This window comes from Pipra filicauda, unplaced genomic scaffold (genome assembly GCF_003945595.2).
Source record: "Pipra filicauda isolate LSUMZ 115617 unplaced genomic scaffold, ASM394559v2 scaffold68_size4259465_pilon, whole genome shotgun sequence".
Taxonomy (NCBI): Eukaryota; Metazoa; Chordata; class Aves; order Passeriformes; family Pipridae; genus Pipra; species Pipra filicauda.
In genome coordinates, this window is record NW_024104853.1 from 1,072,700 (window position 1) to 1,361,057 (window position 288,358).

The 288,358-nt window shown below is 39.2% G+C and overlaps 4 protein-coding genes and 1 long non-coding RNA gene across 12 annotated transcripts; 2 read left to right on the top strand and 3 right to left on the bottom strand.

The window, feature by feature from the left end:
• Positions 1–3,910: 3,910 nt before the first annotated feature.
• SLC24A2 (solute carrier family 24 member 2) lies at positions 3,911–159,163 on the top strand. 4 transcript variants are annotated; one of them, XM_039388830.1, is made up of 11 exons: positions 3,911–4,002; positions 5,854–6,921; positions 65,621–65,659; positions 66,720–66,828; positions 82,194–82,244; positions 87,888–87,983; positions 89,647–89,735; positions 102,834–102,962; positions 110,718–110,807; positions 111,237–111,403; positions 159,115–159,163. In XM_039388830.1, exons 2-11 carry the CDS (start codon positions 5,989–5,991, stop codon positions 159,155–159,157), a joined length of 1,746 nt encoding a protein of 581 aa, XP_039244764.1. In that variant the 5' UTR covers positions 3,911–4,002; positions 5,854–5,988; the 3' UTR covers positions 159,158–159,163. The 4 variants fall into 4 exon arrangements, with proteins under 4 accessions (XP_039244764.1, XP_027578160.1, XP_027578162.1 ...); XM_027722359.2 differs by lacking the exon at positions 159,115–159,163 and adding an exon at positions 113,463–120,523; XM_027722360.2 differs by lacking the exons at positions 3,911–4,002; positions 159,115–159,163 and adding exons at positions 4,134–4,210; positions 113,463–120,523.
• LOC113988600 lies at positions 10,446–19,496 on the bottom strand. The gene is made up of 4 exons (XR_003540963.2): positions 19,424–19,496; positions 15,059–15,128; positions 14,414–14,532; positions 10,446–10,539 (listed from the first exon to the last, which is right to left on the bottom strand). It is a non-coding gene; the product is annotated as an uncharacterized LOC113988600 (long non-coding RNA).
• ACER2 (alkaline ceramidase 2) lies at positions 138,802–160,330 on the bottom strand. 3 transcript variants are annotated; one of them, XM_027722338.2, is made up of 6 exons: positions 160,032–160,330; positions 152,456–152,570; positions 151,430–151,571; positions 147,368–147,505; positions 142,767–142,904; positions 138,802–141,939 (listed from the first exon to the last, which is right to left on the bottom strand). In XM_027722338.2, exons 2-6 carry the CDS (start codon positions 152,529–152,531, stop codon positions 141,753–141,755), a joined length of 681 nt encoding a protein of 226 aa, XP_027578139.1. In that variant the 5' UTR covers positions 152,532–152,570; positions 160,032–160,330; the 3' UTR covers positions 138,802–141,752. The 3 variants fall into 3 exon arrangements, with proteins under 3 accessions (XP_027578139.1, XP_027578137.1, XP_027578138.1); XM_027722336.2 differs by lacking the exon at positions 160,032–160,330 and adding an exon at positions 159,330–159,617; XM_027722337.2 differs by lacking the exons at positions 147,368–147,505; positions 160,032–160,330 and adding an exon at positions 159,330–159,620.
• Positions 160,331–160,752: 422 nt separating this feature from the next.
• Positions 160,753–165,745, top strand: RPS6 (ribosomal protein S6). The gene is made up of 6 exons (XM_027722334.2): positions 160,753–160,846; positions 161,668–161,799; positions 162,717–162,927; positions 163,291–163,437; positions 164,567–164,724; positions 165,484–165,745. Exons 1-6 carry the CDS (start codon positions 160,841–160,843, stop codon positions 165,577–165,579), a joined length of 750 nt encoding a protein of 249 aa, XP_027578135.1. The 5' UTR covers positions 160,753–160,840; the 3' UTR covers positions 165,580–165,745.
• A 2,250-nt stretch (positions 165,746–167,995) lies between these two features.
• DENND4C (DENN domain containing 4C) lies at positions 167,996–238,071 on the bottom strand. Of its 3 annotated transcripts, none has more exons than XM_027722332.2 (33): positions 237,894–238,071; positions 220,610–220,934; positions 214,551–214,803; positions 213,549–213,618; positions 212,196–212,365; positions 209,890–210,131; positions 208,887–208,953; positions 208,178–208,236; positions 206,671–206,815; positions 206,151–206,326; positions 202,497–202,597; positions 199,639–199,857; positions 198,507–198,652; positions 197,346–197,381; positions 196,987–197,117; positions 196,027–196,159; positions 195,353–195,559; positions 194,546–194,674; positions 193,724–193,868; positions 193,250–193,396; positions 190,935–191,060; positions 190,004–190,144; positions 187,533–188,680; positions 185,771–185,951; positions 184,048–184,157; positions 181,351–181,526; positions 179,791–179,973; positions 178,110–178,299; positions 176,962–177,207; positions 175,501–175,618; positions 174,719–174,872; positions 173,577–173,641; positions 167,996–172,904 (listed from the first exon to the last, which is right to left on the bottom strand). In XM_027722332.2, the coding sequence occupies exons 2-33, from the start codon at positions 220,918–220,920 to the stop codon at positions 172,768–172,770; spliced, it is 5,862 nt and encodes a 1,953-aa protein (XP_027578133.2). In that variant the 5' UTR covers positions 220,921–220,934; positions 237,894–238,071; the 3' UTR covers positions 167,996–172,767. The 3 variants fall into 3 exon arrangements, with proteins under 3 accessions (XP_027578133.2, XP_027578134.2, XP_039244765.1); XM_027722333.2 differs by lacking the exon at positions 237,894–238,071 and adding an exon at positions 237,454–237,534; XM_039388831.1 differs by lacking the exons at positions 208,178–208,236; positions 209,890–210,131; positions 212,196–212,365; ... (2 more) ...; positions 220,610–220,934; positions 237,894–238,071 and having other exon boundaries at positions 208,887–208,945.
• Between the last annotated feature and the right edge of the window lie 50,287 nt (positions 238,072–288,358).

Here is a 288,358-nt window from a genome sequence, read left to right on the forward strand (position 1 = left end):
ATGGTCAATATCATAAGGAGCGAGCAAATCAGCATTAATTGCATGAATCACACGCATAACTTCAGAAGAATTTACACCATATTTTGCCACATACGTTTGCAAATCCTGAATAGCTTTCCAAGCAAATAGATAATGTTCATCTTGCTTTCCAGAGTTAGGAGCTGCCTTAAAAACAGGATAAGCTTCTACTTCTGGCTCTATTCCCGGAACAAATGCAGTGTCCTTCATAGCTTGTGAGGGGTGCCCAATTTTGTCTAACAACTCCCATTCCCCCCTTTTTGCAGCTTGTACATGCACCGTCTCCCAAAACTTTCTAGGATGACGTGGCATGACTGTGACAGTGGTGACTGCAGGCAAAGTCCATGGATCAGATAGTGTTTGTGTCTTTCGGCTCTGGGACCCCTTATGTACAGGTTGTAAGGCTTGACTACGGACGGAGGCATTTTCAGTTTCCTCCACATCTGCATCATCTACTGGGGAGGCTGATGCCAAATAATACAAGCCTTTATTAGGTATATCATCCTCACTGTTTTCATCAGTGTCCTTGTCCTTCTCCTCCTCCTCCTCTGGCAGAGGAACAGAGGACGCTCGCCTTTGCTTAGCTTTAAATTTCTCTACAAGTTCCATAGCTGTCTTATACTGGTAAGGGACTATCTCAGTAGGGGTCTTGTATTTACAAGGAGTTTTAACAAGCGTGTGGGGTGCAGGATAGTGAACTTCTGAACCTTTTGGGGTTTTTAGAGCTGGACCCTTGGTAGATTTTTTAGTATGTGAATCCAAATGCTACAGTTTCTTTTTTATCTGCTAAAGCAAGCAATTCGTTGTCAGAGGGGGAGGTAGCAGGCGGCGATGCCCCAGCAACTAAAGTTCCCTCCTCCCCTTCATGTCCTTCTGTATCTGACAGAGGCTCTGTTTCAGGCAACTGAATACCTTCCGAAACTTGTTCATTAAGCCAGTCTTTTAAAGTCTCAACCAATATATGCCAGGTAGCAGGCAAACCTTCTACTTCCTTAGCACTCTTAGCACCCTTATAAACCTCTTTCCACAGTTTATCCCCCACCTTCTCCCAAGTCTTTACTCTAAATGCAACTGATGTGTTAGCTTCAAAACCTTGCTTTCGACACCATAGCAGCAAATGTTGCAAATCATAATCTTCAACAGTCACACCTTTATGCTTTAGGAAGTGCTTCCAAGTGGACAGCACCAACTTTTCCTCTTTAGACATCTGATTCCCCATTATCACAGTCTTTGCTCTTGGTGGCTCAACTTTTCCAGGTGTCAGTAGTTCTCAGGTCCGGGCCCAGGCAGTTTCCTCACTGCACTCAGCTACGCCAAGCTCCGTCACCACCATCCATCACCCGATGGTCAGCAATGCAGTATCACGTCGAGGGTCACCATATGTCAGTGTAGAGTCGTGACGGCCGATAAAGATACAAGGAGTCAGTTATGTGCAGAAAAGATGTCTTCCTCTTCTTTATTTTCTCATCTGCCTTTTTATACCCCTTGCTAGCAGCAAGCAGTATCCTTATTTTTAGTAAGCAAGCAATAGCATTTCATTGGCTAGGTTCTATGGGTGATACATTTGGCAAAGCTCAAGGCCTTATTGCAGCTCCCACATCCTAGGCCTACCAACTTTACAGCCTGCCTTTGTTTTCTCCATTAGGGCTGCATACTGACTTCCTTATCATCAAGGATACACCCGAAAGTTTTCTCAGTCTACATCTCCATCCTGGGAGCTAATAGACCCGCTATTAACCCCATCAGCTCCTCTCTTGCAGCAGCCGGTGGCAAGTTCATCATAAAGCAAGATCTAAGGGAGGCAGTAGTCCTGCATCCTTCAGACGTGTCCTGCCCAATGCAACTGTGTTCTCAGCAACATGGCCTCAATACTCATGGTTGCTGCTTGTTCTAGAACAGACATATTAGTCACATAATCTGACCAGTGGATGTTTAGGATTGTACAGAGACAGCATTAATGAAAGCGTTCTAGGAGATGCAAGTGGTGGCGGTAGATGACCCATGATTCAGATCCATATAAGAGAGTGGACAGCACTATGGCTCTGTAAACACTGATCTTTGTACTTTTCTTCAAGTGTTTATTTCGCCAAACTCTTTTATGAAGCTTTCCGAAGGCACTATATGCCTTTGCCAGCCTGTTGTCTCTCTCTCCGTCAATCTTACCATTCGAGGAGATGAGGCTACCTAGGTAATTAAACTGATGGACTGATTTGAGCACTGATTGGCCAATGGTGATATGGGGATGATGGAAGACTTCCTGAGGTGCAGGTTGATAGAGAACTTCAGTCTTCTTTAAGCTGACTTCCAGCCCAAAGAGCTCAGCAGCATCTGCAAAGCAGGATGTTAAACGCTGCAGAGCTGCTTCTGTGTGGGCAACAAGGGCGGCATCATCAGCATAAAGCAGCTCCTGGACAAGATGGTTTAAGGTCTTAGTGTGGGCCTTCAGTCGCCTTAGGTTGAAAAGGCTTCCATCAGTACGATATCGAATGTAGATACCGTCCTGATCCTCGAGGTCTGCCGTGACCCTCTGGAGCATCATGCTGAAAAAGATTGTGAATAGGGCTGGTGCAAGAACGCAGCCTTGTTTCGCACCATTGGTTATTAGAAAGGGCTCAGAAAGTGCATCACCATATCTGACTTGGCCGTGCTGATCCTCATGGAGTGAGATGATCATTTTAAGGAACTTGGGAGGATATCCTAAACATTCAAAAATCTGCCACAGACCTTTCCTGCTCACAGTATCGAAAACCTTGGTGAGATCAACAAAGGTTACATAGAGACCTTTGTTCTGTTCCCTGCACTTCTCTTGCAGTTGTCTGAGAACAAATACCATGTCTGTGGTACTCCTGTTGGCTCTGAAACCACACTGGCTTTCAGGTAGAATTCCTTCTGCTATAGCGGGTATTAGTCTGTTCAAAAGTATTCTTGCCAGGATTTTGCCAGCAATGGAAAGCAGAGTAATACCACGGTAATTTGAACAGTGTGATTTAACTACTTTCTTCTTATACAACGTGATGATGACTGCATCACGAAGGTCTGATGGTAGTTCACCTAGTTCCCAACAGTGTAGTAAGAACTCGTGAAATTTAGCATGGAGTGCTTGGCCCCCACGTTTCCAGACTTCAGGTGCACCAGATTACTTTGTTTTATTCACGAATTACCATGTAGGTTTTTCTAACAACAGTATAGAGGATGAGTGCAAATATGATTTCAAAAAAGCATTACCTGTGTAACTCTTAACTGATCTCCAGCATGTGCCACCAGGAATTCCCTTTGATAGAGCTGCATTGTAACAGTTTTAATGCATGTGAATTTTGAAGCAATTACTAATCAAAACGCAGTTTCTTGGAGAAATAATAATGCTGAAAGATGAAGACCAAAATAGAGGGGGATAGTTCTGGCTAAGAACTTAGCCTGTTTTCTTGTATGTTCAGTGCATCTTTATTGTTCTCTGTGGTGACTTTGAATTGCAGTTTGAAGAAATCTCTGTTCAGCAGTAAGTGAATCATGATTAATAACTTTATCGTGGGCATGTCATCTTCCTTAAAATTAAAACCAAGACTAAATGTCTTTTTCTTTCATGTCCTGATTTCCCTTCAGAAAACATTTCGCATAAAGGATATTTTAATCAGAAGGCCTTAAAATTACCTTACTCCTCGAGGCTTGTGACCTTTGCTAGAAACGCTGAATTTTACCCAAGTTAAACCGCACCTGCTAACTCAAGATGAAGGTGAAAAGATAAAAAAAAAACAGATTCCTTGCCAGCCTTGCTTGGCCTCTGATCAAACTCTCGTGGGAAGCGCGGCGGGCGGGGGGCGGGGCGCCGCCTGCCCCGCCTGCATGGGGCGGACCGCTGCCGCCGCCCGCCGCAGTCAGTGCCGCGAGGGACCGTGGTCGAATCTCCGATCCCTGTGCACATCCCGGCTTGTTCCCGCGCCCCTGCCCAGCGCCCGCGGGCCGGCGCGCAGCGCAGCGCAGCTCCGGGTGAGCGCCGCCGGGGTGCGCGGGCGGGGGTTGGGCTGCGGCGATGCGGGGACTCCCAGCCGCAAATTCCCGCCTCCATGGGCGGGACCGGCTGCCGAGGGGTGACCGGTGCCCCGAGCCGCCCGGTCAGTGTCTCCGGGGCTCTCCGCGTTTGGAAGTGGACCCACTGCCCTTTCAGAGGGGGAAAAAGTTTGTGCGGCGCGGATCGGTGCGAAGTTGGGCTGACTTAGGCGAGCGTCTGCGGCATCTCTGCGGGGGGACGAGGGAGAAGGCGGGGCGGCCGGGATGCTGCGCTGCGCTCCACCGGGGTCTGGGGTCCGCTATGTCGGGAGCGGTCTGGCACGGCAGGCCGTGCAAATTCCAAGGCAGGAGAGAGCCCAAGCGCTCTTCCCGTACCCCGGGATGGTCAGGGAAGCGCGATCATCGGCCCGTCGCCGCCGGCTGCGCACGGCAGCGACGGTGCCATTCCGGTGACTTTCCAGCTTAATGTTTCTGTGGCAGTCCGTCGAGTAGTAACTCTGAGATGGAAAATAAAATATCTCCGCTGCGGTGCTGTATCCTGAGGATAGAGTATGTCTTCATGACATCTGCTTAATATGGAAACTGTTTGAAAAAAAAATCAGGAGAAACTGCAAGTTACTTAATAACTTTTATGGAAATAACTGCATGTAATAGCTGTAATCCTGCATTTGAGAATACAAAATCAATCTTCTACTGACTAATAGATTGTTCAGTATTCAGCTGTTGCTACAAATTACTTGAATAAGAGATGTAACAAAGTATTTTTTGGGCAGTAGTACTAATAATCAGTTCTATTAAGAGAGTATCTTATATCTTGTTTCATGTAAAATGCACACTACTGAACATGATGCATATGTAACTAATTTCTACATTACAAATATTCTTCCGAATATTTCGGAAGTTCAATAACCGAAGCACTTGTTATTGTCTAGAGGGGTTTTTTTCCTGTTTTAGAAGTGCCGTTGATCCAGTATGCTCCTCTCTGGCATACATGAATAGTCATTCTCACATAATTTCTCACCGTTTCATTTGTTTCATTATCAACTCTTTTGTAAATCTAAACTATTTTCTTAAGGATCTGTAAGAGGAGTACTTTTAAAAGGTACCACATAGGTATTCTTAGTAACATTCTACATTTATAGCTGAATGCTTGACATAAACCCAAACGAAACCAGGGGTGATTGAAAATTTTGTCTTGACTCATCCAAGCTAATGTCCTAGGTCTGATCAGAAGCAAGTTGAGTTCTCTATAAACCTGAGTCGATTTTACAGAGGAGCTGAAGACACTGCATTTCGATCCCGTTCCAACAGCATTGTGTTTTATGTACATATAAATGACTGTTGCTCTATGCATACATAATATTTCAATTAATGCTGCCTCAGCTGCCTAAAGGTCTGATGAGATGCTTGTTAGCATGTTGCTTTTTTTTCAGACATTATTGCCCCTGCATTTGGGATTTGGACATTACATGATCATAGTAGAAAGTAATTACATGAGGTAATAATCTTTGGTAAATAGTAATTTCTTCATTTTTATGCAAGATCTGTGGACAGTTTTTACCTTCTACTAGGATTTTTTTTTGTCAGCAACTGAGGAGGGCAGTGGCTCATAGGCATATGAGAGGCATAATATGATCAGAGTATTGATAGACTGTTATCCACAGTTACTGCTTAAACAAAAATGTCATTGCTGTGTCTGATGGGATGTGACAGGTCTTTATACTACAGTTGGTAGTATTCTGCTTTAAATTTTAAATTTCACTCAGTCTTTTAGAAGCTTATAATTACATGCCCTTTCACTAATATTAATAATATGTTTGTCCTTTTAAGACTAATGAAGAAAATACATCCTGCGAAGAGTAAAAGTACTTGATTCTGGGAAGACTCTTAAAGCACCTCTAACTTCAAAGCTGGAGAAAAGTATGAAGGAACAGTTCATCTGACTCCCTCGGCATCTCACACAAAATGGCTCTTCAGAAAAAAACTCTTGCTGGTGTCTTGGAGGAATGGTGTTTGGAAGAACCACTGTTTGGTTGCAGACGGCACCAGAATGTTTGGAAAAAACTGAGACTGATACGAATCGTAGGGCTTCTTGTTAGTGTAGTGGCCATTAGTACTTTCTCACTTTCAATGAGTGCCTTTTTCAAGATGGAACCACATAGCATGGCACTGGTCAGCAGCCTAGATAGCCAAAAGCTGGTGCGTGGGCACCAAAGAACTCTGTTGGATTTCACTGAACAGAATCAAAATGGCACTCTAGACCCACATGCTTCTATGAAATATGAAGCTGGGCATGACAATGAAACAGATGATCATTCAAAGGGAGAGTATCCCACAGACCTTTTCTCTCTTGAGGAGAGAAGACAGGGAGCAGTGATCCTGCATATAATTGGAATGATTTACATGTTTATAGCCTTAGCTATAGTCTGTGATGAGTTCTTTGTTCCTTCCTTGACTGTCATCACTGAAAAACTGGCCATTTCTGATGATGTGGCAGGGGCAACCTTCATGGCTGCTGGTGGGTCAGCCCCAGAACTCTTCACTTCTTTAATAGGAGTGTTTATATCCCACAGCAATGTTGGCATTGGTACAATAGTGGGATCTGCCGTGTTCAATATCCTATTTGTTATTGGAATGTGTGCTTTATTTTCTAAAGAGATCTTGAACCTTACATGGTGGCCACTCTTTCGAGATATGTCCTTTTACATCATTGACTTGATCTTGCTAATCATCTTTTTTCTGGATAACTTCATAATGTGGTGGGAAAGCGTTACACTCCTGACAGCATATTTTTTCTATGTGACTTTCATGAAGTTCAATGTTCAAGTAGAAGAATGGGTGAAGAAATTTTTAAACAGGAACAAGGTTGAGAAGGTAACTACAGATGCTGAAGGAAAGGTTGGTCAATTTTTATTGAATTATATGTAATAATGTCCTTGTAAGTGCTGAGCCCTTTGATATCATAAGGATCCTAATATAGTACAGTAACCAATATAGTACAGTAACCAATATGAAATAGTTCCATGTTTCGCTCAAATGTCTTTTTGTTTAGTCAAAACTGACTGAAAATAAAGAACAAGAGTAGCCTTCTAGTGAATCATTTTAGCTTCAGAATTATCCCGATCACACAGAAAGAAAGAAAAAAAAAGCCAGCAAAAAGACACAAACCTTTACTCAGCAGTTTGGCACATTGGTGAGGTCTGAAATATAACTACTATTTTTTTCCCTAAGCTTTTGGATAAAGCAGTAACAATATCTGGAGAGAATCTTGTGACAAAATTTGGGTTTTTAAAGACTTTTAATACACTTTCTTACTCAAAACCCCCCAAATTACTCAGAACAGTATACGAAGGTATTTTTAAATGCATTTTTCATCTACTGATGCTGATATTAAAATAATAACTTCCTGCTGTAATTAGTGGCAATTACATGAAAGAAATCTCTCGAAAAACAGTGACCACAATGGCAAAACTCATAGGTCCTCTGTTTAAGGAGGATGTTTCCCATTTATGGTATTCCAACTATGCAAACTAATTTTTGACCTCAAGTAGAGAATGAAAGTTATGCACAGAGGGCTTGGTGGGTCTTCAGCAAATATTATAATCTTTTAACCAGCTCTCTTTTTAGAGCAGGCAATATTTAAGGGACCTATGAAGCTGAAGTCATAAATACATATATATGTAGTAGTATTTTAATTGGATGCTTAATTCTGAAATTGAATTGCCTGGTTTTATATGACATTGGGGTTATTCATCAGATAAGATTGTATTATGCAGTAATTACTCAAAGTATCAGGCAGTTAGCTGTTCACTGTTTTGTTTCTTTTGTTTAACAGTCCTGTATGAAGGGTTTGGAAGAGACACAATCCACTGATATAAATGCACAAGCATATAAACAGACCACATATAACTATAGAGAAGACCACTCGTTTGTGACTCATGGAAGCCTACTTTTGAAGAGAGAGCTGGATATTTTAGCAGTTATGACAGGTGCATTCAGTTTTAGGGCAAGACACAAAACTAGTCCACCAAAATTAAAATCCAGAAATTCTCATTTATTTATTTTATTTTCTAATTGGGCTTAACAGCTGTACACTTACTTGTAACTTTATTTTTTTCACTTTTGTTCTGTTTTTTTTTTTTTTCCAAAAATTAGCATACTCATCTTTATCTTTCTCAAAATGCTCAATTGGGATTTTATAAGTAAATGAAAAGAAAGGTCAACAGCAACAAAGTACTTGCTCTAATTAATGAAGGACTTCTTTAATTATGTTAGTTGGTTTCTAAGTAATGTAAGATTTCACAGTGCATTGTAAGTATTTGACAGTTTGTGCTAAATGTGTGTAATACTAGGAAGACTATGGTATATGAAGCAACCATTTAATGCACAACTGCCCATAAACTGGACAGAAAATGTAAATCTATAACTGGTCTTAAACAATTAGCAATATGAAAAGCAACTGCCTCATGTTGTTCAGGCTATAGGGTGAGGTAAAGTAGCTATATACCAAAGTAAATGCTCAATTATGAACAGAAGAATAAATCATTTGCAAGCCATTTTCAACATTATTTATATTTGAAGTACTCTAGATGGATTTGATTTTTAAAGATACCTTTAGGACCACTCATTGTTTCATATTTTAATTACTTAGAGTTTGTTCATAATATAGGTACACAATTTCAGATAGGGATGAAAAAAATCAGAAAACTGGCTACTTTTCCTAAAAACACAGGCTTTGCGTTGTATGTTTCATGAAAATGTTTTTCCTGAATTATCTTGAAGCTAATTAAAATGATAAAATAATGTATTCACAAATCACTTAGGGGTAAAGGGAGATAAAAGATGCTCTAATTTTATTGCAATTTAGCTAATAAATGTTTTCTACTTCCTGGTGAAAACAGCTTCTGAAGGTGTCAGACCATGGTTTTCCTCTTTAAGTCATGCTGTAAAGACATATTTTTGAATATTCCATTGGCACTTTGAAATTATAAGTCATTATGAATTATTTTATTATTCGGTGGAACAGCATTTAGCAAGATGAATGAACTCATGATTTTCTCATAGCAAGAATTATGTTACAGATTATGTTCTTTGGAAAGAATCCCTGTGAAGTTCTGTGTTCATTTATTTACTATTATTAGACAATTGTTTTTCTTGCTTTTAAATTAAAAACAAACAAACAAAACAAAAGAAAAAAAAACAAAAACACAAGGAAAAAACCCTATCCTAGGCCTGATAGAGATGTCTAGGTTTTTTAGCTTAAAAGTTACTGCCTAAAGCAAAGGATAAAATCTTTTTATAGTCTGAGATCTGGTGCCTAGTACCAAATGCAATACACGTGTGTTTATTTCCTAAACACTGGGGGTTTTAAGTATCATGGAAGTGATACTCTTGGCTATTGGTGGCAAAGGATGCTTAATTTCTACAGTGTTAGCTGTTAGTTTAGATTGTTCCAAGTCATCAAGATTGTGATTTGTCAATGCAATATAAAATTGTATATAATCAAGTTGGTATACTAAACACATAATTTGCACTCTCAGGGGCTTTCTCATAGAAGCTTTTTCATTCTCTTTTCCCCAGTTAGGGCAGAGAATTGCTAGGCAGCTCTCTGAAACTGGTGGGTTAGTGTGTCTTGGAATAATTTTATTTCAGGAGAGTGTAGAAAATTCTCTTTCCTCTAACCAACGCTCCCTCTGCCTATCTGTTGTTGATTCTGCTGCTGCCAAACTGGCAAGTGTTCTGCTAAAAAAACTTGTGTGTCGTATTTATCTTTAAGACTGTTGTAATCTGAAAGCAGCTCAAGAAATTTGAGAAGTCTAAATAAGGCATCATAAAGCTGGATAGTTGAAGGGTTAGGTTGCTTATTAGCAAGCAAGTATCAAAGAGTAAAAATCTGATCAGATAAAAAACCTCTTGAGATACTAAAATGTGTTTTAATGTTGAGTATTTTTATTATCAGTTGTCTTGAAGGGTTGAAGAAAGTTTTACATTCTCAAGGACAGTATTTCCCGTGAGAAAAGGTCTTAGATATGAATGATTTTTCTACTTAGCTTTCACCTGCTCTAGATGTATTCATGAGGTTGCTCGAATGTACGTGTATCTCTATAGATGCCTTTCAGATTCCTTTCCCATTTTTAAGAATTAAAGCACTTTTTTTTTTTTACTAGAAAAGTGTTACTATTTGAACTTAGCTAGTTTTTCTGATCTTATTTTCTTTAGTATGTTGGTTACTTCTAGACAGAGTACTCTATATGAATTTCATTGTACTCACTATTTTCCTTCACAAGCTTTCAAACAAATACAGTCTGGACTATTAAAGGGTCCATGCTGAGAAAATCTGGTAACTTGAATTTTCTGAACAATTTTGTGGCACCGATGAGAACAGACTACAAGCTTTATGCATTTAGAATTCATAGGGTGTATTGGCAAGATCCTGTTTGAACTGTGGAGAGTTGAAGTGTGGAGAGCCCCATGTAACCGTCAAGGAAGCCTGATACTGAGGAATGCCAGAGATCACTGTGAAAAGGATGAAAAAAAAGGAGAATAGATGAAAAAGTGAGACAACATGAAAAGACAAAAAGCAGATTGTTTTTAAGTTGTACAATGTAGGATGGCATATGGCATATGCAGATCAAGATGGGTCCCTGACAAGAGACACTGAGCCCTATGAGCTGCTCTGAATGTGCCGTACAGTAGGTAGTATGATCCCACCATCAGATATACCCACAAGATCCTTCCAGCCTAACTTATTCTGTGGCATGATTTTTAGGTTTTATGTAGCTATCCTGCAAAGATGATTTTTTAGGACTGAGGTAGAAACTTTTAAATTAATTTTACATCTTCCTCAGCTGAATGAAGATGTTTAAAAACAGAAGCCTGAAATCGAGTATGACAGACTGGAAGAGGAAAATGGGAAAAGCTGATGTTCAAAGTTCTTAAAAATTAGACTTTTTTGACCCTCTGCTAAGGTTTCGGCCTTTTCTTGTTATCTGTCCTGGTGAAGATACATTGAATATATTATGTTGCAGTAAAACATCATGTGAAACTACATTTCAGTTGTTAAGTACTTTCTTTAATGTAGCATGGAGATCACTGCAGAAATGCTTGAATCTGATGATTCAGGAAATAACTCACAACAGTTCTGTTTGGCAGCTAGAAGAACAGAATGTGGGTGGCACAAGGATATTGTGCAATGACATCTGTTTCACTGACAGTAGCATTTTAGATAAATAGCTTATGGTATAGTTAAGACAGTTTTTCTACATTTATGGAGAACTACATTTGTAAAATGAGCTTTTTTTACCAACAAGGCATAGTTAATATTTTATTGCCAATTTTGTTGTCTTAAAAGACTTGAATAGCTTGTGTGTGATATTTTAAGATCCACATTGATCTCAAGTGTTGCCACTTTGCATTTGATGGCAGTGTTTGCATTCTAAAGGAACGGTTGTTAACAGTATTTTTAGGTACTTCTCTGCTTAGTGGCTGTATTAACTCTACATATGCACAGTCACTATTATAATGTATGATCTAATATGTGTCTGTTACAGGGAAAATATGAATTATCTGCATGCATATAGGAAAAACTGAAACTCCTGAACCGTTCTTTTTCAGGGCTTCTTAATGTTGAATCCACAGTAACTGTAACTCTATCTATACAATAAGTTTTCTTCCCTCACTACCAACAAAAGATTTTTTTTCATAGTTTTCATAGTTCATAGTGTTTCATGTTCTTAGGGAGATCAGAGTTTTATTCTACAGACATTTCACAGTTGGTCTACTTGTGCAAGTGTGTGTGTGAATATAGAGCTATGAAAGCTGGATCTTGCAAGATAGCTACATTGTTTAAAATACATGTTTGGAATGTGAGCATCATCACTGTCATTGTCCATCTTTTGCTTTGATAGAAGTCTGGTTTTGTGTCACATTTTATCTGTTTTTATTATATAAAAAATTTTTAAGCTACTTCTGTGTTAACTTAATGTTACTCTAGTAGCAGTAATTGTTAGTTTGCCTTGGGTTTTTATGATTGCTGTTTCAGTTTAGGGCTATAAACTGACATAACCAAAGGCTGGCACTTATATATGCAACTGTTAGTACAGTGAAATGGATACTATTCTCTGTTTATTTTAGCAACTCTCAGTAATTTGTTGACTACAAAACAATGATTATTCTGCTGAATCTCTTGTTTTGTACATTTGAACCCTGGTAATGAACAAAAGTGACAGCAGACAAACGTAGTGTAGATTAAATGCTCTTAAATCATGGGCATCCACTAAGATTCGTTAGTCAGCCCTTATTAATTATGCTGGGAAAAAGAAAGCTAAAACTGTGCCACCTTTAATTAATAGCAAAGGGAAAACATACTCATCAATATATTAGAAAAATAAAGAGCATATGTAATTAAAAAGAAGTCAGATGATATTTCTTAGAGACTGCACAAAACCAGCTGTGTTGGCAATTGTTCGCCATGCTGTATTTCAGAACTGCAGATGTGATTGAATTTGTTGTGCCAGAAGCTGTACAAGGAGAGGAATATGAAGTCCCAAAGTCTTGAGAGTTTATAAATGTTTTTCCGTACTTTAGTCCAGATTGTCAACAGAATGTGGGAGCTACAGAAGACTGTAGGTGGAATTTCAATCCCCAAATCAATATACCAGACCTCAAAATATCTACCTGATTTGGGGTGCTTAATCTCTGAAGGAGCTTTACTTTAAAACAGAGAAAAACAGAGAAGATGTTCAGATGCCATTGTTTTGCTTCCAGGCTTGTTCAGAAATGCCAGACCTAGGTACAGCAGCATAGTACATCTGCTTTTCCATCTGACCCATATTCCTCTACTTTTTCCCCCAGTAGTTCTCCAGATTTACCTCACAAATAAAAGTTTAACAAAATCCAGTGGCTTTTACAAGTTCTTCAGATTTTGGTGATGAGAGGGCTCCACTTCTGTGCCATTACATACAGATCTCCCACATTCATTGCTCATTTTCAGTGGAGCTGCACTCATTATATTTTGAGTGGTAAGGCACAGCTGACTCCCCTATTTTTCTTACCTTGTTTTGAATGGCCGTAGTGAGCCTTCCACAACATGTGTTTTAAAGTGTGTGTATGGGATGGGAGTGGTGGAAGCTGCCCTACAGCAGTGCTTGTTGCGGTGTTGAGGGTGCCACACTTAAGAGTGATGCTCTGGGCACTGCTGACTTTGGGGTGACCTTGGCCTTTCTGAGTGGTGACACTCCCCAGGCAGCCAAACAGCTCACTGCCAGGGCCACAGGACAAAAAAATTAGATTCGATGAAGTGCTTCTTCCCTGATGATGATCTGGGGTTTTTTTGGTTTTATTAGCAAGAGTCAGTTTTCCACTGCCAACTGCAGAGGTGAGAAAAGAGATTCTTTTTTGTCCTTTCTCCTCTGATTTTTTTCCCCCAAGAATTAATGGATTTTGCTTTTGCAACTGTAGAATAAGATTATAGCCAATTCAATTTTTTTACTGCATAATGGATATTATGTTCAGGCTGAAGAAAGTCCTACAACAAAAGAGATGTATAAGTGGAAGTCAGGAAAGTTCTGAAAAATAAGGTATGTGCCCCTACTTGTCTTAAAAAGACCTGTGTGAAATAAATGAGTATTAAGTGTTTTATACACAGGATATAGAACAGATGGGAAAATATATTAGAGATGAGTGTAGGTAAACATCTGTAACATCTGTAACAAGAAATATCTAACTAGCAACCTCTTTTGCTCTTTATAAAATAAATTTCAATATAAATAATACTTCCTAGTTTCTCCCTAGACATTTACCATGTTTTGCCTAACCTGCAAACTGTGACCAGAGTGGTGTTCCTAAGTCTGTAGAATAAAGAACGGAGTTTCCTTTGCCTTAACCTAGATTAGCCATATTCCATTGTATTTCAGCCAGCTTTTATTTAAACATTGTTTTTTATTATTTATTATTTAACTTAATGGCTGGTTCCATAAATCTGTGTGGCAGTAAGTGTGCTATTGGCACAAACTAGAGATTCAAATTCTGTCAGGGTGCTGACAATTATTTTAGAACCTACAATGACAAGATAGAGCAAATACTGGGTAATTGTAATGAATTTATTATGCACAGATATGCATCGCAAGAGGAGGCATAAGAGGTTTATAAAAAGAAAGGTGACTGGTTTTGTGATTAATTTTTTTTATTCAAAACCCCTTATTAAGTACTTATCTAAAAATCACTATCTTCCTTTATCAGTACAAACCAAATATCTTAGTAATACTTAGCTGTGCATTTAAAAATTCTGGAAATTTGGCCTGTGAAATAAAACTCCTTCTTATAGAATGCTCTTGACACCGTACTGTTCTAAGACAAGCATAAATGTTTTAACTATTATTAATTTTCTTACCAAAGTATTGAGATGATAATCTGGTCTCCATTAGACTAGGTCCTTAGACAATTGTATGAAATCACAGTTCCTCCTCTCAGTAACTCACGGTGTAAAAAGATAAATACTATTCAGAGTACCTGATGAGAAGAACATGATTTATCATGTATATAGTTTTATTTACATTGATATATGCTTACTCTTCTCTACAGTTAGCATACCATCAGTCTTTTCCTTCTCACCCAAGCTGTGACTGAGTTGTTGATTATTTATTAAACATAAATGTTCTAGAAATAATTTAAAGAAATAGTTTATTTCTCCATGTGATCTAGCAATAGATCTTTGCAAGTGTTAGTCAATGATACATCTGGTAGAAGGCAGCATCTTTTTGTATAACAGGACCTAAGTCAAAGTAGTACTATTGTTGCTCTGTTTTGCTTTTGGAGAAAACAGGCAGATCAGATGGTATGGGTTTAGTTTGGTTTTATTGTAAATTTGTGTGTGTGAAATTCTTGCAATTGTATTGTTAAGTGCAGGTCAGTGACACAGGCAAACTAAAAATCCCAAGTTACAGCAACCTTAGGGCATGCTCTTGGCAAACAAATTACATCTAACAGACAATATATTGTAGTATGTTACCACATTTCATTATTTTGCAGGCAATACCTGTATCTTAGAGGAAATACAGTTGGTATTTGCTGTCATTGGTCATTCACTGGTTTACATGTGTTTCTATCTGAAAAAAGGAAATGAAAAAATAATGCAGTATTGGAAAAACATCACTGCCTTGCTGGGTCTTGGGAGAGCAATGTGAATTTTATGTGCCGATCATGTATTTGTTTCTACAGCAGGTGGAGGGTTCAGAGCTCGTGTTGCCTCCAATGCAGCTCTATCTAGCAGTATAACTACTGCTCTGCCTTAACCAACAGTGGCTCACTTTGGGTGATTTTACTGTCCCTGCCAGATGCAATTTCATCAGGGCAGTTCAAAGAACAGCTACTGCTCAGTTACTGTGTTTTGCACTATTCCATTACTATTCCTATGTTCTCCGTATCGTGATTTACATGAATAGCTATAAATAGCTATCTTCTTGGATGACTTCATTTGTGCAATGATATTAAAATTGCTATGAAGCCCTACACTTAAGGGATTAATAAATTGGCACAAAATTTTTTCTTGTTTGAGGAAGAATAAAGATAGCAGGGAATTTGTACTACAAACTACACTGACAAATTAATCAAAAATTTTCCTCAGGAATTAATCCTGCTTTATCACTTCTTAACTGCTTAATGCTGAGAGTCTAGTCTGAAGTCAGCAGTAATACCAGTGACATTTATTGCATAACCAGCTAGTGTAAACTCTTCACCCTCTCACATTACTGTAAAACAGCTCTAGTGGATATAGAGCACTAAGGAAAAGGCACGTCTGCTGTCACAGCCTGTGTTGGGTGACCTTCAGGGCTTCATTCAAGACCTGTCCAGTTTTGTAGACTTTTGCCCAAGGGAGAAAGTTGAAGTTTGCAGGGTTTGTAACACTAAAGGATGAGCACCTCTTTTGGGATCAATCAGATGTTAATTTTGGTGTTTTGTTTTTTTTTTTTAATTTGTGCTGCAAGATTTCATCAAGTTACTAATTGAATTCCTTTTGCTGATGCCATGCACAATCACCAACTTAGCTAAAATTTATAACAATCAAGTGTTTGAGTGGAAAAAAATCAGATTTTGGAACTCCAAGAATTACTTTGTTCCGAAGTAGTTAGAAATAATTCATATTATTACTTACAGGTCATCTGAAGTAATTTGAAAGCATCAGGCTCTCTAGCAACTACTCTTTTCTGTATATTTTTATTTAAATATTCCAATTTTTCTGCTTTATTCTTAAATTCCTTGTCTTTATTTACTACACTTTTAATTTAGAATGTTGCTGGTAGAAACATATTCTGCTTGAAGTCTTGATCTGGGCTGGATTTGTAGTGCTGCAGTGATATACATAATTATTAAATACTCCGCAAAGCTTGGATTAAGAAGTTATTATATTCTCTCTATATTGGAAACCATGAAAAACTGTTAAATTCTCTAGTTCTGAATGAGTTTTTTGGAAGCAGACACAACAATCCTAGTTTCTCTCTGGAAGTCACAGACAGAATATCTGAGTCTCCTCTCAAAACCAGTGGCATAATTCCTTTAAAATTTAGTCAGAGACTGATCATGGGCTGCATTTTGAAGGAATATTGCCACTGGTTTTTGTGTTCAGTGTTTGAAGTAAAATCACTACTTGCTGCCACTCAGAATCTTCTCTACACATTATAATGAAGTAGTTTTGTAACCTCTTGGTTGTCTCATTCTCAGTCTGTACTGGAACCATTAACCATTTGTGTGTGTGTGTGTGTGTGTGTGTGCGTGTATAGGCCCACCTGTGCATACATGTGCATATATGCACACATAATTGTCAGTCTGAAAAGGTAAGTGAGAAACAGTGCAGATCCATAGGATGGTAATTTTGCATGCTTCCTACACCATTTTACCTGTCTTCTGCCTCGTGACCCATTTCCATAAGAGCTACTCAATTATTTAAAGTTTCTGAGCAGCACATTTCTCATAGGTTTTTTCCAAATTAGGTATTCAGAGAAAAATGTCTGTTTTTCTCCTTAAATTTGGACACCTAACAAACAAAAAATCATTCCTGCCTGAGGCCAAGGACAAGATGTACTAAGCTATTGACATATTTTATTGTACCTTAATGTATCATATTAGTAATTCCCTATCCTGTGTCTCTACAGAGAAAGAAACAGGAGGTCTTTTCACTGTAGTGGGTTGATTTCTTGCTTTCCAGTAAGGTAATGAGGACTTGATTCTATCATGGGAATGGCCCAGGGTGCTATTCTTTACAACATGACATTTCATGCAGAAAAAAGGGCCATTTCTTATACAGATGAAAGGGCAACAGCTGCAATTACAGTTACTAAAATTTGTTACATAAGCAAGAAACTGTGTAGTAAGTTGGGACATGAATTTAAGATATTACTTTCTTCACTTAAATTTACCCAGAAAGCATAAGTCTTTTTAAGCAAAGGATTAGAAAAGTTGCCAAAACCATTCCCTACTTAGTTTACAATATATTCATACATATATTTGTGAATATATTAGTAATTATTTGCAAATATCAATATTGAAAATAAGTATTTTAAAATATATTACTATTGGAATTACTTATTTTATTGTTTGGATAACTTCCTGATTCCCTTTTTTGCTTGAAAGCAATGCCATAAGAGTATTTAGAATGTAATATAGTGTATATGTATTTAGCATTTAAAAAAAAAAAGGGCATGCAGCCCCTTCTTTTTAGAGCTATGGGAAATAAATGTTGATTTATAATCTCATACATGGGACATGTCTGAAAAAATACAGACTTTCATTTTAAAATAACAGCAATAGGCTCAGTAACAGGCATGGACTGAACTGCAGACTCATGTCTTAGCTTTGGATTTAAGGGTCGAGATGTCGTTCTCTCTTTCATTTAATCGTCTTAAAAAACCTGTGGCTTTCAAGCCTTCTAGAAGATTGTACAGTGTGCTGTAGGAAAGTTTTATTTCTGCTTGCTTGATTGGATTACCTTGGGCAAGAAAAAAAAGGTCAGCGTATTGACAGCAAACCGGTCTTGAGGCAAGGTAAGAACATGTGACATCTGAGAGAAACGTGGTCGGGCTTGGTGGAAACAAACCAGATAGCATACATGAGGCTGTCATTTAGTGGTGTGTTGTTTTTGAAGCATCTTGGTAAGCATAATCTTTTTGCCAAAGTTTAAATGTTAGTAAATTTTCTTTTTAACATTCTTCCCATGATTAACATTTATTGCCCCTCCTTAAAATTTTAGGAGAAATAGTAAGGAAAAAAACTGAAATGAAACTTTAACAAACCTGTAGGTGTAGATTTTTATAATTACACTGAATAAAAGGTAGTTTTGAAGTGGATGACAAGTTTTGCTGTTGATTTTGTTGAAAGTGAAATTAAACCCAAAAGTTAGGGCATTGAGAGTTATGATTTTGCTGCTTCTCAGATTTCTATGTGCAACTATATAATTCCAAACCTCTGAGCTGCTCTTGTTCTCTATTAAATCACCCTTAGTAAACAAAGAAAACAATTTCTTTTGGACTTGTAGCAAGCAAAACGGGCATTATCAGTTTCCTGTGCCCTTGGACTCAAAGTGCAAAACGGCACTCAGTGTTTCACAGCCTGATCTGTCCTATCTGTGGTTAATTTTTGGATTATTGATAAATATCAAAGCAATTATTGTATGCTGGGGCTATAATAGTATTTTCACGGACACATCATCCCTAGAAACCACTGCTGCCTTAGTTGTTTTTAGGGAGTCTGTCTCTTAAGGGAAATACTGGATATGGGTAAAGTCAGTTAATTACTTTCTGAAAGGTAGGAAAAGCTAATGCTCTACAATTTGTTAATTAGTGCACATGTAGGCACATTTTTGTGAGTGATACAGTGGAGGAAAACTTTTCTCTGGTCTTCCTATGGAGAAATACTATGCAAAAATAAAAAGACTAATTTTCAGATTTGATTGATCTACATTCAGAATTGCCAATGAGAAGCTCAAGATGTAGACAACTGCAGAATCCAGTTCTTGGCCCCGTATTCGTTTGGCTTAGCTGTGCTACCTGACCTATGAACATAGCCTCCACAGGTTACTTTTGTGATCACTACAGAGAAATAGGCATTTTTATAAAATAGATTCATTGAGTTTGGAAAAGATACTTAAGATCATCGAGTCTAGCTGTTAGCCTAGCACCTCCAGCTCCACCACTAAACCATATCCTTATGTGCCACATCTATGCAGCTTTAAAGTACCTCCAGGGATAGTGACTCAAAGCACTTCCCTGGGCACGCTGTTCCAATGTTTGACCACCCTTTCAGTGAAGAAATTTTTCTTAATATCATAGCTAAACCTTCCCTGGTGCAACTTGAGGCCCTTTCCTCTTGTCCTATCCCTTGTTACCTGGGAAAAGAGACCAACACCGACCTGATAACAGCTTGCTTTCAGATAGTTTTAGAGAGCAATAAGGTGCCTCCTGAGCCTCCTTTTCTCCAGACTAAGCAACATGGGCTCCCTCAGCCTTTCCTCATAGCTCTTGGGCTCCACTCTTCACCAGCTCTATTGCCCTTCTCTGGACATGCTCCAGCACCGCAATATCTGTCCTGTACTCAGTGAGGGGCCTAGAACTGAAAATGGAATCTGAGGTGGGGCCTCACAATGGATGATCACTGTCCTTGTCCTGCTGCCCACATTATTGCTGAGAAAGGCCAGGATGCCACTGGCCTTCCTGGCAACCTGGGCCAACTGCTGGCTCATGTTTAACCGGCTGTCAACCAATACTCCACCAATATTTCTTTCTTGTAAGGATTAATCCTCTCCTGACCTGAAACGGGGCAAAATTAATCAGAGCTATCATCTGAAGCAATAGGCTGGTAAAATTTGAAAAACCATCTCCTGTGCTTTTATTGCTATACCCTGAATACTTACTGCAGTGTTGCCTTTTCTAACACCTGGAATTACGTCAGGTTGTGTGAGAGTGACAACCTGATGACATTTTGCATGGGGTCACCTTTCAGACAGAGGTAATTAAAAGTTACTCTTTTTCTATGCCACCAAGCAAAATGAAATGCGTATTCAACAGTTAATCTAGTCTGTGAATATTTCATTTGCTCCCTCTCTGCTCAGGTCAGTATGTAGGTATCACGTGTGGTTCCAAAGCGGTACATAAGGCAAATAAGCTATTAAGTGAGGCTTACTGTTATTTATAGAAAAGTTACCGGCACTGCAGCCAGAGACACTGTTAACATACGTGATTCATAGCAGATTTTTCTGGGTTATCTTTTCAATAAGACAAGGTATAATTTTAACTTTCAGAGAATTACAATATTGGTTAACTACTTAACCCAATTGTTCATTAATTAATTTTTTACTACCCTTCCGTGTGCACGTCTGAACATTTACAATAAGTGAATTACATTGTATAGAGCTCTTAAAATAACAAGGAAACCCTTGCTAGGATTCTGCAACTCCGGCTTCCAATGAAAAAAGAGTGATTAATTATGAAAATCCAGATTACGTTCTTCCTGCCCATCTGCTTTTAACTGTTTTTAGACGTTTGTTCTTCAGATTTAAATGGTAATTATTATTTTCAAAAATTTCACAACACAGTGAAGGAATAGAGCCTGCTGTAAGGACAGATGTGTACACACAGGCCTTAACAAAAGGAAATCACTTTGCAGTCATGGCTCATTCAGAATTATTGGTTGAGTTTGGGCAAGTAATTTATTTTACAGTGTCTCAGATCTCCTCAGACTTGCAAAATCCTATGCCTGTCTTATTAATTTGTGGAAAAAAACCCAACCCCCGAATGCCCTTGGAAGTCACTCCATTAAAATAACCGGTGCTACAACATCTGTGTGTAGCATTTCACTCATTAAATATAGAGCATCATCTGTTTCTTCCTCTTTAGTAGTTCTGACCATCACCCTTTTTTGACACTGTCAATGAATTGTCAAAGTAATGATTATCGCATCATCATATATCAACATAAGGGTAGAAGAATAAGGCCTATGAGAAATGTCTTTTTAAAAAGGCAAAATTCCTTCCATTGAGGATTTGATGCCACACCTCATTGTTATACCTATGTTACTTCATGTTAATCAGTGATTTTGTACCAAAGATACCACTATCCATTTGCCATGGAAAATGAAAAATTTACTGTCTTGCCTTCACTGAGCACACCTCTGAGACATGAGTACATTCTTTCTAAGTGTAGAGGATGGGGTGTGGAGGATTGGCCACTGCTAAGCCTTAGTCCATGCTCCCTGACCTCTTCTAGGGCCAACTCTGGTTGCAGTTTGTTCACCAAGCCTCTTATATCAAAGGAAGAATAAGCAAACCCAGCAGGTTTTGGTTAAGGAGCTGACTTACCTGATTTCCTAATATCTAGACATTTCTGTTCTGATGTGTCGGGTTTGTCAGATGCTGTCAGGGACTGAGATCATTGCATAACCGTTTCCTTAAGTTTGGGCCAAGAAATCCTTTCTGGCAGCCTGTGAAAGACCACATAGCAGAATACTTCCTGATATCAAGAGCAGAAGGATCTCTTCTTTCAGCTCCAAACGTCAGCTTGGGATTGCGCGTTGCAGAGAGCTGACCAGATGCATGGGGCTGGCTTTCTATTTACAGTAGATGGATATTGGCATTGTTGGTTTTAATGAGTTTTGGATAGATTCAAAGAGCTAAGGAACTTTATGTAATTGCAGCATACTCTCTGCAGAAAGTGCTGACCATTATGATGTTGCTTGTTATCAAACATGGTGAAAAAGGGAAGCAGGACTTTGTAACTCTTGATGACACCCTGTACCTTGCTGACTTTTTGTATTAGAGAGGGGCTATATTGCCTGATATTAACCCCTCTAACAAGAAAAACTTTGACAGAAATATCAAAGCCTTTCTAGTTTTTCTAGGCTTGAGAAAAATAGAGCCGTTACTATAGGATGCCGGTTGATAGAGAACTTCTGTCTTCTTTAAGCTGACTTCCACCCAAAGAGCTCAGCAGCATCTGCAAAGCAGGATGTTAAACGCTGCAGGGCTGCTTCTGTGTGGGCAACAAGGGCGGCGTCATCGGCATAAAGCAGCTCCCGGACAAGATGGTCTAAGGTCTTAGTGTGGGCCTTCAGTCACCTCAGGTTGAAAAGGCTTCCATCAGTACGATATCGAATGTAGATACCGTCCTGATCCTCGAGGTCTGCCGTGGCCCTTTGGAGCATCATGCTGAAAAAGATTGTGAATAGGGTTGTTGCGAGAACGCAGCCTTGTTTCGCACCATTGGTTATTAGAAAGGGCTCAGAAAGTGCATCACCATATCTGACTTGGCCGTGCTGATCCTCATGGAGTGAGATGATCATTTTAAGGAACTTGGGAGGATATCCTAAACATTCAAAAATCTGCCACAGACCTTTCCTGCTCACAGTATCGAAAACCTTGGTGAGATCAACAAAGGTTACATAGAGACCTTTGTTCTGTTCCCTGCACTTCTCTTGCAGTTGTCTGAGAACCAATACCATGTCTGTGGTACTCCTGTTGGCTCTGAAACCACACTGGCTTTCAGGTAGTAATTTGGAGGTAATGATTTTTTTTGTCACACAGGTATGGCCACCTCCTCGGCATTCTGTCCTGGCTCAGCTCTCAGGACATCTCTGGGTTTTTTTTGGCTCCTTTCTCTCTCTCTCTCTCTCTAGCTGCTGCTGCATTTCGGGACTCCCTAAGGGTTTGGAAGTCCACCCCTCCTCTTTCAGGGAGTCTCTGGGTTTTGGGAAAGTAATACAGTCTTACCCCAAACCAACTCTGTTGAGTTTTCCTCTGTTTTGTTGCCAGCTCTCCCTCCTGCAGGAACATCTCTGCGTCTTTCAGCCGGCTTCACGTTATCTCATTGCTACTGGCTATCTTTTGGCTTTTAGCCACCCCTGTCTCTGTTCAGGACTGCTCCGCTGCCGCTTTCAGTGTCTTCTGCTGCTGCTGCCAGTAAGGAAACTCTTCCAGCTCCTGATTACGGGACCCGGTCCAACTTTGACACTATACTGGGTCTCCCGTAGCCTCAGCTGGGGGCTGGGGGCCCTTGGCCCCCAGAGGGGCTCACTGGCCCCCTGCCTCCTAGTGGCTCAGATCATGGCTACCTCTCTTCTAAAAACTATCTTCACCACCTTCTCTTCTGTTTCTATGGGCATGTAATTTCCATAGGGCGCACGTGGACTATTGATTGGTCCAGTATTATCAGTGGGGCAAACCATTACTACCTCAAAAAAAAAAAGGTTTTTCAAACCACCACACCAGGATTTTGCCAGCAATGGAGAACAGAGTAATACCACAGTAATTTGAGCAGTCTGATTTGAGCCTTCCATCATCCCCATATCACCATTGGCCAATCAGAGCTCAAATCAGTCCAGCAGTTTAATTACCTAGGTAACCTCATCTCCTCAGATGGTAAGATTGATGGAGAGATAGACAACAGGTTGGCAAAGGCATATAGCGCCTTCGGAAAGCTTCATAAAAGAGTTTGGCGAAATAAACACTTGAAGAAAAGTGTTTACAGAAAAAAAGATCAGTGTTTACAGAGCCATAGTGCTGTCCACTCTCTTATATGGATCTGAATCATGGGTCATCTACCACCACCACCTGCGACTCCTAGAACGCTTCCATCAATGCTGTCTCTGTACAATCCTAAACATCCACTGGTCAGATTATGTGACCAATACATCTGTTCTAGAACAAGCAGCAGTCACAAGTATTGAGGCCATGTTGCTGAGAACACAGCTGCATTGGGCAGGACACGTCTCAAGGGTGAAGGACCACCGCCTCCCTAAGATCTTGCTTTATGGTGAACTTGCCACCGGCTGCCGCAAGAGAGGAGCCGTGAAGAGAAGATTCAAGGACTCCCTGAAACAACATCTCAGCCTTGGCCATATTGACCACCATAACTGGTCTACTCTGGCCTCCAATCAGGAGGTCTGGAGACACACTATGTATAACGCTGCTGATGCTTTTGAGAATGCACACAGGATCACTCTCGAGGAGAAAAGACAACGCAGAAAGAATTGTGCCTTGCAGAATATACCACCTAAGGAGTCTTTCTGCTGTGCCTTTTGCAACCGGACGTGTCTATCTCGTATTGGCCTTTTTAGCCACCAGTGCACTTGTAGCGAATGTGGGTAGAGCCCTTCCCAAATCTTTGTTCGCGAAGCCTAGCCATGACAGTGACTATAGGATACAGAACTATTACTATAGGTACTGTGCTCCTGATGTAAGAAGCTTACTTAAGTTTATGAAATTACTTGGGATTAATATAAAACTCAAAGTTAAGTGGAAGTGCTAATTTCTATGATCAGAAATATATATGGAATATATCTGTGTTTATGAATTCTACTTTTGGTAAAATACTGCACCATTTCCTGTGGAAAATGCTGGTGCCTTATTTATTCTACTTCCAAAACACAGTGCTGCTATAGACAAAGTTGTTTGTCAGCTGGGTGAATTTATTCCTTGTAAAATACATGAAACCTTGAAAAAGAAATACAGGATAAATGTTTTCCATGTGATTGAACTGTGTGTCGTGACTTCTGGCAGTGCTCCCCTGGGCCTGTGCTGGTGTTCTGTTGGTTTTGATGAGTTCCACTTGGGTATGGGATGTCCAGGCCAGCATGAACTCTTCAAATTGGAATTTAGGAGGAAAACTTTTGTTTGGATCATCAGTAAGATTAGATACAATACTGAAAAGGGTCCTTGTCAGCAGAGGTAGTCATGTTTCTGATGTTAGCCATCTTTAGCAAGTTTGCTAGCATTTCCAATGCAGCATATATGTCAAAAATTCACTTGTCATGAAGTAAACCTCTTTTATTAATTTTGGCATCACATGGATCCCATTTAAGATTACGGAGGAGCAACTGCATTTTGTCAGAGACAGATTTGGTCAACCATGTGTGGTTTAGGACTTTTTGTGACAATTGGGCATTTCAAAGTTTCCTCACCTGATTTTTTTCACTGTTTCAGCAGTTATGAGTTTATTGAATTATAAGATATAGTTAACAAAAAATGTGTATATTGGGATATGTGAAAGCAAAATAATAATTTACTGATTCTATTTCTTTGTCCTGTGAGTCAGGAAAAAACTCATAGGCAATTTGTATAAGCTTTCAACAAAGCTGTATCTGAACAAAGCTAAAAACCCCTACAACCTCGAAGCATTAGCAAGTCTAAATTACTACTCTGAATTACTTTTCTACCAAGCTATAGAATTAATCATGACACACATACCAGGGGGTCACAAATTAATAGCCACAGAAATGAACAATGGTTTACTATTGTAATATACACCTATCGAGTTGCTCAGGCCATTTGTAAGTGTTGTGTCAATTAGGAATCTTGAGGTTAATATTTATTCTCATGTTGTTAAAAGACAAGCTGAGGACAACTGAGATAGGTTCAAATGTCAGCTTTCATTGTATGTGGTGTTTTTCTGATAGGAGTGCAGAGGCATTTTAATTGGGTCCAAGATGCAGCTTGGATATGCTAGCTGTCTGTTAGTGTAATTGAGAAAAGTACATATTAAAAGTATGCCTAGGACTTTTAATCTCTGTATAATGATAGCAGAGGGTTTCTGCTTACCAAAGAGGAGAAATCAGCATAGGCAAATGTGTGTGCATTCCTGCTGTGATGTGTTCCCATTGCAGCTACATGCTAGTCCTTTAGCAGAGAAAGACATAAATAATGGAACAGTCCGTCCCTTCACTCTTTTTATGTCTGTATTTAAGTCTGCGAAAGAACATCTGGTTTTCAGAGGACAACTCCTCTGGAAGAATTTGTTAAGGCTGCAGAGATTAAAATAGAGATACTACTCATCACACTTGTCCCAAATAAACGTAATGCTGCAGTAATAATACCACCAGTTCTTCCACGATTAAAAATGTGTGTATTAAGAGCCTGAAATCAGGATGACAATGTGTAATAGTGCCATCTGGTGACCTTCTTGTTATGTGATTCAACATAAGACATCTCAGTTAGAAACACAAAAAACCTTGATGTTTAAGTGTTTTTAGATTCAAATTCCTTCAAAATTTACAGTTATCAGGAGAGGTTATTGTTTCAGCCTATTAGAGACAAATGAGGGCATGCTGTTTCAGTATGGGTATAAAACACTGGAGTGTTTGTTTGTCTAGCGATACTGACATTGAAAAAATTACAATTTTTACATATCCTGATAGGCATATATGGTTTCTCATTTCATCTGAGAACTGCAGTGCCCATTGTTTGATGAGGAAGTCAGGTCATTATCCCACTTGCTGGAGAAACACTGCTTCTCCAGTAAGTGGGATGACACCTTCTGTAGCAGGCCAGCATTGCTGATGCTGATCAGAGCTGTTCTGTCACGCCATTTGTCATAAGGCACTGTCTCCAGTGGGAGCAGCAGATTCTCCATGCTCCTGCAAGCTGTGGCTCTCAGTCTCTTGCTTGATCCTGAGCTAATGGGGCTGGAGATCCTGTTCAACTTCTCAGCTTCAAAAAGCAGAAATAAAATATAAATATAGCCTCCTAGCTTTGCAGATGGATTGCTTCGAGGTCTCTGTGCCGCTGCTGGGTCTACTCAGAGATAAGACAAGAAACCTGTTAATGTATTTTGCTCAAAAGCAACTGGATAATGAAACTATTTTTTAAACTATTTTTTCTAAATATGTCTTCCATTTTCTTCACCTTCTGGTGTTACAGCAGGGCAGGGATAAAGGAGGTACAGCTGAGACCTCAAGTAAAAGAAAACTAATGCATGTACACTGTTGTAATCAGAAACACCGTTCACCTGACTATACAGTTGTTATCCACACTTTAGGCCAGAAAGTAATAAATCTTGTCACAGATCAGTCATCATATCATGTACAGCAAATATGTTCATGTAAAGGCCCAGATGTGTGTGGCATGATTTTCAGTAAGTTACCAATGTTACAAGTTTAAACATAAAAGTACAAATAAATAAGTACTTTTAACAGGCAAGACTATACTCACAAATACTATGATTTTTGTTACTGGCAGTAGTAAAAAGAAGGCACACATGAGCAAAAGTTTTTTGTCCTCCAAGTCCTTAAATTCTGGAAGTTAGTTGCCTACATTGTATTTTGTGAGCTAGAAAGACTAATGTAAGTTTTCAGCTTTCTTTTGTTATTGAAGAAACTTGATTGTATATATTGCTCCTCCGAGCACAGAGAATGTAAGCAAGCTTATTGAAATAAACAGCTTTCATTAAAGTACCTCTAATGAGGTTCTGCATTTAGGATCACACTAGGGCTGAGGCTTACGCTACCTCTGGAGATTGTCCAGTCTCACCCCACCTCAGGCAGCTCAGCTCCACAGGTCATGTCAGGGCCATTCATAGTTGGATTTAAGTATCTCCAAGGAGGGAGACTCCACACTGCCCTGGGAGACCTGTACCTGTTTGACTACCCTCACGGTTCAAAAAGGTTTTCTTCCAAAGGTTAAGAAGAAATGTCTTCTATTTCAATTTGTGCTATTGCTCTGGGCACTACTGGGAAGGGTCTGGCCTCTTTACACCCTCCTGTCAGGTATTTATGCACATGTGGAAGCTATCCCTGAGCCTGCTCCAGACTGATCAGCCCCAGCTCAGCCTCTCCTCCTATGACACGATCTGGCCTGCATACTACCCTGAATGCTGAGAATGGAAACAGGCAATTATTTTTCTTTCCAATAGGCAAATTCAAGAGTTCACCGTATTTCCTGAGACTGAAAACTTTCAGTATTTTAGGTCGTTATTTTCATGTTGATTATTAATTTTCTGTGGGTTTTCTGAGATCACCAAGAATTTTATACAGAACACACTCACATCTATTTTGTATATGAAATGAAAAGGAAGGAAGAAATGAAATTAAGCTCAGTCACATGCACAGTCCCTGCATCAAAGTAGCTAATTGTGTATCAGGCAAAATTCTTGTTAATAGCCTCTGAGTCCAATTTTTAGCCAGGGCAATAAGTGTTTGTATGCAGTGTATTAAGCGTTATAGATACTTTTGTCCCAGATAAATGTTTTAGATTTTGCAGAATAAATTCTTTCTGATATGTTTCAGCTTAAATACTTGTTCAGAAGGGGTTACTTTGGCTCTACACAGAACTAGGTTTGATGGAATTATATGGAATTTGCTTTAATGTTGATCTCCTAGACTCCTTGCTGCCTATTTAAGATACCTTAGTGAAAGCAACAAAAAAAATGGATATATGGAGAGGAGATAAACTCATTAACTGATGTTCATGAAGAACATGATATAAACCAAAGGAGAACAACCTGTCCTTCTGGTGTAGATGGAATGTGAATGAGTAGGAAACAGGACACTTCTTATGGGGCTAAAACGTAAAAGATGCTGGAGATATGCCACTTCATAATAGCACGAACCTGTTCCTACAGGTCACTTTGCCTATCTTGCCCAGGACAGCCTCATGGCTTCCTTTTACTGGAGAAACCCTGAGTAGTGCAGAGCTGCCAGAAGAAATTAAGTTCAGGAAAACAAAAAGCAAGGTGCCCTAAAGCACCACTAAGACCAAGTTCTGGAAAACTGGTGTGCATTACAGAAATTCTGTCATCTCTCTGATTTCTGTTGGTGCATGAGCTGATATCCTTGCAATTATGAAGAAACAAGTTTAATTGAGACAAAACCTACTTTTATTTTATGCGTGATTATATTTTAAACCAGGCAGCCTAGTGGTAACGTTTCTGAAATTTTGCTTTCTTAATTGTAGACTCATGTTTTAAAGACTATTGAGCCAAAGGGAAAGTTTTTGAGAAGTTTTGGTAGCCTTGACTTATCAGGGCAGGTACATTGTCCGTCACAGTAGGAGCTTTGTGATCTGGCAACAGAAACAGGAAGCTATACATAGTCACCTGTTTTGTGGTAAGTCATAGACATATGTAGTTTTAGTATATTGTTTTTGTTGTTGTTCAATTCATATTAAGTCTCTTGTGCAAAGCATGTAGGATTTGTGTTTAAGTAAATGAGTTATTCCAATGAAACATAGGGAAAAGCAGTTTTAATGATAATAAAGTATGACACGTGAAAAATATTGATATGCAATGCAAACAGCTAAGATTTTGCCTGCAGAATCTTACTTAGCTGTCCAGTTATACAAGAAAACAGATGAAACAATGATGTGACTGTGAGATTACTTTAAGCAATTTTTTTACCAACTGTCAAGTCATATGGAGAAATGTGCCAATTTCTGATGAACTTTTGTTCGGGCACAACATGAAGAAGATCAAAATCAGTTGTTTGATTGCTTTAGACTGCCATGATGGGCTGTCAACACTAACTGGTCACAGCGGTAGCCAAAAGCCTTCAGTGTGAGCAATCTCTGATGTATTAACTAGTCCTAATGGAAAGACTCTGTTTACCATAGGAGTGACTTCTCATTGAGAACTTGGACTTCAAAGCAAGTCTAAAGAGCATTAAAATTCTCCCTATTTTTTTGTTGAAATTACTACTAACAGATCCTGTTCCTGAGCAGCTGTTATCTCTTCTCATGAATTAAAATTAAGGTTTTTATCACCTTTATTTTACCAACCGTTTTATCCTCAACACATATATCCTATGTGCCTCACAGATTAAAAAACCCCCCACCCTTGTATGTGCTTACAGATACAGTAGCATTTAGTTCTGGAGGGCAATAAAATGCATAGAAAGTCATATCTGCTTTCTTGCATGTACAACGAGGTGACATTATCTGGCATAAGACTCTTTCAGTAGGGCTGTTGTGATCTGACTCTCTTTACAAACAGGTGTAGATGCAGCTATAGCGGATATCTAAGACAAAAATTCCTCTGTTGCACATCCTTGTGGTGTGCAGGGCGAAACTGTAGAACCCAATCAGAGTTAGATTCCTATATTTAGAGTGATGCACCCCATCTCAGTCACCTTAACAAAATTTGTCTTTAATTATGTAGTCACTGCAAGGAATAAGGTTTCTGTTAATTTTAGGGCTAATTTCAACTCATTAAACAGCCCTTGCGTCAGCTGATTTTCTTCCAGGTATCGGATCATGTCTGAGAGTTCCTAAATGTGAAGATCTTTCTGAAAGAGAAAAGTAGCTGAGCAGGTATGTGAGACGTGAGGTGAGATGCAGTGGGCTGCACCCCACCATTTTAAGGTCCACCTTATTCACTACCCCAACAAGACTCTTCACATATAGCAACACAGACAGTCCTCAGAAGATTGACTGATGTTGCTAGTACAGGATTGATCTCTATCTGGGAACCTTTAGCTAGCAATCATGATGGGCAGGTAGGACATGGTTTTCTGCCTAATGTGTAGCAGGTACTAGGAGCGCTTTGCCACAAAGTACAAAATCAGACTGAATTTCAATTATGTCAAAAAAGTGGTGAATACCTTCAGTATTGAAATGAGAGAGTCACAAAGATTTCGAGGATTCACAGAGATTTACCACCCTCTTCGTTCTCCAGCAGTAAGCACATCACCCCATCAGAAGTAGAAAGGATTAAAACAATTGAATAATAATGAGTAACTGCCAAATGCGCTGTAAATGATCAAGAGGCGGAAGAGGAGTAGAAAAATCAGCTGGCAGATGTTGTAGCATTGCTATTTTCTATCTACCATGCACTGATGATAGAAAAATATCCTAAATCTTTATAAAAATAGAACTAATTTACTGAAGAGTTAAACAAGATGAATGGTAGCTGTGAGCAAAAGAGTTAATTGCAGTTTTTAGTGAGTTGCTTAGGAATAGGCAGGAACAGGGATTTGCAGCTGTGGGCTTTACTGAAATAGACATATGCAACTGTTTACTTATTTCAGGTTTCTCTACTCATAGTTTTATGCCCATGTGCTAAACATAGAAGTATTTATGAGAAATCCTCTTAAGATACAGCAGTGCTTAAACTTCCGTAGGTATCATTGCACACTCTGTCAGCACCAGGACATGGTGCAGAGGGCAGTGAAAGCTGTGGTTTGCTAATGTCTGCCACACCAATATTCACTGCCCTGTAGCGGTCTCAGCTGTCTGCAGGAGCTACTGTGGCATTGTGGTGTTCTTTGCATTCGGTAATCAAGGGGCAATTTTAAAGTAGTTGCATAGTTCAAATGTGATAAAATTTAAATTTTTCTTGCAAGGAGATTTACCTGTGTAGGGGTACTCACTGAATTGCAGTTAACTAGGCACTCTGCATAAATTACATTGGGACTAAGTAGGGCTCTGTGGGGTTGTTATTCAACAAGAGTGGCAGAAATGTATAGTAATATGGTTTGTGGAGCTAGAACACTTTGTGACTAGACAGACTTGCTGTTTGTATGACCAAGTCCTTCTACTCTGGTGGCAATAGATGAGGGTAATATTCGGCTAAGTCTATGTGATACCTGACTGGAAATGTCTGGGGAAAATTAAATCTTAGACAAGACCTAAATACTACTGGACCCTATGTTTATTTCTTCTTTCATGAAAATGTGCAAAATGTCTGGGAAGCAGGTTCTTACAAATAGGATGGCTATTTTATGGTTCTCTGGGCAGAAAATAATCTTTGTCTTCAGAGGCAGAGAGTCGTCTTTCATGCTGTATACGGAAAAGAGATATGAAAACAGATACATTCAAAGGAATACTACAAAGCCTTCCATTTGTGACCCTAATACAGTCCCTCCTAGACTTTAATCTTTTTAGATTCTTATAGGATGTTATTAAGACTTGTGTGTGATAGCTTGGGTATAGAATGAAGAGAAATATAACAGTGAAGACAGCTTCATTTTGAAAGTCCATAGGGAGTCCTCATCTCTTGGTACAGGAAAGAGACCTCAAACCCTACCTGCATCATCCTATTCTATGCAAAAATCTGTGGAACAATTGTGAATAATATGCAATTAATTTTAAGGAAGCTAACCAACAAGCATAATGGTCCCTCTGTCATATTAAAAGCTCAGAAAGCCTAGTAATTACTTCAAGTGAGTATTTACATGACAGCTAGAAATTCAGAGCTGATATGTTTTATTAACCAGCAGGTATCCACATATCTATCAGGTACCTGCTGGTTAACAACACAGGGAAGGGAGAGAAAATCACATTACACAGAATGTTCAGTTCTAAAAGGTCGGTGGATCCTAGTGATTCAAAGCAAAGCTGTCTTTTAACAAATGTGCCTGTATCTTTCTGTAGAAACACCATTTCTTCCAGCCATCCAACAGGAAGCAGAAATACTTGATTCAGTATAATTCTACTCTCTTCCTACTTCAGGCACTGTTCTTCACCTTACACAGACTTAGCATTCAACAGCACTGTTATGTAAACTGAATTATATACCATTTTTTTTGAGTGAAGCTCAGCAAAATAACTTGCAGCCCCAGTTCCTGGTACCTAAACAAAGACAGCATTCTGTAGGTTTAGCTTGGAATGGAGTTGTTGACACCATGAGGAGTGGTTATTTTTTTTAATTAAAGTCTATATGTAGCAGCACTGTTAATTGGCAAAGATGATTCTCTGATAAAGTCAGCCATTTGTTGGGTAATTATCGAGTCTCTCAATAGAAACAATAAAGTTGTTAATTATTAAATTGCTACATTACAGTATCATAGAATAGAATCATAGACTAGATTGGGTTGGAAAAGACCTCCAAGATCATCAAGTCCAACCCCTGATCCAACTCCAATTACTATATCATGGCACTAAGGGCCACGTCCAATCTCTTTTTAAAAACCCCCAGGGATGGTGAATCCACCACCTCTCTGGGTAGGCCGTTCCAATGCCTGATAACCCTCTCTGTAAAGAATTTCTTCCTAACATCTAACGTAAACCTCCCCTGGCAGAGCTTGAGCCCATGTCCCCTCGTCCTATTGTTGGTTGCCCGGGAGAAGAGACCAACCCCCGCCTGGCTATAACCTCCCTTCAGGTAGTTGAAGAGAGTGATGAGGTCGCCTCTAAGCCTTCTCTTCTCCAGACTAAACAACCCCAGCTCCCTCAGCCTCTCCTCATAGGACTTGTGCTCAAGTTCCTTCACCAGCCTCGTTGCTCTTCTCTGGACCTGCTCCAGCACCTCAATATCCTTCCTGAACTGAGGGGCCCAGAGCTGAACACAATACTCAAGGTGTGGCCTCACCAATGCAGAGTACAGGGGAAGGATCACTTCCCTGCTCCTGCTGGCCACACCGTTCCTGATGCAGGCCAGGATGCCATTGGCCTTCTTGGCCACCTGGGCACACTGCTGGCTCATGTTCAGCCTCTTGTCGATCAGCACTCCCAGGTCCCTTTCCGCCTGACTGCTCTCCAGCCACTCTGTGCCCAGCCTGTAGCGCTGCAGGAGGTTGTTGTGGCCAAAGTGCAGGACCTGGCACTTGGCCTTGTTGAACTTCATTCCATTGGAGTCAGCCCATCTCTCCAGTCTATCCAGATCCCTCTGCAGAGCCCTCCTGCCTTCCGTCAGGTCGACACTCCCTCCCAACTTGGTGTCATCTGCAAATTTGCTGATGATGGACTCGATCCTCTCATCTAAATCATCAATAAAGATGTTAAACAGGACTGGGCTCAGCACTGACCCCTGGGGAACACCACTAGTGACCGGCCGCCAAATGGATGCAGCTCCATTCACCAGCACTCTCTGGGCCTGACCCTCCAACCAGTTCCTGACCCAGCACAGAGTGCCCCTGTCCAAGCTGTGGGCTGCCAGCTTTTCCAGGAGTATGCTATGGGAGACAGTGTCAAAGGCTTTGCTAAAGTCCAGACAGACCACATCCACAACCTTTCCCTCATCCACCAGGTGGGTCACCTGATCGTAAAAGGAGATCAGGTTAGTCAAACAGGATCTGCCCCTCCTAAACCCATGTTGGCTGGGTCTGATCCCTTGTCCATCCTGTAGCTGCTGTGTGATTTCACATAGGATAATCTGCTCCATAACTCTGCCAGGCACCGAGGTCAGGCTGACAGGCCTGTAGTTACCAGGGTCAGCCTTGCAGCCTTTTTTATGGATTGGGGTGATATTTGCCAACTTCCAGTCATATGGGACCTCCCCAGTGAACCAGGATTGTTGGAAGATGGTATCCATCATCTCATTTAGGTACTGTGCTGATTCTAGCCCTCAGATAAGCCAAGAACAGCACTATGATTCCTTTACATTCATGAGTTGATTTTTCTGAAAACTTTAATATAATTTGGTCATTCTTAGATAAGTGATGTTAGCCAAGAGTGAATTTCTGAATTATAGTGTATATTGTTAAGAGAGTTATTTATGTAGAAGTGTCTGCACCCCATCGAATGGGGATTAACTTGCATAAAGTGTAGAATTTTGATGATCTGGAAAATGTTTGCTAATCTTGGAAGGACCTAACACCAGCATTCCTGAAGTGTGAATCTGCACACGTATGTAACACTTCTTTATTGGTAGCTTTTGATAGTTGAGTAGCTAGCTTGTACATGACATGATGTCTTACACATTTTTGTGAATAATATTGAAATGATTTTTGAATTCTTCATTGTCATGGACCTGGATTGTGCTGTTCGTGGGCAAGGGAGAGGCAGAGGAAGGGGAGAACCAGTGAGATGAACACAAGGTCAAGGGACTATACAGGCATTTTTCCTGGGGACCTCAGCAGCAGCAGCAGCAGCGGTGGTGGTTGCGTGATGCTTGTAAACTCTAAAGTGGCTTGCTGCACCACAGTGTGGGTGCTTCTGCGTGGAAATGTGGGCAGCAGTAACAGAACTGGCTTTTCAGCAGGCAGGAGCAATACCTGCCCAGCTTTCTCAGAGCAATTGCTGACATTCAGGAGCCAACCATAAGCTGGGGCACAGAAGCAAAAAGGTGCATCTTCTTGCCACCTGTGGTGAGGTACTAAAACTCTGTCTGTGTCACCATGCTCATCATGTCCTACTGTCTGTCTCAGTAGGTTCCCTGCTCGTGAACACGGGCTGAGCAGGATACCATTTTGAAGCATTTGTTCCATGCACTGAATGGGAAGCCAGTGGGCCTCCATTAGGAATTTGATTCCAGGTTCCTGGACCTAAGATCCTCCACTCTTGTGACACCTCACCTGTGGTTAGCTCTGTGGTCATCAGGGAGGACATGGACCTGTTGGAGTAAGTTCAGAAGAGGGCCACAGAGATGATCAGAGGGCTGGAGCACCTATCCTATGAGGAAAGGCTGACAGAGTTGGGATTCATCCTAGAGAAGAGAAGGCTATGAGAAGGCCTTATTGCAGTCTGCCAGTACCTGAAGGGGGCTTGTGAGAAAGATGGGGAGAGACATTTTAGCAGGGTCTGTTGTGACAGGACAAGGGTTAATGGTTTTAAACTAAAAGAAGGTAGATTCGGTTAGATATTAGGGAGAAGGTTTTTTTACAATGAGTATGGTGAAACACTGAAACAGGTTGCCCAGAGAGGTGGATGCCTTATCCCTGGAATCATCCAAGGTAAGGTTAGATAGGACTCTGAGCAACCTGATCTAGTTGAAAATGTCCCTGCTCATTGCAGGGGTGTTGGACTAGGAGATCTCTTAAAGGTCACTTCCAACTAAGACTATCCTATAATTCTGAGATGTGTTCAGAGGCCTGAAGACTTTTCTTGGAGCTGTCCAAAGGTCTGTGTAGTCTCAGCTGTGTTTTTGCTCAGTGTGTCTTGGAATATAGTTCCTCTGCTATGCCCTGTTAAGCAAGAAATATTGACAGGATGGTAAGGGAAGATGTAGAAACAGAGGTTACTGAGGGTTACATTACTTTCAGTGACTGATAAGCCTGCAGAGAAAGTGACAAACAGATTGTTTTTTATTCCTTATTCATTTCAAATAAGATGGTTTAATCAGGCCTCAAGGAGCTCACAATGGCATTTTCTGCTACAGGGCTACTGGCAGGATGGCTTAAATGAATACTCCTGTTCCAAGAAAATAACAAGATGACATGTTTAACTCCAGAAGTTCTTGGCTCTCTTGTAGACTATATTTTTAACTGAGGATTTTCCAAATTCTGGAAAGAATTATTGGTATGCATCTTTATGAGTAATTTCTGCACATCTGAAATATAAGCAGAATTCTTTGTAAGATGTGGGGGGGGAAAGAAGCTATGCTTATAATGTGTTTATTGTTATAATTTGTCTGATTTTATAATGTTTATTTTATTTCTTGTGTCTTTAAGTTTTCACTTATAATTCATGAACTCAAAATTGCAATTGAAAAGATTTCAGTTATCTAATGTTACTGCATACTCACTTTTTATATATAGAATATTGTAGATGTTAGGTAAAATGATTTATTTCAAAATCAGGTTCAAAATCATTGCTCAGAGCCCCATCCAACCTTGCCTTAAACACTTCCAGAGATGGGGCATTCACAACTTGTCTGGGCAATCTGTGCCTCACTGTCCTCTAAATAAACAATTTCTTCTTAACATGTAATCAAAATCTCTCCATTGTTAGTTTAAAACCACCACCTTTGTACTACCACTATTTGCCTGTGTAAAAATTCACTCTCCTTCTTTTTTATTAACTTCATAAAATTGTAAAATATTGATGCTATTCATATTACAACCACAGGAGGGGAAATTATTTCCTATGAAATGTGACTAAGCTGTGTCTGTGCAGTATCAGATAGTGCTTGGAAACGATCATGTTTCGTCTCAATCCATGCTTTCTTACATTCAGATGCATTGATATGCAAGAGTTTTCATTACCACATTTTATATTCCTTTTATAAAATAACACTAATGAGTTATTTGTTCCAGTGATGCAACATTCTATGGGTTTAACAATATTAAGAAGTTGCTACAGGTGATATTGTGTGTCTGCCTGATCCCATATGAGGTCCTAGAGGAAGGGCCCAGAGCAGCATCAGAAAGCTATTGGACAATGGCTAATTTGTGTCTGAAGCTTGCTGTTAAAGCTATGAAATATGAAATAAGGATCTGTCTCCACACATTGAAAAAGAAAATGTCTTTGTAAAGAAATATTCATAGGACATCATTTCTGCCCTGGAGATTTAGTTCCTTCTTTCTCCTTGCTCTAGAGAGATGACTATTCACTGCTACAAGCTATTCTAGCTTTTTTTCTTCCATCTCTGTAATAGCTCTGATACATGTTTCTTGGCATTTTGGAAGATTAAAATGAAGGTCACAGTTTTCTTGAAGTCCATGTCTCTGTCTTAGCCAAAAATTAACTTACCAATGTATCACATTATCATATTGCAATGCTATTGCTGGCGAAGGAATCTAAGGGCAGTAGTAGTGAAAGAAGTAAATTGGCTATGCTTTTTTCCCAAGACTCTCTATATACATTTTAAGGAGATATTTAGTGGTTATTCTTGCTTAAAGTAATTTTCAGTCAAAGATTAAAAAGAAATTATGCATTGAAATAACTCCATAGGAATGCCATGAGCAAGTGAGTAGATGCCATCATCAGAAAAGATTTTTTACTCGTCAGTAACTCCCTCTTCAAAAAAAACCCAACCAAACAAAAAAAATTGGAAAAAAGGGGTAGACGCTGCTACACAGAGAAGCAATGCAACAACTAATCTCTGAGCTGCAGGGACTGAACTTCTCCGTCCCTCTGGGGCGGGGTGGAAGAGGGAAATAAAAAGGAAAATTTTAGTCATGTCTTTCCTGATAAAACTTCATCCTTATCTTCTTTTGGTCTGAGAGATAAGACCTAAGAGAACAGTTCTTGAAGAAGTGGACTGGGACAGAAGAACATTTTGCCCGTTTTTCCCAAAGCTACATCTGCTTGAACTTTCATTGATCCCATTTCTAAAGGTTTAAACTTCTGCCTTATCAGCAGTTTTAGGGGAAATCGAATGAAATATTTGGGAGATAGGAGGTTTTCTGAGTCAGTTTCCTAGCCTGTCTACTTCTTAAATGGTGAGAACCATGGATGAGACTGCACAAATGGCTGTGGAGGAGTTTAAGATCTCTGTTATGCAAGGCAAAATGGCACAATGGGTTTAAGGTATCTATAGCCACAGAGGCTCCTTAAGGAACATGAGCTATGTTTGTAGTTTTAAATGTCATCGGCTTCCACAGGTTGATGTCTGCCAGACCCCAGTGGTATGACTCAAAACAGTGCATCAAATGCTTGCTTTAAAATAGGAAATTGAAGTTGGGGGGTGATGATGGGATTTTCAAATGGAAAAAAAATATGAAGAAATGCTGATATCTTCATCTTTTAGCATTGTTTTAAGGTACATTTTCTTAGCATCACTTGGACTTTAATCTGAGCACTTTATGTTCAGTTAAGCATGAAAAAGGTGCTTCCATATTATAGCATTAGTGGTTTTGAATGATGTTTCATAAAATCAGATAAAATTAACTGAAGTGGAGTCATGTGAGTTTGTTTTTTTGGCTTTGCTATTTCTTTTTAAAATTATAGACAGCAGTGTGCCACATGCCTGTGTATTACACCAGGAATAAGGGGTTGCTACATCAGACTTCCGGCTCTTAGAAGGGTTACCTAAATATTCTCATGTTCAAATATGGGTATTCAAGGCAGTGTTCTCTCCTGTTGTTTTAGTAAAATATTTTAATTTTTATTGCATTAGAAGGTCATTATTTTGTATCACAGCATATCGTATCACTATGTTAATTTTGTTGCGTTCTTCTTGAGTATTATAGGAACTAAATTTCTTTTTACAACCCAAATTAAATAATCTGGTTTTAGATTGAAGTGTTAGAGTAATATATTTGGACTTCCTGTCATATAATTTTTATTTCTTCCATGGGGGTTTATTTCACAAAATATGCTAAGTGGCTTTCTCATTTGAAAAAAATAATTCAGTACTATATTGTCAAAGTATAATTTTTAAAGTAAATCAGATTTATCTTATTTTTGTGTGTGATTTTGTAATATTTTATCGATATGGATAAGTATTTTAATGGATATATATTCTGATAAATTGAATAGTCTATTAGGTTTACATACTAGACTTAGTCAACCACATGATTTCCATGGAAATTAATGCCGTTGCAACATATATGTAAACATATGTACTGCCCTTAATTTTAAGTGCTAGTATAACACAGTACAGATGGCTTTTTACAATTGCTAGGATGGAAGGATTTAAAAGGCAGTGATATGAATATAGTCCCCTGCTGAGTCCTTGAAATTAGTTGCTATCTTCCATGGCTTAAGCACAAAATATCCCATCTTGGTAGCCATGAAATTACATATAATCTTGAATTAATTCTGATTATCACTTCACATCTTGTTCTAATTTGCTCATAGTAGTTCTGACTCTAGTAAAAACCTGCAGAGGTGTTTGTTTCAAAATTTTAATTTAATATGCACATAGAAAGCAATTAAATGAACCTTTTTGCTCTTCCTTGACAAAAATAAGCAGATTTCTCAAAGTGACACATGCATATCACTGAGATGCAAAGATTTGCCCACTTTCTGTCATTGAGATTTATTTTTGTAGAACACTACAAAGCTTTCTAAAATATCTTTTCTGTCCAGAGTTTCTTTCTGGGAAATAATTTACCCTAGTTTTTCAATCTTCCCCATTCCCACGTTTGAAGTGGGGAACACTACCCACCCATCTTACCATGATTCTGCAGAAGTCTATCAACTGTTGAAGTGATGAATCACCAGTGAATTGTGTTGACTAGAAGACAATTCAGAAAAAATATTTTCCTTATTAAAATAAAATAATGTAGTAGTAGAAGTAGTAGCAGTAATAATAATAATAGCAACAACTCTGACCACCACCACCACTACCATCATCAAAACAAAACCACAAGTTCTGCTTCACTCTAAAGTGTAGTACTTTTGGGGGTGGGGGGTATGTATTTGTGTGTGTTGAATTTGCTGCTATGAATATCAGCCATTTTCATTTTATAATGATGGAGAATTTATTACTTGCATATAATCACCAAATTCATGAAATACTGTTTTGATAGATCCCATTAAAATTAGAATCTCACTCTGGTTTTTCATCAGGTTATGCTGTGAGTACTCATTGCAGAACCTGACAAGATAGCACTGGAATGGACTTCTTTGTCCTGGTGCTTGCAATCAGAGGCAATTACATTATACCATCCTTTGTATACACTTGTCAAAGCCACAAGAAAAAAGCAGATATAGGTATGGATGCTCAGAATTTCACCATTCCCATATATTAAACACCTTCTTATTTCAAGAGTGATTGTTTCCGCAGCCAGTTAATAACCTTTTGTTCTGTCCTTGTTTCAGTGATAAATTTTTAAAATGCCTTTGTGTTCCCATTCTCCTATTTTTCCTATATAGAGAAATCAATCTCTGAGGTCTTCTCTTTTCTCCTAATCACTTGTGGGTCTTTCCCAGCACTTGTCCTAGTAAGAACCCATATTTCCTCTTCGCATTGGACTGGAGCTGTTGAGCCTTTGTCAGTGCCTTTTTGAAGGGCTGCCAGTCTCTACTGAAAATACTTTTATTGGCACATCCTAGCATTTAGCTTTGCCACAGTGGAAACATGTACATGGCTCATCATCATCCCATTACAGAATTTGACCTACCTCCTTTTTCATAATTTCTTACTGATAGTTCCTTGAAGACGGAAGAAACTATGGAACAGTTATGTTACCACTTAATGTACTGTGGGAAACATGAAAATTCCATCACCGTGGTAATGAATATCTTTATAAAGCACCTTTCTGTATATGGACATAATTGTAGAGACCTATGCAAAATACGCAAGCTATTGCTTACTTATCAGTGTAATGTCAGTGATTTTCACTGTTCAGTTATGGTAGGTGGCTTCTGAAATCAGATGGTAATCCTTATTTTAATAGAAAGCTTGTGAAGCCAATGAAGTTCGTCTATGGATCAAACTGTCATTAGAAATCATGCTAAAGGATTCCATTATAATTTTGTTAAATTTGAACAATGTTTTAAAACAAAAAAGAATACTGAGTTCACAGATTTGATTAGCATCATGTCTGGCTTCATCAGTACAAAAGGGAGTAAAAATGCCTAGGCAGTGAGATAGGGACAGTATACCTTGATTTGCAGCTTTCTACTCCAGTAAGTGTCTAAGAGCAGACAGTTTGCACAGAATCATAGAATCAACTGAGTTGGAAAAGACTTCCGAGATCATCAAGTCCAACCCTTGATCCAACACCACCGTGGTTACTAGACCATGGCACTAAGTGCCACATCCAGTCTCACCTTCCAGGGATGGGGAATCCACCACCTCCCTGGGCAGCTCATTCCAATGCCTGATTACTCTCTCAGTAAAGAATTTCTTCCTAATATCCAACCTAAACCTCCCCTGGCACAGCTTAAGATCGTGCCCTCTTGTCCTACTGCTGGTTGCCTGGGAGAAGAGACTGATGCCCACCTGGCTACAACCTCCTTTCAGGGAGTTGTAGAGAGTGATGAGGTCTCCCCTGAGCCTCCTCTTCTCCAGGCTGAACAGCCCCAGCTCCCTCAGCCTCTTCTCACAGGTCCTGTGCTCGAGTCCCTTCACCAGCCTTGTTGCTCTTCTCTGGACCCGCTCCAGCACCTCAATGTCCTTCCTGAACTGAGGGGCCCAGAACTGGACACAGTACTACAGGTGTGGCCTCACCAGCACTGAGTAGAGGGGAATGTTAGATTTTTTTTTCCATTGTCTTCTCATAGATATTGTTGCTGCTGTGTATTTTGTAACTAACATATACTTTTTGTAAGATTGTAAATTAGATCCTATGAAATTATTGAAAACTTCACAAATAATAAAAAAACCTGAAGTCGTCTCTTAATTCTTATGCTCCCTTTATCATTGTCACAAAACAATTCAAGTGAAAATACTAAAGTCTATCTCTTTCCAGGAAACATTCAGTCTCTTTCTTTGACCTTTTCATGACTGCTGGGGAACATCTGCACTGTTTTCATCAGACAAGAACAGACTGCAGTCAGTGTTGTCAGCCTGGCTGCCTTATCTGCACAGTAAGAACCATATTATAGCACATGCAGGGAAGGACATGGACTGATTTCCAGTGCATCATTCAGGAACTCATCAGTCAAATAACTCATATTACCAAATGCACTACTTAAGGCTCAACATTCTTCATGAAATCCAACAAACCACAAGATGATAAAAGATAGTTGAAAAAAACTTTGTCTGCCTTACAATATTTCTGAAGAATGCATAAAATATGTACTCAAAAAAACCAAACCAAAAGAAAAATAAAGAAACCGTTATTCCATTGCAACTAATGCAGTGGAAGATACTGCATCAATTAAAATTCTGACCACTGGGACTGGAATCAAGGACAAAAACAGTGGATGGGAAGGCTATATAAAAATGACAAGAAAATGACTGTTTTGAAGAAATCTTTCCCTGTAGGCTTCATAGGCAAAAAACCCCAACGTGTTGTACACATTAAGGTTTCATTTTCCTTTGAGCTGTATTTTGTATCTCCTTGTCTCAAAATTGGTCGATAAAGCCAAAGAGCCACTCGAACTATTGGAAGATGCACTATGCATGCACCTGTAAGTGTAGCCATTTTGTGCGAAGCAAGAAGCAGCTGTGACAATGCACATACATTTTAGTAAATGAAAAGTATATATAAAAACTGCTGATACAGCAACATCAGATCTGGAAGAAAGATTTAATTAAAGGTAAAGACAGAACAAATCTTGAATTGAGATTGACAGAACCTACTACTTTGACGGTCTGGCCTCGTGTACAACAAGTAAGAAAATTTAAGCTATTTGTGGCAAGGTTAATGCAATGTCAATATCCCTCCCTCATGCCTCATAATACTGGCAATGTCTGTGAAAATACAGGTCTGTACAAAAAAGTCTGTGTATTGGTAATGCTGTTGTTGTAATGACTAAAAGTACCTGAAAGCAGTGCATTTTTAGAACTCTGGTATATCACACAGTTTCAATGGTAACCACAGTGAAAACTGTGGTATCTGAGCTTAACCAGCATATTTACTGTGGACTCATTTCCTTGTTTATCATTAATTGCATAAACAACAAAGACCCAAGACTTTTAAAGGAATTGGTGTGTGACTTCTACTAAATCTGAGATGCATAACCGTCAAAAATAGTACATTGGCCCTGATAGGCTGTTGAATGCCAAAACTCCTTCATGTAGTTTGTCAGTAAGATTTAATTCTTGTTAATTCTTAATTTTGTTCCAAAACTTCAGAAACAGTACCAGCAAATGTTCACCCAAAGGACAGGATCCTGCTCTTCTGCAGAATTCCTGAATGGATACAGAGTGATATCAACTCTGGGGGGTCTGTCTCTACTCAAATCAGCGGATATTTTGCTGTTGATTCCAGAGACAACAAGTTCATGCCTTCAGTTTGACTGGAAGGTCTTGCTCATTTCATTATAGTTTTGCCAGTATCCGAATAAGAGTGCTCTGGCCAAGGACAGAATAGGAAGGAGTAGAAGCTAAGGGCTCTCACCATGGCCTGGGTGACTGACAGAGCCTCGCTGACACAAGGACCCATCTAGATCAGTGGAAAAAAGTACACCAGAGAAGAGTTTTTGGTGGACCTGATCCAGTTTGTCAGCAGACTTCCCTTTTGCCTCATGGAGTATTAACTGGAAAATTTATTGGCCATAGCAGCAGAAACCTAGAAACTATGAAAGTTTTACACATTCATTTCACCACTCTTCTGATGGTGATTTGGTCCAAATCTGATACTGATTTGGTCCTTTCTTATTACAGGTTAACGTGTTGGTACATGCTTACTTCTGGGCTGACTTACAGTACAGTGTTGAAAGGATGTTCTGTTTTGCAAATCTCAAAAGCATTCTGAGCATCACCCAGAAAGAGTAGCTCTTCAAATGTTTGTTTTCATCAATGACCAAAAAACATTGCCCAAGATGCATGGGGCTAAACTAGAAGGATATGGAAGTACAAATATCAATTGGCAAGGGAATAGTGAAGATCCTGGGTGATAAAACCAAATATTTAGCTCATTCTTTGAATTTTCCATGTGTGACTAGCAAAGCTCTTTGCAAAAAGTCCATATTATTATCTTAATTTTGCAGATGGGGAAACAAACAGCAATACAGTACATCAAAGGGAGTACCAAGAATACTTAATCTGACTGTTTGGTCTCAGTAAGTAGTGCTTATTTGTAGGAATTTAAAACTCTGGAGTTTGTTCTAAATGTACAGTAATGGTGCAACTCTCTCTAGAAGGAAAATCATCATGGAAAAGACAATTTTATCTCTTGGCAGGTTGCTCTTGTTCTTTTCTTATTTTCTTTGGATAATCAAAAAGCTGCATATTCACTGCAGACCTGCTTAACAAAAGTTCTGAAGTACACATTTTAGTGGGATCAAAGATACACTTAATAAGATTTTCAGTTTCAAAATAGGCCCCTCAGTTTTCAGCATCTGGAGGAAGAATTCTACATGAATGCAGAACCTGCACAGGGGGAAAGGAATGTACTGGTTATAGGCAGAAGGCATATGTGGTTTTAGCTTCAACTAACATTGTATAACTTCAACACTAATGTCTTACTGTCTTTTGCTAGGTATGTCAAAGAAGCACTTGTAAACATCTCTGTACTCTTTTCTCCTCCACCTCTACTAGGACTGTCCAGGTCATCCAAGTCTTACCTATCTTAATAAACAATAAAGTAATGCCAAGATTCTCCTACTTTAGGTCACCATTCACAGGACTAGAACAAGTGGCTAGAGAACATTTTTAAACCTGCCCTTTATTGGCAAATAAGAGTTTAGATCAGCTCCTGCCTTAAAGGAATACAACTATATTGCCTCACACAGTTATGATCATTGTTGGATCAATACTATTTTTCATATGTTGTATTTTAAATTATTAAATAAAGCAATATACAAATTCTACATTGGTGTCTGCTTAGCTATGTCCAAGCTATAACATGAGAACTTTCAATACCTCGTAGGACTGTTTCCTGCCCTTGGAATTGTGGAAATTCTGTCCCTGCTTTTAGTTACAAAAGGTTGAGAAGTGATAGGACGTATAGGATTCAGCAGCACTAACTGATGCTATGAGGGTCTGTTCCAGCATTTAAACCAAGAATTCAACCACAATATAAATAATTCAATTTTCTGTCTAGAAATAGGAAAACTAGACCTAAATCTAGTTAAAGAAGTTGACACCTTTGCTAGGACTCATGTTTCTTTCTAACTCTTCCTTTTTGTTCATAACTGAGACCATTTGCCTGTCCAAAATGAAGGAAATACTAAAAATCAAACCTACAAAGCGCTGCTATGAAGTGCTGTGGCTGCAGGGCTTTTTCTGAGCACTCCCCTAGGTGACAAATCTGTGATTCTGCCTTCACTTGGAAACAGCTCTGACCAAAGTGTATAGATTGGCAGGTAAGTAACCCCATTGTAAAGAAAATGTTAATAAGATACAGTGTACTGAGCCAAATTCTGTAACTATCATGTGGGAAATCTGGAGCTGCTTTACTGAGGTAAATGGAGTTCCTCAGGTGTGCAATTGTTGATATCTAAGTAAACTTGTGATTTAACATTGTTTAAATGAAAATGTAGATATACTGAGGGAAAGAGACCTTTCTTCTTATGGAGCTAGGATTACGCTCTTTTTTCTCCCATCAGAGCAGAAATCTAGATACGTAGGGCCGTAAGTAATGGATATTCTGACACAATGTGGGAATAATTTTTCTCTTTAAAAAGTATATGAATGAGTTCTGAGACTTTTAAGAGAAAAGTGCTCTAGTACCCAGAGAGCTATGTTAGTGCAAGCAGGAACTGTCCAGGGAAGAATGCATGCTTGTTCCCAATAGAAGAAATGGAAGGAAGGTCTTGTTCCCTCTCTTCTGCCAGGCAAAGTTATGCCCCTGTTCTGTTCCAACAGATCGCAGGGAGGAAAGAGATGTCACAAATTTGTCTGGTCAAATGCCAGATCCTGATTATCCTTTCCATTTGCATAAGGGACAGCACAGCTGATCTAAGCTGACTGTAAAGCACCTCTGGTAAGAGCGATTTGGATAGCCTAAGGATCCTATATTTAAATGCAACTTAAGTCCACTACTAATTTTATTCCATTTGAAGCAAAGATATTTCTGCAAAGTTACTTAGAATTTATCTAACTCATCAGGCATGGCAAATTCCATGTACAGATGGAAGTGAGATTTCATCATTGTTTCTGTAGATCCTTCAAAAGACTGTAAAGACAGTTTGCAGTCATCTGCACTAACCTGCTGTTCCTCTTTGGTGCTTATCATCTGTGTGGGATAAGCAGCATGCCAGTGTTTGCCCCAAATCCACAGAGGACTGCCCTTGTTCTCACTTCAGTGGTTTATAGTCAACTGCAGTAGAAGGCCTAAGAAAATTTCTGGTATGTTAATCTAATCTGCTGATTTACGTGGACATTCATTGTATTAAGATGTAGGACAGGAGAACAGGACACAACAAGGAGAAGTCTTCAGAAATTATGGGACTCCTGCTTTTGGTTGTGTGTAGCTGTACAAGGGATGCTATGAGAATTGGTACACAGCAAGGAAAGAAACCTCATTTATCACAGCATGGGTGTGGCCTTCCACTGAGATTTGGCTTAATCTTTCTGGGATTTATGTAAAAGTCTTTTAATAATAAAATATTGGAAGGAGCAACTACTGTTACCTGTTATCCAGAAAAAGATTTTGGATGAAGAATACTATAAAATAGATGGACTACTTCACAAACCACTTGACAGATTTGTGAAATGCAGGTGAAACAGAGCAGCCATGTGGCAACATACTACAGTAGGCTGTTGCAATGTAAATAAAAATATAGAAAAATATCACACTCTTCAATAAATATTTGATATAAACCAAATAGCCCCAGTTTTCCCAAAAGATTTCTTGGCCTCTCCCTATCTCAAATTAGTGTGTTGTTTTACAATGAACTGTCCCTGTCTTTCAGCCAGAGAGAAATAAAGGGATTTTCTTTGGTAGACTGAGAGAACTAAAGGCATTAAAATCAATAGAAGCTTAGTTTTAACACTTCAGGAGCAGACTTAGTCATTTTCAGTCCACTTTTTGAAAAACGCTTTGTAAAATAAATACGCAACCATTACAGTTATTTACATAAGGATTAAAATAAATGAAATTACTGAAATTTCAATGTAATAATCTTTCCTCCTGCAAGCCCTCTGACTGAAAAAAGCAAGGGCTTGGTGTTTGAATAAAGGTACTTAATTTTAGCTTGCACTGAAAAATATTTTCATTGATTTTGTGTCATTGAGACAAAACCCGGAGTATCTGATCTGAAAAATGTGGAAAATCATGTAATTGTATAATTAACAAGTACTTATAATATATTCTCTAGAAATTCAAGCTCACCGGGCTCTTTCATTTTGAATACTCCTCAAACAAGCAGACAGTGAGCACTGTTTGATGAGAACAAAAATTATAAGCATGGTGAAGATATTATTTCTGTGTCCTCTGAATTAATCCTCCAAATAACTTTCTGAACCACCAGTTTTTGCAATCTAAGACTTTCTGACGTGTATCTTCATTTGACGTGGTGTGTGGTAATTAAATAACAGCTAGCATGAACACGTAAAGGGGAAAAATAATAAAATCAGCATTACTTAAGATCAACCCTGGCCTGTTGTTGGACTCGGGCAAAAGATGTCTTCAGTGTAGGTTCTGTTTATTGGTGCAGTGCCCATCTCTAATATAGTAGTCACATTTTACCATGGAAACAGACTCATCTTTTTATTTCCTGTTATAATCACTGTTGTTTGGTTGGCTTATCTATCAAGCTTTTCTAATTGCTATTTTCAGATTATAATTGTACATAGTCTTGCAAGTTAAACTCTTCCAAAGCTGGAAAAGGAAATAAAGTTAAAATTAAAGAAAATGCAAAGAAATAGTTTGTCAAAATGGGGACTTGGCAATTAAGTGAGAAACAGTACATAATCTTATTGAATGGCTTAATTTTAACCACATTAACTAGAAGGGCAAAAGAATGGTATTTCTGTGACTCTGGAATAGTAAAGTTTTGGAGATGAAAAATAACAAACACAAATGTTGGAGAAATTGACGAGTGCCGTTACAGCATTATGAATACATGGCCATTTTTCCTGTCATTTGATTACGGTTATTTTGAGATATGTATGTGAAACCTCATGTCTGAGAATACAATGCCACATTTATAAAACCAGTACTGTAAACTGTTTTCATTCTGAAGAAGGAAAGCTTGTTTTTCAACATAGATTAAATAGCCTGCTGTTGAGGGCAACAAATGTGCACCTATTTGCTTATGGCAAAAAAGCTGAAATTCAATGACATTCAATAAAAAAAATTGAGAAATATATTCTAAGCTAGCTATATATACACCTGTGTGTTTGGCCCTACTTGATGTACCAAAAGAATATAAAGTCTAAGGATATTACAACTTCACTGAGCTAAAACCATATACCTAGGATGCAAAATGGCAACCTCTAAAGAACACTAGCTAAAAAGTTCTGTTTAATTTAATTTTGTTAGGTCATGAACTTGCCTGTTATGATGAGCAAAGAAATGTGTCCTTAAGCAGATTCTGAATGAAAGTGAAAAGAATAAAAAAGAAACAAACGCTTGTGGAGAACATCAAGCCAATTGCATGGCGCAGTAGTAACAAGTAGTAAGTGGAGCAGAGATGGCCATGGGAGTAGTGTGGCTGATGCATTTTGCAGCAGATGAAATACTGCAAACAAGTAAAAATATAAATAGGTTAGAGGGACCAGTGTATTTTAACCTATGTCTTAAAGAATGAAAAATCCTTTTACTAGAGAAGACATTTTCAGTATTTAAAGTATGGTACTGATATAACATGTTGTAAGAGTGGAAGAAGTTTCTGGGATTTATATTCTTTTCTAACAGAAGCTGAAGCATAGAAAATTGTCTTATAGAGAATGATTTCTTCAGCCATCTTTATATCACTAAGGAAGCTTCATGCTGAGCATTTAGACTGAAGACAGATCAAAATGCAGATGCTTTATTTGGTTACCTTAATAGCTTAATAGGCTTTACAGATTATTACTCTCACAAGCCTGTTTGAGCTTATAAAATCCTGATGTATTTGCTATTAGAAATTATGAGCTCAATCCCAAAAACTCTTACTTGCATGAGCCTCTTGGTGAATTGCCTGGCCTTTAAGGGTTTGCAAGACTGCCATCCTGTGCTTACAAAAAACGGGAAGTGCAAGAAATTCCCTAGGAGAGCCAGTTATTCCACTCCATTTAGTCCCTTCCTAAAGATTTTTGCTCCATTTGCGTTCATACCATAGCTAACCAAAAAGTGAATGGATTGTATGTGGTAGACGTTAATCAAAGCTGTATTTATTTAAAAACCGTGGGGTTGGATGACGCTGGAAACGAACAGAAGCCCTCACTTAGAGCAGGCACAGTGCAGGAGCTAGTTCTGTAGGAGTATCAGATTACAAAGTCTTTTCAGCTGCATTCAAATTCAGAAATCTAGCTCCTCATAAGCAGGCACAAATCTACTCAACAATACATCTCCTCTAGTTTGCCATAGTTTTCTCAGGGATTAAGTTACACTGCTGCTGTCCCCTAAACTGCTGGGTGACCATCCCCTTGGGTGTTCTAGCCTTGCTTTTTGTTTTGCTTTATGATGTTGATTTTTTCATATTAGACCAAGTCTCCTTGACCATTAAGCTGATATTAAGTCTCTTATGTTGTCATCCTTGGTCCAAAATTAATGCTGATGATAATTTTGCTATCTGACCACATTTCTGTCTGGAGCTGTTACAGCCATAGTCTTAAAACATCTGTGGTGTTACTTGAAAAGGTATAATGAGGAGTTTGTTACGAAAACTACACATAGCCTGATAATTTTTCAGCGTCCAGGGCTCTCTATTTGACAGGCTGCTTTTTTTAACAGTGAAACTCTTTGTTCTTTTAATATTTCTATAGCTTTTCCTCCAGATGTTGCTCTCATTCAGTGGTGTAGTTCAGGGAAGAGATAATAACCAACTATCATTGCAAGAATTTCTATCTTAAGTAGCATAAATGTGTACAATTGGAGTGTATCGACAGGAGTCATAATTGCATCTCTCCATGATACTTACTCAAAACTGAGAGTATTTCATCTGCAGTGGACGAATTCACTGCCAGCATCATGTTTTTTAGTAGTTATGTTGATCTCTTGTGAAGAAGTGAGATTTGCACTGCATGGCATTTTCCACTGAGGTATTTAAAAATTCCGTCAGATATTTCTGACCACAGCAAAGGTCATATGTAGCTTTTAGTCCTGAAATCAGTGACAGGCCTTTCAGAAAAACTGGCAGTTTTACAGAAAAATGCAAGATATGAATATTTTAGTGCTATAAATCTTTTCAAATTAAAAAAAAAAAGAAAAAGAAATCAAGACTGATTCAGAAAGTGTTGGGGGAAAAAAATTACATGATCAAATGGTCCTTCTGAGAGTATCAGTCTGAAGACCAGAACGGAACCAGAGTAAGAAACCATGATCAAACCTTTTCAACAGGACATTATGAAACCTTGTTCATTAAGTGAGATTATTTCTGTTTAACATCCTGACTATTATAAAGGCATAGGAAAAGGTTTATTTTTGTTCATATGCGTGAGTGAGTCACCTACCACTTAAAGCTGAAGTTTCACTTAGAAGAACCTAAGAAACTAAGAAAGAGCAACTATGAAGAAGTCAATACCTTCTACCTGTAACTTTTTTAAACAACTCTTAGTCTTTCTGCAGCCATTGCTGAAAATTTTTGCTGATGCCTTGGGGAAGATAAATAAAAAAATATGGGGTATAATGTATAAGAAGGAGGTTTGGTTCTCACTGTATGCTAGACCAGCTCTTTCATGTGACTACACTACCACTCGCAGCTCTTTAATGCAGAAATGAAACTTGCTTACTTTAACTTGTTTAATCCTAATAAGTGGCTTATGTCACTCTACGTTTCAAGGTTTTCTTTACAAGGATAAAGCAGCGAAAATAGCATTTTATAAATGAAACTGAGATTCATCTTCATGATTTAGTTTCCTTTTGGAATCAGAAGAATTTGTAGGTATTATACACTAGGCATTACTTTGCGTAAATAATAAATAAGGCATATTTAGAGGAGATAAATAACCCAGGAGATGAAATCCTTTTTGTCATCCGCAAAAAGCAGTTCATAGAATTTAGATCACAGAGCAGATTTCTCTTCAACTAATTAAAGAAGGGAGCAAATGAATTAAGAAAATCTAATGTATTTTTTCTAAAAAACTCAGACATGCAGACATCACAATAAACTGTAAGGTTCTAGATAACAAAACAAAGTGCAGAGATTATTCTAATTCTCCTTTCCGTACAGGGCTACACATTTTGAGAGACGAAATGCCTGAAATAATTAACCAAATTAGTACTCCAATTTACCTGTTGAAAGAATTACATGAAAATTGATGATGAATTTGCTGCAAAGGCTTTAAATCACTCTATTTCAATTAAGTACCAAGCAGGGTGTGATTATAGGGAATTCATAGTGCAGTAATGCCAGTGAAGAAACTTGTCTTTCTGAGTAAATTTTATGTAAGTAGAATCCACACTGTCACATCAGATTTTCATAATTCTGTGCAACCCAACTTCTGTTTGCAGAACTTGTGATGAAAGTGATTGAGTTTTGTTTGTTTGGAATATTGCTGCTTCTAGTTCTTTGGTGTTTTGAATTACTTAATTGTAAGATGCACTGTCTTTCTATCATTAGGTTTTCACAGTATCTTCATTAGAGACATATAAAAGTTGTTTTGTTGGTATTCTTTCATGGTCCTGGAAGGCATAGTTAATTTGTGCCACAAATGTTTCATGATCACTATGATTTTTATAGAAGAAGATGTAGTCTTAGATCTAAAGATTAGTTTTACATGTTTAGTAGTTTAGACATGTTTAGACTACATGTCATAGTGGGAAGGATTTAGCCGACAGGTCTACATTTCTCTGGAAGATTTCTGTCCTGTGTTTCCAAGAGGTAAATAGCATATATTCAGTGTATTCCCCCCAAAAATCAATGGTTAGAATTCAGTCTACCCCTGTGACTGCTTCTTGGGCAGAAAAGAAAGCCTTTATAGATAAAGTTTTCAGGCAATCATTTGATGTTTTATTTAATCAGAAGATAGAGAAGAGAAAATCACCACTGATTCTGTGAGTAGCACATTTTCTTCAGGCTCACAAAAATTTTTACTTTCTGTGTTTTGGCAGCATTTTTTCCTTTTTTAGTTTTACATTTCTTGACTTGTTTTCATCCAAGATATCATGTCATTGTCTGTGGTCTAAACCAAAGGATGGAACTTTTCTGTATTAATACAATTGTAAGTAAAGCTTTTATAGTTGTGTTAGCCAACTTACTTGCATCAGTGGAATTAATATATGTAGCTTTTCCACAGGACTGATAAGAATCTAGAGAGCAGTTTTTCCATAGGATATACGAAAATTTTGACTCTATGCTGGCTTTTCAGTCCAAGGTCTTGGATGAAATGGTCTTTGGTTTTTGCTAGGGATAGGCAATGCTGCGATAGATTCTATTAGTACACCAAAATCTGCTTTGACACTGGTCAACTCTGCAGTCCTTTTTTTCACAGATGGCACTATTAATCCAGCAGACAGGAGCAGCTCTTGTTTATACCCAACTCGAACAAGCTTTCTTCTAGAAATGAAGCACGAAAGGGTTTGAATCCTATTATAGTTCCTGCTTTGCCATCCTTTAATGAGCTCAGAGAGTAGTTTATAATGTTGTCCTTACTTGCCTGTGACTGACTGTGGTGGAGTGAAAACAGTGAGTGGTGTGGTGCATGGCTGAGCCACAGCGTGACTGCTCTCGTGGTGTGTAAAGCTGCTCTGGATACTGCTAAAACAAGAGTGGCCAGGCAGTCCTTTATCTGGCAGAAACAGTGGCACAACTTACCATGATTTACTATGGCATTAGGAAAGCGATTTTAAACATGTATTATTTTTTCAAACAGCTGTTGATGTGAGTGCTGACTAACATAGGTGGCATATGAAGTGATTTAAAGGCTTTTACAAAAATATTCAGACAATTGATCTTGTTGGAGCTGTTGAACTCCCTAGATCATCAATGCAGTCTGATACGGTGTCACGGTAAGTAGTTGGATCTCAAGCACCCATCTTCTCAGCTCTGAGTGTTGCATGTCAGAGATATGTGACTTGAAACTGCACCAAAGTCTTGAAATCTTTGCATCTGGCTGTTTCCTGGGAGAGACTCCAGGCTGAGCTGGCAAAATCCTGTCAATTGTCAGGCTGGAGGTAGAGCCTGACTGTATGACTGCAAAAGCCCCTGTCAGGAAAGGTCTAGGAGAAGGTGTAAAATAGAAGTACATCCTAAAGATAAATCATAACTCAATATGCAGGCAGTAACATCCAGAGAGAGACAATTTTTATTTAGTAGCTTATGATAGTTAGTACTTTAGTAACTCTTATAGCTGCAAATGCAGTAGGATCTGTTAGCCAGTAGAGTCTTGAGAGTGGCAAACATTTGTATTGCAAAACACATTTTATTTTTACTGTATTTTGCTTTGTATGTAACAAATTAAGAGGTGGACACCTTGTTTGAGTGTGCTGTGGAATAAATATCACATCTCTTCCTACATGTGCACTCAGATCCTGCTTTCAATTAATTTAATTTTATGCTAATCCTATGGAATGAATTCATAATGGTGTGAACCACACTTTGAGTCAGACTTTTTTGTTATTTTGATCTTTTAGAGGTTTTCCATGCCAGTATCCCCTGTACTGGTTATTTCTTTATTAAGATTATGATTTTACCTGACCTTCTTCATGTTTGTCATGTAACTGCTAAATCTATGTGAACAAAGAATGAAAAGATTTTGATAATTCAGATTTGACTAGAATATTGAAAAACATGAATAGTTTGAGAGGAGAGTATTGTGATTGTATGTAGGAAAGTTCAGTTTGCAAACAGAACACTTAACAGTGACAGTTCTAATGATACTTTCCCATTCAGTTTTGAATCAAAAGGAAAGAAAAGATTTTAACCTAATAAAAAGCACTCTTCAGATATTTCTACAGAGATCTACAGCAGAACTGCAGGAATACTATTTGTGAAGCATATTAAAAATGTATGTACACAGAGATAGCTACAGTAAAATTGCCGATAAAGCAAACAGGAGGCAGACAGACTAAGGGAGTTTTAATCTGTCTTTCTTCTCATTCTGGCCACGCACTGTTTTACAAATGGAAAGAAACATTACAAGATTCAAATATGTTTTTTCTTTTTACTCCCATGGTCAGCATTGCAAGCATAAAAGCTCATTATCATAAAAGACCATATATATACATATAAACCCCATATAATAAAAAGCGACTTAAATTCATAAAATCCTGATTGGAAACTCACAAACTCCCACATGAAAGAACCATGTTTACTGACAATTTAGCTTGACAGAGATGCAGTTACTTGAATTTCAAGGGAATATTGTGAAGAGAATCATGTGTACATAGTTTACTGAAGTTTTTACTTGCTTGCAGAATGATTACAGTGTCATGTTAAAATAGAAATGTGTAGATTCATAGCAATGGGAATTTTTTAGTTTATGGCTTACATTCAGACAGATTAAGGCTGCAAAGCATATAATGTTTTCTGGCTTACCTTGTCCTAAGGTTTTCTTTTTATGATTAATTTAGTTGTATATAAAGTTTATCTTAGGGAACTAGATTGTTCCCTCCTGGAGCAGCCAGATTTTTGTAGATCCAGCCATATGTGCATTACCTGAAAACAGGGATTTACTTTGAGATGTCATTAAAGCCATGAACATGGCAACCTAGAAGGTAGGCACAGGAACTATTAAAGAATCAGTAAATATTTATACTGAGGCACAGAAAGTATTCTTATTTGTTTTAATGGAATTAATACCCAGTATATTTCATTATGAGGGCCCAACTTTGCTGTGCAATTCAAATCTTAGTTTCAAATCCCCTCCATCTTGGTGACTTCACTTAATGCAACGGTGCAGTTTTTGTTAAAAACTTTCTCTGATCCTTCCATTTTCTGTACCTTTTACAACTGAAGAAAGCCTAGTTGGGCTGAACGGTATTGAAAGCAGTGGGGTGTGACAGTGGTAAATGCAGAGTTATGACCACACTTCTTATTGAAAGCAGACAGCTGAAACACTAGGTGCATCCCTCTCAGATACAAAGGTGTACCAGTTCCTGAAACAGAAGTGTCCTTGGTGGGCTGGGTTTCCATGGGCATTGTGTTATGTGCTTGCCAAACAGATAGGAGAAAAAAGGCCACGAGGAAGTCCAAGATGAAAGAACCACAGTCATGAGAGGAAAATACCTCATTGCAGACACAACTTCCTCGTGAGGGCAAGTGAAGGGGCAGGCACTGATCTCTTCTCTATGCTGACTAGTGACAGGACCTGAGGGAATGGTGTGAAGTTGTGTCAGGGCAGGTTTAGGTTGGATATTAGAAAAAGGTTTTTCACCCAGGGGGTGGTTGGGCACTGGAACAGGCTCCCCAGGGAAGTGGTCACAGCACCAAGCCTGCCAGAGTTCAGGAAGTGTTTGGATGATACGCTCAGGCACATGGTGTGACTCTTGGGGATGGTCCTGTGCAGGGCTGAGTTGCATTTGATGATCCTTGTAGGTCCTTCCAATTCAGGGTATTCTGTGATTCTATGATTCCATGACAGAGGCAGACTGCATTGGGGGAGTAACTATTTGCTAAAAGGACGCTTACAGCTGAGTAAGGGCATGGTAATTGTGCTTGTGACTCCTGCAGTCCTTAGAGAAACCAGATTATTTTTATTGTAGTGGAACAGAATTACATAAAAGATGGATGGAGTTACTATGAGTTTCTCTTCTCTCTCTAATTGAAAGACCTTGAAGACTGTGATTTTGACTGGTGTCCAAAGTAACATTATTCAGCAAAAGTTTCAGAGAAATTTCATTTTTGCAATTAAGCTCTCCTGGCAGCTTAGAGGTGAAGAAATGCATTTGTCATAGGCTGTAAATAGGAGAGAGAGGTGGAAGGCAGATACAAGCCTGAGGTACGGCCACTAGCTGCTTAGGCTGCTACTCTCACTACTTCACCATGAACTCTCATGCTTTCTTGTAGCTATATTCTTCTATTACACCCTTCCATGATTCTGTCCTCCCTAGCTCTAGCACATCTGCTTCCCCCAATGCCTTATTCTCTTTGATCACAAGGGGAATTATACTTGAAGCTGTACATTTAACTTAAATATTAATTAGGAAGCTGTTCTTGGAGGATTGAGCTTTGCGGAGGAGAGCAATAGAGCTGCTGCTTCTGCATTGGCGTTAGGTTGCCTGCAGGCATCTGGTTCATAGCTGCAAGGACAAAGCAGCAATATGAAAGGCAGTGTGAGACAGCAGACTGATGGAGGAAAGTGACTGCAAAGATTTTCTGTCTATCCTTTGCTATGCCATGTAGGACATAATTTCTCAAATGAGATGTCCAAACACTGAGAATCAGACTGAGGAAGGTCTGGTTTAAGGTCTTAGTGTTGTAAGTCTGCATTTAGAACAGTGTTATTCAGGTCTTTCTGCCTCAGTTCCACCTTTTGGCTCCAAAGGAGTTAAAAGTAACATGGTATGTGTATACTGCAGATTCTCCAGAACATATGCCTGGTGGTCTCCAGGATCCCAGCATGCAGGGATGCTCTTGATTTCAGAGCCACAAATCTTAGATCTCTTTCATCTCAATGCCAAGCAGAACATTATAGAAAAATAGTTAAAAGGCAGGAATAATCAGAATAAGATAGAAGCTGATGTAGTCCTCTTTTTCTTCACTTAGTTTGAAAAAAACTGTTTGGTCTAATTTATGGTTGCAGATGAAAGTTGGAAATTCTGACTTGCTTTTCTGTCCACAGCTCTATCAGGCACACTGGCAATACAGTGCTGGTTTCCTATCTGCAGGTTGTTCCGTAAAATTTCTTTTCTGTTTCTTCTTAACAGATTTTCTCTCTACCATTTCTCACACCCCCAGCGGGTATAAGACAAACTCTTAGATGTAATTTCCATGTTTCATATGATAAAAAGGACCTAGGAGGCACTTGTGAAAAAGCTGAAAATGGTTATCTGGAGGATGATTATGGAGGCAGATGGTATTCAATATCAGTTATAAGGACAGTCAGTCTGAAGTACCGTTGAGTCAAATAGGCAAAATTAAGGTATTTTCTTTTAGTAATACTTTGTTTTGCCTGGGACTTAATGTCTAATTTTACATTTTAAAACAGAGACCAAGTAATGTAATCCAGTTAGTGGGTGAATAAAAAAAATTAAGCCATCATATTTTTATTGGTTATTCTTTTACAATGTTGAACAATTAGTCTAATATCCTGGGATGTAAAAAGCACAGATGTTCTGTGTGCTTTGGTTACATGAATTCTCATATCATCTTGTAAATCCATAGTCTCAGATCTGTTAGAAATATAATAGTCCAAAAATTAATTTTAAAATCTTTGATGTTTCTTAGCTAATGAAACATTGTCAGAGGTACTTTTCAATCCTTTACCTTCAGCTAATGAAGATACTGCTCTCAAAGAAGTTCTGCTTTGTAGCTTACTGGAATGAACATCTATGTTGTTTTCAGTAGGAGATAAAAAGCCCAAAGAGCACAGTTAATTGCTGAGGAGAGGGCAACCGTACCCAGTAACCTGCCCCTAAAGCAGTCAGCCCTCTCCATAAGAACCAAGTTCTTTACAAACAGTGTCTCTATTCCTAGTTTACAAAGGGAAAATGAACGAACAGAAGCCAACTGCCAGATTTTGCCTGTGCTGTAAAATTGACACCCATAATTCTGTAACCTATAGCTACCAGTGTGCTCCCAGTGGACGAGGATTTTGTGTTTTGAAGCACAGTTATTTGAAACATTTGTACCTTAATCCTAACTGTATTTATGATGCCTTCCTTTATCCCTGCTTTCTTCTTTTTTTAAAAATATGTGAATTAGACCACCTTAAATGTTACTAGTGTTTCATGGAAAAGGCAGTCCCACAGGATAGATACAGCATGCCAACGCTTTCCCTTTGTCTCATTTAAGGTACAGTGTTCTACCTTCTATTCTCTGTTCCACTCTGACACTGTGGGAAACATCAACTCTTAGCAATGCTCAGCTAGCTTTCTGGGTATTATTTATTATTTTATATGTCACTCACACATTTGATTATATTCTTCTTCTAGTCACTATCCTGAGAGCTAGATCAGGTGTGACTTTCTGCCAGTTGACAATGAAGTCGGCAGAGATCCTGGTGACAAAAAAGGCACTTGGAGGGGAAAGGCAGCCACGAAATAAGATAAGTGAGCAGAGCTTGGTGAAACAGAGACATGACCAGGATGGCTGAAGATGTGCTGTTTTGGCATTTCCTCCCTATCGGCAGTGCAGGCTGGTTTCTTCTCTGCAATGGAGCTGCCTCTCTCCTTCCGGATCTCCAGGGTGTTGAAGGTGGGAAGGCAGTGAAAGTGCAGCCTTTTTGCCCTTGTGATGAGTCCTCTGCAGTATACAGCCAACTAACTGCAGTGAAATTTATTCAGGAGTTGCAAATCAGCATAGCAACAGCCACAGTTGAGATTTGTCAAACACCTTCCTCTCTGGGAATTGGTATGACTGCTTTTAAGGCAAACTCTAAAACCTGTCCATAATCTGTAGTATATTTAGGTAAGCAGAAGTCCTAGGAAATGCTTTTTTTGCTGGCTTCTTACTACACCATTGACATTTCATTGAGTTGTAAAAAATTAAGAGCAGGCATCTCCTGTCAGTAGTCTCTAGAGTGTAGCTGGAATTCAGCTGAAAACCTTCCCAGCCCCCTCCATAGAATTTGCACCTTGTTTCATGGATGATTTTAATGCCAAAATTTCTTAAATTTTGAGAATCTATTCTTGGAACACTCACTAATGCTTTCCCATGTAATGCTGTTGATGAAGAAGCAGCATATTAAAGACTTAAAATCCAGGTGTTTTAAAGTTAGCCACATAAATCCATAATGAAACCGTCACTTGTGAACAAATGTTTTGTGTGCATCTAATGACTACTAAGAACCTAGCTTTAGATTTTTTTAAATTTATTTTTTTAAGGATTCTTTTGTTCTCCTGAAAGTTACACAGGCATACAGACTGTGGTGAAAATTATATGACTCAAAAAATAGCAAAAGGTCACTTTGTTGGTAAGTCTTGAGGATAAGAGGACAACTTAAAACTGCATAATTACTTCTGACACTAAGGTGATTAAAAACTCATGAAGTCTTTAAGCTTGAGCTATTACATTGCCGCCCTAAGCCAAAGATACCTGACTTTAAGCAAGTTCAGAGAAGGTAAGAGACATGGGACAAACTCTTTCTTACATATGTTGAATAACTAAATACCATATGATTGGTCCTACAGACTGACTGGGAAAGCCTTATTTCATACAATGGGATGTACAAATATCTGGAATTAAATCAATTGACCTAACTTTAGCATGTGATTTAGCAACTGATGGCTTAAACCATCTATTTGTCACTGCTTGAATCAGTTAAGACGCATCTCTTCTGAACACTTATGAGGATTCACTATGTGTCTGCACATTAGGTAACAGCATGAACAGACTGACATAAAAGAGATAACTGATCTGAATTAACAAAGCTATTCTGCTTTATCTGGTGCTACAACTTTCGCACTCAGTGCCTGAAAACGAGCAGTTGTAAATGGAGCTGGATATTCCAATTTCATGGTCCAGGTTAATGTCTTTGGAAGTTCAAGTTCTAGTTTAATACATTCTTCATTTTTATGAGTAAAGCAAGCTTACAACCTCAATTTAATTTTGGATGTGGTTCTTGTGAATCATATTTATTTCTTCAAGAATACAAAAATCTGTTTCTTTAGGTAGAACACTCTGTTGTATTTTACTTTTAGGAAAGAGGTAAATGGAAGAAAGAGGGCAAAATGAAAGAGAATTTTAGTTTATTATTCTACAGTGTGCTTAATAAAGCTTTTTATTCCCCTGTTTTAAGATCCAAAATCCTGTGTTAGTTTGCAGTCTGGATTCAGGTAATGATCTACTAAACAGTGATATCTAAGCTGAAATCCATACCATCAAGTTTACTATAGGTTAAATATAGAAATATACCCCTACAGTTACTTGCAGCCTTTCTACAAAAAGATTCTAGAGAGTGGGGTAATGAGGTACATCACCTTCAGTTAGAAACCTGTACTGGCCCCATTGCAGCACCTGACAGAGCTTCTGTAGACTGTGATAGTGATGGTCAACTTTTATTTCCATGGATATCTAGAAGAATTTTAGTTTAAATATATTAAGACCACTAGGATTTGCTTTTTTCAGCCAACCATATAAAGCCTACACATCAAGTAGGCAAAGGTTACAACTTTGTATTGTTTTGGGATATTCAAAGAAGGGAGCTCTAAGGGATTCTAATTTGGAAAAATCTAAAGATGTATATATTAAGAGAACTAGATAAAATAATATCTTCATTTTTTGTTCCTTCTCTGAGCTTATTAGGCTTATTTCTGAAATCTGGCTGGATAAATTTATTGCTCGGATTTTAGTTATGCCTTAATCTGATTTACCATATAATTTCAAATAAATGCAGAACAGTTCTATTCCATGTACATTACTAGCACTCTTTAGGATACTGCTTTTTAGAAATTTAGGTTTTAGAAATTTAGGTTTTAGAAATTTAGGTTAACTAGATTGACTTCAGTGGCTGCCCCTTGAAATGTATCATTTTTCTGTAGTTCAGTCTAACAAAAAAACCCCAAACCTTAAGTGTAAGTGTCTTTCAAAGATTAGATAATCCTAGAAAAATGCTCCAAGAAAACTTATCTTCTGTAATTTACTTCAGGACTGACGAGCAGTGACTCACTGTTAGGTATGAAGTTTCAGTGTCCAGATTCCACTTTTGAAAACAGGCAGAAGAGAGAGCAGCAGAAGTACTTCACTATAAAGCATCTTGAGACAATTAGGCAAATCCCTATCTGGTCTCGTATTATATGATAATTGGAGACACGATACTACATTCAACATTACACTGCCAGCCACCAAACATCATGAAATGCCATTATTCCCATAGAAGCAGGTTGGGTTTTGTTTCGTTTTGTTTTGGTTTTTTAATATCTTTTAGTTATTATAGTTGGAAAATATTTATCAAGCAGAAAAGATATGTGAACCACACTGTAGAAAGGGTGTTGAAATCCCATTACACGTTTACCCACTGTTGTTTGACAACCTACTTTTCTCATGTTAGGAGAAGAGAATGGGCGATCCAGTTCACTGATTATTTATGGCTGTTGAATCTGTAACATGGAAGCTTCATCTAGAGCAACAAGTGCTAGACCTGCAGGCAGTCAGCTTTCCAGTTCTGGTTTTGGATACTCAGTCTAACAGATGATTCAAGTTGCTAGCTGTCTTTTACTAACAAGGATAATTCTCTATCAAATACCTAGAGTTGTTTATAGATTCTGCTCCTCCTTTGGCTGTCATGATGCCCTTTATTTCAAAGAAAAGCATGGGGAGACTCACCAGATAGTTGGTGAGGTCTCATCCCTTGCATGAATTACTTCATAAGCTTGTTTTTCAAGAACACATATTCCGAAACAAGGCAAGGAAGTTGTCAGGCTCAATCACTGATGGACTTAGGTCACTAAGGAAAAGAAATGTGTGAAAAGGATACCAGAGACCATTTCTCCACAGCAAGTAGACATTTTTTTATTATTATTCCTGAAATAAAATGTTTCAAGAGTTTTAGCTCAGGTGAAGCAAACTTGAATACATGATTATCAATAGAGGCAGGGGGATGGACAAATTCTTATGTGCTATCATGGCATACAGAAGAAACAAAAAATACTTTGTTGAATTCTCTAAAAAAATTAGTGATCTGTCTAATGATTAATCATTTTATTATTCTGATAAAAATGTAATAGTGGATTGTACCTTTGAATATGAAAGTATACTAGAATGCATTGTTTTCACTGTGCAGAATTATAATAAATGCCTGGTTTTAAAGAAATTATAACATGTAATTGCAAAAGATAATTTTTATTAATAAATCCTAGAAATATATGTACTGCATGAATTGTATGGAAGTTTTATCTCTTTTTGATCCTGAGGGAACTAATATACAACAGTTTCCATGATTTAAGAATAACCTTAACTTACAGGAAATGTGTATTTTCTTTAAAAAATCATTATTGAGTGTGTCCAAAAATATAGTATTCACTCCCAAAACAAAGAAACACCATTGTTGTAACCTTGGATCAGTTTTTAAGTGTTGTCTTAGATTAAAAAAACGAATAAAATGCCTGAATACTACATGTTTGTGTAAAGGAAAAATTATACTTCAGAATACTTTTCCATGCAGTATATGATACCAAAATTAAATAGCAAAGACGATGTAAATGCAAAACTCGCTGTAAACAGTAAGAAAATAATTTAATTTGCCATCCTAATGTGGAAAAAATGCCATCAAATACAAAGTGTAAGCAGCAACAGAACTGAATTTTTCACTGCCATAGTTTAAAACAGTATTTTAAGGTGTTATTATTGTTCTTCCAGAAAGTAATCCAGAAACTATAATTATTCAGCATCACAAAAATGTCAAACCATTGTTTACAATCCTTATTTTGAAATGGTGGAGGCATTTCTACCTTAAAATTCTATTTTTATTCCAGTCTTGAGCAGTTTTGCTATAATGTAACTTAACTGGCAGGTTAAACTCAGAAACAATTGCACTGCTAATATTATGTGGAAAAAAATATTTAAAAAATCCATTTCATGGTGTATACCCCATTCTGTACTGGCAAATAAATTATTTCACACTTTTATTTCCTTAATGTATATACAAAATGTATTTCATTATTCTTTATCTTTAGAATATAATTATCTTCTACTAAAGAAATGATATGTTAAACATTATTGTCTAGTTGTTTTTACACGTTCATGGTGTTTCCCCCCATTCCCTTTCAAGTAAATGTTTCAACATGTTTCTTTTTCTTGGCCATATGAAAAGTGATATTCTTCAGCCCTTTGTCAGGTAGAAACTATAAATTAAGCAGTTTTATCAATTATATATTCTCATATCTTTCAATATTAAAAATAAGAAATAGATTTCCTATCTTCAGAAGTTTGAAGTCCCAAATAGTAATTTTTTAAAAACTTTTATTAAGGTTCCCTTTTTGCACATTCATGCAAGTATCACAGACTTTAGTTCTGTAACTATAGCCACTGATGGTTAGGAGTCTGCTGTACTAAACTGCTTCTTTGGAGACAAGAAAAGCTTTTCCTGGCTTGTCCTGCAGCGCTACAGGCTGGGGACAGAGTGGCTGGAGAGCAGCCAGGCTGAAAGGGACTTGGGGGTGCTGATCGACAAGAGGCTGAACATGAGCCAGCAGTGTGCCCAGGTGGCCAAGAAGGCCAATGGCATCCTGGCCTGGATCAGGAACAGTGTGGCCAGCAGGAGCAGGGAAGTGATCCTTCCCCTGTACTCTGCATTGGTGAGGCCACACCTTGTGTTCAGCTCTGGGCCCCTCAGTTCAGGAAGGATATTGAGGTGCTGGAGCGGGTCCAGAGAAGAGCAAAGAGGCTGGTGAAGGGACTCGAGCACAAGTCCTATGAGGAGAGGCTGAGGGAGCTGGGGTTGTTTAGTCTGGAGAAGAGAAGGCTTAGAGGCGACCTCATCACTCTCTTCAACTACCTGAAGGGAGGTTATAGCCAGGCGGGGGTTGGTCTCTTCTCCCGGGCAACCAACAATAGGACGAGGGGACATGGGCTCAAGCTCTGCCAGGGGAGGCTTAGGTTAGATGTTAGGAAGAAATTCTTTACAGAGAGGGTTATCAGGCATTGGAACGGCCTACCCAGAGAGGTGGTGGATTCACCATCCCTGGGGGTTTTTAAAAAGAGATTGGACGTAGCCCTTAGTGCCATGATATAGTAATTGGAGTTGGATCAGGGGTTGGACTTGATGATCTTGGAGGTCTTTTCCAACCCAACCTATTCTATGATTCTATGATTCTATACTATATAACTACATATACATATTATGCAAACATTTTCTAAGATGCATCTACTGTTTTAATGACATTTTAGAACACAGATTTTGTATTTTCTGTTTCCCTTTTATTAATTTAAAATTTCTTTCTGTGATACCTGTCTTCAATAGAGGTATAAATTTTTTTTTTTCCTAGCATTTTCTCCCATGAGGGCAGATTTATTTTAGAGGTGACAGGTAGTTCCTTTATCAGAACAAGGATCTTTTTGACGTCTCATTATCTTTTCTTCAGGTTAATATTCACAACTATGGCAGTACATTTTTGAAAAAAAGTTCAGTTCTCATTATTCTTTTATTTATTATGGAACAGAGAGGATTCACTCTGTCATCAGTACTTGCTCATAACTGCTTGCCTTCCACTTAACCTTCAAGGTAAATTAACTCAAAAGGTATGTCCAAAAATTTAGCGTTGATGTGTGTCAAAAACTAGGTTTCACTGAATGGGGGAGATCATTCCATAGAACAGTTGTGTTGTAATTTGTTTTCTGTGTATTACACAGTCCTAAACAGGAGTCTTCAAGAGGGAGGAAATTATTTAAGATCCGTTCAAAGTCTCATTTTCCTTCATGGCACAGCAGTGTGTGCCATTGTGGTAGTTTAGTCTAGGCCTTCCTTGGTGACTAGTTTGTAACCAACGAAGTGCCCAGATTTACCCAGTATTCCCTATGATTTTTACGTAAGCCAGGGTATACGAAGAAAGGAGGAGAGGCCTTCTCCCTCTTTCCTTCCAATGGCTTTGAGGTGCGGGTTTCCCTGCTGTTGAGTCTGTCGTGTTGGGGAGTGAGGCCTGGTGAGACCTCGCCGACCTTGAGAGATGGAGGTTGCTGGCGGTTGTTCCAGTGCGACTTTCTGTTGCCCCAAGGAGAGTAGTAAGATTTTTTTTTTTTTGCTAATTCTTTTAGTTGCTAGATCTTGGGCTACTGATCGTGTATATTTTATTTTGTTTGTGTTCCTTTTTCCCTTCCCTTTCCCTTTTCCTTTTGAAATTATACATATATTTTCAATTGTATATAAATGCAATATAAGTGTAAATATAATTATATGTATTGCTTTAGCTGCCTCTCTCTTGTTTTGGTTCTCTTGTTGTTTTTTTTTTCCCTCTTCTCCCTTGGTTTGGGGGGTGGTTCTTGTGGTGAGGTTTTGCAGACTTGGCAGGGAGCCAGCTTCAAACCATATCAACTATGTTTCTTGCCCTTAACCAGAGCTGCCAGTCTGGGCTAAAGGTTGTTTGTAGGGAGTTGTTAAACTGAAAGACCTTTTTTCATTTCCTTGCTTAGTCTCTTCCTGCAAAATACCAAGGTTATGTTACTCCTTTTTAGGCTTCTCATGGAACTGTTAGTTGATCCTGAGTTTCCTATTGCCTTTTAGTCTTCTGTCCTCACTGTCTCAAACAGATTGACACACAGGGAGTTTACTTCCCTGCATAATTTGTATGAAGTGAACATTGTGATCTGCAGCCTAGCTGCTGTGTGCCAGGCCCTGAAATGACAACAGTTCCTGTTCAAGAAGCTGACAAGAATAAAAGACTTCTTCAACACTGCAGTGTGAATTTACTCTGATTTGCGTAATTACTAGGATGCTTTAATTTGAGTGGTTCAAAAACCTATCAAAACAGCATTCATAGGATCAGACATCTGTGATGTTCTACTGTCTTTCTATTCTATGTATGCTCCATCTGACATTTCTTTTTGTTCTTTTTCCCATTCATGCAGTCACCTAATGCTGGAGACAAGGATGACCAAACATTGACGGTAGGCAGCAGTTATTATGCAACTGAGCATTTGTTTCTCTGGAGGGTGGTGAGGCAAGCCTTACTTTGGTTTGGCACATAACATCAACATGTTTCTAAATTACTGGGGTTTCTTTCCCTTCCTGTGCTGCTATGGAATTTAAATAATTTATTTCCAAAGATAAAGCATTGAACTAATTTTTTTGTTCAGTTTCTATAATTTCTCATTTCGTATGTGTATGACACCACAGATGTGCCATGTATTATTGCAAAATATTGTTTTCTTCAGTGTTATTTTCTTCCCCTCTAATTGGATTTCAGGATCTTACTAGTCAGCAGTCTGTTGGCTCTCACTATCCTTTTTATTGGAACAAGCAGCCAGCCAGTCATGAAGCAGTCTTACTCTACGGCATATATCAACAGCATCGATTATTGTACTAGACAATTGCATGGGGAAAAGAACTTCAGAGTGTATTTTACATTTCTTTAGAAGGAGAGAAAAGATGCTTCTACATTAGATCCATTACTGTAGATGTCTATACTGCCTTACCACACTCACAATCTGTTTTCGCAGTGAGTGCTTAATGGATTGAACCAAAGAAAGGAGCATATTTCACTCTGACTGGGTACTATTAAAAAAAAGTACTCTCTGCCCTTTTTCTCCATAATTCTGATCATATCCATATTCGCAATGTACTGAGGCAATAAAAATTATACCTTACTTCAGGAATTCAAACACAGTGTTCTACAAAGAAACAAATTATGCATTCTTCCTTATGCAAGTGTGAGGTTTTTATTTTCTTAATACTTTATGAGTTTTTACAAAGAAGGATTCTTTTTTCCTGAGTCCTGGAAGCTAATAACTAATCTGGTGATCCATCACATCCAGAGAAATTGTCTATACCTATGGCAATGTTTGATACATTCTGTAGATTAATATAGATTAATATAATCTGCTACAAGTGATAGTTGAAAATGTTTCACTGTGCAGTGTCATGTGAGATTAATTCATACTGTTTCAGACCTCTTTCGACACAAACAACAGAAAATGCCTAAATTCTTTCCCCTACTTTTCCACCTAGACCAAGCCACGTCTCCAGCGGGGAGGAAGCTCTGCGTCTCTCCACAACAGTTTAATGAGGAACAGTATCTTCCAGCTCATGATTCACACACTTGACCCACTTGCTGAAGGTATGCTTAGTTTTCTGGGGTTTTTTGCTTTTCTGATGCAAAAGTAAATGTTTTCTTTTTCCTTTCTATCCATGGAACTGTTTTTTGCTTTTCTCTTGCTTTCATGAGTTCTTTCTGAATGTGTCTGAATTTCCTGAGAGAGTTCTGCACTCTTATGATGTGATATACATACTCCCACCAAGACTTTCAACTTAGGAAACTTGTTTATTGCAGGGATAACTGAAACTGATTGCTTGGTCGATGCATATTATAACTACTGTTTCTTTCAGCTTCTGGCTTCAGCAGCAATATAAAAGTTACAAAAACTCTATTTCCTTGTACTTTTGTAAAGTTTTTTTTTTTTGTTTTCTTTCCTAGTTTTGATTTTAGTAAGTCAGAAAAAAAATGTCAAAATGTTGGATAATTTGTCATGTGGACTACTGAAAAGAATGAAACTCTGCTGGATTGACTTCAGGTGGTTTAACACTGACAATAGAAAAAATGCAACAAACATCCCTGTGTGTTACATGTATGTTAACGGGCTGCTTGCTTTACCCAAGAGTGATGTAATTTATTTTTTTATTTGAGAAATTAGCAGGAAGACCACGATTGCTTTGATGTGAGAAGTTGGCAGGAAAACCATGATAGTTTTGCATTTGTGCGGTGATTTGACTCTCCACTTCTGGTAGAAGATCCAAAAAAAATTGAAGGCCAGGTGTTTATTTGATGTTTGTGTGTCTGTAGGACTTTTCTTGCTGCTGTAATAAATGTCTTGAGAAATAGCACTTGTGAGGGAATTGGGAAGGACTAAAGAGACTCAAAATACTATTGACAGACCTTTCAAACTTCAGTGACCAAAAACTATATATAGCACTTCACAGGAACATTCATGGCAGATTGAAGACCACAATAAGGCTAGAATTGTTGACTTGAGCTCAATTTGAATCTAACAGAGATGGAGAAATAAGATCATCTCTCAGGTATTTTTCTACTGCTCAAGCTATTTCACTTGTTTCCCAGATGTAACTCATTTAGCATTAAGACCTCTTCTACTTTTCCCTGTAGCAAGCTTGCACCATGTAGTGTGATCTAGAGGCTTCCCCCTTCACTACAGTGCAGGACAAAAAGGGTTTGAAATCAGAAATTCATCCTGGGGATCAGCACTTCTGAAAATTAAGTATTAATTGTAAGTAAGTTTATGAGCTAACTCGATCCTCCTCTTCATTTTGCCAGTAAAATGCTTGAGATCAATGTGGACTAAGAGAGATGTTTGCAATGCATACATTGTATTTAAATTACTCCAGTACCATTTTCTTCAAGGTTTCTTTGTTCATAATACTTCACCATTTGTTTATGGCTTTTTTCCTTTCCAAACTTTTATATGTGTCCTGGAATTAATGTTCTAAAAAAAATGGAATATAAATATCTTGTGGCCTTTGAATAAGTGCAAGGCCATAGACATCTGTTCATCTGTACACTTCATTAAAACTGGCATACTGAGTGAAAATTTACAAAGGGAAAAAAATCTACCTACATTTACAGAAAATATTTTTTAAAATGAAAAACTTTCATGAAGAAATGGCCAAGAAAGCACTGGAAAATAGCCTAGGTATGTTCAGACATTTAAGTTGGTGTTAATATCAAAGGTGCCAGTATTTCAAGCTTTTGCTGACTTCACAAAATTCAAATTATAGTTCATGGGAGTGTGAAAGTGCAATTCCATAAAGTTTCTTTGCACGTGGAACTCTGATTTTAGCTTTTTATAAATAGGCCCAGATGTGTAGGAAAAATGTAAAAAAAAAAATCCACCCATGTTTCTGTCACACATTGTGGTTATTAACCTTTTCTGAGACTCTTTTTACCTCATTTGTATACTTGGCTTTCAAGATGTTTTATGCTGCAGGCAGTTTGAAGGGCAGACATGAGGAATACTGGATATCTCCACTAAACACTCATAGTGTTTCCCGAGATTTTGAGCTTTTAAGTGTCCATAGTCACTATTCAGTATTCAGCTAGTTCTGAAAACCTCTATAAAAATAAAGGTATTTTAGTTTGATGTAACTACTGTGGCTGGCCAAGGTAGGTAATACTAACTAATGAATTTGGATGGCATTGTACTTGAATCTTGCATATGATTAAAAAAAATGTGTGATAATGGATATAGGTACCTGCTTTGTAAAATATTCATTATTTATTTGGCTCTATATTTACCTACCAAACTCTCACCATGTTTTTGTACTTTAATCTACCTGTGTATAATGACATTGAACAACTGAATTTGTGTATCATTTTTATTTTAAGAGAGTTTTATCATGCTAGCTAAGTAAGTTTTTTAAGCTAATAGCATTTGTTACAAATTAAGAGATAGTATTTATTAAAAGTGTCTGAGAGGTGTAGTCCTTTGCTCTATAAACCCGTCATTTGAGGGGAGGTAGAAATGTAAAGGATCCCCTGGTGCCTTCTCTGACCTGTGCAGCTTTCTACACTTCACATGCCCTTTCATACTCCAAAAGAAAACCCTCAACAGTCTTGAGTTTTGTGTAAGCAAATAAAATTAGCTCTCTTGCACTCATATAATGAATGACGATGGACCTGGTGCATGACCTGTGAGGTTAAAGGATTTCTTCCGAATCATTTGGTGTGAGTATGGATCAAACTTGGAATAGCAAAAAGAAGTTCTGAGCATTTTTCAGTCCTATTTTAGTCAGCTTAGATTTCCTTAGTATTTCTGCCAGATGATGTCTTAGATCAGTAGGTCAAAAAGATTGCATCATTTGCTGTATTTGTTGGATTTGCAGAAAAAGAACAGTTTATGAGAACATTACAAAGTGCCATTCTCAAAGGAAGAAAGTTTGAAAGATGTCACATACACAGCAACTCTGGCACCGCCTGCTCTTGGGCATACTCCTTCTGTCCTCCTCCCCCTCTCATTTCCTTTTTCCACATTTCACTAGCATATACTTCCTCATACTGCGTCTCAATCACCTGCACTCACTTTCTTTCAGCCTCTTTCCATAAGATGGCTTCTTCAGAGTTTGCTCTCTTTCTGGACTGTTGGGTCCATTAGTCCTATTACTTCCTGATAGATGCCAACAGTCCTACAGCTGTCATAGCCAAGTGAACTGGGTTTTCAATCTCTGGAAAAGCATTCATAAAGTCTGGGAGCTCTGTGCTTGACTCTTCGTAGCTTCCAGATCAAATGTTGCCTTTAGAAGTTAAATTTCCAGTTGTTGCACTTTGCTGAGATCCACTTTGAGATCCAGCTTTTCTTTCTATTTAAGTCAGTAATAAAGTTCACTGTTACATTCTCTTGAATAATTGTAAGGGAAATGGGGACATAAAAGACAGAGTGCTCTGTCATTTGGAGTTCTGTGGGCTTTGCAAGGCTGACAGAGAAGTCCCATCTGTGTTCTCTTGATAGCATAAGCAATACACAATGTATAAACAGGCTGTGAGACTATTAAAGGTCAGCTTGACCTACACACTGTTATTATTGCATTAGCATTCAATGTATTTATAGAAAACCAGCTCATCAAACTTACTTCTGAATAATTCATTTGTGAAGTCAGAACCAACCTCTACTGGAATTGAAAACATCTTAAAAATGCATTTGATTGTAGGTAAGATAATATGAAATGAGAAAGTAAGATTTACCTTCCACAAAATGTGGATAAACAGAGCAATCCCAATATACAATTATACATTCATGAACCTGTCCTTCCTTTTCCCTTCCCACACAAATGTTGTTTTGCATGGCTTGTGCCTGTCTTGTGAAAACCAGCTTGTAAATGCTTCAGAATCAGTGGGCTTGCAAGATGTTCAGCCCACCTCTGACAGATGAGTAATATCTGAGATCAGTTGGAGCTGCTGGATATTTGGCACTTTGTATTCAGGCAGGTGTGCAGTAATGCTGTGGATTTAACAGTCTAGACAAGGAAGGCTTCTCTCCTTCAAAATCTTGGTCTCAGCATAAAGCTTCTAAGAAGATAAGAGTTGAGCCACTCTAACAGGCAAATGTGTAGGGTATTTGTTAACGGGACATGAACTTTACATTACAATTGAAAGCTCATAGTTCATTAAGAATATAAATATCTGTATGACATTAGGTTTTTGTTTGCTTTTATCTTATTACAGAAATAATGACCCTGATACAGATCATTTCCTGAGGATTAAGATTAATGACTGCCTGTGCATCAGGCTATCATCAACTCCCAGCCAGTCACTAATCCCCAGGAAATCCTATGCTGTATTTGCCTCTGCTTAAGCACTGGTCTGGCAATCCAGCTGAGTAGTCAGCTGGTCTGTTCATAACAACATTGCCCATATGAATAAGTTTGGCATCATCCAACCTGCTGTGTTGGTCAGGCCCAAATCCAAAATCCAGGTAACTTGAACATAAATCATGGCAATCATTGATCATTTCTGGCTGTTTTCTTCTGAGTCCTGTTCCTCAGATACCTTTGTCCTGGTTTTGAAAGGGACATTCTTGGGTTATGAAAGTGTAGAATTTGCAAAGACCTCTTTACATTTTTTGATAGAAGAAGGCTGTTATGCAGTGAGAGCAGCGCAAGGAAAAGCATGGGAAGTATTTTGCATGAAAGTGTCTGCCGTGCACAGTAATCCTACTTTCTCCCTACAAGCTGTAGGTTATTTTGAAGGGTGATTCCTTCAGGATTATGGAGGGAGCATTTTCTCTCTGGAGACTTCTATAGGTACTCTGTTGAAAAGGGAAGATACCAGTGGTAAAGTGAGGACTCAGAGCACCAGTGCAAACAGAGGCTACCTTGCTTTTCTTGCTCGGCTTTATCAGGGTACAGGAAGAATGACATTTTTTCATTATGGCACCCCGTTTCTGCCTGCCGATAAGGTACCACAGGCCAACCAAACATCTCCCACAAGTGAGAATTTAGCTAGCTGCTGACTTTCTTACTCCTGTGTGACAAGGCTATAACTCATGCAAATGCCATTCTCTGTGTGAAAATGAGTGTGATATAAATCTCTGTCATGGCTCAGTCCCCAGTCAGAAGTAGGTATCTTTGGCAATTTTCTCCTATTCCCATTTTGGGTCCTATTTCCAAAGTGGAAAATAGAATGTACTTCTGCAGATAAGGTATTGTTTATCTTATATTCTGCACTTTTTTTTAAAATGTAAATATGGTGCATGTTATTCGTGAGAAAAGTAACTTTCTGTTACATAAAGCTGAGCTTACCATTCTGTCACTTTCTTCACTGAATGCAGAAAAATATAGTACTGTCACTGTTCTGACAAAAAAATGAAACCTGCATTCATGCTTCTCAGGAAAATAAAGACAAACATGATTCTTAAAGTTTTTGACATAGTAGTGAATTATTTAGAATTTAGAATTACTTGCTAGATCTTTTTGTGTTTCTAGATACCCATCTTAAGATGATATTAAGAATTTCCCAACTTTTTGATTCACCTAAACTGTTTTACTTCTTTTGCTGATTCTCCTAGGGTTCTTTTCTTATATGTCATGAAAAATGTCAGCTTGCCCCAAAGACAGCTGGCAGAGGCTGCATAACCTTTGCCTGTCTGGTCAGAGACCCAGCTTTGGTCTCATTTTGCAAAAACCTTGTTCTTCCAGTGGCCTTGATGAACTGCATCATCATGTCTGTGCTCACTGACATTGGAAACCTTGTTTGACTGATACTGTTTATTTTTTATATCCTCAGAGAAGTAAGGCCAGGCAGCTCAGTTTACACCAACTCAGGGGTAATGCTCGGCTCCTGCATTGCTGAAGTAACCTGAGCACTTCCACTTTCCTCAGCTAAAGAGTGTGGATCTTAAATGTATTTTCCAACCTTAACAATTCTTTGATTCTGTGATGCTGCAGGGCTTGAGTGCATTTCCTAGCACCATGACAGAGAAGAAAGAAAGAATTCTCTCTTCACAGCTTTTTAAGCACAACAGTATTTTATCTAACATGAGGAAATATACAAATCTAGGCCAAATTGATAAAAATAATTATGTTATTAACTATCTCTGCTCCAAATCCTTCATCATTCTTGAGCATCCTCTGGGCATAGCTGTGGGCTTGCAAAGAAGCTCAGCATTCTTTTTCTTGCAGTCTTGTTCTTGTAACAGTCCTTGGTTCCTCTTCAGGCCCACCAAGGAAAAACAGCCCTCTGAGCACAGTGCTTGGAGCATTTTGGTTTTCCTCTCTGCTGAAGACTGAAAAGTTATCAAGGGACTTCTGTCAGAGAAGATGGGGGCTCCCTGCTAGGCTCACATAACAAATGAGTAGCTGTTAGTTATAATGTCTTCCCATTAACTCCATCCCATTATTTCAATCTGATATGAAAATGGGAAACCAATAAAAAGGACAATTAGGCTTACCTTCAATGTGGAGTGTCATGCCTTAGGTAGATACTCGTACTCTATTTATGCAGCTAGCTTTCACAGAATTGGTGGGGTGGGTTTTTTTCATGTAGGTTGGAAGGGACTTCTTGAGTTACAGAATTCAGCTAGTCCAATCCCCTGCTCAAGCAGGATCATCAACTCAAGCAGGTTGCCCAGGCCGGTTTCCAGTCATGTTTTGAAAATCTCCACAAATGGAGACTCCACAGTCTTTCTGGGAGACCCATTTCAATGTTTGTCCATCATCCCAGTAAAAGCTGTTTTCTTGTGTCCAGATGGAATTCTCTGGCTTTTAGTTTGCATCTATTGACTCTTCTCCTGGCACTTCTGAGGAAAGTCTTGTTCCCTTTACTTCTTTCTCTTTCATCAGGTATCTGTACATGTGGGTAAGGTCTCCCTGAGCTTCTCTCCTCCAGGCTGAACCGTCCTAGCTCTCTCAGCCTCTCCTCTTGTGAGATATGCTCCAGTCCCTTAACGATCTTTGTTGCCCAGTGCTGGACTTGTTCTGGCATGTCTACAGCTGTCCTGTACTGCTGAGCCCAGGACTAGTCCCAGCACCCAGATACGTCTCATGACTGCTGGTGGAAGGAAAGTATCACCTCCCTTGACCTGTTGGCAGTGCTTTCCCTAGTGGACCCAAGGGTGCTGTTAGTTGCCTTTGCTTCAAGGGCACTTTTCTAGCTCAGCTTTCAGTAGTGTGAATCTATACACAGTCATTAGCAAGAAGAAAGCTTTTTCCTGTGGAAGATTTCAAACGGCTAAATGGGATAGGTGAAGCAATGAGGTGCAGCACTCTCCAGCAAGGTCTTCTTTCACCTTTCTGTATGCTTCAGCTACAGTAGAGACCACCAAAATTGTGTTCCTAATTTAGATGCCTGAGATTGTCTGATAAATGTAGATGAGATGAATATTTTTAAAAATATCTCCAATATCAAACTGAATTCAGAAACTTTAAGTAAAACACCCTGCACTGCCAGAGTAAGTAACAGCATAGATAGGGTAGAAACCTTTGGTTATGTGCATCTAAGGGCAGGTCTACTTAAATAGCCAGAGACAGTTTTTTAGATAGCCCAGTTAAAATCTGTCAGAATGGTAAGAGAGGGAGAGAGAAATTATGTATCTGTTTCCCTCAGTATACTTTTGTAGGAGTTGCTAACGAAGAAGAAAATACTAAAGCAATAATATTGTGGTCCTGAGCTATCCAGAGCTAAGATTAGTGCGTGTGTGAAAGGAATCACAAGGTCAAGCTGGAAAGCCACTTGAAGCATGGTTGTTCTCTGTGGCTGGAAGCAGTCACGTGAGTGTGTGTGGTATGTGTGAAGATTAGAAACACTTGGCCTGGCTAGAGAGCTCAGGCTCAAGAGTCAGTCGAGAGTCTGTATATAGTTGTGGAGCAATAGTTACAGCAGAGTTCTATCTGGACTAAAGTCTGTCCTGCTTGAGTTCATTCACTGCAAATGGTGCAGAGTGAAGATCCTTTTTCCGCAAATGGTGACCCATGTGCCACATATCTTAAGACTTCAAAGCCAAAAGTGGATAGCAGTCGTATTTAAAAACTTCCAGATAACACACAGAAGGTATAAGTGTCACTGTAACAGCTGTACAACCTGAGCTGTCTACCAAAACATATGATTTTGACATAGAGAAAATGATGTGTTAGCCTAATGAAAAGAATTTTATTATGAAGTTTTTGTTCAGCTGATTTTTCTGTACGTCAATCATCATCATCATCATCATGGCCAGTCTTCGCGAACGAAGATTTGGGAAAGGTCATTACCCTTCGAGCCTGCGCAGTGGATTTTTTAGGTGAGACACAGTGTGCGCTGAACTGAGCCCTCCCTTTAATCCTGAGGTTCATCTGCCGGGGCTGAGTGAGCTCAGACGGTGGCAGCGAGGTCCTCAGGACGTAGGTTTGTTTAGAGTGACCTTCTCTTAGATGGATGGCCTTACAGGGCTGACGAGCTCCATCTGCCCGGGGGAGTCCCCTGACCGGGAATCGAACCTGGGCCACGGCTGTGAGAGTTCTGCATCCTAACCATTAGACCACCAGGGGGCCCCATGTCAATCATAAGTGTATACTGACAGCCAAAGAAGTAGATTTTGAAGTCTATATTATTTTACTGAGTGATTTAGCATACATACAGGAACTATTTCATTCTTGTCATATTTGAGGGACGTTGATCTTGCTTGTTGTATTAGTTTTTGCAACAATTTACTTCTGCATGCCCTGTTTTGTTGTTTTAACTAGAACCTACGCAAGCTGCTCACTGCAGGCAAAACTCTTGTCTCTCTTCTCCATGATATTTTTCAGTGATGCCCTGTTCTTCAGACAGCATATTCTTCTTGAGTTTCCCTACCAAGTTCGGAAGGAAGATATGAATATTTAAACAAAAGCTTGATCCCAGAGCAGGGTACAGCTGTCCTGACTATGTATTTACAAGCTTAATGGCTTTAGCTTCGTTTTAAGTTTCTTCCTTACTCAGAATTTTCTTGTTAAAAATATGAACAATAAAGAACATGAATAATTTATAAACGTGTACAGATCAGGGAATAGTAGTGGCTGTGAGGGACTTTCCATTGAAGCTGGAAGTAGGAGATTTCCTTTTATACAGTTTACACATGACAGATAACTTCATTCTCCACAGATTGGTTGGATTTTATGACTGGATAGTGAGAGAAATGCATGCTGTTTCCTTTATTCTCCTCGGTCATGCTGAAAAACTGAACAACTGGAATTTACTTAGTTGGAGTTGTAGGTGTCTGGTACCCTACAGTTCCTAGCCCAACAGACACTCAGGAAAATCCTGATTCCATCAGAAGCAGTGGTAAAGCTCCCAGTATCATCAGTATGATGAGGTTTTCACTTCTACACCTTGGAATTCCTATTCTTTGAATATTTGAAAATTCTTTGAGGATAAATACCGTCTTCAAAGGCAGCAGGAATTGTGTTTGATCCAGGCTGGGTCAATTCTGTTATATATTGGTTGTCTTTAGGTGTTACTACATTCTAGAGAATCTATGGCACTTATCTTTAAGAGTTTGATGGCAGATGGCACAAAGATAACTTATGAGTGGAAACTCTCAGGAATAAGCACTTTCATGTTTTTCTAAAATTTAAGAAAAATAAAATCTCCTAAAAATACCAAAATCTGTATCTGACGCATACTAATAATGTAACTTAGTTTCTGCTCCATTGCATATGTTTGTAAATTACATGCCATTGATCGTCTCCTTAAAAATATTTGCTTTTCAACCCCTATCAACTAAAACCTTAACAAATTTCCTTTTGTTACCACAATTGAAAACAGTGGGTCATTTTAAAAGTTGCACTAAGAGCAAAATAACAGGCAGATCTAGCTTTCAGGTTTTGCTGCCCAGAACTCTACTGATATGATTGTATAAAATTTTAATTATATTTCTATTCACACTCCAATTTGATAAAATTGCAATAAACCAATTATGTAAAAGCAGAAAACTCTAATAAGATTATTATCAGGAAAAAACTATGTACAATAAAAAACAGGGTAAGAAAAGTGAGGAGACAGAACAGGAACAGCAGGCTTGCAATTAAAAGACAAGATGAAAGGTGGCCATGTGTGTTTTTAGAGCTCAGATGCACAAAATAGTAAATAATTTAGTTACTTCTAATGTATTGCCTACTAGCCAAGTAACTGAGGGACTTCATTTACTTTTTTTTTTTAAGGAGTGTTAGTAAAGCAGTACTGGTAGTAGTATAATCAAAAAAAGATGTAATTCTGAAATGCAATGCAATATTTTACGGTATTACTCAGATGCAAAAGAGGTCCTTTTGTATTTTTCACAGCAACAGTTCAGTGGCAAAGCTTCCATTTTTGAAGAACTGGCAGTTGGAAGGTCTACAAGTAAAAATATGGGCTACAATATTTGATTATCTGGAGGTAGTAGGAGAAAAAGTATTTTGCTTTTTAAAAGAACATTTGTTTTGCTCCTCTGCTTTCTGCAGTGATATTACATACAAACTCCCACAGCAGTTCCAGTCTATCCCAGATGGGATTTAAGTGCTCAGTAAGAAAGTTAAGCGGTTCATGAAGCCTATAAAAGGTGGGAGTCAGAATAAGATGAAACTCGCTCAAAGAAAATTATTTCAAATAATTCTTGCTTTTTAAAATTCACAATTCCTGATAGTTTTCAGTGGATGGTATTTTTGTGTGTTTTGCTTCAAATAGTGGATGGCATTATCTTTCATTAAAGATCTGCAAGGGGCTAGGACTCTTATTTTATACCAGTAATGTTCATCTTCACTAGGTTTTTCACAAGTTTATAGCACTGAGAGATCTTTGTTCCTAATCTAACATCATTGATGAAACTGAATCAAGCTTTGATTCAAATTTACTTTGGATAGTCACTACAACTTATTTAGAAAATCTTTTAAAGTATTCTCCTTTTTCTGTTTATGGGTGAGACTCTGATCATCTAACTGAATTTTCTCAAGACCATGACCTCTAATTCCTTTGGCCTATTTCCTTGGTCATCTTTTTTAAAAATACAAATGAAAAGAGGTCATCCTGATAAGCATGATGCCAACAGTAAGTGCAAATTAGAGGTCATATCAGAAAAATGCAAAGGAGAAGAGTGGGTTATCAAAGTAATGTCTTTGATTGTCAGGAACTTGTTGATTTGCAGAATTATGTGTGCAACTTCTCACACAAAAATTCTCTTCAGTCTCAAATATTCAGTTCAGCTTTATAAGTTTACAATCTTTTCGTAATTATTTACTTGCTTTTAAGTTGAAGTTCTTGGCTGCATGCATATTCTCAATTTCATTATGAATTGAGCCCTTACTTTCCCCATTCTCCATACAAAAAATGTCTTTTTTGTATCTTGTCTGAATCTACCCTCTTCCTACCACAACAAGTCCTACTAAAAAGTTTGTCGCCATCTTTTATATAGTTCCCCTCTAGGTATTGACAGGCCACTCCACAGTCTCTTCAGAGTCTTTTCTTCTACAGGTTGAACAAACCCAATGTTCTAAGCCTGTCTTCGTAGGAGAGGTGTTCCAGGCCTCTGACCATTTTTGTGGCCCTCCTCTGGACTTGTCCAATAGATCCATGCTCTTCTTGGGGGACACCAGAGCTGGTACAGTACTCCAGGCGGGATCTCACCACAGCAGGAGTAGAATCACCTGCTTTGACCTTCTGGCCACTCTGCTTTTAGTGCAGTCCAGAATACGAGTGACTTTCTGGACTGCAAGTGCACATTGCTGGGTTGTGTCCAGCTTCTCATTCACCAGCACCCTCAAGTCCTCCTCAGCAGGGCTGTTCTCAATCTGCTTATCCCTCAGCCTGTACTGATATTGGTGGCTGCCCCAACACAGGTGCAGCACCTTGCACTTTGTCCTATTAAACCTCATGAGATTCCGGTAGGCCCACTTCTTGAGCTTGTCCAGGTCCCTCTGGATGGCATCCTGTCCTTCAGGTGTGTCAACAACACCACTCAGCTTGGTGTCATTTACAAAACTTGCTCAGGGTGCACTTGACCCATTCATCTATGTAATTAATAAAGATATTAAATAATTAAATAACACTGGTCCCAAAACAGACCCCCACTTGTCATGATGTCCATCAGGACTCTGAGCAGTTGACCGCTACCCTCTGGATGTGACTATCCAACCAGTTCCTTATTTGCCCATCAAATTCATCTCTCTCCAATTTAGAGAGGAGCTTGAAGGGACCTTGCAGAAATCCACATAAATGACATCTGTAGCCCTTCCCTTGTCCACTGTTGTAGTCACTCCACTGTAGGAGGCCACTGGATTGATCAGGCAGGACTTTCTCTTGTTGAAGCCGTGCTGGCTGTCTTGAATGTAATTTGAAATCACAAATAATGTAGCCCCATTGACTAGCAACATTATTCTTTCTGTTTGCTTTGATGTGGTGTGACACCTACAAACACAGCAAAGAACAGTAGGTAACAAGTCAAATGTTGTTGTAATCCTTCAGGAATGTTTGACAGGATTACCAGGAACCTTCTGTTCTCTTATGGTGTAAAAATACGCAGAAGGGAACAAATTATTAAATGACTCTCTAACTATTGAGGATCAGCTGTTAAGCTGCCTCTCTGCATCCTCTTTGTTTCATGCAACCAGTAGGGATGCAGATACTGGCTGTCATCCAGTCTGTCTGCTATGACCTCACCATGGGAGTTGCATAGCACATTCACAAAAATGGAATTGTTGTTGAATTTGGGGATATTTTTTCAAGTACCCTTTATCACAATATTTTAGATTTTCAATTCCATTTAAATAAGTTTATTTTAAAAGCTGTTAAATTTTTACAAGACAGTATTTTTTAAAAAAATACTCCATTTTGAGTTTACTTAAATTCATATTGAACAGAATATGTCTTATTATAACAGCAAAACTCTAAACCAAACACCAAAGAGCAGATTTAGTCCAAATCTTACAGCAGAAACCAGTGCAATATACTGGAGGCAGACTATAGGGAGGCAGACCTGTCATGCTGCTGAGCAGCACTGGCCCAAGTAATCTTGAAACCCACAAAAGTAATTCACGTGAATATGTACAGCTGATATTTTCTGGGGTCATTGTTGTGCATTGCAGTCAGTGGGCTGATGCTTGTATAAAATGTTCCACTCCGAGTATAGGACCATAACCTTTGGATAATGTAATCTCACCAGCAGGATTAGAGTTTTCCAGGAAATAATTTTGCTAACTGCAGGAATTAACCTAGTTTAATCCTTGGTGTGTTGAATTGATGGAGTGCCCAGAACATGATTATCATCAGCAGCATGCACTGTCATTCGTCACCTTGTTTCTCTTCTTTTTTCGGTCTCTATAAGGTCAGATTCACCTTTTTTTCCTTCCTGTTTGTCTTTCATCTCACTTCAGATGTAAGCAAATAATCTAAACATGAGAGCCAATATGTGGTGGTTTGTTTTGTTCTGTTTTGTTTTGTTGGTTTTTTACATTTGGAATCCACCACTTTTGTTGGTTTTCGCTGAAACCTCTTTTGCTTCATCCATTAGGTCAGAAGCCTCATACCTGCTGTTCTGTTAATTTGGAATTTTGTTCCTATGCTGCAACCTTCTTCTCTGTTTATGGAGCTCCTCTCTTTCAGTGTTGTCTTCCCCATGTACCTCCATTTCCTTTTTTAGACTCTTTTTAGTATCTCTTTTCCACTCCTGTGCTCAATCTCCAGTGGAAGCCTCAGCCCAGGTTCTAGCAAAGTGAACCCCAGGCACATCAAGGCAGAGATAAGTGAGAACAAGTATAAGCAAAGGTACTGGCTAATTAAACAGGACAAGTGGTTCCAAATGCTGTATGCAGGGTAGTTAGTATTGAGGTTATCGGGGGCTCTTTCCGGGTAAGGAATTTAAATCTTTAGGACTAAGATCAAGATGGTAGAACAACAGCATCTTGTATGTACTAGCACCTACAAAGGTTATGTTGCAACACTAAGAACATTTTTACAAAACAGTATATGCAGTATATGCAATCTATATTACTATAAAACAATATATCAGATTCTGTCTTTAAATTACATCTTTCTTTGCTTTAAGAGAGACTTAATATCCCTATTCTATGGGACACACTTATGCACATACACTGCATCGTACAGCAAGAGTATGTGAATAATTGTAACTGCTTTTGACAAACTATGAAAAATCATTACAATCCAATCATAGTCATTAAAAAATCAGCAATTAGAATATCCTATATTTTTTAGTTACATGGTGTATGGTGTTCTCTGTCTCTGCAAATGATTTAAGAAATGTTAATTTGGCATGTTCCAGTTTTTTGTTTAAAAAAGGGATCTTTCAAAAGGTTTGCATATGATCACAGTATTTTTCAGCAAAAAACTAATAGCCAGGCCTCTACTGAAATCCACCTCTGTGAAAAATTGTTGAAAGATCATGAGGTGCATCAGCTAAAATCAGAATAATTGGATATCATCTTTATGTTTAATTGCTTAAGCTGTGTCATAAATATGAAGAGAGAATATTTCCAAAGGAAAGAGCACTACCAAACTGTTAGGCATACATTTTTAATGGTTATATTCTGTCAAAGGTTGGATGTTCAGATGCTCAGTTGTAAAATTTTAGGTAAAAATGATGAGTGAAATCATCCACAAATTCCTCAGCCAGATCATTTACAAATTCCTCCTTGGGCTTAATTTTTCATTGGCCTGTTTCGTAGACTTACATTATTTATTGTTGTTATACATATATTCACATATATGCTAAATTATAAGAAAAAAGCACTTAAAGAAAAGAAATGTAAAACAACATCTGCAGTAAAAAGGTGATTTCATGCAAGATTATATCACACACAAAAAAATAATAGTAGCCATAAAGATCTGGAGATCTCTGCATTCCATTCTTTTCTCTGCCCTGCTAAAATATAGTAATGCAATATATACAGATCAATTTAATGATATAATTATCATTATCTGATATCACCTGATGAAGTAAGTACTTTTTTTCTGATTACACAAGTGATAAGAGAGTGATTAAAGTAAGTAACCCCTCTAAAGCAAGCCAACATCAGCACTGGTAACAAAACAATGTTTGTGGGACAACATTATGAACAGTTTCTTAAGTTATGTGTTTTGAGACTGTTTTTTTAATTTTTATTATAAGTAGTTTAATGTCTGACTTGGGGAATGACAAAAGAGCTTAGTTTGCAAAATTACTGATGATTAGGTATTATCAAGGTTTATTATGTTTTCCCAAATGCAGAGGCACGAAATCAGCAATAACTGTGAAAAGACTGTGTTTTAGATGTAAGTGGTTCTCCTACATCTCACTAACAAGTTTAACATTTACCTAAAGTCAGTGACTTGTGAAATTTCTGGGAGGAAAGGCACTGCTATTTTTGTAACCTATGTTTTGTTGTCCTGCAGAATGTTTTGCATAATCACTCCGAGTTTATGAAGCACATGCAAAAACATGTACATTTCTTGAATGTCTGCTGTTCCTTATCTTTGTGTCTTTTACTGTGATATTGTAGAGCTTGGATCATATGGAAACCTAAAATATTATGACACAATGACTGAAGAAGGTAAGAAATATTTTAGAATTGTTTGTATCAGCTTTTTTTGAAGCCCCTTGAGCTTCTGTTATGTATTTAGTTTTTCCTTTGTTTTTCTTAGTCCTATTTTCAGTTTCTCCATTTTTGAATAACTCCTTTTTGCATGTCTTCATTGACGACACAATCCGTTATGACTCTTTTTAAGGTTTTTATTTTCAATTTTTCAGTTTTGCTATTTCAGATAAGGAAATACAATGGAATGCTTTTAGTAAAGAACATACATTCAGAACCATATTCTCAAATTCTGTGGTACTGAATAATATAGATTGTAGATGCTTATTTGATGCCATGGTTTACAATGCATTCAAGAAGATTAATTAATTTATGGGTGTTTAAATCACTTGGAGAACAATTGCTAAGTGACTTCAGTTTACTGTATTATTCAAAAGTAATGAACAAACTTTAAAAACTAAGCATGCTTATTCCTGGAGTATGCTTAATTGCAATGCAAAAAAAGATGTGATTTTAAATCCTGATTCTAGCAATACAAGAAGGAAGTAATTAGGGCCTGAATCAGGGCTCAATGAAGTCTTGGGAAATTTTTCTGCTGACTCAAAAGCATTGCAGTTTTGTTATACTAATTCAGGAAAGCAGTTAAATGTGCACTAAATTTCCGACACATGCTTTTAGTCCTAGTGCAGTCAGCATTACTATAGTTTGGAATTATCCCTGAACTGAGACCTGATTGTCTGTAGGATCAAGGCCTCTTGTCCAGCTCTCTGATTATAATGCCAGACACATGTTTTCATTATGCTAAGTTTATAGTAATTAGCAGCATGTTTGCAGATGGGGATAAGTTTTAGCCCTGTAGAGAAGTTTAGCCACCTATTCCTACTTAGTTTTAATACTGGGAATTTGAGGCGAATAGTTTAATTCTCTGTTTTTGAATACCCTGTTAATAGATTAATCTTGAAGATTTTAAGAGAACCTTCATTACATGACTTAGTCATTTCTTGGGTTGGAGTCAGAAGGGTGGGAGGTAATAACTTCTATTTCCCATCTGTATCTGTTGTTGATACACCAATATAACCATACTATTCTGGGGCTGTCTGTGGAAGACAATTCCTTTTACCTTTGTTCCTGTTGTTGGAAGATGCTGTTTTCTCCTGAGGCAGGCCTGAGCTCATAGAGCAGTCTTGCCTCACTGCCCTCCATTTTCCAGATTAAGTATCTAGTACATAGGGGTGGCACCAGTATAAGAAAAGATATCTGAGAGAAGATTTAACCAGGCAAACAGTGATGTCTATGTTGTTTAAATATACCTCTGGAGAACCTGAAATGAGCCATTATCCTGGGCCACTCAGATACGGCTACCAGAGCTAAAGTTTTTGCAGTATGTTTCATCTCAGTCTTCCTTACAATCAAGATGCAAAGGTAATTTCTCTTTGTAGCCTTAAACCTGGATATTTTAAGATTTCTAATTTTTATGGTGAAGTATTAAATCTACTATTTCAAAAGTAGTCTTCTGAAATTCATAAATATCTATTGACAATTACATGTATTTATTTGTGAGGAAACACCTACCAAATTATGATACATACATATATATCTATTATTACTGTACCTATGCAGAAGTAATGCTGTTAATATTCAATATCATCTCAGAAAGCACTTCTCATGAATAAATAATTCAGGACCATACTGTAGCAACAGCAAAAATCAGGAAGCAAAAACAAAAATGAAGCTCTTTGTCTTTAGAAATACTAACACAAGAGTCTGTGATAGTTTACCTTCTCAAGAGCAACTATTTTCATCATTTTCACTTGTCTTTCATAGAGCAAGTAGTGAATAGTGTATCCTAGAAGTTGTGTTTCGATCAAAGTGTGCTACATTTTGTACTTTGTGTTTTGATTTTCAGAAGTATAATCGCTATTACTCTGCATCACACTTATTTGCATTACCCCTTTTCTTCTTTCTCTTCCTTTTTGGACTGAGGTTTTTACATATTTTGTGCAGCAACTTAGTCACAGGAACACATAAATCCAGTTGCAAACCCACTGTTTGTTTTTTTTTCTAATAAAGTACATCCTGAAGTCCAGGTCCTCAAGCCCTGAGTGGAGATAAGAGAGTAATCTTTCTGTCCTCCAGTAGAGGAACACAGGCTCATTTATTCTTGCTGCTATATCACAACAATCAGGGACAAAAATTAATGATTAGGCTGCAACATGCAATTAGATAACAGCCTAATGGCCAAGAGTAAATTTCTGAAGACTATTTTCTCATCAAATCAAAGACTTTTCTGACCCAGGGAATTTGCAGTCTGCAATTTAGGCTGTAGTTAAAGGATATCCTTTATCAGAAGGAGAATCTCTGCCAACTGATGCCAGCTGGAGTTACTCATGCAAATCAAGGCATATCTACATTACACAATATTGATTTGTTTGTATATATTCAAATAAAATTAATTTAGTTTTAATTTACTTTCTTTGCTTATCACCTGGCCTTGATCTCCTCTCCCTTCCAATCCATTCTTTGCAAACCAAAATGAGCTGCAAAATCTGTTGGAGTTCAGCAAACCTAGATTAACTAAGAATTTTCTATAGCAATCTATTCTACTTTAGGTCCATGGGATCCAGCATTTTCATGCACCTAAACTCTCACAGTAACAGCTACTATGAGAATTAGGTAGTCAGACCCATAGTACATAGGATTATTAAAGAAGACTGAAAATAAATTATTCTAGAATTGTAAACTTCAAAGTTTCTGTGGATTATTTTAGTTACCCCAGCTAAAGATAAGGAAAAAGACATGAGAGAAGATCTGTGCCTAAGATTGACCTCAGTGGCTTTCTGAAAATTTGAATTACTTAGAAATATCCTCAACTGGTCATTTCTCCTGGTGGCTCTGTGCTTCCCCTTCAGTCAACAAGTTTTGATTTAGTTTAAAGGAGGAAAATGGCCAAAAAAGGGAGGGAGAAAGCATAGCTCTGCTGTCTTTTTATATCTCACTGTCTTCATGCAGGCTAGTACTATTGCTTTCCTCAGTTTAATGTTTTTGATGGTTGATAATGTCTTTAAATCATTTCCTCTCACTTTTGTAACCTACACTGAGTGAACCAAGTAGAAGGTAATGATATAAAGCAATGTAAACTGAATGATGCATGTACTAGGAAATAAAAATAAACCAAAATACATTTTCCATTTCAAATGTTGATGTTAATTTCCATGACAGTGACTTACAACTGTGCAACAGTGTCTTGAATGAAGTGGTGTACTTACAATTGCTAAAAGTCAATGTAAGAAATTCTTCCTAAAGATGGTGAGAGGTCTTTGTAAATGTGAAAAAAATGGAGGACATATTCAATTAAGCTAATCTAAATCAGTGTGAATCTCTGTGGAGGCATTTTCTTTTCAGTTCAATAATGGCTAACCTAAACAGTTTCAAACAATCTCAAACAAAATACTAGAATATCCTTATAGAATTCTGCATCATATTAATTAACTTTAAAATTCAACCTTTAATTGAAAGGTTCTACAGCATCTTGGAGTAGTTGGATAGCTCCACAGACATTGGATGACATACATGGCTCCACAGACATTTCTTAGAAAATATCTCAGTTGCATCATCTTGATTGTTTGCAAAAAATGCATTTGTGTATTTGGGGCATCACAAGCCGAATTCTCAAACATATGAAGCTGAGTTGGAGTCTGAAAGCACAATCCTTTAGCAAACTGACATTACAACAGGCACCTGTTAGTATTTACACACATTCTTATGGATAAGCACTTTTTAAATGCCCTCAGTATTTCAAAAGAAGTTAGGAGCAGCCATGACTCTTAGCATTTTGGCTTCAAATATTTGGAAATAATGATTTGCATTTTTTCTGGTTTTTCTTTCTCTTATCTGATATCCCAAACAATTCCCTTTCTTTCTTCCTTTTCTTTTTCTTTCTTCCTTCCTTTCTTTCTCTTTCTTTGCTTCTTTCCTTTCTTCCTTCCTTCCTTCTTTCCTTCCTTCCTTCCTTCCCTCCCTTTCTTCCCTCTCTCCCTTCCTTCCTTCTCTTTTTCTCTCTTTAACCCTTTGTTTCTTCTTCCCCTTCAAACTAAAACATCTGCCTCTGACCCTGTGTGCTGAAATAACGAAATGCCTTGCTATTTATGATTGTGTTCTGTGCTTAGATATTCTTCTGCAAGTGTTTTACTCTAGGTGCCAAAGAAGATTAATATTTGCAAAATATTGTGAATGGCTAATTATTTTTTTTTTTGGAGCACGATGTGTTTGTGAAAAGATAAGGACTGCAGAAAGGAAGTACTGCTTGTTAAATATTTGTGGTATTTTTATTACTTTCCAAGTGGTTTGCTGTTGAGAAATTAATTCCACTTCCCAGTGAATAATTCCTGGTTGCTAGTCCCTGGGTATATGCTTCTTCACATATGCAAGTACGGATATAGGGGTTTGAAACTTCCATTTGTGGGGAGGGATTTCTTTCATGACTAATGATTTATTCTTGTGTATCTTTCATTATCTTGGAAACTAGTGACTGTTATCCGCATAACTGAATTAATTCATGACTTCTTACTTCTCCTTTCCAGTGTTAGTCTATTATATGATTCTACTGAAATATCTTTTGGTCTTCAGTCTGTGCTGGTTTTGCTGCAGGGACACCAACAGTTTTCAGGGCATTTTTGTACATGGAGATGAAGAATTAAAAGAGCCACAGACCCTGTGTTGTAATAGTGTTCTTAATTAGAAGCATACTGTATGATAGCCACCAGTCAAACTTTTGAAAAATATTTTAAAATAATAAAAGTACAATAGCAATGGGGATAACAATAAATGAAGGCAGATACATCATCTTTGTACAAAATATAGGCTGTCATAAAGGTGTCCAAAGAGTCCTTACACAGAAAGATCAACCAATGCAGAGAAAGGATTCATTTCACTTAATATTTGACATCTTTGACATTGCTAAGTTTGAACATGTCATTTGGACTCAGTGGTCAATAGTTACAGAAGCTGGGACCTCTGTTATAATAGGATGTGTTGTCCTGGAGACAATGTAGAGGATAAGCTGCATGGTTAACCTCATGGAAGACAAAAAAAAACCCTGGCAGGTTTAGAAGAAAGTTTACTTTTGAGAATCTGATATGAAAATCATGTATTGTGAAGGTTTGTTCTTCCCCTTCTGAAGTACCTGTAGAAATCACATAGAGGAGTACAAAGTGACAAATTTGACCACAGTCACTATGATGCAATATATGGGTTAATCTGAAATTTTGTGTTAGTATCCTACTAATTGAGAAGTGAAACTTTGTGTTTGTTTATATCTTTATTCATCTGTATTCATCTTCTGTTTGGGCTGAATTCTTACACCAGCATGTTTATAGGTGGAACTTTACTCACTTCTTCCAAAGAAAAATCATAGCTTTTGTTTTCAATTTCTTGTTCTATTTGTTATTGAATTCTAAGAAAAAAAAGACTAAATTTTTATTTCCACTATAAATAAAAAAAAGCCTATAGATGGGAACATGAGATAGTGTTTACTAGCATATTTGCTGTTTGAGGAGGAACTGAAACGGATTGTCAGCACTGATCTTTGGAGTCTACGCTATGGCAAAAAAACTTTGCTTCTCCAAATGGCTGCATTTTAATAATAACAATGCTTTCTTTTAGGAAAGTTCAAGGAAAGGGCCTCAATTCTGCATAAGATTGCCAAAAAGAAGTGCCAGGTGGAAGACAGTGAAAGGCAGAATGGAGCTGCTAATCATGGTGAGTGCAGCAGTACAAATTTATCACCTGTTCCTGAGAGTTGCTTTCACTGCTTTATTTTGTTTGAAAATCCTTAGTCATTAATTTCTCCTTCTACATCATTTATGCTATTCTAGTAGAAATATTCTGATTCTCTGTCCCATTTATGGATGGGACAGGAGTTGAGTACAAGAAAAGAAAGTCAGTCAAGGCATATAGAAAGCCTCCTGGTAGGTTGAAAACAGAAAGCAATGCTGATTTTGGATATGTGTTGAAGTGACAGAAATAGACAGGCAAAACTTACTTGCAGTTTATATATGGAAGTTTAATCAATTTACTGAGCTGCTCTAGGAGAATATGTGTTTTATGTAGTACCAGCCTTCTGGTCACAAAAAGAATCAGCCTTCATATTTAAAATACTGCTTGCTGGGAGTCATTTAGGCCCATCTTTGCTAATGGTGCAGAATTGGCTTACTGTGGTTTTCCATTAAGGTAAGAATTTGTACTTTAGTTCAAAAGTTCCTTGGCTAAAAGAAAATCTGCACTATGTCGCATTTTCTCTACCTCAGCACATTCTCAGCCTTAGAAAACCACATACGTGTCCAATAGAATCTGAATTATTTTATTACTTGACACTTTTTCTGACTTTGTGTGTTATGTTTACATACTATTTGCTTCCAAAATCAGGCAGTTGGATGGGACAGTCTGTTATTAAACCATAATGCTGACTGTGAGGTTAAGAGACAACACACATATACTGAAATAATTACAGATAGTCTGGCACTTCGCTGTGGCTGTAATCTCAGATTTTTAATTTAGAAGAATCTCAGGATAGCAGTAATGTAACTAGACAGCTGTATTTACTTTTATGCACAAGAGCATACCATAAGGTATGTTGAACTTGAGTTAGAGATTTCATATTGCTATTCTGCTTTACTTTATATTGTCCAAGGGATTTTTGGCCATTGACATTTTTATGTAGTACCTAACTTAAAGAGGTAATTATTGCTTAGAGAATTCCAAGATAGTCAAAGTAAGAATAAATTTGAATAAATTTGGCATCAGAAACCAAAGGCCCAACTTTATCCCTTTAATTCCAGTAGAAGTTTAGCACAAGGACTACAGGATTCTGCTTTAAAGATCATCCATGTTATTGGATGTTATTATAGCATCTGTTTACTTTTTTTCCCACATTTTTGTATGAGAGACAGCATGATTACAGCTTGGAAGTAACTTTACTAATTGCAGGGGTTAGTGTGTTACAGAAGTTATATCATTGAACGTATCCCCTCACCTGTAAATTCAACGTGTTGCATTCTAGAATGTCTGTGGTGAATGCTATATGTCAGTTTTTACCTCAAGTATTAGGCTCAGTTAGTTTATGAATAAACAAAGAGCACTGAATATTGCAATGCATTTAAATATTTCTAGGGCATAAGTGAGTGCCAGTAAAATAGTTTCTTCAAATGCTAGCTCACCCCTCATAAGATTTTTATTCAAAATGTGTACTAATCAAATGAAAGACAAAATTTTTGTCTCTCTCTTTTAAAAGCAGATGTTGGCCCACCTTTAGTATTTGATGATTTACTCAGACTAGACATATCACAGCTGTTTCACCAGCAGATTTGTTATTTAATATTCTGATCTGTTGTTTTCCCACTCTTATTTATGGACGATGCCACAGAAAAAGGTGCAAAAGTGGAAGTTGCAGTAACACCACCGAGTGATTCAGGACCAGTGCAGAATGGAATCGCCCATAATGTTGAAGAAGAGGTTAATGACTTTTTTTATTCTTCTTTTTATTCTTGTATTGGTAAACATATTGCATGCTTGATTGTGCTTTTCACTGAAAGTAAACATCTTAATAGAAAGAGGCCGTTAGTATGAACTGTCTAAAATACATTTAATCTTCATTTACAACTGAACCCAATGTATGGTTTGCCATATATAAAAGTTCTTCTGCCCCTGCCCTTCAGTGTAAGGTAAGATGGTAATCTAGAATGCATTCTTTTAGGAAACGTATTTTTACTTATCAGATATGTCTGCAGTCCTAAATATAGCTAATAGAAATTGCACAAAACACACACATCGCAGAAAACATGTTCTTCTAAGAGAACCTATCATGATGTGCATCATGGCATAGTGAAAATTCATTGTAAAAGAGGAGCTGTAAACAAACTTCTCCATCGTGCCTTCTGTTATCTTGAGACAAATAAAAAATTAGGCCGAATGAAATAGCAGTATATTACTGTTTCTATGACTCGTATTGCATATAGTTAAAATGTGGAAAAGAAGTAATCAAACACTTAAATGTATTTATTTTAACATAGATCTTTTGTAGATAATGAGTAACTATGTCTTGACTTGCACAATGGCCACTGAAATAGCTATACAGTTATCTTCTTTCTTAAGTAAGAAATAAGTTGTAATTCTCAAGAGTACCTGGCTGCAAAATTTGGTCTTGTCAGGCTCTTTTAATGTCTTTTCACTTTAAAAAAAAGTTATTAATACCACCTCCCATAAGTGGAAAAAAAGGTAATGATTGATTTTTATAAACTTGACCACTGCTCTTTTAGACTCGGACATCAAAAGCTGCATAGAGAGAGAAAGTTTTGTAAAAAGAATCCTTGACACATAAACTTTTATAGCAGTTTAGTTTATAAACTTTACTTCTTAGCCGTCTTTTTAGGCTATAGTGACAAAAGACAGACACTGCAGGAAATGGCTGAGCAGTGATCTATGACATAAAATGAGCTTCCCCTTTGATACGGTTTGAAGCTGGCTCCGTGCCAAGTCTCCAAGCCTTACCACCCTTATCTGGTGTTTCCGCCCGGTTTGTAAGCTGCTGTAGTGTAGCTTATCAAGCGTCTGTGTCCTGGAATGTTCATTCCTCCACGTCAGATCTCGGCTGCCCCCAGTCAGCTTCGGCAGGCAACTCTCAAGCTCTTGGCTCGCCTCCAATTTCGCCTGGGATTCTTCTTCCACAGCCTGTCTCTTGGCTCAGCTTCAATGTTGAGTCTCTCCTCCACTTACAGTGGAGGGAAAGGAAAAGCCCCCCTCTACAGCTTCACTGCAGAAAAGGAGGGGGAAGAAGGCTTGGCTACAAAGCCTGCATCTCTCCTCTTACCTCAGGTGCTGTGAATCTCTTCCTTCACAGCATACACTCTAAATGCTGACTCTAACTCTAGCCAAAGGCTGAGTTGGGGGGTCGCAGGGCTCCCCTCTCCCTCCTGGAGGGGAAGAGAGGGAGCCCAGCCACCCCCTGGCCTTCTCCACCTACACACAGCAGACACCAACAGCAAAACAACAAGACAGAACTGCCAACCGTTTCAGGTGCTGTGATATGTGATTTTGAGCAGAAGCGAACATGAGCGGTGACTGGCTCTCCAGGGAACACTGCCCTGGCACCCAATCACCTCTGAGCCCCCCCAGCCTCTCAGGGGGGCCAATTTCAAACTATGACAACTTATTAAAAGTGGGATGAGCTGTGCAATGACCATGGTTTGTTTTGAATCATACCAGGGCTAGATTTTGATATTTTATTTAGTTTTGTTTATTTATGGTTTAACAATATTGTTAGTTCAAATCAGAGACCATATTACCTTCTTCATGATCTGAGCAAGTAACTGAAATTTTTTTCTTGAAAGGTTCTGCAAAGGAAAAATCAGGTGTGTATAAGTAACAGAGTGTGTTTATGTCTTTTGGCTTCTTCCTAAAGACAATTATTCCTCACCAGGAGCTTATTTTTTACTGAAACATGCTTAAAATAGGGAGAGGTTATCCATTTTTTTTATGCAATACTGGGAAAAAATCCCACAGCAATGTGTACTAGGGTGAATGTTTGGGAAAAGATTGTATTTGCTTTATACAGCTGGAGATGGAGAAATGACAAGATGATTTTGGCCAACTGGTGTGTTAGTGCACCAAGTATTAGCAGATGGCATTAATTCTTCACTTTTTGCAGTAATTTTGTCTCTAGAAATAGAAATTGAGAATCAGAATCAAGGATCTAAAAGAGATGGATAGGTTTTGATATCATGAATGATCAGTAATTATAATGAGTCACTCAAGGAAAGGAGGGCATAGTAGAACATTAAATTACCTTTTCTGTTAATCTAAATTTTCAGGCTATCATGACACTTAAAGATCCTTGTCAGCCCAACAAAACATTACTCTCATATAAATGAAGTGAGTAAAATCTATATAATAGAAACTCCCAGCACTACACTTCAACATAACATTTTACAGTAAGGAAAGATCAAATTTTGGATCCATTTGGATCCTCTTTTGAGAGTCCTACCTCATGGCTGGAGTGAAATAAGTCTTTAGACTATTTTTTAAATTCAGGGGGAAAAAAAAAAAGAAAAAAACCCCGAAGTCCGAAGCAGAGTGGCTTTTAGACATTTGTTCTCAAAGGTCAGTAAGGGATGGCATAGCCTGGTGTAACCTATTATGTAGATCAGTCTGTGAGATACATGAAAACTCTAACTGACTCTATTAATAGAGTTCAGTAGCTTAAGGAGGAAACCAGTCTTGCTCTGTAAGATTTTTTTCCGCTGAGATCATTCTGTGAAAACAATAAGAAAAGGCAATTTTAAGCAATTGCGTATCACAGCAGTGTCCACATGCTATCATTTTACATTGTAATGAAGAATTTCCTAGGCTTATTCAGAAACCCGCAAGGCCACAGAGCCTCATCATTTGAGGCAATGGTTTCAATTTCAAGCAACAGCAGGGGAAGAAGGGAAAATTATTGCAAGAGTACATTACTCAGCAATATCTTCCTTTCATCTCCCTTTAGATATTTTAAACTTGCAGTGAGGCAGGTTTTGGAACTTCTATGTTAATTTCAGCAAGTATTAGGACGTTCTGAACAACTATTCTTATGTCTTAGAGGTGGGATACATTATTTATCCTTATCCAAATGACACAATAGGAGCAAGCAGGGAGGTTTTTTAACTGGTGGAGGAATGAGTCTGCAGATTTAGGTCCATCAATCTGAATGAAAGGATTACATGTGTCTGCTGTCACAATAAAATATAACAATCCCCTAATACCATTTTGAAAAGTAATACTGGAGACACAGGATTGTATGGCAGCCAGTTCTCATCAGTAGTTTCTCCTTCTCTTTCAAAAACTCACTCATTAAAATTGGGCAACAAGAACGTGCTCATAACAGCTGAGTCTTGACCTACAAATGCTTTTCAATTTTGATCTTTTTGTAACCAAGTGTTCTCCACTGACAGCATGGTTTGGTTCTGTTCCTAAGTAGAATTCAATCAGATGGCTCAAAGTTTTGGTGATTTTAGCTTACTCCAATGCAAAGGAGTAATGCTGTGGTGTCAGAATTTGGAAGTACAGTATAAATTTCCTTCTCTCCAATTTTCCACTTGTATAATCTCACGATAAGGTTTTGTGATCCATAAGCGCTGAATAAATTCTTAAAAAAACTTACTGTTAGTGCCTTCATGTCACGGTAATGATAATTTACAACTGTGAAAATTGGAGACACTGTCAATCTGGATGAACAAAGCTTCAAATACACCTTTGGGGGAAAAAATTTTGTCCTAAAAACTGTGGTACGTGCAATGGGTATACTCACATAGCAGGTCATCCTAAAAGATGTCTGCAGTGAGGATACAGAAGATCTGCATAAGGATCTAATTCTTTCTCCTCCATTATCAAGTTCCACTATGGTCTACATGCTTTTCCCTCTTGCAAAACAATCATAGTCATATTTCTGGGTTTTTTCTTATCTTTCACTGATGCAGATTATAGTGCCTGGGTCTAAATTCTTAGACACAAGCATTTTAGAATATCGGTCTCTATATTGAAGTTAGAAATGTCGGAAAATAAGTACATTAAATGTTCTATGTTCTGCTAGTAAAAATAGAATATGCATATAAATGCTTATAAGCCCCTTATTATTTTAAAATTATGAAGCTGAGCTTGTAAAAAAGAAGGTCTCAGGCTAAGACTGCAAGAAAAGGAGAAAAAATAACTTTTATGTTGTATTTTTATTTTCCTATACTTGTAAAATAAACTTAATTTTAAAAGGTGTAGTACTCCAATTGCCACGATTTAGTTTTCCTTATACCTCTCCTGGCTTCTTTGTGGGCTTTTTTTGGTCATCTTTATATGTTTTTCCAGATTCTTTCCTCCTTTCCTTCTTTTCCACTTACACAAGGCTGAAACACCACACAAGACAGTTGAGAACACTGTCAGTTAATGTCTTCTGCAAGGTACCATGAACTAGATGTATTTCACGTAATTTGCAGGGTTTTTTTTGGTTTAATTTCTTTATTCGTCTCTTCCAAACTCCACTGTCTTCATTTTCTTTTTTTCCCAGGACCTTAACTCCATTCTTGTTATTCGACCCTCCTCCAGGGAAATTCAGCTGTCCTGAGCAACAAGAAAAAATCTGTCCTGATGCTGCTTGCAAAAATACAAAAAGGCTGCACAGAAAATGTGCCCAGCAGCCCAGTCATTTGTGCCAGACAGTAACACTCATATCACCCCACTCCAACCGTAAGCAGCAGCCAATATCCTACACTTTGATAAAATAGGGAACATCAGCTTAGAAGGACAGACGGCTGTGGCCTCTGTCCCATCCCCTAACCAGCACAGTAGGGAGTAATATCTCCTCCCACCATAAGGTCTTTAAGACATTACTACTTTACTTGCAGCCAGAAGTTCCCTTCTGCTGAATATTGCATCTTCCTTGGGGATTTTGTTCTACTTATGGTATTCTGTCTCTTAACCTTTAGCAGGTTGCCACAAAGAAGATTCTTACATAAAACTTCAGAGTGGTACCAAGAATGTGTAAGAAAAGGAAAGAAGACTAAAAGGATACTTAGTATCTCATTAAATATATCTCATTTTGTGGGATGTCCTTCAGAGAATGATCCTTCTGAGAAGTCCAGTTGTGTCCCTTATCCCTGCCCCATCCCCACCACATTCTTAACAAACATTTGATAGTAGTTTTAACCTGTGGCTTACCTAAAAATAGTTTCCAATCTGAAGATAACACCTTTTCCTCCCACCTACACACACACACACACATACACACATGCATATGTACACATGGGCACAGTTTTTCCTGTTTCCATGGAAACCCCACTGGAAAATGTTTACATGCCAACCATGTCAGAGATAACTTTTCCATGGAAATATAAGAAATTTTGTATGTCGTAGAAGGTTGCCACATAGGCTTCATTGTTTTCATTGGATTTAATCTGTGTACCGGAGCAACAGTCTGGTAGAGCATTTTTTGCCTTCCTCACCAAAGAGCAAGGACAGAGTGCTGGTGGGGACATAACTCCCCTGCCCTAGAGTACTAATTTTGTTTGCATCAAATTAGTATGGTGTGAGTGGGAATAACATTGCATTCTCCATCTCAGGGTATTATTCTGGGCTATCTTAAACATTTCAATTTCATAGAAATAGAGTGGAGAAGATTAGAGCAGCATTTGTTGTAAGGCCATGATGTATTCTGGTATCCCTAGTATTTGTTTGATTCATCATAAAAAAATTATTTTCCTAAACCCAAACATTTTTTCAGTTGCCACAGTCGGTCTAAAGTAAATGTCTGCATCTTGTTTGCTGGTATAGCTCTTTGTGACTTAAAGAGAATGGTGCTGCCATGAAAAGGAATTGATCTTTATATTTCCAAGGCTACTCAGCTGCCTATTCCACATTTTTTTTCTGCTGTTTAGCAGTTTGACTTACTTGAAAACTAAGATATTGAAAAATGGCATGAAGACAAAGGCTTATTCTTCAGAATTATCTCCATCGTACCAGAGCTGTTATATCTTCTGGTGGGCTGACTGCAGTTTTGACTATTACATCCTGAGTATTACTTTTCAAATTCCCCAGAGAGTGCTGGCAGTAACATGGGCATAAAAATTAGCATATAAGCTCTGGGAGCTGTGATTTTACCTATTTGTGCAAGATCCCAAGAGGACACAAGCAGCAATAGCAGAATCTGGACCAAATATCTACCTGAGCCTTTCTCCTTCCCATAAGGTTCACTCATAAGGTAGCTCCTTTCACTGAGTTCGCAGTACAGCAAGGATTAGCACAAATTAGCTGCCCTAAGAAGAATATCCAGATATACTGAATGCATTCTGAAAGCTCAGGGATTTAACTTTACTCCCTGCTTGAATTTTACTCAAGAGTTCGTGAGGAAGGATGTTGCTTTCTATCTTAGTTACCCTGTAGAAATTACATACTGCTGTACTAGCTTACTATTTCACCTTTTTTCACATAGTTTTTTCCAAATGAGAGGTAGGAGAAGATAAATGAGTGATTCAGCTTACAAAAAAGAAACATAAAGCAGAGATTTGAGGCTGTTCACAGTAGAGCTCCAATTGCCTATACTCTCTGCCTTTCTAGTGAAATAAATTAATGTGAGACTTGCCCTCCTAAATAAAACAATCAACCTCAATTCTGAAAATCACCAAATACCTCTGGGACAGGGAACATTTGAGATAGCATAACTTTTTCTTGATTCACTCATTGTAAGAAGTTGGGTTGTACAGAGCTCATTACCAAAAAAAAAAAAAAAAAAAAAAAAAAAAAAAAAAAAAAAACACCCATCACCACCAACCAAACCAAACCAACAAAACCAAACACAAACAAACAAGGAAAAAAAAAAACCTGCACAGTCTTTTGCAGCCCTATCAAGTAAAAAAAGAAATTGTCACTTTAGAGGTCGTGCAATATTGACATGAGCAAATTGAACTGCAAATAGTCCCTGTCTTCAGTTTCCTTTCTTCTGGAGTCCTAATGCTAATTCTTTTTTGATTAGTTGTATCAGCAGTCAGAATGCACAAGCATGAGAATTTACAGATTAGCTCTTCAGCTTAGTTGGACTAACAGAATAATTCTCAGAATATGGTATTTATAGTTTATATGCTATGGCTGTTATACAGTACAGACTAGCTGGTGAACAGTGGCAGATTTGCTATTTCTGGTAAGTTTGAGGTGGTTTTTTGTACTTGTTTTCCATTTTGTCCTACCATCAGGAAAAAAAAGTGTAAAATTCTGTTTAATGTTGTGCCAGAAAAGCAATTGTTTTTCCTAAAGTAATATGAGTGTAAACCTCCATGGAGACACTGATTTTCTGATGTTTGCTAGGAGTTACTACCTTGTGACTTTGGCAGATGGAATTTGCTATAAGCTGTTGTTTATAAACAAAATAGTTGTGGATGAAAATGTCACCATATATTTGCACTGTATATATAATATGAAACATGCCATCATTTCCTCTGTTTGGAAAAATTTACTGGGAAATTGGAAAATCGGATGGGTTTAGATTAGATATTTAGGAGGATATTGTTTACTGTGAGGTTGCTGAGGCACAGCTCTAATACAGCTGTGTCTAAACCTTTAATGATTGGTTAAGTGATGAGGAACACAAGTTATCCTGTATTTTTCCAGTTACAGGGAATGATGAGGGACAAAACAGGAAGACTCAGAAGATCAGTAACTGACTCCAAGAGTGGTCTCACAAGCAGAATTTAGGGGTTTTTATCATGCATTGGTTTAAACAACACTGGGCCTGCTGATGAGAGACAGGATATATCTGTTTCAAAGCGGCAAAAGGATCAGAGTTAGCAGGGCTCATTGAAAGAGCTTTAAACTGCATTTTAAGGAAGAAAGGGATAAAACCAGGCACGCTAGAGATAAGCATAAGGGTGGCACACCAGTCTTTCAGGGACAGTGTGCTAGTAAGGTCCTTCAGTCTGCTCCATGATGTGCTGAGTACACCAGAGCACATTTGAGATGTCCCTGTACTAATTCACACAGCATCTTAGCCATCTCAGTGGAGTTAGTGGATGAAGATCCACACATCATCAAAGACATAAGCATTGTCAATCCATAAAGAACAATGGAACAGTCACACAGTAATTAAGGCTTCTTCCTCCAAAAATGTGACAGGACTGATAGCCCAACTAAAGTGCATATAAAGCCATTTTGCAGATGGAAAACTGTGATATAATTACAGTAACATAAAGATGGTGGGCTTACTTACACAAATGGAGTGATGCAATAGATGGCTATAAACTCTTTGGAAGGGATAGGCAAGGAAGCAGAGCTGGTGGGGTAGCCCTGTATGTTAGGGAGTGTTTTGGCTTTCTAGAGTTTGATGATGATGATTAAAAGGTTAAGTATTTATGGATAAGGCCAACAAAACAGATATCCTGATGGGAGTCTTGTATAAACCATCCAACTAGGATGAAGAGGCAGACAAAAATATGTTATAAGCAGCTGGGAAAATCTTACGATTGCTGGACCTTGTTTTTGTGGGGGACTTCATCTTACCAGATGTCTGCTGGAAAGACAACACAGCGGAGAGGGAACAGTGCAGGAGGTTTCTGGACTGTGTGGAAGATAACTTTGTGACACACAAAGCCAGAGAAGGTGCCCTGCTGGACCTGCTGTTTGTGAACAGAGAAGAGTTAGTGGGAGATGTGGTGGTCAGAGGCCATCCTGGGCACAGAGACAAAAGAAATGAATAGTTTTGCTTTTCAGAGCACTAAGGGGGAGGGGACCAGCAGAACTGCCACCTGGACTTCCAGAGGCCAGACTTTGGCCTGTTTAGGAGACTGGTTGCCACAGTTCCTTGGAGGGCAGTCCTCGTGGGCAAAGGAGTCCAGGAAGGCTGGACATTCTTTAGGAAGGAAATCTCAAAGGTGCAGGAGCAATCTGCCCACATGTGCTGAAAGATGAGCTGGCTGGGAAGAAGACTGGCCTGGCTGAACAGAGCTTTGGTTGGAACTCAGGAGAAAAAGGAGAGTTTATGATCTTTGGACGAAGGGACAAGCTCAGGAGGACTACAAGGATTTTGTGAGGTTAGGCAGGTAGAAAATTAGAAGGACCAAAGCCCAACTAGAACTTGATTTGGCTTCTAAAGTTAAAGACAATGAAAAATGTTTCTACAAATACATCAGCAACAGAAGTAAGGCTAAGGACCATCTCCATCCTTTATTGGATGCATGGGGAAACAAAAGATGAGGAAAAGGCTGAGGTACTGACTGCCTTTTGTGCCTTTGATAATAAGACCAGTTGTCCTCAGAGTACCCAGCCCCCTGAGCTGGAAGACAGGGATGGGGAGCAGAATGAAGCCCTCGTAATCCAACTGGAAAAGGTTAGGGAAAGTGGACCTGCTGCACCACTTAAGACACACACAAGTCTATGGGGCCGGATGGGATCCAACCAAGGGTACTGAGGGAGCTGGCAGAAGAGCTCACTGAGCCACTTTTCATCATTTACCAGCAGTAGTGGCTAACTGTGGAGGTCCTAGTTGACTGGAAGTTGGCAAATGAGATGCTCATCTACAGGAAGGGCTGGAAGGAGGATCTGGAGAACTAAAGGCCTGGCAGTCTGACTTTGGTGCCAGGGAAGGTCATGGAGCAGATGATTTTGAGTGCGATAATATGGCATATGCAGGACAACTTGGGGATCAGGTCTAGCCAGCGTGGGTTTGTGAAAGGCAGGTACAATATGACCAACCTCTTCTCTTTCTATGATGAATTGACACACTTAGTAGATGAGGGAAAGGCTATAGGTGTTGTCTGCCTGGACCTCAGCAACTATTGAATTTTCATCATACAGACTAAAATAAATCAAAACTATAGTTGAAGTATTAGTTTCTACAAATTGTGATAATGCATATTCAGTATGTACATTGCAGATAGGCTGAGCCGCTGACAGTGCACATAATCTCTGCCATAAATCTGTGCTGAGTCATTTTCTACCACTGCTGCTTAGTCCACAGCATGACACTCACATTTGTGTGGTTTTAGACCTGCCAAAATTTTTCCCATTCATTTCTTAAACCTCAGTGGATAGTTCAATATTGCATTGAAATTCATGGAAGCTAGATCTACAAATACTTTGAACTTCCTTACTTCCACTGATTTTTGGAAGGTCAGCATTGAAAATTAGATGCCAAATCCAATTTACAAAATAGGAAATGAATATTGACTCTGTAGCATCTGTAATACATCATGGAGTTAAACTAGCAAGAAAAAGGCTTTTGTCTGCACTATGAGCTTGAGTTTGGCCTTATATTTTGGGGATAGTTGTCTTGGGGAGAAGGATGAGGTAGGACAACTGGAAGGTGAAAAGATCTCAAAAGATGGATCAAGGTTTCTCAGGAAATATCTGGCAGTCTACAAAAGCAATTCTTTGTGGTCCTTTGCTACAGCCACTCATGTTGCCTGTGTGGTCATGCACATCCAATGGTATTTGACACAGCCATGAGACTAGAATGATAGCCGGTGTTGAAGTAGAGTGAGTACTAGTACAGTCCTACATGAACCAATGTAGACATTGCATTCTGTATATTTTTCAGACACACATGCAAGCTCAGATTAATGTAAAGTTGTGTTGTGATTAACTAGGGTTGTTAATCATGGCTAATCTCTAAAGATGGCAATTCAGGAAGTACTTTGCCACTCAGTGCTGTTTATGCAGCAGTCACTTACTGAACTTTATTCCAGCTGAGTTTGCTGCTTGAATTACACATGGGCCATTCAGAAAGAGTGACCTAGGCAACCCTTCAGCTGTCCTTTTGTACCCCAGTTTTATCTCAGTCATCATATTTCAAAGCTGAGCCTCCATCTCAGGTTGATTTTCCCACCCCGGTAGCATCTACCAGAATGGAAAAGGAATGGATTTGTTTTTCAGGAAGTAACCACATAAACTCCTGCTCTAGCACAGTTCCCCAAAAGTCAGGCTTCAGTAGATTGCAGCAGTGAAGCATAGGTTGTCCTCTTCAGTGAAGAACTGAAAGCTAAAGGCAAAAGCTAGCCTCTTAAGCTGCTCAGGAGCCTTTAAAGTACTGTGTTGAGTGTGACAAATTTTAAAAATCTTTTAATATTAGAACCTTTATGACCTTTTCACTTTACTGTTATCTTACAGTCATGCAAATTGGAAGTTTCACAAAGTATAGGGATTAACAATACATGGTTTTCTGTTGACATAAATGCATAACTCAAAAGTAGCTGCAACCTGTCAATGTGTCAATGTGTCAATGTGTCAAGAGATAAATAGGGATTTATCTGACACCTGACACCATCAGTGTCAGGTGGTACCGTCAGAGTGGAAGATCCTGAGCTAAGAACGGGGCTTGCTTTTCTAGGCACTGATCAGGTCAAGTAGCTGGGTATTTGAACAATTCAAGAGTTCATAATAGTGGAATAACTAAGACCAATTCTTTAGTCAAAATTAGCAGTAAGTAGAAAAAGTTATGAACGATACCAACATATGGTGACATTTCATCAATAACTCTTTTGCTTAGAAAAAAATAACTGATGTGGTCATTCAAATGTTTGCTTCATATATCATTGTCATAAGGTTTATGTAAGCAATCTTAAGACAGAAGAAACCTATTATAAGAAACTTTTTATAAAAACCCTATTATAAATCTATAGGAAGAATAACATGCATATTGCAGAGCTGTCTCAATTGCTATCTTTTTTCAAAAGAAAAAAACCAAGAACACTACACGAAGAAGTTGCTGTATACTTCTCATGCTTTCAAACAGTTTTCAGCAGGTGCTCTTTTTTGGACTTGTTTAGTTTTCACTGAGCTCTCTAGAAATCTTTCCACAGGATTAACCATTTGCATTACACACATTTATGTGAAAGAACCATTTAGGCCATTTTTTCAGTTGCCTTATACTGTGATATGTGTTAGATAGATGTGCAATTCTGGAGACATCGGCTACCTATATTAGAAGTTTAAAGTTATTTCAATACATGCATGCAAAAGCTTGAATCATACCCACTTTTCTTGCTTCCTTGTCAGTCTGGGAGGGCTCCATTTTGTTAGGAGGAGCAGTCTAAGGAAAGAGAAGTGTGTGGCAGCCAAATGTTTTCTCACAGCAGACGGTTCCTATACATCTACTCTGTAACAGGTAGGCAGCTCACACATAAATAGAGATCAATGTGAAAATCAGCTACATCAATAGGAGAGGAATATCTTTAGTTTTAGCACCAAGTTGTTAAGAACACTGCTGCATTGTGGCTGGTCTAAACACAAGAGTCTTTGGTTGGAGACAAGGAGAAGCCTGTTCCTCATGTGGACAGCCCAGCAATGGTGTTGGGGCCCAGAGAGGCTGGGCTATCTCCATCATTGATGGTTTCACAGTTTGACTGGTCAGAGCCCTGAGCAGTCCAGCCTGACCACACTAGCTCAGCAGTGAAGTTCCACAGGTGCCTGCCAGCCCGAATTACCCAATGATCCTACGAACAAAACAATACGTACATATACAGACACATATTTATATAGTAACTTTTTAAGTTACTCACAAAAGCTTAAAAAGTTAGATATGTATACATCTATATGCACATTTAAATATTTATATGCATATCTGTGTGTGGAAGTGTGTACATGTACCTATACACGCACACTGTCTCTTTTCCTCTCTCCCTCTCCCCCCCCCCCGCGCTCTCTCTCTCTTTCTCTCTCTCTCTCTCTCTCTCTCTCTCTTTCTCTCTCTCTCATCTGTATGGCCAGGCTTGATGCTGCCTACATATGTCTTAATCCCTGACTAGACTAGCCCACATCCCAAGGGAGAGCTGTGGGAACACTTGTCAGAAACATTCTGTGCATCCCAAGGGACCAGCTGCAAATGTATGTCCTTAGGCAGCCTGTGCTGCAGGGATACCTCACAGTCTGGCCAGATTAATTTTTACTGTATTCTAAATAACGTTGTTAGGTAGGTGTGGTGTTAATGCAATGTTTTCAGAGTCCATGGTTCTCACTGCAACACAACACCATTCTCAGAACTCCTTTTGGAAGAATCCCTAATCTCATTCATCCACTTTGATATTCTGCTCACTGCAGCTTTTCTTACAGAATGAAGAGGATGAGGAGCAGCCTCTCAGCCTGGCTTGGCCTGAAACCCGACGCAAGCAGCTCACCTATCTTTTTGTGTTTCCCATTGTTTTTCCACTGTGGGCTACCCTACCAGACGTTAGAAAACCTGTAAGTAACGGTTGTTGCATTATTGCAGTGTGTTCTACACAAAAGGGTAGATCTCTAGCTAAATGCCAAGAAAGTACTGTAGTGGATTTATGTAAAAATAGAGCTAACAGGTTTTTTTTAAGAGTTTCTTCTTTGAAGAAGATGTAACAGTATCAGTCTTCAAACAGCAAATGGGTGCTTATGAGCAACTGGTTGATAATAGCTCTATAAAGATTGTAATTTATATTCATAATATTTTAGAACATAAAGTGAAAGGTCTGAGAACTTCTTTGGGGCCTTCACATCTGTATTTCTGAATCTCTACTGAATATCACATAAGTGCTGAATAAGTCTGTCCATCTTCAGTGCCCTAAAGTATACAACTGGAAAGATTTTAGACTGCCTAAATTTTCTCCTTTTTTAAAATATAATGATATGCATCTGTGCTGGTTTAGAGTTAACCAGCAGGGGAAATGAACTCAACTCAAAGGAGAGATTATAAGTCAGAATAACAATTTACTAAAATAATACAGTAAGTACAATCATACAAACAAACAATTGGTCTTAACCCACAAAACCCAAATGTATAAGCCAGTACCCTGGGGCATGAACAACGTGGTGTTCCTTGGGCCCCGCTTGAGTCCAAAGTAAAGGGAGAGGGGAAGAACCTGCTGGTGGGAGAGCGGTTGCAGTCTGGTCAAAAGTGGTGATTGGAGTCCAGTGATGGTCTAAGTCTGGTTGAGAGCGATGAGCTGCAGTCTTCCTTTGGATCCCACGAGGGGTTGAAAAATGTTCTAAAACTCCAAGATTATATATCCTCCAGTTCAGGCAGAAATGCTCAGTGCTTCCCTCAGGGCGGGGAGTTCCACAAAGGGTGTGAGGACAAGAGCATCCTCCTATCTCACAGGCCTCTTAACACCTAGTTTATAGCCTGAGGAGTCAGGCTCTATGGGCAGAGGGTGCGAATACTCTGTTGACAACAGTTTCTGGGAAATGGCATGGAAGGCTATAGAATACACAGTTTTGGGTTACACCCATACCATGATGAACTGATCTCAGCTGTCCTAACTAGGACAGCATGTCTCTAAAATTCATGTTCTACTAGACATTTGTCTTCTACTTATCATCTTGTAATTTTCATACTAGGACAATATCTGTAAGTCCCTTCATGTGTAAAATACTTGCTAGTTTTGTCCCAAACACAGCTTTAAGTAATGTAAGACTGACAACAAAGGACTTACTGTGACAAGTTACCAAGCCCTATTGGTTTTATACTCACATATACAAAACATATACCTGACTAAGAAGGTTCATGGAAAGTAAAAGAGAGAAATTCAAGAGCTAAAAAAAAATCTTTAGTACTAGTGTTTTAATCTCTTTTCTTTTCTGGATTTAAAACTGCTGCAAGAGTGGGATGCACAGCATATAAGTCAACATCCTGAATTCCTTTTTCCTCCTCATGCACAGTGAAAAGCTTTCCATTCCTAAATGGAAATGCTAAAAACCTGCAATTCAGCGCAAGAAAGAAGCTAAAATAAGACCTCTGATTTGTTTTTACATAAAGGTTTTTTAAAGGCTATAAAGTGACATTTTCTCTTCCAATTTTTAAGCTTCCTTTTCTTAAAGATTTCAAACAACTCTGCTAATCACTTTTGTTTGGTAACAGAGAGCATAGTAAATGAATGTCAGTATTGTTTATTTCTGTATTTATGCCTTCCTTTTGTCATTCAAAACCACACCTGTAAGTTTTTTTTTCATAATTTGGTCCAAAATGAATGAGAAATGTGTATGGGCATTATTTTGAAAATCTGAAGTTAACATCAGTAGACATGTAGCTTTATCCAATATTCTGTACTGTACAAATGAGAACAGCTTTTTAAATAATTGTTTTGGAAAGTGACTATCTCAAAAAGTTGCATGCAACTGTGTGATGCATGTGATTATTACTAGCACTAGTATTGTTCACAATAGAACTGGCATCCTGACATCCTGCAGCTAAAATACCCTGCCATAGCACAGAAAAATAAGCAAAGTTGTATATGCCAGATAGGCAAGTGGACAACAGAGCTTTAAAACTCCATTTGCTGAAAAGAGTAGTTTTTTATACAAAAAAAAAAATGTAGTTTGCAATTACACGTAGTATTAACAGAAGAGGTAAGAAGCTGTATGAGTATGACAAGCTGCTTACTTTGAACATTACTGTCAAAGAATTAACCAGATGATTGCATAAACTATGTAAAATTTCAAGTATGCTTCATTAGTGTGTCTTTAAAATATTCTCACTTATGTCTGTGTGCTATCCCCACTGATTGCTTCCTAATAAAAACAAAGCCCAATATCACAGTTCAGCATGTGTATCACAAAACAACTTTCATTTAAATCTGTGAGGCAAAAGTTAAAGCAAACCTAAAATAATACTTAAATAGGTTTTTTTAGGTAGGCCTACCATCAGAGGCTTTTTTTACAAGAGTAGTAATTTTAGTCAGGATGCTCAGATTAGCATGAGGATATATAAAGTGAACACTTTTGTGATATATACTTATTGGAAAGACTGTATGGAGCCTTTGACATCCTCTGTGGATGTCCAGTTTTCAAAAAATGAGTTCTTCTTTCCTTGTAGAGTCTCTTTTTGAATGTATATTTTATCTCCACATAATGGAGATGGTTTGCTTGCATTTACTTGTACTATACCAAGCTATATGTAGCTCCATGAAACCTAGAAGCATTAGAAATTTTATTTCATCGACTAGGTCTCCAGTTCTAAAGTTAGCAAAATCCTGCTGCCTTATTATGCTCTGGTGTACACATATGCAAATTTTTATATACTTAGAGTAGATTATGCATTAGTTCAGCTAACTGTCAGCTGATTCACTAGCTGAGATATTTTAATGTGTTTAGTGCCTTAATAACACCTGCTGACAATAAGCCAGTATGTATTAAAATCCTTACTGTAACATCAATTATGTTGTTGGCAGTATCCTGGGGGTACATATGCCCTTGGGGAATTTTGTACCTAAGTTTTTGTTCAGGTGTTTTGAACAGTAACAGGTATTTTTCCTGTACTAATAGCTTATTTCCCTCATGGCTCTGTAAAGGTCACATATGTAACTGTCCACCTCCTGCAGTAACAGATATTGAAAGATTGAAAGAAAAACTATGTGACCAAGGTGCCCCAAGGGGGTCAGGAGCAGATATTGAACACCGCATCTTTAGTTATAACCTTACTCCACTGTCCAACGTTTGCGGTACAGGCCAGAAAAATGGCTATCGGGGCTCTGGTCCTGCTGTCACTGGAGTATAGGGGAGTTCACTTTAACTCTGCAAATTCTCATTACAAAGTGTTACAACTTCCATGAACCCTTGTTGCCATACAGAGATGTACTGTTACCAAGGGGACAAGGAGAACATATTCCTGTACAGATCCAGTTAGAGGAGCCAGTTCTGAGTAATCCATTAAGCACTGTTAAGTGTGAAAGAAAAATCAAACTTTTCAATGCAGATAAATTTATTAACATGACAAATATATGAATCATTCAGATTGTTAAAGATGTTGGTGATAATACTGGCTAAAATTAAGACAGTTACCTTGCAAATTATTAAGTACTCACTACCTTTCAGGATCAAACTCTTAGGAGAAAGCCTTCATATTTGGATCATTTTTTCTACTTATAGTCCTGTTTTTCAGACACTGGCGTGAAATAAATACAGAAATGTGTTAAAAAAAAGTGTCCTTAAGGTCACTTATGGACAGGAATAGTACTAATCCATCTAATCTACAATGAAACTAGAAAATACTTTCTCTTTTGTTAAAGGAAAATAGCATACAAACTGAATGAGCCATGGCTTTTCTTGTTTGTCTGCTACCAGGACCACAAAAGAACCAATTGGTAATAAGCTAGGTACTCTGTCTTTACAAGGCAACCATAACAACAGCTACCAAAAGAGGTAGAGAGAAATATTACTGTCTGCTGTCTCTGACCAGTTCTTCTAGGTAAATGCTTAGAATTGGCAGCTCTCTGTATTCCAGAGAGCTAGGGAGTTACAATGAGATATATCTCAAAAGAATGCTGTTACTAGTTACAAAACGAGCATGATTATTATTATACTCTATAATAAAACCCAGCATACAGAAAACAAATCAGCATTCTCATTATGGCTTTTTAAAATTTTCGTCTATCTGCAAATTAGATAGCAGCATCTATGGTGTTCACCTCCTTTGGGCGCTCTCTAAGACTTTAATATCTTTCCTATATTGTGATGCCCAAAACTGCACACAATGTTCAAGGTGAGGCCACACCAGTACCGAGCAGAGCAGGGACAATCACCTCTAGAAACAGGACCCCAGAAACTACAGGCCTGTCAGTCTCACTTCAGTGCCCATTAAAGTTATGGAGAAGATTATTCGGAGAAGTATTGAAAAGCATCTGAAACACAACACAGTCACTGGTCAGAGCCAGCACGGCTTCACAAGATGAAAGTCCTACTTATCCAACCTGATTTCCTTTTATGACAAAGTCACCCACCTAGCTGATCAAGGGAAGCCAGTTGATGTAATCTTTTTGGATTTCAGTAAAGCTTTTGATACTGTCTCTCACAAGATCCTTTTGGACAAAATGTCCAGCATACAGCTGGGTAAACAGATCATGCAGTGGGTGAGCAGTTGCTCACAGGTCGAGCACAGAGGATAGCAGTGAACGGGTTAACACCAGACTAGTGGGGTTCCACAGGGCTCCATCTTTGGCCCTGTGTTCTTCAACATCTTCATAAATTACTTGGACGCAGGACTGGAAGGGATACTGAGCAAATTTGCAGATGACACAAAACTGAGAGGAGCTGTTGACTCTCTCAAAGGCGGGGAGGCCCTGCAGAGAGACCTTAAAAAATCAGAAGAGTGGGCAATCACAAACCCGATGAAGTTCAATGGGGGGAAAGTGCCAGATTCTGCAGCAGGGATGGGGCAACCCTGAATGTTCATACAGACTGGGGAATGAGATTCTGGAAAGCAGTGCTGTGGAAAGGGACCTTGGGGGTCGTGGTCGATGGCAAGTTGAATATGAGTCAGCAGTGCCCTGGCAGCCAGGAGGATTTCACCATCTGTAAAATGTACAAGCTTCAAATTTTGCCCTTTTTGAGTTTAAATGTTCCCATTTTAAAATAGGTAATTTAAGTGTTAAGCCTATTAAAGTACTCTTAGTCCTGAACTGCAGCTTAACAGTTAATTTTAGTGGGAGATGATTAGCTAGGACAGAAGAGGAGTACACATGCTGCAAAGTTACTGACTCATAATTCTTAGCCATCTGAATTACATGGGTGTCTGATTCAGATAGGCAATGTCTTCTTGTTGGGCAAGAACCATTTGATATATATATAATCACAGTATCAGAGAGCTATTACTGGTCAGTACAGCTCTTGTTGTATTAGTTTTGTGTAAGCCAGTGTCTGCTTGTGTCTTGAGTGTTGTCAAGTGATCATTCAAATTGCATTGCTACAAGGTGCTCAGTGCAGATTTTATGATAAGTGTATTGCTTCATGTCATTCACCATATATGTTCCCAAAAAATCCCGGTTTTTACAAGGAAGACAAAAAATGTTGTAAGTTGAAAGAGTTGGCTACTAAGAATGGTGAAAAAAAGAGAAGTGCTAGGCGTTTAGTTTTAAAAAAGGAAGTTGCTGTTTAGAATCATCCCTACCAGACTCAGTCCTACTCCCACTGATGTCAGATCACTATTTTAAAAGTCATCTTTGTGTTCATTTCAAATTATGTTCCTTTTCACACTAAGGTCTTCTGTCCCCCAATGCATATAAACTTTTCATTTTAAACTTAAAAGTCCATCTGAGTAGGTTTAAACATTATAAGCTCATTGTCTGTAACATTTTTAATATGTGTTCCTATGTATATTCACTTGTGGAGTAGTACAGGCGATGTTAGTCAACGTTTACATTCTCAGGTTTCAGGAGGACATTTAGCATTATGCAAAGTGCACACAGGGAGTGAATAAATATTCTGTAGCACAAACTACAGCTGCACCTGCTTCTGGAGCAGATACAGACCTCCTATTTGTCCCATCCTGTAACTGAGTGTGCACAACTGCCATTGCTGACTTGATGTTTTTTCCCACCAGTAATGTCCTGATCTCATTCCAGTTACATCAGCAGAAAGAGTCTACACAGTTTCATTGAGCTGCAGACCAGCCTCAGTGTTTTCTGGTTCAGCTGACAAGACAATGACATTCCTGCTTGACCAGCATTAATGGCCAGCCCAACTCACTGACCACCTCTTAGTCTACAGCCACCCTGTTCTGCCATGCTAATCAGTTCCTAAATGTGAGGCTGTTCTATATAAATGCCTCTTGTGTTTGTTATACAAGAAAAGCTGGCTGTGCAGTTCTGTAACTCCTTAAAAAAGAGGTATTTGATATGGCGTGAGCAAGGTAAATTGGCTAAATCCAAATAGTATTTTTTCTCCAAAAGTCACATTCAGGGAAAACCCTGCAATGCTGTCTACTCCCACAGCACCTAGGAATGATCCCCAAGCTAATGAGTCTCCTGGTGCAGCAGTGGTGTGAGCTGCAGTGAAGGCAGGCATAAAAATTCTGGAGTGGAAGTGAATTTATCAAGGACCTAAAGGAAGAAGTAGTGCAGGACTGAGCAACAGCTGGAACAGGTATTCAGAGTGGTATAACTTACTTCCACAGGCAGTCCTAGTGCTTATCATGAAAATCTGTAGATTCTGAGTGTCACATGTCAGAAATCATCTGGGGTAGGAATCTGTGTTCAGAAGGTCCATGATCATAAAGATAATGGTTTCATTCAAGACTGGTAAAATTCATTCACAGTACAAATGTAATTTTAAATTGATTTAGATAGTGATTGCCTGATGTGGTACTGCAGTCCTGTTTCCTTTCTTTAGTAGTTAACTCGATCTGTTTTTGTTACATAGATCCTGTCAGTAACAGTTAGTTAGTCAACAGGAAATATGGAAAACCTAAAAGATTGGGAAGAACAGAAACCAAAATAAATCATTAATCTGAGTATAACCAATTCACTGGCTGCAAGAACACTACCTATTCAAAATTTGACATTAGTAAAGGAGACAATGAAAATGAAAATTAAGTTACTTAAGTGTTGCAGAATTTTTAATTCATTGAAGGGTCTCACTGTGTCTTGTATGTTTTTATAACAAATTTCTCTACAAAACAAAGCATGGAAAATATATTTTTAGCAGACCTTCTATTGTAATGGAGAGAAGTAAATGCCATAATAAATTTTCAATATGTATGTTTTTAGCTCTGCCATATGCATTCTTTGTTACAGTGATTGTGAAAGGTGTTGCACAAAGTCACTAATGCGAGAAGGAAAGGTATGGATGCCTGTTTTATCAATTTGAAAACATTCATTCTGAATAAGCATGAAATTATTAATAAATTTAGAAGTCAAACCACTGTTCAGCTAAACACATATGCAAACTGCATCATAACAAATTATGATACAAATGACAACCCAAAATTTGCCATTTATCATACAAGTTGTTACGAGGTCTTATTTTATAACTGAAGCGTTTGGAAGAATGAGGCATAGGTAAATATATACCAGTGTAGGAATTCAGTTTCTTACCTTTCTTGAATGTATTTTGGTCATCTAATGATGACCAGAATACTTGCTCAGAACAGGTCATCAGAAGAAATGACAAGCCACTGTCATTTTGAGAAGCAAATAAGAGTATGGCATGTCATCCTTCAACATAGGTTTTTACTGTTTCTCTTTGTTTGTGTTTCAGACATCAAGAAAATTTTTTCCTCTCACATTTTTTGGCTCTATTAGCTGGATTGCCTTCTTTTCTTACTTAATGGTCTGGTGGGCACACCAGGTAAGGATGTGATACTGGTACAAAATAAAAGCACCGCATTATGTTTTGCACTGTGAGAGATCATTTAGAATTAGAGTCCATCATCTCTGTCATGCTGAGTAGTGCCTTATTTTAGAAGTTGCAACTATGGATGAAGGAAATCACTACTCACAAAGTGGAAAGTAGTTCAGAGAGCTGTGGTTCTCCTGTCTACAGGACTTGATCATTCTCGTAACGTGAGAGCTATCAGCAACTGTCTGTCAATAACTTATATTTCTATAAGACAGTCTTATCTCTCTCCTGATACATGTGGAGATGTGTGAAAATGAGTATTTCTTCAATCTTGCTGGGTATTCTTCAAGATAGTCGGCAAGTCCAGGATAATATACAGCAGAAAATGTTTCTTCACTGCAGGACACTTTTTTTCTGTTTTTCCTTAAACCCTTTTAGGTTGGAGAGACCATTGGTATTAGCGAAGAAATCATGGGATTGACTATTCTTGCTGCTGGCACATCTATTCCTGACCTTATTACCAGTGTTATTGTAGCACGCAAAGGTCTGGGGGACATGGCTGTGTCCAGTTCTGTTGGAAGCAACATATTTGACATCACAGTGGGGTAAGTCCTACAGCAAGAAAACTGTGTCCATTTTAAACAAGTCTTTTGTTGTTAGAACATTGCCATGGTGTCGCCCACAGGCAGCAATCCTTAAAAAGGAGAGTGATACAAATATTCTATGAATGTTACTGTGGCAAGTGCTCTGAAGTTTATAGACATTTGCATGACAGAATTGTTATTAATTTGTTCCCTGATTCTTGCTTTGATACATTCCAGAGGTGCCTAGGCAAGTGAATTGCATTTTAAAAAGTGAGCAAGAGCATTTTTCCAAGAAGGAATTTCAAAGCTTTTTATTCTTTTGTCAGATTGCTGTTTGCTTTCCATTACCATTCATTTTGCTTATACTAGAGCTTTCTTTATAAATGATGATCAGGAACAATTCATTGCCTCTGCAGTATTCAACATGTTTGCTGTAATAACAACGGAATGTCACTGTTTTGAGTAGCTTGTTTAGGCTGCTGCTGACATGTGATTTATTTTTTTATATATACCTGGCAAGTCCCAAATTACAAAGCAATTCTTTCTTAACAAAAAGCACTCTTTATATAGCTCTTGATAATGTGAAGCTACATGAGATTGCACAGAAATTTTCTATTTACACTTTACTGCTTCGCTAAGATGTGTGGCATGAGGTTGGAATTCAAAATCCTTTTTTGACCCTTTGAGACCAAGGTAGATCAGGTCCAGAAATAATGTCATCTATGCCTCAGTATTTGAAAAATGTGTGGGAGTACACAGATATATTCTGTCTTTATTGCCACATTCCCATCTTTAACACTAGAGGACAGAGGTACTGAGAATCATGTCCATACTGTCAGTTTCTCTGCCTTTGGTTGTTTCTTGCTATTACTCAAACAGAAGAGCAGATCTAGTCATAATCATAGTGCCAAACAGCCTAATCATAGAAGAGATCATGGTTTTCGCTGCTGAAAATATACCAGCAACTGCACAGTGCAAAAAGGGATCCTGAAGTAGGAGTAGATAGTGAATGTCTGTTTTACTTCATCTGTAAGTGTCAGTACCTTAGACATAGGAAAACTGGGCTCCTTTTTTTCTATTAATCCAGAAGCATGAAGTGTTTGAAATAATATTTATATGCAGAAAACCTGCAAAATATATGAAAACCATGTGCTCCAACTTGGAGTACATAGGGTGCATTACAAAACTTTTCTCTTTTGCAATGCTTTCTTACTTTAAAAAAAATGTTTAGCCTCTTCCTGCCAATAGAGATGGTTTTGTTCGGCACCAGTCTGCTAGACTTGGTATATTTACAACAGAAATGGCACAGTTGAGCTGTAGACTGGTGTAGTTAGTACTGCAACTGTAATAAATCATTCTCTCTTGAGCAGCTTATTTGAAGTTTTAAGGTTGTGAGCTTCTGACAACTCACTTCATGCTTTCTAAGCCTGCTAAGCTCCAGTCAGAGTCTTAAATATTTATTTCAGCTTGACATCTTGCAAAGGGATATTACCTCATACTGTGGTTTGAGAGATGAGAAATGCAATGACAGCAAACACAGAAATAAAAATTAAGCTGAAGTTCAATTGAAGTTCACATTTGAACACAGGTTTATACAGTAAATGTGGATTTAAGGGCCAAATTTCAGGCATTTAAGGACCAAATTTTGTGGACAGCGTCATGCAGAGTGCCATTTCTTCATGGCAAGGACATGTTTTTATGTAACCCATCCCCCTGTCATGCATGCTCTTGGAAAGAGAGTGTGCATAGCTTCTCCCACAGATGGTGTGAAATCCAGAAACAAATGAAAGAGGTCTTCCTGCTCACAGATAGGATGCCAGTTGATTTGCAGCCAAGGGAAATACAGTTCACCAGTGTAACTAGTGGAAGAGTGGGGACTGTAAATCCCATGTGTTCTCCCCAAGAACTATGAGCAAGTTGACAGGTTAGATTTATGTACATATTAGAAGAGTTGAAACCCTTCCTGCCTCACTTTACGCAGGAAGCCTCTGGTTGTATTTTGAATTGTCTCCAGAAACCTTCTAGTGCCTCTTTCTGGTCTTCTGTAATTTTTTAAACTATTTTTTCTGTTTCTTAACAGCCTTCCTCTTCCATGGCTCCTGTATGCTGTGATTAACAGTTTTGCCCCAGTGGCAGTCAGCAGCAATGGTCTGTTCTGTGCAATTGTCCTCCTCTTCATCATGCTGCTCTTTGTCATCCTCTCCATTGCTTCCTGCAAGTGGAGGATGAATAAAATCCTGGGTTTCCTCATGTTTGGGCTTTATTTTGTGTTCCTGATTGTCAGTGTCCTCCTGGAGGACAAAGTGATCCAGTGTCCTGTCTCCATCTAGTGGAAAGTGCTCGACAAAAAAACCCCAAGAACATACGTATTTATCAAAGAAGAAATATGTGTACCAAAACAAGACACCAAAAAAAAACCACAGTGGAAAGCTTCACTGAGAATAACCCATAGATCTGTAAATTTCCTCTTCCTTGATTTTAAAAGAGTGAAAGAAAGAAAATTACACAAAGGGTGGATCTAGGAGCTGAAGAATGACTGCGGCTGGACAGTGCAGTTACACATGAAGGGCTGAGTTCAGCTGCACTGGGGTTTTCTTTGCTGCACAACATTCTCGCTGCCCAGAACTGGACATGCTACGCACGCACGGAAACAGTGACAGTTACTGCTTCTCCTCAGCCTGTGGTTCTTTGTAGTCGTATACACAGACACACAGTGTGCTCAGTTCTTAAGGCTCTCCTCTTCTAAGGAGAATGCTGATACTAACTTTGTGGAGGCACCACCCCCCCACATACCCTGGTAACGGGATTTTTCTGATGATCTGCTGAAACTCCTCAATGGAAAGCGTACGCCGAGTACGTGAGTCACAGATGGGGAAGAGCTTGTATGTCTCTTCATATGGGTGGATTTGTATGATGTGATTTCAGCAAAGCCAGTGAATTCATCAGTGTTTTGATCATCTGCATCACAGGTCTGTAAAGGCAATCAGCAGGATGCTAATGGTGGTTCTTTACATCTTGCAAAACTCTTCAGGTTCCAGAAACTCTGTCTCTGGCACTGAAGGAGCCACGATGCCTGACCATTTTGTAACTGGTGCAGATTTTCATTGCATTCTCATGCAAAGACCAGAATGGGGATACTCTTTCTTCTCTAATAGCAATGCAGCATGCAGTGACATCATACAGCTATGTGAACACACCATTTTTTCTAATGCAGCAATATTAACAGTACCAATGGCTTTCAGATGCTGTTATGAGTTTGCCTTTTCATGCCAGAATAAAAAGGCTAATTTGCTTATGCATAGTATATTATACAGAAAATAGAAGTAAGTAGTTATAAAGTGGCAGCCTAATTGCTAAGTGAATATATATTTTACAGGCTTTCACTAATACTTGGAGTGTAAGGACCTTCACAGCTACATATAGTTATTACTGGAAGAGATCCCCAGCTGTTGTACAAAGCTGGGGCAGTTCACATTTGCTGTTATAAATCTTGAAACTAGGTAGGAGAAACACAATTTAATTACAGTGGAGCTGCAGGAAGCTTACATGAAAATTCTTCGGTATTGCTGGAAGTGTAAATGTCTAAAGAAGCCCAGGAATGAGTGAAAATGCAACATCCTTTTACTGAAATATTGAGAGAAGGAGAAGGTCCAAACCTAGAACAAAAAAAATAAGAAGGGAGAAAACAACTAATGTTCATCTTCCTTGTAGTTTGGATGATTTTTTAAAAAATGGGAGGACTGGAATGGGTGTTAAGAAATTATTTCAAATAATCATTTGTTTGTTCAAGTCTTTTGTGCAGTTAGAGTTCATGAAGATTCAGTGCATTTCTGTGACCTGTTTCAGCATTGTTTTATATGCATATTGTGCTCACAATGGCAATGCCATGCCCACAGCTGTGTAACAGAAGGCTCAGCACATTTTGTCTTGTCAGTTTTTCTCTGCTCCATGCTGTTTGTTTCTCACTCATCCTCTTTGTCCTTTACTGTTTTCCTGTTATATGTCTTTGTGTATAATGGTATATGGTTAGCGAGTCAGGACTTGACAGAAAACAATGGTAGAGAAAAAAGTACAAAATTCATATTAGGAATATTAATATTGTGTGATATCATGAAGAAAAAAGTGAGATAATAATGAACAAAATGAAGGAAACTAGGAGTTACAATGGCTGCTACTCATATATTGTCCTAAGGTATTAAGTCCGACCTACATGCAGAATCAGTATTTAATCTTATCCAAACATTTGCAACGTCTCTTGCTTTTTTTAGTGCTTTTTAGAGTGAGCGTCTCTCATTGTGAGCAAAAACTTGTCGTTGTATTTAAGATACTTCATTGCTCCAGAATCCTTACCTGTCTTAACGATAGTGCTACCCACCTCTTTAACATTTGTTCCTGGGAGTGTACACTATGGAAAGTAGGTGTATTTACATACCTGCGGTGCCCTCTACTGACAGGAACAGCAACCTTGCTTAAGCAAATCTATAAACCAATATCTGAGCTCAAAAGAAACATGTGTCTCAAAATACAGAGCTGACTCCACAGTATAATCTATTCCAGGGGAGTCAGCAATTGCTTTTATTTCTGATGACAATGCTCAAAACAGGCAATCCTTTCCCAAGTGAGCAGAATGAGAGTGATCTGAAGGAGTGTGTGCAGGATCATGAGAGGGCGGTGTATATGGGAGTGTACAAAATATTAAGATGCCCAGATTCACTGATCCAGATTCACTGATCACTTATTTCAAATAAAGAAACTAGTCCGAAGTCTGATCACTGTTCAGGACATTACTCCATTACCCTTCCCTTCCCTTTTCTTTTTTTCTTTTTTTTTACTGCATGCCAGTATGGTGTAACAACTCCCATACTGGAAAGGAAAAAGCCCTACCTGACCTTCAGAGCTGTAAGAGCACTCTGATGCACTCTGCAGAGTGGGGGCAGGTAGGGAGAAGAGAGTAACTAATTGAAAGCTATACACAGTGGGAATATTTCAGTCCACAACAGGCATCAACAACTTAAAGGAAGACTTTTATGTATAGGGTTAAGGACTGGTATCCTGTAATGGCAGTTGTATACTGTCTTAAAATGTATCTCATTTCTTTCCCATTTCTGCTTGTCTCTATCAACATATTTATCTTGCAAGGTATTAAAAATAAGTTTTTCCCCTCCAGAATAAGACACCTCATGGCTCCCACTGCCTTGCATCTGTTGGGCAGTGCAGTCAGTGGTAGCTCAGCTCCAGAGGTAATAGGACAGATTTCAGTTGTGTGGTGCTTTCTATGGAAACAGGCTGTGAAAGATGGTTCCACTAACAAAGGCAGCTTTCTGCTGCTGTGGTAAAATATTTAAAGATACTTGCATGCCAATGTGCTCTGATAACAAAACAACAGCTGTGCTGGTTGGTAGAGAAAAGAGAGGAAGGGGATGGAGAAAGAAGCTTACTCCCTTATCCTGTGCAAGAGGTGTTCAATCTTTAGCTGGAATGCTGAGTGAACAGCCAAGAGCTGCTGCAACACAATGACTGGATGTCCATGAGCTGTCCAGGCTCAGTGCTGCCAGAAATGCACACCACCTGTTACGACACTCCTATTTTACAGTGGCAGCAAATTTCCCAGCATTAAGTGTTTCTCATTGTTCATAATTATTTCACTGTGTGATCATGAACATTTCTCAGCATTGCACACCTAGAAGTCAAAATTCAGTTTCTATTTTCTTCAAAGTTCTAAATGATTTCACTAGGGATCTGGTTCTGCACACTGCCCAAATTCTACAGTGAGTTCATTGGTGTTGAAGCCGCTTCCACCTGCCTGTATGCCTGTGCTCACTTATTCAATTGATGTTGCTGTCTGCATAATCCTTATCAAGAATAAATGAATAATTAAGAGAAAAATTGGTGTTATTATAAGGATCCTGTTCTAGCTTGGCAACACAGTAAGTAAGGTAAGAATGCAACTTCAGATTAAATAGCCAACTCTCTGTGGCACCATTATCTCTGAACAGAACCAATACTGGATGTGATTTTTGGAAAGGATTTCTGGTAGTATTTGAGTAGGATCATGGTTCAGATTGTAACCTATTGTAAAGGTTTTCTGCACTAACTTCATTGGAATTAAATATGAGAATAGACCCCATTGGTACAAAATACCATTGGAATCCTACAACAATTCTCTGTTTTACACTCACTCACACACACACACAGAGACACACACACACACAAATAAAAAAAACAAAAAGCTGCCTTCCCTCTGCAGAAGCCACCCTGGTCACCATCTCTAGGGTAAATGCTATAAAAGTGTGATTGAAAGTGTGGTATGAGGATGTTCTCCTCACGAACTACACGTAGACATGCAAAAATCTTTCAGCAAAGATCTGTGGTTTCTAAATTAACTTTTTTACTAAAAGGTAGTGCTTTCTTGTAGTGCAAACAGGCTCTTGTGTCTGTATGCTTCTGCTTATGTATCCAATTGATGTGGCTGACTACATAAACTTCATGAAGCATAAAACACAGCGGGTGACAAGGAATCTTATCTAGATGTCATTTAATGTTTGTAACGGCAGTGAACCTACCATGTAATTTCCACATATACTACTTCGAAGTAGTTTATGGTCACTGTCACTCATGGTACTGTTGTGTGTGGATATGAAGGTCCACAAAGCGGTAAGTTAAACATGTAGCTAATCTGAGTACAGTGAAAAAATAGATGCTTAGAAATATTATTAATGTTTGGGTGTTTTTTAAGGGATTATTTCTCTGGTTGTCTTTTACTTCATGATGTATTTTGCAAAAAAGGGGATATACAGTGTTTTCTAATTAGTATTCTTTCAGCAGTAATTCCTTAAAATAGCATCTTATGGTCCATATAACTTTTGTTCTGAATCAAGTATGAGTCTGTATCAGATGGTTTTATAACAAAGAAATAATCCCTTCTCCAACAACTGGCCCAACAAAATACAGATTTCTACCATTAACCTGGACAAGATAGAGACATTTATCTTAGGATCCCATATTTCACAAATGCAGTTGCCTAACAAACCTAATTGTCCTGGGAACTATGTACAAAGAGAAAAATTGCATTCACTTGTATTCTTGGAAACAATTTTACCTCTTGTAAAATACAATGACACAACTATCTGAGAAAGAGTCATAGTTTGAGCAGCTGATTCTTGTCTTCCTCCTATTCCTGGAAAGTGAAATTGAAGAGTTTGTACCTGGAAAAATACTTGCAGAAAGTGCACTCAACAGTATAGAGAGGAGTCCTGCTCCAGTCCTCCAACAGGAATGAGTTTCATTCTTGGTTGATGTTAAAATTACCCTTCTTAGGTCTGTTGCCATCAGTTACAGGAATATCAGTATTTCCACTGGGACTGGGGAGACTAACTTCCAAATTGAAATTACCCAATTCAGTGTAGCCATCAGATACAAAATTCATTTATGGATCACAGTTCCATAGTTCAGACAAGTCATCCTGTAGATCTGCTGTGTGTTGCTAGAGGTCAGTGTATGGCATCTCAGGACTTGTCTGCTTGGATGGGTGCAGCTAGTTTGCGCTTTCCCATGCCGATGCACCTGCCTGACTGGATGCAAGCCATATATTCTCCAGAAGCCATGTAATCACATTAGCATGGCGCTGAGCCCATGCTCCAGCCAGCCAGGTGCAGGTCAGCCCCAGCCTAGAAGCCACATAACCACTCTGAGTGTGGGTAGACCAGACACACACTTGGCCACATCGTTCCCACGTGAGCCATAAGTGAAGTGGCACAGGACAGGATTGAGTAATTCAAGACTGGTAAATGTACTGTACATTCATGTAGATTTATTGTAAATTTACCACTCATCAAAGACAAAACCAACCCCAACAAAGAAATTTGTACACATTTTTAAAGATCTTGCACTTTACTATTTTTTTTATTTTTATTTTATGTCACATAGTTGTCTTAATGCAAAAAGAAGCCATAAAAAACCCAGAAGACTAGTATGGGCTTTCTAAACAAGGGGATCATTAATTTTAAAGTAAAGAATCAATTTCATGTCTCTGTTTAAGGTCTAATGTAAAATACTGACAAATAAATGTACAGTAAAGCAGGATCTGGTTTTGCCTTAGTGAAGCTGTGAGTAAGTCAGGGGGAGTTTGCTCCTCATACTCTTGAGTTTTCCTGTGCGGCTGTACAAAATGCTGCACACTACCTTTGCAGCAGGGAATCAGTCCTGCCATGCTTGTTCACCCCAGGAAAAAGTCAGGCCCAATGAAACAATTAAATCATTCTACTACTCCAATGTTTTCTCCCACTGAGATCACACTGAGATCACAGTAAAGGAAGTTCCTTATGTTTTAGTATGTTTATAAGAGATGAGTTAATTCTATCACTTTTTCCAGAAGTTTTCAGAGTCAGATTATCCAAGAAAAATCAACTATTTCATTTAATCCCCTGTTAAAATCACATTATGCCAAGGATTTCACTTGGGTTTGTGTTCATTTCCATTATCAAGATCTCTGTTGCACAGTTCTAATTTTGCAATCCTGACTCTGGGGAGTTGACTTAAGTGAGTTGAAATTATTTCTGTCACTTAAGATGGCAAGATCAGGACACTGTATTGTCATGTGAAAATACTAATGTGTTATAACTGACAATCAGATGCTATTTTTCTAATACAGCTTTTTTAGCTTGTTTACTCCACTTTTTAGTTTTCATACTCCATAGTCTCTCATTTTCAACTTATTGTAAGAAAAATCTGAAGTCCCCCATCTTTACTCATTTCAAACTTTAAAAGAAAAAAATACATTGCCATGTACTTTTTATTTTGCAAGTCCAGGCAACGCCCTGAAAATTCCAGTTTTCCTCATGTGTATGGATCATTATTCACTAGATGAAACTCTTTTATCTCTGAATCAGTATATGCTCTGTGAATATAAGTTTGTATATAGTATGGAAGTTACCTTTATTTGTACATAGACTCTTGGAAATAATCCCTTCTATCAAAGGTCCTACATCATTGTATCTACAGAATATTTCACTGTGGTGTGTACACTTTCTCACCTTATGATAACAATACAGAGCTCTTCATATAAATCACTTTATGTAATTGAGTTGTCTAAGTGTGAATAACAATAACAACAATAAACACTAATAAAAAGACTGAAGAGTGTGTCCTTTTGCTCAGTATCTTTTGTCTTAATTGTCTTGGACTTGCTGGGGCTCTGAAAATAGTATGTTAACTACCTGCTCTGCGTTGAATGATGATCTGCAGTGCTACTCATCATTATCAGTGTTCAAGCAGTGCTAATTGCCTCTTGCCATTTCACTGCTACCTTCTGTGTATACACAGAGTAAGGAAAACATCTGTGTTTCAGTGAGCTTAAAATGTAGTTAGACAAGGATTTTTCTTATACAGACGAATGTGAATCCAAACTTCCTGGAGCTGTGTATGTCTGAAGCCCTGTGGTTCTGTCTGGGGCCAAGTTGCCTTACATTTCTTTACTGATGCGTTTGATCACAAGTCGTTTTGAATGCCATTCTTTAGTTTGACACCTTGTATAATCTTCAGGCTGCACAGTCTGTTGTGCTTGCAGCTAGGCATTTTTTTTAGTCTGTCATTGAATGAATGATACTTTTAAACAAAATAATGATCTTCAATAAATGAAAGCAAAAGAGAGTCAGTAATGCTAAAAATTTCCCATAATCAACCAACTTTTCCATCTTCACAAGTTTTAAAAGGTTGCAAATGGACATTATTACTTAATATTTCTCCCACAGTAGCTCCAGGAAGACATCCTCCACAATGAATTAAGGAATTTTTTGTGAGGCATTGTGCCAACCCTAAAGGTTTGATCTCAGGACAGAGATTTTTTTTCATTCACCTTTAACCATTCTAGAGCTTTAAAATTTTAGATTGGAAACAACAAAAGAAATTTGCAGGTAGACTAGGTGTTGAGAATGGTGATTGTCCTGAGAGATTCATGCCTGCCAAATGGGAAAAACAAGGTCAAGCACATCCTAAAAAAACCAAAGTTGGCAGATGCTCCAAGTTACAGAAGCATAGATGCTTTCAAAGAGATAGAGAGTTGGAGAAAAAGACAGGCTTTGTCTGAGAAGTGAACATGCATACATACACAGACATATACACACACAGCCATTCACAGCTCTGCTTTATGGGTGTGTGTTGTCTTACCCACTGCTTGCTAGCATTTGACCTCTTCCTCAACTTCAGCAACTTTTGAAAGAAAGTAGAGTATATTAAAACCTTCAGTACCACAGCAGGCCTTAATGGTATATGACTGGTGTGAGCAGAGGAAAGAGAAAAAATATATTAAATATCCACCACAGTCCTGCCTGGAGGAATGAAGGTAAGTTTCCTTGCCATGTGTTTCCTCATCCACAGGCAAGTACTTCACTGCCTTACCTGTAGTCCCTGAAAAAACATTCACTATTACTTTTTTCATTTACAAGTAGTTGTATTTGGAGTGTTTATTGACAAGAAGAAAAGTGATATGTGTGTTTAAATTCAGTTAAAACTTCCCTTTCCTGGAAAGGCTTCAGAGCTTCCCTTTAAAACAGGGAATTCCCTTCCTGTTAACACCTGTCTCAGAGAAATAAATATTTGTGCCAGAAACTTACAGAAAGTAAAGACAGATAGACTACAGATTATAGGCCTAAAGAGATGTTTTATCATCCCTTCATCTCTTTATTTATGCAGATTTTCTCATCATGGTTTGAAAAACATACATTTGTTGTGAACAAGGGTTGTTTTTTTTTTCAGCAAGGTGATGAGGTACTAAGAAATTAGTTGTAAATCTACAGTATTACCTCTGAGGCATCAAACCCAAACCAGACCACTTCTTGCAAGCTAAATATGAGGCTCGTAGGCAGAGAAGTTACAGCAACCTGTAAGGTTAAAGTACACGAAACTGGATATTTAAGCAACAGTTTTACAAGGATCTTTCAATGAACAAGAGGTGTCCCACAAAGCTTTGGGTTAATTGCAAACACTTTTTTCCTGTTGTAGTGGTTTGGAGTTTGGGGCTATCTCAAACCATGACACTGTTCACCAGCAATGACGAGTAAATACCAGTGCTTTGCTACAACTTTCCACTAACTCTTGCTATAAATGTGTGAAATTGCATATGCTGATTCCGCAACACAGGAGGATTGCCTGCAGTTGGTCAGAGGAGGAGGTCTGGCTTGGGCTTGCTGTCTGAGGCAGAGGACAAGGTGGGATGGTATGTTTGTGTGTACTGCCTAGCTTGGGAAAACACGTCACTTCACTGGACTTTGCATTTCACGCTGTATTCCAGGGACCCCTCCAGGGCAGGAGGGAAAGACAATGAGGAAAACTGACACAAAAATTATCAGTTACAATTTATGTCTAAAAGGACACATAATAGAGTGTTTTCCTTCCTATCTCTCTGCAGCCCAATATAATTGTATTGTAAAATGAAGGAATTACAACCCTGAGTAACATATCCTAGGGGGCAGAGGCTGGACTAGATGACCCTAACAGTGGCCCCTTCCAACCCTACCCACACTGTGATTCTGTGATTCTGTGAATGGTGTAGTGCACTGTTCCATAACAGTGAAAACAACTGCTTCCACTGCCCCCTCCTTGCCCCTGCCTATTTCCTATTCTTTGTTACTAACGAGGTTGAAGAAAAAGGGAAACTATTGTTAAGCTCTGGACCTACTCTTGTCTTCATATACTGTCTGCCTGCTTTGATTATATGCCATATTGCTGGTCAGAATTTGCCTCTGACGGCAGTGACTATCTCTTGCTAATTTGGTATCTGCATTTTCATGACTAAGGAACTGTAGCCTGATGCTCTGCAACCATGAAATACTGCTAGCTAAAACTAGCTCTAAAGAGTTTGACTTAATATCACAACATGCAACACTATTCAAGAAAAATCAGTCTGAGTGTTGAAAACGTTAGCTTATTTCAGGCTAACTTGCTGTATTGTTCATTTTTGCCTCTGTCAACAGCGTTGATAAACCCATTTTCTGTTATATTTTATAGGCAATTTTAAAAAAATTATTCCCTAGAATCCAATGTACTCTCCACTCAGAACAATGATTTTCAGCAAAGCTCTTACCAGAACCTGACTGAAGAAACAGTTCTTAAGGTTTGCAATTATTAATATACAATTTTCCCAAAAATAAATTTCCTGAACAACTTTTCTTCACCACCATCACCTGTCCTGCTAAAAACCCATTTAAAACATGCCAGGGTATTGTCCTGAGAAGAGCCAGGACAAGCATGGTGGAGGCAAACCTTCCTTGTCCTCAGGCCTGTTTTTACTCCCCTGGCCCCCTTCATACTCCTGTCCTCTCTCTTCCTCACTGCCCAGCATCCCAAATAATTGCTGTCACAAGCAGTGACCCCACTCGTGGAGGCAGGTGATGCTCAGAGCTTCATGGTCTCAGGTCTTTTTTACCGTCCTAAGGGCCAGGCAGCAGGAAGGACCTCCATTTGTAAGTAAATCCACAGCCCTGGTTGACCTAAGAAACAGTCTAGACATAACTCAGGTTCTCTGTTTGAAGTTTTGTTTTATATATTCCTGGGGTTTTCATCTTTTTTTCATCTTAATTAGTATCTCAGTAGGCCATTTGTGCTTTTGTAACTCATCATACCCCTGAGAGAAGTGTGGTTTTGCTTACAGAAAATAGCAGCCTAAGGGACTAATGCCAACATGATGCTCCCTCAGGTTCATTGCAGGTGCTGCCAGTTTGCCCCAGCTGGCAGCACAACTGACACCACTTTTAACCGTCTGTGGTATCATGTGGCAGCTGAACACAGAGCGGCAGGGTCAACTCTGCAGGCACCACCAGGCATCATGGAAGGAGCAGAGAGCAACTGGCATAAGCAGGGCATCCTCAGTCATTTCCCAGTGGGTTTGTGCAAAGTCTGGACACCAACAGAAAGGTGATGCTATGTACATGCACCCACAGCTGCACCTGCCCTGGTGAGCTCTACCACTCCTGCCTTACAGAGGGAAGTTGGAAAAATGTATTGGCATAAAGGTGCTTTGGCACCTATTCCAGCTTGTCTAGAGCTGCTAAAGTCACAGACCTCAACATGCAGGCCTTGTGAGGTGACATTCTTGGAAGGGGCAAAAAAATTAAAATCTGCTACCCACGAGGACTGCCACAAACTGCATCAGAAGTGGTGGGCACAGTGAACTCGCAGAAAGGCACTAGTCTTGGGAAGTATTAGGGAGGTGGATGGATGGAAGCACAAACAGGTCATGTCCTCAGTGCATGAAAGATGGCTTATGTGGATTAATAACTGGTGCTAGCATGGTTCCTAAAGTTCTTATTTTCTTGGAATTACATTAATACTGAGTGTCTGGTAGCAGGTGTGCTTGTGGACATTTGCAGGCAATTATCTCTGCTGACAACAGGGAGATAATAATAAACCTCCTAATGCAGGAGAGAACAAGGCACAAGCAAGCAAGCACACACATCAAGCAGGGCAGTACAACTCATTGTGTCCTTGTTCCAAATATATACTTCTCTTAACGTTACAGCAGCTGTTCTCCTCCCCAGCCAAAATCCCTGCTGTTCTTCCTTGAAAAAAAAGCATCCTCCTCTAGGCTGATTTCAATTCTGAATGTAAAGAAGAAGGGCAGTAATAGAGATAATAAAGAGTGCAGAAAATACTGACTACACTTGCCAGTACAGGGCAGGTGCCTAAACAAAGCTCTAGGTTTCTCTAGGCTCCTGCACCAGTCCCAGGTAGAGCAGCTGGGCTTTGCCTTTCATAATGAACTACGTAGGGGGTGGCTTTTCACTTAGACTGGCACAGTGAACTTCCTCAGCCTCACCATATGCCTGTAAAGAGCTATGGATTGTGTTTTGCTTCTACACTAAGAATTCAACAGATTTCCTTCTACTGTTTACTATGTATCCTGGTTGCATGCCAAGTAACAGAACGTATCCCATCATTTCTGAGGAAGGGATGGTGCAGGTCTCTGCACCTGCAGGAGGGCTTTGGGTGAAAGCCCACATCTGCTCAGCATTCAGAGCTACACAAAATCACTGTGCAACCTGCAACCTGCCAGCAGGCTGCAGGGAGCAACTTGTCCAGACTGGTTGCATCTGAAGGCATGGGCCTTGCTGATTTTTCCTCTGTGGACCACCAATGAGTCGGTAGCACAGTGAAAGAGGCATTGATGTCTTTGAGAAGCTTGGAAGGGGATTATGTCAGGCTCCACAGAACTAGAAACAACAAAGGGAGAAGGCTCAATGAAACTTTCTTTCTCCTAGGTTGGAGTCTGGTTTTAATCTCAGTTAATGTGCAGCTAATTTGAATGAAATAACAATAGGAAAGTTGAATTCATATAGGACAGGTCATTTTTCTAGCCTAAACTTTACTTCTTCCTCAACTTCTCATTTATTGTGGGCAGAGTTAATCTGAGAAGATAATACCTTTATTTGGCTCCAGAAAAAGCAGTCTAACCAGAACTAGGAGAAATCAAGTGAGTGCATTTAAACTGGAGTTTCTGTGGATTTGGGAGACAACATCAGGGCATGTGAATTTGTTGCTAGAATGGTTGGCTTTGCATGCAAGTATGGAGGTATTTGCTGTGGGATAAATGCAATCCACTTTGCAAAATTGCAAACACCAAAATGGCAAACAAAAAGGATCTCATCTATCTGGAATACTTTAAATAGTGAAAATCTATGTTTGTTTCCACCAGAATTAAAAAATAGTTATTAAAAATATTTCTGGCCTTTGTTGTGTTTAGTGTCCTTCACTTGTAACAATGTCCCTCTAATTTACAGCCTCCCCTACCGTGCCTCTCATAATAGAAGACACTGAGTTACAGGGTGTCTGGCAACTTGTTTCACATACGGTACTGGAATATAGCTTATGCTGCAATTTTCAGTCATTCAGTGCTGATGTCTTTGCTTCCCTTGTATTACCTTCATCAGACTGATGCAGTAAATGTTTTGCTTGTGTAACTTGTCTTGCTTGCCTATTTTTTTAACATGCAAAGAGTAGCACAGTGAGTTCCTGAGTTTGAGGTTCCTCTTCTGCTTTTGTCCCCCACGCTATGAAATCGTTAATCACTTGTTTTGTTCAATTAATAGTCATCCTCCAGGGATGCTCATCTTTATGAGTTATGAGCATTTGCTCTAGAGCAAAACCCTCCCCTGACATAAGGTGTCTGTTATCTGTGGGCTATGACAAGAAGAGATACAGAAACCTATGGGAGAGGCCCTGTTAACATCTTTTTGTCCTTACCCCCTACTAACTGGGATGCGTTAGCTAACACAGGATGAAAATCCAGCAGAACAAACACACATTTTTATTAGACTGAAACAGTTTTTAGACTGTAAAAATCAAATGCTACTGGAAACCAACATATATTTAATTTTCCACTGCAATATATGGTAAATAACAGATCTTACTTTGCCAAAACAGGTTTGAGGTAGGTGACTTGACTAATAGCATTCCTGCCACTGACTCATCTTTAATCTGATACCACATGCTCCAGCAAGCATTTCAGCTTTCTGTTCACAGCAGCATGAATAAGAACACATGAGGACTGATGATTTCTCCTCCCTGAGACACCTACCCAAAGCAATACATTGTACATTTCCATAATTCCCAGTAGTTTCACATGGCTGTCTGAAGGAAGGTATTTCTGTTGCAGATAAATAATGTTCAGACCTTGAAGCTGAAGAAGTGCTGTGAGTTCTCCAAACTATGGGATGTTATCTGGGTCAAGGGCAATACTGATAATCATAGGATTCACAGAAGGAAGGGAAAAAATGATCCTTGAGTAGCTCTGAAGAACAATCTATTCACTTTACCTTCAGAGCATTTGTCAGGAGGACAATGGGGAAAAGTTCAGGCAGGAGACTTCAATGACAGAGCTCTCTATAGCCCTCAGATCAAAGCCATAGACAGCACAGCTCTGCTGCTTGAGTGATGATCACACTGTAGTTGCAAACAGAAGAGGTCAGGGAGAGAATACAAAAGGGAAAGAGATTTCTGCATGGCACAGTCCTTTGTCTTGTTTCTGTCAGGACTATACTTCTTTATCACCTTTGACTGGTCTGCATTACTCCCAATGGAATCTATATTCTCTTTAATTTTGTAGTGCAGCCTGAGTTAACAACCAAGCTAGCTTATTTCACATTATAAGCAGCCTCTACAGGACTGGCCTTGCCCTCAGTGATAGCAAAATCTCCATGGGCTTCACACTAGGGGGTGAACTAGATACATGAAGAGTGAGCCTAAAGGAGTGACTTTGTGTCTTACTTGTTGGACTGCTACTTTCAGAGATTGTATAAAGAGATCTAAGAGCAAGACAAATGCATTAGTGCCAAGGGGAGATTAAAACTGCACACAGACGGGTACAATTTGTGCAGTACTTCTTCATGAACAAAAGGTCTGGGGAGGCTGTACATTAAGTTCAAATTCATTATATTGCTGTAGGGAAAAAAAAGGATAAAATGCATCCTGTGGAATGGTAATTGCTGATTTTAGAAAATTACCTCAGTCTTCCAAGGTGTCATGAAGAAATATCGTGGAACTAGGAACTCTGCTGTAGTCAAAACAACAGGGAATGACTAGCAAACACATTTCCAGTATTTCAGTTGTCCCTGTTTTCTTTAGAAGTCCAATATGATTTCCTTAGAAAACATGATAGGATGCCTGCCCTTGTGCCTCTCCCAGCCAGTACGTTTTCTTGTATTTTATTTATTGGCTAGTTTCACTCAGGTTTGACAGAAAGGTGAAGATCACAAAAGCAATTCCCATGAGCTTCAAGGAAGCAGCTACCTTAGTGAAGAGTGAATAGTTGCTATCAAGTGCCTCTCTTTAAAAAGATGTAAATCACCTTCTGTACTTTTAGACATAGAGAATTCATGGGAGGAAGAGCCTGAGACATTACAAATACTTCAATGACATGAAGTCTTTCAATTTGTAAAGCAGAGAACTGTTCTAAGTTCAACTTCTCCAGCTTGTGGAGCTCCATATGTCCACTTTATCTGGCTGGCTGGCTGGCTTTTATACTAATTAAAGCCTTTTCTGTATCAGCAGTCATAAAAGTAGTGTATGTGGGTTAGCAAAACTGTGGAGCACTGGAAGGTATGGTTCTGAAGACACAGGTTGCCTGCTACACGATCCTGCCCAGCATCCCCAGGCTGGGGCTGAGGCAGGCCTGGTGGAAACTGCCAGCCATAAGCCAGCAGCAAGGGGAGGAGGACTGCTAGTTTCCCCAGATGATCATTCCCCAGTAGGGCTCACAGTTTAGCAGTGCTGTGTATACAGTCAGTCTCCTGAGAGGAAGGATTGTAAGAACTTTTGAACAACAAGAAAAACCCAACCTGAATATCAGGGCAGCTTTCCAGCCACTCTGCCCCAAGCCTGTAGTACTGCATGGGGTTGTTGTGATCCAGGGGCAGGACCTGACATTTGGCCTTGTTGAACATCATACAACTGGCCTCAGCCCACTGATCCAGCCTGTCCAGATCCCTCTGCAGAGCCTTCCTACCCTCCAGCAGATCAACACTCCCACCCAACTTGGTGTCATCCATAAGTTTACTGAGGATACACTTGATCCCCTCCTCCAGATCATCAGTAAATATATTGAACAGGACTGGCTCCAATACTGAGCCCTGGGGGACTCCAGTAGTGACTGGATGCCAGCTGGATGTAACACCATTCGCCATCACTCTCTGGGCCTGGTCATCCAGTTCTTAACCCAGTAAAGTCCAAGCCGTGGGATGCCAGCTTTTCCAGGAGAGTGCAGTGGGAGACAGTATCAAAGCCTTTGCTGAAGCCCGGGTGGACTACATCCACAGCCTTCCCCTCATCCACTAGTTGGGTCACCTGCCTTTCCAAAATCCATGCTCCTGTATGTGCCACGTGATCACCCTCAAGATTATTTGTTCCATAACCCATCACTGGTGACAATGTTCCCCTTTGTATTCAATAGAGAATGGAGATTTTCCTTGGCCTTCCTTTTTATTGTTGATGTATTTTTGAAAACATTGTTTATTACCTTTTACAGCTGAAGGCAGATTTAGTTCTTGTTGTCTAGAGGTTTGAGTTCTAATTTTCTCTCTATGCATCGTAATTCATACTGATACGGTTCGTGTGAAGACAACACAGACTGAAATGATGAAATATTTGAGTGATTTGGATGGAACTGGAATGTCTGTCAGACTGAACTATTCTCTCTTACTCTTACTCTCTGATGAACAACAACATCCACATGACAGTCATATGATTGATGATAAACATAGCACAAATAGACTGTGCCAATGAAGAGGCAAAAGTACCATAATGATGACCTCCTCGTTGCTTGGATTCAACCCTCCACTGATCATGTGCCACTTAGTCAGAAACCCAAACCATTACGGTCTTTACAGCCTGCCTCTATCACATGCAAGGTCAAGTTCTCGTGTTTGTCTGCTCTCTTCAGTGACATCTAATAGAACATGAGTGATATCTGCAAGATCCCATTCTCAGAGAGCAACTCTCTTCTCCTGGAACTGTGGAGGGGAACAGTTAACAAAAAGAGTTTTGGAACAGTAGATGGAGTGGCTGGGCTATGTGTAAAGTGTTCAGATGCTACAGCAGTTAACAGCTATCAGTCCCATCCTTTCCCTCACCATACAGCTAATACAAAATGGACAGCTACCCCACACTTCCTCTGGTTTTTGTAAGGTGACATATTGAAAAAACACTTCTGAAGTCCTGCATCCTATATCAGGGTCCCTATCACTGGCTTTCATAGCTGAGTGATGAGAGGTACCGCAAGTACTTCTGTATCCATCAGGAGTCTAAAACCATCCAATTCTAAAAACCCCCAAACCTCTGCTTTGAGAAACAAGGAAGTAACTATGTTACATGATAAAAATATTGTAAAGAAGTTTCATCTTCTCTATCAGCTAGCATGAATTTTGATACTAAGACACTGTGGTACGTACAGAAAACAATGTCTCACCCATTTTTCTAAATGCTGTGACCTTATAAAATCTTTCTGCTTTTAGAGCAAGGTCCAGAACTGTACAACCTTTTCAGATGCACATTTATACAGTCACAAATAATGCAATATATGCTTGCATTCACCTCAGACAGTTTTCTGTTGTATGAGCCATCCTTTTCCCAGTATGGACATTTGGGGTCAGATAAGGGAGGAACAATGGGAACAGTGAAAAAAATGAGTTCACTGCTGAATATTTAAAAGTTTTTTCCATTAGGATGTACAGTGTGATTAGTGCTAGGTACAGTTTAAGGGTCAATCACATATTCCATTATGCCAGTTTTTCATAAAAAAGGAACAAAGAGTTGGTTCCTCACAGAGAGAGCCTGATGTGAGCTCTCATGAAGTACCTAAACTGGCATTCAGCTAAAAACCTGTCATTGATTTCAAAGCTGTTTACACAGTCAAGGGATTTTTTTCTATGTATTTTTTCATACTATCAAGATGCTATCATCCCCCCATTATAGTTAAATGATATAGAAAAAAAGGCAGTTCTTACTGCAGTTCTGTCCTTTCCATTTTTGATTCCAGCTGAGATACTAAAGAGGCTGAAATTCCAAGGATGCAATTACTTCCTAAACGCTGTTTAGCTTCTAGAAATAACAGCATATGGGGCCTTTTCTCTGATACAATACTTTTATCTGCCACAAATGCCAGTCAGGTGTGGCAGATTAAAACATTTTCATGATTTTCCCTGGTCTGCCTTCCTCTCTATGTTATCTTTGACAATACCCTGCCTAGGATAAGGTTTGATCACTGCAGTGACCAGCAAGATCACAGATAATAAACTGCATTAATAATGCCATATCTAAGCTTCCCAAAAGGAAGCAGTAATATTAACAGATTCTCTACTGTAAATAAGTTGTGGTTAATTAAAATTGTAAGAATTATTTGCTTATCTAAATGCTCAGCTTTATTAGAAAAAAGTCATAGAGCTTTAGAGCAGAAACCGATCCTTGCAACCAATTGCTGGCCAGGATAAAACATGCATTTTTAAATTATCTTTATTATTCTTCATTATTGTAGATAATTCTCAGCTATAAAACAGTAAGCTACAGTCCGAGGATAGACAGATCTGAAGTTGTATTCCTCAGTTTTCCGAGTATAAAAATACTATAAAAAACCCAAACTCTCACACTTTACAATTAAATTCTGAAGCTCCCAGTTACAAGGTATATTTGAGGTCAGGCATCCATCACAGTTTGATGGAGGACTGGTCCTTCGTATAAATGACAGCAACATGCAGCATTAAGATAACACAGTCTTTATGAAGAAGCTGATCCCCCTTCATGTTAGGCAAAGCACCCCCTGTGAAAAGGTCTTTATATGATGGCTTACATTAAAATTTATTATCTTTTGTATATTCAGGTCCAATGTATATTAGTGTCTTTAAGCATTTCTATGCTGCTGAACACTGCAGCCACCAAGTACCACCAGGTATCAGCAGGTTAGAAGATATTGTGTAGCTCTGCTGTCTTTATCAGTTTTCAGTGCTGCAATCACTGACACAGTGGTTGCACAGAAAGAGAACTTAAGATTGAATAACTGCTAGCATTGGTATTAGTTTAAAAGCCAGGACACAGTAGTTTTATTTGCTGCAGTGATTAAGAGAGAGAGGAAAAGAGGAGAAATACAAAGATATCAAATTGTGAAAGTACCTATCAGGTTAACAAGCAAAATAGATAACCAGCATGGAAAGATTTGAAGAAAAGGCACCAAGCAGTGAAATCAAAGCACAGGGCTGTTGTGCCACATGGTTTCTGATTGCAAAACACCACAAAAGTGCTCACCAACATTAGTTATGATACCATGGGTTATTTTCCTTTCCTATGTATTTTACTCCTTGCAGCACTTCTCCCTTTCTGCAGACAAGCAGTGGTATTGTCAACACACATCATAGCTCTTTCCTGGTGTACCAGGCTTCATTCCTCCACAGGCTAATTATCCCTTTTCCCTCAGAGGTAATACACATTACTGTCCATCACAGTTCAGGAAGTGACAAAAAATGAACACAGACCATGAAAAAAGAAGCAAGCACTTGTTAGAAGATGATGTAGCCTTGGTGCTCTGTAAGGTGCTGCAGTGTTATTAAACCTCTTCCCCTCCCTTGTGCCCGTGGAGAAGACATGAGCCACTCACCCAGTTTGCTCCTCATGATCTTAACTGAGCAAAGACTTCCTGTGGTAGAAAGCCAGTGCAATGATCTTTGTCTTTAAACCCCTTATAAGTGCACCTTCATTTGACATAGGCATAGCACTACAGCATGAAAAGAAACATGCACTATCTGGGAATTGACATCATGCTACAGTTCAGAGACCAGAATACCCAAGCCAGAGAGGCTCTGGCCTCCTCATTCATTATCCTGAATGGATGAATGATAGGTCACTCAAACTTCTTGATGGCATACCTCTATTCCGTGATTGTGATATCTGGTTTCATAAAAATAACATGGACTATTGACTTCGGCCTCAAAGGTGTAGCGCTTATTTTAAAGCAAGGAATGGAAACATTATAAGAGTACGTGAGCTAACACCAGAAAGAAGTCTCATTTTCCAAAGTTTAAAATAGTGTAGCATTTTGACACAAACCTCTTCATGATCTTGGGCATAGACTCTCAGTAACCTATATAGCTCCTGCCTGTCTTGACTTCATACCTGGTCCTCAGATATCTAACACACAGGAGAGTGTTGCTGTCACCTGCGAGCAGTGAGCCAAAGCTGGAGAGCAGCACATCAGCAAGACTCTGCAAGTATGGGATATGGTTACAGTAGCATTTCAGAGGATTCACACAAACACATATTTGAGTATGCCAGAGCAGTCCTTGGTATGTGGTATTGTGGTATGCTTTTAAAGGCATTGGAACCCTCTCCCTAACTACATGCTACCAGAGGCAGGATTTCCATTGACTTTCAAAAGTCAGACAGCACTTTAACACAGCCACAAAAATCGATTCAGCAGCTCTTCATAACAGTGCAGCTTCATGAATACCAAGAAAAAAATACAAGTTAGGGCATCTGGAGATAGAGACTTTCTGTCATAGGTTTACTTGTTCTAAAAAAAACAAAGGGGGAATTATTTTTTTTTTCTTTCCCCTGCATCGCTGTAAAAGAAAGATGCTGAATGGGGGAGGGTGGTTTGCCTTGGATGATTGATCCACACAAAAGAACTAACCAGCAGATCCACATTCCGAGTTGATGGCCCTCCAAAGACTGTGGGGAGGGGTGATGAGTTGATTTTTTCTTTTCCCTCTCCTCGGAAACGGGAGGCACTTCACTTTTGCCCTTACTCAGGGAAAGGTGTGTGTTGGAGGGGTCCGAGGTTCACTTTTGGTTTTGGCCTGGTCATCTGGCTGTTTTCTGTTCCCAGCTTGCCTCCGCCTTCCTGCGCCCTGTTTTGCCCCCAGCCCAGATCTGCTCAGACTTCATCGGAGAGGCTTGACCCACCTGCAGAGGAACCTTTTGGGGAGCAGGTTGCCCTTTCTCTCCTCTGCTCCCATGTTAGCAGCAGCGTGTGTCCATCAACGAAAGGCGGGGGAATCCCGGCCACAGTCAGCTGCAGACAGCGTGAGTTTTGTGGGGAAGAGCCCCCTTTTTCCCCTTTTCCCCTCCCCCGCCTCGGTGGAGGGGGAAATCTCCATTTTCGGCTTCTCCCGCTCCAGGGCCTCACACAGCGACTGCCAGCGCCCAACAGCGCCCCCTGCCGACCAACGCTGAGCAACTGCGGGCTCTGCTCCTCCAGTGACCCAACAGCGCCCCCTGCCGGCCGTGGTTAGAGTCGCGCTAGAGGACAGAGAAGTATCCAACTGTTTCCTTTACTCGAAGGGGACTTTTGGATTCAGGATTACTGTTTAGTTGTTTTTGCGTTCTTTTGTTGTTCTCCCAATACACATATATCCTTTAATAAATGGCTGTTATTTTTTTTTCTTTCTCCATACTTCCTCAATTGGAGCCTCTTAATTTCAGATTTACAATTGCTTAGAGGAAGGAGTTTGGTCTTCCTCATAACTCATCCTCCTTAGCAAAACACTTCAGTCTCATTAAACTGAGACGCTTCGGGACACGGTATAATGACATCACAAGTAACAAAGCTAAAGATTTCTGAGAAAAGTCAGAAGTATTAAAAGCAGTGCATATGAGGGGCAAACAGCAGAGCAGGGCAAGCTATGATCCTGCTCATGGGTTTAACATTTCAGTCTTTCAGTGGCCCTAATAACATCCTAGAGTTTACAGAAACCAAGATAAACCATTGCATTTTACAAAACTGTCAAGGGCAGGTTCTGGAAACAGATTGCTTCAGTCCAAATTTTGATTTAAACTACTTTTTATGTCACGACCTCTTTATTTTCTGCAAATAACATAATGGGACTTCAAAGATAGCTACCAGATAGCCCTTTTTCTAGATCAGGGCTTATTCACATTATGGAAATGGATTAGTAAAATCATGTGATTACACTTGTTTTTACAGTAAGACATAATATGCATCACTAATTTAACGAGTCACTTCTGCCATGGTTTTTTGTGGGTTTTGGTTTTTTGTTTGCTTGGTTTTCAGGTTTCTTTTATGGTTTAATTCAGAAGGGAAGGCTAAGGTAGCATCTTCTCACCCTTTGTCTGCAGTTCACAAAGGTGGCAGTTAGCTGGCATGTTACTAGGATGCTTCTGTGCTGTTAAAGCCCTGGCTCAGCCAGACATGTGAGTGCAGGACCAGCAGGGAGCCTTCCCCTACTGCATCTTTCTTCATCATACTGTACCAATGTGCTGGTAGTAAAAGGCTTGCAGTTTGTTTACCCACTGGTCCCTTCTGCTTGTGTGATCAGAACAGAGGGAAAATGTGTGTATTGGAGCACTGGAAGTTTTGAACAATAGGCTAGACAAAATCTTCCTCAGACATTTTTGAAGGGCTGAGCCTACTTTTGACCTGCTAGTGATTTACATGACTTCCTGAGAACCTTTCTAGCCTTGTTTTGCTATAATTTCATGAGAGAAAACTTTATACATTGCTTTTGCTGTGTTGATCAACTTCTTTACTTTTAGAAAACAGATTAGCAATTACCAAAGGCAGTTCAGGCACTGGGGTCAGCATGATAGACTACATCACACTTCACTATAGAGATACATGCAGCTGTGACAGTACGATATGAAACATTGAGTTATCTGTTTGCCTAGGACACTGCAGTCCTTGTTCAGCGCACTGCAAGCTGAGAAGCAGACCATAACCCTGCAGACAGACATATAAGGAGTACATCACTCCAAAATGTGTTCACATGGAGAATCACACTGCAGCATAACAAAAAAGTAGGTCATCTTGCCTTCCCCTGCAGTCCTCTTGCAACTCCCACTTTTGGTTTGAGGTTTTTCCCTTCCCAGTCTCTCCCTAAGCAGCTGTCTGCTCTTGTCAATAGAACATATTCCCTGAACTGATCTCACAGCCCTTTTTTTGCCACAGATGTCTAGCAAGGCAACTTGTTTAGCATCTCATCTTTTAAGTAACTTCTCCAAGTAGTCGTTAATGTCAGTAATGGGTATCCCTTCTGTGCAAACACAATATCCATCCTTGTGCAAATTTTGCCCTCTGGTTCATTGTTTAAATACACACTCTTTTCTTTCTTTCTTTCAGGAAACAGTTTCTTACAGGCCATGTCACTCACTTGGCACTGTAAACTAGCATCTGCAAGGGTTGTAGCTTCCTTCTCCATGGAGAAAGAGCACCTGACGCAATGTGTTGTAGCTTCCTTCTCCATGGAGAAAGAGCACCTGACACAATGTGCCTCTCCTTGAGTGCTGTGTGCAGTTTTGGGCACCGCAATACAGGAAAGATATTAAGCTCTTAGAAAGAGTCCAAAGGAGGGCAATAAAGATGGTGAAGGGCCTTGAGGAGAAGCTGTATGAAGAGAGGCTGAGGTCACTTGGTCTGTTCAGCCCAGAGAAGAACAGACGGAAGGCAGACCTCACTGCAGTTACAACTTCCTCGTGAGGGGCAGAGGAGGGGCAGACACTGATCTCTTCTCCCTGGTGACCAGTGACAGGACCTGAGGGAATGGCCTGATGCCATGTCAGGGAAGGTTTAAGTTGGATATTAGGAACATGTTTTTCACCCAGAGGGTGGTTGGGCACTGGAACAGGCTCCCCAGGGAAGTGATCACAGCACCAAGCCTGACAGATTTCAAGAAGTGTTTGGACAATGCTCTCAGGCACATGGCATGACTTTTGGGGATGGTCCTGTGTAGCACTAAGGGTTAGACTCAATGAACCTTGTGGGTCCCTTCAAACTTAGCATAATCTGTGATTCTGTAAAATGATACATTACATAGTGAAGTCCTACAGCAAATAATGTAAATATTGAGTGTATTTAGTATTTTAGTGCAACCTTTATCTTTTCACAATAATGTCTACTTTTTTATCTAATTGCTTTTGCTTTCATTTTTTACCTAATGTGGTTGCTTAGGATGTGTCTTTTAACACTTGAATTGTTCATGCCACGACAGTATTGCACTGTTTTTTCTTGACCAAAATATGTTTTATCTTTTATCCAGTCCCATGAAAGTCATTCAGAGACAACTTCCAGATTCTTTAGCTTGCTTGAACTCTCCATGTTCACCACTAATTCCAAGGTTATTGTCTGTTCGCTAAGGAGAGTGAGTTATGAAGACTAAGCTCCTCCCTCTAAGCAACTGTAAATTCAAAATTAAGGGGCTTCAGTTGAGGAAATGTGGAGGAAAGAAAAAAATAACAGCCAATAATTAAAAAAAATATATGTATAGGTAACACAACAAAAGAATGAAAACAAACAAACACAATCCCGCAACCAAATTCCCACCAAAAAGAGTTAAGTACTTTCCGTCTTTTGGCACAATTCTAACCACGATCCACACTTTTGTTCTCCCAGATGTACTCACTCTGCCCCAGTTTCCTGTATTTGTGGAAATATGGGTGTGGCAGTTTGAGCCACATTAGAAATCCAAAATCGAATTTCCAGGCTTCCCCCCACCCCTTGCCGCAATTTATCCCAACACCGGAGAGAAACTTTCAGGCCAGAGGCTTCTATAGGGGAAGGGGGAAGTATATACATTTATTTTACACAAATAAATACTATACAAACTAAAGGCAACTATATATATATTACATTTCTCTCAGTCCTTTTAAGCCCCTCCCTTTAACTTTAGTCCAGGAGAAGCCTTTTCAGGTTGGGAAGTAACCAGTTTCTCCCTCATGGGAGTGTTCTGGGCCCCTGAACACTCCTTAACCAACCTTCAGCTGTTTACTGAAGTCTTTCTCCTCACGAAGTCCAAGAAAGTAGCTTTGAGTCCTTTCTCCTTGGTCTGCTGTCTGATCTGTCTTTCTCAGTCTCATACCTCGGTTTGTAGGCTGTTGTAGTGTAGCTTATCAATAATACGCGTCCTGAAATGTTGATTCCTCCTCTGGGTTTTCGGCTGTCCTGCGTTTAAATCACGGCAGAGACATCCTCCAGGCCTCCCTCTTCGGTCCGTCTCCAATTGCACCTGGGATTCCTTTCCCTGGCTCCGAGCTATATTTAGCCCGTCCACTTTGGCTCTGCTCCAATGCTGAGCCTTAAAATCCACCCCCCACCAGCCTCAATTCAGTGGGGGGTAAAAGCCCCCTAGCCTTGGCCATAGGCAGCTCAGTCCAGTTATACAGTCCCAATTGTCCTGCAGCTGCAGGGGGGGGAAGAGGGCCTAGCCTCCTCCCTCTTACCTCAGGTGCTGTGAATCTCTTCCTTCACAGCACACACTCCAAATGCTGTCTCTAACTCTGGCCTAGGCAGAGTTGGGGGGCTGCAGGGCTCCCCTCCCCCCCGGAGGGGGGGGGGAAGAAGGAGCCCAGCCACCTCCTGGCCTTCTCCACCTACACACAGCAGACACCAACACAAAAAGTGCCAACAGCTTCAGGTGCTGTGATATATGATTTTTCAGCAGAAGCGAACAACATGGACAGTGATTGGCTCTCCAGGGAACACTGCCCTGGCACCCAATCACCTCTGAGCCCCCGACTCTCGGGGAGGGCCAATCTCAAAGTATGACAACAGGCCATTCATTTTTAGCCATTTCTTGCTACTCATCCCTATTGTTTCATGGGCTTACAGTTTTCCAAGTATTTGTTCCGGTTGCAAGAACCAGTTTGCTAAGCAAAGTAATGTCTATCTCACTAATTAATGGCCTTATATCTAATGCAGTCTCCCTCCTCCTCCATGAGTCAGAACTGCTGTTACCCGTGTAAGGGAGAAGTTATCCTTACTATATTTCAAGGAATTATACTAGCAGCTGCATTTTTTCTCCAGAAACATCATGTATGAAAAAGCAAACAATATTTACTCCAAATGCAGATTAATGCTGCAAAGTGTTACATGCTTTTCACAAACATTTAACATACAGACTTCAACAGAGACAGGAAGAAAACCCAGCCCAACACCATTCCTTACATACTATTTATTGAGTTTTTAATGACTGTGAATTGGGAAAGTGTTTGCCACCATGGAAAGTTAACCATCCTGTCTTAAAAAACATGAAGTTTAACATTAAAGAAATGATGGATATCACATGCCAGTATCTACAATATGCTCAACTGCATCCCACTAAATAAACTTCTAACTGAACCTAAAGACTATGAACCAACTCACTTCCTGCTGGTAGGGGAAGAAAGTATTCTGAGGCTTTAAAACGTGCAGGTGCATACATATCACTTTATACTGCTGCAACATGATACAGCTACTTCAGCATATATATATTCATCTGTATGAGCCAGTGCACAAACCCCTCTGTATGCCATACGCACACTTTTTTGGGTACTAATGTTAACCTGAAGATGCAATCTGTGAAGATGTAAAAACTGCATGTTTTTTACTCTTTGAAGTAAATTTAGCTATTTTCAGAACATAGAAGTTAATGCTAATTTAATGTAAAGTGCAGTAGCTACATTTAAAAGTGGTGAGCTGCTCCTACAGTGGAATATGCCAACTAGTTCTACAATGAAGCTTTGAATAACACATAGTGTTATTCACTATGAGATTCTTTGTTCACAGAATCTCCTATCAAGAATACGAAGGCTAGAGGTTAGTTATTAAAAATACAGATGATTCTTGGCCTGTATCTGTATTCATTTACCTCTTCAATAGCTGAATGCACTGAGATTTTTTAAATTATGAAATTACTTCTTTGTGAGCAGTTAGACTCTGCAGAGCAGAACAGCAGTTAATAGCAGACTGATTAGAGCCCTTTGAGTCAGAGGTTGCTATCAAACAAAATATTGCATAAGAAGGTTCCAGTCATTTTGAATACTACATTATGTCTGCAGTTATTACATTCCCAAGCAATACTGAAAATAACTTACTTATTGTTATATAATAATTTAGCAAAAAATATCAAAAAATCTTACTCAAAGTAGAGCCATATTAGGCATCAGAAACCTTAGCTGGGTTCCAGCCAGCAATCCTATCTGCATAATAATGTAACTTTTAATACCTGAGAAGTGTTTGAAACTGAACATTTCATAATCGGGGAGAGAGAAAGGAAAAGGACAAAGCAGCTGCGTTTCAAAGAGTAACAAACATTCCAACATGAATTTTTACAAACAGGTTACATACAAAAATTGTATCACTTTGTGTTAAAAAAGACGTTTCAAATCTACTAGCAGTGGTATAAATATGCACTGTTCCACTGGAAAGATTTTGCTGCTTTTATGATCAGGCAGTCATCTGACAGTAGTCTACTTACCCACTGTGAAGGTCTCAAGAAGGCAGTCATATTTTCCACTAGCAATCTGCTTTAAGTGGATCAGCATACAACATAGTTGTTGCTTTCTAAGCATAAACTTGAGTACAAAAGCTTTTAAAAATGCTTTGAAAGTTAATTCACCACAAAGTTATTGCTAAAAGTCACTTTGATAAAGATCATACTGTATAGAGTACATTTCCACATTGATAAAAAACAAGTACAGCTTTAGATGTGTCAGCAAAAGAAGAAATCGTATTTCCTGGTCTAATACAAAAAAGAAAATAACACTTATTAATAACACTGTACATTTAAAGCCTTAACCCACTTACAGTTCTGATATTACAGTTTGATGGAATGTGAGTAGACCCTTTTTTCTCGAAAACTGCAGCTATTAGCAGCTACAATAGCTAATATTTGAAAAACATGCCTGCACTTCGCATTGTTTTCTAAACAGGCCTAGGACAAATTGCTTACAAGAACCATAGTCATTCCTAAACTTCAACCCCCCTAATCTTAGAACTAAATCAACCTAGACATCCCCTTATCTTTACAAAACAGGCTAAAAAGAAAGAGAAAATCTGTCCTTTCCTAAGAATGCGAGATGCAATATCCCATTTCACTGCTCACTGAAATCTAAGTCTTCAGCTTGGTTTTTAAGCAGTTACCCACTTTCTTCCTAAGTATAATCAGTGGAGCACTGCACTATTTTACATCACTTTGCAATGCATTGGTGAGAAGCAACCTCTCAAATGACATGTGCAGCCAGGCACAAAACTACAAGTTTTTGCAGTTTAATCACACTGTCAATCCATGCTGACCTAAGATCTTACTGAAGTTAGTATCTAGACTTCTGTGTGTGCTTCAATGCCAAATTCAAGACCAAAAGTGTCCGCAGAGGTAGAGGGATTTCTGTGGCATTTCTGTAAAAGGGAAATATGCAGCATCTAAATGTTCACAGGTCAGGGGAAATACAGTAGAGCCTTGAACTCCTATTTAGTTTTAGGGACTTGTGTCAGCTACTTCTGCATCTACACTGACTAACTGCACTTATACAGTTACCCAGCTGCAAACACTAGTTTCCTGTTGTACTTGGGGAAGCAATCATGTACCCTGTGATCCACTGCGATGCTCAGCCAGACTTCCCGTGTGCCACACCAGGCTGGGAGTAGCAAGGGCTTCAAGCACACTCTTGTGGCTATCAGCAAAATCAGAGCCTATGAAGGACACAGGATGACACATAAGCTTCTTGGACTGGCTTCTTTCACAAAGAAGGCCTTAATCCACCAGTTACAAAAGAAGTGACTCAAGCACCACAGGTGACTTACTGCAGAAACATCATTCCTTGACCCTGGTATTTGGAAAGAGCTTTTATCAAGAGAAATGCTACATCAAAAACATTCAGTGCAAAACAGAGCGAACTAGAGAAGCCATTTGTGAACATTTAGTTTTCAAGTGCCTCCACGTTCCTGCTTCCTCTCTCCTCTTAAGAGAGGAAAGAACACACTTCCCTCCTCTTCCTATGACATCTGAAGTGCTGCCTATCTTAGCAAGAAGAGAAAACACAACACTGGTCATTTATCATTATTTAAATATTGTCTATGCCTGAATGTAAACTGAAAATCCGTGCCCAATTGTCAATTCCATTGTCAACTTCATGTAATCTTCACAGGTGACTTCTTGTGTGCGCAGAGGAGGGTGACATAGGGAACTCCAATGAATGCCCATCTTTCACTGGGCCAGAACTTTATGATAGGGCCCTGTTCAGGTATCTCAGAGGCAGCATCAAAGTAAGCAAAGCAGACACAGCCCAGGTATGCCGCAAGGCAGATCAAAATGTGCCTGAGAACAGACACCCACACATCCAAAAAAAACCCCCAAAAAACCCCCCCAAAAACAAACAAGCAAAACATTAAAAACCAAACAAAAACCCAAACCAAACCAAACCAAACCAAACAAACAAACAAACAAACAAAAAAAGAGGAGAAGAAAGAAAAAAATCAGTAACATGACTTCAGTAAAGTAGTCAACTAGATCACTATAAAATCAGTCTGTCCTTCACCATATTCCCCCAATTCCCCATAGGGTTGCTGCCTGTCCTTTGCATGGAAGGAAAGAAATATAGAGAATATAGAAAACTACAAAGCTGTACCCTATCCCTGGTTTAAACAAGCTCCTGTTTTTTGGCTTCTCTGCACCTGACAGACCTGTGCAGAAATGCTGACATATAGCCCCCTGAGTAAGCGACCACAATTTGCTGGGTAGTAAAAGAGAAAAGGCGTCAAAGCCCTTCACCATTCCTCTACTTCACCATCATTAATTAATCATTAATCCTCATTCACCATGAGGATTACCATCACTGTTATTGATGGAAATCTAAGTTTTCATAATCACAGCTTCAGCTGAGCAGCGCTGTGGGATTTTTACTAATCAGTATGGCAAGGAATTCAGTTACAATTAATGAACTTAGTGTCTGAAGAATTTGATCAGGGCAAAGAGACTCCTAAATCTGCCACATTGAATAGTGTGAGACTTCCTCTGGGTTTATAATTTTACCAGTAATTCTGTCTAGAACTAACCACAAATAGCCACCAAGCAGCACAGAAGGGTAATGTGGTGAGTTTGATTTACATTTGAATCAAACTTTGGACTTTATACACAACACTTACCATACGCAATGCAAATAGGGGAAATTAAACGAGGACCAGATCTCACAAAATGCTTTGTCACTGATCCAGCAGAAAAGTGCTAGCATCCACCAAAGACCTGAAAAGAGACCCAGTTTGTATACACGGAGGTTTTCACACCTGAGAAGAAAAAGATAAGTTGTTATAAAACAATGTCAAACACCCATCTTTAAAATGACTCCACCACAAATGTCCTTAACAGATGAACTTCACATACAGTAAATCTGGCTTTGATGCAAGGCAGTGGTGAGGTAACAAAACAAACAAACTTTTTATCAGTAGCTGTGTTTTGGGTATTGTCTGTAACACCAATGTGCAAATGGTGGGCAAACATCAAACCATTCCCATATCTAGGGAGGGGTACTCAGGACAACTAGTGATTAGTTACTCATGCTGTCAGTTAACAACCAGCCATTCAGCAAGTGCTCAGATTTGTTCATAGATGGCACTTTATATAGATTCCCACTAATGCTAAGGCACATTTACAGTCTTCACTGAGATGTACAACTGTTCATAAGAGCGCGACACTAAACCATGTACCTAAGAAGATACACGTATGGATCGATTTCGTACATTTGACAGACAAAACTACACTACTGAGATGAGTACTTGTGCATTCTGACAGAGGAAAGGGTGTGCGCATGGAGAATATGAAGGCTTTCCTGGACATGTCTGAAGTACATAAACAAGCACATGACACTGCATTTCATTTAAGATAAGAGGTTTGGCCTCAAACGCACAGCTCAAATACCAAGAGCAGAGTGCAATTAATCTGCACAGTTCAAAGAATTCAAGGCTTCAAAGGAAAAGTGAATGCTTAGTTACCCAACACAAGATCAGCCATCGAAATGGTACAGACTGTTATGAATCATAGAATCATAGAATCATAGAATCAGTTGGGTTGGAAAAGACCTCCGAGATCATCGAGTCCAACCCTTGGTCCAAATCCAGTCCATTTACTAGATCATGGCACTCAGTGCCACGTCCAATCTGCGTTTAAAAATCTCCAGGGATGGTGAATCCACCACCTCTCTGGGCAGCCCATTCCAATGCCTGATTACTCTCTCTGTAAAGAATTTTCTCCTGATATCCAACTTAAATTTCCCCTGGCGGAGCTTAAGCCCGTGCCCCCTTGTCCTATTGCTGAGTGCCTGAGAGAAGAGACCAACCCCCACCTGGCTAGAACTTCCCTTCAGGTAGTTATAGACGGTGATGAGGTCACCTCTGAGCCTCCTCTTCTCCAGGCTAAACAACCCCAGCTCCCTCAGCCTCTCCCCATAGGACTTATGCTCCAGTCCCTTCACCAGCCTTGTTGCTCTTCTCTGGACCCGCTCCAGCACCTCAATATCCTTCCTGAACTGAGGGGCCCAGAACTGAACACAATACTCAAGGTGTGGCCTCACCAATGCAGAGTACAGGGGAAGGATCACTTCCCTGGTCCTGCTGGCCACGCTATATGAGAAGTTTGCTGAGTACCACCACCAGGTACAGTAATATATTTTTATAAACATAGGAGTAGATGCTGCAGGGTGTTCTGCAAAGGACTACCTTAGGGCAAAAAGAGTCTGATCTGTTTAATACTCCTGGGTTTTCTGTGATCATCCATCATGGAGTCTTCAGCTCCTGCAGTAACTGTGCTTCAGAGGGCTGGGGACATGCTTGCTGAGGAGGCAGGGGATTGCAAAGCAACTACTTCTAATACAATGAAGAGACGTAATGCAAATACCATCTGGAAACGTAGCCTTCCTTTATTTATCAATAGACACGGGCACTGATCACTCAAACTATCACTGAAAGAGGCCCCTGTTAACAGAGGGCTGTTAGCAGAAGGTCTGAAAGACATGTTCCCACTGCTGTGCACAGATCTGGGACATGCTCCTATCCTACTCTAATCTGAAAGACACTGTATCCCACAAACTTTGCACTTCCATTTGCACCTTTTTTCTACACAATGCACGGTGTTCCCTATTTAACACAAAGGGCAGTTATTTAAATATCAGAGTTCCTGCAGACACTGGTGTGCTCCAGTCATTTGCTATTTCAGGGACTGGGCAGGTATACAGCAGCGTTATCTTCCAACATCTTGGAACCCTGAAAAAAGCATACCAGCTTTTCTTCAAACCAGTGCAATTTGCTGGGATGTTGATTAACTGCTTGATTCAATTTAACACAGTTATCTCCTTTTCTATCCTAAAGAATATTTAACACTTCTAACTAGCTTAACATTTTAGTCAAGGGAATAAGAGAAGTGTGAGCAACTCACGATAATGAAGCAAGGCTCCAGTCAAGAGTCAGATTTCTAGTAGAAAAATCGAATATGAACGGTCAAACCCGAAGCTGGGGTAAACCTTCACTGCTCAAGGCTCAGAAGTAAGCTCAGCAACAATATTCTAGCATCTATCTGCACGTGGAGGTAGTTACATGCCTGATGATGATGACTCACTAAATCACTACTAATTTGATGACATTGTATCTCAAGCGATTGGACTAGCAAATGAAAGGATACTCATTCACTTTCTCACTAATACCATTTCCTAGGAGAGATTTTTCTTTTTATTTCTTCTTTTTTTTTTTTTTTAAAAGAAATACAGTAAGGGATTTGTTGTAACAGAAATGAGAATAAAGTTTAACAATTCTTTTGTCTTTCAAGGACACTTGACTACCTTTTGTTCTTTTGATACCCCTTATCCACAATACTTCCTAGCCATAGACCTTCCTAGCCTAGCATACCAGGTCTGCATTTAAGAACATAATGCTCTCCTATGACAATATTATCTCCTCATCAAAGATAAACGTGAGGAAGAAAATACTCATTTGAAAACACACCAGAATTCTGTAAAAGACTGATACAAGACTAGGACAGGAATAACAAGAGTGAGTTTTGGTCTAAAACACCAAAAACTTCAGTGTGGAACAGAATAAACTTCTCCTTTCTTCCCCAAAAAGCTGTTTCAAAGGTAAATTTTCACTGCAGCCTGACAAGACTTGTCTGTGTGGTCCCCTCCTGGCTATGGCAGAACAGAATGGAAAAACAGCAAGTATTTTAAGTAATGCTTAAATTAATTTTTCTCCTGCAAAGGGAGATGAGATGACTCCTCACCTCGGGATTTAAAAGAATGTATCTCATTTAAATTTCCAAGGGATCAGCATAGCTTAAAATAAAACCTTTTTATTTATTTTTTTCACTTAGGAATTCATCCAAAAATATCATAGGTATTACATCATCCCAATGTGCAATTAGAGAGGGCTCCAATTTCAATTCAGGTCCCTTTTAAATCACCAATTCAAAAAGGTCTATCTTCTTTTAATTCTCTAAAAAAAAGACACATTTTAATAACATATGACCTTTCAGAAGGAGTTTTAAAAAACAAATACCTGTAGGCATAACAATTCCTAGATTTAACACAACAGTATTTACACTAGCTACTTGTCTTTTTAAGTTTCTCAGGAGCTCATGCCTGCAAAACTCATATGGAACTGACAGAAAATTCACACGGATCATCCACTGCCATAACCAGATGTCCCTAGGCCCTGTCAGTAGTTCCTTTGAGCTGTCATTAAAATGAGACACCACCAACATTCTTCAGATACTGACCTTCTTGTCTACAGCTAATTTTGGTGCTGTTTCCCAAGTGTCTTTGACCACAGAAATACACAGTAGGATGTCTGATGAGAAAAGACTCATGAACACCTTTAGAAAACATTGTTAGCAGAGGCATCTACTGTAGAGTGAAGCAGTGGCAGAACAGGGTAATGTAGCAAACATTAAAATCTTTGTTCTAACAGAAGCAGTCAGAATGCAGACATTTGGTCTTAACTCATTTCTTTTGATGGACATATGCAATATGTAAGAGCCAACATAAGTTGTGAAATCCTTCTCAGACACTGGAGAAGAGGTGAAAAAGGACAAGTTTGAATGCTAGCACTCCTCTAGTCCTTTCTGCAGTGGCTGAAGAGATGAAAAAAACCCATTTCTGGACAGTTCCTGGTATCAGTGTTATGGAAGATCTCTTTAAAATGTGAAGATCAGTCTCAGGTTCTTTTCTATTTGCATTCCGGTTTTATGGTTTCTAAGGTACTGATTGATAGCTATCCTCCAAAACTTGGTGATTAACCTTATCTTTGTCAGTCTGACTCCATCATATTCTCCATAGCAGAAGATGAAGTGCTGTAAGACTCACAGTACAACTTTGAGAGTTGGAACATCTTCTACACACGCTTGGGCTTTGCTCCACATTCCCACTAGTATTCAGACTGCAATCATGCCACCACCTCACCCTTATGCACACTATACAAAAGAAATGCTGTCTATGAAGTGAAACCCTTGCTCTGATTCTACAATAAACAAACAGATTTGCGTTAGATCGGTTTGCAGCTTGAGGTATGTTGCAAGAAGACAGAAGACTGACCTAGTGTAATGGCCTAGGGGAAAAAAAAATCTTTGACCAAAATGTCTGAACTGCTAAACAAGTTTATACTAGATCTGCTCTTGCATGTGGAAGAAGCATTTCTGATCTGCTATCACAAGCACTGAAGCCAGATCTAGTGTATCATCATGCTGCATTCAGGAGAAATATACTCACCTCTTCAACTCAGCAATAAGCAAAGCTGTGCAGGGAACACCCAGACTCATTAGCAAGATGTTGTTGATGGCAGGTTTAATGAAGGCAAGGCAGGTGGTAACTCCAGACAGGACACCCACAGCAGCTTTAAAACGGCTCCTGAATAGGGTTTTTATGGGGCAGAAAGACTGCTCTTAATTCAAAGCTTATAACTGCTAAAACCAGAAACCTTAAAATTATCTTAATAATGTAACAAAATTTAGATTTCTCTAGTTGTGCTTAGGAGATGCAATGACAACACGCATAGAGTGGATGTGGATCTTACACAGACTTGCATGTGAATGCAGTTAATCATATACACAAACCTTTGCTGGGCAGTGGTCTTCTACACACGTGTGCACACACACACTCATCACTGGCTTCAAAACAAAGAACACAGTCCAGTCTTCCTCTTCCCACAATAAGTTATGAACAAATCCATCTCTGCACACAGCACTATAATTCCTCAAAAAGTTCTGTGTCATCATTCTTCAAGCTTTTAACATGGATTTTTAGAATATTTTGTTACTGTTAATGCCCCAACTTCTACAGTCATCTTACAGTCTGCTTTCCTTTATCCCTTTTAAGCCTTAAAAGATACTGAAAATACATGGTAAGTATGAACATTTCTTTTAATCAAATTCAACAGTAGGTAAGCAATTCCCAAAATGCTCTTTTATAAGTCTAGGATTTGGTATATTCTTAGCATAAATGAAATCAGAACTGGGCCCTGTGCAGACAGCCTAACAACTTTTAAGTTAAATATATGTTAACTGTTGTTTAAACTTCAAGTTTGGACTTTAAGCAACCCATTTCCGGTCTGTGGGGGGATTATGGCAGACAGAGGATCATCACATTGCCCTTCCAACTACTGGCCCATAGCTTTATAAAAGAGTTGCTGTCCCAAAATGGCTCTTCTATGTCTGAAGTAGGGTCTCAATATACTTCTGCAGTATCATTCCATGGACACAAGTGTCAACACCTTCACCTAGCTCATTCCATTTGCCTTCTGCTATAATGTTTTTCTTTCTCCTGGAAGGCAACAAGATACTTAAGTAGGAAGTTCTGATCTGACATGAATATCTTAATGAATAAAGACATCATCAGATGGTCATGATAGATAATAACATTTGCAGCACTGAAAATCCAAAGTGTGATGAGGATGAAGTGAAGACCACAGCACTGAGCACAGGATAGACATAATAATAGCTAGGCAACACAAAACCCCAAAAAATATTAACCAAACATGTTCTAGGTTAGGGCTTCTTGCACAGTATGTCTCTCTCTTGTATCCTTCAAAAAGTAATTAAGACCTTAACAAGTAACTGTCTTGACAGATTCTCTGGAAGAGACATGTCCTGAAATGTTAAAGGATAGGAGACATCCTTCACCTCATCTCAGTATTTTTATGGATCAGTTATAACCTGGGAGATTTAGTATTTATAGTTTTAACATGAAGTTCAACAGTATTCCACCCCAAAAGTGCTGTTATTCCTTTAAAAAAGAATATAGTTTAACATCTTGGTCCATTCTACATACATACCCAGTGTGAGGGACTGAAAAAAGTTACGAAAACGTTATTACTGGCTGGAAACAACTCTGTGGGGAGGGGAAGGGGGCAGATCAGGTTCTGCCATGGTGGGATTGTGCTCTGCTCCCTCCATAACCCCACCTCCTTGAGAGCCACTGGTGCAGCTGACAGCCACTGGCACACCAGGAGCAGCACTCCATACTTCTGCCCATCCCTGGAGCCTTTAGTCCAGCCCACACCACACCCCCTGGAGCCCCTAATCCAGCCCCAGAATGGCTGGCACAACGGAAGCCCCACCTGGGGTGGATGGTCACAGAAGTCCAAAACAATAAAAGCAGCATCATGTAACCAGCACATACTTGTGGCCCTGCTGCTTCCTGGACTCCTGGTAGCTGGATCTAGGGTGGTAGCTATAACTCTCTTTTCCTCCCCTTCTTTCTTTCTTCTTCTTCTTCTCCTAATTTCCTTTCCTTGAGATTTGGGTAACTGAAACCTGGATGGGTTGGAATTTGCTAAGTCAATGCTTTGTGAAATACTCTATGTTGATTGAACACTTCTTTGAAATTTTTGTCAAGTTCCTTTATTTTCCAAAATTTGCCAGTAAAAGTGTATTATTTTGACCCCCTGAGAAGCATCGTAGTGTTTCTCCTGTTATAAAAGAACTGAAGGCCCCTTTTAATAAATCTGTGAGGTGGGGTTTTTTTAACGTAAAACCCCTACAACGAGCTTGTGGGCCAAGACTGTGGTGTTACACTCAGCACAACCAGAAGATAGTGACAGATGAAATAAAACAGCCCCGTTAGGCTTCTGAGAGATAATTTACAGAGTTTACATAAATGACACATAAATTCAAGACTCTGAATCCTTCTTCACTTGAACTAAACATCTAATAGTCACACCATAAACCAAAAGACCCCAGTAAAGTCTGTTTGTTTGTTAAGTTGATGGTATTCTATAACAGCACTGTGCTGCAATATGCAGATATACTAAATGACAAAGCCATTAAACCACATAAAATTATAGAATAGGCTGAGTTGAAAAGGACCCATCAGGATTGAGTCCAACTCCTGGCCCTGCACATGACACCCCAAGAATCATAATAGGTACCTGAGAGCATTGTCCACATGCTTCTTGAACTCAGACAGGCTTAGTGCTGCGACCACTTCCCTGGGGAGTCTGTTCCAGTGCCCAGCCAGTCTTCAGGTGAAAAACTTTTTCCTGATATCTAATCTAAACCTCACTCTGACTCAGCTTCACACTGTTTCCTCAAGTCCTGTCACAGATGTCTAGAGTGAAGAGATTGGCACCTGTCTCTCTGCTTCCCCTCATGAGGATTTTGAAGATTGCAAAGAGGTCTCCCCTCAGACTCCTCCAGGTTGAACAGACCAAATGACCTCAGCTGCTCCTCATGCAGCTTCCTCTCAAGGGCCTTCACCGTCTTTGTTGCCCTCCTTTGGATGCTAAGAGCTTAATATCTTCCTTATATTGCAGTGCCCAAAACTGCACACAACATTCACCTCCCTCAACCAGCTGGCGATGCCCCCCAGGACAGAGCTAGCCCTCCTGGCTGCCAGGGCACTAATGACTCATATCCAACTTGCCATCAACCATGACCCTCAGGTCCCTTTCCATGGCACTGCTTTCCAGCATCTCAGTCCCCAGTCTGTACAACCATCTAGGGTTGCCCCAGGTGCAGAATATGGCACTTTCTCTTGTTGAATTTAATCTAATTGGTGATTGCCCACTCCTCTAATTTGTTGAGGTCTCTCTGCAGGGCCTCACTGCCTTCCAGGGAGTCAACAGCTCCTCCCAGTTTCGTGTCAACAGCAATTTACTTAGTTTTCCTTCAAGTCCTATGTCCAAGTTGTTAATGAAGTTGTTGAAGAGAACTGGACCATACACATACGCTGTACAGAGTAATTAAAAGTACACTCTTCCCAGTGCAAGCTATTTTGAGGAATGGTCAATCTAGGCAACAAACTTCTCTTCACCCACCCTCCATTAGCAGCTTCTAATAAGGCACATGTCAAGGAAAAAAACCAAAAAAACAAACCAGTCTTAGCAATCTTCAGAGATAACAATCACTGCCTTAACCACTGCCTTAAATATTCAGATGAACATTCAGCTGACTTCCATAAGTCCACTTGTATTTACACTTCAGGATATACAAAAGGAAGAGTGAAAGCTGGTTTCTCTTACATTAGCTGTAACTTATATAAACTACTCATTGTCAAGGTCTCCCTGGAATAAACAAGAATAGACTCTTCCAGAGGCAAGTCACCTCATCCCAATACCTGAAGTTACAGGGTGCAAACCCTGCCATCAGCAGCTGTAGACTCAGGAATTAAAAAAAAATGGGCTGAAATATAAGCAACCGTAAGAGAACAGAGTGAGAAAAGACAGCAGCAGCAGTGGTAAGGCTGGATGATAACTCAGTGCCATTATGTGCAGGTTTAGGTGTTAGCACAAGTTTCAAGAAAATTGAAAGCGTTCATGCATGATTGTATGATTACCTGTCATTTCGAAAAACCCTGGGCAGGTATCTCCTAGGGAACCACATGGCAAAAGCACACATCAGGACCCAGAGAATAGCCAGCTCATCCAGCATCTGGCCCAGGAAACTGAGTGTGGCATGAAAATATACAGATCCAATTCCTGGAAGAATTAATCAAAAGACAATATAAATAGTTGCAGTACCATAATAGACCAAAACACACTGCTCATGCTCAGAACTTCATAGAAAATAGTGGATACCATTTGGTCGAGAAAAGATTATTAAAAAATAAAACCAGAAAACAAACGCCAACTTTCCTAAGATGCAATCCAGGTCATCGGCCTCTCATTAATTATAAAGCAAACACTTCACAAAAGTAGTAGCTGAAGATGTCAGCTCCTACTAAAAACGCACATGTATATGAAGAGACATCATGTGGAAAAGTATAATGCAAAATCAATTAAGGAACACAAGCCAAATGCTGCTTCTGAATCTTCTCAATAGCAGAAGAATAGGTAAGACAAAGATAAAAAGCAGCATCTGATGACTACTCGATCATGTAGGTTTACAGGTGGAAAGTGTCACAGTGCCCCAGAGTGCTCTGGTTATTCCTTTAAAGTGCCCCCACGAATGAACACACTTCAGAATCTCACATCAACAAAACAGCTCAGCTTTTGGCCGTTCTCAATACAATGCAAAACATATTACCCTCTTCAGTTGCACTGGCTCTTTCAGCTCTCGTTTAAATGACAACATAGGAAGGAGGGTCAGCACTGCTATAGAGTAAGCCCAAACATGAAAAAATAAAAGTATGCAAAAAGATAGGAAGGGAACAGAACTATGGCCAAAGTTCCCACCAACCTCAAATTGCAAAAGGCATTTTCCTTTCAGGTACTATGGCTGTTTCAGATTTATGCAGGTACAGGCAAACTCTTCTGTACATGTCAAGATTGCTTTATTTTGCAAAACAATCAAATGCAAGCAATAAGAACTGATTTCCTCTCTCAATTCACAGATGAGTTGGCAAACAGACTAATCAACTTACCAACCACGACTAGCAGAGTCCATATTAAATACATTCCACTGTTGAAGCAGATTGCGTATTGACGGAACAAGCACATGCATATGGGTGGTAAAATGAAAAACAAGACGTTGCTTATCTAGGAAAAAAAATAACACAGTCTCACAAAGACAGAAAGTAAACAAACCTTAAATATCCATAGGGTTTCTAAGACATCTATAATAACAACATTTTGGCATCCAGTGAAGCCCTAGCGCGGTAAACTACGGCCCTCTGTTTTTTCCAATGCTTAGCTGTTTTTGCAAAAGCATCAATTTGTTCTGTTTAACATCACTAACAAATAACAGCATAAAAACTTTAATCAACATAAAATGCGGCTACTCATCTTTAAACTACATTTCAAGCTGATTCCCAGAGGAATTTTATTAAGAATCTACAAATATTCAAGACTGCTGCAATTCAGATGGCGCACAAGAGCAAGCAGCTGAGGAACAGGATGTACAGACCAGCGACTTGTCCTCTCAATGGCTGTCAAGCCTAGTATGGAAAAAGCACTAGAAGAACTGGCACTAGACAGAGCTAGTCAGGCTGGAAGTCAATTTACTAAGCAATAGCTATTATGAGGAAGGTCTGAAATACGACACTAAGCTAACAGTTAGAACACTTTTTGTGCAGGGCAAAGAGAGCCTGGAGCTTTAAGTCCTTTTACATTTCATTTTTTTCTCTTGGTTCTCCATTACAGAAACAACTGAATATGAATTGAAACTAGCTATAGGAAGGTGAAAAAGCTGATAATTCAGACCATTGCTAGAGGTTTTTGTAATTTAATATGTAAGATTTGAACACGTTTTATGTTTTGTCTTGCCTACCAACAGCCTAAAGCATGATTCTCTAGTTAAAGACTGAAAATGCTTTACTGCCAATTAGCAGGAGCTGTCACACTGGTAGTGATCACCTGGTTCTCCCCAGAAGGAGCTGCCATTGCTGAGGGCCAGGCATAGCACTATAACTGAGTAGCTATGAAAAGACTCTACTGCTGCTTCACAATGGGGCAGGGGACAGAATGAGTTCTCCAGCCTCAGCTTTCTCACGTTTGCCTGCTTAGCCTCAGCACAAGAAAAATATCACCCCCGGCAACATTTCCATAAAGTTGATGTAGAAAACAACTCTGAGGCAAGAGCGCTCCTTTGGGAAAGATCACCTCTTCACAGAGACTTACAAACTTTTACTGACATTAATGAAAATCTAGTGGAGAAATAATTCAAGAACGACATATGAATTTGTTCATTCAGCTACTGTTGTCCACCATTCAACACAATCTGAGAACAGATTTTAAGAGGCAGAACAATTTGCTTAACCCATGTAAAGCAACCTATATGTTCAAAGAAAGAGGCTCACTTGAGCATCTTCCATTCACAAAAGAAAACACACAACTCTATGCAGCAATGCTGGGAACACAGTCATGGATCAGGATCCCAGTACTGACACAAGCACAGAGCAGGAAGACTCCCCTCACCCCAAGGCAGGCAGGAATCATACATGGTGACAAGCGGGGATGATGGAATATGAACAAGTCCTCTAGGGGCCTGGGAGTGCTCTATGCATTTTTGGCTTTTAAACACAGTTAGGCCAAAGACAGCTGTCAATAGGCAAAAATAGATGGTTATAAAGAAAGTGGATTGGAAGACAATTTTTCCATCTCTACAGCTGAAACTGACCAATGAGGAAAATCAGAACAGGCAATCACAGTCTATAAAGGTTTGGCCAGAAAGTCCTTATTCTGCCTAGGAACAAGACAACAAAGGAAACACCAGATCTGCTTACCACAGCTGTAGCAATGCAGATTTACACTAAAGATGAACCAGCAAGGGAACAGTTCGGTCCTATGCTAGTGCTCCTCTGGCACTGAATTACCATTCATGCTAAGGTCCTGCCTGCAACTGCAGGAAAACCCTTGCAAACTGGAGCCTGATCATGACTTGTAATCTTTGCAGTGGCCAGCAGGAAGATTTCGTAAAATCTTAGAAGTTGAAATAATCTTAGTACTGTAAGCTTCAATACTATAGTATGATTTCAGAAAGTATGGTTTCAGAAAGTGCATGTGCAATTTTTTACATAATAAATTGGCCTGCATGATTTTATAGAGTACAATTGAAATGCTCATACTCTTAAGTGCAAAAACTGACATGAGTAATAGAGAAAATTTCCTTCAGGATCTGCAAAAAGCAATGATTAAAAGTTACAGTTCTAGAAAAAAGGCAAGCAGCCCATCAATAACAGTCCATCCTTTGGCTTCATATAATTCTGCCCCTTTAGTTTTAATTTCCAACTGATTAAGTATATGATAAGAATACAGGACATAGGCCTATTGGACAGGGAGAATGCCAGAGGCTTGCTCAGATCATGACCACAGAACTTCACTCACATGTGGCCACTCCTGACACAGTATGTTTCCTGCAGGCCTACCAAAGCTCCTGTATTCTTCACTATCAGCTACATCTCCCAGACAGCAGCTGCAGCATTCAACCACCAGAGGAAAACTTACTGCTCTACCTCTTCGTGAGCAGAATGCAAAAGTGAACTGAACTAGCTCTCAGTGACATCAGAGAGTTTGTATCTTCTATATCCCAGTACATGAGCATGCCATTCACAAACACTATAAAAATCTTCAGTGATAAAAAACATGAAGTAGAGAAGGTACAAGCATTTTCTCACACTCCTAAGACTACTTCACAGCTTTTTAACACTTTTATCTCCATGCCGGTACGGAATACAAAAGGAGAAATAAAACCCTGGTAATTCCCTTCTTAAATGGAAATTTGGCAAGAAAGTACAAGCACAACTGAATGCAACATATTGAACTGCTAAGTACTGACTTTGTTAACAACAGGAGAAAAATACTGGTTTCAGGTGTTTAAAACACAACAGCTTTTTTTGTAGATATTTCTTCAGAGAGTAAACTATTTTGATCATGAGGAAGCATTTGTTTATGTTCTGGAGTAGGGTTATACTGCATCAGGACACATTACTTTATTCATTTCGGAAAGAAAAGGGGAAAAAAAAAGATAGTTTTCCTATAACTATACTTTCAATTTGAGTCAGAGTGTTTTGTGGCCTCTTTACTGAAAAAGTATGTCCTCAATCACTCTAGCTAGACAAAATCACATCAGTCTATGTGTATGTTTTAAAAAATTAGTCTGATCAATTTGTTCAAAACCTATAAAACAAGTGTATCCTCTCCTGGATTAGGAGCTGGCTGGAGGGTCGGGCCCAGAGAGTGCTGGTGAATGGAGCTGCATCCAGCTGGCAGCCGGCCACCAGTGGTGTTCCCCAGGGGTCAGTGCTGGGCCCAGTCCTGTTTAATATCTTTATTGATGATTTAGATGAGGGGATTGAGTCCACCATCAGCAAATTTGCTGATGACACCAAGTTGGGAGGGAGTGTCGACCTGCTGGAAGGCAGGAGGGCTCTGCAGAGGGATCTGGATAGACTTGAGAGATGGGCTGATTCCAATGGGATGAAGTTCAATAAAGCCAAGTGCCGGGTCCTCCACTTTGGCCACAACAACCCCATGCAGCGCTACAGGCTGGGCACAGAGTGGCTGGAAAGCAGCCAGGCAGAAAGGGACCTGGGGGTACTAATTGACAGGAAGCTCAACATGAGCCAACAGTGTGCCCAGGTGGCCAAGAAGGCCAATGGGATCTTGTCATGTATCAAAAATAGCGTGGCCAGCAGGAGCAGGGAAGTGATCCTTCCCCTGTACTCTGCGTTGGTGAGGCCACACCTTGAGTATTGTGTTCAGTTCTGGGCCCCTCAGTTCAGGCAGGATATTGAGGTGCTGGAGCGGGTCCAGAGAAGAGCAACAAGGCTGGTGAAGGGACTGGAGCATAAGTCCTATGGGGAGAGGCTGAGGGAGCTGGGGTTGTTTAGCCTGGAGAAGAGGAGGCTCAGAGGTGACCTCATCACCGTCTATAACTACCTGAAGGGAAGTTATAGCCAGGTGGGGGTTGGTCTCTTCTCTCAGGCACTCAGCAATAGGACAAGGGGGCACGGGCTTAAGCTCCGCCAGGGGAAATTTAAGTTGGATATCAGGAGAAAATTCTTTACAGAGAGAGTAATCAGGCATTGGAATGGGCTGCCCAGAGAGTTGGTGGATTCACCATCCCTGGAGATTTTTAAACGCAGATTGGACGTGGCACTGAGTGCCATGATCTAGTAAATGGACTGGATTTGGACCAAGGGTTGGACTCGATGATCTCGGAGGTCTTTTCCAACCCAATCGATTCTATGATTCTATGATTCTATAAACAGATACTCTACTACTGATTTAAGTGTGTTGAGTGCTTTGGTTTGAGTCCCACCAGAATAAATAAATGTTTTACAAATACACTGCAGATAAGCTGCTCTAGTTTTGTGCTTACAGGAATACTGCGTGAGACCTTAACCACAACTCTGACCTCAACTGTGACAGCTTAAAATGTGGATTAGGAAGGTTTTAATCTAAAGCTTAACGACCCAGATACCAGATTCAGGTTTGCTGAAGAATGGTTCCTAACACTTCAAGAGGTTTGGCTGAGTCAGTCACAACTAAACCATGCTAAAAGGAATAAAATTTAGGTGTCACCTAAGATCCCTGTTAGAGTAGGGCCAAAATTTCCCAATTGTCTTGTGAGCATCAGTTTTTATGCAGATACAGTTGCACAACTGCATCAATCCACTTCAAGTCACTGCTTTAATTTTCAGAAGTTGCTAATACAAAAATCAAACCCTTATAATGACTCTGTACTACTGATGAGAGGCTAAACACGACTACCCTCAACACGCCCTTTTTTTTCCCACCGGCTTCAGGGCAAACCTTTTTCTGTGTCTGTCTGGAACCTCAGTTATTCATCTGGACACAGCTGCAGCTTCTAGCATTTTGCAAACTTCTATACCACAGCTAATCAGCTCAGTACAGTGTTGTGGTTTAATCCCTGCCAGCAACTTTTCAGTGGTTTAATCGCTGCCCAGCCGCTCGCTCGCGTTCTTCGCAGCAGGATGGGGGAGAGAATTGGAAGGGTAAATGTGAGAAAATTGGGTGGGTTGAGAAACTGTGGGTTGAGAAAAAGACACTTTAATAGGTAAAGCAAAAGCTGCACACATACGCAAAGGGAGACAGGGAATTCATTCAGCACTTCCCATGGGCAGGCAGGAGTTCAGCCATTGCTAGGAAAGCAGGACCCCATCACGTGTAACAGTGACTTGGGAAGACAACCACCATCACTCCAAACCGTTCCCTTCTTTTTCCCCCAGTTCTATATGCTGACCACAATGCCATATGGCCTGGGATATCCCCTGGGTCAGCTGGAATCAGCTGTCCCAGCTGTGTCCTCTCCCAATTCCTTGTGCACCCCCAGGCCACTCAGTAGTGGGGTGCGGTGAGCAGCAGAAAAGGCCTCGACCCGAGGAGCGCTGCTGAGCAGTAAACGAAAACATTCCTGAATTATTTCCAGCACAAAACATCACCCCACAGAAGCGACTATGAAGAAAATTAACTGTGCTTTAGACTGAACAAGCACATACAGTCAGATGGATACCCATCCCCCTGCATAGCTGGCTCCCAAACACATTTGCTGTCTTCAAATAACCTTTTTTATCCTGACATTTTCCTCCCTTTGTTTTTGGTTCTTACACAGTGACATTAGACACACAAAAAAAGCTGACAGTTTCCCTCACACACCCTCAGAATTCTCCCACAGCCACCACACACAGGTCCTTGGCAGCAAAGTAAAAGAAAAAAACAATGTACACCATGCACCATGGAATTATGTGCTCTGTATGTGCAGCACCTCCCATTATACAGACTCCAGTAAGTGAAGACAGACACCTAATTCTTTCTTCATTAGACATTGGCTTGAAAGAGAAAAATCAGAAAAGGATGGAATATGAGAGAAAAACCTGCACGTTTTAAAGTAGAAGAGACAAAGCCTCTATAGAACAGAAAAGACACTGGACGTTTGCAGGTTTGCTCCTGGACATCTGTTTTTCATGGAAAGACAAAGTACTTGAAAGCCCAATGGGTTACCTTACTGTCGTGTACCTATTTGTCACTCCAATTCTTTACATCAACAGGTTGTCAGGAGCATTGCTCCCTTTCCAAGATGTGTGGTACAGGGCAGCCCAGCTCTGTTGCTGGGACTGGGCTTTTTTAAGTTATTTCCAGCAGCTGAAATGTATTGAGAAGGTGCAACAGGATTCAGGGGTAAACCACAGCTTATTAGAATGAAGCAAAAATTACATTATTCCTCTTCCCTCTCCTTCCTTTCTTCACCTACTTCCTTAAACAGTCATCTCTTCTCCCAGAAGTACACTCTTGACTTCATCCTGCAACCTTAAGGCAAACCGTTCCTGAAAACTCACACACCTGGGTGAAATCCAGTTTTGCCTCCAAAGACCAAGGTGTTTTTATCTTGACCCATCACAGTGTTGCAGCTCTCAAGGGGTTGCCACCTGTCTAGCAGACGGGTACCAGACGCGGGCAATCCAGCACCAAAAATTCTGGGCTTGGCCACCACAAGGCTCGGCACAGACGAGGAGGGGGCCTGCTGCACATTAGTTACTAGTAGTAGTATGGCTAGTATGACTAGTAAACCTTCCCATTTTATACGTGCAACACCAAATCTCTTCTTCTTCTTTAATTTTAGGCACGTCAGAGAGTGGAGAAGCAAAAGGAGGAGGCAGCCATAGAAGGACAAGCTACAATTCCACGAAAACCCTGCAGGAGACGGAGGTGGCAGGCAGCAGGAGCCCCCAGGGCAGCAGCGGACCCTGCCGCCGCCTCACGCTCGCCCACCCGCCGCGCCCCGGCTCCGAGGGGTTGTCGCTCCCGCACCACCGGGCAGCGGCCGCCGCCACGCACCGTGTTGTAGAACTCGGCGATGGCGGGCACGATGGTGTAGTTGTCCTCACACCAGTCCACCTCCGAGCTGCCGGCCCGCAGCTGGTCCCACCACAGCAGAGCCCCCATGTCGCTCGCCCGGCCCCTCCCGCCCTCCGGCCCAGCGCCGCCGCGGGGCGGCCACCGCGCCGCCCTCCCCACACCGCCCGCGCAAGGGGCGGGCGCGGGGCGGCCCCTCCGGGCAGAGGCCGGCAGGCCCAGTTCCGGCAGGCTCGCTCCAGGGGACGAGCTGAGTCTGCCTCGCGGGACCCCGGCCAGCCGGGCGGGCTGAAGCGCTGTTTTCCCGCTGCCCGGCGCCCTTGAGGAGCCAGATCCTTCACCCGCGTGGCCAGCCCGCCCGCGTCCCTTGCACTCCTTAGAAATACCACAGAATCACACAATTGTTAGGGTTGGAAGGGACTTCTGAAGATCATCCAGTCCAACCCCCCTGCCAAGGCAGGGTCACCTAGAGCAGGTTACACAGGAACGTGTCCAGGTGAATTTTGAGTGTCTCCAGAGAGGGAGGATCTTCGACCTCCCCGGGCAGCCTGTTCCAGTGCTCTGCCACCCTCAATGAATTGTTCCTCACGTTACAGTGGAACTTGTTTTAGTTTATGGCTATTTCTCCATGTCTGTCGCTGGGTACCATTGAAACGAGTCTGGCACCGTTCCCTTGGCACCCACCTTTGAGATATTTATATGTATTGATGAAATTCCCTCTCAGTCTTCTCTAGTCTACCTAAACAGGCTCAGCTTCTGCAGTCTCTCCTCATAAGAGAGATGCTCCAGACCCCTGATCATCTTTGTAGCCCTCTGCTGGATCCTTGCCAGTAGCCCCTTCTGTTCCTTGTACCGAGGAGCCCAGAACTGGACACAGCACAGCAGTCAGCTCCAGCCCCGCGATGAAGAGCGGCCGCCAGTGCGCCTGCGCGCAAAAAGTGCCGGACAAGCGGCCTCGGCGGGGGACGGGGATAGCCCATCCCAACGCTGGTCAGGTCGCGCAATAAACGCGCCTTGTCCGGAAAGCCGGTGCGTCCCGTATGGATGTCGCTTCCTATTCCCGGTGCCGGTGCCCCTAGCCCCGGGGTGGGCGCGCCTACCCCCCCAGTCCCTCCGTGCGGCTCCACAGCCTGTCCTTAAGGAGCACTTCGTCACTGCACGAGCAGTATCAGAAGAAGCAGTCTCCCCCTCAGATGTTGCCCCCCCGGGCAGGTGCCAGCTTCCCGCCGCGCCCCCCCCCGCCCGGCCGGCCGGCCGGGCAGGATGGTGAGAGCGCAGGAGGCGCTCGGGGCCGAGACACGCCCCCAGGAGGCGCGACACGCCCCCAGGAGACGCCCCCGACCGCGCCCCTCGCGCGGCGCAGCCTCGCTCGCCATAGGGCAGCTCCGGTCACGCGGAGCGCGGGCGGTGGCGCTCTCGCGAGAGTTGAGGGTGTATGTGGGCAGTGCGGGCGGAAGTGCGGTCCTTTCCCGCGGCGCCGAGGCCTGAGCAGGATGAAGGTGAGGCGGCGCCGGGCCGGGACGACGCTGTGGGGGGCCCGGGCCCCCCTGCCGCAAATGGCCCTGCCGCAGCCCACGGGGCCGCCGCCGGCGGCCGATGGTCCCCGGCGGCGGGGCTAGAGCCCCGCGGCGCGACGGATGCGAATGGATTGCCAGCGGGCGACGTGGCGGCCGCGCGGGCCCCGCTCCCTCGGCCGGGCCTCTCCCGACACAGGCCAGCGGAGCGCCGGGCTCCGGAGCGGCCGCTCCTCGCTCGGAAGGGCCTTGCGAGCGAGAGGCCTGTGCAGCCGGTAGTGGGGCCAGGCGAGGAGTGGCTGTATGCGCTGTTCTCTGGCCGCGCTCAGGAGCAGTGTCGGGATGCGCCCCCCGAGCGCTGCGCTCCGCAGCAGCCCCAGGGGAGCTGGGGTCATCATCACCCAAGAATCACCCACGGCAGGGGCCGCTCTCGTGAAGTGTTTTCAGTGGCTAACACGGCCTGTGCTTACGAGGGGGTTTCCAGGAAGAGGAGGGCACAGATTTCTGCTGCCCTCACCTTGTTCTGCTCGCAGTTCCGTGATTGAGCTCCGGCTGCCATAGTCAGTTTTCTGTGCGACTGAACGAGTTGTGCAGCCCAGAGTGGCCGAACACAGTCCTCCCTGGCTCGGCACCCCGAGTGCCGTGGGGATGGGCTGTGGCTGGTGAGTGTTCGTGGAAGCAGGGGGGAATTACAGCTTTCAAATGTCGAGATCAAACCAGCAGGTAAATAAATACTGATCTTTTGTTAAGATGCCTCAGAATTTTCAGCCGTATCTGTCTTTTTTTCTTACCGTTTTCTGTGGTAGCTCAACATCTCTTTCCCAGCCACTGGCTGCCAGAAACTCATTGAAGTGGATGATGAGCGCAAGCTGAGAACATTCTATGAGAAACGGATGGCCACGGAGGTCCTGGCTGATTCCCTTGGTGAGGAGTGGAAGGTAAGTAACGCAGAAGGGTGTGTCAGAGTTGTATTTGAGGAGCTTATATTACAAAATTTTTCCAATACACAGTTGTCGCGATACAGCGGTTGTATGCTGTACATTTGGCAGTTGTCTTGAAAGTTTCTCTTGCTATGTATGTACAGAATTAGTGATTAGGCTAGCCTGTTCTGGTACTTTGATTTATCAGAATAAAACTTTTTCATTTTTCTTCTTTAGAGCCTTGAGTTTTGGAGTTTCTTGTTGCCCTTTGCAGTACTTTCTTGTTCTTCATAGGAATGCTGTCATGGTATTCAGGACAAATTAAATCTGCAGTGTAAAACTGCTGATCCTTTCTTTACTGAACAAGCTGGAAACTGACTTTGTTGTGCTTGAACTGTTGCTAACACATGGAAAAAAGCATGCTCGACCTCGTGGATGGGCTTGGAATAGTTCAGTGGTAATACAGACAGTGTAGCTGGATTTAAGGAAGTTGATCTTTTCTGCTCTCACCTTTGCACGGCAGGCTATAAAAGCTTTACTTTTTACCTCTGTCTCCCTACTCCAGACAGTCTTGTGTTCTATGCAGTTTTCCAGTTTGTGATGATAACAGGCTTTAGATAGGTTTAGATTAAAGAAAAGCTAGATAATTATGGACAAGATTTTGTGTGGTGTAACTTTAACAAAACTACAAATGAATAGGAATCACTAAATGTAAATTCTGGTATGCAGAAGTATTTTTTACATCTTTCAAGTAAAGTTCCTGGAGCATTGCAGAGGTGTTAAAGCAGTTGTTTGCAGTGGCAGTAACAGTGACTTCTGCTGAATCAGGGACACGGTACTTTGTTGTTTAGAGCATCCATTGTGTTGTGATACCTACTACTTTTTGAGGTAATAGAGACAAGGGCAACCAAGAAGTGTGTTTCTGTTTGTCGTAGGGATATGTTGTCCGGATCAGCGGTGGCAATGACAAGCAAGGCTTCCCCATGAAGCAGGGTGTCCTGACTCATGGACGTGTCCGCCTTTTGCTCAGCAAGGGCCATTCCTGCTACCGCCCCAGAAGGACCGGAGAGAGAAAGCGCAAATCCGTTCGTGGCTGTATCGTTGATGCCAACTTAAGTGTCCTGAACTTGGTCATAGTGAAAAAAGGTAAGAGGCTGCATGAAACAAGTAGAAGTAGGCAGTAGCCTGCTTGCTAGTGGCTGGTAGGGTGTGTGGAATGCAAATGCAGTCCCAGCTTTAGAGTGTGAATGTGTGTCTTGAGATTGCCTCTGGGCATTGCATTCTTATAATGCTAAAACTGGTCGCTAAAGGACTTTTTATTGCTGCCAGCAATCTGATCATGTTAAACCAGCCAAGGGTAGCTGGGGTGGTGCTATTGGCAGGTGAACCCTAAGGATTGTATAGTATTATCTTGAATTTTTACGTATTTTAAACTTAGGGTTTTGCTACTGAAGCTGGTGCTCAGTAGATGTAGTGGTAATTGGCATGTTTAAACTTGCATTCTCCAAGGTGAAAAGGACATTCCTGGGCTGACAGACACAACTGTGCCCCGTCGTCTTGGTCCCAAGAGGGCGAGCAGGATCCGCAAGCTGTTCAACCTGTCTAAGGAGGATGATGTTCGCCAGTATGTTGTGAGGAAGCCTCTGAACAAAGAGGGTAAGAACTGCCGTTCTTCAGTTCTTTGGTAATTACTTGCAAGAGGGTGTCCGTCCTGCTGCAGTGAATGAAGCACAGTTAATAGCAGGTCCAGGAGTTTACACTCACTATATTTAAGCTTTGTCCACTGCAATTTGTGGAAGAGTTTCTTGGTTGCCTCATTTCTTTCACCCCTCTCTTCCCCTTCTGTTTAATTTTTTTAGTTTTTCACAGTTTGTTTTTAAATGTTTGATAGAATCTAGACTAATATTCTAAGAATAACCCAACAGTAGTTGTTATTAGAACAAGATTAAATACAAGGTGGAACATTTTTATGTTGTGGGGGGGGAAAAAACAGTGTATAGAGTAGATGGTAAGATTTTTCCCCATTGTTTATGGTAGTCTCTGAAATAAGCTTTTATTGGAAGGGCACTGCTTTGCTTACTGTCTGTCTCTTGTAGTGTAAGAGACTAAGTTTGGTTTCTCTTGCCTTTCATCGTGGAAAAGGAAAAAGGTGCAGATTTTTAGCAGAAAGGACACAATAAAACGTGGGGCACTGTGAAAGTTTGTTGGGGAAAAGACTGCATCATAGGAACTATTTTGTCCATTTAAGAATGTGATCCTGGTAGACATCAGACTCTTGCTTGTGACTGCTCAAGTCAGTCAGCACTGAGTAGTGAAATTTTATAGATTTCTGTGGTGGTGTGGGTTTTTTGCCCATTGTGGACTATGTAGATCTGGTTTTTGGGGGATAAACCATGTCAAACCTGTGTAAAATTGTAGATCGCTTTTTAACACTGAAAACTGTTCTGAAAGATAGATAACGAGTACCCTTACTCTTAAAACTTTTAAGTTTAGGAGGAGTTACTACAGAGAGACCTGCTGAGAAAGTAGGAATTAACACTTGATTGCTGATAACAAATCATAAGCATTAGGACTGTGTATTGTTAATTCTGCATCTTAAACTAATTGATCATTTTTCCTGTAAAATTTGTCAAGATGTTGAACTCCATATAAGTTGCTATAATATGTAGTACACTAAATAATGTTATCATAATAGGAAATGGAAGTTACTCTAAAGATTGCTAGATGAGGCCTGTGGCCTCTTTGGAAGATAGTCTGCCACTTCTGATTTGTAATACTTTTTTAGGAAAGAAACCCAGAACCAAGGCTCCTAAGATCCAGCGGCTGGTGACTCCTCGGGTGCTGCAGCATAAGCGCAGACGCATTGCTCTGAAGAAGCAACGCACTCAGAAGAACAAGGAGGAGGCAGCAGAATACGCAAAGCTCTTGGCCAAGAGAATGAAGGTGCGTTTGCCATTTTAATTCAGCTATATACATAGCTCATACCCAGAATCAAGGAATTTTGTAAACTTGACTGTATGCTTATAGGTGCTCTGTACGTAGTTCATTTTGAATATGAGTGCCTAAACATGAGTATAAACATAGCTGGTCAGTTGGGGTTTGGATATTTCTGTCTATTTCTGCCAATCCTAGTGCAATAGAACTTAACTAGGCCCATTAGTTTAATTGAGAGCTTATTTTGAAGAAAACAACAAATAGTTACAGCCTGTGAAAATAACTTCTTCAGTAGCAATTTTAGTTCAATGAATCCTAGTTTAACTCAGATGCTCAAGCATTTGAGTGATAGTGTGGAGAAACAGGATTCAGCAGTTCATCTCAATGGAAGATAACTTGGCAAAGAGGTACTTGTTTGGATGAGTTTTTTCTCTTGCTCCTAAAACTGCAGTACTGCTGAAGCAGTACTGTTGGAATATTCGGCACAATAGTTACTGAGTTTCATGACTTCAGGATGGAAATGAGAATAGATACACCTCTCATATGTTGTGAGCTATTATTTTGGATGCATACTGTTTAAAGACATGAGTCTCTACTGGTTTGGATACTTGTAGAATTCTTCTGATCTGTGAAGAAGGGAGACCATTTTGCTTTATTGACTTAGGGAATCCATTCCTCCAAGCTGTATTTTCTCTAGTTTGTTTGTTTGTAGATATTTGAAGGTGCTTGATTAAGTGTAACATCTCTGTACTCTCTTCATGCTTTTAGGAAGCCAAGGAGAAACGCCAGGAGCAGATTGCAAAGAGACGCCGGCTTTCTTCATTGAGAGCTTCTACATCTAAGTCTGAATCAAGTCAGAAGTAAAGATGTACATGATATTAAAAATAAACCCTTTTTGTGGTTAACTTTCAGTGTGAGACTTTCTAGTGCATGTCGTTACCAGCCATCTCTTAAATAGTTCAGACTAACTGCATCACACAAACCAAACTGGAATCACAAATCTTGGTCTCGATTAAATTCTCTTTGAGAACTTTGTATCTGTCTTTAGTGGGAAGTTCGGTTCGTAATCAACTTGTGTACGTGCGTGGATGTTACTACAAGTAGGATATACCTACAGTGTCAAAATCGTGCATGATGGTTCAGCAGTGCTGGGGGCAGAACTCAGCTCACTTAGTACTTATTTCAGTTGTTGGTTTGTGGGTATTTTATTGGTGTTTTTTTCATCCAAAGCACAGGATAGTGTTCACATATGAGAAAAGTGTGCCCCTTGCTTTCGATACTGAGTGTAAGACTGGTAAAATTTACAGCCTCCAGCTGATTCTTGGCAGAATGAAGTGCAGTTCTGACTGACTGTAACAGGGTCCCCACAGAAATGGTCACAGCCCCAAGCTTGCCAGAGTTCAAGAAGTGTCTGGACAATGCTTAGTCAAATGGTTTAGTGTTAGGTAGTCCTGCAAGGAGCAGGAAATTAGTCTTTATCCTTACGTGTCTGTGCCAACTCAAGGTAGTCTAGGATTTTGTAGGTATTGCACCATTCTGCTCTTGAAATTGATGCGGAGCATGAGTAAGCCAGCAGTTAAAAGGAAATTGAGAAATTTCACTTAAGGATTAAAAACTTTACAGTAGCCTCAATGTATTCAGACAGTATTGGGTAATGGGAACTTGGCTCTAACTTAAAAATACATGTTCTCACAGTCCAGACTCAGACAGAGGACCTAGATGTGTCACCAGCACTGAGGGAGATCACCATCCATGTGCTGGCAGTGCTTAGTTTAGCTCACCCAGGACACTTGGCTTGCTTTGCTGTGAAGTCAGGTTGGTGTCCACCAGGAACATGAGGCCTTTCCTTGCTCAGCTGCTCTTCAGCCAGTCTGCTCCCAGCCTGCACTGGTACATGAGGTTATTCCTACAAAAAGGCAGGACCTTTGTGGTTACTTGCAGACCCCATCAGTTCTCCAGCTTGACAAGTTAGTGACCCTTCTCTACTCCTCTTGTAGACAGCAGAAGTTTGTTACCACAGAGGCAGGGAGAACTACCATTAATGAGTACTCTGACAGTAGCTTTGAACATGTGAAGGATCAGAGCTTCCTTAAGCCAGCATCTTCTGCTATTGCCCTTTACCACCACATTCCCTCAAATTTCCCACCTGATTCTGGCACACGAGGTGGCAGTTCCCTCCTCTACAGCTTCAAACCCAAACTCTGCTTGTGCTTCTCTGGGGATTCCTCAAATGCAAGCTTTTGTTCCTGTGTTAGCATCCTCCATCCTTCAGCATCCTCCCTCAATATGCCACATGAAGGGTAACAAATTCAAAGATGGTGTAACATTCTTAGCAATCAGCATTACTGAGTGGACAGCAGTGAGAAAAGCAGTCAGAGGAAAACACAGAAAGTCAGCAGGATGCTGACAAGATTACTGAAGTTGGAAAGACTTAACTTCTTCAGCTCTCTAAAAACAGGCCTGAAAAGATGAATTTATTATGAGTCTTCTCCACATGTACCAGTTTGTTCTATGTGTACCAGTCTCTTCAGAGTGAAAAGCCTTTAGGGTCTGGTATTCTTATTTTTACTGCCAGAATAATGAAGTGACTGCCATACATGAGGAAGTTTAAAAGATACTCGTAGTGAACGTGAAGGCCTGAAGCACTTGTAACTGGCAATTCTACTGCTTAAAATTTCATCCCAGCCTCATTCCTGTTACCACCCCTGCCCAATTTAAAAACAAATATCCTGGAAACTGCATGTAAACCTGCAAGTATGACACAGGAGGTCCACTGTTGCAAGCTAGGATGCATCAACTAAAAGCACCACTCTGTGCCCCCATTATGAAGTCCCTCAGAAAACAGAACTGTGAAGTTCAACAAGCAACCTGTTCCTACACCCCTTGACTAACAATTCTTCTCCTGGTCAGCAGAGAGCAGCAGGATGCCAGGGGCCATAGCTTTCCTATACACAAGATCTTCATGGATTCTGTCTCCCTGAGCCTGTTTTTTGACTCTTGTTACCTCTGCTGATCCCTACTGCCTGCTTAAGCTGCCACAAAGCCATCCACTCTCATGAACCAAATCTCCACAAATGAATCCCATCTTTTATTTCCCTCTCCCCCTGCCCCTGTGCTTTCCCACCATTCAGAAGTCACTGAGTACTGTGAAACAATGACTTAAGAAGGCAGTCAAAAGTCTTTGCTTTTGTCCAGCTATAGGCTGAATTTGCATTTAAGGTTAAATTCTGTCAGGCGTGTAAGTTCCAATAAAAAAAAGACGAACAACTGAAATTTTTTATACAGCATACATACATATTTTATTTTGGGAAATACATTAAAAATTGTTTCTTAGTTTAGAATACACAGAACTCAGAATATGCAGTGCCCTTTTAAAGTCAATTTTTTTGTCAAATGTACAGAAAACATTATAGAGAAACAGTTGTTAATTAAAGCACAGTAAATAGATGCCATTTTTCAACAGTTCAAAACAGTCTCTAAACCAGTGCAAATTTTATAGCATTAAACTTCCCAGCTCACTTAATAAATTCATAATTTATTCACACTACATCATTTCATCCTCACTACAATACAGTCTAAGCTCCTAAAAGGAGTTTGATGTGCTTCTAAAAAACAGCAAACAATCCCTTTTATTTGCACCCTTGGTTGATGCAGACTGAAAGAACAAATAAAAACGCCATCTGTTTCTCTCATCGTATGCATTACAGTATACAGCACAGGAGAGCAGAGAACTAGAGTCCAACCATTTAGTTTCAACACTTAAAAGTTACAAGGGTGTTTGTTTCTTAAAAACATAATGAAAAGCTGATATACAGAATGCATTTTAAAGGTTTCTATTGGTTAAAAGAAAAAAACCCCGCCTTTGTTGAAAATGTATAATTATGTGAATAAGATGGTGTGCTTACCATTTGATGAAATAAAAGTTATCTGCATTGAAATAATTGTTTAATTAAGAGTTTTAAAAAGAGAAAACTACTGAGTAGATTCTTGAATTACTTACATTTTAACAATTGGTTTTAAAAATATAATTTCTATGATCTAATTTAATATACATTTTGAAAATATCCCCTATGTTGCAGTTATTCAAGGAAAGCAGTAAACTCAATGAAAGGTATATTCTTCTAGCTGCAGCAATACAAAAAGCCATTAATTCACAGTTAAAATGGAATAAAATTACTCATTCACAAGTGCAATGTAGCTTGAGCTTAAACTAATGTGAAATTCTGCCAGGAACAAGACTAAGTTACTTACAAAACAAATTAAATTAGTTTGATACACATATACTAAATAAAATATCTTCCATTATAATTGTACGGTATTGATTTATATAAAATGTGAAGACAGGGTATGACTATAAGTAACATACAGATGCTTCTAGTAACATGTTAAGGCTGTAACCAATTACTGTGCCAATACTGCAGCCACATCAGTCACCTATACCTAAGGAGGTTTCAATGTTTTTAGGTTTTGGTGATACACTAGAATATAATTCATAAAGAAGAACTTTGTAACTTAGGAATCCTGATTTTAAACACTCATTTGTTGTTTTAATTCTACAAAAAATAGCTATTTTCACATGAGCACACAAGCTACATATGTAACTGTTTTATAGCTCGGTGAAAGGTGCAAGAGAGAATGTTCTCAGCATAACTGACTGCCATTCAACATCCTTAGAACAACAATGCAAGGAAGCTTCTCTTTGGTAATTGTTATTCCAATATAAACTTCCTAAGTTCTGGGGCAGACCTGAAATTCATTGTTTTCATCCACATATGTAATCAGATCGTTTTACATCCTCACTTTGAGCACACATTGGAAGTTTTGAAGTTAATGGTGATTTGAAACATTTTCTTCAGGTTATAAGTGAGAATTCCAAAATACACACACAGTATTTCTACTGGAAAACAATGGAAAACAGAACTAAAAATCAAGTTTTTCCTTACCCCTCCTTCACAACACTTTGCCCAGATCAGTCACGTATTATGGATTGAGATAAATCTGGATTCCTAAGAGTGAGATGTCAAACTAATTAGAAGCATTTGTAGGTAACTAAGTCATTCCCACAAAGCCCAAGAAGTTCATGCTGTCAACTAACTTGCAAAGAAGTGTGCCTTTAGTGCCCAAATGTCAGAAGAACAAAAGTGTTTGCAATACACTCACAAAAAACTTCTGAAACTTTTCCCTGCTTATTTTTGGCCAGATTTTCAACTATATGAATATTGAGCCATGCCGAGCTATTTTACTCTATGCCCTTTTCTTATGAAGGAACTCACAGTTCCTTCAGCATTCAAATTAGGGAAGCCTACATCTCAGAAAGTTTGTGTAGGAAAACCTGCAGTCTCCACCTATTTGCAGGAGACCTAAAAGTCAGGAAAACCAGCAAGTGCCATTATGCATTTAAAAGGCAACAAATCAATTAAGAAAAAACTACGCAGTTCTTAAATTCTTTAAAATTTTTATGAGCTCTTACTTTTTTTCCCCTGATAAAAGCATCTTCTGAAATGAAACTTAATAAATCACTTTCAGAGATCTCCCTTTTCATTTGAGCTATGGACTACATTCAAGAACCAACTGATTAGTTAGTCATTAAAAAATAAACATTAAAAACTCCCCATTAAAAGGGGTAAGCTCTTACTTTTTTCATTCTATATTAGAGACCCAAGTCCAATATGCAGATTCAAGATTTCATGCAGGACTTCTACCACTCTGAAATCCACATGCATACAACAGGAATAAAAGTTAATTTGTAGTGTACTAAAATGCCAATATGCAGTAGCAAATCAAAGTAAGTTCAGTCCTTTTCCCCCCAGGCTTTAGTTTTGTTGGGGTTTTTTTGTTTCTTTTTTTAGTGTATATACCTGGGAAAAGTAATATTTAGCACTAGACGTTATGACACAATCAGCTTTGCTGTCTTTACAACACTACTACCTGATAAATTTGTATTTTCAGCAACAGATGAGAAAGCTGCTTTGAAATGAAAGTGATGTGTTTACAGAATTTAGTTCATATAATATTATTTACTAGGTTTTAAAACTATTTGGATGCCACCAATTATCTAAAACAGCACTCACTAGACAGATTTTCCTTGTAATTGTATGAGCTGGGATAATTTAAGGGTAACAACAACTTGATTCCTTGCACATTGCATCACAAAATCACACGGTTTGTCCATTTAACACTAAAAAATTGTCTTTGTGTAGCTGTCTGCTGAAGATTAAAAGTATAGAGTTATACAGGAAAATGTGCTCGTTTGATTTGCAGAAGTATTAAGTTGTTTGGATGAATGCTTTAGACAGACTTTTACTTTAAAAGGACGAAACCATGCAAGTCAATTACGTAACAGGAAAAGATGAAGAATCAAGGCCTACTCTTTCATTGTGATGTAGGTCAGATATCAGCAAGCAACTATGCATAAACCCAAAGAATAAAGAATAATAAAATAAAAGGTCAGTGTATGCTTTCTCACTTTTAATTGTTGAGAAAACACAACAGTTTCATCAGGAGAGAATCTGTCCAGGTAATATCCCCATATAAACTTAGGATCAGCACTTATAGATAAAATAGAAGGCATCAGTCTATGATGCAAATGTATTTTGTCACAAATAGTGCAAATCCTTTGTTTTATCTCATGAAAAAATAAAAGTTGATTTTACTTTTTCATATAAAAGCTGTTCCAGACAGATCTTCATCCCTCATCATTTTCAAGAATGAAAATTTTTAACAGAGTAGTATAAAGTAAATACATTCATACCCAGATAAAATTAATATTTTAGCTATGCTCCTTTTATACGCTACAAATCTTCTCTTTTTTTTCCCTCTAAGAATTATTCCATCATAAAAACCAAACCATTAAATTTCAGCAAAAACCTGGAATAAACCTCATCATATTCTTCAAGTAACAGAACATTTAAACTGCTGACCAACATCCAGGCTCTCCTTGCTAAGACTATGTCTACTGTAGTCAGTTAAATATGTGAAGTAAGGAAGTGTCTTACAAGCAACCCAAAAGATGAATCCATCTTTTCAGACCATACACGTAAGCCCTTCATTTCTGCTAATATACACCTTGAAGACCACACTTATAAATACATTTTAATTGAAATATTGAATTCGGACTATCAGTGCAAAATAATTAACCCACAGGCTAGCATGAAACCTAGGGGAGAGGGCAATACAGAATTCAAGGAAGACACTTTTTAAGCATATATGCATATAGTAAAAGCATAATTTTTTTCAGACAGTATCTGTTGCAATCCTTATATGTATCCTAATGTCATTTGAGCTTCTTATTTAATTCTTTAGAAAAGAAATCCATTTCTGAGCTGCTTCTGAGAAGCCTATCCTTCTTTTGGAGAAAGAGGCCAGTATATTTACAGGATCTTATATTATGTCATATAGAGAATAAGGAAAATTGAGTCTAAGTTTCTGTTTTTTCACAACTACAGACATACATTATGAAAAGGTCAGCCAAAGATAATTTAAAATACTGAACTGGGACAACTGCCAGGAGAAGGGTAGCTATTTTAGGTACTGTGATCTGACTAAAGCACTGCCTTGCAGCTTCCAATTCAAGGTTTCAAATATTTACATTCACACTAACAAAAAGATCCCTCTTTAGGTAAAGATCATTTTAAAGAAGCAGTAAAAAAATCTACATATTCTGTGGCAGGAAAGGTGATTCATTAAAATACACAAACACTGGTGGCTCTTAAGAAAGTTACAGACCATAGGCTGCTGTTTAATTATCACCTTTTTGAACAATTTGATACTGTATGGGAAAAATCTGAGTGAATAAAAAGAATATAAAGGGGCAAAAAGATCAACCACTGAAAAAAAATCACCCTATTAATATTGTTTTAAAACATTCTGATGTACTTTACCATGTGTCTCATGAGATGAAAGACAAGAATATATTCTGCAGCTTAATGAAATTTCTTTGACAAACTGCTCAATTACCACCATTTGGGATTCAAAGTGTATATATCACCATTTTTCTGGTTTTTCCATCTCTGCTTTTGTCATTCTGAAGTTTAGTGCATGTCTTCCTCATTTTTATATAAAAGGTGCTCCAAAGCACTTCCTGCAACACTCAACCCTGCTGCTTGGTGGAGCATCTATTTTCTGCATCTTTTCAAGAACTTCCTTTGGTAGTTTTTTAAGTGCAAGTCTGTATTCACTATCAAAGACCTCTGAAATAGAAAAAGCATAGCTGAGGTTATTTAAGAAACACTGTACAGTGCGCACTACTGTTCCTATAAAGTGCTTTTGGTCGTTTCTATATAGTAACAAAATTATCTTCACTAACAAGCTGCTGATTTTTTTTTCCAAAATGCACCTTCTCACAGGACCTGAAAAGCATCTTTGTAAGACGTATGGCATCACAGTACATCACAGTGGATACCTACTGCTTCTATCACAGTTCAGTTTCCCTGTATTTCCCCTATTACATCCCATAAGGGAGTCACTGTGCTTACACAGTACCAAACAGAAGACAGGGCAGAGCAGATCAGGCAATCAGGTGGTTAGATGACATAGGTCTAATATGTGGGTCAGAGAAAGATGGACAAGACTGGAAATAAGCTTTCATACATGAGGAATTAAAACTTCAAGCTAATACTCTTTGTTTAAAATAACTGATTACTGGTTTCAAACAAAGTCAAAATTAATGGCCCCATCTGAATTACATTTACGTAAAAGCAACTCTTACTTGAAGACCGACAGTCAAGTACTTTTCATTAAAACACAACTGAAAGTTAGAAATTCATGGATGAAAAGTCAGTTTTATACCCTAGTTTTTGTGTAAAATATCGATACACTCCATAACACAGGCACTGTGCATTTCAGAGTATTTTTTTACTTACCAATGTCAATGTTTTCTCTCCCAAGAGACACCAGAGACAGGAAAAGAATTTCCCTGTAAAAACTCCTAGGGGAATATTTTGAAGGCCGAGTTAATGAAAGCACCAATTGTCCTAAGTCTACAAAGTCATTACTGAAGATACTGATCTTCCATTATGTAGTTTCTGCAACTGTTCTGTTTAAAAAGTGAACGATCTACATGACTACCAGCTTTAGGTTTTCTAACGTCTGAATACTTTGACTTATTGCAGAAAGCTACATTGTTGCCAAATCCTAGCAGTTACATTTTCTATGAAAAATCCCCCTGCCAAACATGCCATAAAAACTTCAAACAAACAAGAAATCTGAAATTAATCACCACTTATTTATTTTTTAACAACTTGTTCCTGCCTGAGGGTGAAGCGCTAGGTGTGGGTTTATTTCAGATCATCCATATTTTGGTTTTTTTTGTTTCAGAATGTCAGGATCTATCTCACAATTAGGTAAAAATGAATAATCAGATATTAATTTTTCCCCTTGTGGAAGTCGTAAAGTTGTTTCTCTAGGCAGATTAGTTTCTGCTTCTTTTTAGTAACTACAAAACACAGAAGCAGAGATGACTTAGCATGACAGACTTCAAACACGGTAATTTATTTAGAGGTTCTTCTGTACAAAGCCCTTGAATTCCAGTGCAGGTGACAAAATGTACCATACAAGGATTATTTAAGTGTCTCCGTTTGTGGATCATGCTGCATCTTCTTTTCATAGCCAATACTGCAGATTGCTAGATATAAATAGGGAGAATATTCTACACACTGCAACAGGATGCTGTACACTACATTTGTATTTATCAATTTACTACATCTGGATTAACACTAAAATCTGCATAGCTGACATCTGCATTTTTCTTACTCATTTGTAGAATGTCCATCTTGATTTAAGAATCCTATTCATCCATTTGATCTGGATGTACTATGCATAGGGATACAGAATGCATCTGTTTTGTAAACATGGGCATAAACAAATAAAACCATGGTGTTTGGTGGACACAAATGAAACTGAATATTCCCCAGAGGTCCTTATGAAATTATCATTATGAAATATATACAGTCTGATCTTGTTTAATTTTTAGTGGGGAGAAAATAGTACGAGATTACCCCTTTACCTCTGTCGTTTCACATCTGGCTTAATTTTCTGTAGGAGGAGGTTGATTGGCTTAACAACATCATTGTGTTGAATACTTAGTTTGATGTTCTCTAACAAAGTGTTTGTTGCCTGCTGATCTTCTGCCAGTGTGGAGGGTCTCTTTTCAGAAGAATCTAGGAAGTGTGAGCATACAGACTATTAAAGCAGTGACTATTTTTTTTTTACTTTAATAAGCAGAAGGTATTTCAAAAAGTGAGATACATATAGAGAACCTCTACTCAATCTATAGACATTTGTTAAAATGGAAAGACTGTGTCTGCTTATAGTCTTCATGCAAAAATTACTTTATACAAAATGACAGGATACATCGATTATCCAAGTGCAAGAACTCCCACATGACAGAGAAATACAACAGATTGAAGAGCACCCAGCATTAGATGTTGCCCGTGATGGTTTGTTAGCTCACAAGCCTGCATAGCTATAACCAGATAATGCAGTGAAGCATTCAATTCAAGTGAAGCTTATTAAGCACCACATCTAGAGCAACTTCTCACACACCCTGTTTAAGCGAATGACATTCAATGAACAGATTAAACTTTTTCACACAGATCAGTAAGGTATTTTTACATCTAATGTGATATCTAGACTATGTCAAGTACCTAAGGGACTGCAGATGTTCCACATACTAAAAAAGCTTTCAAACTGAACTGATGGGCTGTATATGCTTCAGACACTACAAAACAACTGTTTCTTTCCATAGCCTCTGCTCCTTCTGATTTGTGTAACATTTGTTTAACTTACTGAGATTTCTCCAAGATATATAGAGGGGCTCCCCTGCCTCTTGGTGGAGGTTGATATTGTCCCACAGTAGATGGATGTATACTAGCCTGCTATCTTGAGCAAGAGATGTCAAAGGAAGCTAAAAAACATGAGGAAATGGAAACCAAGTTTTGAAAATATCAGTACAGTGTTACATTATTGAAAAAAACATTCTCTTTTACTCATTTTGCAAATGAAGATTTATTTATTTATCTTGAATCTAACAAAAAGGAGATAATATCTTCTACAGTAAACTGCACTCAACCAGAGCAGTCACAAATACTGCAACATTTAGCTGCCATTTCCAGTTTATCTTAATGTATGAAGAACATTTAGTCTTCTACAGACATCTGAAGAAAATATTTCTGATTATGTATCTGGAAATATTTTTTGTGCACCAAACACTTTACTTGATTTGTACTACTTACCATACTATACTGTAATATTTTCTGACCTGATGCAGATTTGGTATGCATATCTATGTGCTGGCCTTTCCAAAAAGCAGAAAAAATCTTTATTTGTATAAAAATATGAACTTTATTTCCATTAAAAATATACGGCAGTCAATACAATAGCTCTGTAATTATTTTATAACATTAAGTCCCTCTCGGGGGAGGGAGAATTACCAGAGAAGAAAAATTTACCAGGTAGTGTGTCTATTTAAATAGTAATTATGAGACATTATGTCCCATCTTGTGCTTTTCCCTGCTAATGCACTGTGGTTTTCCAATACGCTTTAGACTTCATTAGTATTGTCTTCAACTATATTTCTTGAAAAATTGTTCTTGGTTCTAGTGGGTGTTATTTTGAAAACTGAGGGAAAGAATTTTAAAACTGAAGGGTATACAAGCAGATAGGAAAATACTACCTTTTTTGCATACATTATATACAAATACATATCGAATGTGGTACCTACGTACACAAATTATATAGGTTACAGAAAAACATCTACTCCCTAAAATGAGAAAATCAAAACACTAAAAAGATATATCTGTTCTACAGTTTTTATTCTAGTCATATAGTAATGAAACTCAGTGGAGTTTGAATAGCAAAACCTATTATTGGAAGAGAACAAAAAATACTGACCAATAACTTAAAAGGTTATAAACTCAAGTATGTAACCCACTGTATGGTGTATTGCCATATATTGTTATTTGTTAGTTCTTCACAGATACATCTTGCTTCTTTCTGCATATCAGCCTTCTCTTTAATGAATCTTACTCTCCGGCTTTTTGAAAGAGACCAGCTTGACTAGAATTTGAAGGCAGTTTTCACTCATCTTCCTTCAAGATTCCTTGTGGAAAACAAACCTATCTACTTGTTATAAAAAACAAGAATCTAGATTCAAGCTATTCAGAAATTACTTACCCACTTGTTTTGAACCAAACTCTCCAACTTAACTTAGAGTAGTATTTGCCATTCTAATACGAGGAAGCCACTTACCTGCACTCCATCATTACAGTGCTCAGATGTCAGAATCAGTCCAGGTAAGTTGCTAGGTAGATCCAACCGTTGGAAATACCAAACTAGATTCCAGAAAATGATGGGGTGTTGATTGATGAACTTGGATGTATGAATTACTTGCTCTCCCTCGTTCTCCAACAGTGATTCAAGCTCCTTATGCAATACCAATGGGCTCAAGTAGGGTACAGATACAGGGAGAGGGTTAGGTCTTTTTGCTAAAGGATCCTAAAAACAGAACACCACACATAAATTTTGTTTTATTTTTTACAAAATCAAAGATTTTTTTCCCAGAAATACTTTTCAAGATTACTTGCTCTGGAAACCAACATTGCAGTTTCCTTTCAGATTTGGAAGACGTCTCTGGAACTAATGAACACACAATAACTTTAGTAGCAGCAGTTTTCACTGTTGTGATACTTTTTAACTGTGAAGAACAATCATCTACGTTCTCTCTCTTATGTAAACAAGAAAAAAAATGCTAATTTGTTAGAACTTGTTCCTGATTGTGCAGTTTCAAGCTATCTAAACTGGTAGCCGGTACCAACCCTGTGGCTGGAAATTACAGAAAAATGTCAGCAATTATATCAGCTGCAGAATTGAATCATGAGTTCACATTTTAAGACAGCTTCTGGACAATAAAAAGCACCAAGAGAGGGGAAACACTTTGTTTCACAAGTAAGAATAATGTAAGAGCCTCGGTACTGCCTCTTACCTTCTCCCAACCATTCAACAGGTAAGCCTAACAGAATATACAGTAGCAGTGGAAGTAAATGCAGAGAAGTGGAATGAACTTTCACTCTTGCAACATTGGGTTGTTCATACTACCGAGTTTAGTCTGCTGTAGAAGCTGCTTTGTTATTAAAACAAACGTCCAGTTTTAGAAAGACAAAGACTAGGCTTCATTCCACTAGAGAGAACATTTCAAATCACACAGAACCATTTGTACAAAGTATCGAAAAAGCAATTTTAGATTAAGTGAACCAAGATTTTTTTCAGAAGTAAGAACATGAAAATACGCTTGGCTATTCCCATTTCCCAAATGGACAAGAATGCTAGTAGTAGAATATTAGTAAGTTCATTGTATTCAATGGTTTTCTGTCAACTGAATATGCAGCTTCCAAACTTACCGCAGCTTCTTGCAAACTGTTTGGAAGACTAACTGTTGAAATGCCATGAGATGGTCTCTGGGAAAGATCAATGTTTTGCAGTGGACCTCCAACACTATGGCTCCTAGTCAAGGACACTCCCCTTTTTGGTGGATTACTGGCATATGTCTTCATGGTTCTGGGATCTGTAGTCTGTTCTTCTGTCACATCACTGTGTGAATTTTAGACGAAAATATGTTAATATGAAACTATTCAACACTTCTATGGCAACAGGAAGGAAGCAAAGAAAGGCTGCCAAGTAAAGATCCCAAACCAATTTTCTCTACTGATAAGGAATCACAAAGAACACAAAACAAAATGCCTCTCAAACGGTATAAATATCCCTCTAGAAAAGCAGCCAGGTATAACCTAAGACACAAATCTGAAAGCACTGCAATTCTGTACAGGTGCCATTCCTTGGTACAGCCTTACCCTGCTTAGAAAAACAGCAATATATAGTTTTGCCGACCTACAAAGATTGTCTTGTTTTGGCTATGCTCACTTTTACATCGTCTTCCCTTTATGTTTACTTTCTCCATCATAAACAGAATAAAAATATAACAGAAAACAATTCATAAATTGCATTCCAAAATAATTGCAAAAAAAATGGTGTCAAACTCATCCAGCAAGATAATTTAAGCAAACTCAGGCTTGTCAGATTTAACCCATGCAATCAAGCTGTTTGCAGATCTGGGAATCTTCATTTTGTGCTCCTTATAACTGAAACAATAGAAAAAATACTTCAACTACAATAAAGAAGAAAAAACAATTGAAACAGAAAGTGTCTGCTTTCAAATAATCTCCAAAGAGGGGGAAGAGATTAATTTACTGGTGACCTGCATTTTAAGTTTTACTTTAGTTAAAAATATATGTCATCAAAACAAGACATTAAGATAAGCAATACCACCTTTCACTTTTAGTATATTAATACTACATTCATTTAAGTCTTAATTATCTGACACAGGCATCACCTCATTAGCTCCCAGGGACTAATACTCCAGAATTCCAAACTGAGTAATGACTTCGAAAAAAAACTATTACAACAAAACATAACCAATCCCAGAAGAAAGGTCACAATTCATAGCAGCATTATTTCAGTTCTTCCCTCTTTCAACATGACACCTTTGCCCTAATGCTTCCCCCCCCCCCTTCAAACTGTTTCAAAATTGGTATTGTTTTTTGGAGTTTAAGTTTTACATAGCTTTTATTTGTCATAGAACACACTCAGCAAAATTGTTCAGTGCTCTGAGAGCTTTCTCTCAAATAAAACTGTTCCAGACAATTGACTTAATTTTACTCATAATGCAGTGTCCCTCTTTTTAAAACATACATACAAGGAAAGGAGAAATAATGCTTGATTTTGGTGTGACTTTAAAAGGTAACTGTGTTTTAACAATTAGAGGTTTTACCTATTAATCAATAGCAGATGGACATGAAGTTTTATTTCTATAGCTGTATCTCTAAAACCTACTCATTTAGTGGAATAAGTGTACTTCAAACTGATAAAAGCATGCTTAAAACATGCAAAAAGAAAGGGAGGAAGCAGATGATCATCAAGTAAAAATTGTACTTTATCGCATTTGGTATATAAGCCGACCTTCACTTTAGAAGTACGGAAGTACTGATACATTTCTGACAGAACCCAAAATCCTGTTTTACCTACCTCTGCTCAGCTGCAGAGCTAGTTTCTTCAGCTATGGTGTGGCTGGACTGCAGGTCATCTGAAAAACTGATCAAGTCAGCGACAGCTGGACTGGACAACAGTTTCTGCTCCAAGGGATCCGTGGTTAACGGAAGGGTACCACTCTGTAAACTATCTCCTGAGGTACTTTGCTTCAGGAAAAAGCTAAGTTACAACATGAATGGGAGGAGAGAAAAATATTGAGGTTAAGATATAAGCACAAAGTCGTAAAGTTCCTATCTTCCACATTTACTTTTCAAAAGTAGCAAAAACAAGGACATAAAACATGGACAAGCTTGACAACAGGACACAAATTTCATCCTACTCTCACCCGTAAAACTTATATAGGCAGAGTAAATGAACACAGAGAGATCTGATCTGCGAAAGAAGAAATCCTACACTGGACATAAATCATTACTAATGATCTTAGTTTGACAGGGTTCCCAGGAACAAAAATAGTGTATCAATAGCTGACCCATCACTGCAAATGGTTGCTATTGTAATGTGACATTACAGACTGTGGGGAGAAGCGGCAGCTCCACGAAATCTATGGGGCTTGAAGAGTTTAAAATATTACAGAGAGTTAGGCCTTTTCCCATGAGAACAGTGAGGCTAATTGGATGTTTCCATGGACACAGCCCTGAGTTTTAAGGAGTACAGGGGCGAAGCTGTTTGGCTGTGTTTGGCTGCAGGTGTTACATTCCTGGGTGTTTTTGCAAGAATATGTTTATATTCTGTGTGTGGGGGAAAGTAGAAGCGAGTGAACTGAATAAAAGCTGTTGCTTCTCTGGAGCAGGAGACATCCCTTTGTCTCATCACCATGTTGTGTGTGTGTGTGTTCTTTTCTCCACAGACTAAGACCTATCGACATATACCCCACAACAACAGAATACGTGATCATACACCATTACAGGCAAAAGATAACAAGAATGTGACTTTATCTGCTAAGTTTTAACTACACATTCTACAGCTGCTACAGATATTCAACTTCTGCAGTAGAGAACACTAATGGAAGCTCTTTTTCACAGCCATAACCACTACAGTGAGAACCAGAAATTCAAATCAAGTTCCAGTTTTCACAATGCAACTAAAAGAGGTAAAAATAGTAAGCAGAGAAGCTTAAACTGCAGAAACAATAAACTAGGGCATGTGTAACTAAAAGCTGTTAGTAAATTTAATGTTAGGAAAAATTCTTTGCCTACAGATTTAAAAACTTCTTCATATGCATTTAGAAAGTTCAAGATCCATAGGCTTTGTTTTAAAATCTAAACAAAATGAAAACAGGCCTACGCCTTCTGTACAGTTATGCTTAAAAAAAGTATGTGAAGTATGAAAAGAAAAATTGGTAAAAAGGCAACCAATTCTTTGGGTTTTGGCTGTTACACAATGAATCTAGATAATTTACGCAACTTATAATTTCCCTCAGCACAATCATGGTTGTCAAATAGTCTAGACTGGGAGAGGTATCAAAGATCCTCTTGTGAAAAAATATAACCATGTACAGGTGCAAAGGCAGAAACAGTATCTATAAAACACACTGACCTTGCAGAGCCACGTAGGTCTTTAAATTCAATATTAAGCAAAGGCAGAAAGGTACTTTTACAGAAAGGACAGGTAGTGTTCAAGTTTGAATCATCTGCTGTCCATCCAGCCATAATTTCTTCATCATAAACCAAAGCTCCACAAGCTCTACATTGAGAGCAGCTTGACATCAATACCTAGAACAGCAAAGAATGAATATTATCAATCTTGTTTCAGGGTTCTTCTATAATGGTTTTTTTATAGGCTTATTATCCACCAGAGTTTAATAGGTATCAGAATGCCAATGGGGAGAATTGCATTCACCAATACTTTCTCATCATCCTCAGAGTTCTCTCATTCACATAACTTTTACCTTCAAAATAAAAATAGTAGTAATTTATTTTTGACCTGGAAAAAGCATTACCCTGAAAGGTTACTAATTTGGCATTTGCAATTGCTTGCTTTTTTGAAGCCTTCAGCATATATGAATTGTTTTGAATTGTATAAGGAAATGCATGCCTACTTATCCAAAAAACAAAAGAAACCAAAACCAAACTAAAGCAACCAAATACAAAAGAAACTTTTATAATTGTGTGGTATGTTGACTCTGGCTGGATATCAGGTGCTCACCACAGCCACTCTATCAAAATATGACAGAAGGCTTGTGAGTCACGATAGGGACAAGGATATCACTCACCAATTACTGTGACAGGCAAAACAGACTCAACTAGGAGAAATTAATTTAATTTACTGCCAGTTAAAAGCCTGAGTAGAGTAATGAGAAATAAACCCCAAATTTTAAAACACCTTCCCCCCACCCCTCCCTTCTTCCTGGGTTTGACTTTCACTTCTGACTTCTCTACCTCCTTCCCTGAAATGGTGCATGGAAAGAGAGAATGGAAAATTGTGGTCAGTTCATCATATGTTTTCTCTGATACTCCTTCCTCCTCACACTCTTCCCCTGTTCCAGTGTGGGGTCCCTCCCACAGGAGACAGTCTCCATGCTTCTCCCCATGGGGTCAAGGGTCCTGCTAGGAGCCTGTTCTAGCACGGGCTCTCCTCCACAGGTTTAGTCTTCTTTGGGCATCCACCTGTTCCAGCATGGGGGGGATGGCTGCAGGGGGACATCCTGCTTTACCATGGTCTTCACTGCAGGCTGCAGCAGAATATCTTCTTCTGTGCATGGAGCACCTCCTACCCCTCCTTCTTCACTGACCTGGGTGTCTGCAGAGCTGTTTCTGTCATGTATTTTCACTTGTCTCCCACAACAGCATTTTTCCCCCTTCTCAAATATGCTATCCCAGCAACACTGTCACTGACAAGCCTGGCCTTGGGCAGAGGTGGGTACATCTTGGAGCCAGCTGGCACTGGCTCTGTTGGACCTGGGAGAAGCTTCCGGCAGCTTCTCATAGAAGCCACCCCTGCAGCCTCCTCAGTACCAAAACCTTGCCATGCAAACTCACTACAAATGGAAAACCATAAAGGTGGTCTTTGCCTAATAAAAGTCTCATCACTAAACTAGATAGAGAACTGGAGAATATATGATAAAATTAATCCTGTACTAATTGAAGAATGGGATGTACACCTTGACTTTTCGGCTTCCTCTTACTTGTTTCACTTGCATGGAAACAAAACCAAAATCCTGCCATGAAACACAGCATCTAATATTTTAGATATCTGCCCAATGACATTTTTGTTTTACTATACTATGCCCCTTACATAATGCAATACAAAAGTTTGACAAGGATCAAACATAAATGAAAACAACACAGGACCTAGCAAAATAACTCTACAGCTGAAAGAAAAGTGTCCAAGGCAAACACAGTGACCGTTGCCTACATATCAGAAATCATCTAGAAGCAATAACTGAAACAGAGAGGCAAACATTATCGTGTCGGGTTTGGCTGGGATAGAGTTAATTTTCTTGTTAGCATTCTTTATAGTCCAGGGTTTTAGACTGGTCACCAGCTCCACCACTGTTTTAGTTGTTGCTGCACAGTGCCTTATACACCATCATGGACTTTTCTTTTTCATTACATACCCAATCCATCAAGGAGGCTGGGAGAGGACACAGCCAGGACAGCTGACCCAAAAGATATTGTATAAAATCAAACTCAGAGATAAAACTCTGTATATGTTTGTTTTTACAAGACAGCTGTTCCTTGGGGTGTCCTGGTGCTGACTCATAGCTGCATTGCTGGTTTTTTTTGTTGTGTCTCCGTCCTTTTTTTTTCCCCCCAATTCACTTATTAAACTGTCTTTATCTCAACCTTCAAGCTTTTTCTCGCTTCTGCCCCTTCAGTCTTCTTCCCCATCCTGATGAAGGGGGAAATAAGCAAATACCTGTGTGAGGGTTTTGCTGCTAGCTGTGGCAAACTCATACAATTATTTACTAACAAAACATAATTTTCATGCAGAAAAAAAATTTAAAAACCCTACAAAAAGTCTGTTTCATCTCTAACTTCTGTTTCACTACAAGTTTTGACCCTTCCCTCAACAGTCTTTTCTCTCTACATATGAAGGATACATAAAAGCATTTAAGACACTCTTCTTTTTTAAAAATGTCATACCCCAGGCTAAAAGTATTAACCATCTTTGCAGTAAAAACAAGAAAAAGATGTTTTGAAAAAAACAATCACAATCCAACTAAACAGATAATTAATGCATACAGTAATAATGAATAATTTTAGCTTTCATCTATGAGTGTATTAATCTTACCTCCATTGCACAGTTCTGGAAAATGCTGGATAAACTAGTATTATGTGAAGAGCTGTGCTCTGATCTCTCAGAATCTAGAACTTTCATACTTCTGGGGAAAGAAACTTCACCTGCACAGAAAGAGTTGTTTTGTGTTTGTTTTGTATTCAAGCAAATAGTAATTAACCCATTCCCAAAGAAAATAACTGCTGCTCAACCAAGGCAAGAAAATTGTACCAAAAGATGTCCAAAGGTGTGTGTAACTCACTGACATTGTGATTACAATACAGATAAATATAATGCTTGTGATTAACATTTTAAGGTTATTTTTCTAACACAATATATCACAGATTAGTAAAAGAAAAACACAAAAAATAAAGACTGGCAAAGAGCAGTAAGATTGCTCAAGGTATATACTCTAAAAAGTTGGTGATGATTTCTTGAACAATACATCCATATGTAAATTGTAAAGAGAAGGATAGCACCAGGTGAAATGCACGATACCAAATATGCTATTACTGTGCTTCAGTTTTCCCTGGCTAACATTGCAGTAAAACAAATGCGCTTCTTTGGTAAGGTTCGGTTTCAGGGTTATGAGTTTTGGTCTGGAGAAGGGGAAAAGGAGTTGTAATATATTCACCAGAAGGAAACAGTGAAATCGGCTTTAGGAGGCAAAATTATCAGCATTACTTTTTACAAGGCCAAACTTTTCTATTGAAAAAAATACTACCAGCATTCCCTTATTATAAAGAAGGCTATTCTGATTTTTCAGCTCAAGTTTATGTTCGTGAACAAATTTGACATAGCTTGTTGGCTGCCACTCTTTATAGTTAGCGCTTATAACCCTTCTAACTAACTAGAACTAGAAGATACCTTTTAAGATTTTGTGAGACAGGGTCAGCTTATCTCCAGTCTGCAAGACAGTTCTTCCTCTCCTGATGCAGATAGTTTTACAATATTTGTATCATTTTTGTATTGCAAAGAGACCTAAATCAACCCTAGAACTGGTTCAGTAACACATCTTTTTTCTCAAAATAAGAATCAAATCTGAACTGAAAATTATTAGATTTATTTAATCCAGTTTTACATCTGGCAGTGGGGAGGGGAGGACAATTTAGCAATAGGCATATAGTCATCAATTATTTACCTTTACAACTTCAAATCAAGTATGTATCCAACACCTCCTATTCCATGGTAAAGATGAAAAATTTTTGCTTTGGATTTTTTGTGTGCTTAAGGCTATGGAGTTGGTTTTGTTGGTTTGGTTTTGTTTGCTTGTTTCCCCCCTCAAAAGATCTGTCTCTTAGTTATGCACCTATTGCAGTTCTTGAACTGCTCGTCTTTTCTGTATTATTTCAAGAACTTTCAGGGTATTATGACTACATGAATGAGCAGGTCTTTCTTGCTATAACTAGTTAAGAATCTTCCTATCACATACACAGCGGAAACATATTTTTTTTGTTAAATAACCATAACCATAATAACCATATTTTATGGTTAAATTCCTGCATTTTGTATCAGCTTTTTATACATCCAATAATGAGAGAAACATTAGCTAAATATTTACTACTGCAAGAGAAGAGTACAGAACAGAAGTAAAAGTTTGCTTATAATTCTCTTAAGGGCTTGAAATAATTTCAGATTAGCATAGCTTTCACTGTTTTAATGATTTCACATACAACAGTTTTCCCTGTTTGTTGTATTATAATCAAGTTATGGGGAAAAAAAAATCAACTAATCTCACCTGCACTGTAATGCTGTCTTCCCGCATCTCCACTGCTACTGCTACTGCCAAGGCTAGTAGTGCTTTGTCCAAGTTCATTTGTAATTAGCCCTGGGGCTCCAATTCTTGACGACAGATTATCTCCTAAAATATTATCTTCAAAACCTATAGGGAAGTTATAGTCTGGTTGGTTGCTTTCATCCTTTAATGCAAGAAGAAAAATAGTGGGTTTGAGTACTTCCACATCCATTATTTTACTTCTATCTTTATCCTAAAGAATAAATAATTAAGCTAGCAGAATAAGATTAAATCCTGATGTAAAAAAATTGTTAAATGTAAGATAAATCTATGTAACCTCAAAAAGTGCAGATAATGGATGAAGCAGGAAGATACTGAAAAAATGACAGGCTTTAGCAACAAAAATACTTTAGCTGAGGATCACACTGAGTGACAAAACTACAGGGATATAAACTTATTCATTACAGGAGAAAAAGGACAAATTACGCATAACTGTGATTTGTTAGACATTACAAAAAATGAAGGAATTGTCAGAAAAAAGGTTCAAGTTGAAGTCACATTCTGAGAACTAAAAATAGGAATGAAACATATCAGCTGAAATGGTTCAGCATTAACACAGTCACCAAGACACAAGACGCAAGAAAGACCAATAATTAGGATATTAAAAAAAGGTGATTTAAAGAAATAAAATAGGAGAGAATGAAAGGATGCTTGAAGAAAAGTAGAATAAGTCACATCAATGGAATTATGAGCCATTCAACAAAATTCTATGTAATAGGTCAGGGTAATAGAAAGGCACAGAAGATTCCTAGATCATAGGAAAAAAAACTCAGGAAAGAAAGCAAAGCACTGAGTTTTCACTGTCATAGGCAAAATCTAGGTAAAAACAAAATTAAAAATTTTTTTTTAATTTATTTAATACTGGAGACCCTATTAGCAACATAAGTTAAATTTGTTTCATGTAGAAATTAAGCCAGACAGCTACCTTCCCCTTCTCCACCTTTTATGAACACTGGGCAAAGAAGACAGAATTTGAAAAAGGCAACAAGAATCTTATCAGCCTGAAGAGGAGAGACAAAAGAGCCTTAAAACCAAACACCAGATTGAGGGGTTAACTGGATCAAGCAGAGGTCCTTCTAAGTAGAGAAAACTGTTTGAAGGCACAACAACAACACATGTAGAAAAGAGGAAGTTACAATATTCATCCATCTATCTCCTCCTTCATTCTTGTAATTATGCTCTGAAATGTTTTACTCCAAAAATGACTCTGTTAGTCACACAAGAACCATAACATTTAGCGTCCAAATTCTCGACAAGTACGTTTACTAGATCTCGGGCTGTACCATATGACTTTCAAATTTAATTCTCACCAATATGACTTCTTAGGTTTGTGATTTGTTTTCACAACCTTAGTTTTTGTATAATAAGACAGGCAGTGTGGCATTATTTAAGGTAACACAATTTTGTTCTTACTAGGGTTTCTTGGCTCAGCTTCTTTAAATATAAAGATAAATAAATAAATAAATGGGGGGAATGTTGAGAACAAGAAGTTCAAGCTTTCTGCATCAAGACCACTTAATTTGCTTTTGTCTGAAATGTGGGTTTTTTAATGGCAAGGGAAAATACCATGGATAAAGCATAATTTTATTAGCTAATCTAAGTCAATACTTAATAAAAAACACCTCCTTGAGAAGCAACCGTCTGAAGACAAAAGTTATCCCTCTAACTTAGTCTCCCCAAATTTTTCATATTGAAAAACACTTACCTCATCATCTGAGTAACTATATGCCGAAGTTACAACTCCCCACATCTTACTGGCTACATTGGCAGCCTGCTTCATGCCTGATTTCAAAACATCCATTTTTGGTCCAGACAGTATATTGTCTAACTTCAGATTGGATAAAGTTGTTACGACAGTTCCTAACGAGCCATGTTGAGAAGAACGACCCAGTCCTGTCAAAGATGAAGACCGCTCCTTTTGGACCTGTGGATGGGTTTGTTGCTTTGATCGTCCAGTGAATGTTTTGGATCTGGAGACAGAAGGACTTCTTCGATTTTCATAAGACTTAGGCAATGGCAGGACAGGATCCAAAGGCAGGCTTGACCTCCTTTCTTGGGAGTGACCAAGTGTATCAGAAGCTTCTGCTTCCTTATCTGGCTTATGCAGTTCCATGCTGGGAAACTTACTACCTAATGGGTTCTTCAAATTCATATAGCTCTCTATTTCATCTGCCAAATTACGTGCTGCAACTGGTGATATCAACTTTTCCCCAGGTTCTGGATAACTTGGCTGCGTGCTGTCAGTAGCTAGCAAAGATAAAGGGTCCAAGCCTACTTCAACATCTTCCCTTTCGATAGGTTTAACCACTCCATAAAAGCTATTTCTTTTGGCAGTTGCATCTTCAGATTCTGGTTTTTGGGTTTTGGACTCAGCTGACTGTTCAAGGTTCATGTCTTCCACTGCAGTCATGTTTTCACCTCTTCCATTCTCAAGATGCTCCTGCCCTTCCCCAGGTTCTTCCACCACTTGTGAAGACTTATGCTCTAGTTCCCAAACAGTCTCAGTCACACAACTCCAAGTCCCACTTATATCAGAAACCTGCTGGTCAACGATATTTTCAAAGCTGTGGGATTTATTCATATGACAGGGTGAAGTTTTGGCTCCTGATAAAGCTGCTGTTAGAATCTTGGCATCCGCTCCCATCATTTTTGCTATTTCTTTAGAATGCAAGTCCAAGCTGCCTTTTTTCAGCAGCATTCCTGCTCTGCTTTCACTGCTGAAACTGCAGCTTCTCTCTGAAAACAGTTTCTGCCTCTTCTGTCTTTTTTCACTTGTTTTCTTAGGAAGAACATCACCAAAGACTACATCTTCAACTGAATCCTGAGTTATAAACAGTGGGCTAGAAACAGTTTCTAAAAGAGAAAATGCATTAATATGGTATTCATAGCCACCAAAAATGTTTATTTTCTGAAATCATGTGAAATCTCCTTCATCTCCTTATCAGTGAGACGACTGTGAGTACCACAGTCTCAAGCTATCCGTAAGAAGTTACACTAGCATTAACAAATTATTTCACCAGCTGCAAAGGCATCCTGAAGATCAAAAGCCATCTACTCTTTGGAGTCAAAGCCGTTTAAGCTTCTACCTCCCTTCCCTGTGCCAACGTCCAGCAAAGAGGAGGTACTACATCCATGGACTAAAGGAAGGTAAAATTCCAAGTAAAAATTGCTCTAGCTGTTTGTGGGGTTTTTTTGTTTCGTTTGGTTTGGTTTTTTTCCCCAAGAGCTATAGTCATAGATCTATATATCAAACTTCGTAGCTCATTCAAGTTCTGAAAAAAAACTATCATGTGTTTTTGCCCAATATAGATGCATTATTTCATTTATGACAGAGCAGTATATTTAGAAAACACTAATTAAATTTAGCATGTGGAAGATATAAACTGATCTCATAAATATTCCTATTTCCTCAGGGAATTGGGAATATTAATTGCCTAGATAACTTTCTGCTAGCTAGGTAAAAACTTCCATAATTATGGAAATTCTATCATATTAGGATCTCAACAGAGGACTCATTGTACCATATCCAGTCCTGGAGGATGTTTGAGTCTCACATCAATGCTGCTTCTTGGCTAGCCATCAGTTCTTATAATTGCCAAAAAAGTTCTGGGCAACTTCGTACCTGAGACTCCATTCTTTGCTATCAAGCTACACTGAAACTGGACTACCTTGTCCTAGTAAAGGACAGACACAAAGGCAGAAGAAAATTGAGCCCCAAGATTTGGCTTTTATATATCCATAAATCTTCCTCATCGTAAATCTCCAAATAAGTAAAAAGATTTTGTGCAACACAAAGATAATACGCGTTGTTCCCACACTATACATGGGCAATGTAAGCTACATGAATAAAGAGACTTGTCCAAGATCAGCAAGGTTTAGATGACAAAATCCAAGAGTAGAGACACTTAATTCTCTTTGTCACAGAACATTACTGAAACACTCTCAATGTGGGATGGGGAAAAATCTCGATTTCGATCTACTCAAAGTGATTTTCAACCTTAGAATCAAGAGGTTCCTCCTCCTAAGTCACTTGCAAAGGTGGAATGCAAATGTTGTGTGAGGCATCTGCACCTTGAATAGAAGTTTTGTTTCTTTCCATAACATGAAACAGATTGCAAAACACTGTAGCACAACAAGACCAGGATTTAGCAAGCTCTGTTTCACCCAGTGACTTACCCCCACTGCATTTCCTTCCACTGCTATCAAAAATGCCAGATGGAACTTTCACAATACTGTTACCCCAAGCAGGTGGATCAGCTGGACTCAGAATTTCTGTATTCAGCTGTTGCTTTTCGTAAGATTTCTCTGCAGAAATCTCTGTAAGAAAGAGAATGTCAACTTTACTAGATTTAACTAAATAATTTCGTTTGCACTGTTAGGTAAAACAAACTCCAACGTTGTTCCCTTATGTAATAACAGTCCAAAGGATCAGTCCTACTAGGTACTGAGCATTTCCTGGAAGTAATATCCAGGGAGGTGACAGTCACCAGTATTATGCAGAGACTGCTTAACTGTTCACAAGCTTCAAGCATTTGCCAATTTCTCCCCTTGGTATTTTTTCAACTAATCAAAGTAGAGCAAGAACAGCAGTTCGCACATTTTCATGCAGGGCTACTTCTTTAATGAAGCTTTAGAAGCTTAACTCACATAAATGATCTAGTAACCCAGGTATGAAACACATTCAGTATTGAAAACAATACAATACAGGAAAACTAAGGGCAAAATTTGGACAGAAGACAACCATAGGGTCATCTACAGCTGGGAAGAGTTCGTAAGAAAAAGTAGTGTCTTTTATTAGGTCAACTGGTACAGATAAAAAAATTGTCAAGATTTCAAACATATAAATGAGAGCAATGTAAAATGTAAAATACTGTGTACCCCAGTACTTGTACAATTTTTCCATCTATATTAAATTAGTCTAATAAAAAGCTATTTCTAACTGTATTTATTCCACCGCCATTATTTAGGGCACAGAGATTTTATACAGTTATACAGTTATATTTTGAGCTTGGTAGCATTACTAAGACATCAAGTATTTGTGCTGGTCTAATGCATGAAACCCATTTATTACCAAAAGCCTTCATCAACCTAAACATGCATACTTAACCTTCTATTAAGTCTCCAGCTCTAGAAGAAATATCTTTGTTTAGTTGTGTTTCAGTTGCAGGAAGATTATCTCCATCATCTCTTAAAAGTTCATCCTTGGATCCGTAACCCTGGTCTGACTGACCACCTGTTTGAAGAAATACAAATACGTACCTCAAATTTGTTTCTCCTTCCTAAATTTGTTTTTCAATAAGAAAACAAAAGAATTGAAATTAATTTGTTCCACATGTTGTTTCTCCAGAAAAGTTCATAGTAAGATCTCCAAAATGCCTAATTTGTGGACAGATCTACTTGGTGATGATGACAGCAGAGGTAATTACTCTATACCAATCCAAATTTACTTTTCCAATTAAATTAAAGACCAGTTTTTCCCCCAGAAACATTATGGGGACTAAATACTTTTAATGCACTGTATCCCCCTTCATTCCTTTCCTATCTCATTAGCATGAAATATTTAACTGCTGGACAAGCTAAATTCTCAAATGCACCTACAAAAGAAATTTAGATGAGCACAACAGTAATTAAGCAAGCTTCTAACAATGAATACAGTCCTGAAAAAACTGTACCATAAACTGTGCTGTATCTTTGTACTGTAGGGCAAAGTATAAATTGTAATAGGAAAAAAGCAAAAATGTAAACATTTTTTACAAGTCTGTTCTACCACAATACCAGCAATTTGACACCTCTAACTCACTCACTCAAAAAAAAAAAGGAAGTTTATAGTAGTCCAAAAAGTCAGTCATAGGAAACAATCTAGAAAGTCTCTCTTTTCTCTGCTATTTTTATCTGAAGTGCTGCTGCATGTGCAAAAAGACAAATATACTATATGGGACATAACCCTCAGCAACATGTTAAATAGGACTGTTTATATGCTTTAGAGTACCTATTAGAATACATTACTGTACCAAAAAAGATCAAAGTGTAAGTCACTGAGTGTGAAAGGTACTAGGAAGCTCCATAAAACTTGACTGACAGACGTAATTTATTTACCATATGTATTACTGTTGGTTTATTTTACCAACAAATAACAAATAGGCAAAAAAGAATTATAAGTTTGAGCAGACATCAATTAATACAGTTGCTACTATATTAAAAACCTTTTATATAGAAAATTAAGTTCTGAATTTCTTTGGTTCTTATTTTCTATCTAATTTCAATAATGTTAGTATCCCTGCTTTGCACAGAAGTGAAAATACCCTATCAATAAATGGGTGAATTACCTGCAGAAGTAACATTCAAGGGTAGAAATAATGCACACGTGCATCCAAGGCTTCACACCATATGTCTGCACCCCACACCGTGATAGCCAAGGACAAATGCGGCACCCAAGAGACAGCAAAGAGCAAAAAGCAGAGCAACAAAGAGCAGAGAGAAGGGAAGTTCAGTAATCTAGGCAGACATATCAGATGAAGCACAGGAATCAGACTCACAGTCCTTTTTACAAAGGGCTCAAGATATTAAAAACATGAAGAGTGTGCAAGAACCATCTGTACATCAAGTTTTGAAGTACACACAGAAAGGAAGTTTAGTTGAGACTGTGCACAGGTAGGATGTGATCAGTACTAAAGCAAATATGAAGAACCATGCATTTTGTCTTGCCATCTCAAATAATTAACTTTCTGTGCACTCTTTTTAATTCGGTTTATCTGGAAGAAGGCACACCATGTTTAAGGCGGAGTTTTCTGCAGCTTATCCCATCTTTCCATTCTAATAGTTTCTCATAAAAACTGCATTACAAGGTTCGGATAATTTCTGTATTTATTTCAAAGTTTAGCAACTACCATTAAGAAAGCTGAATATGGCCTTTAAAAGCATATTTTACTATAATCAAACATAACACACTAATTCCATGAATGCTAATTAGGTCTTTCTGGAATATCATCAAGGAGAAACATTTTCAAGCGTTATCTTCTGATCACCTCAACAACTATCATTCTTGTCCTTTAACACAGAGCAAGATTTTACTGACCCAGACTATCACTTCTATGAATAAATGACAACAGGCAAAAATTAAACAGCTTCATACCTTTTCTGAAGATTAACACAAAAAGCAAGGTACATGAGAGCACAGCAAGACATTTATTTTAACTTAACAGTATTTCTGCTATGGTTCATTCTAATAAGAAACATGATCTGCAAAAAAGGAGTAATATTCAACAACAATGTATTTCTTTCCTACACAAGTTAACTCCATGCTTCAGTCTCTAGAGCTTCAAGAGGGGAAGGTTTTAGTTATGGAGGGGAAATCAACAGGAGACTAAAAAAATTTAGGCTTTTGGGGAACTGTTAGTAGTGAAACCCAGCAGAATCTAGTACCTGTGCTAGAGTGATTATCAATGGAATCAAGCCTGACTAAGTCACTGACGAAGAGGGTGTGCTCCCCACTGTTAGCATCATTAGAACTATCCACGCTACCATGGCTCACCATGTCCCCATCACTTCCACCTGTGGGACTCCGCAGAGCTAAAGAGATGAATGAGAGCTGGTTAGTAAGAGAGGATTTAACTTCTCAGGTTTTTAAACAAATCTAACCTTTTCAGACAACAGTAAATACTTCTGCTTGCACATATAAGAATATGAAATTCTAGCAACAGAATTCAGACAATTAACTCTTCACTGTGCAAAGGACATTCTAATACTGTTTAAAGCATCAAGTTGGCAATTATCAATTTCTATATATTTAAGGAAAGATTTTCCACTTTAAAAAGCCACAATGTTAGCTGCAATCCCTCAGAAAGCACATCATGCTCTTGTTCAGCAGAAATAAATCCATTTCAATTAACTTATTACCTGATATCACAGGCACTTGTGGGCTCCGCGTTGATTTCTTTAAGCACTGCCTAAATTGTGCTGTGCCACGAAGTACGTTTCGTACCTTTGTCCACAGGAATATGCCACTGCGGTTACTGCTAGGCCAAGAAGACTCTAAAACCGCCTACAAAAAGTCACATTGTAATAACAAAAACAGTAAGAAAGTTACACTGAAGAAACATGGTACAGTGAGCAGGTTCTTTTCCCTAATCAAAAAACACATTTCCTGTAAACCATGTAAAGTAGGACAAACACTTAAATTTTTATGAGCCCTTCCACAGCTCAGTATACAACAGCTGAGTAAAAATAAACAATGGATCCAGATTTCTTTAAGTAAACAAAGTGGGCTCTGTTCTTATTTATATATTTTGATAGCACCATATAGCTTATAATGAAGTTTCATCAGCATATTACAGGAACTTGGAAGCAAGGAAAAGAGGGGCAGGCTACTTCCACTAGCCCAATTCCAGCTTTCATCCATCTTGGATCTTGGTATCTTAAAGAATATACCTTGGAACAGATGTATTTGACATTGAAGCACCAGATGGTTCCAAAACTTGCAAATGGAAACACTTTAAATGTATATTTCAATAGAATTTCTGGTTAGTCAAACAGCACAGGAATATAAATTTATCAGTGTAAAATCATGCCATGTAGATCTAGTCAACAGTAAGTACGTCCAAAAGAATTGCTTGACCAACAGAATCAGCAAATCCATGTGAAGACCTCTAAGAAACAATGTTCAAAACGTGTTACAGGACAATGAGAGTGACAATAGCAAGAGAGATACTGGTCCCTTACCTTATTGTAATAACCATAGGTGATGGCATTTGGCTGTATTCCAGCATTTTTCATTTCAAAAAGGACTCTCACGGCCTGAACAGGTTGACCCCACAGTCCACAGAGCTGCATTACTACTCTGTAGCAGACCTGACAAGATACAGAAGTTCAGAAATGAACTGATGACAGGAACTGTGAAACTGCTTATGCTCTTCCCTGATTTCCAACTTTTACACATCTGAAAGGGTAAGCCACGTGAGAGCAACTAGTTCGTCCATACACTCCACAGCCTGAAGAGGGAGCAAAAATTGAAGAGGAAATCACAGGAGCTGAAATAACATCGGCAGTCACATTGTTGGGCATGCTGATTTTTTTTTTTTTCTATTTGGCTCTTTTGTTTGAGAAACAAAAGGAAGTAGGGAAACACCCATGAGAAGATCAGGATAACTTGCTGCTGCGTGCCTGTGGGTTCTACTGAAAGAATAGTATGCTGCACACAAACCTATTATCCCATCAGTGTGATATGGCTGCAAAGCATTAAATCAAAGTGCCTTTAAAAACAGGGATACTCAAGAATTTTCTTCTGGAAGTCATTTGAGAGATGATAAGCAACACTAAGCTGGAGTATTTAACCCAGCTGACACTATGCTGGGGATGAAGAAGGAAATTAACTTCCAGTTGCCCTAGTTAAGCAGACTTATTTGAGATGATTTTAAAGTGGCTTTAAGAAAGGTCAAACCTTAACCTGGTGGTGGCAGTGAAACAGACTGTATTTGCACCTTCTGCCCTACTCCATGTTCATGGTAGCTTTTTTTTATTTGCACTTGCCTCATCTAGTGGTTCCACATCGGTTTTCCTCATTTTAATCAGAACATCATATGCCTGCTGCAGCGCTTTGACCTTGGGATGTGCAACTCTGACATAGGCTGGCAGACAAATAAACCATAGGCTGTAACTGTGACTGAAGAGACACTTAGCCCACTGTGGGGGGCTTACATAATACTTCTTGGCTAATTTATGGGCTGTTTTTATCTCCTGTGAGGGAGAAACAAAACAAAAAAGCAGACAAAAGATACAACATTCTGAATCTAGAAGTCATTACTAACTCAGATACCAGCTTCTTAAGAGTAAGCATTTAATAATAATCCACACATTCAATGGAAGATCCCTTCCTTACTACTCTCTTATTAAGACTCTCTGCAAGCAAAAACTAGCATCAAGATTAATCTTTTTTTTCCTCATTAAAGCATTAATTTTAATTTAATTTTATATTACTGTCTAAAGATTAAAAATGCATTTGACAATAAACTGTAATCTCAGATTCTAATTTGTTTATCTGTTCTCTTTCTTTTTTTTTTTTTTGCAAGTGTTCATTCTCAGCAGTTACAAAGACCAAACCTCTAACAACACTAACTTACAGTATAAATAGGTAGTGGCAGTTTTACCAAAAAAATTCCTATCTTTCAGTGTTCATACAGTGATTACAGTGAGACTCATCTGACCTGTTTTGTCCTCTTTGCCATGAGTGCTGGACTATTTGAAATGCTACTTCCAGCCGGGTGTCTGCTGAAGGAAAGCTTGAGCTCCTGTGGCCTGTCAAAGAGCTTGAAATCTAGTCGTGGGAAATTTTTATAGCTATATAGATGATTAAAAAAAAAAAAACAACAAAAATAAAATATTTTCACATACCTGCTCACAGCAGGAAAGCCATACAATGACACTGGTGTGGCAAGAACTGACAAACAGGAGAGTAAAGAATCAGGGGGAAAAAGAGAAGACAACAAGCTCTTTTTAGCCTTATTCACAAAGATACCACAAGAAGATGCCTTGGACATAAAATCTCCAGAGACAACAGAAATAAGAAACAGACTGCTATCCAGGTCATGAAGGTCAGGGAAGCACAGACAATAATGATCAACAAGGACAACAGCTGAAAACAGAACCTTCATGATCTCCAAGAGAGACAGGAAAAAATCATACCCAGAGTGTCTGAAACTCCATACTTTCTGCACAGGGCTGAAAAAGACTGAATTCAAGAAATCTGAAAAGAGGATGTTTTATTGTTTTGGTTCATCATCTGCAGATCAACAGTACTGGGTAGGTTCATAACCCACCCTTCATTGTTCCCAACCTGGAACAAAGTGCACGGCACTAGCTACAGAATACACATAAATGGCTCAAACAGGAAGAAAGACACTGAATAAATGTAGAAAAGTATTACTATGAAGTTGGCAAGAAGTTATTGAAAAATTAATACCATAACCCACATGCCCTCAAATATACACACAAAAAACACAGACTTCCAGAACTTCAGAAACTTACCAGAATTTTGGCAGCTCCTATCTTTCTAAGGGTTCTTCTAAGCACTGTATTAAAGCAAGTCTTGCACTAACATGGAACATCTGCCCTGCTAAACATTGTAAGCATTCTAGTTTCACTCCATGTGGCTGTTTAACTGGTACCTGTATTTTGGCACTCGGTCCTGTCCATCATCAGCAGGGGGCTCTGGTGGCATTATGAACACTGTGTGTTCACTTTTTAGTGACTCATCAAGCTCAATCAACCGTGCATCTTCGACAGAATCTACATCGAACTGAAAACAGAGTTTGTACACTAAGTACAGAGTTTGGCTTTGTAACAGAAATGTCCTCTTTAACTTTAATTATGTTAGAATACGTAAAAATATATTTAATACATGCTGTATTTGATTAGATATAGAAGTTATACTTGTTCTAATTACTCAAACACCAAATCCACAGCCTTGTCTTTCCATTTTTATTTCATGATCAGATATTCCTAAACGTTCTGAAGGATGAAGTACCTTCTCTCCTTTTTCTGTTCCTTTATCTGGAAAGAGCTGGGAAAAGAAAAAAAAAAAAAAAAGTTGAGTTTCTTCTCAACTCAAAAATACCCCCCTAAATAATTGTATTAAAGCTGTGTCATTTACTCAAATATTAAAGAAGAAACACTAAATTTCCATATTACTGTAGAAGCAATTAAACTGTTTTTCCAATACTTCAGCAAAGAATTCAGCATGCGTTCAATCTGTTGACATTATCTACCAAATACAAAATCCTAAATCTACCAAAGGAAAAGTGCTTTCATTTAGTTTAGATGAAAGAAACTTCTGTTCTGCAGATATTTTCAATATGACAAACTGCAATAATATCAAATTATTAACTAAGTATTCTCTAGATGCATACCCCATACTTAGCAGAGAGAGAAAAATAAAGGCAAATAAATTTTTTAAATACTTATGTTATTGGTTTTTTACAAGTGCTAATCTGATTAGAATCAATACTGAATCAAAGACTCAGTCTATAAGAACTTGGTATTAAAATGAAGGTTCTGCCCAGAAAGAATCATATATATGCACCTTAAAAAATAAATATAACTCTCTAGCTCCTAATTTTTACACTGCAAACTTGTCATTTTAAAAATGAAGCTGCAAATTCCATGACCCATCTAGACCAGAACTATACTGATGAGACCTCAGGAAAAAAAAAAAAGAAAAAAAAAAGAATGTGATACGGCAATCTTTCTCCTATAACAAACATGCAATGAACGGGGAACCTACTTATATAAATCAGCTTTGACCATAACTGGAGCATATTTTAAGTTGAAATTGTGTGAAAAAAACAACAATTACTACTAGATGACCACTAGTAGTAATTCCATATTAGAAAGAGAATAATTAACATTTAAAGGGAAGACATAGATGGCATTTTGCTAATGTCAGCTACTGGTATTTCTTGCATTATCCTATGGATTGAAATGCTACAGGACTTTAATCAAAGCTTCTTACAATAACACAGAAAATTATGACCATCCAAGAAGATGAAAATCATGACTAAGCAATAACCACCAAGAATTCCAAACCCTTCAAACACTTCCTGCAAAGGGTATCTACCTTCTCAACTAAAAGCCAGAACAATAACATGAAATGAACAGAAGCATATAAACTTATTGCTACATTTTTCACCTTTTCTATGCAGTCATCAAAAAATGCCAATCCAGTATCCTTGTCACTCACAAAACTGCACTCTTCAATAAAGCGGCTGAATATCTGGGTTTTGGTGAGATGCGTGTAGAACTTGGTATATGCACGGTCTCTGCTTTTTAAAAACCCTGGTTACAAAAGGGAACACACAACTAAATACCAGTTCCATATAGGTTCCATATGAGTTCCATATGAAATTAACATATAAATTGTTCATATAAAATATTTAAGGTTTGGCTTTATCAATAAAGTATTGGCTTTATCAATAAAAACAACTATTTATATCTACTTGCATTTGGAAGATTAAAATAACAGCATTTTTTTAATAAACTATTTTTTACCACAGTTAACAATACAATCAATCACCCCCATGTAATCCACTTACTGTGTTTGTTGACTCTTGGTGTAAGAAAAAGCTTATGACCTCATAAAAGTATCTAACAGTTAAAAAAATACTAAAAAAATATCATGATATCTTAAGAGGTAATGGGCCTGACAATATTTAACACTCTCCAAACCATTGACTAAAAATTTCTTCTCAAAACTGTCATCCAATAATTAAAAAATCAATCTCACCAAAAAAGAAAGCTCACACCACCCCATACAAAACAAAACACCTATGACATTTTATGCAGCATTCAACTCATGAACAGATCTGAAAAGTTAACAGTGATGAGGAAAATTACATTTGCTGACTATTGCTTTATTACTGTTTTAGATCTTTGCCCCATTTTCTAATATTTTCCCATTTATACCAAGACCATTACTTCATTCTTCATTATTGGGCTTTTAATATTTCAGCTCTGTGAAATTGAGAAATATTCTTCCATTCCCAAGAGGTGCCCTTAAAAAACATGCCATGAAGACAGGGTATCATGTTACCCAAAGAAAACTTTTTTAATATCAGAGCTAGTGCAAACCTGCACTTCTACGCGTATATACATCTGTGTTCTAATCAACTTTGAATAGTTCAACTTCATACAGCTGCAATTCTAAATATTGCCACGGATTGTACAACCAAAGGGAACTTTGACCTTTTAAAGTTACACAGCTCCTCAACCCTAAAGTTGTAACACTGCCAACACTATCAGCAGCTGGTTTGCCTCACCCTCACCTTGATGATCAAATAAGGAATCAGCAGCAGTTGCTTTATTTGAAGGTGCCTGCGTGATTGGCTTGAGGAATGTTCTGTAACCCTTTAAAATAGACGCCATAAAACGGAGAAAAGCCTCCTGGATCTCCATCTCGAGTTCTATCATCTTCTTCTGCCAGGAGAAATCTGCCTCTATAGGAGTCATTTCCACTGCAGAGCCTTCTTGAGTTTTCCTGTGAACTAGCAATGAACAACATGTACAGTCCTTTATTAAAAATTCAGTCCATTCAAAAAATTTTTTCTACTTGCCCATGTTCAAAAATGACAAGCACTAGAACTCCTATAATTATTTCCCAATTTAACTGGTCCATATACAAGGCAGGTTACTTCAAGAGCTGATTGTGTGTTTCTCTAACTCATGCAGCAGCTTGGGACATAAAAGGAGGATGGATGTCAGCTCAGTTAATGTTATTCTATGGCCAAGTGAATGTAGTCTTTCAGTAATAAATCAACACGAACTTAAAGCACCATGTGTCCCCTCCCTGCACCCAAGCAGCTCCTCTTGGGCTGCTCTACAATCTTCAGTCTCCTCTTCAGGCCTCTTTAGGTCTTGGCCTTGATTAATGACTCCTGAGCAGTTAAGCTCCCCTTGAGCTTATCAGAAACACTGTCTGTTCTCAGCAACTGCTGCTGCCTAAAGAACAGCTGTTGCCTCATGGAAAGCCTTGGAACACTATCTGCCTGACTCATAGCCTGAATGGAACGATATTATTATAACTAAGCCAAGCCCTCTGAGGTCTCCTGGGCCGCTGCGACTGCACCAGCACCTCCTTCTCAGTGGGACTTCTTGGAGCTCACCGGCTCTCCAGTTCGTGACAGTCCAAGGACCACAGTCAAAAGCTGCCGACAGGATCTGGGCTAATACCTCTACACTCCTCTAGGCTCAACCTGTCACCCACTGAGGGTTGCCAAGACATTCAACATTGAGTATCTGACTAAACTCAAGGTGAATTTTTAACAGGTAGACATACCTTTGTACACAATTCTTTGTGTCTGTTGAATGCATGTGCGAAGGGATTTAAACACCCAACAGCAAGTATGAGTATTTCCATCTCAGATCTGTAGTTAAGTTACTGTGGTGCTTACAGTAAATCCTATTAAATAACTTTGTTAATGTTAGTCAGTGATTAAGTGCTGTTAACACATTTAGACATAAACCTGGGCCCTTGGATTCAGCTCCTTAGTCAAGGGGTAAGTTTGGACTCAGTTGCACCTAGGCTCCAGGAGGAGTTTAGAAGGCAAGGGTCCTCTCTGCACCTCTTGTCTCAGCAGTAGGGTTTCCCTTGCTCCTTTGCACTGCCAGTTAACAGTCCCTGTTAAAATCATTCTGCATTGATTCTAATCCGATTTTCCTTTGCATGCTTTATCCATGTAGTAAGTAATGAAGTGAATCTTGGTACTGAAATTTGTTGTGCTTTCGCAAATTTTATATTAAACCTGCTTTTACTGATACCTTTGCTGGTCATTCTTTAAGTGACCTAAATCACTCATTTGTGACACCACGTTTTCCCTGTTCTGAAGACTGTACGTCTAAAACAATTCTTCCAACAAAAATTCTAACATTTTAGTGCACCAAAGGGTAGAAACAAAAAGGTGACATTCAGAGTTTACTCTTGCGTTCTTAAAAAAAATCAACAAGTATTGCTGAAAATGATAATTTCACACTTTTTATTCCTAAAACCACCATCTTCTGCTTCTGGAATTTACAAATTTCGTATATCTTGTGTATCTATGAGGCTATCATCGTCTCCTTCCCCACAATGATGTAACCTAACACACCGTGAACCAGATTACCTGAGAGGACCTATCTACAGTAAGAAGCAATAGCTGAAAACTGTTAGGTCAGTTAGAACCTTGCTCTTATCTGTCCAAGTCATTAGGCTGAAGACGGTCAGTTTTTGTTTTTACTTTGCCAAAATACTTCGTCAAAATTTAGTTACTCCATTATTCTCGTAGAAAAGTCATTATCTAAGAAATTCACCAGTACTGGACCCTGGAATCTCTGTGGAAGCCTCTCCTCTGTGCCTTGGAAGATCATGGAAGATCCTCCTAGAAGCCATGATGAGGCACATGGGGGACAGGGAGGTGATTTGAGACAGCCAGCACACCTTAACCAAGGGCAAGTCCTGCCTGACCAACTTAGTGACCTTATATGATGGAGTGATTGCATCAGTGGACAAGGGAAGGGCTGCAGATGTCATTTATCTGGGATTCTGGAAAGCCTTTGACATGGTCCCCCACACCATCTCTGAATTGGAGAGAGACTAATTTGGTGAGTGGACTGTTAGATGGGTAAGAAATTGGTTGAACGGTGGCATCCAGACGGTAATGGTCAACAGCTCAGAGTCCTGATGGACATCAGTGACAAGTGGTGTTCCTTAGGATCTGTACTGGGACCAGTGTTATTTAATGTCTTCATTAATGACACAGGCAGAGGAACAGAGGATTTTTTCCTGACACCAACTTGAGTGGTGTGGTTGATACACCTGAAGGACAGGATGCCAGACCTGGCCATGCTCAAGAAGTGGGCCCATGGGAACCTCCTAAGATCAAGTGCAAGATGCTGCAACCTGGGTTGGGACAATCTCCAGTGCCAATACAGGCTGAAGGATGAACAGATGTTTGCTGAGAAGGACTTGGGGGTGCTGGGGGATGGGAGTCTGGACATGACCATGAGTAAAGGCTAAAAAAAAAGATTAAATTTTAAGAAGTCACAGAAAAAAAAAGGGTCTAAAAAATAAAATTCACACCTCATGTGATAGAAGGAAGTCCTTACATTTATATACTAATTACAATTCATTTTATTTTTTCTATTTCACCTGTTGCCAGCTGTGAGTGCAGTTTCTTTAAGGTGCTGAGCAGACTTTTACATGGCTTTTTGGGAAACTGCTTCCAGTTGGTGTTCTTCTTATCATCTGATCTGTAACACAGGAGAGAAAAAAATGGACATATAAAATACAGTTAGTATAAAAAAGAAGAACTCAACAACCCTAGGTTTCTTCATTTACAGCAGGCAGTACCTAAAAAACATTTATTTTGAAATTTTGTCAGTGTCTCTATTTGTTACAAAGAAAAAAAACGGGAGTGACATAACTCAGAATTTCATTTCCTCAGATACAGAACAGTATAAATTGAGTAATGAGTAGAGTTTTGTCCAGTCTGTAAGGAATATGTGGATTAAGACTTGATTTAGACCTTTCAGATGATTTCCCTTTCAGATTTTTCTATCAGTCTTGTTACTATACGTAACTACTATGCAAAGTCTATTCTACCATTAATGTGCCATACTGCTACTGGTATAAATAAAAGGCAGTTCTGAATACAACATTAAATTGTTATGGCAAAATGCTGGAAGATAATTTGGTAACTTTATGGTCATATGGCACACTGGAACATGTTTATGGCAACTCAGTCCCATCTTCAAAAGGTCTAGGAAGACTGGGAATTGAGTTCATAGTCGGAAAATTATGTGGTTGATCAAACAATGGAGTAAATTGCCTAAAGGGATGCTCATCTTCTTTAAAAACAACAGCAGATAAAATGCTAGACCACCTTCAAGCAGTTGGATATAAAGAGAGATTAGTAGGGAGTAAATCCCAAGAACTTCTACACCTCTTTCTGGAAGGCAGAAGATGGGGGAGAATCTCTATTACAGAGAGAATATCAAATCTTGTGGCCATGAGACCAAATCAGTTATCACTATCCAAGCTGATACTGTCACTAGTTGGTTTTGCACTTTGCATTTTTGAGATCCTTGTTCCATTATTATTTGCCTTACTGGCAAATCAACACAGGAATATCTTAGGAAGGAAGCCAAAATTTCAGGAGTTAAAGAAAAATTGCATGCTTACAGATGCCTTTGCCCATTCTTCCCCTGTAATTATTGCATGCCTATAAATAATTTAAGTGGTACCACTCCAAAAATGTCAGGAAAAAATCCTGCTATCAAACCTTTGCCCTAAAAAGGCTATTCAATGAACTTTCAATGTTAACTTCCACAGAGATAGTTGAAAAAAAAATTTAAAAAGGCATTAAGGAAGATATTGAATGAATAAAAGTCCTTCAGTATTTTTCAGCATAGCAGCAAACCTGCTCTAGAAAGACACAGACTGACTGATGTACCAGAAAATATTGCATTTTTCAAAAGTTATTTTTCTATTAAGCAGTCTTTCCAGGTCAGCAACAGTGCTGTTAAATGCTTTTACGTATAAAAAAAAGAAAAAAAAAAAAAGCAAGCAGCGTTGCCACTGAAATAAAAAGGGGTAGAAACAGATGTGGATAAAACTGAATGAAACATTAATCTTTATTCATTAATAACATAGTATTTCAGAATTCTCTATGATCCTCAACAAAAAGTGCTTTATGGATATTTGGGTTTATTTACACATCTGCAAAACTGAAAGATACACTAATTTCCAAGTTAAAAAAGTTTTATAATGAAGATACCAACATCTCACATTTGCCTAAGGCAAATGTTACAGATGTCAAATTCCTCTGGGAGCCAAATATGTCATACAGATAAATGCAAAATGGGCAGTGAAAAAGAAAAAGATCACTTGACTATTGAAAGAGAAATGGACTTTTAAAACAGTAAAAGAAAAGGTGCAAAAGTCTTTCCAGTTTGTCTCAGAGAGACTTTTAGTTCAACAACCAATCCAAGTAATGTTGGTACTTGGTCTTTCTAACAGTCATCCCAACAGAATCTTGACATCTTTATCTGCCTGTGAAATTTCCTGTTTCTATTCTATTTTTCAGCAACCCGATCTTCAACTTCCATTCTACTTATGAAGAAAAACACTGAAGTATTTTTCACTGCAAATATCTTCAAATAAATAAATTATCTTCCTTGACTTTCTTCAATGCATTCCTCTTTCACAACACCTATAATTATTCTTTTGGTGGCATAATACTAAATATACCAAACTGGGCCATACTGTGATGAAAATGCTTTTTGCAGTGTTTCTAACGGGGACCGAGGGGAAGCAGAAGAAAAAGCAAATAAAAAACATAAAACCAATCTGCTCCACTGTTTACCATTTCCTGTAATGTTACTAATAAAACAAAGCATTTCAGTAATATAAAGAAAATATTTGCTTCAATAGAGTAAGGGTCTTTCTGAGATAACAGAAACCAAGCATTCCACTGACCCACAGATCAGATGACTAAGTCTAATCCAAGCTAGTAAAAGTAAAAGACAAGAGTTAAAAAGTGACATTAAGTAAAATTAAATGTTTTAATTAAATTAATTAAATTTAAATAAATTTTCATTTTAATTAATTTTTTTAAATCTCACTAAAAAAGGGAGATTAAGTAAAACTAAATTTTCACAGAGAAAAGATGTGCACTTTAGTTAATGATGTTCACCCTCATCTTGAACTAGCTCAGATACCTCTATTTATGATCTTATTAATTTAAAATAGAAAGGTAGTTAATAAAAGTTACTAGACACCTGAAAAAACTAAATTTTCAACTCAGTTATTTGTACTCACATTACAGAAAACCAGACTCTGAATTAACCTCTCCTCGAGAAGGTGCAAAAAAGCTGTTCATGCAATACCCTCAATTTAAGGAAAGTATTAAAAATTTAATAATTAAGTGAAAGTATTTTAGAATTAAGACAGCAAATTTTGCTTGATTGATCTCACAAAAAACTTGTCCTTGTAACTTGAGAAAAATTTCTTCAACACTAACATAAAGTAGTCCAAGTGCAAGACAGCATCAGGATCTGTCATGAAGGGTCCCGAAGCATTCATGTTTGTTTAGGATGGAAAAAAGCCTTAAAGATCATCAAGTTCCAACACTGTGAAGCCCACCATGAAACCACATCCACCACTAAAGCAAGAAACGCATCTACATGTCTTTTAACTACCTCCAGGGCTGGTGACTCAATGGCTTCCTTGAGCACTCTGTTCCAATGCCTGACCTTCAGTGAAGGAAGTTTTCCTACAATCCAATCTAAACCTTATCTAGTGCAACTTGATGCCATTTCCTTTCATCCTGCTGCCTGTTACCTGGGAGAAGAGGTTGACCTTCTACAGACTAAACACCCCAGCTCCCTTACTGCTCCTCAAAAACACTTGTGCTCCAGACCCTTTACCAGCTCCACTGCCCTCTTCTGGACTCACTCCAGCATCACAATGTCTTTCTTGTCATAAGGGGTGCAAAACTGAACACAGGATTTCAGGTGCAGTCTCACCAATGCCAAGTACAGGGTGACAATCCCTTCCCTAGTTACTCACCATTGCTACTAAATTTACAGCAACATCTGCATCACATTTTTACAGGAAGTACCAAGTGTTGATCCTTGACTTAGTAAATTTTAATTTGGTATGAAGCATTAGAAATGAGAAAAAGAACAGGGGACAGTAAGAAACAAACCATAGTGGATAAAAGATCATTTAACAATTTTATCTCCTGAGCATTTCAGCAATCTCTCCATCTACAGATAAACGTAAAATCTCCACAGAACTTACATGTACACCATATTTGTGTCCAAGTCAATGCACACAATATCCTGCGGTGGATCGTACAGATCAAAATATCGTGAATCAACTCCAACAATAAATGGAACTGGTGCGCTGAGTACAGTGGCCAGAGACAAAGGACAGAGGGGGATATACGGACATTGCCATTGAAATGGAAATATCATCTGAAGAAAAAAATTAAATTAACGCATTAAAACACGACAACAGAAACTGTACAATAAAAACCAAGAAGTTATATGCAGCACATCGAAATGAAATTGCTAAAAGCTTTGCAACACTGTCAGAAAAATGTTCCCAAGTTTGATCACATATACAGCACATCTCTTAGTGAGATATGCAAAAATTATGATCTTTCTAATAGTTATTAGCTACAGCACTTGAATTAAATGCTGTTGCTGGGAAAAATTACCATCTAGTACATCGGTAATTTTAACTTAAAAAAGCCCTGTAACAACCGTGGTGTTTAAACCAATTTCTCTCCTTGCTGTACAGAACACTTCGTACTTACAGCTACTACAGCTTCAGCAACTCCTGTCAACACAGCTGGTCTAAGAGAATGCAGCAGGATCTTGCCTTCTAGTAATACAAAGAGTAACAGAGTGGCACAGTTCTCTGGTCCAAGATTCATAAGCAGAGTGCTAAAGTTTGCTCCACTAAGGAGTGCATGGGAAAGGGGAAGAAAGAAGAATGTTATTGGGTTGAAAAAAAAAAAGTCACTTCTATTAAACTTCTGACAACTGTTTGGAATCAACTAGTTGAATGGTACTAATATTACCACACATCAAACACCTAACTAACTAACTAACAGCTCTCATGTCATTATAAGACTTATACTACCACAAAGTAACCTAAATTCAAATTCTAATGCTAAAGAAAGGTACACTAAGCCATGCTACTGCTGAATTTGTGTTGTTTATGGCACTCTTTCTCATAGATACCCAGGCATCTTGTCTTCATAACAGTTAAACACATCCAACTGGTTAACAGCTAATTCAAAGACAAACACCAGTAGTTTCATATGATGGGTTACCTCAGGCAAAAATCATGAACTGTAGTAGCCATCTGATTTTAGGATAACAGTATCGAATTCTAATATGAGTTAAGCAAAATTAATCTACCATTTTGATAGCAAAATGCCTTTAGTTTCTACAGTTTAGACTCCATTTCATTTGTTTGGACTGTATGCATTTATGAATTGCAATGACATCTATTAGAGCACAGGGGTGTAAAATCTGTCCTTAGAAAAGCGCTTACAAGTTACTTCGCAATTTGGTAGCTGGCTGTGATTTCTCACTCAAGTACCTGTGCAACAGATGTGATTAAATATGAATATGAATTAAATATGATAAATAAAGAATATTACACAATAATGTTTTGGGGTAGGAAGAATAAAAAGGGAGAATATTTTGGTTTTTAACTTAAAGAAAAACCAAAAATCAATAAAACCGTTGAAACAAAACCTCATGTCACTATCATGGGGAGCTCCAACCCAGAAGACACAGGCAGTATCCACAGAGACTGCATCAACCTTCAATCACAAATACAATTTTTAGGTGTACTTTTGAATTTCTGAAATGTTTGCATTTGCACTTTCAAAGATTTCACCTAACTATTTGATGTAATTGTCTCTCTTGGATCCAAAAAAGCAAAAAAACCAAAACAACAGTCTCTATACTACTAAAAAAAATAAAATTGCTTACTACACAGGTTCTGAAATACAAGATCTTTAAATACATGTATTTGTTTCCTCATAGACACCTTCTTATTCCTTCATAGTTCCTACAATAATCTGGTATTTCATATTTATTTCAGGATAATTAGTGATAGTACACTTCCAAAATGGACACACCTATGCCAGACAACAACAACACTCTATAACATTATAAATGCATACTGAACTTTCTGGTTAGAATGTTTAATGATACTGCAGTAATATTTGACTTTCTTCTATGACTGACTCCTATTTGCCTCTGAATTTTTCAAGTAGCATACATTTAAAGCGTTAATAATGATACCTTAATGGCAATGGTGTAGAAACTGGCTGTGACAATATTAATGCATCATGGGCAGAAAGCTGAAACACATAAAGTAGTATGTGATTGGTATGGACAACTCCAAAGCTAATACAGTATAATATTCCAATACAAATGTATATCCATAATTTCATGAACTGCCTGGCAGACAGACACAATGTCATGTACCAGAGACAACATCTGGGACTTGTGAACAGAGCTTGTATCAGTCACTGAAACAATTCTCAGACTTATAGAAAATTGTCTGTGACTCAGACATGACTCAGTGTTGGACACGCTACTGGCTGCCAGGTGATTAAACAGAGGAACACAAGAGACAATGCCTCAGGGGACTAGACTCTGATCCACAGCAGTGGGTGGACAAGTGAGGGAAAGATAGAAAACAACCCTACCAGTGAGGTAACACAAATGGTGACCATAAAATGAAAGGGTAGTACGAGGCAGAAATTTTAGAAGTGCAAGTAGGACACTGCTACCATCTACACCACCTAAAGCCTGAAACTGTCTCCTTTGCTAACTTGTCCCAGGTTTATATTAATGAGAAAGAAGGCCAACCCAATCATCTCCTCCCTGTTCCCTTCCAGCAGGTGGGTATTCAAAGCCAAGCAAAAAGCCTAAAGAAGGAAACCAAAGGCAAGAAAGAAAGTTTGCCATTACTGTAGTTAAAAATGGTTGCAAATGTTTGCCTTACCTGCACAAGAATTCTTGGCCTTTGTGGTGAAGGGAAAGGTATATTGTGCATAAAATGGGATATATGCCTGCAAAGTAGACAAGATGTTAGAAAACCAGCACTTGGGATTAATGAGAGACTGGAAACAATGTTAACCATGTTTTGGAATTAATATTGTACCAATATTAATTTTAAAAAAATTAAAAAAAAATTTAAAAAACCCCAAACAAAATAAAAAATCCCTCAAACCCCCAACCCTCATGAAATGTACCGTGTTTTAGAAAGGCTGTTAAGATTTATTTACCGTTTTGATACATTTAAGAGCCTATTTATGCAAACCAAAACAAAATCTCCATTCAATTTCCAAGCATGAAATGCGAATAATACTAACAGTTTCAGATATGTAAGTAAAAGGTAAGAACACAAGGGCATCTAGGCAAGTCATTTAAAACCCCAGGCAGCCTAACTCCATTCTATAGTTTCTAACGAGACTCTGCTAGGAGGAGCTACATACCTCACTGCCAGAGGTCTAACAGTTTTGAAAGTAACATTGTATTTCAGTAAACTTTTAGGACCCTGAAAAGCATCCTGTGCAGAGGTTTTGCACACAGACACACACAGAAACAATCTGCATTAGTTGCAGTGCTTGGACACACATATTCATTGCTACTGTACAGCATCCCTGATTTTATACTTATTAAGCTAAAATGCAGGACTGCAAATGTAGCATGTATCACAGCTCAGCCATTTTCTGTGTTTGATGTAGCTCAAAGAAAGGTAAACATACTTAATGTAATTTAACAGAAAAGCCAAAGTAAAATCCAGTTAACTTTGCTGGCGCTGCAAGAGCCAGTACTATTAAACAGAAGCAGCAATAATTTCCAGCAGTACAAAATAAGCTAAACAGTGGAAGCAAGACGATGCATCAACTATACCAACTAGGCAAGTGTGACATCCATAAATCAAATGATTTCTTGAGCTGATAACTACATTCCCACAACAACTGGAGAAATGTTCTACATACTTTTCAATGGGAAGAGGATGAGGTCCAGAGACAGACAGTTTGTAGATGAACATAAGAAATTTTCGAAATGCTTCAAAGAAAGGCCAGTGTGAGAGAAGGCAGATGCATTTGTTTGAATTGATGGACTTGGAAGTAATCACTTTCCTCTCTACAGTTGTCAGGAGACCCAGCTGCGATTGCTGTTTTTCTGTTAGCAGCTCCCGGGGATACGGCTCATAAAACTGAATAGCAGCACCATATACCTAAAAGATGAAGGAAAACAGCTAAGCAGACTCAGTATTTAACAGGAGTATTTAACAGGTTAGAACTTGTGAAGCATCCTTAAGTCTTTCGTGTTTGCACACACGATAGTGCTTTTGCTGGTAGCTTATGAAATGACTTTTCACTTATGTAACACAGAAAGCACCCTTATAAACAAAATACTTTGGACTCTTGTGCCTCTCTTCCCCATTTTCACAGCACTTTCCTCAATAAAGTATTCAAATTCAGTAACTTGAAAGGCAAGGAAGCAAACTGCATGCTGTGACAAAACTCTATTAACCGTGAGGGTAAAGGAAAAAAAAAACAAAACAAAACCAAAAATCCCTCAAACCCCCAACCCTCATGAAATGTTTCTGTTCAATAAATTCCCCTATCATTACCAAACTAAACAATAAAATTATTCCAGCTTTGACTTCACTCATTTTATCAAGCTAAACCTTTTCTAATATTTGTGAAGGAACAAGATTCAGGATGGGAGAGGTTCCAGGCATGGAGAAAAACATACAGCAATTGACAGGATTTTATGATACAGACTTTACAGTTCTTATGTGTTTATAAATATACACATTGTATGTTTCTCCAGGATTTGTATCTCCTGGGCATGTCCAGGCATGCCCGCTTCCCTGCTTCCCTGCTCGCCTCTCTGATAGGCTGAAGAAGCTGCAGAGAGAGGAGACAGTTACCATTCGCCCTTTCCTTCCCCGGTTCCTCCCACGTTCCTCCCCCTTTGCCTGTGTCCCTACCCCGATTTGTTCCCCCGTTTGTCTGTCTCATGCTCCACCCGATATTCTAGCCCTTTCCCCACTTAAAACTCATAAAACCCCTATACCCCTCAATAAAGTATTCCATTTGCACCTCTACCTTGTCTCCGGACCCGTCCGTGCTGTGTTAAGGCCCCATCTCCCCTCGGACCGTGGCAAATATTACCTTCCTATTTTTCAAAGTTTCAATATTAACTGAATTATTCTGCCAAGCTTAGCAAAAGAAGAACAGGGAAAGAAAAATACTGCATCCTTCCTTGCAAAAGAAGTATTAATATTTTGGAGAAATATCTTTTTTCTATTTGGAAATGGAAAAGAATATAAATTTCCTATTAGGTGACTGAGACAGAGTGGAAGTTGAGCTGTTATCACTAACAGAGCCAAACTGCTGTTTATTAGCTACAGAGAGATAATCACACATTAAAATCACTTATTCCCATATGCAGTTCACACACACACACAGACACACACAGACACACACAGACACACACAGACACACACAGACACACACAGCTGGCAAGCTGAAACAAAAGCTGAGAGATCAACCCTAAACTACTCCTTGCTTCATCAGATGTACCTATGATCCTGTAGTCTCTATGTATAGCAGACACTGCCTTTCCCACATGTGGGCCAAGTCATGCAACACCTTTTTGGTGCCTGTGTGTGCTGGTGGCCTTATACAGCCTTCTTATTCAGAAAACAGATCGTGTTCTGAATCTATCACTTCATACAAATTCAGAAGGATCACTAGTCCTGGGACATCATTAGAGCCTTTCACATATTCACCTCTCAGCACATATGGTTCCTCTTCCTGCCCTGCTGTTTTCTGGTAACTAGTTTCCAATTCATGTGCATAGATACCTACAGAGCCCAATTACACAAATTCACAAAGAAGTGGCTTTTAAGGTAACGATATGAAAACTCTAACAACTTAAACATTGCTAACACTCGTCCTAAGTTCTCTTTTACACGCAGAGTACAATTCCATTCCCAGAAACTCCTTCCTTGAATCAACAGAGAAATCCATGTGCTGTGAGTTTTAGTTTTATTAAGGGTATATGGTTCAGCCTACATGGGACTAAAACAGCAAATACGCTTCCAGCTACTTCCTGTTTGGTTTAGTTTCATCTTACACGAAGGCTTAAGAAATACAATTTTAGAAGAGAGGTATTTAACAATTTATTTTGTAGTATTTCTAAAATACAAAAGAAACAATCTCTATTTATCTCCAGAGCAGCCACCTGAAATAAAAGAAAAAAACGAGTTCACAGTGTGGAGACATACCTTTTCTGCAGAAGAGCAGGTCAGTACAAATGTTGAGAACACTGGTAGTGGATATTTGGTTTGAGGGTCCCAGCACTCAATAGTGGCTCCCATGGGAAGGCAGAAGAGAGGAACAGATTCTGACAGTGGGAATGATTCATAGTTCTCTTGAGGATATCTGAAAATTAAACCTTAAGAATGGGAAAAGGAAAAGTAAGTACATTTGTTCTGTAAGCCCTAAATAATGTAAGCAATATATTTTCCATAATATGTAGCTACATCTGATGGTTATCTGGACTTCACAATTTAAGATTACATCTGCAAAGAAGAAAGTCTCTCATTTGACAGTAAGACTAAGTGATCCAAGTAACAATCACTTGAAAATAGTGTATGAATACTGATTGATTTTACCCTTTTGGTAACTCCTGAAAACCAGAACACACTGAAGATTTTTACACCAAACCAGTCGGGTTGATGTGCTATTTAAATGTGCCACTGGAATGGATTTTATTACAAGAAATTCCTATGAAGAAAGTGATTATCTACTGTGAAAACAGCAGTAATACCTTCACTGAAAATAGGATTAACTAGATGACTGTCTGCATTTTCTGCTATCAGTATGTTCAGTTTCAACAAATTGTTTATTCAGCCTTCAGGTATATAACTCTTGCTGGTAGAAAACAGGCACATAAGCATTGGTTTACTATTGCTGCTCATCTAGCTTGTTTTATGGTACATGGACTTCATTACCTATGCTTTCCACTTCTGTTTGGTAGTTTACTCCTATCAAAGGAATTTGGTGCACTTAGTGCTGAGTAGAAACACTTCTGAAAGTTTTTTTTGGTTTCTTCAAAACCAAAAAGAAATCTGTAGCAACACATTGAAAAACTTACAAAAGCCAGACTTGTCATTTATTGTTCAGAATATATTTCAATCTCCTCAAATAAGGAACAACAGAATAGTCGTGGAACTGAAGGGAAGAAACATATTTAACTTTCAACTTAAAGATGCTGACACACAAAAAGAAATATGAGTAAGGCTGAACAGAATTTTTAGTCAGTCCTTCTCCAATACCACCAACACAAGTTTTGTTTTGTCTTTTGTTTTGTCTGAAATATTTGCTAAGATTTCTGCTAAAGCTCCTAAGCAACCAAGCCATGATAAGAACTAAAATAATACAGGAAAATGCTATTCCTATTAAGACTTTTCCTTAGGAAAAAGTGAGGAGAGCAAAGAAGGCATTATAGGAGTTAATTTCAACTGACATCCTCTAGGAACAAAATTCTGACAGACAGTGCTTTATTACTAAATTATTACTTTATTTCAACAAAGCATTTGAATCCTTCTGTTTAGACAGCTTCTAAAATTACGTACCAGCTTTATACGCTAAAGAGTTAGAAGCTGGCACAGACTTCTTGTAACAAAGGTATACACTGGAACCCCACTGGAAGACAAAAGTTTCATCTCAGAACCAGCAAAGATAACAATAGGCAACAGAAATCAAACGTAAGCATTTGTATATATTCCCACTTACAAAAAAGTCAGCATTACAGAACACAGAATACAGTCTGGTTGGCAGCTGAGTGCACGTAAATGATAAAAACGAGAATTCACCCTTCTCTCATTTTTTAGAGATTACAGGATTTACATAAAATAACGACACCACCACACGACTCTGACTTATTCCAACAAAAGAACAAGTAAAAGTGAAGCAGCTCAATTTGCAGCTTCACATTTTATGGTTATTTAAAAGTAGAATCTTATGGGAACCTCGTTAGGGGAAGTGAAATTCTAATCATCATCACTTGAAGCTTCTATCATACTTCCATAAACTGGTTATCAACACAGTATTTTTGCAGTTTGTCTAAACATGCTCTACCGTTCCAAAAACTCACTTATTCCAGCCTGAGTAAACTAAATGCAAAACGGACTAAGTAAAAGAGAACCAATTAAAGCAAAGTACATGGAGAAACTGCAAGCATTAATTATCATTCTTATAATGTCTTAGTAACACAGGCATTATCAACAACCGAGAAAAAGGTGTTTCTGATTCATCCCGAGTGTCAGCATCACCAAACGGTGGGGGAGAGATAATAAAAAAAATTAAAATTCCAGTGCGCTACTCCTAAATACACCTAGACATGCGTACGCAAACAGTAGTGAGTATCCAGTATGAAACAGTAATTTCCAACAAGAAAGGAAATCAAAGTAACACAACTGAAGTCTCACACATGGTATGAAGAATGAATTAAGATGTAGTGATAGAACACAATTATAATAGCGCTAAGAAGAGTTCAAGAAACTACTCCTTTAGGTGTGTTTGTTGAGTTAAAAAAATAGAGGAAAAAAAAGCAACTCAAGCTTATAAATACTCACCATACCACAGTTTAAATTCTTATCAACTTTACAGAATGTATGAGGAGGGGTTTCTCCTTTGCTGGTAACAATAACACAGATATCTGTCACTGCCAATGAATTTTGAGGTCGTACTGGAGGAGCCCTTCGATATGTGATAAAGATCCGCTGAGAAGAAGCTGAGCTGTTGTTCACATTAGCGCAACGACCATAAGGAGTAGCTTGAATCACTTCACAGCCTGAAATTATGCGTTCCTTCCCTTCATACAGAACTCTGCAGACATGAAGGAAACAAGATATTATGTGCATTCAAATATATATGAAGTTACTTGGACAAATTCAGAGAAACTGTCCAAGCATTAGCACCCTATGTCATCACTGCAACTTTCTAATGTGCATTTCATATATTGTCTTTCATCATGCAGCACTTGAGGTTAAAGAAACTGCTCCAAAATATTCTCTGTGGGAACAAATGACAATTATGGGGGGAAAAAAAAAAAAAATCAAGCCACATTGAAAAGGATTTAGTTATAAAACTAGTAGGAATGCTACACTATGAATGAAAAATAAATACAAAGTAAACTTTACATTGCTTGCACATATGACACCTGACAATTTCATCACTAAAATGTCCGATAAGTCATTTAAAATTTGTCTTTTTCTGGGTTTGGCTTTTTTTTTTTGTGGATAGGGTTTTTTGTTTTGGTTTGGGGCTTTGTTTGTTTCTAATTGGTTGTGTTTGGGTTTTTGTTGTTTTATTTTAGGGTTTTTTGGAGAGGCTTTTTTGGTAGGCTTTGGTTTGGTTTGTTTTTAAGAAATAGTCGTGGAAAAGGACAAAGTAGACTGCTTCCTAGATGAATTTTTCCAGAAAAAAAAAATTAATCCAAATACAGTAATAATTGACATTCACAGTTTGAATAACACTCCTTAGGACAATGGGGCAAGGAGAGAAACTAATACTCTGCTCCACAGAGAAGGAAGAAATAATAACTACAGTTGACTGTACTCCTAGAAAGCAGAATATATCTTATGTGGCTGTACAACAACATTCACATGGTGCTTGGATTTTATTTTTTTAGCAAGATCACTAGTTTAGATCGCTGTATTCTTAGCAAAAAACAAAAAATTCTTTACAGCTTCACAGCAGCTAAATGAGCTAAAGCTTTTCTTTTCCAAACATAAAGCTATTAAGAAGTTACTATGAGAAGAAATGTGGAAGCCAAAACAAACATCACTGAACATTTTTAATGCACAGATGCTATTATAGGGCAAGCTTTATTTCCCATTCCACACCCAAGTAACCAATGGTTCCGTTTGCTTGGCTCTCTGCAATATGTACACAGTAATTGCCACCTGCAAATCAGTTTTCATCATTATAAGATTAAGGATAAAGGTAATAAATTAAAACTTTGTATTTTGTGATCTCCAGCTTTCCACATGTAGTCCCTCACAACTTTAAAAAAAAATAAGCAGGCAATACATATTTACTGTCCCAAAATACTCTTGGTTAAATGTTCGACAGACTACAAGTAAGTATGTATTTGAAAACTTCAAAAAGCTACATGTCTAAGCCAAAAAAAAAGAAAGTTTTTTCATATCCAACCATTCCCAGAACTTTAAAAAAAAATATATATGATTAAACTTTCAATATTACTTAAATACTATTCCCATCTTTAAACTGGAATATGCAAATGTTACTATTTATTCTGACTCAAGAGAATGAACATGTATCTTGTTATAGCACTGATGATATACATGAACTAGAATACTTTAAAAAGCAAAGAAATCACATGAGTTGGGAGCATACTGATGTAGCTACCAGACTGCCATAGAAATTTACTCAACTAGTTCATGGAGGACAATAATCTTCAACAAGGGTTTCAGTTGTAGAGAGTCTGATCATCAGATTTGCTACATTTAAAACAATGTGTAATCTCAGGCTCAAAACCAGCCTAATACTAGCATTTCCAAGCTGCAACATTAGTTTTAATACACTACCTACCAAGATATGTATGGAGAAAGCACATGCTAATTATATTATTTCTAAAATAAGTAATGTTCTGGAAGAATATGTATTTTGCACTTTTTATTGGGTTACCTACTTCACAAAGTTAAATAAACCCCAACAAAACAGAATAACAACCACTACAATGGCAGCAGCTCTCAGGCCACGTTCATTGTGCATAAAGAATTTACATGAACTTTTCACATCACTGCCAATCAGAATCTTAATCTGAAGAAAATTTTAACAGAGCAGTCTCCAAACAGAAGTTTCAATTCCATTTCATTTCAGTTTCATGTATTTTAAAGAAAATCCAAAATACAAATTTTTTCCAGAAACCTCTGTCAGCTGACAGCTTTTGACAAAGAACATGGCATTAATCAGACAATTCCAGCAGTTCAGTTTAGTAAATTTGCAAGTATTCTCAGAAAAATACTTAAGGGCCTGACCATTGTTCAAGACTGTAACAGTAGGGTCACCTCTCCTCAAAAGCAAAATGAAAATGAAAGCAACACTCACTTCTACATATACACTGGAGCGGTATTATTAAACCCACACCATTTCCTGACCTCATATACTGCAGTATGGTATTGTATTTGCAAGCAAATGGAAGAAAACCACCACACATGGATCACTCAAATTAAACAATGGTTTTAATGATTCAGAGAAAAGCAATTAGAAGTGATGCCTGAAATACTGAACATGGCATCATTTATAAGTAACATCCTCCCTGACAGTGTAAGTTTATTCCTACTTGTTCCTATTTCCCAGCATCTGCTTTTGATTAATTAGTACTGATTAGGGTTAAGATTTGTTTCCTGCTTCTTTAAGCGTATAGTTTGGCTTCGATCCTAAGTACACATTATTTGCTACAATATTTTATCAACTTCAATACAGTTTCATTTCAAGCAAAATATAAATTTACATATAAAATATAAAGCTTACTCTAGATGTTAGGTCCCTTCTTTGTAAGAAAGACCAAAAAAATCTTATCCTCTCTTTGTAAGGCTGTTTGACCTTGTACGTGGAAGTTCTCTCATGAGCAGCAGTTTTACTGATGTAAAGGTATACTTCAATACATCAGACAACAGAGTTTAAAAAGAAGAAATACTACCTTATTGTGCCTGTTGAGTTAAAAACCTTAAACCGCAGAAACCTTTCCTTCTGGAAAACCATTTCAAAACAGGTCAACTGTTGCAAATTGCATTGTGTCTAGGGCTGCTGTCCAGTTTGACTTGTCCTCTATGTACAACCATATTTCTGCCTCTCACAGCTGTTATGCAAAATAAGCCTTCATAACACCTCTTCCTCTTTAAGATAAGGAGGTTTGCAAGTATTGAATAATAAAGGGACTAATATAAATATACTAGGCACCAGGAGTGTCAGAGAAGTGGTAGGTCAAGCAAAGGGAAAAGATGGACTTATCTTTTATTTCTATTGCCATCACTATTACTATTTGTCTAAACAAACAAGTAATTAGTTTCACCATTAGTTTCACCCTAAGCTGTTCTGAACACCCAGCTGCAGCTGTCACACCGGTGAGATTTCAGAAACAATGGAAGATGCTCTTGTTAAGAACATCTCCCAGTTTCTATTCCAGTTTCTTGAAATTTGAGTTCACTTTCTTTTTTGAAATACATCTTCAGTAAAAAAAAATCATTTGTTCAATTGATACTCCTGCAGATTTTCAGAAAACAGGTATAACAGGAATTACAAGGGTCCTTATACCCAGAACCCCAAGGGTCCTTAGCACAGAATCACTAAGCAAACTAAAGCTTCCCATACTAATCTGAAAAAAAAAAAAGTTTTTAAAAAACAAATAAATCTGCAATTCTTTCTTTACACAATGCAAGATACCTAACTTTTGCATTATTTAAAAAAGAAGTGCAGGATCTCTAGCATATCCCTAACTCAAGTGTAAAACAAAGAGAGGTGAAATTTTGTTTCAAAGTCTTACGCACCTAAACCAAAACAAATCTCAAATCTCAGTTCTTGTCTATTTCTGGGACATCAGCAAAACAATCAATTAGGAAAGCAATGGAATGACTGTAGCTGAATTATTTCATAGATATATAAGCTTAAGATACTAGATTTTACAACTATATGTAGGAATAGGATCTTGGAGATCTCTTATCCTAGGATCAAATCTTTATTTTTCCACATAATTTCCAACTAATATTTTCTCCAACTAATTAATCCAATTAATTCTGGGAAATGCAACATCCAGAGGTATGGCACATGGCCTAACTATATGCAAGCAAGCACCTGCAGCAGGAAGTCACTCTAGCAGATTACAGACACTTAAGAACCAGTGGACAATTATGAAGGAATGAGGATGGAGGGCACAGAACACAAGGACATAGCAGAGAAATAGTAGAGCATAGCCCCAACCTCCCTCTTCTCCAAACAGCATTTAAGTACTTTCCCTAGCAGAAAGAAATACACAGACACACACAAACACTTATCAAAAATCATCTGAATGCTTGGACTACAACATAACTCATTTTTATACACATACCAGCAACCTTGACACAAGACTATGCATTTCACCCTTTCAAGGGATGTACTCTTTCTCTACCTGCTATGTTCACTTAGCATGTCAGACAGGCTTAAAGGTAAAATATTCTGTCTCACTTGGGTTTTTAATTAAAATAATAGAGAACAGCATAAACTAGCCTTCAGACTGTGCATACATCTCTTGCTCAAACTCCACTTTCATTTGAACACAGTGAAATTTACAGATACCAAAAAAAAAAGATTGCTCTAACCATCTCTTGCACATAGTTGCAAAACAGGAGGAACAGCGGGGGGAAATATGCATCATTGCTCAGAGAGAAAAGTCTCCCACGACATGTTAGGTGTGACACCCTAAGCAGATCAAATACTCGCTAGAAATACTATTTGCCAAATATCACCATCTTAGCCAATTATCTGCCTATTTTGTTTAGCAGGTATTCCCTACAAAATCTACCCAAGCATTCAAGTTCCTAACGTTGTGGGAGACACAAAGATAAACGTGCTAGTCAAGTTGCTTCCTTAAAGCCACATGCTGAAGACTGATTGTTCAGGAATTCCCTTGAGGAATCACTCACTGTAAAAATTCCTCCTTCTGCTAGAACTCCTGAAGTTTGACAAACCATTGAAATAATAACTTCAGACTGCAATATGTCTTCTCACAGTGCCAGCTACACCCATAGGAAAAGATTATTTTAAAAATCGGTTTCGCTGAAGACAATTAGAACATAGTTTAGATGACCAAGATGAACAGAAACTAGAATGTATCAGGTTAATTATTTAACTTGAACTGTAACCCTTAGAGAAAACTGTCTTACCATGAAACTACTTTCATTACTAAGATTTCAGTGTCAGTCTTCTCCTGACTGGAGCCTGCTTGTCAGTTGGCACTCAAACTGTAGGCAAAGAATGGCATACATAGGCTTTACGCCTAATGCATTTAAGCTTATAAATGAAAAAAACTACACTTATGGTAGCTTACATAGAGATGTATGACTTTTACACTATTGTTTACTATTTCTTTAATAACTAAGGAAAAACACATGCATTCCTTACTTTGCCATAATCATAACAGCATCCTCACCCATGCTCTGTTTTCTCTTTCTCATTATATCCCCAGTAGTTCTAAAAAGTCCTTATACATTCTTAAGTTGTATCTTTTACTATAAGCATTAAATTGAATTCCACAAGGTGATAATTTTTTTGTCTCCCGAAGTAATTGTTTTCAGATTAAGCATGTTAATATTTCTGGATTTGGACTATATCATTTCTATAAATAAATTTTGTGCTATTTTCTCACCTTTCATAAAACTGCAGCAGAGAACTTGATTTCTCATATTTGCTTTGCTTCATCACTTTCTCTCCCTCTCATCTTCTAAACTAAAACATTACCATTAATTTTAAAAAGATAAGTTCACTAGAAGACTGACATTTTGTTCAACCTATTCCAGAACCAAACAGTGCATTTTTAAAAAGTTTTCTTACATCTGTTTTCATCATCACTTATGAAGAGTAAGATTTGATCATTATTGAAGAAGGAACTGAACTGTGGTAAAAATCTCACCCAATGTCAGTAAGTGGTGGTTTGTCCCGCCCTCTCTTGTAGCAAAGAAAAAGTTCAGGACTCTTCAGACTTCCATAGTTTAAGTTGGCTTGAAGGGCTGTAGGAGTGGCTTCAACACAGGTGTATCCCTCTGGGACAGTTTCACCAGCTGATTTAATTATCACAGCAATGTCAGTAATTGGAGCCTTTGGACCAGTTGACTTTGTTTCATGTCGGCTTATTTCTTGGTCCAGCAGGGTTGCTGTATCTGTATCAGTGAGCCCTGCCACTACAAAATAGTCAGCCACTCGTGGACCTTTGTCTTCTATCATGGTTATGTCAGTACCTGGGGAAAATAAAGAGACAGAAATCAAACATTCTGCTTTCAAACGCAACCCCTTCTCCCAACAACTATGAGGATTTAGAACTTTTGAAGAAATTTTTGCAAATATAAGAATTCTTACATAGAGAATTCTATGAATTCATGAAAATTCTAGGGAGACTCCAAATAAACCTTTGACTTTCGCTGCTTAAAAAAGATATTGAAAGATATTGTCAGTAATTAAATTTCAGTTCTAGCACTGTAACAGTCATGTTTAGAGTGAGATAAAGGATAACTCAAAGCTCCTGACACAGCAGCTACATAGAAAATTGCTTTGTGTTCACTATAAGACCATTCAAGCTCTTCGCAGGCTATAAGTTAATGTAGATATCCCACTCTAAAAGCATCTGTATTTTTCTGCCACTGCTTGTGAGCAATTTCACTAAAGAATCATGTTCTCTTTTTTTTTTTTTTGAGAGAGAGAAAGAGAGAGAGAAAGAGAGAGAGAAAGAGAGAGAGAAAGAGAGAGAGAAAGAGAGAGAGAAAGAGAGAGAGAAAGACAGAGAGAAAGACAGAGAGAAAGACAGAGAGAAAGACAGAGAGAAAGAGAGAGAGAAAGAGAGAGAAAGAGAGAGAGAAAGAGAGAGAGAAAGAGAGAGAGAAAGAGAGAGAGAGGGAGAACAAGTGCAAATACAGCCTCACTACTTCTGCACAGTTCATCCATTTTGTTTCGTAACCCAGACCTAACAGTGCAGTCTTCAACATTCAGCTGGCAACTGTAACATCTGGAAGTCATTTACAAAAACCACACATACAAACCCACATTTCATCAGCTGATCAGGCAGCACACATCACTGCTCAGCTGCACATTCCAGATCTGTAAAGAGTTGTTCTTCCAACATCACCAATGTTCTCTAAGCATATGATGTTAAAGCAGTGAAACACAAGTTTCTATTAAGAACAAACCTAGTTGGCAACTTATGCTCAAGTATCTCAAGTATAATTTCAAATACCTGATTCTCATTAAATACTTGTATTTTTAGAAGATGCGTAAGAAGTATTTAAACAGTGGTAGCCAAGCAATAAACCTGAATATTGTTGTACCCCTATAGGAAGATTGGGACCACCTTCTTTTAGATCCCCTTGTTTCTATCACCAGATTTCTGGAGATCCCATCTACAAAGCTAACCAAATAATGGAAGTCTGGCTCCCACCTTTGAAAATAAGAATGCCACAGCTGCCGAGGCTCCACCTACCAAGGAGTAGTGGTCAATGGATATTATCAAATAATAAGTGCACCAAGATTGAGAAGGTTCTTGTATTCAGAATGCCCTAGTCTGGTAACTGCAGAAATAGTGGCCTCTGCTAATAGAACTCTGGTTTGGTGAAGGCAGTATAATTCTGTTCCCTGTAACCTGGTTAATCACCTTCCTGTTCTTATCCTGCTCTTTCTTACTGAAATGATACTAAAAAGGTATTTGCCATCTTTACAGTTTAAAAGACTTCTAAAACTTTTGATAATAAGTGTACCAAGTACTGAGGGAAAAATCACTTATCCATCCTGCATATTTACTATGAAATTTTAGCACATAATTATGCAACTTCTCCCGAAGAACAAGAAAATTACTCCAGAGCCATAGCTACTTGTGAATCTTCTGAATTACATTTAGGTACAGAACTTGCATCAGTTTACCCTTTTTACTGTCATAAAAAAACATGAAATGAGCAATAAAGCCCCTTACAGGCAAGCAAGTCAGCAAGAAAATCAGGGGTGATGCCTTCAACTTCGTCTTCTATAAACTGCTACTTCTGTTTAAAGGTCCCTTCTCATACTGCCACTGCTCATTTCCACCTTCACTTCTGTCTGGAACTATAGTTTGTGCAACCATGTAATGAACTGGAACAAGAAATTGCTCTGGCTGAATGCTAACCTGGCAGAGACTGCTTAGTGTTCAACCAGAGCGAACACTATTCTACAGCGATTCCCTGTGTCAGCACAAAAGCAGCAGCAGTATGCCCCTTTCAGCAGCAGCACTGACCTACACTGGATTAATCATAAAACTGTGAAGATGTTTCAGTTTGCCTCTCAGATGATTGCACTTTTCACAGAATTACAAAGAAAGAAATAAAGAAATAAACCAAACTCTCCACGCTCCCCTCAAAAAAAAGTCCTGAGCCAGAATATCTTGTAATCTGCAAAGTACCGTTTGCACTTGACGTGTAAGAAATAAAATTACTGGAACAAGCTGCTAAAAGTAGCAAAATGGTTGGCATCCTAATAATTTATTTTTTTAAACCCAAAACATTTGTTAAATGTTCCAGCCTTTTATTACCTGGGTTATGTTCACACCACTCAGTACCATGTTCTCTTGATGCAACATTAAAAACATGGCTTACATTTAATTTTAACGTGGAGATCAGGAAAAAACCCAAACAGTTATGATAACAGAATACATCAAAAATCTCACAAGAGTTTGTCTTTTTAATCACAGCTGTAGTTCCTGGAATTGCACTAATGTTGTCCTCAAATATGTTTTAAAGTGAGAACTTAGTTTTCCTGGGAAAACAGAGAGAAAAATTTAAAAGCACTTAAAAAAATTAAATATTAAGATTTGAAATATTAGAACGCAAATGAAGAGAGTCTTCATTGCTATATTTTTACCAATGGGCATCAATAAAACCATAGCAGTTGTTTGCTAAGGAGCATACACTTGTGTCTTTGATATTTCCCTCTTTGCCATGGCTATGTTTTACTTCATGGAAACCCTGTTTAACATGTGGCAGGAAAAAGTCAGAGTCATCAGACAATTCAGCTGAGAAATTTGGCACAAAAGCCTTGTATGTCAGCACAACATTTAGCAAGTTTTTCAAAATGTTCTCAGTCTCTCAAAACAGTTCCTTTTCTACACGGATAAGTAAGGTTTCAAATAAACACTACAAGTCAGCTCTTCAAGAATTTGTTCTCCAGTTTCAGAAAGATTTAAAGCAACAGGATCACTCAAAATGGACCTTTCAAGTAACAGCTCCTAATAAAGCGATAGTGACCTTCTTTAATGCAATAGCTTTGGAAACACGGAGACTACATTACAAATCAGCAGATGGCCACACAAATAGAAATAGCAGAATTCAGTAGGCCCAAGAATACTTTGCCTTCTAGAAGGAAAGAAATAAACACAGGCTTTGTGGGGGACAGGATGAACCCACTGCTATTTTCCACTATTTTTGTGATACCTCACAGAAAAATAAGTATGAACACTGCTCCTCTTAATAGACAAGGGAACAAACATACTGTAAGTTTATCACAGCAATTTTCCCAAGAATAACTTCAAAAGCTATTGTCCTCTATTTTCCACAAGCAGATTTTTGTACATCGCAAGAGTAACAGAAAAACTCAACACTTAGAAAATATTGAGATTTTTATTGTAACATACTATACCCTTTCAGGGGGAAAAAAAAATCTAAAAGTAAAAACTGTTACCTTCATGTTGCACGATGACAATGCAGGATACATTGAAAAAAAAGCCAACATAAAAGTCAAACAAAAGACCTTCTTTTTAAAGTCTATAAAGCCAAATAAACTGAAAAGATACTTCAGTATAAGCCAAATAAACTGAAAACAACAACTGGAATTCTGTTTTAAGAATATGAGCAATACTGTTTGAGGAATCACAAACCTCAGTGTCCATATGGATCCATAAGGGATGGTGATAATTTTGTAACTATTTCCTAATTGTATTACACAGTAACAGAAAGAACACAGTGAAGGTGGTTCTCAATGTTAACTGTATGTAATAAATCTGAATGATTGCTCTTGTTCTCATTGCCTCAAATTTTGTCTCTCTTTAACTGGATTTCAAGACACGGAAGTTAATAGTTGAAATCACTTAGAAAAGCAATGAGGAATGCAATCATGGACTACACTTGGCAACCAAAACTTTAGATTGTTTGTTGGTGTTTTTTAAAACACAAAATACAGTTATGATTCTAACACACTTATGTATCCACACAGGCTCATATGTACACCAAAAGTGCAAAGACAGCCAGCAGTACTACCATTTAACAACCAACATAGTGCAGTTGGCAATTCCGTTTTCTTGTCCATTCCAGCATACATGCACTGTTCCTGCTCACATCAGTGTGCTTGTCCATGCCACAGCCACTTTTAAGCAAATCCATTTCTACTAAGGGAAGTGTGCAATTGCAGCTTACACATTTCACTTGCACAGCAGAAATCAGATCTTGCCTATGCATCAAAGGTAAATTAAAATTACTACAGAACGGAACATTACAAACTATTCAGCAAAGTTAAGTGAGTTCAGATGAAACAAGGTGGTTATCGAACAGTTCAGGCGTCACTTGCAACACACAGGAAAGTTACACAGACATCTATATGTGAGTTCTCTGAAGCACATTTTAGAATGTGTAAGAATATGAAGTGTATACAGCAGCACCACCACCCCCCATACACACACTTATACACACACCACAGCAAAAGACAAGGTAATGTAACATTACTTCAAGCACACCATTAGCACTGAACAGGATTAAAACAGAAAAAAAAAAAAGGACAACAAATTATTAGCCACGGACAGTCAACAGCAAGAGAAAAAAAAGTATTAGAAATCTTTCTTTTTTGGATTGCATCTCCCATTGTCGTGATTTGTCATGAAAATTATTTAATGAAGTAACAGTTACAGTCCCTTCGCTAAATCACGAGTATTAGAAAAACCAGAGTTGCAAAAACAACTTCACAGACATGCAATGTCCACCTTCTACCTGTCTTAACACAACCAGCTGTGGAACAAGAATGGCTGGATGTCACAAGCATTTTGGTCTGAACATGCATATATGCAAATATAGAACCATTCCCTCCTAGAAGTTTTCAAGTAAACATTTGAGAATGTAATAGTTGCACAAATGAAACAGCTTACAACCTACAAGTTGATTATCTTATAGAGGTCTCTAACATTGGAAAAATAAACATAAGGACAAGGAAAGACAAAATAAGATGGCTTTCATGAGTTATTTGAACTTCATCCAGAAAGCAAGTTGTATCAAGGTCCTGTACTGAATATAATCTAAAATGGCTTTTTGTGTCAGATAGCTAAATTGTTGCAAATTTTCACAGATGCAAAGAAAACAATGTTGACTTTGCACTGGCTGTTTGTGTACCAGACTGTTTCCTGACAGCATATGAACACAAAAATCAGGCACAAAATGAATCAACTTGGTGGGAAAGTTTTCTAAAGCATTCCAAACAGATCAGGGCACTAAAGTAGGAAATGAGAAGAAATATCACAGCAAATCACCTCAGGTAAGTGATTCCCATGGAAGCAAAGGTACCAAGCCTAGAAATAATTTGATGAAATAGTAGGGGGATTTTTGCCTCCACCTGTACAAAAAACAGTTCTCAGAGCAACACAGTTCTGCAAACGGTGAATGTTTGAGAACAAGGTCACTTCTGCTTTAAGCTTCTGATATGTCATACACAGTTCTACAGCTAATACTGAAAAACAAACTGCATTTTATAAATTGACTAAATAAATAAATCTTAACTATCAAATTAACAGACATACTTAGCACCCAAAGACCAAAGGCTAGAACACCACAGGTGGGAAATCAAGAGATCTTTCTCACATATTTAATTATCACTTCTACAATTACTTAAGACAACCACAATTTTTTGAAACTCAACTACAACAGGTATTTGGTGTCTCTCTTTGGGGATTTGTTACTAACATTTTCATGAGAGCCACTAACAAATACACCACTCATATTGCAGGAAACAGGAAGAGAAAATATTCTCCCAATGCAGATTTCCTTTCTAATTTCAAACCATGGATTTTAAATGATGCAATAGTGTGCATCACAGAAGAGGAGGCAGTGATGAAATGAACTGATTTTCCAAATCCAGTATTGTAATAAGTGATAATTAGATAGCAATAAATCTCTAGTCATATACTGTTTGCTGCTTAAGCATCAATTTTGTTACTGAGAAGTCTTAAAACTTTTCAGACATGTTTTAGAAAAAATGGAGAACACTTCCCCCTTAAACAAAATATATTATTGTTCCCATTACCTTTAATTTTTTTAGCATTTTCTATGTTTTCCTGTCCTGTGTGCAATTCTTTAGATTTCTAGAGCAAAGATTATCAAAGGAAGTGAGGAAACTAGCTCCAAATTTATTCAGAAAAGACTCAAAACCAGACTATTAACAATTTAAGATTCTGTTTTAGGAAGCAGAGCTGTACATTTAGTCTGATTTATTCTGTCAGCAAAACCAGTTACCACTGATACAAAACAGTGGGGCAATGATGTGATGATATAAATGCCTGTAGCAAACATAACAAAGCTTTCAGAAGCAAACTTTTGTGATAGCAACTTGAACAGCTACTTATGCATTCACTAAAAATATCACTAAGTTAATGGACACTGTAATCCAGGAAGCTCAGGACTATGAAAATTTTTCAGTCAGAAAAATTCTAAGTGGAGGAAAAAAGAAAACAAAACACAACACAAACAGAACAACAAAAAAAAAAAAAATCAATCAAGCAAGCAAACAAAACCCCCCCAAAAAACAAACAAAAAACACACCACCACCAAAAAAAAAACCCACCTCCACACACACACAAAAAAAAACACTGCCAAAAAAGCCCAAACAAACAAAAATGCCCCCAAAACCCTAAATCCAAAAAATACCCAACCTACTCTGGACTATCCAGACTAACTCTACTATATTATTATTCAACACTTAAAATTTTCCTATTATACAGTAATTTCAAGTTGTCCAATGGTATAAAAATTGGAGCAGTTATAGACATGTGAGGCCAAAAAGCAAATTCTGAACTGACCTATGCAGTCTCAACAAGCAGCTGGAATCAATGAAGGCAAGTTTGGGACCAGTAAATTAAGTTCTATTGCCAAGGATAGGAAGCAGAAATGGAAAAGATGTGAGACAGGAAGAATGATAATCAGCAAGCAGTCCAGCTACACTCATTTAATAAACCAGTTTAATCTTGTTTCATCAGTGTTGTACCCAAACTGTTCATTCACATAACAGAAAACAGTTCAAGAGAGAAAATTTATTAACAACAACAACATAGTCCTCAGAGTAAGAAAAGTACTTTATAAAATGGACTTACTGCCCCAGCTAAAAGCTTTAAAGGTTAGCTATGTTCAGTATTATGTAATGAGTGAAACATCTGCTGCCCTGGAAACATTGTTAGAGAACTCTTTCTGTAATTGGAAACTCCTTTGGAAAAAAGCCAAATATAGTAGCCTGAAACAAAAACAAAACAGTGAAAGAAAAGTCAAGAGACAAAAGTCCAGTGATTAAATTCCTTCTGGGAGCCCAGATCTCCTAGATTGCTTTTTGTAGGTTTTTTGGTGCCCTTTTTTGCTCAGGGTGAGGGTGGACTATGTTTTGGTTTTGAGAGGTCAAAGGAGAGAAGAAAGAATATTGTTTCAAATCTACCTGAGAAGTTACTCAAAGTAAGCTGTAAGAGTTTGAGATATTTTCATTCTTGTTGCTCTCTCTACTAAGCATTGAAATAGTTAACATTGAAAATATTTTGCTAGAATCATCATGGATAGAGAGTTGCCTGATCACAGAATCATTATTTGACTTAATTTTTGCTAGCCATCTACAAGATAATCAGCCGTGAGTTGCTTGAAATTATCTTCTAAGGGCACCACAAATCCATAGTGGAAAACTCACTCACTGTTTTTGAGGACTATGATTTTCCTCATTTTTATCTTTCGGTAAAAAAAAAAACTCTGCAGGAAGACACTATTCTTCTCTGTAGGTTTCTTCACTGACAAACCCACCAAACACAGGCTGCTTCACAGACAGGTTCAGAGCCTTGCAGCCTATCCTCACCTCACTGAACTCTTTCCATGGCTATCAAGAGGATGACTCCCATTTCTGGTTGGCCTATGATACCAGCCTCAAACCACTTGTTTCAGGTCAGCATTTTTATTCTTTCTCAGCTGCTTTTCAAGCTTGAGGGGAGCTTATTAACACTTCAGAAGTCTGTCTTTTAATCCTCTTGCCAACTCCTCATTAAGAAACTCTCTTGTGCCAAGATGTCTTAAAATTAAGTCCAAACCACACACTTGACAGCAGCTAGAATATTCATGCTTTTGGTCTTACACTGCAGCAGTGAGAATTTTATGGGAGGATCTGTCTTTTTGCTCTTTCTACTGCACCAGCACACCACAATCTTGATCTGCAGCACATTTCTGCAGTGAGGGTTTGCGTTAGCACATCTGCAGAAGATTTGGAAAGAGGCTAGACCTACGAGTCTAGAGCACTCACTGCATAGGTCACTTGCAATGAAGCTACCACAAACATAAAAAATGCATAAAGACCTTAGGCAGGAGCATGGTTCCTGAAAACTTATGCCTTCAGTTTTCGTAAGTATTTCTGTACTGTCAAATGTTTAGCTAAATTTTCTAAAGACAAGCTATTTACTTAGTATCTATACTACTCTCCCCATTCCTGGAAAATCTGACTTGTATTTTTTTTTCTTTTCTCTTAAAATTTTCAACCACTTCTGACACAAACAAGACATCTGATGTTTACATAGAAACTTAGCACAAAACCAATAAATCTTTTTTCTCTCCAAATTCCATAATATGTGTAAAGAAACTCTTGTTTCCAGCCCTTAAAAGCCCTTCGTTACCAACTCTTGCTTCCTGCTGTGCTCACTTATATTTCTGAATATATATACTCAGGAGAACTAAACACCTGAATCCATTAAATCCCATATTTCAGTATTCTGAATGTACGTTAAATTGAGCTCATCAGAATATTAAAATGGTGTGTAACGCAAGAACTTCTGAAGAAAATAATCACAAAAGATAATATACTAAAAAGGTACTACTTATACAGACATAAGTATCAATACATATTTTCCTCAAACATGAAAAAAGCTATCAAGGGATGGCAAGCTTGAGATTCTCTTCACGAAGTCCTATCACACACCAGATGTGATAATTGTGAAGTCTAATGTTATATCTATTTTGAGCCTTCTTATTATATCACCACATGACACTCGAAATATCTATACTGTATTACTCAACGCACTGTGGAGTTGTCAGACAAAACACTTACAGGGAACCTGATTTTCTGGGATAAGCTACACAGACTTTAGCCAGTAAAAGAAGTGCTTAAGTTAAATCATCACTAAGAGTATACCATCCATTTCGGTCATAATTTAACACATGCATTTGTCTTCCTATTTAAAATATTCTTTATGCATGCTTTTATGTATTTTTGTTGTTTTGATCCATAATATTTTTAGTGATTTATTAATATGTTTAAAATAAAAAACTGTTTCCTAAAGCAGGCCATGAAAATTGTGGATATAATTCACAATTGTTAGCATTCTTATTTCTAATTTAACCATCTAGAAATGGATTGATTCAATTTACTTAGAGAACTGATCTTAGATTTTTCCAAATTGTTTCCAAATCCCAAGATTTGATCCCACATGATCTACAGAACAGCACAGTCCTAGTGCTCAGTTGCTGTGGCACGCACAAAACATTTGAGACCCTCTACATTCATTTCTCTGCATAAGGTGGAGGGCAATTCATAATTTCTACTTTTGCAAAAAAAAAAAAAAAAAAAAAAGAGAAAACACAAAAAAACCCCAAACAAAACCTAAAGCAAAACAGTAACAACACACCTATGCCAGCCCTCACAATCTTCTCCCAAGTATACATTAGTATACATAATTTTCCTCCTTGCATACTGCTCCACTTTACTGTGCACTTTAACATTCTACTGGCTCTTGGAAGAGGCAGGTGGGATGATAATCATGTTGTCAGAGGATTTACCTTAGAGGTGGGCTACCATCATTCAGTCCCTGCTTAAAAGAAAGGGCATCACACTGTCCTCTATGACATAGTTTTAATCCTTTACTTTTTTTTTTTTTTTTATTTCCTTCTTCCTTTGCCAGGTCTAGGGCACTATCAAAATTCCACACAGACAAGTAGAGTAGAGATATAAATGGAAATATTAGTTTTGCACTTAACAACCTGGACAACTTAAATGCAAAGTATTTCAGCTCACATATTTAATCCAGAAAGCATACCAGCTAAGGGTAAGATTTCAAAAAAGGTACAAGAGACAATTAGACATTTTAGGTTCAAAACAGTTTCCCTTCTCAGACTTGTGCATCACCTGACTACTAATATAACTAGAAAAACATTTTAATAGTACAGTAGTGACTTAGTAAATAATATCTTTTATTCCTAGCAGAATCAGTTGGATCAAAGAGACTAAGAAGGACAGGTTTTGAGATTAACAGTGCACATACACTGTACAACTGAATCACAGAAGAAAGAAGAAAAGCTGTATATGTCTTTATACAGGATTTGTTCTCTTTTCTTTAAAATAAACTGAAATGTCACATTAGTCATTACATTCATGGTGAATGAGTCATCATAACCCAAAAGAACTTCAGGCTTTCACACATCTTACAAGTAGATGTCTACAAAAAAAGTTCAAAGGAAAAATGCAGCAAAGTATATACATCAGAGTTTGAAATGACACTGTCTTTTAAGAAAGCAAAGGTCACATACTGTGCCTTTTTTCAAAGGTAAACTTGCTACTTGATGTACCCAATCCCGAACAACATACTCCTCCTTTTATTATAAGGTTTGGTCCTAGAACTGTACTAGCATAGCCAGAAGTCCACAAAAGAATTCTGCTCTTCAGAGACATATAAGTATTCTGGTAGAAGCCGCTTTGTAAGTATACCACTGCTAGCAAAACCTATTTTTTGTTTGCAAAGTCTGTTCTATTTGTGACTTGAGGTTTTTTATGCCAGTACAACTCCAAGTTTGCCTGTTTTTTTTTTATTAGTAGTGGAAAACTTCAGCGATATGTTTATACTATATGCACAAACATAATGAACAGTTCAGGGTACAGGGAGAATTACTACTTACTTACTGCTAAGGCATAACAAAAAGGGAAAAGAAAAAAAAAGCTAAGTGTAGATGCATCTCCAAGATCATGCAAGAACTTAAGGTCAGAAGAAACTCAAGTCTTTCACTGATGATTCTAACTGCAAGAATTCTCTTTAAGTCAAATAAATATTGTACAGGAGACATGTAGACTTGCTTTTTCTGGTTTCATCACAATTTTGAGAAAACAGGAACATATTTATGCTGTTAGGAAATTTGATCTTTTATGTCCTGCTTATCTTTTAATACTCAGAACTGAAAACAAACTTGGATATGAACAGTCAGAGACATATTGCTCCCAATCATTAGCAAACCACATCTATACATCACAGTGGTTTGTGACTTACAAAGCTTAAATAAAATTATTTGTATTCTTCCTCCTCCTGCAAGATCCAAATTTTACTCATAAATGTATGTGACATCTGCTCAGAAAACCAAACTTAACCTCACAGAAAACCAAACTTAACCTCACAGAAAACCAAACTTAACCTCACAGAAAACCAAACTTAACCTCACAGAAAACCAAACTTATCCTTCCCAGATTTTTTCCATAGGAACTGGAAGAGGAGCTTCAACAATAATTGAGAGCACCTAAAGTCAGACTTTCATCGGGAATTAGCCCTTAAAACGTAAATGGTGGATAACAGGGGAAGAAGGAAGCCTAGAAACATGAGTCCCCCTAGGCTAAAATTAACTTCTGTCAATACCGCTCTTCAGTCACATCTTTCGCAGTTTCAGAATCTTGGCAAGACCCGTATGTTTTACATACATTAAACATTTCTCAGGTTATCCACATCCTTGCAAGCATCTCCTCTGTAAAAGACACAGCTTATTTTTTAGGAGTCATTTTAAGGAAACCTGCAGAAGATATTATCTATGCCCCCCAAAAAACTCCACCTTGGCATACTTAAGTTCATATTACCTCCAAACACAACAGTCTTCTGCCACTTGCATCTAGATACCCAGCAGTTTACATTCTCATTACACTAATTACTTAAAATACGATTGTGAGATTTCAAGCTTAAGAAAATAAAGGCATAGGTACAAATTACTCTGTCGTCTAGGCATACTGCTGCTGGTATTTCCAAGGATGGCTGACTGATCAGCTATTGAGAACTGGTCGTACCAGTTTTCAGATTTTTGCGATAGGCCTATGCGATGATTAGAGTAACCAACTGAATAATCTGTTGCTGTGACTCAGCAGTTTACCTTATTGTTCCTTTCTATAACTTTCTGTTAGACTGAGATGGATATCCCATAGAAGCTTCAGGGCTTAACTACACACCTATAGATGCCTTGAGTTCTCCATTTTCCTGAAACATTAATTAAGTGCTTGAACTTCTTTTTCTTCATATGCTGCTCCTATGTAGCTGTTCTTTAGTTGTGGCTCTTTCTCCCAACTTTTATCCCTTTTTATGCACGCTTTTATTCCTTCCTAAAGCAGAATACACACATTACATAGACACAGCAGGAGGATATTTTACTCACAAGGCTTACACCTATGTCAGGTTTCTTATCCGGGTGACAGTATAGCTTCTTCACCAGATAATAGCAAAGAAGGCTGGAGCCATGTTATGTGACACCAGGAACAGCAGCAGTGGGTTGCTCAACAGGGAAGGAAAAAAAAAAGTCTTGCTTTCACCAGTCACAATGCCTCAACACTGCAAAGACTTGCAAAAGGGAAGAGTAGCACTGAAGAATTCATCAGTAGCTAGACTTCAGCTTACGCATTATTAATCAAAGGTTGTACTTAATTACAAAGACAAAAGCAATCACTGAAATATACAGGTTCAGAAAGAAAGCAAAAACATGGTGTTCTTTGACCCTTTGGTGATAGTTTTGTGGTTGAGCTGCAATTTGTTCACAAATGGAAAACACTTTCAAGATGAAGCTTCTACTGCTTTGGAGACTTGTAATTGTAATCTCAGCTTTTGCTGCCAGAACTGAACAACTTGATTTGCAAGTTAATCCTTGATTTACACTATTTTTAATATTTTTTAGGCAGAAAAACACATACTTGTAAAGCATCAAGTCTCCTTAAAGAGGTTTTTGAGACTAAAAGAAAGGAACTGAAGTGACACTAAATATGAAGACGAAAGCAGAGTAGAGGAAAACTGGCTCACTGCATTTAACTGAAACAGCAAATGGAATGTTTAATGACATGCAAGCCAACATTCACCAAGAACTCATGGGTACATTTTTACTGTTCTTTATATCAACAATCTTGAGTTTGCTGTTCTTAAAAAAAAACAACAACAAAAAAAATCACAGGCATAAATAGAGAACATAATTATAATCTTAGTAATTCTGAACACTGTTTTCAAGTTTCCTGTCTATCAAAGCAAACAGTAAACATAAGGACCACATTTACACCCTGAAGCACAGTGTAACTTTATTCCTAAAACTTCAGAATAAATCTGCATGCTCATATTTTGTGACAGAGCACTCACAAGAATAACTCACAAGAACATGAAACAGTCACATTGCACCAGAAGTCATAGTCCAGAAACAGCCTTGAATTAAGTCACTTCAGTTCTAATAACCATTTGCACAGAGGTCAGAGTTGTGAGCCTTTTATCTCCATAAATTTGCAGAATGAAAACATTCCCATTATGATCGTGGGGATTTAGTATTTTCAACACCACTACCTTTTTTATTGGATGGGAAAGAAGCATTATCACATTTCTGTACAACCAAGGGCAACAACTTCGAGAGAGGGACAATTTCTGTAGCAAACCAGAAGTTCAAAAGCAGATAAAAAAATCCCAGAACTTCAGTTTACAATCTGAAGCACTACAGGAGGAAAGCAGGTCTCATGATGCCCAGTGCAGCACACTGATTTTCATTTTACAGATTTGCATAAGCAGTATGGTCAACTACCTGGCAAGGCACATGGGAAGCAATTTACTAACTATGACTATGATACCCAAGAATTATTTTATAGGTCATGTACACCAAGGCCTTCGATATCTTGAATTTTATTCAAGAAAGCAGTATGCTGAAGGTGGGCAAACCTTGCCTTGGGATGACTAGCAAGCACAGGAAAAAAAAGTTCTATCAGATAACCTTCTACAGTGCAATCTACCGTTAAACAAAAAGATGCCACATTTAGAGCTTATAGGTGCTTTTTATTGTCATTTCAGTTAGAAGGGCATGAAACCCTTCTAAGTAAGAAGATCACCAAACATGCTAGCCTTTATAAATACTGCTCTGTGCCGATAACCTGCCATTGAAATCTACCTGAAAGCATAACAGTAAGACATAACAGTCAAATGACTACTATTTCCTCTTATGACTTTGCCAATATACCTGTCCTACCTCATTCTACCGAGTCTTTTCTCCTATTGTATTTTTAAGTAAACCCAGACAGTGCATCAAGATGAACATTTGAACATATTTGTCCTTAAAAGCATATTGAGGCTGAATTCCAAACTCAATTCTCTACTGGTCAAATACAGACCTAAGAAAGAACTAAGCTTAAAAAGGTACCATTTCAAGCACTATATTTCGACAATACATATTTCACTGCCACTCCAAACAAGAATTCAATACACGTTGAATCAGAGGAATGTTATCCATACCAACATTTAATATTCCAGTTTTGCTCGAGTTTTTTTTTGTTTGTTTCAATGAAAACCATGTAAACATCGATGGAAAGAAATCGCACACACGATCTTCAAATAAGCAAACAAATATGTAAGACGTGGTTCAAGAAGATGTCACTACTTTACTTCGGGCTATGGAGAGGCCAACCTTAACCTATGAATAAACAGCCAAATATAACATTATACTTATCCATAGGTATTTAAGAAAATGCCCATCTTAATTTATAAGATCTCTTTTTTTAAAAAGATCCAATTATTGAGAGTTTAGCAGTTAACAGGCATCAAGCTGTGCTAGTAACTGTTTTAACACAGAAGTCAGAAGTCATGTAGACAAACATTTCTGGTTTCTACTGAACTTTTTTCTTGCACTTCTCAAGACAGAAATGCATTATTAGCATTTAATATCCACTGGAATGGTAAAAAGCTGTCAATTCTTAAAAAAAATTCTTAAAAAAGACAGTCACATTTATAATAAAAGCATTCTCAAACTATCTAACAGTTTTGGGGTTTTTTACTTTGTGTCCTTTGTGCCAAGGATTTGAAATACGGCTAGTATGGTTAGTAACCTGGTTAATCACTTAAGTTTGGTCATGACTGCTTTTCACAAAAAAATACAAATACGAATTCTTTCATTTTCCAAACAGATATGAAGTAGTTTGCAATCCATCATTATTTTTTCCCCAAAGAACAGAACATTTACTGCCTCAACTCCTAACACGCCACTTAAAAAGAGAGATGTAAAAACTTTTACTAACTTTGTGTTTAGTCTACACAAAGAAATAGCCAATGAAACTAACAGCAAATAATTTTCTTTTTACTAACATATCCGTACTCAAAGGTATTTTGGTTAAAAACTTCATAGTAATCTAAGAAAATATTAGCGATGTCACACTAACACAGCTTGCAGAAAAAAAAAGAAAGATCAAATATCCTGTTTCTTTACAGGTTATGCCTTCATGCAGATACAAAAGCTTAGCCACAGGCATTATTTAGTATCAACACAACAGTCCATGTCTGCCATATGTTTGATCATCATGGCTAGGCTTCGTGAACGAAGATTTGGGAAGGGCTCTACCCACGTTTGTTGCAAGCGCATTGGTGGCTAAAAAGGCCAATACGAGATAGGCATGACCGGTTGCAAAAGGCACAGCAAAAAGACTCCTTAGGTGGTATATTCTGCAAGACACGATTCTTTCTGCGTTGTCTTTTCTCCTCGAGAGTGATCCTGCATGCTTTCTCAAAAGCATCAGCAGCATTATAGATGGTGTGTCTCCAGGCCTCCTGATTGGAGGCCAGAGTAGACCAGTTACGGTGATCAATATGTTTGAACTTAACAGCAAAAGACAACAGCATTAAAAAAACTGGTATAGACGAGACATTAAATTTAGATTTAATAAAATGTTCAGTTTTCACACGCTTTCTAAGATTGCAGCATCAACAATTATGTTAAATTGTGCTCTGAAAAATTTGAAAGACTGTGTTTGACATTAACAGCAAAGTTAATCAGCTTACATCATATTTAAAGCTTCTGTGACTATTACTTTTCACTGTTTGACAGATGAAGGCATATCACCAGATCCTGTCATCACACAGATTATATGGTCGTGCAGCAAAGACACATCAGATATTCTCAGATGATAGTATAGGCTGATTAAAAGTTACGGCTTAAGCTCTTCCTTTTGTGAAATCTGCAGAACTTTACGTTTCTTACTGATACGATCAATTACGGCGTGACTATGACCTACGGTGCCTTTATCACCAGGGTGCAGGATGGGGAGGGGAGGGACTGCCCCTGCTCTTCAAACACCCTTCCCACAGCCACGGCACCGCCGCTGACGGTCTCCATTTCGCCACAGACCCCCGTAAGGGTTAAACACGCTGACGACGGAGCTCAGGGGAGGAGTCGGGGTATGGAAAGGGAGAGAAAAATGGAGAAATAAAGAAGGCAGCTGCCGGGGACTCACCTGCAGCGGCTGCCACCTGCGCAGCCGGAGAGCCCCGCTCTCCCTCGGGCGGCTGCGGCCAACGGGAGCAGGGAAATTAACCATTATCATGATAATAATTAAAGTGAAAAAGCCCGGAAAGCGTCTCCGCCCCTCCCGGCCCGCGCGGTGCGGGGTAAGGACGATCCCTGGCACGGAAGCTCTGCTGGGGCAGAGCAGGAGCCCTTCTCAGGCAGCTCGGCGCCGGGGAACACCCCGAACCTCCTGCCTGTCCAGCGAGGAGGGAATTTTCCTCCCGACGCGTTCAGGAGAAGGCCGAGGAGTAGCGTGGAGAAGAGGGGTCCCCCGCCGGAGCCCCGCACTCCGCGGCAGGGGCGGTGGGAGGCGGGCGAGGTGCCGGGTCCAGCGCCGGCTCCTCGCCTGTCAGGCCCCCTCCGTCCGCTCCCTCCCGCCCCTCTCACCTGCCGCCGGCCCGCACGCCGACAGCTGCCCCTCGTACACGCCAGCAGAGGGGGCGCTCCCCGCCCCGAGCTTTTTCCCGCGCCCGCCGCTTCCTCAGGGACTGCCAGACACGCCGCCGCTCCTGTTTAGAGAGGAAGCGGCCACCATGTTACTTTCTCCCCCTCCAACGCCTACAGGCTGGTCCAGGGCCCGCCCCGAAAGGAGGCGGTGGCGCCGGGGCCGAGAAGCCGTGCTGCTGCGGCCAGGGGGCGCCGGCGGGAGCAGCCGGAGTAGCCTGTGGCCTGGTCCCGCCTACCGGGCACCTGTGGCGGGGAGGCGGAGTGGCTGGCCCGGCGTACCCTTTCAGGCCGGCAGCGGGGTGTGGATTACTCGGGGTGCCTGTGCGTCCGCTACGGCTTCTGTGAGGGTGTTGGGTTGTACCAGGAAAAAAGTAATGGCAGAAAGGGAACTTGGTATGTCAGACAATTACAGAAGATTCTGAGTTGGAAGGGACCCACAAGGATCATCGAGTCCAACTCAGCCCTGCACAGGACCATCCCCAAGAGTCACACTATGTGCCCGAGAGCATTGTCCAAACACTTCTTGAGCTCTCTCAGGCTTGGTGCTGTAACCACTTCCCTGGGGAGCCTGTTCCAGTGCCCAACAACCCTCTGGATGAAGAACATTTTTCTAATATCCAGCCTAAACCTCCCCTGTAGGCCATTCCTTTGGGTTCTGTCACTGGTCACCATAGAGAAGAAATTACTGTTTGCCCCTCCTCCTCCCCTCATGAGGAAGTTTTGACTGCAATGAGGTCTCCCCTCAGTCTCCTTTCTCCAGGCTGAACAGACCAAGTGACCTCAGCTGCTCCTCGAACGGCTATGGTCATCTCAGCCACCTATCCAGATGAGACTGTGCATTTCATAGGTGACTCTCGTTAACCAAATAGTGCTCGTCACATTTTCTGGAATATATAAAAGTGTGAGGGGATAGACAGGCTCAGAGGGGCTTGCCTTGGGTAATAGGAAGGTGGTGGATATAGTTTTTCTATATTTTAGTGAGGCTTTTGATGCTATCCCTTGCAGCGTCTTCCTGGACAAGTTGTTCACGTGTGAGAGGAGAAGGTTCACAGTGCTCTGGGTAAAGAAATGGCTGAAGGGCAGAGATCTAAGGGTTGTAGTGTACGTCTGGCTGGTGATGGGTCACCAGCAATGTTCCTCAGGGTTCAATTCTAGGGCCAATACTATTCAACATTTTTATCCATGATCTGGATACAGGAGTTGAAACCATGATTAGTATGTTTGCTGATGATACTAAACTGGAAGGTGCTGTTGATTCTCTTGAGGGACAAGAGGCCTTGCGGAGCAATATGGATAGATTGGAGCATTGAGAAATACTCAGTGGCATGACATCTAACAAGAACAAATGCCAGATTCAGCATCTGGTACGGAGTAGCCCTGAACAAAAGTACAGACTGTGAGAGGAGTGGTTGGAGAGCAGTCCTGCAAAAAGGGATCTGATTGAGATGCTGATTGGCAGCAGCTCAGTGTGAGTCAGTAGGGTGTCCAGGCAGCAAGGAGAGCAAACCCCATCAGACAGAGCATCACCAGCTGGCCGAAAGAGAGGATCATCCCACTGTATTCAGCACTGTTGCAGCTTCACCCTGGGTCCTGTGTGCAGTGCTAGGCCCCACAATTTAAAAAGGGTGGGAAAGTCCCTGAATGTGTCCAGAGAAGGGATAAAAAACTGGTGAAGGGGCTGGAAGCAGTGTCCTGTGAGGAGTGGCTGAGATGTCTGGGTTTGTCTAGTTTGGAGAAAAGGAGTTTGAGAGGTGACCTCATTGTGTTTTACAGGTTCCTGAGAAAAGGAAGTAGTGAGAGAGGTGCTGATCTCTTCTCTCTGGGACCCAGCAACAATATGCATGGGAATGGCTCAAAGCTGCACCAGGGGAGGTTTAGAGTGGACGTTAGGAAGCATTTATTTACTGAGAGGGTGGTGAAACACTGGAATTGACTCCTTAAAGAAGTGATCAGTGCCCCAGACCTGTCACTAAGAGGCTTTTTTATGGTGCCCTCAATAGGGGGGTCTAACTTTTAGTCAGCCTGGAAGTGGTCAGGCAGTTGGACTAAATGATCAATGTAGGTCACTTCCAATAGGAACTAAACTATTCTATTGTATTCTATTCTATTCTACCTTAAGGTGTCTTCCTTTCTGGCTGAAGATTTCTATTATCTCTTGGCAACTCTGACATCCATCAGACATTCCACTGTGTCAGTTCTATTCACTAACCCATTAGGAAACTCAAGGGGCGTTTTAATGTGTTCATTTTTTTCCTGAATTTTTGAGTTGAATAAGATACCCTAAAAAGTCACTGAGCAGCAGATCTGTCATAAAAAATGAGATAACCATCCTTTTGGTAGCACTTAGTTACTATATTGCTCATGCCGTCATTAAATTCCACTTATCCAAAGGAAAGAATGAGGCCAAGAAAAAGGCAGCTAATTTATGTATTTTTGAACCTCTTTCACCCAGAGAGGCTGGCTCTCATCCTTGCATCTAAAATAATAGTGGGGTTTTTTTCCTGGAATACCATGAGTTTCTTGATCCATTCTGCTGTTATTATCTTTGAACTGGAGCATCAATTTTTTTTTTTTCTCAAAATTGGTACTTCGTAGTATGCATGTGCCAGGAAGCTTGTGACTGATCTTGAAAATTTATAATTGAAGAATTTTATGTTATAGTAAATAATTCTGTTTAATTTCAATCTGAGTAGCAAAAAAGCCCTCTGTTCAATATACTTTCAGGTAATTTTCAAGAATTGTCTTGACTTTGATTAGTCACCAATTGCCAAATCTGCAACTCCAGGAGGGCCTGATCCTTTAACCTAGTTGGAGCAAATACTTTGTGTGCTTTGGGTGTCTGTGACATGCACAGGTGAGGATTTATGCAGATTGAGTCTGTGATAAGTTTACTTTGAGTCCTTGGGTATAAAAATATGGCAAATATGGGCACTGAAGAAATGAGTCTGCACACACTGTGATTCAGTTTTCCGGATTCTCCACAGAGCTCTCTCTGCGTTTCCCCTTTATTCATTTTTTTTTCTTAACAGCACCTGGTGTTGTCATTCAGTTAACTAGAATTCCCAGGACTTTTTGCAAACTCAGTGTTTTGATTCACACACTCCTTATCAGCTCCAAGACTGAAACACTCGCTTTTGATTCTAATTAACTGAATGCAAGTGCTGCTGGCTTAACTTGTTCCCACATAAAAATACCTTCCCTTTTCAAATTCCTGACTGAATACTTGAAAATTTCTTCATAACTGCTGGAAGATTTAATTCTTTAATCCTGCAGTTGCCTCCAGTCATATGAACTATGGAAATTATACCAGAGACCACTTCATCTTCTCTGGCTTTTGGAATTGACATATGGAGTGTCCATTAAAGTGGGTAATAAAAATGAACAGGGATAGTTGCCTGCTGTCCCAAGGAGTTCTGCTGATCATGATCTGTTAAAAATTGCTTGAAGTAATGCTGTCACTGTAGTATGTACAAGATCTTGATCATTGTGTACTTTTGCATAGTTGTAGCTGTGATTCTGTATAAGACAGAAAGCTGAGTCCAAGTGTTTCTTCTTACTGTACAGCTGGTTATGGTTTCACAATTTATTTGCTCAGATTCTATGATATGAGTGGGAACTGAGGATTCACAAGCTCTTTCCGGCTTTAAACATTTAATCAGTGACACACAGAGATAGGATAAACATACGGTCATTGTCATAGACAGCTTCAGCTTAAACCATGTGTCCAATTCACTCTAATTAAGAAAGTAAACATAGCTGGCAATGCTATTTCAGCAAAACCATCTTTTTGAAAGCCACCATTTTGTCTGAAAGTATCAGAATTTCAATCCAGTATTGTAAACTTTTGCTAGTTGTCACTGTGTTACGACATCAAAACCTAAGTTGGACAGGCTATTTTTGATGGAAAGGTTTTCATAAATATCAGCAAGGGGGAAGGATCCCTTTCTTCATATTAATTCTTCTCTAACAAATTAATATATGCTGCTTAAAATACTGGCCTAAATTCAAGAATACTTTGAAATTATTTATTTTTAAAGATCAAGTTATCTTCATCTTCTCTGCATAAAATGTGGCAGGATTTTTTGTGATATTTATCTTTCAAAGGTTTTCTTATTTTATTTTTCTGTAAAATATTATGTTCCCTTTCTCTATAAAAGCTTTCACTTAGAGTCTCTCTGTGTCCAGCTTATAAGGTAACAGGGGTTTAGAATTGTTTTCAAAATGCTTGTGGTTCCCTCAAGTATAAGGTGTTACATGAGTCCTCAGCAGTTTGAAAAAAGAGATTATTCCTGCCAAAAAGTATTGAGCATGGTATCTCTTGGGTTTGGCAACACAAAGAAAATGGAGTTTTAAGTAAGCACAAAATTGTTGCAATGTCTGTTTCTGCTAGGACTCTCTCTCTTGTCTGGGTTTTGCTGTTAGATTTGGCTTTGGATTTTTTAGCTGGTTTCTGGGTTAGCTGTTAAACTTCTCTTTACTCAACAGAATGTTCTGTGTGCTGCCAAATGTTGAACCTGACCAGTCAGTCCATGTGAGCAAAAATGCACAAAAGACAGTAATTTTTTAAGTACACTCAGATTTCTGATTTATGTGATTTTTGATCTACCTGTAATTGCTGAGATAATTGATCCTGTCTAATAGGAATGTCTCTGAACATAAATTCTGTTTTAAAGTTCAGGTCAGTTCATGCTGACTCACTGTCCCTCACTTACCTAACTTATTAACTGTAGGTACTTATGTAGGTCTTATTGGCTGTGTTTAGTAGCATAATATAATTTTTAATTTATTTTCCAAGAAAACTCATTTCTTAGAAATGGGAAACCTCTTTTTCTTGAGCAACAACTTGCTCAGTTTATCAAAAGACCTGGATTGACTTGATTAAAATAAATAAGTACCTTCACAAAGAGTGTGAAGGTACTTCACACAAGGTACTTTTAATTTAGAGAGAAGCAACAAGAAATAATGTCTGGAATATAATGCCTTACAAACTGCACCTGGGCTGGGGCAACCCCCAGTATCAATATAGGCTGGGGGATGAACTGATCAAGAGCAGTCCTGCCAAGAAGGACTTGGGGGTGCTGTTGGATGAGAAGCTGGATGTGAGCCAGCAATGTGAGCTCCCAGCCCAGAAAGCCAGTTGTATCCTGGGCTTCATCAAAAGCAGTGTGGCCAACACATTGAGGGAGGTGATTCTGCCCCTCTGCTCTGATCTAGTGAGACCCCACCTGGAGTGCTGCATCCAGCTCTGGGGTCCCCAGCACAGGAAGGACATTGACCTGTGGGAGCAAGTCCAGAGGATGCCACCAAGAGTATTAGAGGGATGGAGCACCTCTCCTTTGAGTAAAGGCTGAGATAATTGAGATTGTTCAGCCTTGAAAATAGAAGGCTTTGGGATGACCTAATTGTAACCTTTCAGTGCCCGAAGGGAGCCTACAAGAAAAATGGAAGGACTACTTGCAAGAGCATGTAGTGACAGGACAAAGGGGAATGGCTTCAAACTGAAAGAGAGTAGATTTGGTGAGATATTAGGGAGAAATTCTTTACTGTGTTCCAGTGAGACACTGGAATAGGTTTCCAGAGAAGCTCTGGATGTCCCATCCCTTGAAGTGTTAAAGGCCAGGTTGGATGGGGCTCTGAGCAACCTGCTCTAGTGGAAGATGTCCCTGCCTATGGCAGGGGGCTTGGAACTATGTGATTTTTTAAGGACCCTTGCAACCCAAGCCATTCTATGATTCTATAAAACTCAAATGTGAAAGAAGACATAGTTTCTTACTGTTTAACAATAACTGATAGAACCCACTGAAAACCAGTAGATATTAGATTTCTAGATGCTTTTCTGGGCAGCATTGTTTATTTATGTGTACTTTAAAGAAGGCAATATGAGCTAGTGATTTTTCTTGGCTTTAATATCTGTGATTAACTCCAACTTTTAGCTATTTATTTTAAAAAGCAGAGCCTACCCAACTAGCCTTTTCTTGGTCCTCTGAGGACTGACTGGAAATGCATAACACTAAGCGAAACTAATTTGTTAGTTTATCTTTGCTTAACAGAAAAATAAAATGTAGAGGTGCAAAGCATTGTCAATATCAGTAGGTTGTTCCCTGTTGAATCTTAGAGATACTGCTGAAACTGGACATGCTCCTAAAAAACTGAACACAAGAGAAAAGGAATTGTAGGCAAGTAAACATAAACATTATCACGCTATTGCTATTTTCATTGAAGAATTAGAGAAGCAACAGTTACACTAGGGGAGTGCAAAATGCTTTCTGAGAAGGGAGCAGGGATGTGGCTGGAGACTACAGCTCTGTGAGGGTCTTTGAATATGAACCCAAGTGTCTGAGAGCTGCATGGCATCAGTAACCCTCACTGATGGGAGCATGTGGAAGTGTTTCTTCCTGAGGGTGAACCACAGGTGTCTGTTGCTTGACTGTAGCTTTATAAATACTTTGTCCTCTGACTTTTCCCCTTCCCTAGGAATTTCTTCTCTGTTACCTCCTGTTGTCTAATCTCAGTGACAGCCACATGTCCTGGGGAAAACTTGCTATCAAGCAGTTCTAATACAAGGGTCCTTGGCTACACACTAGTGAAGGCTAGGTTTCATATATCTGCAGAGATAGATGTCATATATCAATCTGAGACTTGTTAACTCAGGTTGTGATTCCACAAACACTTCAAGCCAATAAGGGAGGCCTCCAACACACCCCAGTGCATAGTTCTTAGTTATCTTCTTAGCTCTTTTATGCTGACAAGACAGTTCATATTCAGGTGGAGTGATTTAAGCCAGGCAATTAACATTTGGGGAGGAAAAAAAACCCCAGAAAATGCAAGTTTAGCTTTCTAGTAAAAGGAGGGCATCAGCAAGAGCAGTCCTTTCCCAAGCCACTCAATTTGCTTAAGGAGTTCTTCAGAAAGTACCTCTCAAAAAGCGGTTGGATACTCATAGTAGTTTTAGTCACAGTGGAAGCAGATAAGTACTGTTTGAGGTGTGGGACAGCAGGTAGAGCTGCCTCATCCAGAAAGTTCAGGTGTCTATAAAAAAACTATTTACATTTGAAATAAGTGAATTTAGAAGTTAAGTGGATTTAGTACCTAAGTCCACACTTAAAATTTTAATCCTAGAAGCACTTACCTGAGACCCACCCCTCAAGGTGAAAAATAATCACTCAGTGTAAATTAAGCAGTTTGGCCACATGTTGCAGAGCATATGTAAATACAGCAAATGGGTGTGTATGTGTTTGACTTTGTTTTTTTCCTTTCACGGTTCCTTTTTCATTAATTAACTGCTTTATAAGGAAAATGGTGGGAAGTCAGATGTGAGAGTAGACTATGTGCAGAGTCTGGTTTGTATGTAGAAATAGAATATTTGATCCTGTTCGAGAGTCCTAGAGTACAGAAGTGATTCTCTTTCAAGACTTAACGGGTAAACAGCTAGATGAATGCAGCCTAGCTGTTTTATTTTCTGAACTAATAGTGTTTTCATTTGAACACAAAAGACTGCAGCATTCCCAGAGGTCCCTCTGTTCAAGTTTTCTATCTGCTGCTTGAAAAAGCTGGAGGGAATGACTTTGTAACGTATTTCTGGCATCAGATGAGTGAGGAATAAGGTAGGATATCTCCCTACCCAAGTTTTATGTCACTGGTTTAGGAGTGATTCAGTCTTTCATCTTTCCTAACTAAATAAACAGAGTTCTCTGCAGTTTGCCATGGGTGGTGGTTTCAGTCATGGCCTTAGAACTTTGTTTTCTCTTTGCTGCATGTATTTCTCTTTGCTCTCTTCAGAAGAGTAACTGGTTATTGTACTTTTTTCCTGAATCTTTGCTACAGTTTCCCACTTCTTTCCTGATTTTGTTACACACCACATAACTAAGAGGAAGCCTAGGTATATGATGAGATCAGTGTTACTTGGTGGTAAAATGTGCAGATATGTTTCAAATATGTGCTGTTCTTATTTATCTTTTCAGGAAACAGGAAAATCTACTAGGCAGAACATATCACAAAGGCACAAAAAATACACATAACCACTCTGTTTCTACTTCTTCCCTTGGGCTTTTAAACTACCTTTAATAAATTCCTTAATCTCTCTATGCTAATCATAATATTGTATAAATAATATTTTCTGTAAAATTGTGAGATATCAGGATAAAAACACATTAAAAGTGCTAACTATATATGTATTTATATTACTATTGACTAACTAGAAAACTTAGTACTCAAATAAAAAATATTTCTCTGCTAAGAACAATGTTTTCAGACTTCATTTAGGTGTTACATAGGTTTATACATGAAACATTGCAAACGTCTGTAAAGATAACCTGAGATAATCCAAACACATACAAACAAGATGTTCCTTGAATTGTCTGAAAGCAAATGTTATTTTACAGACAAAAGAACTAATAGCAAGAATAAATGTATGGTTAGCAATGGATAAAAAACACTTTTATGAATTAGTTCCAAAACAGTTGCCTGATGAAGTAGTCAGCTTGATTATGTATTGCCCAAGCACAACTAGATGAAAATGAGAGCATGGACTGATGTCACATGCTCTATGGTGTTCTATGGATATATAAATTCTAAGGCACTTATTGCAGTACAGTGAAATTCATGTGTTCTTTTTAGAGGTTGTATGTCGAGAGCTCAAACTTTATATAAATCTTTATTTAAGTCTGATATTCTTTGGCACTTAAAAAACATAAAAGATACATTAATTGTACATTAATTTGGGTCACTATCTGGTCTGTATTTCATCATGTTCCAACCTTGTGAGAGTCTGGATAACACTTCCTGAACATGGAAATGTGGTGGGGTTCTTGAGGTGGACCTGTGCAGGGCCAAGAGTTGGACTTTAGGTTCCTTGGGGGTCCCCTCCAGCTCAGGATATTCTATGACTGTATGATTTTTCTAATTTTGAATGTATTTCAAATTATGGAGTGATTAATACTTGATAAAGAGCTTTATAGGCTCATAATTGGATACTCTTGTACAACAGCAGAAGCTGTTCCTTTGGTGTTTTATATTACAAGCATATATGGAAAGTTTAATACATGTATGCTAATCTTAATCAGCTTCAGAATAGCTCTGTACTGTAGCTTGAAGTCTAAACTTACTTATTCATATACTACAATACATACATTTCCAAAACAATAAGCTTTCCTATTTGCAAAACTGTAGGAATAGAAGGATTCCGTATAAAAAAGTGAAGGAATTTTACTGTGATTAGAATCTGGATCACTAAGTATTTTAATGAGAAACTAGTATTGTGTATTCCATACTTTCTTATATTTTCATTATGAGTTTACTGGTTTTCTTTTAAGCATGAAATTTTTCAGAACAACCTGTTTTTAAAGTGATGTTAATGACAATGCATTCTAATAAAAATTTAGTTGGAGTAGCTATGATTTAGGTACAACAAGATTTCTTCTCAATTCTTAGCACACTAAAAAGTTTTAATGGCTTTTTAAAAATATTTCTATTAGCACATATTAATCTGTCTTTTGGGGTCATCTTGTTCCTCTTGTCTATATAATGCTGATTTTCTCCTTGTCTTTTTTGTTGTTGTGATGGTGGGTTTTTTTGTTGTTTGGGGTTTTTTCCTGCTTTTATATAAATTCCCAAGGAAAGAAAATAGTGTTAGTTGCTGATATAATGAATATTAAGCCATCATCCTATTTAACAGAACAGCATATAAAACACTTTTTGAAGTATCTTTTGGTATGTTGTTTTGAATATTCTCCTATTATATAGCAGAGCAAAAGTGATATTAATTGCTTTACCTCAAATTATCAATAGGGAAACATGGAGGGGTTATCTGCTTTAGCATACATTCTGGGACGGAATTACCCTTACCTGGAGTTAATCACTAAACAAGCTAGATCACATTTCAGCTGCATTCCAGCCCTTCATAGAAAATATGTAACTAAGCCTAAATCTGCTCATACTTGGTTACTTTGTATCTATAGCCAGAGGCAAATTAGAAGATGGAAGCTACTGCAGTACTAAAAGGTTTTCCATACAGGTCTATTACCACTATTGAAGGTATTCTGTATAGGTTAGTAAAGATAAAGATCATTTGGATACTATATGTGTGAGAACAGCATTATTTTTTCAGAAAAAACAAACTATTTCAAACCTTCCTTAGTAATTTATGGTGCTTTGAGAGAATTTTTTTTTTAGCTTACAGATGGCAGTGTTTACAGGAATATTCAAGATGGATTACCTACAATAAAAATCTACTTTATGCAGCCTTAGGTACCTTCACATTGTTTTTCTCAAAATGTAGAAGAAAGGTGTTTTTCATTACATGCACTGGAGTAAATACAGAACTTGTGCATGTCTACAAAAAAAAAAAAAGATCTGCAGCGTGTCACTGACTTGGCCTGATGCTCTCAATGCTCCATGCTAGGCTCATGCTTAGTGAAAAAAGACACCTGCAAGTACCTAATGAATTAGTACATAGAGCTTTGAGTGTGAAGGACTTTGTTTTTATCTGGAAAATGCTTGTTTCACAAGAAACTACTACAATATGGAACAAAGCTTCATCAAACTAAGCATAACATAATGACCAGATCTTCACCAATGTAAGTTCATATAGTTCATTCAAGTGCTGTCAATCTTTATACACTAAGGATCTTTCCCATTATTTAATGTACAAATGCAGCAACACAGCCTGTTAGCTGTTCTTTGGAAATTACCATGCTAAACATTGATATAGCTCCAAGGATAGGAAAAATTCGTTAACTGTTGAGTAATGAGGTAAAGTTGCTGGTGTTTCTTGGTTATTGCTACTATAAGTCCTACTTATTTTGATATAATTATGTTTATTACTTTGATACACCCTATTCAGTTCTGTCTTCAAATAGTGATTGCATAGCAAACAGGTGTACAGGAAAATATTTTCCTTTCTGACCATTAGGTGGAGCTGAAAATCCCTCAAATGGGAAAGTTATTTAATTTCTTTCCATCGAGTTATCCCAGCCTCTATTTGGTTTTGCTATGCTTTCAATTTTCTCTGACAGAATGTGGCATTGTATAATCTACTCTCTGGAAATTTCAGACACTTGAGTCGGTGTTACTTAAAAAGTTGAAAATGTTTTCGAGAGTTCAGCAATCAACTTGTCATAATGAGGTCTTCTGTAATTATGGATGTTGTCAAGCTTTTAAGTTAAATAAATGCTTAAGCACTTTAATGGATTGTATCTTGTGTATTCCTTGTATGTCTGAATTGCTGCACTAAAATACCTAGTGAGATAACCATATGGACCTTAATACCTTACTACCTACCTTTCTGATGTAGATTTTTTTAATTGTTAAAACAAGCTAAAACATGATCTGGGAGGTCCTGATGCTTCAAAGCAATTTGAATGTGTTGTGTCCCGCTGATGTTGCATTGACTTTGTTTAGGCAGTGTTACTGCACAGAGATACAGTTAAAATAGGAGGCTGTAACTTGAAGTGCAAATGTCTTAATTGTATTTGTAATTCACAGAACACGCAACTGTCCTGAAGTGAAGGAAGAAGGGGATGACTTGTGGTTTACAGGATTTATTCTTCCATGAGATGAAGGAGGAAGCACAACAGATTCTAAATGTGTTATCAATAGTGTGATTTTTGTAGGAAAAAAGGGAAAGTATTTCAAATTATAGCTACTTCTTCTGAAAGTTTGTAAATATGTTTGTGGCTATTATACATTGAATAAACTTCTGTTTAAGTTTTTATTTCATTCATATCCACTGAGATAATTTCAAGATTTCCTGAATGTTCACCCCCACTTCCTTCATAGTATATATAGCCTTTTGTAAATGTTTTATAATTTTTTTTAGCAATGTGCACACTATTCATATGAAGGTATTTAAAATTGTGGTTAATTGTCTAAACTTTAATTTCTGTTGTGACACTTGCTTCTTTCCAAATCTGATGTAAAATGCAGAAGCCAGCATTCTTTTAATGTGTTTTTTCACGGGTTTTGTTTTAAATAGCATATAAACTCTAAGCCATAAAATATTGTTAACTTGGCTAGATGATGCATGCAAGGCAGAAGCATATCCTTCAGCTGGTTTTGTTGAGGTGTGGTGGGGGGAAACAGTTTTCCCCCCTGAAGTTACAAAATGGTAAAACCCCAGGGGGTGGTGACCCTTGAAGTTTTGAGGTTTTATCCAATGAGCACTTCTGCAAAATATAAACATATCACAAGCAAACAGAAGAGAAGGTAAGTTGTAGTTTGGTGGTAGAAGTGGTAGCCATGTTCTTTGGTGGTAGAAGTGGTAGCCATGTTCTGAGGCCACAAGGAAAGGGGCTCGGAGCCCCTTGGGGCCTCTGGGGCCCCAGCCCCTGGCTGGGGGGGGCTGCAGGGACTTGGAACAGCGTAATGCTGGGCTAAGTACCTGTGGCTCAAAGCTAAAAAAGTTTTCTCCACCGTGAGTGAGCAGAGACAGAGCAGCAGCAGAAGCAGCGTCCAGAGACTGTGGTTAAGAGCCAAAAGATAAGAAAGCAACAGCATGCAGCCAAGGAAGACACCGAGTTGTCTGAGAGAGCAGAGAGAGAGAGAGAGAGAGAGCAGCAGAGAGAGAGGAAGTTGGGGTAAGAACTGAAACTAAAACCCCAAACTCCTTGGAGACCTCCGAGAAAGGAGGGAGATGGACTCCGTCTTGAGAGGAGTCGTAGAGTACAACATGCACCAAAGAGAAGAGTTGAAAAGCGCAAGGCGTCCTGAAGCTGGACTGGGACGGCCGGACAGAATGCAGAGGGGGTGACCTTGGCCCCCCCGCTGCTGCTGCTGCCAAGCCTGGCAGCCTGAGACAGAGCACACGAGCTCTGGTAGAACTCTTGAGACAAAGGCCTTCAACTGAAAGCTGCCCAAGATGTTCTGACTCAGGGGTGAACTCCCTGAGGAAGGGACTTTCACAAAGATGCCCCTGCACTTCGTGATATACCTGTGGTGAAGCGAGTTTTGTCCCTGCTACGCAGCCCACGGAGGAAGACCCTCGTTTGAAGATGGGTGGCCAAGGGGCTTGGATACCCCTCGTGTGTGCTGGCAGAGATCCGGCTGCTGCATGAGAAGAAGAGCGAAACAGATAAACCTGCTGCCTTAGAGACATTGCTGCTCTGAAGAAGGGATCTTTCCTTCTTCCCTCCTGGACTTTTATTTGGAGGGGAGAAGAGATTTGACCCATTGTAAATACTTTTATGTCACAGTAGAGATAATGAAGATTGTATATAATGTATTGTAGTATTTATTTGTATAGTCATTGTAATATATATTCCCTTTCCCTCATTTTGAGTCTCGTGTGGTTGTCTGGAAAACCCATCTCACATTGGGTTGAGATGTGAGAGGGGGCTTAGACTAGGGAATTGGATTTTGGGGCTCTCAAACCATGACATGAGGAGAAAACATTTTTTTAATGCAAAAAAAAAGTATTTCCGTCAAATGACTCACTATTCTGTAGTTTTTGAGGGACAGAAATTATAAACCATCATTTGCTGTAGTAGGGCCTAATACTGTTTTCACTAAAAGATAATTACAACCTCTAATGGTTGTCACTGTTTTGGAAACTGAATCAGAGAATATTTTCTCCCGAGTGAAACTGTCCTGGTTAGTTGTCGCAGTCCATTGAAGTCTCTTATTATCTATTAAAGAGTCTCTTCCTGCCCCTTATCAAGGTGACTAGTGTCCCCTAGTGTGTTTGAGGAGTCTTGAAAAGTCAGGAGGAATTTCATGTGGTTTAGGTTGACATTGCTTGACCTCTAAGAATGCGTTTTAACAATAGCCATGTGACTACAGTTGGCCATCCTACAGTATTTCATAGGAATAACAATGGTTCTTAGAAGAAAACAAGTAAATAGGTACTCAGAGAAGGACATATTTTTTTTAGAATTAATATGGTATGTTAATGTTACTACTCAGCACATCTGTATAAATGCAACAGGAGTTAACTTTTCACTTCAACGACTATTTGTGTGCTGAACTGGGCAGCACTTTTGTCATGCTACTATGGTTACAGGTTTCTTATACATCTTATGCACCATGTATGCTTACTTCTGAATAATTTCTTCTTGAATAATTCCTTCATTACAGATAATTTTTATGTTGATATATGTGGAATTGCACACCAGAACTCTTACTTTCATATGAAACGTTGTTCAGACTCATGATAGTGATAGGTTTGATGCTGTGTATCTGTATTGGGTTTTCATGGCCAGGTTTTGGTAGCAGAGGTCTGCAGGGGTGGCTTCTCTGACAAGCTGCTAGAAGCTTCTCCTGTCTCCAACAGAGCCACTGCAATCTGGCTCCAAGGTGGACCTGCCTCTGGCCAACGCTGAGCCCATCAGCAGTGGTAGTAATCCCTCTGTGGTAACAAATTCAAGAAGGAAAAAAAACTTATTGTGCAGAAGTAATTGCAGCCAGAGAAGAGAGGAGTGAGAGAAACAGCCCTGCAGACACCACGGTCAGTGAAAAAGGAGAGAGAGGAGGTGCTCTAGGTGCCCGAGCTGAGATTCCCCTGCAGCCTGTTGTGAGGATCATGTGAAGCAGCTTGCAGTTGTTGCGCCTAATGAGTTACAAAGACTGAAGATTGAGAGCTCTGTGAAATTTGCCGCTCAACATAGTAAGGAATCTGAATAATTCAGTGTTCCCAAATATTTTTGTAAATATTTTGTTTTTCTGGGGTTCAGGATATTTGTTTGCATCCAATATTAAGATTAAAAGTTAAATTCTAAATTGCATAATGTCATAGTCATGGAAGTTATGAAAACTGTAACATCTGCTTTAAAACTACATTCCTCAGAGTATAGATTTCTACTTTCTTCCTACTCATTCAGAATCACAGAATCACAGAATATGCTGAGTTGGAAGGCACCCACAAGCATCATCAAGTCCAACTCCTGGCCCTTCACAGGATCATTTCCAACAGTCACACCATGTGCCTGAGAGTATCATCCAAATACTTGAACTCTGTCAAGCTTGGTGCTGTGACCATTTCCATGGGGAGCCTGTTCTAGTGCCCAACCACCCTGTGGATGAAGAAAATCTTTCTAAAAGCCAACCTAAGCCTCTCCTGACACAACTTCAGACTGTTCCCTCAGGTCCTGTCACTGATCACCACAGAGAAGAGATCAGTGCCTGGCCCTCCATTGCCCCTCATGAAGAAGTTGTTTTATGGTTGGCAATGACATCTCAAGGGTTTGAGAAATTAAAAGGCCACTTGAATACAGAAAAGATTATCCGTAACTTGGTGAGACAAAATTTACAACCAACATTTACAGTAATTTCGTATTTTTTCAAAGTAGACATAAAACACTAATGCCGAAGCCTATTTTTATTTTTTAAATATTCAGCATAAGACAATGCTTTCATAGATAATGTGTTCTTTATTCAAGAATATGGAACCTAAGTGTTTATCTATGAGAGGATACCAAGAATCTTTTTAGCAAAAAAATAAATGGGTTGCTCACATCTTACTGTGAATTTAGTAAATATACGTACAAAACTAAAATTGCTTAGCTGTGGTCAGCCTGAGATTGTGACATCCACTACCTAAACAATTTGGCAAGCAATGGTGGTACTTACAGGAACATTAAATAAATATTAATGGAGGAAATACAAGTGAAGTTACAACAGTTAGCAGAATTAAGAGGCTACAAGAACCCCAGGCAGCTCTCCAGGCTATAAAGCTGCCTGGTGGAAACGGATCTGGGGGTGCTGGTCTACAGCGGCTGAACATGAGCCAGCAGTGTGCCCAGGTGGCCAAGAAGGCCAAGCATCCTGGCTTGTATCAGAAATACTGTGGCCAGCAGGACTAGGGAAGGGATACCCCTGTCATTAGCACTGGTGAGGCCACACCTTAAATCCTGTCAGCTCTGGGCCCCTCACTCATTACAAGAAGGACACTGAGGTGCTGGAGCAGGTCCAGAGAAGGGCAGCAAGGCTGGTGAAGGATCTGGAGCACAAGTTCTGTGAGGAGCAGCTGAGGGAGCTGGGGTGTTTAGTCTGTACGTTGCACTTAGTGTCGTGGTTTAGTTGACATGATGGTGTTCGGTCAAAGGTTGGACTCTGTGATCTTGGAGGTCTTTTCCAACCTTAATGATTCTATGATTCCACATCAAAAATCAAGAGAAGAAATTTATTCATTTTGAATTATATATGTGCTTTGATTAAAGTGTGAGAAATGCTAGGAAGATCAGAAAGAAAAATGCTGAAAAGCTGATTAAGCCAGAATTGTTAAGAAGAAAGATTAGTAGGCTTAGGAATTGTATACTTAATAACAGTCCATCTATTAATTTTTTATTCAAATACAGAACACACTGGAGTTTTCCTGGAAGCCAACAAACTCAAGCAATTTGTATAAGTTCGTAAGGGTTTTCTTTGAAAGAGGGATGTGAAAGTGAGCATGAAGGTTACATCATTCTACAAAAGCAAACACAAGATTGTGAGGCTATTTCACTTGAGGGAACAGAGTGCATCAAAAGTATTAAATTGTATGTACTTTCAAGGTTTATAATGGTGTCTGAGCTTATGAATACCAGTCATTTTACAGCACAATGTGTTATTTTTATGTTTTGATACAGATCTAAATGAACCATTATCTGCCAATGAGCTAAGAAACAAGAATCTTTTTCCTCAGAATAACTGACATAGGAGAGAGGCTTCCAAATCCTGAGAAATGAATGCAATACCTGTTGGAATTTCTGGCCGCTCATTGAGGGATGTTAGATGGATCACTTGGAGTATAATCCAAAACTGAGTGACATTAGTAACAACTATTTAATGTATTCTTTAAATCTGAGAATTAGGACTGTCAGAAGCTTGTTTAATTAAAAAAAAAAAAAGGTCTTCTGCTTCTAATTGAGTGCTTATATACTTTTTTAACTATTTGTACAAAATCATTCTGAATATCATTATTATTTAGTGTTATTACCATAATTCCCATGAGGAGCACCACATTTGGTGCTTTAACAACAGTATTGTGCTGGTTTTGGCTGGCATGGAGTTAACTTTCTTCACAGTGTCTTGTGTTGGGCTGTGTTTTGGATTTGTGCTGAACACAAGGTTGATATTATAGAGATGTTTTTGTCATTACTGAGCAGGGCTTAAGCAGAGCCAAGGCCTTTTCTGCTTTTCATGCTGCCACACTGGCCAGGGGGCTGGGGGTCCATGGGAGACTGGGAGGAGACGCAGCTGGGACAGGCGACCCAAGTAACCAAAGGGATATTCCAGACCATATGATATCATGCTCAGTACATAAAATAAGGGGAAGAAGGAGGAAGGGGAGCAAGTTTGGAGTGATAGAGTTTGTCTTCCCAAGTCACCGTTACGTGTGACGGGGCCCTGCTCTCCTGCAGGTGGCTGAACACCTGCCCACCCATGGAAAGCAGTGAATCAATTCCTTGTTTTGCTTTGCTTGTTTCCACAGCTTTTACTTTCCCTATTAAACTGTAATTATCTCAACCCACGAGTTTTCAAGCTTTTACTCTTCTGATTCTGTCTCCAGTCCACTGGTGGGGGAGTGAATGAGCAGCTGCATGGGACTTGGTTGCTACTGGCTGGGGTTAAACCACAGCAAGTGTATAATACATTTTGAGAAGATCCTTTGGCTTTGGAAAGTTAGTATTTTTAATTTGGAATGACATTTTACAGATGTCACTGTTAGTAGTTCCAAAATTTGAAAGTTCTTTTGAAAAAATAGCATGGAGATGTGGGGCTTTTTGCTTTGTTTTCCTTCACTGCAGCTGCTATAAGAAACATTATGTGCCTGTAAAGGAAGCTGTGATGTCCTTTTTCTGCCAGAAGCTCCATAGTTTTGCAGCTTGGTCAGAAAGAGCTTTCTGATAGACAACAGTGAAGGGATTTAGAAAAAAGTGAGGTACTGACATTAATTATTTAGTGGAATACATTATTGTATTTCTGCTACCTGACTAGTTCTGCCCTTAATATTTGTGTAAATGTAGTTACTGATTGAAGGGCTGATCAAATTAAAAAAGGATCAGGGAGAAGATACCCTAATTTGGGAATCTGTTGTCTTTCCTTATTTTTTTTAATCAAGGGAGTTGATTTTGATACAAAAGACTAGTACAAAATAGAATACAAAAAAAAAAGAAAGAAAAAGAAACTAGGGGAAAGGTCAAAGATGAAGTATTAAGCAGTTCTAGTAAATATACATAGCAGTCTGGCAATCTTTGTCTGACACATCCTACCATATTACAAAATAGAGAGGAAATAGGAACTGCTGACTTCACTCAGGAAGCTTGTTGTCTGCTGTCTCTCTCACTCTCTGACTCACTATTGTTCACATCCAGGGAAAGTGTTTCCACATGAGAAGACTTCAGAATTAGCTGAATAGTTCTGAGGAAACTAAAGGAAAAATCGTGAGTTTTTAAGTGTAACAGAATAGGTTTTAACTTTACATGATATGTTATTTTTTTTTTAATGGCAATTTAGGTAGAACAGAAATGCTGACTGAGAGAAAAACATACCTACAATAAAACCTGATTGTGACAAAAGTAAGAAAAGCTGAAGAAGCATTGGCTTTTGTTAGGTGTCAGGAAGAGACTAGTGATATTTTGATAAGTAATGTTTATCGTGGGTTCCACTTGCTTAAGATACTAAGGGGAGGTGCTTGCCTTGTAGGGAGATACTTGCAGAAAACAGGTCTTCAGAAAGTAATCCATCTGGGATACTCGTGTTCTTGGAGTAGGAAGGACATGGATATTCAAATGGCTCTGCGTAAGCTTCGGACTCTGTGCCTGCTTTCCGGAATTTGGGTGAAAAGTCACTTGCAGAAGTCTCTTGCTATCCATTCCTATGTGATGCTACTAGCAATTTCATTAAATAATTGTTGCTGGATATCTGCCGTAATTGTTATTTGAAAGATCAGTCACAACCTTAATGCTACTTACTTACTAAGCAGCTAAACTGGAGTAAATTTATAAATCTATTGACCTAACCCCTTTAAGGAAGAGGCATACTATTACCTCTTTTCAGCTAGCATATGGTAACTTAGAGCATTCCCTTCTGTTTTCCTTTAGTATCATCCTTCTGCATGTAAGCTTAAGTATAGAAACCTTAAGTATCTGGCAGAAGAAGAAAAAAGCCAAAGAAGGCTGGAAGGAACAAGAAGCTGGTTTGGCAGAACATAAGAAGGGTTCTTAGGTCTTGAGTTACTTTTTTTCTCCTCCCAGCAGCTGTTGGTTACCGGAGGTATGAAATATACTTGTTTAAAGGGCCCTGAGTCCACCCCTCCTCCTGGAGGTCTGGTTGGCTGTGCTCAGAGCCAATTCAGTACAGTTGAGGACTGTCTCCTCCCTCTGGTAAGCCTGGAGAGACCCCTTCAAGAGAGATCCGACCCGGACAACACTGCAGGAAGTCCTCAGCCTTCTGTGGGAACTGATCTAAGGTGCTGCTATAGTGCTTAGATGCCATTTGAGCTACAGCTGCTATTACATCATGACTCTGCCTATGCCTGGGCATTGGCAATCTGGGCCCAGATCCTGACCCACAGGATGATCTTCCAGCCTTACCTTGGACCTTCCTCATCACTACAGGCCTGTCTGGTGATCACTCATTATCTTTAGAGGGCCTGATCCCACCTCTGAATTGCTGGCTTGTATTCCTGACTTCCTCTGGCCCTGTCTCATCACCTCAAAGTGATGGCCCTGGGCTCTGGGCAAGCTTTTGGGGTCTCCTTCAACTCCCAGCTCCCCTCCCTTAGGAAGTAACCAGTCTCTGACCTTTTAGAGCTCACAGCCCCAGCAGCCAAACTTCTGTGAGGAGGGATGCAGTCATAGTACTGCTATTTGCATACATTAGTGTGTGAGTTGACACAGGCAGGCAGCCAGACAACCACAAACTTGCAGCTGTAGAACACAAAGAGTAAATTTATTTCCATTACCCTGTGAACCGGGGGATCACCAAAGTAATAACTGGACAGAGGTATAACAATTGGAGATATACACATTCTTAAACTCAGTCCCTGCTAGGATCACTGTCCTGTTCTTCACACAGGCTTATAAAGAGTTATTCCCAGCTGCAAGGTGACTTGGGCAATTTACAATCCTCCTCGCTATTCTTTCACCTTTTAATCTACTCCTCCCAACATATATACATGTGTAAAAGTTTGACATTTATTTTGGCATTTGAAGCAGTAATACTGAAATGTATCCTGTGAGAAAATTGTGCTGACAGAGTCAGCACAATAAAAGGTGACTATCCAGACCCAGGAAATTGTCTCTTTTGGTAGATCTGAGAGGGTGTTGACACCTCCCCTGGCACAGAGCAGTACATAGCTGGGAGTATATTAGAGTAGCAATTTCTTCTCAATTTCCTTGTGTGATTTTGCATTTAATCTGTGGAGGCATTTAATCTGTGGAGGCATCAGAGAAATATGAACTTAGTGGTTTCGTTGACTAAAATGCCTTTCAATTCCTCTTCAGTGAACTTTGTACAGGCTTCAGAATACTGTGTCATCATACCCTGAAACAAATGTGGTTTCTCCCCTCCATAACAAATGAGGGATTAATATCCCTTAATTGTGAACCCGATACAAGTGGATACATTTAGATGGGTAATTGCTGAGCTACCCAAGGTAATTCTGATGGTTCACGCCTGATGGAATCCTGCCCTGGTGGGCATATGGGAAAGAAGACTAGATTCTTTAAACCTTTGGAATATACTTAACAAAATATAGTGTTAGTGCTGAGCTTCTTTCACTTTCAGAAATTCAACTAAGGCTAATAGTATCTGGAGATACTACTTTTTGTTCTTCTGCAAGTGCTTTTCTTCTCCTTCTGGACTCCATTTCGGTGGCTGTTACAGATTTGGACTGTCATGGACTTACTGATGTCTGTACTCCTGTTGTTTTAAGTGGAAACAGGAGCAGGCAAAGAAAAACCGTCAGTGTCTGTCTGTTTTACTAGCTTTCCTTGAACTTGGGAGGATAAAACATTGAGAAACATCCTCCCACATCCTCATGTGAGTTGCTTGTTGTCCACCTTGAACCTGTCTAAGCGAGCTGATCTCGCAAGAAGTAAATTAAAAAACCCTCCCAAGAAGTCATTTGCCAGTAAATCTAAGGACAAAGTAACTTCATGCAGCAAAAGGAAGACAAACAGCTTGGGAAAGTAACCTTTTCCACCTGAAATGGTGGAAAGTCTCTTAGCCTGCTCCTAAAAAAAAAATATTCTTAAATTAGCCCTCTGAATGTACAGTCAGTGAAGGTTTAGGTTTCACACAAGCTTACAGAATAAATACCAGGCTTCCTACACTATCCCACTGATACAAAACCTACGAACACTTTTCCTTCATCAGGATTTTTAGTTAGTTCAGATGAAGAATACTTTCTTACTCAGATTAAGAAAACTTTTTCCCCTCCTGTATGAAGACAAAGCTGTGAGTGCTAGATTAGATACAGACCATAAAGTCACAGAATCGTAGAATGGTTTGGGTTGGAAGGGGCCTTAAAGATCACCTAGTTTGAACCTCCGTACCATGGGCAGACATCTTTTACTAGACTAGGTTGCTCAAAGCTCCATCCAACCTGGCCCTGAAGACCTCCAGGGACTGGGCATTCCCACCTTCTCTGGACAACCTGTTCTGGTGCCTCACCATCCTCAGAGTAAAGAATTTCTTCCTAATTTAGGAAGAATTACCGGGTTTCAGTATGAAGCCATTCCCCCTTGTCCTATCACTACATGCTTATGTAAAAAGTCTCCAGCTCTCTTATAGCCCCCTTTAGGTCCTGGAAGGTGCTATAGCATCTCTCCAGAGCCTTCTCTTCTCCAGACTGAACAGCTCAAACTCTCCTCAGCCTTTCCTCATAGTAGAGGTGCTCCAGCCATCTGATCATCTTCATTGCCCTCCTCTGGATTAGCTTCAATAAGACTGTGTTCTTTTTATGTTCAGGACCCCAGAGCTGGACACAGAACTTAAGGTGGAGTCTCACAAGACCAGAGTAGAGGGCCACTAGTCATGCCTCTTTTGATGCAGCCCAGGATGCTGTTTGCTCTCTGGGCAGTTCATGTCAATCTTCTCGTGCACCAACACCCCCAAGTCCTTCTAGGCAGGGTTACCCTCAATCCGTTCTTCTACCAGCCTGTACTTGTACTTGGGATTGCCCTGATCCAGGTGCCTGAGGTCCTTGCCCTCAGCCTTGTTGAACGTCATGAGGTTCACACAGGCCCATCTTTCAAGCCTGTCAAAGATGACATACCGTCCCTTCAGCGTGTCTACCACACCACTCAGCTTGGTGTCATCAGCAAACTTGCTGAGGGTGCACTTGATACCACTGTTCATCTTGAATTTGAATGTCTGACTTGGTTATGCCTTTCAGATGCACTGAGTATGTGGAAACTCCCAGTTAGAGCTGAGGAGAAGTTTGCCCTTGTGCAAAGCCACGTTAGCTACCTGCCTGGACTTGCTGATTTGAAAGAAAATGCTACTACATTATAAAGCACAGTAAGATATTAATCTGAAACCAGTTATATTAGCATTATTGGTTTATTAAGTTGAATTTACTGCTGTTCCTGAGAACTGTGGGTGAGTGGCTCTGTTTCTGAACATGGGAAAAGCATTCAGAAGCAAACAAGCAATTAAACCTCACAGCATCCCTGTGAAGTATTTTTAGAAAAAATATGGAGAAATGAAATTCCAAATTCTGTAAGTTGGGGTAGGTCAACACAGATAAACTCCAGTTCCCCAGCCTTATGCTCCAGTCTGACTGGAAGACAAATATATGCAGTCTGGAAGCTGTGCATCATTGTCAATAAAACGGGATGCCTAGACTCTGCCTCTCATTGTAGCTGGTGAATTTGAAAGGAATGGCATGCTAACATAGCAATAAAAGCTTCTGGATCACCAGTTTTGTGCTTAGCCAGTATGAATTCTAGGGCAGACCCTCTGCTTTATCAGTGGATTTTGAACCTTGATCTGCTGATTTTCATTCCCCTGTATCGCTGACCGGAATACATAATCTTGTGTACACGTGGAATAATTCTGGCATCTTATGCCTGCATTGCTCAGTACAGTTAAGAAATGATCTAATAGCCTGATTTAAAAGTAGTGTTTGATTTAGCAGGTTGGTGAGCTTTGCACTGCAATAAAAGACGAGTCATTTTTATACACCGTGGGAAAGCAGCCAAGTGGAGTTTAACCAGAGTTCGTTAACACTTCATGCATTAGTTGCATATCAGTAGTACATATTCAAAGCAAGTATCTTGTCAAGAGGGCAATTTCCAGTGCTATCCATGGACTCTAAAATGCTTCTAAGAGAAAGAAATTTAGCCTTGTTCAAGAAAAAAAGCCACAAAGGTGGGCAACTTTCAGAAAACTCAGAGTATCAAGGAAGGACAAATGTGGAAGAGTAAGAGCAAGGCTGCCATGGAGGCCTCTTTGCATTCCAAAAGAAGAATGTCTTCCACACTGTCAGACTTGAGGCTTGATTCTGTCTCCAAAGGCTTTTGCAGCAAGATCTTTCACAGCTAAGTCAGCATAGACCCCACGAAGTCAGTGATGTGAAAATGATTTCCAGTAGCTGTCTGTCTGGCCCTCTTTTCTCTTTTTGTATCAAGTAAAAGGAAATGTAAGTAGAGAAAGCTTGGATGTTTTGTAAGGCACACCTCTTAGATTTCTACGTAACATAAAAGAATAAACACACCTCAGGTAAGGAACTTTTTTGAACTTAATGAAGGAAACTCTCAGACTAACATGAAAAAGGAATAGTTAGTTGCTATTAAGTAGCTGGTTGCTAAAACATAAAAAAGAATATTGTTTAGGTGGAGAATTACATGAAGTGTCTTAGATTTTGTGGTGGGAAGGTCTTATATGACAGCTATATTTTACTAGCTATATTAATAGTTCGAGAAGTACTCCCTACTTCTAGAACAGGGCCTAGATATTTTTGTGCCGTGTTTGTGTTGTATCTACTATAACAAAATCTTCACCCATAGCTGCATCTCCTGGGTGTTAATACAATACAATTAAACAATTACAGGATCATGTTAGTATCAATACAATACTTGCTGTATTGCTCAACTAACTGATGGTACCTAGATAATTGCCAAATACCTAGGATATTTTTCTTTCTGCTGGTATCTTATTATGAAGTAATTCATCTTTTAAAATAGACTGTCTTATTGAAAACTTCTGTCACGGCCTCATCTAGTGTGTTTGACTATATAAAGTGTAAAGAGTGAAAACTAAAGGGCTACATGTAGGCTGATAGATGTCACATGAGACGTGAAGGCCTGCTGTTATCTTTCTGAAGGTGCAGCATGTTACCATAACAAGTTGCTGCCTAGCCTTCTGAGTACATCTGGCAGGGTTATAGACAAACTGTAGCCAAATGAAAAATAATTCCTGTACAGTATATAGATATATGCCCCTTGATAGGGACTCTTTGCCCCTATCAAGCATGAGTTGATTCCGTTCCCTCTTCTTCTTTCTTGTCACATCTGTTGTAGGGGTGGGTTCATATTCACTACCTGGGCTATAGTACCTGACTGCCTGTAACTGATGGTACTGTTGCTTGCCTTTGCCTTTCCTCGTGGAGAACTAGCTTTGACCCAGTTAGTCTCTTTTGAGTCAAAAGTCAGGTTAACTCAGTTACAGCTGAAGAGCTTTGGACAGCTAACTAAAGATAAGTGTCCTAGTTAGGACAACTGAGACCAGTTCATCAGGGTATGGGTGTAACCCAAAACTGTGTATTCTATAGCCTTCCATGCCATTTCCCAGAAACTGTTATCAATGAACCATTTACACCATCTGCCCATAGAGCCTGACTCCTCAGGCTACAAACTAGGTGTTAAGAGGCCTGTGAGATAGGAGGATGCTCCTGTCCTCACACCCTTTATGGAACTCCCCGCCCTGAGGGAAGTGCTGAGCATTCCTGCCTGAACTGCAGGATATATAATCTTGGAGTCTTGGAACATTTTGAACCACTCTGTGGGATCCAGAGAAGGACTGCGGCTCATCGCTCTCAAACAGACGTGGACCACCACCCTATACTGGACTCCAATCACCACTTTGACCAGACTGCAACAGCTCTTCCCCCAGCATCTCACTGCAATCACCACTTTTGACTAGACTGCAACAGCTCTCCCACCAGCAGGTTCTTCCCCTCTCCCTTTACTTTGGACTCAAGCGGGGCCCAAGGAACACCACGTTGTTCATGCCCCAGGGTACTGGGTTATACATTTGGGTTTTGTGGGTTAAGACCAATTGTTTGTTTGTATGATTGTACTTACTGTATTATTTTAGTAAATTGTTATTCTGACTTATAATCTCTCCTTTGAGTTGAGTTCATTTCCCCTGCTGGTTAACTCTTAAACCAGCACATTTTTTGGCCGCCCAACGTGGGGCAGAGAGAGAGAAGTCAGAATCACAATTTCACTTTAAGCATTTGTCTATTTGGATATAGAAACTCCCTGATCACCATGTTGTTTGATGCATTCACATGGATGTTGTATTTGAGCCTGTTCATATTTCCACAGATGGGGAACTATTTGCCTGTTTTGATGCTCTCTTTAAGACCAGGGAGAGGGATCCAAATTGCTTTATTAGTATATTATGTTTATGTCATTCTAACATCAGAAGCAATGAGTTTCATTGTAAATGTGTATTCAGTCCTGTTTGCCTGTCCTGGTTTGGGTTGCTACCTCTGGGGCTTCATTAAAAATCGTACCCAGCCCTTTGGGGGAACAGGGGGGGATGGTTGTTTCCAGCCTCTCACCTCCTTCTTCCCCTTCAGACCTGCTACAACAGTTTTTGAAAATATTGAGTTCCCTTTTGATGTTAAGGACAGCATAATGTTATTGTTAGTGTTGCTCTGTCTGCTCTGTACTGTGTACACCATGTTTAGGGTCAGAACAGGGCCTTCTAGGGAGATTGTTTGGACACCTGCCCTGGGAGCAGATAATGCTGAGTGGCACGGGAAGTGGGAGGACATCAGCCAGTATTTGGAGAAGTTTTCTCCTCCAATGATCTGGAAATTCACCCCTGAACAACTGCAGGATCCTGTTAGCATGATAAGACTGGTGAAGGAAAAATGCTCTGGCAGCTCCAGAGATGGCCAGCTCACAGCAACCTGCTGGGCCCTGGCCACTGCCTACCGGACACTACTTGACATGGTACAGCACTGTCAGGGGGAGGAGAGAAGGACCAAATCCGCAGGCACCACGTCCACCCAAACCACAGCTGAGTCAGAGGGAGAAAGAAATAAACCAACCGGCACCGTGTCCACACAAACCATCGAGGAGCCAGAAGAACAACCAAAACCAATAGCAGTCGCCCCTGTCCAGAAAAGGAAATCAAAGACTAAATCAGTCCGTATAGCAAATGATGACGAAGAGGCAGGACCTTCACATCCACTGGAGGAGACAGAGCCAGAAATAATCACTCGGTCCCTATCCCTGGGTGAGCTACGCGAGCTCCGGAGAGAGTTCACACGACAGGCGAACGAGTCCATTCTGACCTGGCTGCTCCGAATCTGGGATGCCGCAGCTAACGATACAATCCTAGATGGGAGTGAAGCCAGACAGCTGGGGTCCCTGTCTCGAGATGTAGTCATTGATCAGGGGATTGGAAGGAGGCAGGAAACTCTCAGCCTCTGGCGGCGACTGTTGTGCAGTGTGAGGGAGAGATACCTTTGCAAGGAGGACCTCCACGTACAGCAAGGACAGTGGAACACGATGGAACAAGGTATCCGGTGCTTAAGGGAGTTAGCTGTACTGGAGATAATCTTTTCAGAGGATGAAAGATTCCCTAAAAGTCCAGATGGCGTACAGTGCACCTCCCAGATGTGGTTAAAGTTTGCACGACTCGGGCCAGAAATGTATTCCCGCTACTTAGCAACGCTGCAATGGAGGGAGGGAGAGGACAAGGTGGGAGCATTGGTTAGTAAACTCAGGATGTATGAAGACACTGTCACCGCCCCATTACGAGCCCACGTCTCATCTGTGGAAACCAAACTGGCTGAACACGTCCGAAGCCTGGAAGAGAAAATTGAAGAGGGACATCAGAAGCTAAGAGAGGAAATTAAGGAAGGGATCTTCCATATCTCACCAGGACAAACAAGAGTCTCTGCTATTAGGAGCCAGCGTCCCCCAGCTAAGGAGAGAAGGTACACTCCACGTGGCGATCTATGGTTTTACCTCCGTGAGCACGGAGAAGATATGAGGAAGTGGGATGGGAAACCCACCCCTTCCTTAGCAGCCCGGGTACGTGAACTGAAAAGAGGAACAAGTACCACAAGGAACTCTTCAAGGGTAAACGTTGCTCCAGTCTCTCGTGGGCAAGACTCCAGACGGTACAGGAATGATGATACGTCTGATCCTCTTGAAGGGACCTCCAGGTCATACCCACAAGAAGAGCACAATGAGTACCATGACCAGGACTAGGGGTGCCCTGCCTCTAGCCAGGTAGAGGAGAGGGACAATCGAGTCTATTGGACAGTGTGGATTCGGTGGCCTGGCACATCAGAGCCACAAAGGTATAAGGCCTTAGTGGACACCGGCGCACAATGTACTTTAATGCCATCAAGATACGTAGGGGCAGAATCCATCTCCATTTCTGGGGTGACAGGGGGATCCCAACAGCTGACTGTACTGGAAGCTGAAGTGAGCCTGACTGGGAAGGAATGGCACAGACACCCCATCGTGACTGGCCCAGAGGCCCCGTGCATCCTTGGCATAGATTACCTGAGGAGTGGGTATTTCAAAGACCCAAAAGGACTTCGTTGGGCTTTTGGCATAGCTGCTGTGGAGACGGAGGAAATTAGACAGTTGAACACCTTGCCTGGTCTCTCAGAGGACCCCTCTGCTGTGGGACTGCTGAAGGTTGAAGAACAATTGGTACCGATAGCCACAGCAACAGTGCACCGTCGGCAATACCGCACCGACCGAGACTCTGTGACCCCTATACATAAGATGATCCGTGAACTGGAGACCCAGGGGGTGGTCAGCAAGACTCGCTCACCCTTTAATAGCCCTATATGGCCAGTGCGTAAGTCCAGTGGGGAGTGGAGGCTGACGGTGGATTACCGTGGACTCAATGAAGTCACACCACCCCTGAGTGCTGCTGTGCCGGACATGCTGGAGCTCCAGTACGAGCTGGAGTCCAAGGAAGCCAAGTGGTATGCCACCATTGACATTGCCAATGCCTTTTTCTCCATTCCTTTGGCAGCTGAGTGCAGGCCACAATTTGCTTTCACTTGGAGAGGTGTGCAGTACACCTGGAATCGACTGCCTCAGGGGTGGAAACAGTCCCAGCATTTGCCATGGACTGATCCAGACTGCACTGGAAAAGGGTGAGGCTCCAGAGCACCTACAGTACATTGACGACATCATTGTATGGGGGAACACGGCGGGCGAAGTCTTCGAGAAAGGAGAGAAGATAATCCAGATTCTCCTAAGAGCCGGTTTTGCCATTAAACGGAGTAAGGTCAAGGGACCTGCTCAGGAAATTCAGTTCCTAGGAGTGAAGTGGCAAGATGGACGCCGCCTAATTCCCATGGAGGTGATTAACAAAATAGCAGCCATGTCCCCACCAACCAGCAAGAAGGAAACACAGGCTTTCCTAGGCGCTGTGGGCTTTTGGAGGATGCATATCCCCGAGTATAGTCAGATTGTAAGCCCTCTCTACCTTGTGACACGGAAGAAAAATGATTTCCAGTGGGGCCCCGAACAACAACAAGCCTTTGAACAAATTAAACAGGAGATTGCCCATGAGGTAGCCCTTGGGCCAGTAAGGACAGGACAGGACGTGAAGAACGTGCTCTACACCGCAGCCGGGGAGAATGGCCCTTCTTGGAGCCTCTGGCAGAAAGTGCCTGGGGAGACCCGAGGACGACCGCTGGGATTCTGGAGTCGGGGATACAAAGGATCTGAAGCCAGCTATACACCAACTGAGAAAGAGATCCTGGCTGCCTATGAAGGAGTTCGAGCTGCCTCAGAAGTAATCGGCACCGAAGCGCAGCTCCTCCTGGCACCCCGACTACCAGTGCTGGGCTGGATGTTCAAGGGAAGAGTTCCTTCCACACATCACGCCACCGATGCCACGTGGAGTAAGTGGATCGCTCTGATCACGCAGCGAACCCGGATAGGGAACCCTAATCGCCCTGGGATTCTGGAAATTATCACCAATTGGCCCGAAGGTGAGAGTTTCGGACTATCCTCTGAAGAAGAGGAGGAGAAGGTGACACGGGCTGAGGAGGCCCCACCATATGACAAGCTACCAGCAGATGAAAGGCGATATGTGCTCTTCACGGATGGCTCCTGCCGCATTGTAGGGACAAACCGAAAATGGAAGGCAGCTGTATGGAGTCCCACACGGCGGGTTGCAGAAGCGACTGAAGGACAAGGTGGGTCAAGTCAGTTTGCAGAGCTTAAAGCCGTTCAGTTGGCTTTGGATATAGCTGAACGAGAGAAGTGGCCAAGACTCTATCTCTACACCGACTCATGGATGGTGGCCAATGCTCTGTGGGGATGGCTGGAGCGATGGAAAAAGGCCAACTGGCAGCGCCAAGGGAAACCCATCTGGGCGGCGGAGATGTGGCAGGACATCGCTGGCCGGGTAGAGAAGCTGAGTGTGAAGGTCCGTCACGTAGACGCTCATGTAGGCAAGAAACGGGCTAATGAGGAGCATCGTAACAACGAGCAGGCGGACCGAGCTGCCAGGATTAAAGTCTCTCAGGTAGATCTGGATTGGCAGCACAAAGGAGAATTATTTCTGGCTCGATGGGCCCATGACGCCTCCGGTCACCAGGGGAGAGATGCAACATACAGATGGGCTCGTGACCGAGGGGTGGACTTAACCAAGGACATTGTCTCACAGGTCATCCATGACTGCGAGACGTGTGCTGCCATCAAGCAGGCCAAGCGGGTGAAGCCTCTATGGTATGGTGGACGGTGGTCAAAGTACAGGTATGGGGAAGCCTGGCAAGTTGACTACATCACGCTCCCCAAAACCCGCCAAGGCAAGCACTACGTACTGACCATGGTAGAAGGGAGTACTGGATGGTTGGAGACATACCCCGTGCCTCATGCCACTGCCCGGAATACCATCCTGGGCCTTGAAAAACAAGTCCTGTGGCGACACGGCACCCCGGAGAGAATTGAGTCTGATAATGGGACCCATTTCAAGAATGGCCTCGTAGACACCTGGGCCAAAGAGCACGGCATTGAGTGGGTGTATCATATCCCCTACCATGCACCAGCTGCTGGAAAAGTTGAGCGGTGCAACGGACTGCTGAAAACCACCCTGAAGGCACTGTGTGGGGAGACTCTCAAACACTGGGAGCTGCATTTAGCAAAGGCCACCTGGTTGGTCAACACCCGAGGCTCCATCAATCGAGCTGGCCCTGCCCAATCAGAACTTTTGCATACTGTAGATGGAGATAAAGTCCCCGTGGTACATATGAGAGGAATGTTAGGGAAGACTGTTTGGATTAGTCCCACCTCAAGCAAAGGCAAACCCATCCGAGGGATTGTTTTTGCTCAGGGACCTGGTTCCACCTGGTGGGTAATGCAAAAAGATGGGGAGACACGTTGTGTACCACAAGGGAACCTAATTTTGAGTGAGAATGGTCTGTAATGTTTCATTGTATATATATATGTATATATATATAGATGTATATAGTTTTAAAGGGATATAGTTTTTTTAAAGGGGGTTAATTTGGGCATGACATGGATGGCATAGAATAAGGGGTGGATAATGTCCTAGTTAGGACAACTGAGACCAGTTCATCAGGGTATGGGTGTAACCCAAAACTGTGTATTCTATAGCCTTCCATGCCATTTCCCAGAAACTGTTATCAATGAACCATTTACACCATCTGCCCATAGAGCCTGACTCCTCAGGCTATAAACTAGGTGTTAAGAGGCCTGTGAGATAGGAGGATGCTCCTGTCCTCACACCCTTTGTGGAACTCCCCGCCCTGAGGGAAGTGCTGAGCATTCCTGCCTGAACTGCAGGATATATAATCTTGGAGTCTTGGAACATTTTTAACCACTCTGTGGGATCCAGAGAAGGACTGCGGCTCATCGCTCTCAAACAGACGTGGACCACCACCCTATACTGGACTCCAATCACCACTTTGACCAGACTGCAACAGCTCTCCCCCAGCATCTCACTGCAATCACCACTTTTGACTAGACTGCAACAGCTCTCCCACCAGCAGGTTCTTCCCCTCTCCCTTTACTTTGGACTCAAGCGGGGCCCAAGGAACACCACGTTGTTCATGCCCCAGGGTACTGGGTTATACATTTGGGTTTTGTGGGTTAAGACCAATTGTTTGTTTGTATGATTGTACTTACTGTATTATTTTAGTAAATTGTTATTCTGACTTATAATCTCTCCTTTGAGTTGAGTTCATTTCCCCTGCTGGTTAACTCTTAAACCAGCACAAATAGACATCGTTAGACATCTGGCCACAAAACAGAACACTGCCACCTTCCCGCTCAGCACTGAGCCTTCCCTCTGCCAGATCATCCCTGCCCATCCCTCCGCTCCAGTACCAGCTCTCTGGAGAATACAGATTTCACATTGCCCCAGTTCCACACTGATTTTTGGAGGTTAAGATCATGTTACCAATATGACTCAAACCTCGATTCAAAAATGTATTGAAGACAGAAAAGTGTTCTATTCGTTCCTCAAAGGCAAATATCACAGGTCTAACACTTCTACATTCTCAATCATTTAGCAGTGCTAAGGATCACAATGGTACCAAAGAAATATGTTTTACTCAAATAGGCATAAACACCGAAAACTACATTATTAAAATACATGACTAAAATTTTAAAAGTGAGCTTAGAAAGCTAAAAGATCTGAATGCTACTCAGTTTCCCCATACATTGGTACCAACAAGCATCTGCAAAAACATTGTGCAAATCATCTCCCCCAGAGCTTCTGCTGACCTGGGCTCTCCAATCTTGACATTCAGACACAACCCTGAACTGACCACCCTAAAGCTTCAGATCCCTCCTGTAGGTTTTTTTTTAAGGTGTCTGCCACCATTCATTAGATTTTACTCCCAGTTTTATTAAATGGGAGAAATTTATTGATGCCTCAATCTTCGAGCCAAAGCCACCCAGAAGTGCAGACCACACTCTGCTTCACCTGCAACCCACACACACGACACAGCTGAAATTAAACACAAGTGCACAGGAAAAGAGGATGAGGCAGACTTATCAGGGCTGAGAGAACAAAAAACAAATTATGAAAAATTCTGATGAATGGAGATTTTTTTTCTTTGTTTATGCACATACCTCAGAGATGGCAAAAGATACTGACTGATCCTGCTAATCCTGTCACTTAATTATTTGAAATTGCTTCTTCCTAAGCATGTTAGCATGCAGTTTAGAAATTTAGATTTCCACTAGTTAACTGTAAATCTCCTCCACAGCCCAATAAATCCGACTGACCACCTCTCCCTCACAATTGTTCTAAACCATCACCATATAGATTATTCAGGGGTATGTGTATATTATGTTTCCCAACCCTGGATTGCTCTTAATCTTTTCAATATCTGTGCACTATAACCAGAGATTATCTCAGGATTAGAGTGTATCAGGTGGTTAGAGAAACTATTCTTGTGTTTGATCTGACACCATTAAACCTTAAGCCAATTTGCCATTCCTTAATTGGGATGTAAACAATTTCTAACTAATTACTAGCAATTATTTTTACTTTCTTTACTGGTCTTCCTACAGAATATTCATTCTGTTTTTAAAATTTAAAATGTAAAAAAGGTTACATGGCATAAAACAAAGTGCCAGTTAATACTGTACATAAGCATGATGTTGTACTCGAACTAGCCAAGTATGAGAGCAATGTAAGGGAAAAGTAAGGCTTCACTCATAATGTATTTTATTCCTAAAGTATCAGGTCATTTATCAAATTGTATTTTTAAATGGACCACAAATCTTGAAACTGTATCTCCTAAAACTTTCCCCAAAAAAATAATTTAAAAAGTATTTCTTTCCCAGTTACAACACGAAGTCAGGAAAGCATCTTCATTCATTTTTATTTAGCAAAACATTTCACATCAGGAGTGCCTGTAACTCTGCTGACCAGAGCATGCCTCACAGCAATGCTGAACCTAGGCCTTAAAACATCATTGCCAGTTTGAACAACCCTGGCAGGGCTTTCCCCCTTGTTCTCTATCCTTTCTGCATTACTATGCCATAATGCTACTAGAAACCACGTACAAAGAATTGCAGAGAAAGCCTGACTGGAATGGCCAGGATGCTGTCACTTCCAAGGTGGTTTTGAACAGATGAACCGAAAGAGAGTTCCTGCAGCCAGATTACAAACCGTGAGCCTTGGGGCTGCACTCCTTCAGAGGCTGAGCATATTTCAGCAAAGAGAACACTGGCAACACTGACCTAGAGCATACAAAATGTTTATTTTTTCCTTCCCTTTGCAGTTGGCAACCTCTCTTTGCAGTGGGTACAGAGGTTTGTGCTCTCAGCAAGAGGGAAAAAGAATTAAAAGACCACATTGTTGTTGTTGCTGCAACATTCCAATGCGTGGGGTGAGCAACACTGGTCTTCCGATGGTGAGTCCTCAGGAAAGGCTCCCAGAAGAGAGCAGCCCCTCATCGCCTCACCTCACCTGTGATGCTCACACCACTGGAGCAACCAACTCCTTCTGAGATTACTCAAATGCATTAACTGAGAGTTAAGTAATCTCAACCTGATTAAATCTAGTGGCTCTGAGGTGACAGTGAGTATTTCAAGTTCTATCTGATTTCTGGTGGAACAGCAGATTTAGGATTGAAGGAAGAATAATTTATTTTTTATCCCTGACTCTTCATTTCTCTGCTTTTTCGTGATATATAAAATAATAAAAATAGTAAGACATCTTTATCTTTTAAAATAGCTTCTATTCCCAGAAGGTGAAGCTGCATTTGCTCATATTTCCGCTTAAGAACAAGATAAAAACACTTAAACCAAAATGAATAATCCTTGTAAGAATCATCCACGCTTCTAACAGATGACAAGGAAGGGATTAGAAATTTATAATCAAGGTTGGGTTCTTTACAATAAAGAAATTGTTTTTAATTAACATAGCAGAAGACCTACCCAGAACCTCCAGAGACTCTTTGGGTTGCTCTGGGAGATTGGAAATCACTTACAGCTTATTCAGTGAGTTTTTCCTCCAGTGGCTGCTCTGCTGCATTACAAAATACACTACATGTCACTGCAGTACAAGAACTTGAAACAAACTTCATTGGCACTAGCCAATCATTTAAAATAACTGCCAGAAGAGAGAAGGTTAGAATTGCTATGGCTTTTATCACACTCTGCAGAAAAAACAATGAAAAAGCGTACCTTAGAGTTTTAATCATAACACGTTAGGAAGTATAGGTCTATAGCTGGTTTTGAAAACCTTAAATATAATAATGAAATTGCACGAAGAAAAAGAAGCATATTTTTTTTAGTACTACTTCTCAAGATTTTGCTAACATTCATCCAATTTATTATTAAGAAATACTCAGCAACTCCAGTAAAACAAAATACATTTAAAAATTAACACTTCTTTTACCCATAATCTTATCCAAGTAAGTAGTAGAAAAAAAAATGCTCAAAGTGGGAATGGAAATAGGAGTTATTTTTGCTAGCACCACAGAACTGAAAGAAGGATACTCTTTAAAGCAGTATTTTTTTAATGTACAGAACAAAAAACAGTTTCGAGTGAAACAATACACCATTTAGTGTTGGTTCATCTTACTTATTCCTCTTTGAGAACACAGAATTATCCATGATTTTACCTTGCCAAAACATTAACTGGATTTGCAGAAGACTGAGCGCAACACAGGACTGGACCTTGGAGGCAAATGCCTACCTTATGAGAAGCAGTTCAGACACTACAAAAATGCATATGTTCAAGTAGAAACATGATCTGTACAAAAAGCAAACTGTCATTTTGAAAAATTAAATGACAACAGGCCAGGACACATTTATGTAAAAGGTTCAAAGTCTGCCTTTATTTGTAAAATTACGAGATATCTTAAAGGAAAATAAAATTAAAATTCAGATTACTAATGTTCTATTAAGAATCATCAAGTTATAAATAATTACAAGCTTTTCTGTGCACTATTTAATGAATAGTTTTAGATTTATTTTTACCCTTACACACACAGAGTACTGAAAGTCTAATGCATTGGTTAAGATATACCCAAAATTACAAGAAATATTTTTTTATGTTAATGTATTTTTAGTAGCCACTACAGAGATAATTTTGAAGTTGGGATTTTTGTCTGTCTACTGTATTGTATTCCTCTATGAAATTATTTTAAAATTAGCATGTTTTTCAAATATCAATGCTGTGTTTTGCCATCATCATTCCAGTCAATTTAAACAGATTATTTTACCCATACACATAACTAATAAACGTTAAGTGCCACTCTCACACTAAGTTATTTCACATGCAAAGAAAGAAAATGCAACACTTGCGAAAAAAAAACCAAAACAAAACCAAAAACCAAAAAACAAAACCTGAGCAAACCCAGGGCATTTTACAGAGGAGTGATTAATTACATTCATAACTTTGTTCTAGTGCATCAAATCTAAACTGAATTAGCAAAATGTACCATAGTAGAATAACATCTTATTTTCATACAGGAGATGATATAAAGCATCTTTCAAAAAGAAATTCCCAATTGATAAAAAACTTCACAGTTTTCTGCACTAATTTCAGAAGTGAGATATTGAATATATAGGCACACATGTTGGGTCATGGGAGATGATTTCAGCAAAGAAACAAGTTTATCACCTGTATTGGGTGCATGACAGAGGTCACAGGCCAGCATTTGAGATGCCTGTCATGTGTCAGCACCAAAAAGAGGAAAAAAACTTTCACAGCAATTGAGGAGGTTCTGGCAAGAAGGCAGCTCACTGTTTGCTACAAGCAGTCTCACTGGAGGACAGCACTGAAAATACTGCAGCTTCAAGAAAGACTTTCCAGTTTCAACTGGAATATTTACTTTCCTCCTTACTATAATTCACTAATACATGTAGCTATACGTGCTACTGAGGATATAAAATATACACTTTCTGTGATGGTTAAAGTGTAAAAAAAATATTAAATAGTTCTATCATTTATGCCCAGTAAATGAGCAAATTATGCATCAAGCAGAGATTCAATCTCTATTTTAGAGTAGTTTCTAAAGCTGACTTGCTGCTCCAGTAGCAATCACTCTAACTCAATGACCCAGTCTTCACAATGCCACATCACTGCACACACCGGGACTTACCTTCCCAAGCTTGGACTGTTATGTATGACAGCAAGATCTTGAGGAGTAAGAAATTATCCCAGTATGGCCCCAATAATAAGTCTATCCTGAGAGTCTAGGACTTTCTGTGTTTTTTGTGATACCTCTGGTCTTACCTAGGAGTCAAAAAGTCTAATCAAAGCATGCATCACTTAATGACTTTTACAATCCTGGTGCAGAACAACACACTTAGGCTCCACTTTACTTCAACCTGCTTACAGTGTATTTAAGGATACACTGTTATATCTGTACACACACTGCTAGCCCGTATAACCAGTCCTAATGCTACCCTTCTCATCCTAGGCTTCACCAGCCAAACAGCTTCACACCCCTTTGCATCTGACCCTGTCCACAGTGGCAGCGTATTTTTCATATACTCATTCAGTTAACTTCATAGAGCAAATAATACTCTCAGAACAACAGACCTTTGTTGAGTGGATGTAATTTTAAAATGGCTCATAAAAATCTGCCTGATAGGCTATATTCATATGCTATCTTTCGGGATTGGTCAGTCAGAACTGATTGCAACTATAAATTCTCAAAGAAATATTTAATAGGTACACAATGTTTACTTCTTTGAAAGTATTTGATGTAACTGGATTCCACTGTGAAGGACTAAACTATCCCACAGAAGCCTCTTTGGGGAAAAAAAAATAAGCTAACAAAAAAGTAATCAAATAAACAAAGAAATGACCAATCATACCTATGTAATACATTGATTTCAAGCAATGATTTGCAAGACCATGGCACAGAATATAGCAAAGGAGTGGTCATCACATGCTGAAACACTGGTGCTACCTGTGTTGTCTAAAATAACAGTGAAAAAAGAACTTTAAAGCTCAGGCTCCAATACACTCCTGCATTCCTGGAGTTAGCTTTGCCATTGCTCCTACATGGTAATAAGTAAATAAAAGCCATTTTAAGTTTTTATTTTTCCACTTGTATTAAAGAGATTCAGCAGGCAGAGAGATGCCAGTTTTGTTACACACTCACCTTTACTTTGCTAGGAGTGCTTAGCACCATAATGAGTAGATTCCAATAGCACTGTAGTTGTTTTCATGTTGTTAAAAAGTGGCATCAAAATTACTCTTTGTCTGCCAAAATATATTGATTTTGAGAAAATGTAATTTAGAAAAAAAATCATTGAAGAAAATCAATGTTTTGTTGCAACATCTCTGTAAATGTTTCAGTACAGTTTCATATTAAATTAGTAGTACATTAGAAAAAAATCAGCATTATGGTAAAAAACATTTTGACTGTTCCCAAAAAAATATTTTAAAAATATGTTTTATTGAAAATATTTAAATATTACATTGCTGACTCTAGGCCAAAGCAAACATGTAAATAAAAAAAATTGCCATTAAGTGGACAGTCTGGTTCCCACACAACTTAATTAGTGGTTTGCATCTGGAAGTGGCCTCAAGAGAAGACTTCACATCACAGTAAGTCTACTACTTGGTGTCTTCCTCCCTTACACTCCAGACTTCCTTTAGAAGGCTTCTTCATGGTTTTTCATACCCTACAAAACTAAGAGCTCTAATTCCTCAAAAGGCACCTTGAGTCTGTCTGTTTATCTGACCATAGCAGGAATCCACACCAGTCTGATAACTCATAGTTGTGGTTAAGGAGAAGTGGAGAATGTATGGGCACTTGTGACTTCCCTTGCACCACCTGGTCATTCGGCCAAAAAAGTCTTTGAAGACCTTGAAATAACCCACTGGAGAAAAAAATTGAGCCATCTGCAGCAGGGATTAGCTTCCCCTTTGTCTGCCCACTTTCCATTCTGCACTTCAGCACACCTGAGGCTACAGTGACTGACTTACCTGGAAAACTCGGTACCAGTTCCAGGGTCGATAACAGTAAAGAAGACGTTGAGGTGAAGAACATGAGGATGTACATACTGAAAAATTAAGACTGTGCCAGTGAAAGGTCTGTGTGTGTAGTGGGAACCAAAAATGTCTAATCTGAGACACCAGGAAAAGTCATCACCAACTCCTGAATAGGGGTACGTGTCTTCAGGTGCCATACCGCAAGCATGACCTGACCACAGGGAAATGATCCTGTTTTCCACTTCTTTATGATGTAAATACAAATTATGTTGTCCATTTCAAGATATGCAATACTTAATCCTGAGCTCTACTGGATTTTCTGTGCCAGATTTCACAATGACTTAGCTCTGAAGCCTTATCTTTTTGGAAAGGGAGGAGTCACGAGTTATGGAAAGAATACCACATCTGCTCTCAATTCCTATTCTGCATTAAATAATACAGATTTTAACTTCTTTCAAAACGTATTACAGTTTCTTTTTTTAAAGTTCACTGAAGTAATCAAAAACTCTCATCTCAGGGATTACACACCTGATGCCACAGAACTCGGTATTGTAAGCAAAAGGAGCTTGAGGAAAAGTAGCCTCCGTTAATCCATGACTGAATATCCAAAGACATTTCAATTTTTTCTTCTTGAATACCCAAAAGCATAATTCAAACATTACTTTGGAAAGATTTTTAAGGCAAAAGAGCTGCTACTTTGAAAATTCTACACTGGAAAAGTCCAGGAATTTAAGGGAGAGTTTACAGCTTTTCCCCTTTACAGCCACAGACACACACATGCTGCTTTATACTGTTTGCACCTGAAGTTTTTTGGCATTCAGAAGAAACAGCTGGTGAAAGCAAGCAACTTCCAAAATCTGCATGAGCGCACAGAGGCAAATTTCATGGCAATGTCAGTGATTAACACTGGGCAGCTTTGGGGATTTAACAAGCGGAACTAACAAAAATGATGATGTGCATTACAACAATATGTTGTAGAAAAGTATGATCTACAAGGAAAAATGTGGCCAAAAATTATATATAGATATAGATATAGATATATATCCTTTATGTAGGTGCATATAGGCTAAATAAGCACAATAATTTATTTTAGTATCCCTTAGCTTAAGCATTAAGACTCCAATTGCAACCACAGATACTCCTGAAGTGAAAATTAAGGAGACTGGGAGATTTTTTCAGGCAAGTATCACTTTTTTGTGCCATTCATTACATATCTGACGCTAGCCCCAATCAGAGATATGATACTGGGCTAAAAGACATTTCTTATGAGCTGATACAGCAATTCTTACACCTGTTTACCACTGCCTCTAAAAACAGCCGAAAAATGAGAATAAAGATGAAGGCATCACTTCACAACTAGTTGCTAATTAAGTGATGAATAAATAACACATCAGATGGAGATGTGCTTCAGCGTCCCAAAATGAAATGACAATTCATTCTAAAAATGGGAGTCAGTACAGCTTTGAGTTATCTATATTAGCACTGTAGTTCAAATTGGAAATGTGCTTTTGAAGTGCATCCGCCAACTGCTCTCCCTTTCTACACCTTGGTTCATGCTGCAAAGCTGTTTCGGAGCATAGCACAGATTCAGAGAATCATAGAATGTTTTGGGTTGGACGGGTCCTTAAAGACCATCTAGCTCCAACCCCCCTGTCGTGGGCAGGGACACCTTCCACTGGACCAGGTTGATCAAAGCCTCATCCAACCTGAACTTCAACACTTTCAGGGATGGGGGATCTACAACTTTACTGGACAACGTGAATGGACCCAAGCCAGAGGCGTTCTCCATAGCACACCTAGAGTACCAACTATGAATTATGCCCACTGAACCAAACCAGTACTACTTCAACAAAGCATACTCACAGCATAAGCATTCAATTTACACCAATTTACATCAGCCACCCAAATGCACCTCCTGGGCCGCACAGTAACAGCCTTTGTCATCAAAAACTGGACCAGAGATCAGGAAGATAGGCTGTGTCACTGGTCAGCTGAAGGATGTAGGACATGCTTCCTCTCTTGTTTGTGTCCCCCCAGCACAAGACTATTTAACCTACTTTGGGTGGAACTTTGAGACTTACCAATGAAAAGTGATTTCCACTGTTATTTCAAATGTACGGTTAACATGACATTCTGGTAATCCATTCCCTTAGACATACTGTACCTTGGATTTGTAAGCTATCCCTCGCCCACATCTCACTTGTCAGACTCTTAATTAGAACTGAGACACATCTGGGCAGAACCAGTCTCTCTGGACCCAATGAGGTTATCCTGCAGAGCACACAGTCTGATCAGCTCAGTGGAGAGAAGGCATTTTTTAATGGAAATCTTACAGATTACTGATAAAAATGGCAATGTCAGTTGGCTTCATTTTCCACTCTGATTCCAAAATAGACAGTTTCCCACTTCTGTTAACATAAAGCCTGCACAGTAATTCTACATAGCATTAAAAAAAAAAAAATTACCTGGTTTGATCAGCATACATCAAACAAATTTTTATCCAAGTTAACTTTATTGACATTTTCTCCCTCAACTCCTGTAAATGCTGAACATGAAATATTTCTTTGGAGCACTATAGAGGAAAATGGAAGTTAAGTTTGCATAACACAAAGGCTCTAGTGGTGCCAAGGATGAAAAGCATAAGGTGATGGCATCCACGCAGCTGGCCACTGCACCCAACAGGGACAACCTGCCAGTGCAGCATCAGCTATAGCTCTGAGACTTGTTGAGTCTGGAGCCATGCATCTCCTCCAGAAAAAAATTCTTTGGGAAAAGCTGAACTGAAAACATCACTGAAGCCTTTTGTTGCAGAAAACTGTAGGGAATTTTCACCAGCTCTGAATTCCTGCCGAGAATTCATCTTCATTTAAAAGTTCAACAGGTATGGCTTAGTGAGGATGCTTAATAAGGTTAAATGCTGTACAGCCAGTACCTCTGGTACCAAAAACACAGCTGAATTTATTAAGCCTACAGATCAGTAGATAAATTTCTCAAAGAGACTCTATGGCTATGCCTCTACTAGTGAATTAAACATGACTAGAATATTAAACACATACTCTGGCACTGAGGCCACCTGGCAAGATCATCTCGAGTCCATACTATTAGATTATCTCACCCTTCAAAATAGGGTGTCCACATGCTAGCTTGGTATCAGAAGTGACTCTGGCCCTTACAGACTTCTGAGTCGTGCCTGGAAAGCCTCTGAGAGAGTACCATCTGACAGGGGCAAAAACCACCCATGAAGCGCTCCAAGAAATTACTGGTAGGGTTGGTTGGACTTCAGTACTCAGGAAAGTTTTCCAAAACTGTTGTGAAGTAACCTATTGGCAGCAGTGTCTGTACATGTGTCCCCCCCGCCTTTTTGCAGAAGTTAAGAGAAGTAGATGAGAGTTGTGGTGGGACAGCAGAAGAAACACAGACACACACAAACATAAATGCAGGTCAGAGAAATTCAGTTCCTGAGAATATTATTTCATGGTTCCAGCCGTAACTGTGGAACTGTAAAGTTTTTAATAGTTTCTCTGAGGTGCACACTAACTCTAGATCACATTGAGTCTCTGGAGATTACTGAATAGTTTTTTTAAAAAAAATTTTTCTCCCCTTTTATCAGTGTCTAATGCTCTCATTTATTTATTCCCACGAAGAGAAACCAAGAAAAAAATGGTGTTGGATCTGTTGGTTGATACTACACACTGAGTCAAACAAAATTTTTTATTCAGTTTCCATATTCTTCACTGAGAGTGTTGCTTGAAAATAATTAAAAAAACATTTTGATCTCCATCAGACATAGCTTACAGCCAGAACACCTGAAGGGAAAAATGGGAAAAGTAGTCTTAAACCACCTTCTTCTTCCTCTGATCCCAAACAATATGGACAGAGCCAGCTCCCAGCATGAACTGCAGCAGAGTAAGGACTACACAAACAAGACACGGTCAAGTCATCTAAGTGTCGAACAGACCTCACTGCAGAAAAATTCTGTACTCTGCTTAGCCTGACAAGCTCCTCTCCATATCTCGCCCAAACAGAAAATGGGTATTAGCTCCAAGGAGGTATTTTCAACGGTGTGCCTGAAGGGAATCCTCAGCTTCTTATTTAGTCTCTTACATTTAGACAACAACCAACAGCTAGACTCCAGAAAAGGATCTGGCTATTCCCCAGACTCCCTGACTAAAAAAAGCCCCTTTTCATACATAAAACTTACAGTACAATGCTAGACAACATATCAGCAGGAATCATGACTGGCACTACAGTCACTAAAGAGAACCCTCCATTAACAAGAACAAAGATAAGCCGGAGAGTAACTAATGCAAAAGGGCAGGTTTTAGAAGCACATCAGCATTTGAGAACTCCAGGCAATATTTTTGCAAACCTGAGGAGGAAGCGATACCGTTCATATCTGTATGAAGATGTGGAACTGAACATCAGTCACAGCTCTATTACGTGTTTTGCGGTTTTTAGAAAAAAAGAGAGGATAGAATGAGACCTAAAATTTGTACACATCAAGGGATGATCAACAGGGGAAACGTCTAAAAAAATGTTTTTCAAAGGAAGGAAGACTTGAAGTATTTTTGGAATTCGGTTTTGTAATTACACATAATTCTGCTGCTGCTTTTAATAAACTCTCTGATACAGCGCTGTGGTCCTAGTTTATCAGAGAATATACATACGCTGGAAGACATGGCCATCTCTTGCCTTCCAAAGCACCTAAAAGTTCACGCAATGATACTTAAGTAGTCAAAAATTAATTTTGGTGTGAAGATCTGCATGTCTGTAGCTTTAGTGCCATCCTATGATGACACAATGGGATAAACTCATGGTAAGGACATCAGCATTAGCGCTGGATTGCTTTGCTTTGCTTCTGCCAGCCTGTACAGACAGACAAGAGAAGATGGGCTGAAACCTCTTCTCCTGGACCATTGACATTGCACCACTGCACATGTAACAGTCAAATCTGACACTTTTTTTTTTCATTTGAAAGGAAAGGAATATGTGTTCCAAAGAAGTCTGATATGACATAATATGCTAAAACAGTTTCCTCTGGAGTTTTTTCAGTCAATCAAATAAGTGTCTTGGAGGATTATTGAATACATGGTTTCGATCACATGGAGACTACAGCTCCTTCTGAGTAACTGCCTGCTTACCAATGGGTTTTGGGAAAAAAAATCATCATACCCTGTCCCTGCTGAGCAATGACAACCAAATAAAATCGAACTGTGATCATACAGTAATCTAAAAATTGAACAATTCCCTCCCACCTTCCTTCCCTGTATTCTCTTAACTGCATTAGAAAGAGTCGCAGTTAATGGTGTAGCTCACTACAGCAAAGGCACAGGTAGGAGTAAACTGGAGGATTTTTTTGTGAAGGCCTGGTAGCTCAAGTCTTTTACACATTTAACCCTGCTTAAATTTATTTATACAGCACAAATGTCTGCTATTCAAGGCAAAATAAATAAACAAATAGGACACTGCATAACAGTATCATTACAAATAAGCACTTTCTGTTTTCAAAGAAATTAGCATGCCTAAAAAAATTACTGCCAGCTATGTCACACCGGTAGAAAAGGTAACATAGCAAAGGACTTGAAGCTGAGCATTGAGAGATGCAGCAGGGTATCCAGCCGTAGTCACCACAGTAGAAGCTAGGACAAAATCTAGTTGCAGTGATAGATGACCACAATTCAATGACAGATTGAAAAGTAACCCTGACACTTTCATCCTTTGATTGCCTTCATCAACATTACATCTAGTCAATTCTTCATACCCATTATTTCCATGTAACTGAAGATTTATCACTCATTTTTGAAAGGTAGTATTTAATTTTGCGTCCTCTGGAAGCAATTAACTAAATTCATCTTCTGAATCTTCAGCATTGTTACTGCATTATTGCCATGTTTTAATCAGATTTCTCCAAAGTGATATGCCATTACATATAGATTCATCATAACATTTTATTTCAGGTCTGCTTTGGTTTTATTATCATGAAGGATGTCATAACAGCACCAATGTATTAAGAGACATAGGATTTAATAGTGCCACACATAGTAGGGTGCAGATGACATTCAATATCATTCTGTAAATGTTATAATCAAACAGCATATAGTGCTGCAAAGAATTTTAGAACTCATTACCACACTTTGCAGTATCAAGCTCAGCTGAAGTCAAATTCAGAAGGACCAGCCAATTGTGTGCCAGAAAACAGCAAGCTACATTTGTATTTAGCTTAATTCAGCAGTGTTTTCAGGAAGAGGAAGGGATCTGGTTTTCCAACAATAGCTTTTTTTTTTTAGACTGCACATCTTAGGAAAAGAACTATAAAAATAATGATGTGAAAAATGCAGCCTCCTGCTTTACAGCACAAAAGGTGTGAATAATCAGATTCAAGACAGATGAGAAAGAAAAATGGCAAAAGATCCATACAGAAGTCTCATGAGATTTGGTCTCTTGCTCAAGCTATTAACAAAAATCAGTCAGGGAATTTTGGAGGCAAGTAATAACAAATGACTATGACTTCTGTCTTATGACAGCTGTTCAGTGAGCACCAGCAGTCAAATTAATGGGTATACTTATATCTGAGTGGAATAACTCTTTTTTCAGTTAAACCACTTTACACATATAGCAACTTTTGTGCCATCAGGTTACTAAATGACACTATACATGTGTCTCTGTGGTATATTAGAGGAATATAAGGCAAGATTACAAATGAGATCCTTACAGATGTGACTAATGAAAGAAAAGGATAAGACCATGAGTGTAAGGGCCAGATTACTTCTTGAGGAAGCCTAAGCAAAAGGGATCTTCTTCAGAGATTGAAAGTTTTTCTTTTTAATGTAAAGATCATAAAACTGTAGAATTCCAGCTCGGAAGGTATCCATCTTCCAAATCACTTCTGACGATATTAAACAGATATTTATAAAACAGATAATGAACATTTCGCTAGTGGATAACAAGATTACTGTATTGTAACTTTTGGCTTCTCTTTCTAAATTGCAGCAACAGAATCCAATTCAAAAGGCACCCAACACCACATAAATGGATATGCCCGGAAAGACGTGCAGTATCAGCCTTGATTCAGTCAGGTTAATAATATATGAGCATGTGACTAAAGTGGGTCTACTGGAAAGATAAGATGATCAACTATCTTAAATGCATTTGCTAATTCACTGCCCATCTTTTTATTCCTTTTTTTTTCCTGTCCATTTAAGGGGGATGGTTTATAAAAAGAATTGTAGGCAGATAATCAGAATTTTTAAAATAGCTAAGCTATTCCTAAGCTAGCTCAACCATTTTTCTGAGGGAAAAAAATGGAAGAAATGCCAAAGGAGACACCATTTTTGATTAAAAGGAAACGAAATATTTCTTCCCTAAAATTGATTTCTCTTAATCACCTTTTGTTCATCACAAAAACACACAACTACTGCTAACTACTTCTCTACACATTCCATAAGCCCTTACTGCCCAAGGACAACCTGTTTTCTCTGTCACACAAGGTAATGGTGAAGTCCAGCCCACCTCATCTAGGCAATTAATCTGAACCTACATTCTAGGTGCTTAATACAGGCTGCATGTGGGACTCTGGTACTTCCTTTATTTGGTTGTCATGAAGAGAGTAAGTACTCTGGAAATCCTCCACATATAGACCATTATCTATCTAAACTGAGGTGAACAACACTTCTGAATTTAAGTGCATGTTAACTGCCCCATGTAGCTGCCCTGGGTGCCACCTCAAGCTCCTTCTCTTCATCAGTAGCTGTCATTCACCTACCACAGCTTTCTGCTCAGTGATGCAGCATTTGAACTGTGTAAAATTGCTGTCAATGGGCATGAAGCCAAGCAAGACCAAGAGATAGAGTTCATTCCCAAGAAACAAGTGTGCAACAGCAGTTTCCCAACAGGAAGAGAATATCTGTCCACCTATTTTCTCAAAGAGATAAAAAAAAAGAGCTCTGACAGCAGAGTAGAGTCAAGAGGTCATGCAGATGGCACTCACTTCACTTACTGCCAGAAGGGTAACAGACAGGCATTTGGCCTAAGCCATGCTCACTGTACACAGAATGGAAAGCAACAAGCTCTCTACTGTGAGCTATCTTCTAATATAGGTACTGCCAGTCAGATCAGATGCATCCCCCTCTGGAAAGTCACAGCTCTCCCACTAGAAATGATGGCTACATAACCCTACATGGATGCACTAAATTGCACTTTTTGGGTAGATCTAACACAGCAAATACAGTGAGCCAAAGAGTTTTCTTGTCTGAAAGACAAGTGGTGTTGCATGGCACACCTTGTTTCTATCTAGATTAATTTATTTCACAGCACAAGTAGCTGCATCCAAGATGCCTACTGGCAATGGACCTAGGATATGCTAACCTCCAGAGAATATCAAACCTGTGAAAATGCTGGGCCAAATACATGCTAATGATTAACATACAACGAGTGCATGCCTGAGCACAGGCGCAATGCTCAAGCACAGAAGTCTTGACATTCTACAGATTATCAGGAGCACCACAACTCTTAAATTTAGCAGAGCCATAGCTTATGGCTCAAAAACAAAACTGAGGGCCATATAGATTGTTTTGCAAGTCCTGCAAACATCTTCCTATGTAAAGTTCCAGTTGGTTTGGGAGATATTTTTGTTATCCAAATAGAAACCTATTTTACATGATTGGAAAATAATTAGAAAGGCCAAGTATTATCTGAACAGCATAGGAGGTCAGAAACTAAAGCAAATTGTTGCTGATGCAGGGAAACACAGACATGTCATTGTGTTATGTTACGAAAAAAAAGGCCTAAGTTCATCTTTTGTGCCTTTAACAAATAGGACTTACTGCATTACTCAGTAATTTTGAGCATTTAAGTGCATTTTTGTATTGTCTATTATTTTAAACTTCAAATGTTCAGTGCATTTCAAAAGGCACAGTAGCATGAGAAACCACCAAGAAAAATGGTCATCTGCTTACAAAATAGCATTTGATTAAGTAGGAAAAATGATTTCCCTTAGTTTACACTTTAGCCTTCCAAGTCTGGAAGATTCAGTTTCTTACTCTTCCTGACTTATTTCCCCACTGAAAAATGTGAGAGGGGCTCAGCTTCCTTGCATAGCCAAATGCAGCTCCTGGAAGGGGAAGCCCTCAGCTTTTTGATTCTGCTTCAGCCCAGTCCCAAGGAGTGAAGGGCTCTGCCCAACTGAGCTCATGTGGCACATGAACTGGTGTAGTGGGTTTCTGTGGCTGGGTTTTGGTAGCAGGGTGGCTACAGAGGTGGCTTCTGTTAGAAGCTGCCAGAAGCTTCCCCTGTCTCATGGAGCCAATGCCAGCCGGCTCCAGGACAGGCTTCCTGCTGCTGGCCAAGGCTGAGCCAATCAAGAGTGGTAGTAACACCTCCGTGACAGCATATTTAAGAACAGAAGGTTGTTGTGAGATGAAAATTCCAGTCGCGGAAGAGCAGAGTGAGAAGATGGGAACAACAATGTAGACACCAAGGTCAGTGCAGAAGGAGGCAGGAGGTGCTCCAGACTCCAGAGCTGAGGCCCCTGCAGCCCCTGGTGCAGACCATGGTGGAGCAGCTGTGCCCCTGCAGCCCATGGAGGACCATCGGGGTGCAGAGACCCACCTGCAGCCCATGGAGGAGCCCATGCTGGAGCAAGTGGATGCATGAAGGAGGCTGTGACCCAGGGGGAGGCCCAGGATGGAGCAAGGTCCTGCCAGGGACATGCAGCCCATGAAGAAAGGAGCCCACACTGGAGCAGGCTTTTCCTGGGTAGGACTTGTGGCCCCTGTGGGGGACCCATGCCAGAACAGCTCATTCATGAAGGACTGCACCCCATGGAGAAATGACCCACAGGACAGCAGTTTGGGAAGAACTGTTGCCTGTGGGATGGACCTCTCCTTGATGGAGAGGTCCACCAAGGACTGTCTCCCGTGGGATGAACCCCTCAGGAGTAGGGGAAGGACTCCTCTCCCTGAGCAGCAGCAGAAACAACTGACCATAACCCCCATTTCCCGTCCCCCTGCACTGATGGGCAGGAAGGAGGGAGAACATGGAAGAAAGGAGGGGTGGGGGGAAGGTGTTTTAAAAATTATTTTACTTCTCATTCTTTTGCTCTGACCCTGTTAGTAATAAATTCAATTAATATCCCTACTTTGAGTCTGTTTTGCCCATGATGGTGATCAGTAAGTGACCTTTCCCAGCTCTTATCTCAACTCATGAATCCTTCGCTGTTTTTTTTTTTCTCTCCTCTGTCCAGTTGCAGAGGGGAGTGAGAGAACGGCTCTAGAGAGTACCTGGTGTCCAGCCAGGGTCATCCCACTACAACTGGATTACAGCTCAACATCTGATACTGTAAATAAGCAATGTGCTCACGTGCTAATGAATAAGTAACCACCTGAAAGGGAGACCTTAAAATATCCCTCATATGAACAGGACATAGTTATGGTAAAGAAGCTCTTCCTTTCAACTAACTTTAGGGATAAAGGGCTAGTAGAATAAGACAGTGGGGCTATCTTATATCTCAATTAAAAGAGCAAGGGACCAGCTATTTTTAACCACATGGATTTGAGCTTGCTTTTAAAGGTTATCTTCTCTGTCCTACATGTATTTTGATTCAGGACTCACACAAAGTCTACCTACAAAACACTCTGCAGTTCAAACTGTATAAAGAATTTACATGCAATGCAATAACCTACTGGGTTCAGTTCTTCTAAAGCTCAACTGTGTACCAGCAGTTCAGGGCTGTCTTCCACTTACCTTCGAAAAGGCAGGTGAAGAAGGAACAACAGTAGAATTCATCCCAACATTAACTGAAAATTGAGCATCTAGTAACCATGGTGGTAGTGGATCAAGGGTTGGACTTGATGATCTCACAGGTCCTTTCCAACCCAGCAGATTCTATGATTCTGTGATTCTATCTCTCCTAAGGCAGTCAATTCCTCCCATTGTCTTCTCCATCCCATTATGCTATTAGTACCTCCAGACAGGCACTTCTGGAGGGCCAGTCTTAATATACCTGATTTAGAACAAAAAGTACTGTCTTATGGAAGTGCTTCTCTCTGTTAAAGGGCACTCTGGTGATCAGCTCTGGCTGGAGGTTGGTCATACACCAGATAACCTATTTTAAGCTTGAGAAAGAAGTTGTATTCAATGACCTAACTCCCACTGGTACAACCATCCTGTACAGAGCTCTGTATTGACATAACTTCACAGCTTCCAGAAACTCTACTAGCTGCACCAGAGCTACCTCTGGCATCTCTGCAGAGTGCTGTATTGTGCCATGGAGACATAGCCATGCACTAATAAAAATTCAACATTCATATTAGTATAAAGAAAAAAGTCATTAACTGCTATTGAACTGCCAATTATCCAGTGTAACTGCAGACCTCCCAGCACAGCTGTTTTACCTTCCCTCTCTGCTGTGTGCAATATTACATTCATATTGCAGGTTACATTATCACAGCGACCTGTAACCAGCTCCTAACTGCTGAGAGAACAAATTATTTTCCCAAAATTACTGGTTCAAATCTGTAACAGTGAATAATGAATTAGACATACCCAGACTTGGGGATTTTTTCCTTGCAGTATCTGTAGTTATGAGGAACTATGACATTCAATTACAAATATTAAATGAACTGTCGCTTTGAAATTATTCTTCTTCCAGCTATTTTTTATGATTCTGTGTCACAGGGGAGAAAAATAAAGTTTGTCCTGGATAAGCTAAAACCCTAATCGTAGCTAAATACTGCTCAACCTCTTTCACTGGAAGTTTTTATTATCCTTCAGTATTGATGGACTGCGCTTGATACTACCCAAGTTTAAATTCTTTATATAATCATATCTTTATTAAAAGGGGAACTATGGAGAAAAGCGTATTGTTTCTAAATCATCCCAATGCCCTAATGACACCTAAAGAAGAGTACTCTCTCTGAGAGCCTTGAGACTTAGGAAGTCTCAAGTGACAAATTACTGGAGACTGCAAAACTATACTTAGAGAAGTATTAACACCTGTTCATTGTTTTCTTCCCTAAGCATCCACTACCAGGCAGTAGCAGAGTCAGGATACTTGGCTCTGTGGACCTCAAGTCTACATGTATCATGGATGTTTCTGTGTTTGCACGTTCTCTTCTGCCAAGCATGACATTGCCTACCTTTATCAAATTGCTAATCTTTCTGTATGACTACAGACATTAAATTATCTGAATAAGAATATAGTGCCTGAATAAAAAGCTTCATATAAATATCACTCTTTTTCTCTTTTCTTCTGTCTTCAAGGGAATGGAAAAAAATTGCTAGGCATATAGTAAGTATAAATCCATAAAGTTTCTGTGAATTTTCCACTC

Excerpts from the sequence above, each read along its gene's own strand:
- SLC24A2 (XM_027722359.2), top strand. The coding sequence starts at position 5,989 with ATGGCTCTTCAGAAAAAAACTCTTGCTGGTGTCTTGGAGGAATGGTGT. Across the intron at positions 110,808-111,236 it reads TGGTCTGGTGGGCACACCAG|GTTGGAGAGACCATTGGTAT; the intron begins GTAAGGATGTGA and ends AAACCCTTTTAG. Across the intron at positions 111,404-113,462 it reads ATATTTGACATCACAGTGGG|CCTTCCTCTTCCATGGCTCC; the intron begins GTAAGTCCTACA and ends GTTTCTTAACAG.
- ACER2 (XM_027722336.2), bottom strand. The coding sequence starts at position 159,437 with ATGGGGGCTCTGCTGTGGTGGGACCAGCTGCGGGCCGGCAGCTCGGAG. Across the intron at positions 151,572-152,455 it reads GACTCTGCTAGTCGTGGTTG|GAATTGGATCTGTATATTTT; the intron begins GTAAGTTGATTA and ends TAATTCTTCCAG. Across the intron at positions 141,940-142,766 it reads CCCTATTTGCATTGCGTATG|GCACATTTTGATCTGCCTTG; the intron begins GTAAGTGTTGTG and ends GTCTGTTCTCAG.
- DENND4C (XM_027722332.2), bottom strand. The coding sequence starts at position 220,920 with ATGATAGAAGACAAAGGTCCACGAGTGGCTGACTATTTTGTAGTGGCA. Across the intron at positions 198,653-199,638 it reads TTCCTTATTTGATCATCAAG|GGTTTTTAAAAAGCAGAGAC; the intron begins GTGAGGGTGAGG and ends TTTTGTAACCAG. Across the intron at positions 193,869-194,545 it reads CCTATGGTTATTACAATAAG|GCGGTTTTAGAGTCTTCTTG; the intron begins GTAAGGGACCAG and ends GACTTTTTGTAG.
- RPS6 (XM_027722334.2), top strand. Across the intron at positions 161,800-162,716 it reads CCCTTGGTGAGGAGTGGAAG|GGATATGTTGTCCGGATCAG; the intron begins GTAAGTAACGCA and ends TGTTTGTCGTAG. Across the intron at positions 162,928-163,290 it reads CTTGGTCATAGTGAAAAAAG|GTGAAAAGGACATTCCTGGG; the intron begins GTAAGAGGCTGC and ends GCATTCTCCAAG.